Source organism: Centruroides vittatus, unplaced genomic scaffold, assembly GCF_030686945.1.
Source record: "Centruroides vittatus isolate TY-2023 unplaced genomic scaffold, ASM3068694v2 contig_1154, whole genome shotgun sequence".
Lineage (NCBI taxonomy): Eukaryota > Metazoa > Arthropoda > Arachnida > Scorpiones > Buthidae > Centruroides > Centruroides vittatus.
The window spans coordinates 3,623,462-3,863,921 of NW_027120741.1; the positions used below are offsets into that span (position 1 = coordinate 3,623,462).

The 240,460-nt window shown below is 32.6% G+C and overlaps 6 protein-coding genes and 1 non-coding gene across 10 annotated transcripts; 4 read left to right on the forward strand and 3 right to left on the reverse strand.

Annotated features, from left to right (window-relative positions):
- Nucleotides 1–11,104: 11,104 nt before the first annotated feature.
- Nucleotides 11,105–11,178, forward strand: TRNAI-AAU (transfer RNA isoleucine (anticodon AAU)). The gene has a single exon. It is a non-coding gene; the product is annotated as a tRNA-Ile (tRNA).
- Nucleotides 11,179–20,819: 9,641 nt separating this feature from the next.
- Nucleotides 20,820–38,853, reverse strand: LOC136979404 (transcription factor Adf-1-like). Its single transcript, XM_067275356.1, has 3 exons — nucleotides 38,641–38,853; nucleotides 29,781–29,940; nucleotides 20,820–21,768 (listed from the first exon to the last, which is right to left on the reverse strand). The coding sequence occupies exons 1-3, from the start codon at nucleotides 38,801–38,803 to the stop codon at nucleotides 21,351–21,353; spliced, it is 741 nt and encodes a 246-aa protein (XP_067131457.1). The 5' UTR covers nucleotides 38,804–38,853; the 3' UTR covers nucleotides 20,820–21,350.
- A 14,335-nt stretch (nucleotides 38,854–53,188) lies between these two features.
- Nucleotides 53,189–53,857, forward strand: LOC136978690 (uncharacterized). Its single transcript, XM_067274451.1, has one exon. It carries the CDS (start codon nucleotides 53,189–53,191, stop codon nucleotides 53,855–53,857), a length of 669 nt encoding a protein of 222 aa, XP_067130552.1.
- A 15,761-nt stretch (nucleotides 53,858–69,618) lies between these two features.
- Nucleotides 69,619–153,523, forward strand: LOC136979164 (sulfate transporter-like). 3 transcript variants are annotated; one of them, XM_067275093.1, is made up of 18 exons: nucleotides 69,619–69,734; nucleotides 80,706–81,127; nucleotides 88,362–88,509; nucleotides 95,577–95,687; nucleotides 99,189–99,355; nucleotides 121,768–121,932; nucleotides 130,190–130,345; nucleotides 130,456–130,538; nucleotides 135,387–135,534; nucleotides 139,804–139,917; nucleotides 141,954–142,031; nucleotides 142,991–143,086; nucleotides 143,534–143,640; nucleotides 145,088–145,157; nucleotides 145,257–145,366; nucleotides 152,692–152,809; nucleotides 152,907–152,961; nucleotides 153,035–153,523. In XM_067275093.1, the coding sequence occupies exons 1-18, from the start codon at nucleotides 69,713–69,715 to the stop codon at nucleotides 153,154–153,156; spliced, it is 2,292 nt and encodes a 763-aa protein (XP_067131194.1). In that variant the 5' UTR covers nucleotides 69,619–69,712; the 3' UTR covers nucleotides 153,157–153,523. The 3 variants fall into 3 exon arrangements, with proteins under 3 accessions (XP_067131194.1, XP_067131201.1, XP_067131208.1); XM_067275107.1 differs by lacking the exon at nucleotides 69,619–69,734 and having other exon boundaries at nucleotides 80,713–80,792; nucleotides 80,901–81,127; nucleotides 153,035–153,522; XM_067275100.1 differs by lacking the exon at nucleotides 142,991–143,086.
- LOC136979005 (uncharacterized) lies at nucleotides 103,554–104,731 on the reverse strand. Its single transcript, XM_067274887.1, has one exon. It carries the CDS (start codon nucleotides 104,677–104,679, stop codon nucleotides 103,903–103,905), a length of 777 nt encoding a protein of 258 aa, XP_067130988.1. The 5' UTR covers nucleotides 104,680–104,731; the 3' UTR covers nucleotides 103,554–103,902.
- A 24-nt stretch (nucleotides 153,524–153,547) lies between the features above and the next one.
- LOC136979130 (prestin-like) lies at nucleotides 153,548–225,197 on the forward strand. 2 transcript variants are annotated; one of them, XM_067275065.1, is made up of 18 exons: nucleotides 153,548–154,176; nucleotides 191,277–191,755; nucleotides 192,316–192,463; nucleotides 195,478–195,588; nucleotides 195,803–196,017; nucleotides 196,599–196,763; nucleotides 196,995–197,150; nucleotides 198,106–198,188; nucleotides 198,283–198,430; nucleotides 200,990–201,103; nucleotides 202,272–202,349; nucleotides 202,937–203,032; nucleotides 210,818–210,924; nucleotides 213,764–213,830; nucleotides 213,942–214,051; nucleotides 217,845–217,965; nucleotides 218,053–218,107; nucleotides 224,858–225,197. In XM_067275065.1, the coding sequence occupies exons 1-18, from the start codon at nucleotides 154,155–154,157 to the stop codon at nucleotides 224,977–224,979; spliced, it is 2,397 nt and encodes a 798-aa protein (XP_067131166.1). In that variant the 5' UTR covers nucleotides 153,548–154,154; the 3' UTR covers nucleotides 224,980–225,197. The 2 variants fall into 2 exon arrangements, with proteins under 2 accessions (XP_067131166.1, XP_067131161.1); XM_067275060.1 differs by lacking the exon at nucleotides 153,548–154,176 and adding an exon at nucleotides 160,646–160,688.
- A 5,483-nt stretch (nucleotides 225,198–230,680) lies between these two features.
- LOC136978709 (SCAN domain-containing protein 3-like) lies at nucleotides 230,681–232,447 on the reverse strand. Its single transcript, XM_067274485.1, has one exon. It carries the CDS (start codon nucleotides 232,445–232,447, stop codon nucleotides 230,681–230,683), a length of 1,767 nt encoding a protein of 588 aa, XP_067130586.1.
- Between the last annotated feature and the right edge of the window lie 8,013 nt (nucleotides 232,448–240,460).

The following is a 240,460-nucleotide window of genomic DNA, read 5'->3' on the forward strand; positions in this document are numbered from 1 at the left end:
GTTTTCGTCGGTTTCGGATTTCGCCTATTGTTTTCGGACGGATTATCGACCCAAACCGAGGTATCATTGTATTTTCTTTTATTTTTCTGAAATTTTTATTAAAAATGTGATCCAAAATATCCCTCTTTCGTTTTTTAAATCTAAGATAAACAATTACAATTTCTACAGAGACAATTAAAATTCGATGTCTCTAGATCATCACAATTTTCGGTCGGACACAGGAATTTGTAATGAACAATTAAGTTTTTCTAACCCTTATCAATCAAATTTGACTGGCTTCTCCGTTATTACATATTTCAAAGGTTAGTTACCCAGGGCCGGCCTTCTCGATAAAGGGGCCCGGGTGCAAGAAACTATTTGGGTCCAAATGTTTTTCTAAAATTCCAAAAATGCTTTTGAGATTATGCAATATCTTTTTCGTGCGGATAAATAAATACCACTTATCAAAGAAAATTAACATAAGTTGAGACGAAAGTATTCTCGTCTAACTTACTTTAATTTTTGTCTTAACTTAGTTTTATTTAAAGATTTAATTAACTTGTCATCCAAAAAATCGTAAGAATAATGCAGAAAATAATAAGTTATGAATTATAAATACATTCGAATTCCTTTTTATTGCTTACTTTTCAATAAAATAAAATTATATTGATTATTGAATTTTGAACATAGTTAATTGTTAACTAATAAACTTAATTTTTATTACTTAATAAGTTATGTGTATAGGCATAGTAGAAGCAGTTTCGCAGTTTATACTGAAAAAATTTAATCATTTGTATAAAGAGTGACAGAATATTGAAGTTTATAATAATCTAAGAATCAGATTATTATAAACTTCAATTTCATGTCATATCTCATATTTCAATTTTATATCGACTCTGGAAGTCAATAATAACTTTCGGGAAACTCCGGTTTATGGTATTATGTTTTTGTAATTTAAATAATTTAAATTTTCGTTTTATTTTAATTAATTTGTTTTTATTATTTTATTTAATATTTTTAATTTTTTTTCCTAAGTCTTCCCAGAAAGCATATCCCCTCGCGTAACATCGTGGCTCCAGAGAAGGCATTCTGGTACTGTACTAACTTCCTCCTGGACGTCACTCGGCGCGCAAAACTAATTTGTACTAATATGCGCCGAGAGAAAGAAATTTTTTCTCTAAATTTTAATAAGTTTTGTATTTTTTATTGGAATCTTTTTTTGGGGAAAAGGAATTTTAGTGCTTTAAAGTTGTTATCTGTGATTATCGCAGTAAGAAAAATAAACTAACTATATCTTTTACATTACATTATTTTTCATTAAACATTAAAAAAAAATAAAGCAAATTCATAAAATATATTTGAACTAAATTAGTTTATAGTTATTATATTCGCTTTAAGAGATTTTTTTCAGCGAATCGATATATCTATTTATCAAGTTGGATGCCAACAATTTGTATATATAGATATATATTTTCGTTTATACAGAAAAGTTATATATATATATATATAAACACTTAACTTTGAGAAATAATTTCCGGAATTTTTATCTTGGAAAAATAATTTACTTTAGTAATCTATTTAAATAACTATATACAAGCGTAGGCTACATACGAAATATTTATTCCTTATTCCCATATAAAACAGCTTCATTATTTTGAAATCCTGTAACTACTATATCATATACAGTATTCCATTTATCATTAATATTTTGACTTTTTTGCCTAAATAAAAACTGATAGACACAAACCTAAAGATTAATAAGCCAATAATTTACATTACAGTTATCATAAAACTAATGAACAAAATATAAGCTAATCTATAACAAAAAAGAAGTTTCTTTCTTCCTTTTATGTATTATGATTATTTGTCATAAATTATCGATAATATACAGGAAATTATGCTATAATAAATAAATTTAAATGTTAAAAAATATTTGATTCTAAAACATAAGTTAAATGAATTCGATAATTTATGACAAATAATCATAATACATAAAAGGAAGAAAGAAACTTCTTTCCTTCCTTTTTGCATTGATAAATGGATATATAAAACAACCGTCGGAACTAATACAAGGAAATCATAAAAAAAATTAATAGACAACCAGAAATTTTTTGATAAATACTTTCATATAGCCTAATTTTGTTAGATTCAGTAATATATTGTAATTTCTATTTATGAATTGATTGATACAATTAATATAAAATAATATTAATAATTTTAAATTCGAATTAAGGAAATACGCCCTATTAAACTCTTTTTGTGAATTTATATGATATTGGATTAGATTTATAATGCAAGACATTATTACAGACTGACCTACAACGTTCAATTTTAATTAATTATAGATCTTTCATACTTAATACGGTTGATCAATATCATTGAGACGAAAGAAAACGATGTTTCGGATTGAACTTTAAAAAAAATATATCACAAAAATTTGTATGAATTCTGTCCTTTCCCAGTTTTTTTTTGTTTGACACTTTTTCTCTCTGTGAACACATAAAAAGACCTTTTTCTATGCTCATAATGAGTTCAGTCAGGCTCACAATGAGAGCGGCTAGGTAATGAGGGACGGGACCAGACATATCCGGAACAGACTTCTCCCCGAAAACTTCTTGGGGCTGCTTTGCCTAGCTTTAATCTCGGATTCTCAAAACGGTAGGCCTTAATCGCCTTGGTCTTCGCCCACATACACGGAAGTTATTATCAACAAGTAAAAAGCTCTTACGATCAAATCACGAATTATCGCCAAACATTGTTTAGATCTGAAATATGCACTAAATCGAGTATGACGCTACAATGAAATATCTCAAACAAATAAAATTTATACACAGTAATGAGATCTACATGCAAATTTTAATGTGGAAGTCCGAAAGTCACTTGATTTAATAATAATACTATAATTTGCGATGAAAAATCGTAATTTAGTAATTCACATACTAAAGTTTTTCTGTATCGAGGTTCGACTGTGCCTTATTTCCATCCAGTTGACGACTAATTAAAAGATTTAATACGATTATTTTGACACACAAATTGCAGACTCTAACAATACATTATAAGCAATTACTTAAAATATTTGCCGTATTTTTTTTTTTATTTAAAAATCATATAAAAGTTCCAATTATATTTCCGTTTCCTAGATAAGTAAAATATTTGGGAGCGTCGAACTATTGAACTACAGAAATGTAAACGTTAACGAAGCACGCAGACAGAAGTATATGTAAAATAACCAATTACGGTATCAAAGGAATTTCTTTTCGTATATTTATTTAAAAACACTCAAAAATAGATTTAGCCAATAAAATAGGATTCAAAATAAATAAGTATATTCGAAATACAATTTTCAGAATTTAACACGAATATTTTCCAAGCTCTTTCCAAATTAAATCCAATGTAACATTTTACATAGCATTTTACATTGCATAAAGTTTGAACGATGTGTTCTAAAAAAGCTACAACTGCACTTTAACTTTAAAAAGTATTTGAAACTAAAGAAAAATTAAATCAAAAGCTAAACATTAAAATATAAAAAAGCAAAAGTTAGAACTAGAAAAGTTATTACGATACTAACCTTTTGTGAAATATTCAAATTGTCAAAATAAACCTTTGGCTCTTCAAAATGTCCACTATTAACATAATTCTAGCATAAAATAATCGAATAAATGGAAATTTACTCCATTCGTATTTTATATTTCATCTAAAACGCGAACTGAGGTTATTTTTGGAATTTAACATTTCTCTATGTAAACAAGATATTAATCAATCAATCCGCTGCTGGTTTTATGAAAGCGTAACGAAGTACATGACTTTATTTGTTTGATGGTAATTTTGATGAACTTCGTCATGACATTTAAAAATACTGTACGTAAAAAAAAATATTTGTTATATTCAATGTAACTTTTTGATTATCATGAATTTTTATTTTGGAAATTTAATTATTGTTAATGTATATATAAAAACGATAACATTTTAATCATCTGAATGTTAATTAATTTTAAAATAAACTATACTAATTATATTCATTTACATAGAACAATCTCACCAGAGCATTACATAAACTACCTTATAATTTCACCGTCACATTATATTACAACCAGGATAACATAAAAAACGTTCGAGTATTATATAAAAAATAAGTTCTAGATAGTTTAAACATTGCAAGAAAAAATCTTTTATTAGTAACCCGGTGAAAAATACTACCGACCTTCTAAATACAACTACAGATAGAAAAATAACCGGCTACTGCCAACATCCAAACACTGCTAAGGTTAAGAACCGGCTACTGCCAACATCCAAACACTGTTTCCACTAATCCACGTCGATCTATCAAATGATATACAATTGGAATGCTCGTTTTAGAGCATTCCAATTGTATATCATTTGATAGATCGACGTGGATTAGTGGAAACAGTGTTTGGATGTTGGCAGTAGCCGGTTCTTAACCTTAGTGGAAACAGTGTTTGGATGTTGGCAGTAGCCAGTCGTTCTTAACCTTTTTAGTGGTCAGCACCCCTTTGAATCTGAAAATAAGCTCTTGCACTCCCTTAAAAAATGTGCGTATATTTTTTATTTAAGAAAAAACATTTATTGCATAAACATATGCCATGTTTATTTACAATATATATTACTATATAACATAAAAAGCAATATTTAAATTTTAATGGCTAGGTTGTTGTTTATTCATAATAATTTTATTAAAACGAGGCTCATTTTTTGAAAGAGCCACACGTAAATAATCAGATGCATTTAAGCGATTTCTGGCTTTTGTTTTGATGTGCAAAGTGCTGAAAATCCCATTTCACAATGGTAGGTGGTGGCAAATGGTAAGTAAGTGTCTCTAGTGCTGCTTTTGCCAGTTGTGGATAAGCTTCTAACTGTTTACACCAGAACTATTCTAAGTCTAGTTTTTCAAATTCCATTTCCAAATTCGCATTAGCTATTTTTTTTTAAATTTTTGAAATTTCTCTCGCACCCCTGGAAATGCTCTCTCGGACCCCTGAGGGTGCACGCATTCCAGGTTAAGAACCACTGCTCTAAAAGTAGAATACAAACATTTGAAAACCTACAAACAATTTAAAGATGCTATCAAAACTTTGAATTATGTTTAATTTTGTATGTTGATTGTTTTATTTTTATTTTTGTTTTTTCCTTTTGTATTTTGTTTAGATACTTCGAAAAGACTTATGGCCACAGTGTCGTAAATAAATAAATGAATAAATAAATAATATAAAATGAATACAGTATATTGTTATTAGGAGTTTTCTAAATTTTTATATTTACAAAAACGTGTTTTGATAAATAATCATATAATATTGATCACTAACATTTAGCCATCAAACCGTTAATTTACGTATTTAGAAAGGAAATTTTGGGTTGGCCGCGTGCTCGCTTATGGTCCAAACATGCTGATGTCAACCCCTTTTTACTGGGTTTAAAATTTATTAAACCTGAACATCCGCCCTTTTCCTTATTTCAATCACCCTTATTAACCCTAAACCTTTTGCCTGATCTATACCAAATTTTTTATACTTATACTTTGGGACTTCAAGGAAAATATAGATTTTCGTTAAATATGAACGACCCTCTCTCTTTCCGATTTGTTCTCCACGACATTTCGTGATAAACATAACAACTGTAGGATAAAATAACCAAACTTATAGTTTTCGTTTTAACGTTTATCCTCCTTACTTTCTAACCGGGCATTGCCGCACATATCTGCTAGTTGACTAATAAAAGCAAATAATTATGAACTCTAATAAAAGCATAAACTTTTAAAATTCTTTATAAATTTAAAATACTCAAAACTAATTTTCTTATTTCTTAAAAATCGTGAAACATTGTTAATTAGTTTTATGTTTAAATCCAGATAAAGAGTTCGCTGTTCCGTTTAAAGTTGTATTCATAAAAGAATGTACTTTTATGAATTCCGTTGGTACTTCCGGAACTGTAACTGTCTCGTTGTAGAACTGTTTCTAGTACTTTCGAGTCCGAAGCGGTTCCGACCAAAACTACCCATCTGTAATTCTGGAACGTTCGAAATTAGAATCATTCGAAGTAAAAGGTACCACTGCATATTTGTCCTTTATTGAATACAATCGGGGGCGGATGTAGGTTTTTCGGGGCTTAGGGCTTATTGAAGTCCAATGGGACTCCATTTTTTGTTAGATTAAGAATCTTTAAATTGGGGTATAAAATACATTTTTAATAACATTAAAATCAGAGTTGAAATACAGGGTGTTTATAATTAAAGTTTCACTTTGAAACGGCCATAAAATGAAAACTACTGGACAGAATGTTATCAAAATTGGTAATAGTGTACAGGATGTCATGGGATTTTATTTCCCGCGAAAAAATAGTTCAAAAACTCACCACCAGCGGGAAATGGCGTTGTATGCAATATTGTTAAACGAAATAAGACATGAAGACATCGGTTGAAAATGTTTTTAATCGTTTCTAAAACGTGTTACAAAGCATGTTCAATGTGGTGTCCACGATTTTCTGAAAGCAAGTTAAATCGCATTACTGTGTTCTCAACAGTAGCTCTTAGCATATCAGGAGGAATGTTATGGACATGTTGGTGTATTGCATTTTTCAATTCCGCCAAATTGTTCGTTTTCATTTTCAACCGATGTCTTCATGTCTTATTTCGTTTAACAATATTGCATACAGCGCTATACCCCACTGGTGGCGAGTTTTTAAACTATTTTTTCGCGGGAAATAAAATTCCATGAAGTCCTGTACACTATTATCAAGATTGATAACACTCTGTACAGTAGTTTTCATTTTATGGCCATTTCAAAGTGGAACTTTAATTATAAACACCCTGTATATTTATTTACTAGCAGATAAGCCCGATGTTGCTCGGGCAAAAAGTAACGATAGCGAAGATTAAGATTATTACAGCCTTAATCCTTTCCCTCTCCCCCTAGGGGAAATTTTGAAAAATCCCTTCTTAGTGTACATTCTCGTGACGTACCCTATTAAAACGCAATCAAAACCGCAAAAAACCGCATCTAAAATAGTATAATAGAAGCCGAGTTATTCACGGTAAGCCCTTGAATTCTGTCCCTCTCCCCCGAGTGGGGGGGAATTTCGTGTGACATCTATATAATAGTAGATATATAAAAGCATGCGCGTATTCGAATGCAACATTGTGTCAAAATTTCAAAGCAATTGGTGAAAAACTTTCGGCGATTTAAGATTTTGAACAAACGAACATTTACATTTTTATTTATATAAATGAAATAGATGAAATGATGTTGAATGACAAACTTTATATCTTATATAAAAAACATAAGAAATAGAATATTAAAAATTTATGATGATAATTCAATTTTTGTGGGTCCTTGACACTTGGGGACCCAGGGCTTAAGCCCTATTAGTCCCTATGTAGATCCTCCCCTAGATACAACGAGCTAGAATAAATTACATAGAGTGACTGTAGAGACACTATGTATAAATATTTAAATTAATAACGTTGGTGCACATCTCTTTGTTTGTTTAAATTGGGCTCAATTTGAAAAAATTCTAGACCTATAAATTCCCACTGTCGTCCGTCCGTTTGTATGTTCTTCCTTAATCTCGAGAATATTGTTTGATACATGAAAATCAAGACCAAACAGAGAAAGCTTAGGGCCGGGATGTCCCGATTAACTATACAGAATTCAAAAAGTTCTCCCCCAAAAGGAGTTAGATAATGACTGTCAAGAGTCTGTTGATTTATATTTAAAATTCTTCAACGGTTAAAATTTAAATGTAATGTTCTATTTGTGTGGAACAGTTTCTGAAAACGGTTTTAAGAAACCTGATCATGACCTATAGGAGTAGATTGAAAATGTTAGTAATTAAACATTTTCTCTCAGCAAATGCATAGGTATGGTCGTAAATTTGTAATTTATTCTCTCCTGAGCATGTCCGAACTGAAGTAACTACATTTGAAGAGGACGAACCCGAGTTCTCAAGCAGTGACATCAGCCTCTTCATGTATGCACCCGTGTGGACATGTGATGTGGACAGATTAACAGTTACTAAGTTCTACTGGCAGGTCTTTCAAGTTTGAAAATTTACATAGGTACTGTACATGGTAATACAGTACAATCACAAATCTAACAACGTAACGTACGACAATCACAAATCTAACAATGTAATGTATGAAAATTGAAAAGAAAGAGAGATTATAAAGACAGAATAAAAGGAAAACGGAAATACCCGGGTTTTACTCTGGATGCTCCGTGATACTGGGCGGAACTACTGTTGTCTCTGATCATCTACTCCTATCGTCGATGCTTTTCTTGGCTGTTTCTTTTTACTTTTAATAGATCTCTCCGGTTTATTTCATCGATAATCCACTTTCCTCAATATCATCGGTGTCGAATCCTTCCGATAAAATTGACAGTCCAGCAGAAAATTTTTGGCCTCCTTTAACGGACCGGAGACTTCTTCTCCTCGACCTCCCACGTCGAGTTTCATTTCCTAATTTCCACTGTTCCGATTCAGAGCCCGTTCTCCTCAACCTTCCTCGTCGAGAGCCGAGATCCTTTCTCACCGTTTCTTTTTCTTTTTATTACTTTGTTTTTTACAACGTTGTTTTTCGTGTCAGAAGCATCACTCCTCACCAGATAGTAAATCAATTAAGAGGGAAGTTCTTTTTCTTAGTCAACAGGAAAGGGAGAGAAACAAAAGAAACCTTAAGCCTAACTTAAATTTATAGAATTATTAATTAAAAATACAGTAATATGGCCAACGGCAACAAATGGATATCCGAATTAATCCCAGTTGATGCTTATCTTCCGAAATTTTTAAATTATATTTTCAGGTTTTTGGGGCTTTAGTACTTGCTTATCTTTGACATTCTACTTAAAATTACGTCGAAACTAAATAAATACAGTAAGACTACGCTTAACGCTGCCTCGATTAACGCTGATTCAATATAACGCGGACTGCTCAAAGCGTAAAAAAGGCTCAAAATTTACACTGTTTCAAATTATCGTAGCATTTCATCGATTATTCCCAACACAAACCAATCAGCAAAACGTGGCATTTCGTCGTAGCGCTGTACTTTCCTTAAATCTATGTTTGTTTGGTGCAATTTTGGAAAAAATATAACATCATGGATGCCATAGGCAATATCGACTTCGCTTGGCAAGAGTTAACTGATAAATGCATGAACGAGAGTGTGGAAGAAGTTATGGCTGAAGGTATCCAAGAATTCTCAACGAGAAGAGCCCAATTGATACAGCAGGACTAGGAGATGTAGACGAGTAGGATATTGAGGAGTTACTGCAGGTTTCTGGTGAGAACCTTACTAACGACGACCTTAATGTTATAACTTATACAATATCCAAAACTGGGGTGAGGAATCGAGCGAATACAGAACAAAAGAACGCGATCGCGACAAATAAGAAAAGACGGACTTGTAATCTCACGACTAGCTTACACTAAATTATAAATTAAAAAGGAAAGGAAGAATAGCAAAACGTTTTAGTATGATAGAGGAGGTTATAAGGAATACTCGGGTTCTGTTTGGTATTGATTGGCTTTTCTGGTGGGGAACCACTCAAATCGTTTCTCGCTGATCTTTTTCGAATCTCTTCGAAGATTCTCCTTATACAAGGGACGTTGTCTCTCTCTCTTTACGTTAGCGGGTTGCTTTCTCTTTCTGTAGGCCAACTTCGTCACCCTTTGTCCTTCTAGACGACGAGCAGGAGCGTAACTTTCGCACGTCTACCTTCACCGAGAGTCCGATTCAAGAATGAACCTTCTTATCGTTCTAGTAGCCTCAGGAACTTCACTTCCCATTGTTAACGTGGGTCGTGGAAAGGGTTACCCCACCCACACGAAGGAATGTTAATAGAAAATTCAAGAAAGCAAAAGAAAAAATAAAGAAAGAAAACTTAAAACTAAACTTATATATACATTAATATGACGTATTGCCACACCACCTCCCAAAAAATTCTCGTAGTTTTTCGATCCGTCCGGATTCCATCCCTGGTTTAAGAACAATAGGTGGTTAACCTAACCGTTCGGCCATCGGGTCATTGAGCATATTGTGTGAAAATCAACTTTCCAACAAAATGAAAACAGGAAAAAATATTACAAAACTTTAATTAGTAAGCACTACTTTGAGTTCATAAAAGATTAATACATTGCGCATAGAGAAAAATAAAATAAGCCTCGAAACAAATTAGAAAATAGGCATTAAAATATTCAAGAAATGGAAATCTATTGAATGAAAGATCAGATATGAAACTGACTTAAATTTGATAAGTAAAAAAAAAGCAACACAATCCTTGAGCGATCTTTCGAGTGGAGGATCTTTAATTTAGCGAATGTAGCTTATGTTTAAACTATAAATATATGTTTTATGATATAAATACCAGTGTCACAAACCTTATCTTAATTTGCGGTTCATATTAATAGCAATTTATCACTATAAATAAGATACCATTTTCATTTGGTTTTTCTTATCTTAAAATATAATTTAATTTCATTTATAGTATGAATATAAAATATTAATAATTTTTTTGTTTCTTAAACACAATTTAGTGTAATTAATCAACAAATATTTTTATTTGAAAAAAAATTACGAAAAGTTTTAGAAATTTTTCAGATTTTAATACAACGCAATAATGAATAGTATTGTTGAATTTTATTGTTCGAATTCCATTGTTGAAATCCTACGATTCAGAAGTCGAAAAACAATCGAGGTAAGATTTCGGTGAGTTCGCTAGCGGGATGTTTGGTGTTTAGCGCAGTCACCTCAGGAGAAAGCGCCGAGTATACCCAGCCAAACATCGATGTTCAGATGTGTCCGTGACACACGCTTGCCGTCTGAATATCCCGCAGCAATGCTATCGTTTCGGGCACTTTCGCTGGCGATTATTTATTGTCATTGCGTTGTAGCGAGGTATTAAATGTCACCCAAGTGGAGAGTAATGGAAGAGGGATTTCGGTTACGATAGCATTGTTGAAATCAGCTCATTTCGGAAATTGAGTAGCATAAAACTTTCGTGGAAATACCAATTCAAAGTAGATTGTTCGGTTATCAGTTTTCGTGGTTGCATGTATCGTAACGGAATGTCGATCTTGCTTCCAGAATATTTTTGATGAATCGCCTGGCATTTTCTGCTCGTTAGCTCAGTCGGTTAGAAAGTCGTGCTAATAACGCGAAGGCCGTGGGTTCGACCCCCACACGAGCCAGTCGTTTTATTTTGCAGATTCCGAACGTCGTAAACAGAATTCACTACAGACTTTGTTTCTTATTTTATTTTTACATCTCAACGTAACGATAAATCCCTCATCAGTTGAACTGGAGGCTATTTATTTAAACACGCACCAACGCAGTGCAGTCTTCAGAACAGGTGTTTCGGTCAATGCGTACGACTTTCGCAGTAAACCAGAGTTTTGTTTCGTCGTAGCCGTTCGCACGTCAACGACTCCTTTATTCATAACGGAAGCGGACAACGACGCAGCTGGGAGAGTTTCGTTGAGAACTCGAAACGGAGGTTACGAATATTTTTCGACGGACAGCAACAGATCGACTAGCGCAAAGTGAAGAGATAATATTTCAGTTGTGGTGTTTTAATTAATTTCAATGAGATTTTAATAATACTTTTTTTTAAGATATGTTCTTTATTTTATGTATTTGTAGTGTAGTGGTTCTTAACCTTTTTATACTCAAGGCCCACCAAATATAATTTTTTTGTGACCCCCATTATTTTAATAATAATTTATATTTGTTAAATTATCTATAATAAATTGATTTTTTATTATTGCTGTTTTTTTAATATAATAAATGTAAATCATATCTTTATTATTTCATTATCTATTTAAATAACATTCAAGTCTCACAATTAAACATGAAAACTAATTTTTAACAAAAAATAAAAAACATGTCGGTAAATTGATCCAAAGTCGATGCTAAAACTAAACTAATACATCCACAACTTGTGGGTGAGCACTAAGAGATCATTTTTTAGCAAGCACATTATGGACTTGACCAGGCTCTCAGTGGAGGCAACAGGATGATGATGGACTGGGCTCAACATATTCAGGACAGACCATCCCAAAAAATTCCTGGGATTAATAGTTTCTTAGAATTACTTTGGAATAGAAACGCGGTGTAAGTAGCATATTTGTATTTATTTCTTCTATACTAACAAAGTTGTATGTAGGAAGAAATAAAAAAAATAAATAAAAAAAACTAAATAGGAAAACTTTATCTTTCTTATTTCACTTTTCAATACGATATTCAGTTATACATCAATTTTCTTTTTATTATATTCTGAAGGAAATTTTGCATAATTTGGCGGCCCACCGGCAAACTTCTTATGGACCTCAAGGGTGCCGCGGCCTCCCTGTTAAGAATCACTGTCTTACTCCATTCGATAAAAGTTTGTCGATTTTTTCTGATCTTAATATACTTTTCAGTGATCTAAAACAGATACAGAAAACCAAATGTAACAATAAGGACAATAATTACGAAGTTGATTTTGTTTTTGGGCATACAATATAAAACTTAAAATTATTTTACTGAAAATCGTTATTTTTTAAATATTTACTCGTTAGTTATATAATGATTCAATAATTAAAACTTATCACATAAGTGAAAATTAAATAAATTATATACAATAATTTGATACGTTTCTTTACACAGCAGCCAGTCCTTTCAGTAATGAGAACATTTTTTTAATGCCTATAGTGAGACACTTTGATACTTTTTAAAACTCTTTCCTTCCTCTGGGTAATACGGCTTTCTACTTGTGGTCAGGGCTTTTTTTCAGGTGAGCCCGACATATCTGGGATGAGCTGCCTATAAAAAATTTCAAGGATTTCTCATTAGGACTCTGAGGAACCCAGAACCAGTCCAACTAATGCTTTAACCACTTCTGCATCCAGCTCTCATCATCTTGATATTGTAAATAGTTCAATAAAATGTAACTTTGATAGTTGGATGACCAAGGCTGAAGTTTTACAACCTGTGCAATCCTGTGGGAAACCATCCTAGTAGCATAAGTGATTGGCTTAATATTGGGTTCATTAATTATAGATTGAACAATATTGATGCTGGATGGTGGAGCAGTTAAGGTGGCAGCCCGGGGTCGAAAACCCCAGGAATTTTTTGGGATGGTCTGTACTGAATATGTTGAGCCCAGTCCATCATCATCCTGCTGCCTCCACTGAGAGCCTGGTCAAGTTCATAATGTGCTTGCTAAAAAAAGATCTCTTAGTGCCCACAGGGCAGTAAGGATTTTTAAAAAATCAGTGAATGATCAGTTAAGGTGAAGTTATAGTTCAGGAATATTTTGAATGGCTGTTATTTTTCCTTAATTAAGGAAATATACTTCAAGCATGCATACAAGTTATTGTTTTATGGAAAGATGATGCAATCTAAAAATATATAACTGTGTCTGAACGTAAAGCATAATCTTATGAAGACAGGAAAACCTAGTAAATGACCATCAACCAATCACCCCACAGGCAATCATTTACTGGTACAAAATGCCATCCATTACTCTTGTTCATTCACTGGTATGATTCAGCTGACATATTAAGCTTTGACATATTGGGATGCAATTTGAAAAAATTGTAGACCTACAAATTCCCACTGTCGTCAGTCTGTCCTACCTTAATCTCAAGAATGGTGTTAGATAGATGAAATTCAAGATCGGATATGGAAAGTTTAGGAGTAAGAGGCCCTGATTAAGTATATCCAGTCTAGTTCAGAAGTTATGTGAATTCAATTTAAAAAATGTTCCCCTGAATGGAGTTATATAGATGACCAGCATGATTCTGTTATGAGGAAAAATATGATGTACTGTACAAGAGCAAGAAACTAAAATTTGAGATGAAGGACATATATTTAAAGTTGAATAAATTAGAAATATCATTAAATACTGCAGCACAGCATTGTGACGATGTCACAATAAATAATTCCTCGCTAAACTTAAATTCCATGAATAACTATGCTAATTATTTAATGCTGGTCAAATAACCCAAACTATGATGCTTTTTGGTCGAAGTTTGAATCCAACATTTGATGCTTATTTCAAAAATTTCTCTTAATTAAAATCTTATGATGTCGATTATCATTTTCTTTAAAATAAATCCAAAAAACAAGATTAAAATTCATACATAAAAAAATGGGAAGGCGGTACTTTACTTCTGTTGTTACAAATGAAATTTAATTCACTTAATATCAGGATATAATAGACACATTGTATTACATTTAAAAATGGAATATAAATTTTAACTGCTGGTCTATAAATATTCAAGACCAGCAGCGCCGCTAGCTGTTTGAGCGCCTGTGTGCAATACCGATTATGCCGCCCCTGTTTAAATACGACTACCTACGCTAAGCTTGCCAGCAATACCAATTTGCCGCCCCCTGGATGTGCCGCCCGCGTGCGGTGCACGCCTTGCACGCCCGCTTACGGCGGGCCTGTTCAAGACAATGAAACAAACATTGACTCTATAAAAATAGTTTATTTTAACATTCTTCTTATATTAAAAGTAAATACAAAATAAAAAAAAACAGCATTTTTCTCACAAATTGAAAAATTTGCATGTCATGCATCTTTAATATGAGAATATTTACAATATCTATTAAAGATAAATAAAACATCTCTCTTGTACTATATTGATTAAAAACTCGAATTAAAACTTATAAATAATTAACAAATTTCTAATATTTTAAACTAACATTTTAAAATGCTAGAATGATCAAAAAATGATATAATAAAAATGTGCAAATATTATAGTAGGAATTCTTATGATAAAAAATTTACTCATGTATTTTAAATTATGCTGTCTACAGGCATGTATGTACAATTAAATATACAGTAAAATAATTACTAATAAACTTTGATATAAAGTTGTCCATTAATGTCATTATACTATACTACAATATTATCTATAACATTGAATTATGATTTAGAATGATTTAATACAATAAAAATTCTTGCTAATAGATACTTTTTTAATTTAAACAACATCTTTAATATAAAAGTTGAAAGGAAACTATAGTCATTACAATAATGCAAATTATTAGTAGACGTGGATTCACATTTTTTTTATTCTGAAGTCATTAATCATTTCAGGTTTAATAACATTAGATAAAAACCATTATATTCAAATAAACAAAATCGTTTCTTTAAGAAAAATTATTGGTTCCTGAATTAAGCATTTTGAAATAATAGTTAATACCAGAATAAATCTGAAATATCTTCAATTTATTTCTAATTATTTGAATAAATTAGGAAACAAAACTCAAACAGATCTTTGTTATTTTATCTTTGAAATTATCATAAAAAAGAAAAGCTTAAGTATTTTCAACCTTAAATATTTCACCACATGAGAAGTCTACTAGATGATGAAACAAAAGTTTACTTTTGAAGAATAAATTTGGTTACTCCATGAAATACCTATGCTTGTTATTGTCTTGCTACATTTCTCAACAAACATTTAAATCTTGAACATTTATTTATTACAGACTTAAAGGAAAATATTTAGAACTAATAAACAGTATCAACAAGTCTACATCTTGAAAGAAAACTTTATGGTTGATTACTCTGTATAATTAAATAATGATTTTCATGTTTTGTATGGATGTAATAAATAAAATTATGTATGCATATTTATTTTTAAATAAATAAATATAAAATTTTTAAAAAGATATTAATTTGTAATGTCAGTTTTAAAAAAATTTCTATCAATTAAACAAATAATTACACAGAGTTTAAAATACATTTAGTTTTAATGTCATTTTGAAGAAAAAGCATTATGACTAATGACAACAGAAGTGCAAGAGTTTTATTGAGTGATCCAATTGATAATTTTAAAATTTAAATAATATATAAATATTTTACACTAAATAAATACTATAAAAATATAATTATTTCAATATTTTATATAAACTTGTGTCTCTTCAAATATTATAAAAATTCTATTTTTAAATATTAGTAGATAGTTCAAAACAGAAAACAACATTTAAATGATAATTAGATGATATACAATTAATGGGCTTTAGGATATTATTTAAAAATGATATAAATTACCAATATTTAAATATTAATTTAAATACACAGAAACATCCAACAAGAAAGATGAGATATTAAGCCAAAGAATTCAGATTTTTTTGGCATTAGATATGAAATTGAAAAAGAATTGTTCTCAGCAAATTCATATTTTCTTTGCTTGCTAATAAGGTAAACTTCATTTCTATAAATCAAAAATGATTTTCTCTGTAGTAATTATTATGACCTTTAGAGACAAGATCATCATATTAACAAATACTTATTGAATATTCATGCCAAATAGTTAAAATATATTAAACTGATTCGTTTTTTAAATTAAAAATTTTAACCACAAAACAAAATATTAATCAAGTTTCTAAGATTCTTAGAAAAGTCACTAATTTAAAAATAAATATTTACACTAATTACATAAGTTGATGTTGTAATATGAGTAAAAATATAATTTTTTAAATTAAAATTTATTTTAAAATGATTATATTATTATATTGAAAATTCTATTCAAATTATCTCTAAATAATCAAAGCAGAAAATAAACTAATATACTTCTTATATTCAATATGATATATTGAATATATAATGAAAATTAAAAAAGTTTTAAATATATTTTATCAAATGTTTTAAAATCTATTACAATTGCATTTTTAATGCAAGTAACATACTTTATGCATATTGCAATTAAAATATAATAATTATACATACAATATCTTTTTCTTGATATTCAAACCAAAGATCATTATGGAACCAAGGGTAGCTTATGAAAAAGAATAATAAATAAATTATCACTTGGATTTATATTTAATCTCTTTTTAGTGAAGTCTCCTAAATCGTTGATTGAATTGATTTATATTCATTTTGAACATTAAAATATTCAAGAATTAATATTTTGTACATTAATTTAAACATTCAAATTACAATTTATTAAAAGAATACTATTTAAAATGTAATAAAAGTAACTATTTTTACCTATTTTACATTGCTACTTTTAGCTTTTTATTTCAATAATGAAGAGTTTTTAGTAAAATATATTGTTAGGATTTAAAGATTGTAAATAATAATACAATATATAATTATTTAATAAATGTGTATAATAAGTATATAATAATAAACATGAGAATTCTGTGATGAAGATAAAAGGGAATAACTACTTGGATCAATTTAACAAGAAGAAAAAAAAAACCAGTTTTTTGCAATATGTAATAAAATATAAAATGTGAATTTAATTGAATTAATGCTTTTCTTATTCCACAAGAAGGCATCTTCAGGTGTTTTTTCCCACATTGAAAACAAAATAATTTAAATGCTGATATGTACCAATAAAAATTAATATATTCTGTTGTCTTACAGAGAACAGTATTTTCCTTTATTTGATTTTGATAATTTGAAGTTTTTAATTTTTATTGTGTATCTGAATTTCAAGCACTTTACAAGCAAGTTTGTAAATTGTAATAAAGGTTATTTAAGCTAAAAGTATTGAACTCTTCAAATAGAAAGTAGTAACTAAATTTGAACATCAAGTTCACAAATCAAGTAATAATACTGGATTCCTTATTGGACTATAACTTTGTCAAGATGGCAACCTAACCACTTATTTTTAATTCAAATTATGTTAGATCTGTATATTTAATTAACAAAGTTATAGCGTGATAATGAATCCAGTTTTATCATTTAATTAGTAAGATAATAATTTTGGCTTGATTTCTTATATGATTATAACAAAACAAAGCTTCTTATTTTTGTTTTTTTTTCCAAAGAATAAAAAATATAAAAGAAAACAAAAGTATAGATCATGACAATTAATATGTTGTGTCTTTATTTTAATAGCTAACTTTGCTTAGCTATTAATTTAAATTTAGAAATATTCTAAATAAATTAAGATTTATTTATTTACAATATTTCTAAGTGCATTTTTTGTGAGATATTCTAAATATAATTCTAAAATATTTTTTATTAACATGATCTGATCTTTTGTATAAATTTAATTCATAAAAAAAGCATTTTTATTGATTTATATTAATGGTATATCTTTTATATTTTTCAAATTATTTGTTATTTTAGAAATATGTTCTAAAAAATGTATTCATTTATTAAAATAACTGATGAATTATTCTGATAATTCTTAGTTATAAATGAATATAATTATTATGATAAAAAATTTTTTGACATGTATCAAGTACTGTATCAGGTTTACTTAAGTATGAAAATATGGATAAAATTTATTTTTGATACATACTAGCTAAAATTTTATAGTTATAAGCTGTTTTATGAATACAATAGATATAGCGTATGTGCAGAAAAACAGCTTATATTTGTATTATACACAAATATTTGCAATTTTCTGATTTTATTCTGTGTAACATACCTATAAAACAATTTTTAATTGTGACTATTTTTGATCATCTACACAATACTTTAAAATCTTTTCATCAATTATAAACCAATAATTATTATTTTAGTTATATAATCTAAGCTTGATAACCAGACAATGTGGCTGAATAATACATTCACATTGTTTAAAGTCATTTATCAACTTTTGCCTACTCTTTTCATAATGAAATGGAACAATTTGTAGATATTAATTAACTAAAACAAGTTTTGTTATTGAAGAATATTTTAATTACAACAAAAACTTATTTTTATTGATTTTCATTTCAGACGATAAAATAATTTTTCATAAACTGAAAATAGAATTCTTCTAAATTTCCTAAATTTAATGTAGCTATTTAAAATTCTAAATGTCTTTTGTCATGTATTTAAATATCAAATAGTTTGTCACTATTAAATCTTATCAATAAAAATTATTATCAGCATTTTCTGACTGACTAATTAAAAGATTAATTTTCAAATATATTTCTATTTCACATATAAAAAATATTTTGTTTTAAATATAATCATAATGCAATATAATCAAATATAGTTTAAAATAAAGAAGTCATATTCTTTAAATTACATTACTAAGTGATACATATATTATGTGTAGATAACTCTATTGTATAATTTAACTATTATAAAAATTTTGAATTAATAAATCACAATAAGATTATGGAGTAAAATTTCGATTTTGGGTAAATATATTAAATCAACTATTGATTTATTTTAAAATTTGTAAATAATTTACAGTTATATTTAAAAATTATAATCTTTATTCAAAAAATAAATTATGAAATATATAAAATTGTATTATACAGTAGACTCCATTTTTATGATCTAATTGATTGGCTTCTGTAAAAACCATCATTAAATGAGCTATGATAAATTGAACTCTGATTTCTTAGTCTCAGTGTCAAGTTTGGCTCCTGGAATCCAATATTAACTACATATCACATTGAGATAGCTAATAAAAAAATGGTAGATTTTAAATAAGACACTTCATAAATCACAACAAGAAATTTATATTACTTGTAAAATCAAATCATAGAGGTATACTGTAATCATAATGCAAAAAAAAAAAAAAAAAAAAATATATATATATATATATATATATACAGTAGAGGGTCGTTTATCCGAAAGCCAGTCAACCGAAACGTCAGTTAACTGAAAGCTTTCCAGTCAGACTGTGTCATGCCGAATCGAACGTTTTTGATACTAGATTAACTTCTAAAGTATAATTTTTATGTTTTTATATTTTTCAATATATTTACTTTGTTTGTACAAAATAAAGAAATAATTTTTAACAATACAATAGCCTTGATTATTATTATAAAAATTTTCGTTAGGCTTAAAATCGACGAAAATTCAACACAAAGCAACACGCAACGGAGAAAAATTCAACATGAAGCAATATGCAACAGAGAAAAATTTCAACATCGGATAGGTTAATACATTTTTTCATACATAATCGGTTATCCAAACAACCCTAGTCCCCAATTGATTTGGATAAACGACACTCTACTGTATATATATATCTACATATATTAGAAACAAATTATATATATATATATTGATATTTTACTAGTTTTGTTAGTTTTTGTAGACTATGAAAACGTATGATCATACTAAGCATTTTCTTAACATTTATATTCATCTACCATTCATGGTTATATACAGCACCTGCTGGGGGCGACTCCTATGCCTATGTACTCCTCCACTATGGCACTCAGCTGGCTATTGCTATACCTGGCAAGGTATATGTATATCAACATTCTGAAACACGATGTATTGATACTAAGCCAAACAATCACCATAATTAATTGGGTTAATATTATGCTATAGTTAATAATTAGAAACTATATAACAGACATGGGCAAATGCAGCTCCAAGAGCCGCATGTGGCTGTTTTTGAGTTACGTGTGGCTCTTGCTGAAAGTGTTAGTTTCTGCTTTTTATTATTATTCTTACAATTTTATTTCCACAATTTTGTGAAAATATGTAATTATATATATGTAATATTTAGTAATTTATTTCCAAGTTAGTGCAATAAATTAAATTGACATTTCAAATCTATTCTTTTAAAACAAGTTCTTGACCCGGATGGAGGACACCCTATTCTTCCCTGCCTTACCATACTATCTGCCACAGCAGTACAGAACTGCGGCTCCGATGCATTTGCAAAACCTACATTTCGGCTCCCACTGAACTCTTGCTTGCCCACCTCTGCTATATAATATGGTACAAGAGGTAATATTAATATTAGCCCAATTAATTATGGTGATAGTTTGGTTTAGTATCAATACATCGTGTTTCAGGATGTTGATGTATATATATATATAACATGCCAGGTATAGTGATAGCAGGCTGAATGCAATAGTAGAGGAGTACATAGGCTGTGGGTGTAGGATTCACCCCCAGTCAGTGCCGTATGTAGCTGTGAATGGTTATATCTAAATTTATATTCATATTTTTTGCATTTGTATTTATATAACTTTTAAGTTTTACAAAATTAAGAACTAAACTTTAAATAGCAGTCATTTATGCATAAATTATCTTTGACTGATTTAACTGACTAAATCAATCACTAAAATATGTTATATTATTTATACGAGCAGCAATCACCAATGAATGCCAAACTGATCCAAATGTAATGTACAACTTATATTATCTATAAGCAAAATTGATAAAATAATAAAATCAGAAAGGTGTATTGTTATTTGAGTGTAATGTGAAAATTTTAGAATTTTAGATTTTTTTAAGAATTGCTGTAATAGTTGAATTGACTAGGCATTTTACAACATATATATATTTGGTGGTAATTACTTCATTTTCAGATATATAATTTTCATTTTGATATAAATGGGCTTGTTTAATGCATCACAGAGTAGCTAAAAGCATACCCTTGGTCTCCAATGATAATGTATATATATTAATTACAATCAAATGTTATAAATTCATTTTTTTAAATGCTTATGAACCTTCTTCATCTTCTTCAAATTTTGCTAACAGTTCAAAAACTGCAGCTTTGAAACGTGCAGCTTTGGATGGTTTCCATCTATCAATACTTTTAACAATAGAGTAACCAAAAGCTTCATTTCCTGACATTAACTTATTCATAAAGTTAAGATTTTCCAGTTCATTGTCACTGGTTTTTCTTTTCTTACTATTATTATTGAATTCTTCAGTTGTATCATAAAAAGGTGATTTTTGAGAAGTAGATGTGATATCCATTAGTCTGTCACAGAGTGGTTCTTGAGAGGAACTATCAAATGTATCTTCTGATTTTATAATATCAATATCATCCAAGTATAGACTGTTAGTCTCCATAATTTGAAATGAATCATCTGAAATATCTTTTTGACTTGGTGGTGACTGACTATAACTCATCCTGAAAGAAACATTTAAATTTAATAAATGTTTTTCTCTGAAATTTGTTTAAAGGAATCAATAAAATTTTAGATAATACAGATAATTTATTGGATTTGTTTATATGAAATTTCAATTAAAACATAAAATTTTATATGTACAAAATATAATAATAATAACAACTATCACACAAATTTTATAAACAAGATCATTATGTCAAATATTCATAATTCTTTTATATAGATGCATTCCAATTTATTTTTATGTGACTGTAAGGTGTTTTATAATATTGTTTTATTTATTATTTAAAAATATAAAATAAGAAAATAAACTATAAATGTACCATAGGTTGTAAATATGAAATTTAGATATTTTGATTTTCTCTAAAAAGTATGGAATATTACAAGATCTCATTACATTAGAAAATGAAATATACATAAATGATCCAGGAAGGCTTAAAGAAATTAATGAGAAAGTAATCAAATTGATGAACAGAGTATACAGAGGTTTAAAGAAAAGATATATCAGAAGAATGACATGGATCTTGACTAAACAAGTATCAAAAGAAAAGAAAAAGGATATAAGCCCATCACCATTTGTTTTATGGTACCAAGTTGACATCCCAACCGAGAGTAAGGAAATTCTCTGAAAAGGTCCTAACTTTGTTCTGGAAGATGAACACATATGGCAAATTTCAATGGTGGAACTGAAAAGATGAATTTCAGAATTCAATGACTTAGAAAGGAATTTTTTCAGATGGAAGACTGTTCTTAAAGACCACACCTGCTGAACAAAAAATATTGAAATAAAACAGCTGAAGTGCGCAAAGCAATGGTTGAATGAGAATGATTTGGTCCTAACATGAGCTGACAAAAGTAAGCACCTAGTGATCATGAAAAGACAAAACTACAACAAATCTTTAGAAGAATACATTAAAAGAACAGAATGTGAGTGGGTCAATGAAAAAATTGTTACAAATGTAGACTGAAGGGTTAAAAAACTTGAAAGAGCACCATTAACCTCCATATTAATTTTCCTTAAAGGATCCCATAACCCGAAGCCAGGAATGATAAGATTATTTGCATTTGCAAAAATACATAATGAAGGCAATGGGGTCAGACCTGCAGTTGAGAAATGCAGAGGACCCACATACATTCTTGAAAAACGTTTACATAGATTCATTTCAGATGAACTAAGCAACAATATTCTCATTGTGCAAAACCTGACAAATGTAGTAAAAGAATTATAGGAATTAAGTTTGCTTGATGAAGAAGTTGGGTCAGTTATGGATTTTGAAAACTTATATCCATCCATAAAAATAGAATCGTGTTATGAAGCTTTAATGGAATTTATGCTCCATATAAAACTGAAAATTGCATTTGTGAACGATATGATGAAATTGCCAAATTGGTTTGCCATGAGTCCTTCAGTTTCAATAAACAAGTCTACAGACAAAAGAGAGTGGTACCTAAGGGGAAGTCCATTGTCAGGATTATTATGTGAACTAGTTCTACACAACTTGGAGAAACACATTATTAATGGGTTCAGAATGGATATTGTATTTTACAAAAGATATGCGCACAATGTGTGCATTATTTGGAAAAATGTCAAGAGAAATCACGAGTTCTTACAAGTAATCAACAACAATGACAATGATGGATTAAAACTTAAACTAGAACAAAAAAGTCACGAATGGATACATTTTTTGGATATAGACATCCAATTGAAAGGAGATTGTATAACAATGAGTATCTACATAAAACCAACATATAGTCAACTTTACATTCTCGCTAACTTGAACAAAGCATACAGATACAAACTGTTTGCTTTTTGTGCACTCATTAGAAAAGTGTATTCATATTGCTCTAATGTACTAGACAGGATGAAAGAGATTAATATAATCAAAGAACAGCTTCAAACTTGGGATATAAAAAGTGAACAATAAAAGGACTAATTAGAAGATATGAAAGAGGCAAAAAAATAAGAACCCAAACAAATCAGTTTAAAATCGCCAAGTTCACTTATAATAAAAACATCAAGAACATCATGAAACAAGTATTGAACAAAAAACACTCCAAAATAGTTTTCAAAAGAGCTCCTAATTTGTATAGTATTCTCAGAAATGATAAAGACAAGCCTAAGAAAGAAGAAAAAGCAGGCATATATAAAATTCCATTTGAAAATCAGCAATTAGGAATAAGAAAGACTATATTGGGCTCACAAGAAGGAATTTAGCTATTACACTTAAGGAGCACAAATATGACATTAATAAGGGGCACTGCAACACAGTTTTGTCAAGTATGGCACAAGCAGAGGACTCGGTAGTTAAATGGAGTGAAGCAACTATCCTAAGGGCCATGCATTCCCCATCATTAGCATTGCATGAAGAAAAAATTGAAACCTATAAAAGTAAATTAAAGGATGGTTGTATTAATGCCAAGGATGCGGATGGACTAACTTCTGCATGGAAATTCTACATAAAAGAAAAATCTTATAATATAATCGAGATGGGTTGATAATAATAATGATAATAATAATAATAAGCACAGAGCCCAAACGGTTAGGAATTGAAAGTTGAAATTTGGTATACAGTTAGGGTATGTCATGAGAATGCCCACTAAGAAGGGATTTTTCAAAATTCCCACCCGTGGAGGAGAGGAAGAGGATTTAAGGTTATCCTAAGAAATAACTTCTACCATACTATTTTAGATGTGATTTTTTATTTCTAACTGCACTTTAGTACATTTACACTTTAGTACTTTAGTACAACTGCACTTTAACTGCACATTTTTTATTAGGGTGCATGAGAATGCACCCTAATAAAAAATTCTTGGAAATCCCCCACAGGGAAGAGGTAAAAAGTTAAGGATTACCTTGAAGAACTCGGCTTCTATTGTACTATTTTAGATGCGGTTTTTTGCATTTTTGACTGCGTTTTAGTAAGGTATGCCATGAGAATGCACATTAAAAAGGATTTTTGAAAATTCAACTCTCCCAGGGAAAAGGAGGAGAGAGTTAGTTTTAGTCAGTATAAAGTGTAAATAATAAAAAAAGGAAAGTAAATAGTGGCACATATAGTATACATTTTGGAAATTAATAAATATTTTAATCATTTCCACTGTTCGGGTAACCCAAAAACAATAAATCCAAAATAAATGAATTTGAACAAATATTTGAATTTGTTCCAAATTCAAAATATAATGTTCCAAACAGTTTTCTTAGATTTTAGAATTTAAAATTAATCATTTTATTCAAGTAAGGTTATCATAGCTCTTGCACCCGGTGAAAATGGGTAAGATCGGCTATAATGTATTAATCTTAATCATCGCTACAGTTACTTTCTGCCTGAGCAATGCTAGGCTCATCTGCTAGTTAAAATATAAAAACTTTTAGTCTGCATCTACCTTTACATTTGCATTTTTATGTATTTTATTTTATTTACTTTATTATATTATTTATATCATTGTTGATTTAGTTTATTTAATACAGTGGACCCCTGATATAACACGCATGTCAGGCAGGAAACAACACCTGCGTTATAAGGTGAACCGCATTATACTGAGCAGCGCGGTGTAACGCGGTTCACCTCTTTACTTTAGCAATAATGTCAAGCTTTTCTTTCACACTGTAAGCTTTTCTTTTACTCATCGTGCATACAATAATTAAACACTATTCAAAATACATGCAGGAACTCAATACATACACAATTACTCAATACGCAGTAACAATAAAATGCGCTACTCACTAACGACGCACGGACCTGTATAAACGTGTTTGAGCTTATCGCATTGCGAACATTACCCACGCTATAACCGAGTGCATGGTGTAGTGAGCAGCGCTATAACGAGGGTCCACTGTATATTTTATTTTATTATTTATTTGTTAAGTTATCTAATATTTTCATTTTAAATTTAAATGTAAAATGTTTGGATGGTCCGTCGTTAGAATGTTAAATTTTTAAAATACATCTGAATTCAGTTACACCTGAAGATGGCCTATTCTATTAGGTTGAAGATGTTAGTGTTTGTTTAATAAACATTTCTCAGTGATCAAAGGTGTTTGATGTCTCATTAATTAAGTGTTTAAAAAGGCTGAGTTTGATATTTGGTTAATAATTAGCTTATCATTATATTTTTCTATACCAAAAACAATTATCTAGAAAAAGACGTTTATTGGCCACTTTTATTGACTATGAAAAAAAGTGTTTGATAGTGTAATCTTACCAGTTCTATTTATTAAACTAAGAGCATTAAAAATCTCTGATAAATTTATCAAAATAATACAAAGTTTATTTGTAGGACTAGAAGCAAGGATTGTTACTAATTTAGGAATCACAGAAGGTTTTAAGTTAGAAAGGGGCATTTCACAGTGTGATGCCCTTTGCTGTTTGTTTGCTATGTAAATGACAATGACATGGTGCAGACTTTTGATGATTTAAGATATGATGCCATTACCTTGTGCAGTTTTGATATCCAACTACTTCAGTTTGCAAATGATACAGTATTGTCATCAACAACACCAGTCTTTCAGATAAAGCTAGATCTACTATCACAATATTCATCTTCTTTGGGTATAAGGATTAGTTTCCATAAGTCCAGGATTATGATTTTCAGATGGGGGACAACTAAGAAAAACTGTTAAGTTTTTCATAAATGATAAAGAGATTAGCATTGTAAATGAAGTGGTTTATCTGGGTATGCATTTCTTAGTATTGGGTTCTTTTGTCAATTATGTTTCATTTGTGAAGGGTAAAGCTCTCTCTAAGGTAAAAGTAATGACTGATATCTTATGTAAGATGAGAAATAGTTACATGCCTCTTTTTAAAAGACTAGCTGCCTCACTATTCATGTTAAATTGGTCATATGGTTTATCTTTATGGGGACCTTTTGCTTTGACGAGATTGATTCAATCGAGTTCCCATTTTTTTTTTGTCATGCTTTTGGTCATGCGAAATCGATACCAACATATGCTAACAGATCTGAATTAGGTTTGGAATTTCCTCATAATTGTTTTATTTTTGTCAAATATTGTTTCAGACTTGTCCTCTTGTGTTTATGGCATATTCTATTTTAAAAGGACTCTGAATGAATAGATCTCTGAAAAATAGTTGATACACCCAATTGAATGGCCTACTGAACCAAATTGACTTTTCCTTAGCTTTAATTGATCCATCATCAGAGACTATAAATTACTATTGTAACACAATTATATTAGAATTAAATGATTTTTTGTCAGAGAGGAGAATGAAAAGATAACCAATGCTATGTTCCACCCCTGCTATACAGAAATATTGGACAGCTGTTGAGGTTTTTTTGCTTATTATCAACAATTGCCTTATGTAGTAAAGAAAATGATTGGCCAAATACATTTAAGTAAATTTCATTTAACTTAGGAAAGATTTAATGTTAATTTTAATTCTTCAGATAGATGTCCTTATTGTATGCAGAGAATGCTACTTTGAATCATTATACGGTCAAACCTGTCTATAGCAGAATCCCAAGGGACCAATTCCACTATATATAAGTTACCTACTATAGGTATCCCTTGATTAATGTGATTAATAAATTTCTCAATGTAACCACATATATCAAAATTGCATTAATCAAATACAGTGGTACCTCGTACTAGACCGAACAATCACCATCCGCTACAACAGATTTTCAGTTAATAACAAATATTTTTATTTTAACTTTAATTTTTTTTCATTCATCCATAAAAAAGTTCTCTAAGATAAAAATGAGAAACCAATTTAAAAATAAAATAACACCTTACAGCTGTCTACCTTTGTCCAACAAAATTATAGTGAATTCAGTTCATTTTTTTCATAAGTGAAAAAAACATTGCATGCGGAAAACAATCATCAGCATGTTTTACAACCATTTCAAATGGATGAAGCATTTCAACAATATGTATCTGTGACACACTACAATTTGTTGTAAATTCATGAGTTGGTTTTCATCAATCTTTAACAATTTCTTCCCACAATTTCTCTTTGATGGCTTTTGGGGACCCATATGTTTTATATCCTTTAGTTCGAAATTTTCCAAATGAAATTTTCAAAACCATGTTTGACATTCGAGATTTAGAAGCACCTTCTCCATACATGCACAGTACAAGTATTTTTGCCATTTGTTTAGCGTGATATCCTTATGAAACTTAAAAAGCATGTATAATATGCACAATGTGCATTTTAACTGAAGATATTTCAACTTGATTTTATTGAAAAAAAGTGATGTAAAAAAGTTTAAATAAGCTTCAAAACAAAGAATACAATCTTACGGGAAATAATGTGTTAAATTTCACAACTTATAATTACACCACATATTTATGTTAAGTAAAAACAGCTGTGAATCAAAATATGCAAAAACTTTCTATTCAAATCCAAATAAAATTATTGTAATACAGTAGTCATATTTTGCTATTCTGTATTGGGTATGTGTATTTTTTGACTTTTTTATGATTTACACATACTAGGCTTGTAAACTTCTTGTTAAATTTGTGTTAAATCGATAAACATGCAGATTTTTTTCGTTATAGGCCCGATTTTCCTTTCTGTTTCCACATTGGACAGGTTCAGCTATATACAAGTTAATTTACATTACTTTTCACAAAAAATTCAAGGGACCAAAGAAATTTTCCATTAATGACAGGTTTTCACTATATACAGATTCTGTTATAGACAGGTTTGACTAATGATTTGTCCTTTTTCATCCAACTGAAGATTGTACTGATGTTTGTATTTCTACTGGAGACAAGATACACACATTGTTTTCTAACACAGATTCTGTTGAAACAATTTGAAAAAAAATATATTTTTATTGTAAATGTCATTAACTGTATTAACTCCTCCTCCTAGAGGAGAAATCCTGTAAGGAGTATTTAAAATAAATAAATAAAATTTTAATCACTATCATTGATTCATTAAATAATTTATGAATTCATTCATTTACTTATTTAAACCATTAATTACAATTTTGATACTTTTGTGGAATGTATTTCAATATATCAGCATGATTATGCAAGTAAGTTATCACTATAACTGCTAGACTGATCATTTTGACCATATTCATTTCATTATTTTACTTGCTTTAGTTTTCATTATTGTGATTTCACAAATATATCTTTTCACTTTTCAGAAAATTATCTTAAAATTAAATATCAATTGATTTAAATTTTTCATTAATAATTTGAAACAGTAGTATGTATATTAGCTAAAACTGTGAAACTGGTCAACTTGAACATCATTATTATTACTGTGTGTAAGTTGAAATAACTGCAGTTTACATATACCTGTTTCCATTTCAAATGATTGAAAAAGAAAAAAATAAAAAACAGTATTATTTTATAACAACACAAAGTATTGGCTTGATATATATACACAATGATAAAAAAAATATTTGTTCTAGAAGAGTTCCAAAGTAAAGTTTCTAGAAAAGGGCCAGTACAAATCTTTTATAACATCCTTGATCGAGGTTATTAATGCATTTGTAATTACAAAAAACTAATTAGAAAAATATAAAAAATGGGACTATATATTACAACTTTCAAAACAATTATCTGAACAGTATGCAAGTTCAAGAAAACAGAACAGAATCCATAAAAATATTTTCAACCCAAGAACAATATAACAGCAAAAAGACTTATCTATTAAATGACAAAATAAAAAAATAAAATCCTAGATATATGAAACAGTTGTTTGATATATCTAGTATAACAAAATGCAGATAGTTTTGTTTGTGGAAAATGCACTGAGGAAACAGAAAGTTGTATACTTATCTAAGTGTAATACTGAATAAACAAAAGTTTGTAAAGAATTATTTATAATGTTTTATGCTATTTTATTATTATAATTTCATATAAAATTGTTACATGTAATTTAAAAAAGATTATTTTCAAATCACTACTATTTTTTACTGTTAAAATTTAATCCAACATATCAATACCATAGGTAATATATAATACATAGTCTACTATTTAGAGAAACATTTTAATTAATAAATCAATTATGTAAAAAATTAATAAATAAAAACTTACTGTTTAGATCGGCCACAATCTTTATAAAAATCCATTTGTTGATGCAGTTCCCAATTTTTACGAACATTTGTACTGCCATTTTTCAAAGACATTTCAATTGCTTTTCTTTCTCTCACATAGCGATCACGGATTCGTTTCCAAAGTTTCTGACATTCACTAACTAAAATACAATCAATTTGCATGAGTGTTACAGAAATATCATATGTATTACAGTTAAACAACATAATACAGTGAAACCTGATTAACTCAAATTGGTCAGGAAAAAAATTAGGACTTGATTAAAAAGTTTTGAGGAATTCATGCTAACCAGTTTGATTTAACATGGAATAATATATCACTTTTAGCCCTTAATACTATTTAATACTTAGTCTAAATCAACAAGACATATATATACATATGGGCTTATCATACCAGTGAGTGAGATTAATTAACAAATTCTTTAATGATTATTAACACCTTAATAATAAAAATTTACAGTAAACTGTGGCTTCTTTAACATGTACATAATATAAAACACTCAAAATATATTTCGAACCTAATAAACAGTCCCTCTTCAGTTGGTGTTCATATGTGTAAAATTATAAAAATAAATTATAAATACATTTAAAAGGCCGCTAAAGTCATCATGTTTACAATGGCCTTTTAAATGTATTTATAATTTATTTTTATAATTTTATACATATAAACACCAACTGAAGAGGGACTGTTTATGTCAATAATGTATTTTGATTGTTCTATGTTAAAGAAGCCACAGTTTATTATAAATTTTTATCAATAAGGTGTTAATAATCATTAAAGAATTTGTTAATTAATCTTTCACTGGTGTGATAAGCCTGTATGTATGTATGTATGTATATATATGTCGTATTATTTTGCAGTCGTAGTCGTGGGTGAGTGTAGGGTTACCAGACATCCCGCTTTTGGCGGGACAGTCCCAATTTTTAACAATTTGTCCTGCATCCCGTAGCATTTTAAAAAAGTTCCAAGTTTTGGAAAGATTAAGTTTTTGTCAATTATGTGTCATAAACTTATGTCTTATGTTTAAGATTCGTAAAGACCATTTTATATCACACTTATCAGTACCAAGGTGTACATGAGCATCGGAAATAAAGAATGCTACGCTGATAAAACCCTTTGTGTTCGTGGCAAAGACTGACAGAAAATGGTTTGGGGTGCGCAGCTGTCAGCAATGGAGCAGCGCGTGTTCACAGGCTGTCCAAACGAGCGAACATTTTGTTCATTGCATGTTACATGGCACAGAGCTCTCTTCTGTTGCCACCTTAGAAAGCTAGCGAATAGAGAGAGTAAGCACATTGGTTTGTATCATTCTATTGCTAGTGGTGGGGTTGGGGTTCATTTTAGTTACAACAGTATTATATAATAAAAAAAATTACAATAACAACGTGACACTCAAGGCAAATTCAGAGGAAAAGTAATACAAGTTAGCATTATTATTATTTAGAAAGAAATATAGAAGGATTGAAATAATTGTTAAAACATAGTCTGTCAAATGTACTTGTTACAGGTAGCAAAAATCTCAACAGAGAACAAATGGTTAGAAATATTTCATCATTCTGAAACAAACTATGTTCCATATAATAACGCATTAAAGATTGTGGAATACACACTGTCCTTACAATGCTGTAAGGCATTAGTTCCTGGTGGGAACACGTGACTGATACAAATGGATTGCACATTGAACAAATGTTGTGAATAAAAACCTTTTGCATGTTTCCATTTTGTGTTTCTTGTTCTTCATGTGCCATTTTTTCACCTAGTGGTAAAAATTCAAACTAAATATTTTTTTGCATTTTCCTTTTCCCCATGGTCCATATAACATATATACCAAGTTTCATCAAAATACGTCCATGAAAACTCTAGACAGGTCTGAGTAGGGCAACTTTAATTATAACCACCTTGTATGTGTCTTGTTGATTTAGACTAATTGTTAAATTGATTTAACATGTTATGCCAGATGATTTTGGAAAGAAACTGACTTTCAGTAATTGCAACTTCATTATCTAGGTTTGAGTTAACCAGATTCCACTGTATTTTAACAGTTATATGAATATCTTATTAATTCATATCAATTTTATATACTATATAAACTCATTTAAATAAAAAATTTTTATATACAATAAATTTAAAATTAAAAAAATATATTTAACTAAAGAGCAAATAGTATTTTATGAAATATTTCAGTTTAGTTTTAACCTTTTTGTGAGTTTTCTTGTTTATTATGACATTTTTATTGAAAATAGAAAATAAAATCAGCAAGAATAAATGATATGAATGTAAATAGTCTAAGTTAGATTATAAGCTTATATTTAGTAATGATTATTAGTTTGTAAAACAATTATATATGTTTTATTTATCATTTATATAAGTCTTCCAAAATTTATATTCATAACATTCAATCATCTTTTGTTTAATGAACATTCATTTATTAAATGCATATCAATACAAACTGCCAATGAATGTAATAATTCATACTGCATCAAAAGTGATGATATATTTAAATTTGTACTTATGTATGAATGCATATGCAATTATTTACATGCATAAATGTGCAAATGTAGCCTTTTAGCAGTATGTAATCTATTATCAATAAATTTATATATACTTAAAATTCAACTTTTTTCCAATACTCTCCAATATTTTTCAGAAATTTATTCTTATTGTTTTGTGTTACAGCAATCCTTACAAAATATTTAATTCCTTTTAAGATATATTTTCATTTGTATCAAAAGTTTCAATAAAACTATCATCTACTAAAAAGTAAAGTTTAGATTCATAAAAGCAAGAATTATAATCTATTCCACTCAAAAATACACATTTTTTTTTAATACAAAGAGGCATAAATTTTTAATAATACTTCCAAAAATATGATATGAACAACTACTATCTTCAGAAGTCTAAATATTGAAAGCAATAAGCATAAAAAAGTCATTTGAAACAGATTTTTAACCTAATAATAAGTTACTAAGAATATTATCAAAATTTCTGCATATTACCTGCAGTCATTATTGGATATAAAATACAATTTTCAAGTGCTCATGACTCAGGATATTTTAAATAAATCACTCCTCACAGTGATATTTGTTAAACTTTTGTGAGGATACCAACTTTCAAGTTGACAACTCTTGCTTTGTTTGAAGCTAACAAAGTAATATCAACTCTTCATGATCCATAGTGGCCATTTCCTCATTTCCAAAAAGAAAGACATTGAGTATGTGTCAATAGAGTATCATATACACTTAAATACAATTAACAAAGTATTAGATAAGGGGCAGGTCTCTTCTGAACACTCTTCCATGCTCCTAATTTTTTCCATGTTTTACATTAGTGGGGCTCCTGTTAATATAATACTGGATAGTGGAGCAGTCTGCTTAAATGAGCACTGTGTTGACAGCATTTTTAAAGCAGCTGTCTGCATAATTGAGCACCATTCTAAGGCAGATTTATGAAGGTCTATCTTTAAACTTACAATATGTCATCTCTTGGCACATGGTGGCAGGGCTCTCTATGCTATGGTATATGTTGCATAGAGATTTTGTGAAACTTTCCATTGACCAGTTTTCTAATAAATGAACAATCAAAAGATTTTTAACAGAATCATAACGAACACTCATATGAAAAGCAATTACATATTAAAAAGTATCATAAAACATATATCAACAAACAGCACAGATGATATGTATGTCTTTATTCTGAGGGAACAAGACAAGAAGTAATTAACTACTGCATGCAGGAATGCAGGTTGTTCACTGCACAAGAATGGATAATCAACAGGGTGGCATTTTGATTGATTATTTGTATAATAAAATTTATACAGCATGATATTTTAACTAAAATTAATGTCAACACTAAAGTGATGCAAAACTATTCATCTCATAAATAAACAGTTATTGAATATGTTGAACAAATTATAAAAATATTAAAAGATTATAGGACAGATCAAAATTTTGAAAGTGATATTAACTCTACAGAGAAGATGGCAGATATTTTGGATGTAAAACTAATTTCTCCAAATATTAAAAAAGAAAAAAGTAAAGAATCTTTAACTGGTGCAAAAGATAATTATAAAATACAGTGGTATATTATAATTCAAATGCACGAAAGTTCAAACACTATATACAACTTTGAGTTTGAACAATGCTTCTAAATTTCTATGTTCTAACTGTATGCTCAGTGAAAAAATGCACTCACTATGTAAACATCATCTGTTATGTGTCCAAGTCATCTCTCACTGGGCTGCAATTCAAAAAAATTGTAGACCTATAAATTCCCACTGTCATTTGTCTGTCTGTCTTTCCTTAATCTTGAGAATGGAGTTAAATGAAAGACGAGACTAAATATGGAAACCTTAGGAGCAGAAGACCCTGATTAACTATATACGAACTTCCAAAGCAAACTGGAAGTCACATTATTTCAATTCAAAAATTTTCCCCCAATAGGAGTTAGATGATCAGCACGACTCAATTGTTAAAGGAAAAGTATGATGTACATGAGCAAGACACTACTAATTTGAAGTGGAGAGCATATATTTTTAATTTATTTAAAATATATGCTCTTGCAGCCCAGCATCGTGACGATGTCACAATGAATAATTGCTCATTCTTGTTGGGAAAGTATCACTTGTGTTATGCTCATATGTTTTCAGTGCTTTTTTACTTTATTTTTGGTGTGTTTGGTCATTTATACAACTCCTATCTATTAACCATGAGCATCCAAAGAGTGTGATAGCAAAAAAGCTAAGAGGAAGATTGTGGTATCAACGACTGAGGTGAAAAGGGAAGTTATCGTGAAGCATAAAATCAGTATAAGTGACAGATTTGGCAGCTATGTTAAGATGCCAAAGTTGACAATGTGCACCATTCTTAAGAACAAGAAAGTAATAAAAGCAGTAAATATGACTAAAGATATGACAAACAGTGACCTCCAGGAGATTGTATGTTATTAAGATGGAAAAATTTCTCCTGATGAAAAGCAATTGGCTGGTGATATCATCTCTGAGAGGATTATTTGTGAGAAAGCCAAGCAGCTGCAGAGAGACCTTAAGAAACACCACTCCTCACTACGGTAAAGTAAATGCAATTTTTATTTTATTATACAATATTTACTTATTTTATTGATTGTTTTCACAAAACAGATTCACTGACCTGTTCCATTCATAGCATGAGGCCTTATAAGTTCCTATTTAAATAAGTTACAAAGGTTTGAAGTGGTTTGAATTGTAATTTGAACCACTTCAAACTTTTATATTTAAATGTATTTGGTTGTTAAAAGTTGTTCTGTTTGGTATTGATTAACATATATATGATGATGTTCATGGATAACATGAAAATGTGTTGTATTATTAAATTGTTTTATTGGTTTTGGGTGTATTTCGCATGTTTTTCATTCTTCATAGCTTTTAATATTTGACATAAATGATGAGCTTTGGAGGTGGCAAAGGTGAGAATTTTATTCATAGTTATATTTAGTTAGTTACATTACTTTTCCTTTTTTTTTCCTTTTTGATACAGTTATTTTAAGTTTTGTAGATTGAGTTATGTTAACTGCTATCTCCACACTTTGAACTAGAACTTCATTTGCATATTTTCATACTAATATTTGAATAAGGAAGGAAATTTCATCCCACTAAATTAGGTTTAAATATGACTAAAACTTTATTTTGTAACCAGATGAAATTTTGATATTTTTGATATTTGTAGAAATACAGGTTAAGGAATATTTTATTTTTCCAGCATGTTCAATATGCTAATTAACAATGTATAAAAAATCATCAAACTGATATAACAAGCTAGTCTTCATCTCTACATGTCAGTGTATAGCTGTTGAATTTTAAGTGCCTAATTGATTGATTTGGTTGTGATTAAGGGTTTTCTTCCCCCTAAACAGGTTAATTGTTTGAGATTTTAAATAATTGTAGTTTTGAAAATTGTACTAATAATCAATTTTATTGACATAAATACTTTACTCTAAATTTGTAATATTTGAGTTTTATATAATAATAATTATTGTTGTTGAATTTGTAATTTTTGCTTCATAGTCAGAAAGTCCAGTAATAGCATTTTGTAGTTTTATAGTTTTGATATTTTAATAACTCTGGTGCAAGATCATCTCTTTGATACTTTGGACTTTGCAAGTATAGCACATGAAGAGGTATTCCAGTATTTGCCTGTTAATTAGTTTGAAGTGAAAACTAGCTTGCTGTGTCAATTTATGAAAGACCATTGTCAAACAACAGTTGTTGCCACATTTGTTAATTAGCACATTGGACAAGCTTACAAATATAAAATGTTTCTTAGTAGATTATTCATAGAAACAAGTTATTTTTGAACTAGATATTTATTTTAATATTTTAGTCATTATTTAAACCTTAAATTAATGATATGCAATTCCATCTGTTTATTTAAATGTTAGTATGAAATTATGCAAATGAAGCTCTACGTAAGAAGTCAAAATAACAGTTCAGGTGTACGATAACTTGATCCAAAAACTCAAAATAACTGAAAAATAATCAGCTAATAATCAGAACATCAATCTTGAGTATAACTGTTTCAGAACATATTTTTGATTTTCAGTTAATAGAATGCTACAAGTATCCTTCTACCTTCTTTATCTACTTCTGTGACTGAACAGGAACTGTGAAACCTTTTTGTCCAATGTTGGGTACTTGTTTTTAGAGAGGCTTTTTTTTTATTTTCATTGCCTACAATTCAAAGTTTATTTTGGAGTCTTATTGGTTATACAGTGTGTTCTGTGAGAAAATGGCAATATGTTTACAGTGTTTTTTCTACAGGCCTAGGGGATTCAAAACTGTCTTATAAACACAGCTCTTACAATGTATTGTTCCAGTATTAGGATTTAAAGTTCAGACTAGTGATCCCCTTGAGATGCTACTCTGCAGCACTGCTAAACATTGCAGAAAAGCTTTAATCTTGCTGCCCTTCAGTTTCTGTGCCACACTAAAGTACAAAGAAATGCAAGCAAGCTTTACATCTTTGCAAAAATATAAGGTTATTAATGGTAGCAAGATTGAGGCTGTTCTGTAGCCCAATGCTGCAGAACAGCATTTTAAAGAGTAGCAAGTTCAGACTAACTACTATTAAGGCAAAATTAAAGCTTTTCTGCAATGTTTAGCAGTGCTGCAGAGTAGCATCTCAAGGGGATCACTAGTTTGAACTTTAAATCCTAATACTGGAACAATACACTGTAAGAGCTGTGTTTTTATAAGACAGTTTTGAATCCCATAGACCTTTTTTAGGAAAACACTGTAAACATATTGCCATTTCCTTGTGAAACACCCTGTATAGTAGCAGATTTCTGAAAAAATGACTTATGTAAGATATATGGTGTTGAAATAACTTATACATCTCGTACCTATTGTAATAGGAATAAGATGCATAATAACTTAATTCATATTTTAGTAATGAAATATGTAGTGTTTAAAAATTGTTAGATTAGATTTACTGCTGTATTAATTAATTTTTAATAAAAGTGATTCATAACTAAACTTCAGAATTAGATTTTAGTCTGTAAATTTTCTAAAATAAAAATTAATAAAGCTAAATAAATTTTTTTTTTAGTGTTCAAAGCATGGCAATAATTGTCAATCAAATATTAATTTATTTAAGCATTAAAGTGGATCTTTTTTTAGTTTTTCTGTTATAATAATTTGTGTAGATTGTATACAGCTGTTTTTTATAATTCAATAAATGATTTAATAATTCATTTTTAAGTATTTTCAAATTCTATTTACATAGTTATTTCAGATAAAGATGCTGAAAAAGAAGTCTTTTCTTCCATAAAAAAAGCAATTTTTTTTTGTTTAAATTCTTACAATTTTTCACAGAATTACAAAACAGAACTTCAACTGTAAATTAGTCTGGATAAAATGATACTAACATGGAATTTATTTTAATTTTATCATTATTTTGTGACTTGTATTTTCATAAAGTTCAGAATACAATTTGAAAAACTGAATAGGTAGATTTACTCAGTTTTGGCCAGTGTACCAGTTCTGGCCAGAAAACAAATTTAACTTAAAAATATAATCACCACATATTCAAATCTGTCCAATGAAACAAACTTTTATTGTTAACTGTTCACACAGTTAACAATAAAAGTTTGTTTCATTTGTGATTATATTTTTAAGTTAAATTTGTTTTCTGGCCGACTTGTATCTTCATAAAGTTCAGAATACAATTTGAAAAACTGAATAATTAACTTTTTACTGACAATTTGTTATTAAATAAACTCTGCATTTAATGTAATTAAACTTGACAACTCATTTAGAAGATATTTTTAGTATATGTTACACATAATGTGTATATATTTAATAGATTGTAAAATGGCTCCTTCAATATTCTTGTGTCATTCAAATGTACTGTACATTGTTCTCCTCACAAAATCAAATAGTGCACAATTTAAAGCGAAGTTAAAAATTCTTATCTTAAACAATTACTGTGTAAACAACTGTACTTTAAAGCGACCATCCATCTATGTTCAAGATCAAAATAAATAAACGTCATTGAAATTCGTACCAGATTGTTTCAATGTCAATAATTATAAAAGATCATATGTTATTTCATAGTATTATTAATTATTGTTTAGATTTTTACGAAATGTTTACTTTGAAATGTGGTGCGAAATTTTGACACATCAATTAATTTCCGAAAGTAATCTTCGTTTTTATTGGTTGTTCTAATCACTCAAAAGATTACATAACACGCTCGCTTATTGGTTAATGGGTTTTTAAATACTTTTTAACTTCTATACAGAAACAACTGCCAAAAAACCAATCAATAAAAAAACAAGTAGCATATTGTGCAACAAAAACGGAGTTGCATACCTGTAGCTAATCCAGATTTTATTCTTACTTCTTCCCATGCATTCTGTTTACAAGTCATATCTCTATAATCTAGTCTTTTTGTATCGTATAAACAAGGATGTTCTTTAATACCTGCGAGAAATTGTTCTACTGTTGTAAAATTATTTATATCTCCCGATGCCATTTTTTTACTATATTCATGTAAACAACTCAAAACACCGACGTCAAACGTACGGCTAAATTCGACAACAACGCCACGTCACGGAAAGAAAGGTCAGTTTTGACTTTGCACATACAAATCAAACGGATTTTTAAAAAATGCATTTTGGATGGTTTAAATGTTTGTCTTGAAGATAAATTTAAAAATTATAATTTTTATGATAAACATTTATAAATTTAATATAATTATTAAGATATACAGCTCCCAGTTGATGACGCGTAAGCGAGTCAAGCTCTCACTAGACGGATCCGGATTCGTGAAGCGCCGTAATGAACTCCCTTCCTGATCTTCAATCGATATCTTTGGAATGGTCTTTCAGTGACGCCGAACAGTCAAGGTGGCATCCTACCGCTCTGGGAGACCCGGGATCGAATCCAAACGAGTCGAAACATTCCTGGGGATTTTTCGGGGGTGGTCCGTCCCTTACCGCCCAGCGCCCCATTGTGGGTCTGGCCGGACCCATAATTGTGAAGCTTCGAAAGTGGGCCTAGAATTTGTGCAAAAAAAAAAAAAAAAAAAAATTGTATAGAAGAAAATAATAATGATTATGTTGTAAAAAGAAACCGTCAAACAAGAAAAAAAGGGAAACGAAAAATGAATATTTTATGTCCATAAAAGGACATGTCTGTAGAAATTTCCAAGAAAGTCTAACTGCTCAAGTTAAAACAATAGATGAATTTGATTACTGAAATCGAACATCTTCGATAGGAATCGAATTGTCAGTCGGTGTTGACTCATCCTACGATCTGGATTCCGATCTCGTTACAATTCGTAACGAGGAGGGGCACCAATTGGAGAGCGGGGGCAAATCGGCATCGATCTATTGGAATGTTCGATCTGGGACCCAAAAGAAACTTATAAAAACCGTCCGAAAAAAGAATGTGACGTTCTTGGTTTCCGGTTGTTGGTGCTCGCTATCAATATTTGCCACCGTGTGGACTAACATCGACTAACTAGTCGACGCCCGAAACTAACCATTGCTTCCGGAGACATCGTGTTTCTCCTAGATTCACCCTTCTCCCGAACTTTCGATTCGAAACTGTGCCGCACGTCCCGGAGCCTGCTACCTCCCAAAAAGATCCGAAAGAATAGTTCCAGTGGGATTCACCCTTCGAGAGAGGAAACCAATTAGAAGACCCGACTTCTACTGTCAACTGTTGTAGCTGCAAGCTTAATCTTATGGTTGTAATAAACCACGTAACTATTTGTAACTGTGGAGTTTGTCTCTGTGCAAAACGCTTCCACTCACGCTCGGACATTCAGGTGCGGTCGGCAAACCTCACATAATGAACTTGCTAAAAGAGGCCTTCTTAGTGCCCACAGGGTGGAAAGAGTTTTTAAAAAATGGTCTTTCGGTGCATATACGTAAGAGGATTAAAACAATTAAAAGAAAATAAATGACTTATTGTGTTCTTAAAATTTGTTCAAACTTCAAATGGTGTTTTAAAAAACATTTAGGCTTACGATAGCAAATATGGTTTATCGAATCATCCGCAATATAATTGACTTATTTGTGTTAATAAAAAAATACTGTACTTATTTAGATATTTTTTATTTTTGAGTCAGCGCCTCTTTGGGTTTTTCTTGATAATATAAGAAAGGAAATCAATATGTGAATAAGTTAAATAACATTATGCGATTAATGAATTTTTACGTTTCCAAGTGTGTTATAAGTTAAATACGGCTCATAAGACATGAAAAAGAGTAAAGAATCTAATACCAATAACATACCTCTGGGCAGCGGCGTCCGCAGGCGCATTTAATTTGCCCTCGGCAGTCATCATAGTAATGTGATTTTCAGGTTTATAGTTTTTGAATTTTGTCAACTCGAGGTGCGGTAGTCTATTCTTAGTGGAATAAAATTCCTCAAAGTAAGAAAACAAACTAAAAATAATCCCCAAACAAAATAAAACGAGTCGGAATAGATTCTTTACAAATCTTTGTAAGGAATCGATTCTGACCCGTTTTATTAATGTTATTTTATTTTCTGTTAGTAAAAATATCTATTTTATAGGAGTAGAAATCACTATGGGTTACAGGTTTTTTCTGAGTCAGGTAAAAATTTCCCGCTTTTCCCTCTTGACGGTCCTGAATATATATATAAATATATGAATCCTATATGGAAAAAGAACAGCAGATTACATGTACTGTACGTCCTCTTCTCGAGTGAACAAGGCAAGTGATTAAACAACCCATAAATTAAAATATATTTCTAATTGCTGCATTTTTTATAGAGCAGTGAATAAAAATTGTAGCCAAATATTTTTTATTACAGCGGTTTTTTGGGACAATTAGAAGAGCTGGACGTCGAAATAAACATTCTGCTTTTCCAACATTTTTGACATTTTTGCAACTACATAATGATGTATATTAGTTCAATACATATATGTCGCAGGGATATGATAAAAGTGGGGATTTGGTCAAATCCCTAAAGAAGATGATCAATTTACTGAAGATGTTAAAATGACAATTCTATAGAGTCATTTCCCTAAAAAAATAAGTGATTTGATCAAATCCCTGTACTATTTTAGTGAAAAGATAAAATAAACAAATCAGAACTTTCATAGCATTGCTTGCGCTAGTTACCCGCCCCGTCATCCCTTCAACAGGCTAGTTGCCGGGGACCTCTGGCGCATACAGTTGCACAAATCATTACATCACGATAGTCGCGCGCATTTATATTTTATTTTCTTGTAATTTGTACGATTATCAAAATAATGGCTTTGAATACAGGACAAAATCAGATTCAAACCGAATTTGTGTGTGAAGAACAGTTCAATGAAACTATCAGGACGTGTTTGAGCGAGCGGCATGATAAAAAAAAAAATATAAATGCGCGCGACTATTGTGCAAATCATTGTGCAACTGTGATAAAGCTAAGTTTGCGAGAAATTGCTGGAAAATTATCTTTATTTGGAGGTCAAGGGTTTAAGAAATGTTCGTGTGAAAAATCCAAGGTACAATGCAAAACAAATAGATGTGCCTGTAAAAAAATAACGTCGTCTGTAACTCCAGGTGCCACAAATCTACAACGTGTTTCAATAAAAATAAATAAACTTGCCGTTATCTCTATCTTTTTCATATAAGTACTTCTTACTTTGTTAATTCGTTTTTTGTCATTTCACGAAACCAATTTAGAGATTTGATCAAATCACTTCATTTAATTAGGGAAATGTCAATATCAAACCTTTATTTTAACATCTTCAGTAAATTGATCATCTCCCTTAAAGATTTGACCTAATCCCCACTTTTATCACATCCCTGCGACATATACAGTCAAACCTGTTTTTATGCGGGGGATAGGGACCGCATTAAAAAAACGCATAAAATATACTGTACATATATTGTCATTATATTCTCTATTATAACCACCAATATCTGGTATTTTCCAAATTTTCCGTTTGATGAGAAACCGAAAGTTCATTAAGAGAGGAAAAAACATTCGTAAAGAAATTGGATGGACATATTGAGAGTGGTATTTAGAAATGTGATAAGACAATTGATCATGATTATGCATCTGCAGATGCACTAGAATTCATAATAGATTTATGTTACTGGCTTTGTTGCAAAAAATTAATACAAACTTTACAGCTGTAAAATTTTTAAGGCATTGACCAAAGATAAAAGTTACAGAATTGACTAACCTGAAAACAAAAAGCAGACTCACATACCCAAATACTTTTTTTTTAATACTTAATCAAATTGAACAACAGTTATCAGTCAGCATGCTTAGTGATGACATTCTGAATGGCATTGCAGAAGCACTGTCACATAAAAAAATCACGTTTCCGTTTAAAGCATATAAAAATGAAATGTAAAATATTATGTACAGTACTTCTAATGCTACGTCCTACGTGGCAGCGTCCAGCGACCGCGGGCGGAAAAAATCTTTGTACGCGCTTCCAACTCGTGAGCGATTTCTGTCCAGAGTGAACGCGTGTTATTTACAAGATGGAGGCGAGAAGACTTCGTCGAATGCTACTATGGAAAATATGACAAGCATTAAAATGGTAAATTTGAAAGGTAAACGTTATCACTAACTAGATACACAACAAATATAAAAAATCTTTATAGAATAATAAGTTTAAAAAAATGTATTTTAAAACGTTACATTTATACAAAATCAGAAATTATTAAATTACGAAAAAGATTATTAATTAAAGTACAGTACATATAACATATATACACAATTTATTTGTCATTCTGTTTTTATCTACAAAATCACCCATTTTCTTATTTGGAAGCGCGAGCAGTGAAAACGGCGATCAAACTTGCTAGGTAGCTGCGTCCTGCATTCGCGTGTAGAAACGTTATCTGGTGGTCTCTGCACGATAAACGCGGTTACTCCGCACGCACATATTTGCTTGAATCAGTTTGTCCGCTCCGCTTGGAAGCGCATTCACGCCCGCGCACGCTGGACGTACCCTTAGGTTAAGGTAATTTGCCAGACACATAACATAAAATTGTAAGGCATTCCAAAAGAGGAATGAAAATATTCCAAATTTCTTTCTGAATAAAGCTGTTTATTGAAACTCAAACACACATATATATATATATATATATATTAGCAAATGAGCCCGGCGTTGCTTGGGCAAACGATTTGGATGATTTGGTAAATATTGTACGTTTGGAAATTAAGTTACTATCAAAAACAAAAAATTGCGTCTAAAATAGTACAGTATAAGCCGTTCTTCAGGTTAAACCTTAATCTTCTCCCATCTCTCCCTCGCGGGGGAATTTCCAAAAATTCCTTCTTAGTCTGCATTTTCATGACCTACCCTAACTGTGAACCAAATTTCATCTCTTTAGGTTCAGCGATTTACTCTGGGCAATGATAAATCAATCAGTCAGTCAGGACATGTAATTTTATATAATAATATAGATAATGCACTGTATATTATTGAGTTTATATTGTTTCAATGATCCGCTATTAAAAATTATCCTGTACTAAAATTTGTCGCAGAAAAATTTATATGCCAAACTCAAAACTGCTGTCAAGTGCATACAGACAGGGCCGGATTTACCAATCCAGGGGCCCTGGGCACAAATTCAGGGGCCCCTTTAAGAGTAGGCAAATTTGATGATTTAGAAAATTTACACAAAATACTGTACTTTCAATTAGATTTCAACTAGGAAGTTGTAAATTTCATTTAAAAATAAGGCTATTATAAACATACATATATTTTATTGTGTAAAACTAATTATTTTAATTTAACTGAAAAATACCTATGTGAAATTTTTTCCCGAAATTTTCCGATGTTTCTCTGTCTGTGGCCCTTATGATTAGGCCACGCTAGGCTGTCGCGGTAATAGAAAAAAAAATTATGTTTAAACATAATTTTTTTAAGTTTTGTGGGGGCCCCTATTTTGTGAGGGCCCTGGGCACAGGCCCCAAATGCCCTTATGTAAATCCGGCCCTGCATACAGAAATACCGTTCGTAAAGGACACTTCTAAATAACGGACACCTTTAATTAACGAGCATTTCAACATTTTCGACGCGACTAAAAGACATTTATCTTTGCAAATCACTACATACTAGGAAATAATGTTGAGAAACATTAAACATTTCAAAATAAGGACAAACTCATCACTCCCGGTCGATGTCCGTCATTAAGAGGTTATACTACGTCACGAAACTTTTATGAGGATAAAATTAAAAAGCTTTCGATGGTTTATGAGCTTAAATTACATTTAATAACTAAAGTAATATATATTTTAAACCTTTTTAGAGTATAAAATCATCGGTTTAAACTGATCGGATAGTATTCCTCCAAACTTTGAAACTCTCCTTGTAATTCCAGTCTTTTATTTTTCTGACAGAAACCATTTTTTATAGTATTTGCGAGACTGTTGGGCGAGAACTCGTTAAGTTTTGCGTCGATTTTTATTTTCGAAAGGTAAGAGTATAATAGCAAAGGTAGAGAGTGGGCAGAAGATGCCTAATGTTGCTGGGCAGTATGGCTTGAACAGGTCTACAGTAGGCCGCAGTTCAATCTTATCTAAGAAAGATACTGTAAAATCAAGAAGACTCAAGCAGCTAAAGGAGTAACAAAAATCACATCTGAGAAATAAAGAACATTGAAGAGCTCATAATGGAATCTGAAACGGATCTGACGACAGAAGAACACCAAGAAACTCGGCGAGATATGTTTTTTTTTTTTTTTTTTTTTTTTTTTTCTGAAAAAGAGGATTAATGCCGATATCTGCTTTTAAACATCTTTTGAAAAAGTAGGAGGATTTTTTTTTTTTTTTTAACTCTTTCCGCCCTGTGGGCACTAAGAAGGCCTCTTTTAGAAGGCCCATTATGGGTTCGGCCAGGCCCACAATGGGACGACCGGGTGGTGAGGGACGGGGCCCGACATATCAGAACGGACCACCCCCCGAAAAATTCCTGGGGATTTTTCGACCCGTCCGGATTCGATCCCGGGTCCCCCAGGGCGGCAGGCTGCTAACCTTGACCGCTCGGCCATCGGGCCGCCTTGTAGGAGGATGTTAGAACAACAGTCTTAGAATCGCATCCAAACCAGGTTGAGGCTTCAGAGTTTCTACAATTACAATGCTATTAATTACTTCTGAAAAATCCTGAAGAAGAGAGAAAAGCAATCGACATTAGACAGATTCTTTAACCCTCACAAATGGAAAAAAAACATGACTAATAAAAATGGAGACTGTATATATGTATTTTTATTATTACATATAAAATAAACGTAGTAAGAAAATATATATTTTTTATTTTTGGGGGGGTCTCCAGAACGAATTAATTAAATTCTCATTAAAACATATGGTAAATCGGTAATCGGTTAACGAACAATTCGGATAGCGAACAAAGTCTTGAAACGGATTATGTTCGTTAACCGATCACTCACTGTATATTTTTCCCTAATATTTTCAACTATTGTTCTTTCTAAAGCATTTGATGCTGTGGATATAGATATTCTACTAGTACGTAATTATATACAGTATTCTGTTATTCCTACAGAACGTACTTATACGTATATTGTGAAAACAAATGCAAATTTTTAAAAAGTGTTTATTACAAAAAACGGAGTGTTGCAAGGTTCCGTGTTGGGCCTCTGTTATTTAAAAACATGAATGACTTGCTTTACTGGCTTAATAATAATAAAGTAATTCTATATGCAAATGATGATGTAATTTCTACGTCAGCTAAAAATATTGGTATCGCCAGAGATAAAATTAACTGTTACTTAAAATTTTCTTTTATTAGCATTTATATAAGTTAAAAATTAATTATTGAACGAAACTCTTCATAAATCAGACAGTGTATTGTCTGTGATCGGAGTTTAAAGCAACCGCACGACCATTAAAATAGCAATCACTGGTCTGAGTTCCGTTAATGAATAAAGGACTAAAGATTCCAAATTATTTGACAATTATTTCCATTTTAGGATCTGCTCACTCCAGATGCCATACCAAGGTGTCGCATAATCTCGGTCGACAGGACTATACAGCTACTTGTGTAAGATTCGCCGACTTTAAAGGGGGGATACAATTAATCCCGCGTCAGGATGAGCTTAAGGGAATCCGTGTATGTGGGTGGTGGCGAAGGAGGCAAATGATGACAAGTGTTTACATGCGGAAAACCGTTTATTTGGTCGAATACATGCTTACATCGGTTACTGCCGTGACTCCTAATACATTTCCGCCATTTTTCTTTTAGACAAGGGGGCGCGCCATTTGTGTTGTGTTGGCAACGAGCTTGAATATTCTAACTTTGTGTAAAAGTGCTCAAAGGAAAAAGAATTAACTCTTAACTGAAATGGTATGAGTCATAAAAAAACTAAAAGTAAAAAAAAACTAAGTAGGGTCATTAACTTTGAAGTCCGAGACATGACAACTCCTATCTCCCACCCCTCGATTATTAACCAACAAAATTTCAGAAATTTTCGGTATTATGTGAGCTATTATGCCTCAAAGAGGGTAAACAAAATCGTCTTCCACACACTAACAAACATAATCGTATATACAGAAAAATTCCCGAAGATTTTTTTCACTCTTTGAGGGATCATTTTTTCTTGATCAAAATTCTTGAGGGATCATTTTTTGACCGACTCCCGTTCTTTTCTTCTGTTAATATGGCAGCTGGAAAAGTAAAAATTGTATGATATGTATGTTTTAAGTAGATTTAAAGAGCGTATTTAAAAATCACACGCGTTTCCAACATGTCTCAAAATCTTTTTCAAAATATCAGGCTGTAAAGTACTAAATAATAAATGACGAACGAAAAAGGCCGTTATCGTTTGCGAAGCTATCGCTAGAAACTCACGACCGTTAACCTAACGGGTACTTTACGCGGGTTCACCATTAGAAAGCCAGGCCTGGACTTCGCGTGTTCGGAAAAAAAGAATTATAAATTGAAAATCAATAAGGAACAACCAAGTTTTAATATAAGTTAGCAGTTATCACTATGTACAAGTTAGTAAAAACCAAAACAATTTATACAATAAAGAAACAATATTCTCAGACCCCACAAAACAAGATAACTTATCTATTAGTATCTACTAACTATTCCCCTTAGAATCCGACAAAGTCAATCAACTTACAACTATGTACTGTACAGTACCATACAATTAATTTTAAACAACTATGATCCTATCCGTCACCTCGATACTAGGAACCTTTCTCTATCCAAATCTTCTTCGAATCGAAGAGACTTCTTCCTTATTAATCGCTCTGGAATTCACCTCGCTTCGAAATTCGCATCGATCGCTCTCGCTCTATCGGAAGCTCACCTCAATCTCGTCTCGGGTCTTGCTTGTTTTATACTCTGAGGTGACGTTACAATTACATTCTGGAACCACCCCCTCATTTACGTACTTAAACATCTAACAATATCTTTGCATCTTTCCCCTAGTCAGCTTGTTTCGACAATTTCGCTAAATACTTTTACATTAAATTGTATCAGGCTTTTCACACGTTCGAGATGTCTTTTTTTATTAAGTTTATTAGCGAGTTCTCTACGCTAGGTGCGTGTGGGGTCCCCCCTTTTTTGTGGAACTTCCTTCGAACTTCCGAGTTTGGGAGCGCAAATGCGCGTTAGTTTTCCTACGGCGCTTCGTCTGGTCGGTGAGTTGGTTCTTCTTCGTTTTGTCCTCTCGTTACAGAGGGTGAGTAGGAAATCTTCGCCGTAACTAAACATAAGCCCCAAAAATAAAATATAATTAAAGAAAACAAAATATACAGCTCGGACTCAGTTCCTTACAAGGCAACTTCCAGTTGCTGCCAGCAAACTGCAAGTGTCTTTTTCGGTGCTCGTTACGCCAGCAAACAATATGGCAGCCACCATGAGGCTCTTAAGAACTCTATTTTGCGTTGACAATTTTGAATTTAATTTATTTGTTGATAAATGTACTCTGAATAAATTAAGATTTGATTAATCCAGTGTTTCTCAACCTCTAACGAATCGTCGCCCCCTTCAATAAAACCGTTACATAGTATCGCCCTCTTCACTTCGAAAAAAATTTTGTTGGGCGTTAGCCTCGGCCATCAAATTCCTATTGCATTGAATAGACTAGTAAAGAGTAAAATGTTTAATTATTGTACGATATAACGAATAAAATGCCTAATTATTCTTAATATAATGTTTTACTATCGCCCAAAAAAATTTTTCCCCAAATATAAATTGTTACTAATCGCCCCCAACATGGAAAATTGCCCACATGGGGGCGTTATCGCCCTCGTTGAGAAACACTGGGTTAATCCATTAACAGAATACTTTAATATGTTATTATATTTAAGTAAGACATCACATAATTTGTTTTAGATGTTAACAGATGGCACCACACATTTTATTTATTTTGCTTATTGCTTAATAATATGAAAGTTATTTCTTCAGCCGGGAAAGTTACGTAAGTCGTTGCTAGATTTTTTATTCATCCGACACTGCAGACATTCGCAAAGAAAAAGACTTACAGGGTCTAGCAAGCTCACATTTTAAACTTAAGCTTTTCTCGTTATCAGTGAGGTGCTCGTGAAACTTCCGGGTCGATTGGTCAAAGTTCACAGGGGTTTGTTTCCCCATAGAGGCCATTCAGTTTTACAGCTTAATTTTATGTTTATAAAAATAAAATTTCATGGAAACAAATGAATTTTATTCAAAATGTTACCCAAAATTACAAAAGCTCAAATTTATGCCAATTAAAACTTTCTATAAAGATTTTTCTAAACGGCATATCGAAAGCATCTGTCGGCGTCGCGTTGTCCGCTCGTCGAGCGCCGACAGAATTGTACGTCATCATCTTATGTCTTGATACAATAATACAATATATTAATAAAAACAATTGATATTCAAACAAAAACATCTGAGATGTAAAAAAATTACTCCAAGTAAAAATTTATGACAATTTAGACGACCATAATTTTTCATAGCAGTTTTTATTTGGTAAAGAAAAACTTGGCGCACGGAGACGAAATGTAGAAAACAGTATGTCTTTACTAAAAAAAAACTGCCAAGAAAAATTTTGATTATCTAAATTGTCATAAATTTTTATTTGGAGTAATTTTTTTACATCTCAGATGTTTTTTGTTTGGATTCAATTTTCTTTAAACATGGCATTGCTACAGCCACTCTATGTAATATATTCTAGCTCCTTGATGCAAATACATAAATAAATATAGTATTTTGCTTTTATTATCATAATATGCACAGAAGTGAAAAAAAGTATGACACAATCATATTAGGATTTTAGAATGAAATAATATAAACTGAAAATACTGTTATATGTATGTTTTTTCTTCCTCCAACTTTATATAGTTTACATAATATTAAATATCTTACATACTTTCAAATCAAGAAAGAAAACAAATCATTGTGAGAAAATTCAATAAATAACTCTTTCGAAAAACTATTTCAATAAAAATTACGAGTATTGAAAATATTAAAATTGTATCCGTAATACTGATATTATTGTGAGAGAATTCTTCGATAAAATTTCGTTATTTGAGGAAATCTCACGGACATTGGGAATAATTGACCCTCTCTGTCTGGTCAAAAAGGCGCCGTCTGTACGTATGACATGATATTAGAGGTATTCAAAATATTCAAATTATATTTTTATCAATGAGATATTCAAAGAACTCGAATATTTTCTAACTGAGATGGGCCAATACTCAAACACTAGAAAGTATTTAAGTAAACATTCCTGGGATTTTTCCACCTCTTGGATTCAATCTTGGCTCGCCAAAGCGGTAGCTGACGCCTTAACCGCCTCGGCCATCTGACCGGTAATATATATGCAGAAACTGTTGGGAGCGATGGCCTTGAATCACAGAGCAAAGAGTCCAAAAAATCATGGCTGAATATGATTCAAGTTGCAATAAGTTATTTTCAAATTGGTATTTACAAAATTCTCAACGTGGCAGGCAGAATGTCAGTTCGCACAGGTTCAACGACAGCCTACTCCGAATCGTGGCTAATCGCTTTAAAATTTTAAATAAGAGACCGCATTTGACTTGAGCCGGACATTTGTTCGTATGGGATGTATACCACGACAGCTTTAGGCCCGAATTACAATAAGACTTTTTAAAATTTTAATACAGTAGGCGGCGCCTGTATTTTGTTTATTAATTTATTTTTCTGAAATGAAATGTAAAGTTTATTAAAATACGGAACGGCCGAACAGGAAATTTTCAATTTCCTGGTGAGTCAATTTACCCACACTGATAATTAGGGATTATGCTTATTTCGAACTGTGGATTTACTTGAATAGTATGCTAGCACTTCTCCAATTACATTTCGTTCAATAACCATATTTCAGGTCCAACATATCGTAACGACGCAAAAGTAATATCTGCGATTAAAAAAGTCGCCTTTTTAAAATTCTTTCTTCTCTGTGGGCGCAGACAGTCAGGCGTAGAAAGGAGGCGTGCGGGGAGTGAGGAACTGGGACGACGTATCCGAAATAAGTCTCCCTGAAAAATTCCTGAGATCCTTGACCAGCCATCAAATTTTCACAAGAACTGTAAAGATGGTAAGTGCTGTATACTATGTTACAGTATTTACCGCAACCAAACTTGTTTAGTTTTAACTGATGTCAAGTTATTACAGTTCAGCAATTTTTCTGTCAAATAACTTATGGTAGTGCTGTACAATGGAATTTAAGGAATCAATGTTATCATTAAAAACATCGATGCAACATCGATGAAAACATATTGTGTAATGTAAAATACTTAAGTAAAACAGCTAACATCAGCTTATACAGATATTCGTTTGATATAGTCATTTTTATTAACTTCCAGCTCATTTTTATCATATATTTTGGGAATCCTCTTTTCTAAAATATCTGTTTAGTTGCTTTATAATAAAAATCATTGAACATGATAGACTTCGAAGGACTTACAAGATGAGGCTATCGGTTTCATAAATGGAGCTACAATCAATGAAAACGAGGGCAACCTTTCATTTTCTTAAATGGAAACGTCCAGTTTTTATTTCATATTATGATTCTACGTCAAAAATAAACAAACGTTTATCTAAAACATTTTTTTCTTTGAAAGACTGTCTTCTTGAAGTCTAAATTTCACCGTAAGACAACAACACCTTGATGCTGAGAACGTTTAAATTTAATCATAAACAAACGTTTTCGGCCCATTCCATGGGCCATCGTCAGGCTAACTACATGCGAATACTATTTCGAACAACCAATTTCAAATTGAAATAAACTACAAAAGAACTCACGCGCTATGCTAAACAACGTAAACTAAAACTAATATAAACAACATAGAAAATAATAAAATAAAATATGCCAATGTTACATGTATACATTGTAAAAAATCTATAGTTCACAAAAATCTATAGTTCCCTAGGCAATCCTTTTGCCCTATTTAATGTATTCCTGTGACTTTTTTAATTAGAAACTTTCAAGCTGACGGTAAAATCGCCGCATCCTTGTAATTTAAGCATTTTTTGGTTAAGCCGGACTTATAAATTTCACATTTTTCGGTTGTAGCTGCAAGCGCCGGCGAATGTATCGGTGTCAAGATCCTGGCCTCTTCCCATTTAACAACGGACCCCTCAGTCTGCGCCATTTTTGCTAACGTTGTAGTGCATTTACTTTTCGCCACGTCATATCTGTGTTCCTTAATCCTTTTACCTAGGCTTCTCGTCGTGACCCCGATGTATTCCTTATCAATCCTTAATTGGTCGTTGCTGTACGGTATCGAGTACACCCCTGGTTGCTCACTCGGATTAATTCCATCTTTGTCGTTTCTTAATAGCTTATATATCGATGGAGCTCTTTTGTACACAATAGTGCTGTTCCTGCGGCCCGCAATACCCTCCATGACCAAGGATAGACGTTTATTATACGTGAATTTCGTGATACCGTTTGTCAGATCCCGTTTTTTCTTGCTTACTTTAGGATTCTTGTAAGCGGCAATCAAACGTTCAACTGTGAAGTTAAACTCCAAGTTAGAATTCTTAAAAGAGTGTCGGATAAACGGCATCTTTCCAGTGTCGATATTTCGGATCAGGATTCCTGAAGAATGCATATCCTTGCGAGAAAAAGTAAGAATGCTTTGTTTGAATAAATCAATTAGGAACACAAAAAACTTGAAGTATAGGGCTATTAAGGACCTGGTAGACCTGGAGGAACAAATGTTTACTGAGGACCCGAACGCTTTGGCAAATAGCAATGTAAAGGTAGTCGAATTGACTGACCGGATAGAAACGCGTTTAAATAGGAAGTACAGGAAGAAGCTACGGTGGTTATGTTTAAAGCAACCGAATAAAAAATCAAATAAGGTGAAACCAACCCCGTACATATTATGAGACCAGGTCCACATTCCCCGAAATGTTGAATGCCTCCTTGATAAAGGACCGAATTATGCTCTTGACAGTAATGGAAACTGGCGAGGCATGATAGCTGAGATTGAAAGGGGACTCTTGGGTATGGATGAGATAGAAAAAGAATATTTTAGATGGAAAGCGGCATTCAGAAGTGAAAAATATGCAGGGAAGCGTAAAGAGTGGACCGATATTAAAAGAGCGAAGAAGTGGTTGACGGACAATGGTTTAGTAATCACCAGGGCGGATAAAAGCAAGCATTTGGTAGTAATGAAAAAGCAGCGATATGTTGAGGCCCTAGAAGATTACATAAGAAAAACTGAATGCGAAAGGGTAGAGCATGACATAGTAAGAAAAATAGACGGAAAGGTAAAAAGGTTGGAGAAATCTCTCTTGACATCAATCTTCCCTTTCCTGAAAGGAGCTCACGTCACGAACCCGGGTGTGCCCAGGTTGTTTGGTTTCGCAAAGACGCATAAAACCAACAAGGAAATTAGACCGGTGGTGGAGAAGTGTAAAAGGCCCCACGTATAAACTGGAAAAGCGTATGCAGTCGTATTTGTCGGAGTTGATTGGGGATCACCAGTTTGTTACAAAGAACCCGATGAATGTGGTAAAGGAGCTGCAGGAATTGACCTTAATGGATAACGAGGTTGGGTCGGTGATGGACTTTGTGAGCATGTATCCATCGATCAAACCATCCTCATGTTTTGATGCACTAATGGAAGTGTTATATGGCTTGCATCCAACGGCTGTAGAATACCGTAAGGACCTTGAGATGATGGCAAATCTGGTATGCGTTCAATCGTTTTTCGTTTTCGAGGGTAAAGTCTATAAACAGTTAAAAGGTGTCCCGATGGGCAGCCCAATGTCTGGATTGCTGTGCGAGTTAGTTGTAAGAAGAATGGAGCGCATCACACTTATCAACTTCAAGGAGGACGTAATCATGTATAAAAGGTATGTGGACGATGTGCTGGTTATATGGAGGAACCACGCAAGAATACAACAATTCTTAAATGCCATGAATTCCAACGATTATGGCCTAAAGCTGAAATTGGAGCAAGTTAGTAGCGACGAATTACATTTTTTGGACATTAGTATTGCATTTAAGAACTGGTCAATAGACACGAAAGTGTATATCAAACCTACACACGACCCGCTATATATACCGTCAACATCGAATGATCCTATTACTTATAAGACTCTCAGCGTTTAGAGCTTTAATTAGAAGAGCGTTTCAGTATTGCTCTAACATAATCGATACGATGCGAGAGCTGGATAGAATCAGGCAAGTGGCTAAGATGTTGGGATTTGGTCCAAGAACAGTTGAACGTTTGATTGCCGCTTACAAGAATCCTAAAGTAAGCAAGAAAAAACGGGATCTGACAAACGGTATCACGAAATTCACGTATAATAAACGTCTATCCTCGGTCATGGAGGGTATTGCGGGCCGCAGGAACAGCACTATTGTGTACAAAAGAGCTCCATCGATATATAAGCTATTAAGGAACGACAAAGATGGAATTAAACCGAGTGAGCAACCAGGGGTGTACTCGATACCGTACAGCAACGACCAATTAAGGATTGATAAGGAATACATCGGGGTCACGACGAGAAGCCTAGGTAAAAGGATTAAGGAACACAGATATGACGTGGCGAAAAGTAAATGCACTACAACGTTAGCAAAAATGGCGCAGACTGAGGGGTCCGTTGTTAAATGGGAAGAGGCCAGGATCTTGACACCGATACATTCGCCGGCGCTTGCAGCTACAACCGAAAAATGTGAAATTTATAAGTCCGGCTTAACCAAAAAATGCTTAAATTACAAGGATGCGGCGATTTTACCGTCAGCTTGAAAGTTTCTAATTAAAAAAGTCACAGGAATACATTAAATAGGGCAAAAGGATTGCCTAGGGAACTATAGATTTTTGTGAACTATAGATTTTTTACAATGTATACATGTAACATTGGCATATTTTATTTTATTATTTTCTATGTTGTTTATATTAGTTTTAGTTTACGTTGTTTAGCATAGCGCGTGAGTTCTTTTGTAGTTTATTTCAATTTGAAATTGGTTGTTCGAAATAGTATTCGCATGTAGTTAGCCTGACGATGGCCCATGGAATGGGCCGAAAACGTTTGTTTATGATTAAATTTAAACGTTCTCAGCATCAAGGTGTTGTCTTACGGTTTAATAGAGTCTGAGAGAAGTTAGGAGTCTAAATTTCAGTTCAATGAATTTTGTACAATGCATTTTTTCGAGTGGATTATTTAAAATGAACCACCCTGTATACTACATACAGTATAATATTGTCGCATATTATTTTTTGATGAACTGAATAAAGACGGAAAAATTATTAATACTTCGGAAACGCAAAATCTTTTTAAAACAAGTAATATAAAAAAATTTTTTTTATATTATTTGTTTTAAAAAATATTTTAGTATTAAAAATTATTTAAGTATAACTACTTAGGTCAACACAGAAAAATTTTATTTTAGTTACTTTTTATTAAATAATTACAATTAATATAAATATGTATATACATAAATATCTTATATAAGAGAATTTTTTTTTTTTTTATATTACTCGTTACTTTTACTTTTTCCTGTGTCTAACGTCCGTCTCCTGTCGTTGTTGGTCCGAAAAATTAATGAGTAGTTCAAAGTTCGCTTTTTTTTTCTCCTCGCGTCCTCTATCTGTCGGAATCGGCATATTGCTGACGGGCGCCACAGTTTAAATTTAATTAATTAATGAATTAATATTTGAAAAAACTGTATTAACATTAGGAATTTAAAAATTGTCAAATCGCTATAGATAAATAAATATCACTGGCCAAATTGTGTAAAAATAGCCGACCCAGCCACCGGATTCTAGATTTGGCGATTTCTCACCAAATCTGGCCATCCGGATGTTTTAGTAACCCAACCATAATCCTGTAGCTGCGTGCCTGTCAAGCTATTGTGTGTTCCTAACTCTAAAGTAGGGGTAGGCATGGAACAACTTTTTCAATTTCGTATTGTTCTTGTTCCTATTCACCACAGATAACTTTAGGGGAGATCCACTAATTAGTATACAGTTTAAGGTAAGAGGAGAATCGCGAAAAGTCCTCTTCCTCCTCATTGTACACAAAGAGGAGGAAGAGGATCAAAATTGGCTAAAAATTGTACATGTAATTAATGTACTCCTCCGTTATGTCGTTTTTCCTATACAGTTTCCGTTTATATTCTCCTTAATTTATAAAACAAGCCATGGACAGAGTAAAACAAACTTTCCGCACTTAATATAAAGAAAAGTTTTAATAAAATGCTAACATATTCTTTAAACAACAACACAAACTGAAAAGACAAAAGTAGTTGTAATGCAAGAAAACTGAACTTATAAATTAATTATAATTAACGAACAAAATTTATCAATATAAAAAAAACCAACCTTATTAGCAAATTGCAGTGATCGCAAAATAGCATAAATATATAATACAGTAATTTAAAAAAGTCAATAAACATTTAACTCCTACGAATTAAAAGTTTACGTTTTAAGTTTCTTAAAACTTAAACAATCGTTAAAAGGATTTTTTTAAATCCTTAAGTGTTAAAGTTTCTTTATCTTATAAGGAGTATACACAGCAAACGAGATATAAATGCTGGATTTCAAAAAAAAAAAAAAAAAACAAAACCACAAGTCGAACACTTCCCAAGCGTTTAGGACTGTGTGATATATTTTCGAATGATGCGTGCAGATCCAAGTAAGGTGGCCTTTTGCAGCTGACAGATGGTGATTTTGTCAATATTTATGGTTTGCAAATGCCGGCCAAGGTCTTTTGGCACAGCCCCCAGTGTGCCAATAATCACTGGGACCACCTGTACTGGTTTGTGCCAGAGTCGTTGCAGTTCAATTTTAAGGTCGTGATATCGGTTAAGTTTTTCCTGTTGTTTTTCATCAATTCGGCTGTCACCCGGTATGGCGACATCGATGATCCACACTTTTTCCTTCTCCACAATCGTGAGGTCTGGCGTATTATGTTCCAAAACTTTATCAGTCTGAATTCGGAAGTCCCAAAGTATTTTGGCACATTCATTTTCAACTACTTTTTCGGGTTTATGGTCCCACCAGTTTTTTCCTACAGGTATATGGTAGTTGTGGCACAGATTCCAATGGATCATTTGGGCCACATAATTGTGTCTCTGTTTATAGTCTGTCTGTGCAATTTTTTTACAGCAGCTGAGGATATGATCAATAGTTTCATCAGCTTCTTTACACAATCTGCAAGTTGGGTCATCAGCTGATTTTTCAATTTTGGTCTTAATTGCATTTGTTCTGATTGCTTGTTCCTGGGCTGCCAAAATCAGGCCTTCTGTCTCCTTCTTCAGTGCTCCATTAATAAGCCATAACCAGGTCTTTTCTTTATCAACTTTTCCTTCAATTTTGTCCAGGAACTGCCCATGTAACGCCTTGTTACGCCAGCTGTCAGCTCTAGCTTGTAATGCAGTTTTCTTGTACTGATTCTTTGTTTGCTGTGCTTTAAGGAGTTTTCTATTATTGACAGCAATCAGTGCAGGTTCGTTACTTTCCTTGACATATTCTGCCAGTGCATATTTTTCTTCTTCAACAGTTTGTTTTACTTGTAAAAGTCCTCTACCACCCAACTTTCTGGGCAAATACATCCGGTCTACATCACTGCGGGGATGTAATGAACAGTAAATGGTCATGAGTTTTCTCGTTTTTCTGTCCAGATTGTCCAATTCCGCTTGTGTCCAGTTTATGATACCCGCAGTGTATCTTATGACAGGTATAGCCCAGGTATTTATGGCCTTGATGGTATTACCTCCATTGAGCTTGCTTTTAAGAATTTTTCTGACCCTATGAGTGTACTCTCTGCCAACCACAGTTTTCACCTGCCCGTGTCTGATGCTGTCCAGCTGCAGTATGCCCAGGTATTTATAGGCTTCTGGCTGATGGCACTTTATGGATTGACCATTTGGCATATTTATACCCTCACTTTCAGTGATTTTGCCCCTCCTCAGTGCCACAGTTGCGCACTTGTCCAGTCCAAACTCCATCCTGATATCAGTGCTGAAGATTCGGACAATGTTAGTCAAAGAGCAGATTTCAGCTTCACTTTTTCCGTAGAGCTTCAGGTCATCCATATAAAGCAGATGTGAAATTCTGTGAGATTTTTTTGATATTTGATAACCAAGGTTTGTTTGTTTTAAGATTGCTGACAGAGGAATCATGGCAATGATGAAAAGCAGTGGTGACAAGGAGTCTCCCTGAAAAATCCCTCGTTTGATGTTGACCAATCCATAGCTTTCATTTCCAACAAACAGTTCAGTCTTCCAGTACCGCATCATGTTTTCAATGAAGTTAACAACCTTTTTGCAAACCCCAATAGTGTCTAGGCACTTGATTATCCAGCTATGTGGGAGTGAGTCAAAAGCTTTTTTGTAGTCAATCCACGTCATGTGTAGATTAGTTTTTCGGCCTTTGCAGTTTTCCAGAATCATTTTGTCAATTAAAAGCTGATCTTTTGTGCCCCTACTTTTTCGTTTGTTGCCTTTCTGTTCATCTGGCAAAATGTCATTCTCTTCAAGATAATCTTGAATCCTATCAGCTATGATGCCAGTCAGTAATTTAAACATAGTGGGTAGACATGTGATTGGCCTATAGTTTCCAGGAGCTGTTCCCTTTACTGGATCTTTTTGTATCAAGTATGTTCTACCAATTGTTAACCATTCTCTAATATTTTCGTTTTGCAACATCTCGTTGAATTGCTGAGCTATTTTTCCATGCAGACAGGTCAAGTATTTAAGCCAAAATCCGTGCAGTTGATCATTGCCAGGTGAAGTCCAGTTCTTAACTTTTTTTACTCGTTTGTTAATCATTTCAGTTGTTATTTCCATCTGTTGCATTTTATTCTTTAAGAATTTTACTTCAAACTCCTTTATCCATCCAGCATTTTTATTATAGTCCTTCTCATTTTCCCAGAGTTCTTTCCAAAACTCAATTGTTGCAGCTTTCTCAGGTTGTTCAGCTACTCTGTCTATTGTTTTACTCAGACTCTGATAAAACCGTCTTTGGTCTGACTGAAATAGTTGGTTTTGTCTGTACTGGATGATCCTGGCCTCGTATCTTTCGATTTTTCTCGCTGTTGCTATAATTTGTTGTTTTACGATTTCCAGAGCTTCCTCAATTTTTCTGGTATTCAGCCAATACTTTCTAACCAGGTATTGCTTGATTTTATCATTCTTTAGTTTCTTTTCTTTCATATTTTTCAAATTACTCGCTTCCGATCGTAGATTTTTGATTTTCAACTCCAGCCTGACCTTCCATTTTGGTTTTCCATTTGATTTTCTTGGTGGCTGCACTGGTTTTAGGAGCCCCAGCTCTTCTGTTACTATCACTGCAGTACTGTAAGCAATCTGGTTTGTCTGCTCAATGGATGTTATCTGGATAGTAGAAAGTGATGTATTCACGTCCTTCATGATGGGTGCCAGGTATTTTCTAGGTATTGTTTTTAAAGGTGGAAGGCGCTTTCTTACTGCGTTTAATGCAGCATGAGCCATGATTCTGTCCTTAAGCTCTTGTTGCCTTGTTGTTAAGGTTCCTGGTTGTTCATCCAATGCATCAGCTGCTTGTCCATCAAATTGTTGTAAAGGGTTCACATTTACTTCCGGTTCGGTTTGCTCAGCTGCTCCAAGTGTCACCGGAGCATCTGCCACTGTTAGTTGTGAGAACTGCTGCCCATCAGTCTCACTGAGCCCCTGAATCTCTTCAAGTTCAAGTTCACTGAACACTTTATTTCTGATGATGAATCTTCTTTGATCAGCTAATCGAAGTTCAGTTATTCGTGAATCGGGGTATTCTTGTTTCCACAGTTGGTGCATCCTCTTTTGGTAACCACGTTTTTGAGGATCTGATGCGTAGTAGCATTTCATAACCGCACGGTTCTCTGACATTGTATATTTCTGCCGCTTCTGTGATTGTTCATTTGAATTCTGATTCTGTAGCCCACTTGTCGACGGCTGCCCAGAATCAGCAACATCCGCCGCGGCCCTTTTTATCCTGGGCGACGACCGAGCCAGTATAGACTTGGTTTTCATTCGTTTCTCCATAGTGATAATGGGTTGGGTGCACTTAGTTCCACTCCTCAGCTGAGACCTCTCTGGCTTGGTTGAACCTACTGATAGTGAACTACCGCCAGCACAGCACTCAGTCTCCTTGGAGCAGTTAAGCCCCCCCACCACGGCAAGGTGGCACACACATTATTATTATTATTTTTAATTAGAAACTTCTCTAAGTTTTAAAACTAAAATACAAATAAAATGTTATATTTTATTTAAAAAGTCGCACCTAATCATTTCTGAAGTATACTGTAGTTTTACAAACAGTCTTATAACAACAAAATGTTATATAGTTCAGATAATGTTAAAAGGGGTATTTCCTAATGGCTTTTTCCTCGAAGACGTGTAGGGAAGATATGTCGCTTATTTGTCAAGTTCATCTCATTCTTCCACAAATGATTGAAAAGTGGTTTTGTCTTGTGGTTTAGATAAGTGCCAAATCATATTGAACGAACTGTACTTGTTATGTCCGTAAAATAAACGATTACTGTTAACGTATACAAATAACTTTATTAGAATAGAACGTAACGGCGCGGTAATACAACGTAACGTTTGTGCCTTCAGGTCTAAGTGTTACAACAGCTAACGCACGACTGCCCGAAGACAAAGAAACACGACAAAGACAAAGGTCAGAGGTGCGGGCAAAGACATAACAGCACTACAATCAAACATTTGCGTTTCTGTGAATTCCGTTCCTCCTTCTTATAAACGTACTAATTTCGGTTCCGTTCTGTCTCTTCCCAAGGTAATTTCACGTGCATCTTTACTCTAAAGACACATCTTTAAAAGTAGTTCGCATCCTTTCTCCAAAACTAGTCCAATTCGACATGAAAATCTGCCTAACTGACAACTAACAAACATCAATTTATTTTCGACGCCTTGATGCTGCAATTAAATCGAAGAAATGCATCGCACAGCGCTAACTTACAGTCTTGAGGAATCGATTCGTGAAATGATGTCATATGAGATCGAATTAGGATTGATTTTTAATTACTTAATTTTTAAGAATTTTTATTGTTATTAATCTATATATATAATCGAGACGAGTTGATAATAATAATAATAATAATAATAATAATAATAGCTCTCCCGTGGTCACCACCTGGTCGTGGTGGGAGAGCCCAGTAATTTTACTGATCCATAGGGCAATGCAGGCTGGAGCACAAGCTCCTGGTAGGGACACCCATGCCAGTAAGGTCTATGGGGAGAAATGAAGCTAAGAGTGACCACACACCCACATTCTGTGGAGATATGTATCATGGTAGTAACCAGATCTAAATGTGATACCGGCTCGGACGTCGCCCGGGTTAACAAGGTCCGCGTTCGTGGGTTAGGCAGAGGCTCACGTTCGAAAAATAGGCCACAGTCTCCCTTGGTTACCGGTGGCGAAAGCAGCACCGGCCCAAGCATGGCTACTGCAATGCCCTCAACAGATGTGAGGAACCAACCTAGCCTTGGTGTTTCTGTGGCAATGCATCCACAGACCACAAAGGCTGGAAAACCACGCCAACGGATGAAATGGACAACGGAAATGAACGAGTTTACCATCCGTACTTATTACACCATCACAAAACTCGAAACAAACATGACAGCATACAGACAACAACTACACCATAGATTCACACAACAGTATCCTCACCTCACTGTCACCGAACAAAGGGTTGTTGATCAAAAAAGAACAATTATACACAACAACCTTATTCCACAAACAACACTTGAACTTATCAAACAACAGGTTGCTGATCAAATACATCAAGAGACAGAAACATTTAACATTAATGAAGATCATGTAACCTGTCAGGATAATCCAGCAACAAGCATTGATAATAACACACATACAACAATTACCACTAATGATACTATAGACACTTCCTCATCCATCACTGATAACATAGACATGGATTTAGTTAATACGCTCTCACATATATTTCAGGAAACACTCACTAAATATACAGGCACAGATCCCACACAACGACCACGAATACCAAAAATCAACACGTCAAAGGAAGTAGGAAAAACACTAAATTATGTAAACACTCACTTACTACCACACTACATTCATTCAATTTCTACACTCGCAGACATTCATACATTAGTTTATGCTGGGGCAGTCGCAGTAGTGACACACCATGGACTGAAAGTACATTCACAGACAAATACACAGAAAACACAATGTTATCACAAGCCTGCCTGGCAGAGAAGAATAGAAACACAAATAAATGACATTAGACAGCAATTAGGCAGGCTGACACAATACACTAAAAACAACATAACACCCAAATTAAGGAAACAGCTCAAAAACATTTTCAAGAAAATAAAAACACACACAAAACATGAACATCACAACACACGCATCACAGAATACATTGATACACTAAAACAAAAACTTGCTGCCAAAGCACGTAGACTCAAACGATACAAAACATGTACACTACGAAAACAACAAAATAAATTATTTACAAACAATGAAAAACTCTTTTACAGACAAATTAATAACAAAGCAAACACTGATACACAGCACAGTGGCACACCAACAGAAGAAGAACTCACAACATATTGGTCTTCTCTTTGGTCCAGTGCTGTCACGCATAATGCTGATGCAGGCTGGATCGAGGAGGAGAACAGAAACTTGCACAACATACCAACTATGCCCTGTGCTGAAATAAACATACATGATTTCCAATACACTGTTAACAGAACACACAACTGGAAGACACCTGGTGTAGACAACATTCACAATTTCTGGTACAAAAAGTTTACATCACTGCACCAGGAACTAGCTAAACACCTAACACACATCATCATCAATCCACAAGACATGCCAAATTTTCTTACTCAGGGCATCACCTACATGAAACCTAAAAACAACAATACCACAGACCCCACACAATACAGACCAATTACATGTCTTCCAACACTGTACAAATTATTGACATCCTGTATCGCAAACAAAATATACAAACATATTGAAGAACACGACATTCTAACGGAACAACAAAAAGGTTGCCGTAGAAATCACAGGGGATGCAAAGAACAGTTACTCATAGATTCAGTCATTCTACGGCAAGCACACAAACAACACAGAAACATACACATGGCATATATAGACTACAGAAAAGCATTCGACAGTGTTCCACACAGTTGGCTGCTACATATTCTACACATGTACAAAATACATCCATCGCTCATTGCATTCTTTCAAAACACTATGCAGCACTGGAGAACAACACTACATCTCAGGGTTCATAACACTTCCATACAAACAAACCAAATTTTTATTAGGCGAGGAATTTTTCAAGGAGATTCCTTGAGTCCTCTCTGGTTCTGCTTAGCCCTGAACCCATTATCCAACATGTTAAACAACACACAATATGGTTACAATATCAGACACGAAAAAACAACACAGTTTACACTGTCACATCTCATGTACATGGATGACATAAAACTTTATGCATCCACACAAAAACAACTTCATCAACTCCTACAAATCACACATTCATACACCAAGGACATACAAATGGAATTTGGCCTAGATAAATGCAAAACACTTCACATAGAAAAAGGAATCCTGAAGAAAGAAGATTTTGCGCTTGGAAATGGAGACGTTATTGAATCCATGGAAGAGGGTGAGTTCTACAAGTATTTAGGATTCCAACAGGCCAAACTAACAGAACATACACAAATAAAGCAAAGATTAATTAAAGAATACCAAAGTAGATTAAATGCTATTCTCAGAACACAGTTAAATGCAAAACACACAGTCAAAGCAATAAACACATATGTCATTCCAGTACTTACATATTCTTTTGGAGTTATACATTGGACTCACACAGATCTCGAGCAACTCCAAAGGAAAACAAGAACTACACTTACTAAGCATAAACAACATCATCCTAAATCCGCCACAGAAAGACTAACCCTTCCACGTAAAGATGGCGGACGTGGCCTGATTGACATAGTTAACCTTCACTACAAACAAATACAGTCACTGCGAGAGTTTTTCTACAAGAAACAAGAAACATCACAATTACATAAAGCAGTAACTCTAGCAGATTCAAATAACACACCATTAAACTTACACTCACATCATATGGACACAACACAACATATAAAAGGCATAGACACCATTAAGCAATCGTGGGCTCGAAAGGCACTCCATGGCAGGCATCCTTACGACCTGGCCCAGGATTTTGTTGACAAAACTGCGTCAAACAGCTGGTTAGCTCGGGGATGCCTCTTTGGGGAGACGGAAGGATTCATGATCGCCATACAGGATCAGGTCATAAATACTAAAAACTACAGAAAACACATACTCAAAGATGCAACACTCACAAATGACACATGCAGAAAATGTCACATCATGCCAGAAACTATACAACACATCACCTCTGGTTGCAAGCTCTTGGCACAGACAGATTATTTACACAGACATAATCAAGTAGCAAATATAATACACCAAGAGCTTGCAAAGAAACACAAATTAGTAGACATCCACGAACCATACTACAAATACATTCCACAGACAGTATTGGAAAACAACACGCACAAAATGTACTACGACAGAGCCATAATCACAGATAAAACAATTTACCACAACAGACCAGACATCACACTCATTGACAAACACAATAAAATCACATACATTATAGACATATCCATTCCAAACACTCACAATATACAAAACGCATGCACTGAAAAAATTAGCAAGTACACAGAACTCGCCCAGGAAATAAGGCATCTGTGGAGGATGGATAGGGTGCTTATTGTACCTGTTGTTCTCTCCTCTACAGGTGTCATACCACACACACTACACAAAAGCCTGGGCATGTTACAATTGAATAGAAACACATACATCATACTACAGAAGGCCACTATATTAAATACATGTCATATTGTGAGAAAATTCCTGAATACAGACACACACACTGATACACTTCTTTAATTTCTGTTTTGGTTACTATGCCTTGACTTTGGTCCGGCATAGTACACAGCCACCGGTGTTAACCGAGTATATCTCACTTAACCCAACATAATAATAATCAGCGCAGAGCCCAAACGGTTAGGAGTTGAAAGTTGAAATTTGGTACACAGTTAGGGTACATCACGAGAACGCACACTAAGAAGGGATTTTTCGAAATTCCTCCCCACGGGGAGAGGGACAGAATTAACACTTCCATCAACAATGGAAGTGTCAAGTAACAATGGAAATGTCAACAATGGAATTGTTAAGAGAAAGCGACGTGCAAGACGCAGATGCAGTTTTTTTCGTTTTTGCGGGAAATCGAACGTATTTTTAGACCCATCTAAAAAATTCTCTAATTAGTCCGGAAACAGAGGGACCCAATTCTTGCATTCTGTGAAAACGGGTAAGGTTGACTATAACGTAATAACGATAGCGAAGATTAAGATTAAGATCTTCGCTATCGTTACTTTTCCCCGAGCAACGCCGGGCCTACCTGCTAGTTTACTTATAATTATTAACTTTTAATTCATCATTATTATTGTAATTTTATACATTTTTATTAAATAAATATTTATCTATATTTATTTTAAATTGTTAATATTTTATGTTGACTCATTATTGATAAAAACGTCATTACAATTTTATATTATATTATTTATAGCTATTTAGAAGTTATTTTTCTGTAATACATTACTAAACACGTATTATTACATATCTCGCATTGCATTTACTGTATCATATTTTATATCCGTTTTCACATGAATGTAGATATTTTTTAATTCGTATCGTTCTAAATTATACATTTATTATTTAGCTTGAAAATATTATTTGCTCACTGAATTTATTTATGCCTTTCTTGTCATGAAAATTCCTGAAGTGACTCGGATTCCGCAGAACATGTAAAGGCATCAATCTTTTGCAGGTTGGTGTATTTACAGCCTCGACCATCTTCCTTCTAAATCTATAATTAATATTCATAAAATGTATAATTCAGATTTTAATATTTTACATATTTTATGGGGAAAAATTTTCTTCTAACAAGTGAGTAATAAAATTACACGACAACAATTTCTTTAGTTAGTTTGGCAGTTAACTGAAGGAACATGTATTGTAAACTGTATTGTTTACGTCATACAAGATTAAACATTTATGGTAGTTTACATTAATATAAGATCGCATTAAAATGTAGATAAACTAGACAATTGTTTTAGGCCAGCAATTTCTTTAATCAAGCATTGAATAGAATAGAAATTACAAAAATTGATAAGAAAGCCCGGAAAATTCCACACGGCTAATCCGTTGGTCACGTGCGAACCACGACCAAATAACAGTGTTCAGTGGTTTTATCCACTCAGCCATTCATGGGCTATTAATTTTTGTTGTTTGAAAATATTTTCACGAGTGCCTTTAATAGAGGCGGAGCCATTCTATGTGGCTTACAGATTTGTTGTTTTTTTTTTTTTTTTTAAATTGGATCGGTCGATTTTGATAAAACTTTGCCGTTTTCCACAAACCACATAAAATGGAAGTCTATGACTTCGTTTTTGAGATACAGTGCAATCAAAACGACAATGTCAATAAATTTCGTTAGGCACAGTTAATCGCGTTGATTAACTGTGCCTAACGAAATTTATAGGGAATATACTGTACATGAAAGAATAGCATTGCGCACACCTAACGGAAAATAGGCGCGAAAAACAAACAAAGCAATCGATACCGAATGCTTTATTCTTGGATCATCTCTTCATGTCTGCAACTGGAAAGACCGCCTCTCCGTGGCGATAAGTGTAAGGTTCACCTGTCCGCGACCGTCAGGTCCAAGAATTTCTTATTTTCAGATTCGCTTCAATTCTATCGCGATATAACAAATTTGTGCGAGGTCCCTATCCTAGTAATAAAAGTGAATAAACATTTATCAATAACTAAATTTTAAATCATAATAAAATTTCTTATACAATAGTAAATGTTTCTGTAATTTTGAAATCATAAAATTATTATTTTCGATACTCGTGTATATTTATATAATAATTGTTTTTGAAAATTTTAAAATCCTTGAAATTTTTACTTGGTTTCAATTTTTAAAAAAATGTTAATGTAAACAATTACTTGGAAAAATATTTCTAAATTTTGATTTATTTTTATTAAATAAATATCACGATTTATACAAATTAACTTTTTAAATATCATTCACGATTATTTTTTTAAATTACTTTTTCGAAGAAAAGAAAAAAAAATTGCTTATTTGTGCATAATGTGATATGGTAATATGTAAAAATAATTGCTTGTATTCATGTGATGAAATGAAAAAAAATTTAGTTTTTGCAAAATAGTATTAACAACAATTAATATCATTATCTTAGCCTGTGGTCTTTGAATTTATGTATGAATTCCATTTCATAATAATAATTAAAATTATATGTTAATCAATATTAACAAAGGAATAATTAATGTATTAGAACGTTAATAAATGGATCTAAATGTTATTAGCTTAATTTATTAATGGCCGGATGGCCGAGCGGTCAAGGTAGCAGCCTACTGCTGTGGAGGACCCGGGATCGAAGCCGTGCGGGTCGAAAGATCCCCAGGAATTTTTCGGGTGGTTTTTATATAACAACGAACTCTAAGTAATTTGCCTCTGCTCTGCTAAGTGGCACTACAGAGAACAAAGAGGTGTAGGTTATTATGCCCAATACCAGGATCGCCTAGGATCGACCTTAGGTGAAAGGTTATGACCTTCGCTTTTCGCGCGAGTTGTCAAGATGACGCGAGAAAGCCTTTTTACGTATGGGGATAGTGGTTTGCTGGACGCAAAGATGAGTCACACAGAGACCGTATTTACAAATTCACGCGTTTATTTGAAAAACATGCTTACAGTGATGGCAATTTGCCGACCAGAGGAAAAACGAGTCTCGCCAACCGATGGAAGTACGTTTTGGAGGATAAGCTGGCTGAAGGACCGAAGAAAGTTCGTCTTCAATCCCAGTTGTTGCTGGAGGCAGGGAGAGCAACGATCCACACCGAGAAATAGACACCAGTCTTGGTACAGAAGCATATGTGGGGGAAGTTAAGTCCCTCACTCTTTTGCACTTATGCAAGGTTTCGGGTCTTGACCGTAGTCCTGGTTTGAGTCGCTATGACGGCCTAACTAGTTCCCGATCTCTCACTTCAACCTCCTCGTGTCCTTGGGACTTCGGGCTTTTATATCATTTTTACCCGAAATTCCGAGGTTTTGGTTGGTCCGAACGGGGGTCCCTTGCAATTCTATTAGTCCCGGTCGGGATTAGTCCCGGTCTATTAGCCAGGGACCCTGTTGCCTGGGACGCGGGGTCGCCGTTCTCCTCCGGAGTCGGGTCAAGCCCTTCCCTGGATGACGGCCCCGTAAATTTTATTCTAATGTGCATTTTTCTGTCCCGGAGAAGATGCAGCTATCCCAGCCGCCGCCGCCTCCACAGGAGTGTCAGCAGGTCCCGCTTTGAACTGTATGTAAGGTGACCATCCAAAGTTACCCAGGCGGACGATCCCTTCCTCTTTCTCACGATGTACTAATCTGTCAATTAGGTTTGGAATGCGACAATTAAATCGTCTCGCATCCCGTTCCCTGGTCACACGGGTCCTGTTTACGAAATAAGTCACCGATTTATTAGCTTTAACTCGACAGCCCTCTGTCGAGGGGGTGATGTCCTGGCTTCACAGAGACTATGTCTTAATTATAGGGTTGGTCTGATACCCAGCAGCTACCAGGTGTCCTGGACTCTTAAGTTGAACATGAGATAAATGCTCGGGCTCTGGCTCAGGTTCCGGTGTGACCCAAGAGGGAACCACTTGCCTTCCCTGCCTTCCTCGCTCTCAAGTCCAACCCTCTTAGATGGACATATGTTTTGATGCAGAGGTGCAGCCTGTACTGCACATAGAATTCTCTATCAATGTGAGACCAGCTCACAATAACGGTCAGCGGGGTCCACTGAGCTTATAGGTCGAAGAGACCTATTACTTTTCCCATCAATTACTTTAGTTTCTTTAAGTTTCCTTTACTAGCTGCTAGCGTTCGAACTACTTGTTCAGAAGGCTTAGATCAGTTGACTTGGTCAGCCTCTCGGCGGAAATCCTCAGTTAGAGGACAGTCAAGTACATTGTGCCTCGCGTCGCCGCGAGGGAGTGGTGTGTCCGGATATGTCGGGCCCCGTTCCCTCGCCATCCGGACGCCCGGATGAGCCTGCCGAACCCATAATGGGCTTGCTATAAGAAGCCTTCTTAGTGCCCACAAGATGGAATAAGTTTAAAAAAAAAGACCTAATTTATCAGGATTTATCAGATGGGCGAGACGATTAAGCCTATCTTTCAGGAGAACCCAGGACTAAATCTCCCTCAGGAATTTTTCATGGGAGGTCTGCCCTGCCCTTCATTACCCAATCGTCGTCATTAAAGACCTGGCTGAACCCACGATGTGTATTATTAAAAAGATCTACAGGGCAGAAAGAAACAAAATGAAAACACGATGGATCATTCCCGAAAAGTTCCTACGATTTTTCGACCCGTCCGGATCCGTTTCTGGATCTCCAGAGCGACAAGCTAACGCCTTAATCGGTCGGCCATTTGATCATTTCGAGTTTGTCATCGCGATTATAATTATACAGAAATCCAAATTTATTGAAAATTTCTATTTTAAGTTTCTATTATGAAATGACTGAATCAGTTTTAAAATTATACATTACATATTAAATTACAAAATACATATTAAATTATACATTATAAAAAATTAAGTAATAGTATGAAATAATTAGTGCGCGGAGTTAAAATATGAATATTTGCTGACAGTTCTTGCCAGTTTATTTATTAAAATAACAGGATTTGATGACACAATAAGTTTCAATCAAATAACGATTTACATCATCATATATTTTGCTTAACTTTAGTGATTTATCGTTAAACTACACATTTTAAATATTAAATTATCTTGAAAAGAAGTAAACTTCAGCTACATTTTTGCAATGGATACACCCGAAATAAAAGGTATTTAAATTCAAATTAATATTTTTATTTCGATTTATATGAAATAATTTATACGCATTGTTAATATTAAAAGTATATTAATGTTGCAATTATTATGCAAAACTTTTTCTGTTGGTCATACAAAATGTAGTTTTATAATCCGAAACGATGAGATCTTTGTATTGTTAAAAATTTAATATAAATATATATAAATTCAGTTGCCTTTATTCATTTTTAATTTCAAAAACAACAACACAATAACGATAGTATTGGCCTTCTATTGTAGGCTAGGCCATTATCTGCAAATTTCATTAGGAAAATACATAAACAAATATAAAATAAATCCCTTCAAAAACTATTGAATATAAAAACGTCAAAAAATAAAGAAATAAAAAATAGTGTGCAATGGAAGATCAATAGGATCGTTATTGTATTGCGGCATATTTTTCAATTTTCTGCCCTGTGTGCACTAATATGACATTTTTTTTAGTAAACCCATTATGGATTTGGCTAGCCCATAATGGAGCGATTAAATAACGGGGAGGGATGGGACCCGCTATCCGAACGGATTACGTTCGGAAAATTCCTGCGATTTTTCGATCCGTCCGGATTCGCCTCAGGTTAACTGTATTGGGGCTAAAAGTTGAATAAAGGAAACTGACTTATCTTAAATTTTTATAATGTAAATGAAATTGTCTTTTGAATATTTAAGTATAATTCTATATCATAAATAAATTTAAGCTGTAACAATTTTGTGTGTGCGTTTTTATAATACAATGTCGAAATATGATCAGAATAACATGACTTTCGGTTGCATCCGACGTTTATATATAGTTAATCGGGACCTTCTGCCCTAATGTTTCCATATATGGTCTCTTCTTTTATCTGTGTAACTCCGTTCTCGAGATTAAGGAAAGATAAACGGACGGACAGCAGTGGGAATTTATAGGTCTATAATTTTTTCAAATTGCAGTCCAATTAGACCGCGTGTTAAATGATATAAAAGAACAATAAAACATGTATTAAAAATCAGAAATTTGATTAGTAATTTGAAATTGAATTAACTTATTGAGTAAAGAACTTGAATCTATTTTTTATACTGACAGGAAAATCATATTTTATACTCGTAAGTGAAATGTGAAAAAATGTCACAACATATGTGAAATTTTATTTGATGTTTTTAACTGTATTTTTCATGTACTATGCATTATTGATTGGTAATGTTTTGTAGAGTTGATGTAAATTGTTCATTATTATTATTTCATTTAATCGTATATCGAATATATTACGCAGTTGTTAGCGTTTATATCTTAATAAAGAATCAAATAAAGTGATTCTTTCTTTTCCACTTTTGAGGACATTAAGAAGACTTTTTAATAAATCATCAAAAATTCGATTACGACACGCAAAAGGCTGGGAGCAGTTGCGATATATCCGGATCAGACGAGTCATGAAACATTTAGTTCAAATCATTATGACTCTGAGAGAAACGTGACTGAACTGCTTCAATCACTCCAACCTTCGATGTTTTATTCTTTCTGAAAAACTTTTTAATAAAACAGATATTACCGCTAAATGATTTAATATTTTTCAATATTAAGTAACAAAATTTTCTGAAAATATATTAAAAATTAATATATTATATCCTATAGAAAATTATTTCAAACTTAAAATTTGTTAAGAAACTATTTAAATGCTGCGTAAATTTGCCTTATGCAATAAGTTATCGCACTTTTCTAAAGTAATTATGATATAATAAATATAATAGGAATTCTATATCTAAAATATACAATTTAGGCCTATATAAAAAATATTCTGTAGATATTTTTTCATATAAAATATCGAAATTAGTTTACGTGAGAAATATTTTCATGAGTCAATGATATGATAAAGACTAGGATAACTAAAAAAGTAAATTTAGCAATAGTAAGTTAATCTATTGTTGTGAGGATCCGATTTCAAGAACGAATCGAGCCAAAAATTTTAATAAGTGTTTGAGCCAGATATGTCGGGGTCTGTCCTTCACCTTCCAACTGTCCGGACTGAAGAATCCACAATAATTTGAAGGATAAGACATTGCAACACGGGGGAATCTGCACGGAGGATGAGGAATCATGAAGACTTTCCGTGTGAAACCAGCCATATTAAGGTGTCAGACACGTGAAGAAAATCCCGGAGGCGAGTCTCTCTGAAAAGAATTTCAAACCCTCAAAAATTGTCAAATTTCAAAAAAAATAAAATAAAAATACAGTACTTGTTTACTTACTTTTTTTATAATGCTTAAATATCATTATAAAATTAATTATTTTTAATATAAATTTTATAATAAAAATCCGGCAAAAGTTAAGTGCCTCTAAAAAATCTTTTGTAAACTCTAAAATAAAATTATTTTCAGGTTAAAATTCAAGTAAAACTACTCTTTTATATCCGATTTCGAGTGATTTAACTAGCGTGCAAATAATTAACGAAAAGATGTTGTACTTCAACCAAAAACTTCATATTTATTAAATTCTTAACTCCCAAATGCATTTCGCTTACAAAACCTCATCAGTGGACAATTGGATATCGACAATTCCCGTTCACTTTATACCGGGTAACTTTTTCCCAGCATGCATCCACGTGCATACGGTCATTCTGATTTATCAAATTTACACATCCGATGATACAAAAATGTTCTATTATTCTTCTCTTTAAACAGTTTTTTCTTTATAGAGTGTTTTTACATTATTCCTGTCTATTTTACAATGATAATTATCACAATGTAGCTACCAAGGCGACTCTTGTTTTTTTTAGTCGTGTAAGGGTCGCAAAAACGCGTAGAAATGGTGAATAATTATAGTTTCAAAGTCGGATATTTCGAGGGTCAACTCGGGTCGGGAACACGTGTTGGTGATGAAGACCAGACCCGAAAGAAACTTGCCTAAAACTTATCTTAAAACAAACGCGACACGATAATGAACGACCGATCGAATGTCAACCGAAAGAGAGGGAGCGTTGTCCAGGTGCTCGCTTACGAGCTTCGGAATCGGGAAACAAAAGGGGGGTAAATGGCCACAGAGACGTCTGGCAGACGGCTTGGGGACAAAACGCCAGAGAGAAGGACCATAACGGTGGAAAATACGAGCACAAACTTCAAAAGCTCCGTCAACACCTCTCGGACCTCTCCCGAACCAGATCGGTCTCGGTTTTCGCACGGAAACAAGGGAATGACCAATCGGGAGGCGGGAGAGGGGAATTAGGGACAATCAAAAGGGTGAGATTCGGAAAAATTCATATAAAACTCCCGAGCCGCAAGGTCAAGGGGTTCTCTCCTCCTTCGGTCCTCCTTAGGAAAAGTGTGGCAGTTCTCTTCTCGACCCGTAGTGCGGGACAGACCTCTTCACCTTCGTTCAAGCCTTAACCGAAGACACCGGGTCTTCTAACCGCCGAAGAAAGTGAGCTAGAACGACGATCCTACGACCGAGTCACAGAGTGCCACTTAAATTCCTCGGATAGCCACTCCCAGGAAGCTCCGGAGCCACCTCAAGTCTCACGTCTCGCCGTCGGCCGACGATCTTTGTTATACTAGATTATGTAAGTTAACTTAGTTAGAATAAATGGTCTTGTGTAAGACACTTGTCATCTTTGTCTCCTACCGCCATTACGTAAGTTAACTTAGTTGTTAGAATAAATGGTCTTGTGTAAGACACTTGTCATCTTTGTCTCCTACCGCCACCACCCACATACGATTTCGACCCTAGGTTTTCCTGACGCGTGATTAACTGTTTTCCCCTGGAAGTCTACCTTACAGTCATATCGCAACCTCGTGTTCTTTCAAACTTATCTCCAGCTTCCTTCCCGTTTCTCTAACGTAAGACTTTGTTTGTGGACAAGTACTGTACATGACAATTTATAAACTATACCTGCAACATCAAGTTTGTTTTTTAACATATTTTTATCTTCATTGTTTATAACATTAACTACATTCGACAATTTATTTTTTTGCTTCGACACTATACATATAGAGTACTGCTTAAAGATAGATTTATATCGTTCATAAAGTTTGTTTACATAAAGAAATTTTACATATAAATTACTAATTATATGATTTCTTACATTATATCTATAAGGCCGCGATTCCACTAGCCGTAAAACAGCCGTAAAACCCCTCGCCGTAAAAGCTTTTAATCACGTGACCTATTTGCGTTTGCGCTCGGATTGCGGTGGAGGTCCGGCTAGCGAAGCTTTTTACGGCGACAGTACTATTACGGTGTATACGTGATATATCGATATAAAGACAATAATTATATTCTATGAGTTTTCTCTGTACTATAAGTACAAATGTAGTAAAAGTAATATCTTTATTTTCATATATTGACTTTTATTATTATATTATTAAGATAATATACAGCACTTATAAGCTTAGCTTTTTTATTATATACTCCTCTAAATTGAACGATTTTCCTTTGGCCGTTCATATCGCGTTTTAGGCATCCATTATTATAATCGGGATACCTCTTGTCGTAGATACACGAATACTTTCGGATGTTTTCGATAAATCTTTCCAGATCTTCTAGAGTAGCCACGAACATACACAAAAGCTCGTTTTCCGCCATTTTCGCACCGTGTCACGATGACCTAGATTTCACTGACTTCTGATTGGTGGATGGTACCGGTTTACGGTCGTATTCACTTGGAAAGTTGAACACTGCTCAACTCGCTTTTACGTTGGTTTTACGACCTGCTCAGGCGTAAAATATCATGGTCACGTGATTAAAAGCTTTTACGGCGAAGGGTTTTACGGCCCTTTTACGGCTAGTGGAGTCGCGGCCTAATTTATAAAGTAATCATACCACTTACATAATTTGTTCTTTGGATATAATCATTTAATAAACATTTTTTAAACAGATGTTTTGTTTCTTTGTCTATGTCTTCTTGTAGAGATGTTCTGTTCAATATTTTTCTCAGTTCGTTAATTATTTGCACGCTAGTTAAATCACTCGAAATCGGATATAAAAGAGTAGTTTTACTTGAATTTTAACCTGAAAATAATTTTTATTTTTAGATTTTACAAAAGATTTTTTAGATATATTATTGATCCCATCGATTTTACCTTTTTAAATAACCTTAAGTGCCTCTATTTGAAGTTTCTAGTTACGCCACTGGATAGGCTTGACTGAATGTCTTATTTTTCAGCCGGAATGCGCCGATTCACTGTTTTAGCAGATAGCATAAAAAGCACCAGTAGCCGGTACATGGTACCAACAGTTGCTCAGTAAAAACAGTACAATATATTCAATTACCATATATGCGTATTGGCTATTTTTTTAGATAAACAGCACTGGGTTTGAGTACAGCTCTCTTAGAGCCCGGATTTTAGAGTCAATAAGAATATAAAATGAGCTGCAAAATGGATAATTCGCAATGGAATAAAAATCCAACAACGAGTTGCTCAACTTTCCTGTTATGAAATTTTAAAAATAACTTTTATATTATTAATTACAATAAATAAAATGTCTGTAGATCTGTAAATCTGTTATAGATTTTGTTATATAAAACTTTTTATATTATTAATTATTATAAAATAGGAAAAAGCTTAATTTTAGAGTAGAAATAAGTTTTATGAAAATAAAAATTGTAAACGCTAATAACGAGCAAAATCTTTATTCTACTCTAAATATGACATCAAGATTAAACTCAAGTTTAACCACCAAATTTAATAGCATCTCTATGAAGGCTACCATGCCAAATTTCGTTTCTTAATCTTTACTCCATTCTGAGATATTGAACAAAATAGACGCCAACACATACACACACGCACATATACATATATTCATGTACCTTTACCCCGTTTTTTGGCTTTTTTTGTGTTCGGGAATCTCAAAACGTGGAGAATTGCAAAAAACTAAGAGGGCCAAATTTGACACGATTTCAATACTTCCTTTTTTATTTATATGTCACAGCCTGGAAAGTAAAAATGGAAAAATTTCTAAAAATAAATGTCATAAGTTTAAACGTTTTTAGAATCTGATGTCGTCATTTTAATACAATGATGAGTACAAGTTTTTAAGATTTCGTACTTTGAAATAAATTACTTTTCATTATTAGAAATTACTTTAAATTTATTTTGGGATTATGTAATCAAAGGTTAAACACTTTTATACAGCAGCAATCATTGGTTTTCCCAAACTTTTTACTAGTGACTGGTAGTGGCATTATTATAATTTTAAGGCTCTCGTTCGAAAATCATTTTGGAGCCACCACTCTAAAGTTTGGTTTAGCTGACACATGTATGATCTGCTAAGGGGATGCTCCTTAGAGGATTTTTATGAGAACTGGCCCTTACTTAGGTGTTATAAACATAAATAAAATCTGGAAAACCCACGTGGTCAGCCAGTTAGTAGGTATGAAATCTCAATCAACTACCAGGAAGTCAGTTTACAGGGACATAGAAGACGATACAGAATTGACATTTTCTTCAACTGAGTATTAAAACATTGAACCACTGCAAGATCTTTATAAAATAAGTACAGCGTTTTTCACAAAATATTAAAATGCTTTTAATTTATCAATTAGAAAATAACTTATACAGTAATAACTTCTGGTACATAATTTATTATTTGTAGTTGTTGATCTAGATATGCAATTTAATATATAAACGAGCAGTTATTTATTATGACATTGTCACAATGCCAGGCTGCAATTTCATATAAACAGCAACGGGTTGCTAAACTTTCCTGACAAGATTTAAAATTTTGGAGGCGCCATCTGTTATCATATATTATTTAAAGACTTTTTATATTTTAATTATTATAAAATGGCAAAAAGCTTAATTTTGAGGGTAGGGATGAGTTTTATATATATATATAAAAATAATTGTAAATGTTAATAACGAGTAAAATAGTCATTAAATCTGACCATACACACGACCCCTATTATCTCCCTACCCACTCGACCTTTAACCACCAAAATTTAATAGCATTATTCACTCTAATAAACAATTCCCCTGCAAAATTTCATAAATTTTCAACATAAAGCACAGGAGTTTTTAAGCTTCAAACAAGATAAACAAAATCGTACCCCCCTCACACACTAACATCCATACATACAGAAACCCCCGAAGTTTTTTGCTGCTTGTTTTAGTTATGGCAACGCAACACTTCGGCGATCTGCCTAGGGGGTGCCTTCCGAGAGGTCTTTTTAAGGAAAACTGGCCCTATTTAGGTTTTACAGACGTGGAAAAATTGTTTTTTTCCACGTCTGTAAAACCTAAATAGGAAAACGGAAAACTCCACGTAGCCAGCCCATCCGAGCGAGGCGCGAATCAGCGACTGAACTCCCAGTATTCAGGGTACGAAGACCGCTTGGCCACTGGTGGGCACGAAGTTTTTTGCACTTTTTGATGTTTCAGTATTCAGTGTTAAAGTGTATGCTCTCCACTTCAAATTAGTAGTGGCTTGACCCTGTACACCATACTTTTCCTTTAACAATAAAGTCGTGCCGGTCATCTATCTAACACTTTTCAGGGGAAAACTTTTGAATTAAAATAACATGACTTGCGATTTTCACCGGAAGTTCTTATATAGTTAATCGAGGGTTTCCTGTCCCTAAGGTTTCCATATTTGATCTCATCTTTCATCTATGTAACTCTGTTCTCGAGATTAATGAACGACAAACGGACGAAAATACAGACAACAATGGAAATTTAGTTCTAAAATTTTTTCAAATTGCAGTCCAATAAAGTACAGAGAAACGTCAGAAGTCTCGTTTAATTGAGGCCCATTAGTATTTTCAAGTATATGTATATGTGTAAATTAACCTTTTCAAGGGTAACTTCGTTCGCTTCTTGTCTGAAGAGGGTAGGACGAAAATTGTGCGCCATATTCGCTTCCTGAAAGACTATTGTTTAATACATTGTATTAGACCAGTATTTTTCAACCTTTTTCATTGAGTGGCACCCGATTGAAAAATAAAAAAATCGTGACACCCTTGACCAGCGGCAAATCTAGAATCTAAATAAGGGGGCTAATGGGCCAGATGAATCTTTTGCATAAACGAATATTATGCGCAATGCTGGGGTGAGGTCCAGGGAGAGGACTCTCCCCGGGAAGAAAAATTTTAAAAATTGACAGTTTGAAGTAGCATTTTAATGCAAAAAAAAAAAAATAATAATAATAAAAAATAAAAGCGTTTCTACGTGTTCAAAATGAAAATTCAAGTTCGTTGAATTTTGTCGAAATACCTACATGTAAAATAATGGTCTCGCTATTGTTTTTTAAATCTAGTCTTATTATCAGTCCTAAACTTTGCGACACCCCAATCGTGGCGACGTGGCACCCTAAGGTGCCGCGGTACCCCGGTTGAAAAACATTGTATTAGACTGTAGAAGTACGGTGGTACCTCGTTCTTCAACCTCGCTGAGTTTCTTCATTCAACAGTTCTTGGCGTTCTTCTGTCGTCAGATCAGTTTCAGGTTCTGAGTTCTTCAATGTTCTTTATTTCTCAGATGTGATTTTTGTTACTCCTTTAGCTGCTTGAGTCTTCTTGTATCTTTCTTAGATCAGATTGAACTGCGGCCTACTGTAGTCCTGTTCAAGCCATACTTCCCAGCAGCATCAGACATCTTCTGCCCACTCTCTACCTTTGCTTTTATACAGTGGCGTAGCGTGAGTGTCAGCCGCCCGGAGCAGAGGAAAATTTCGCCGCCTCCTTATTTAGGTATTATTATTATTTATTGTGAAATTTTGCCGCCCCCACTACGCTACGCCACTGCTTTTATACTCTTACCTTTCGAAAATAAAAACCGATGCAAAACTTAACGAATGCCAGCCCGACAGTCTCGCGAATAATTATTTCTGTCAGAAAAATAAAAGGCTGGAATTACAAAAGGAGAGTTTGAAAGTTCGGAGGAATACTATCCGACCAGTACATACCGGGTTGAGCGTCAATGTCAACGTCTCCCGCGCTCCGAAAAGTTTCAAATTGTTGCCCGAAGACAAAGGAAGACCATATTCCGGTATTCATTATTTTACGTCGCTTCTTCTTGTGTTTGTTCTGTGAAATGTTTATTATCCGAACATAAAAATCTTTCGCGAACGTGTTCGTTATCCGATTTGTTCGTTAAAGACCTCGGGGCTCCTTCGGGGCCCTAAGCGCCCGCTTATCGCTTAATCCTCCGCTGAGGTATATACCGCAAATGCTACCACTAAAAAGCAAAAAATGATGTCATAGAATTTCTGCACGCCTTTTATAACCTCAGGACTAAGATTTTATTCGGAAGTTACAACGTTTTCAATTTAGCAATTTAAAAAAAATCCCCGGGCAGATTTATTTTTGTTGCAAAACGTTACCTTTACAGATTCCTAGCTCTGCACGCTGTAGAAAATGTAGAAATACAGTTTTCTATATCGTAACAATATTAGTCGTCGCCAGAAAGCGCTATAAAGTAGAGATAAATCTGTTAATTTAAATTTCTCAAAAAATAGATTAAAAAATTTAAAAAGTCGCTACTTTTAGCTGATTTGTCTGCGGTCGCCGCTACGTCGCCACGGTTGGGAACGCTGTGAAAAAGTGCATGTGAATATAGAAAACTAAATATATTATTTTAACAATTATCTCCGAAAGTTGTATAGATTACACCCTATGGAATTTCGGGACTTTGAGTAAATATCTGAACTCAGGGGACCGAGACGAGTTCAACGATACCTCACTTTTGGACCGGAGACGAAAAATAAGAAAGTTATCATATTTACTGTTTCTTGGCTTTCACAATGCATCTACGCCATTTTAGTTTTCCACTAGGGGACGATGCATGTAGTTCAGTATACGTTTCCTTTTTCTTTCCTTCTGTTCAAGAACTACAGTGAATCAATAACTAGTGACGTTAAATACTCGGCAGCCTGCCGGGGGCTCCCCTCCGGGAGGAGTCCGTCGGGAACACGAATAGTCGAAGCCACCTAGTGGAAAACTGTTAAATGGCGTAGAATGCAGTATGAAAGGTAAGAAATCGTACATATCATAACTTTCTTATTTTTCTTTCTCCGGTCCAAAAGTAGGGTATCGTTGAACTCGTCTTTGTCCCCTGAGTTCAGATATATACTCAAAGTCCCAAAATTCCATAGGGTGTAATCTGTACAACAGCCATATCTCTGAATTTCTTCTCTAATTTTGCATTTCAAAACTAGATAAATTTATCCTTCTACGAACCATTGACATAGCTTTTTATTTTGAAACCTACTTAGTTAAAGTTTTTAATTGTGTCAAGAGTAACTTCTAAATGAAAAAATACTCTATTTGAAATTATAAAAGGAATTCTGTGGCTCGAACTCAAAGGAACATGCAGTTTACAGCATGTAGATAGCATGAAATCTATACCGTGACCTTAGAACTGAGGATCCAAAATGACGGCTCCATAGAGAACATTGGTGTCCTGACCTTATGTTTATATACCTTATGTTTATAGACCTTTGATGCTTAGCAGAATTCTGTCCTTCTACGGCAAAAAGAGAAAACTTGCGAAAACAGTCGCAGCTAATGAATAAATCAAAAAGAAAAATGAAAAGTACCTTAAATAAAGAAAATGTTAAGTTTAATTCAAGTACAACATTAAAAGAAGACCAAGAAGTAGAAATTTATCACATGCAAAGATTAGAAATAACGATTAAAATGTCTAATATATTACAAACAGGAACAAGTCTTGCAATTTACAACATATTGACAAAACTTTGAATTCAAAATTAAAAATGTATAACAGTAATATTAATAATAATAAGGTAGCTCAATAGCAAGCCTATAGAAGAATGTTGGCAGTTATTACGTAAAAACTTCGTAATTCTGGAATTTGTACTTACTGAAGTTGATTTCTACATTTTTACATTGTAAATGCTTAATTTGTATTCTTTTAAGACATTGATATTTGTATTGATATAGTGTAGATCTAATTTCAATGTATTTATAGATATATTCCAATTTTCTTAAATATTGTAATTATACAATAATTTTGTTTATTTGCAGATGATGGAATCATTGAAAAAAATAGTATACAAGCAACATTGGAAAAAACAACACATTCAATAAACTTAGACACTGAAAAAGAAGTCTGTAATCACATCATTCAAAGAAATTCAGTAAATCAAAATGTAAAATCTGATGGTTTTACAGTTACTTGGTCTAGATCTAATGATAAAGTTGATCATTCTCATAATTTAGAACTTCAAGAAGTACACACTGATAAAGAAATTAATTATGAAAATCACATGGATTTAGATACATGGAGGAAAGATAGAAAGAATTCTTATGATCACAAATCCAATCGAGATTCAGATAATGAATCAAAAGCAAATTATATTTCTATTCAACGTAAAATTATTCATCATGATGAGTTAGATAAGAAGGATATAAAATCTAAATCATTTTGCATAAACTGTAAAAATCTGGTAAGATTTTTTTTCTTACTAAAATGTTTCAAAAAGGATATAGGCTATATGCAAGATGTGTATATGGGCAGTCAAAAAAGTTTCCAGAATTGTGGTATATCACCGTAGCAATAGTATATATCAGACATAGGCAAATGCGGCTCCGAGAGCCGCTCTTTTTGAGTTACATGCAACTCTTGCTGAAAGTGTTAATTTCTGTTTTTTATTATTGTTTTTACAATTTTATTTTTATAATTCTGTGAAAATATATTTGTTAAAAAATTCAATATTTGTTTTATATTATATTTATATTATATAATAAAATTGCACGCCTTACCATACTATCCACCATGACAGTACAGAACTGCGGCTCCCATGAATTTTGTAAAACCTACATTTCGGCTCCCACTGAACTCTTGCTTGCCTACCCCTGGTATATATGGAAATGCTTACCTAATTACCTAAAAAGTAGGATCCTTTAACACACACACTTGCCATATCAATCCTGTTGTTAGAAGCACCATTGGAAGGCTTCTTTCAGAATTTTCAGGAGTTTGACCATCACATCCAATTTGATATTCAATGGATATTTGTCTATGACCCAGAGATTAAGATGTAGTCATCAAAGAAGAGATTCAACTAACTGTAGCAGGCTTAGAGCCTCCAAAATGAGTTCTTAGAATTAAAAGCTCATAGAACTTTTTTGTAATTAATGCTGAATCAGGAGTTCCAAGTATGAGGTTTGTCCCAAGTATCAAAACTGTTTAGTACAGCCCTGTATCAGAATGGCACACAGTGTCACTTCCCTGACCAAAGAAATCGTGTCTTGTCAAAATCCAAGGAAAAAATAATGTTCTTTGCATTCTTTGACATGGATGGTGGGCTGCACCATGAGTTTGTACCACCTAGACAGAGTATTAGTGGTCATTTTTATGTGCATGTTGCATAATGCAATTTGAAGGAAATGGCATGACAAGTGATGGGGAAGATGGTTTGTGCATCACAATAATGCACCAAGTCATTCGTTGCTTGTTGTACAGCAATTCATCACCAAGAAAAGACTTCCTGTCATTGCCCAATTACTGAACTCATTGGATTGTGTTCTGATTGATTTTTGACTCCTGTATGCTGAAAATTGGTCTCAAGGTGACACATTTTCAACCATGGAGGAAATCAAATCAATTGCAAGGGCCGAATTCCTGAATAATCCAAAATAAGCCTTCCAACAGTGCTTCCAACAATAACAGGATCAAGGATGGGCAAGTGTATGTGTGCGTGTGTTTGTCTGTGTATGCTGAAAGGTCCTACTTTCAGGGTAATTTCCATGTATTCTACTATTATATTGCTATACCATAATTCTGGGAACTTTTCAACTGCCGGTGTAAAATTAACAATTTATAACTTATATTTATATTACTATAAATATTGATTTTATAAAAGTTACAATAATACATTTATATTTTTTATACATTATAAAATGTAATATGTTAATATTTCAACCAGTTTATTTTAGAATGTTTTCAAATGATGAAATGTACATAACAATCAAAGTTAGCAAATTAAAATAAAACAAACAAGCAATTATTTAATGCAACATTGTCACAATGCCAAGCCATTTAATTTATTAATTTAAAATATATGCTTGAGTTTAGTAGTGTCTTGGTCCTGTGCATCATACTCTTCCTGTTAACAATAAAATCATTCTGGTCATCTATCTAACTCCATTCTGGAGAAAATTTTTCAATTGAAGTAATGTGACTCCCAGTCCAGATCATAAGTTCATATACAATTAATTGGGGCCTCCTGCCCTAAGCTTTTCTTATCTGGTCTTGACTTTCCTCTGTCTAACTCTGTTCTCAAGATTAAGGAAGGACAGAAAGACAACAGTGGGAATTTATAGGTCTGCAATTAAAAAATTGCAGTTCAATTGTCATTCATTATCTTTGGCAGTGGCAGTGGTGTGCCGTCATTGGCAGCGGAGGAAGTGCTGCTTCCACCTTCCAATGATCTTCCCTTGTATTTTCTAAAATATAAATTCTCATATTTTAATGTACTTTGAATTAATTAAAATTAATTTTTTGTTATAACTGCATTATGTATCTTATTACAAATTTCTATACTACATGTGAAAAAAATAATAAGATTGCTATTGTATATTCGAATATCAGTGGCAGAAGGAATGTCGAAACCGGGTCAGCTTCCAAGCAGCCAGATTATAGGCATTGGCACATGCGCTTTACAGAGCACCAACCTCACGGTTTAGCTGGTGGGAGCTACATGCATATAACACTTTCAATTTTATATCCTGGACCGGTTCTGGGCTGTTAGCCGCCTGCCTGCTAGATATTAGGTCGCCCTCGCCCGATTATGTGAATCATGAGTAGACTAAATTTGTAACTTAACCCAACCAATAGGAGTTTACTGGCATGTTTTTATGATAGTTCTGTATAGTTGACAGGAGTTTAAAAAAAATCCATTAAAATATTTGATATATTTATTCTGCGTTTATTCTGCTCTCCCATCTTATATTACTTACGGATTTCAATGTTAAACCGGTGATATTACGAATTTAGTATGTCCCATCTGTAAGCGGATGCAGAAAAACATGTACAATTCTTGTATAATGTTAAAAAATTAACTGTTACTTTTGCAGCATGATTTACAACCAAATTTAATGAATGAGACATGACGAGCATATAATGATTTGCATAGGTTAGGTTAGGTTAGCATATAAAATTTGAGACGACGAGCATATAATTTAAGTTTTTCACAATGAATAAATTGTGATATATATATTTACAATACATGATATTGTTGATATATATGATTACAATAGACACCCTAAGAAGGACAGACTTCTATGATTTGTGGCAGCAGCAGTGACATACAACAAATTGCTTGATAGAATATTCCATAAATTCACTAATTGGGGACCAAACATTTACAAGTGTAATTGCACCATTTATAGCTTATGGTGAAATGATAAAGATCCCATCGATTGTAACCCAGCCCCTGGTATTTATTAAATACCATTTCTCATAGAATATGAATATGAGAACTGCATTAGCAAGTTTATTAGTTTCATATCCTGTAATCTCACCACGTCTTAAAGAACATCAATATGATGTATGTATAGCAAAAGGCATGATAATGTTATCAATCATGGCAACATTTCTAGAAAACATTCCCATTTTGAAGACACAAAATTTCTACAAATGGTCAGAGACTGAGCCACTAGAAAAAACTATTAAAAATATAATGATATACAAGCATACTATTAAAAATTTATGCATCAACTACAGATATGCTAGTTGCCTGTGCACAGCTTGAAAATATGTTTTAGCAAATTAACTTTAGCTTAACTTTAACTAAACTTAGCAAATTTTAATAATAGAGATTATTTAGAAAAGAAAAAAATCATCAGAGTTCATATTTTTTTTTTCCTCTTAAGAAATAGTGTAGAAAACAGAACAAACACTCTTGGATTATTTTTCATTCTAAGATTTATTTTTTAATTTCAAGGACCAAATATTTTTGGCTTTAAGCAATTGTCAGTGTAAAAAATTCATTATATTTTCTGGTTCTGTTGATGTTGTGTCTGATTACCAAACAGGCTAACTAGGCTATAGCCTAAGGTGCACATTTTTTCATGTAATCTTTATTTTGTTTGTTAAAAAAAATATTCTGTTGAAAAAGAAGTTATTTCTGTAACAAATTATCAAAATTAATTTTACTAAAATTGTTCTTTGCTCTACATAAATTACAAGCAATATTCTGCTTCTTTTCAAAGTTAGCTACAACAATCCAATCTTCAAGTTTTTCCCGTCTCATCACATTTAATGCCAAATTCCTTCTTAAATTACTCATTCTACAGTCCAGGTCAAACCAAGAAAATTTATAAAACCCTTTAGGTTCTGTATTCAATCAGCAAAAATGTCTCTTATCAACTAGGCTAATAAATCAGCAGTCAACTCTGAATAGTCCTGGATTCTTGACATTAACTCGTTATATTTTTGATTTACTACCAGACTGTAATCACTCTTCCAAAATAACCTGGAATCTACTGATCTTGGTCTCACTACTTTCTTAACATGTTAAACGCCAGCTGCCGCGTTGGTGGTCGTACTAATTAGAGCTGTACAGAGTCATTCGACCACCCGACGTTGCTATAACAAATGTAGTTTCACTCAAGCTTAAATTATTCTGGCTTTGTAAGACATTGTTTTACATCCTAGTGGTGGCCTCTCGCACACATCTATAAAGTTGGTTCCAACCGCCGGCCGTCACATGGACACATGAAGTGGTTCGACAGCCAGCAGTCATAGTGAAACTACATTGTTTATAGCGATGTTGGGTGGTCGGATGGCTCTGTACAGCCCTAATTAGTACAACTGCCAGCGCTTCGGATGGTGGTTAGCATGTTAATTGATTTTTCTTCCAAATTTCTGTTTAAATTCAGCCTAATCAGAAAATGACTATGAAATACTTCATTCAAAACTGTAAAACCTGAAACCAGTGACATAAGACCTAATCTAATTAGAGCCAAATCAATTATTAAACTACCTAATGAAGTCACATAAAAATAACAGCCTTTAGAGGCAATAGGACCTCCACCATTCATAATCATATAGCCAAAATTCTCACAAAAATTTAAAATTGATTTGCCTTGCAGATTTACTATCAGATCCTGCAATATTCTCAATGACCAACACCATTCCAACTCACCCAAAATTTCCACGGCCCAATCCTGTGGTTCCATTCTCAAATGTGCATTAAAGTCACCCGTTAGAATGTCACCATTATAACTTTGAATAACCATAACAATCTCGTTCCAAATATATTCCCAAATAGATAACCAATCTATTACTAATGTAATTTTGATCACTGAATTAAACCTGTTCTGTATGAAAACTTTAAGCTAACAAAGTGCTTAACAAAAGCATCTAACCTCCTATACTAAGTCCTCTATTAGTCTTGCAAAAACCAGCTTCCTGAATGATCACAAAATTTTCATAATAACAGAATTCTGCAACAACAGATTTGCTATCTCACCAAGTTTCCAAGAGAAAAACAACCTTAAAAGAAGACAAAAATACCAAAATATTTATTCAGAATTCCCTCTCAGTTCCATGACATTATCGAAACATCAGAATGAGATCACTATCCACCTTGCATTTCCGTCCTCTTTGAGGAAGTATTACAAGTGAAAATCTTGTCATTCACTTTAACTGCATTATCATTGTTTATACAGTAAGTAAGACCTGCTTAACACTGCCTCGCTTAACGTTGATTCGATATAACACGGTCTGCCATAAAAAAAAAGCTCAAAATTTATGCTGATTTAAATTATCGCGGCATTTCATTGATTTGTATATAATACGATTATTTATGAACATGAACCAATCGGAAAAAGGTGGCAAAAAAGTGTACTTTCTTTAAATCTATGTATGTTTGGTGCAATTTTGGAAAAAAATATATAACATCATGGATGCCATAGGCAATATCAGCTTCACTTGACAAGTATTAACTGATAAATGCATGAACGGAGTGTAGAAGAAGTTATGGCTGGAGATATCCAAGAATTCTCAATGAAAAGAACCTATCACTGTATCATTAGGTTGACCAAATTGTCAACCTAATCAATACAGCAGGACTAGAAGATATAGATGAACAGGATATTGAGGAGGTGCTGCAGGTTTCTGGTGAGAGCCTTACCAACAATGATCTTCAAGAACTGGCAGAACAAGGAATTCGTGTAGAACTGGAAAATAGTGATTCTGAAAACAAAGTACCCAAAGAACTTGCTACAGATTTCCTTAGTAAAAGTTTGGTAACGATAATCGAAATTGTTGATCAAATTGTAGTGAATGATCTATATTTTGAAAGGAGTGCAAAAGCAAAACGAGGCATTTTGGATGTGATCTTCTGCTACTGACATTTGCTTCAGGAAAGAAAAAAGCGACAAATGAAACTACGCAACTTTACCGCAAAAAGCAAGAATTTTAGAAGAGCCAGGACCTTCGTCACAAAAAATGAACTTTACATTTCTGTGTGCATATGTTTGTGTGTTATTTAACATTTATTATTATTATGCAAATTAATATAAAAATAACTTAAAATTAAAGTAAAATTTGTTTATTTTTGGTCGCGTGTTCTCCTATCTCTATTTACTCTATGTTAAAATGACCTTGTTTAATGCTGTTTCGTTTAGCGCTTTGTCGTCTAGGAACACATTCCCCGCGTTAAGTGGGGTCTTACTGTATATTTAATCTGTGCTCCTTTCCCCCCCTTTTTATAGCAAAGCTTTTCCTCTTTCCTTCTTTATAAAATATTTGTAATGTTCCATACTTAAACTAATATCTGGGATTTGCCATAGCAAATTCACTCATTCTGCAGTTGAAGATAAATCTTCCTCCTTCATCAACTTTTTCGCCAATAACTTCAATCTAGATTTGAATCCTACAATTGCCTCATCCAAATCTCTCCACCAATGAGACTATCCTATTCACTTTTGCAATTATTTTCTCTAACATAACATTTTCATTTAAATTTAATTGAATTAATAATGAGATTCCATCTTTTACATTGAGATCTCAACTGTAATAAATCTGAAATTTTTGTCTTCTCTAATGTATCTGGGGTGAAAAATTTTTGTCCTACTCTTCATCTAGCCTACAGGCAAATGTGTCTTTCTCTTTGACATATTAAATCAAAATGATTATCTTACCTGTAAGAGAAAACAAAATTCATAATTAGTTGAATTGCACCAAAATCACCAACAAAATTCACTACCCTGTACTATTATTTAATAAAATTTGTAATGTTTATAAAGGCAGATGAAATAATGTAATATGTAGTTATCATTATCAAAAATTCTTAATTGTAAAGTTTTTGTTTGTGTCTCATTTTATATGTAATGATCTTTATCCATAAAGGTTTTTATTAGGCTTAGGATATATCTTAATAAATATCCAAAGCTTTGTTAAGTACCTGCAAATATATTTTTATCATTTTAAAATTTAGATTTTGATAGATTTTTTAAGGATTTAAATTAATGAGTTCCTCTTCATTTGTATATGGTTATAACTTTTTTTCATAAGAAGTTTAATTAATTTTTTATTAATTAAAAAAAATTTAAAATTAATTGTATTAGATATTCAATTATAAAAATGTAATATAATTTAAATAATTTTAATTAAAGGATTTCAAAATTAAATTATATATCACATTTGTAATTTTTTGTTTTCTATTTTAGATTATTAAATGTTGCAAATGCAGTCCTGTAACTTGTATTTATTCTGTATTTCCTCTGTTATACTGGCTGCCTCGTTACCCACTTAAGAAATATTTATTGAGTGACATTATGACAGGATTTATTTTAGCTGTTCTACAAATTCCTCAAGGTAAAGTGCATATAGCTATTAAATTTATTTAAGTAAAATATGTATGTATTAGCATTTTATCAATAACATCCTTAATAAGAATATCAATTGATGTAATTTAAATTGAAATAATCATAATTGAAACACAGTATATTCTTACTAATCTGGACTCAAATAACCAATTTTGTTCAATTATCTAATAAATTATTAAATAATTGAACAAAATTTAACAATTAGTAAATTTTATACAATTTTGCTGTATTTAATTATAACAAATTAATGAAAGTAAAATATGCAGTGTCATATATTAAAAGGTACAATTTTTTTCTAGTTAAAACTTGCAGAGCTCTCAACCATCTGCTTTTTGTGAAGACAATTGGCTTTTTCAAGAGTGGTTTCCACATGGCTGCTATGTTTGTCATTTGTCCCTTTTCATTGATACTTTCAATTCAATCTTTCAATCGTTAAAAGTCTTGTTTTATTTTATAATTTCTTTTAATAAGAAATTTTTTCAAATTTTTTGAGAAGAATTGGACATCTTTTTTAAAAAAATATACAATAATAACTTTCTTCAAGAATAGAAGACAACCTACCAGAGACATTAATTAAAGGAGCAGAGAAGAGAGTGTGCATAGTGCCCAAGCATTTTTAATTTAAGAACCCTATTTTGCCAATGAATATAGTTATTATTTATGTGTCAGTTGCATAAGTTTTAAATCAATTACATATCCATCCATGTAGTTCTTAGGATTTTACATAGCAAACAAGCAGGCCCATACAATGCAATGAGGACAGGATACTAAGTAAAAGAGATCCTGATTTACTTTATTATGTGAATATAAAATTATACTAATTCCTTTTTTTATTACAGTAATGCAGTCATACTGTGCAGTTGCTAGTATGCTGAATAAACTTGTAGAATGCCCCTGTAGAGCGAGGTCTGCAGGGCTAGACAAAGAAAAAACGATGAACAAGTCAGCTTAACAAGTATTTGGCATTTAATTAAGTTCAGTTTTTAATACAATACCGATAATTACATACAACGTGGACTATCACAAAATTGACAAGGGGCTCGTGATATACAAGTATATAATCAAATGCCACACACGTTTACACGCGTCTTCTCTTTCTTTCCTTGGATTTTGGGGAGGTTCACGACAAGTGGTAAAATGGGGCAACGAATAGCGCATAACAAAGAGAAAAAGAAAACTTAAAAACTAAGATTACTCACGACAATTTTACACCGCGTACAGATAATTGAAAAAAAATCTAATCTGTTTGGACGAGTCCTCCACTGGTTGTTTATCTCTTGACTAAGTTGTATTCCACTGTTACGTTGTCCTCGGTTGGATGCAAACGGATTTTCTGATCTCGTCTTCTTTCCGTTCTTGGACCTCTCGCACTCGGCGCCTCGATCTCGTGTCTACACGTGGCCTGCACACCGCAACCAAAAGCCAAAAAAAAGTGCCCTTACACGTGGGTCCTGACCTTTTATACAGTACCAGCCGGATAACCTTCTCACATGACCTCTACTGGCCAATCACGCTGCCAACATGAGGTGAGTTAGGGAAGGTGACACCACGAACAAAAACGAAGGGGTAAAGGGAAAAACCGAAACAAAAAAGAATATAGTTGCAAAGCACTACAAACTAATAGGGATTGTGGTGTTTCTTACTAACCAATGGCAACAAGGAAAAAAAAAAGAAAATTAAAGCTTTTCTCTCCTTTGCATACAAATTGAATCTCTGACTACTAAAATTTATAGTAGTAACCCAACTTGATGAAGAACAATTTATTTAATTTATTTTTTAATATTTTCATATTTTTAAATTATAAATAAATAAATAAAATATGTATATAAATAAATATATATTATTTATGGTTTGGATGGGACATTAACTTTTTATAATGATAATTTTGTTTAGTATGTATCAATTACATATATATATATATATAATTGATACATACTAAGCAAAATTATCATTATAAAAAGTTAAAGTAAAAAAGGCTGAAAAAAAAGAAATTAAAAATTTTATAAGATATTTAAAAAAAATACTTGACAATGATCAGTTAATGATTAATCATACAATTAGATCAGTGGTTTCCAAAGTGTGCTTCCTCACAGGGGTGCCATGAAATGTTATAAAATTTTTATAATGTTAGAATTTAATGTACAGTACTTGTTAGAATTTGACATAAGGTGCCTTGGGAAAATCTGCATTTAGCAAGAGTGCCGAGAATCAAAAAAGTTTGGGAACCACTGAATTAGATAATTATACAATCCTCATTAATTGTTTTCATTAATCAGCTAACTTGATAATTGTCCCATTCTTAATTATAAATATATATATATATATATATATACAGGGTGGGCCAGCGAAAACGAAACGGCAGAGTGTTCGTGTTCGTCCAAGCAAAGCGCTCGGACAGGTCGATTCTACTCTCGAGGGGACATCTTTTGCAATAAAGTTTTTGCGATTTTGAATACAACAGACGACAAAAAATTTTAAAAACTCATTTATTTTGTAATAACTAAACAAGCATTTATTTCGAAAAAAATGTTTGTTTAGTTAATATTCAGAATCGCAAAAACTTTATTGCAAAAGATGTCCCCTCGAGAGTAAAATCGACCTGTCCGAGCGCTTTGCTTGGACGAACACGAACACACTGCCGTTTCATTTTCGCTGGCCCACCCTGTATATATATATACAGCTGACCCTTGATAATCCAACAGGTATGGGACCAAAGGGGTGTTGGATTACCAAAAGTGATTATATATTTGGCATTGTTTTGCTAGCAGTAGCCCAAAATATTCCTACATTTTATGAGTAAAATGCTGCCTAGGTTAATATGGAAATGAAACACTCATTTCGGTTAACTAAAACATGTTTATTAAATGAAATATGGAAGCTAATAAATGTACATACAGTATGTATAGACATAAATAATACAGTATGTACAGAACTACTCATGGAAAACACAAGAAATACCGTATTTTACAGACTATAAGACACACTTTTTTCTTTGAAAAATTGCCTCCAAAATTCAGGTGCGTCTTATGGTCCGTAGCGTCTTATAGGTATTTTTTTTTAAAAATTGCTTAAAAATTAAGGTGCGTCTTATAATCCGTAAAATACGGTATGTGTCATCATGTAAGAATTGGGTGGGGAGATTCACGTTGCGACATCCTTCTGTGCAAGCAGACACGTAATGGGACGGGGACTGTGGTGACCTTGACGGGAGATGCGTTGGACTACTGAGCATGTCGGATTACAAAAGCATCAGATTATCAAGGGTCAGCTGTATATATACTCAGTACACTATTACTAATCTGTCCATTCCTTGCTCAGAGGGTACTGGGTTACTGAGAGTGTGTAGGCCTAAAGCCTTGATGTAACCTGTTACCCTTTGATACTGATTTTTTTTGGATGCAAGCAAGCAAATAATATAGTACAATGAAATGTGATACTGCACATAGAAATGAAACTAAGGAAAACAGAATATGTGACATGATTAGCATTTTCATGAAAACAGAAGTACATTGGCAATCACTCTTCAGGGTATGCCAGAAAATTGAGAGACTGGATTGACAGACAGATTAGCATGAATCTACTGTATATATAAATTTATTTAATCTGTATACATATATATGTATGTTTGTAAATTAATTAAGTTTTTAAAATATAAGCCTATTGTACTGTATGTATACAGTTAATTTATACCTTGCAAAACGTTTATTTATTAATTAATTCAAGGGGTAAGAATGACAGCCTGAAATCACACTTTTTACAAAAATAAATTATTACATTAGTTTAACTAAGTAGAGAAAGCCACTAGCAAAATATTTTAACATTCAGTCAGTAAGCAGCATTGATATTCTTGTCACACTATGTCTTATGATTAAACTGTTATCCATAATAGACAAAGTTAGAACTACCACAGTATATAATTGAACACACCTTACACACTTGTCCTGCACTTAATTTTAATTAATACAAATGTTTTTTGGCCTGATTGATACCCTTTTCTCGGGTATTTAAATAGAGTTTATAGTTTTAGAACATAGTATTAAATTATGTTTTTTAAAAATTAATGGGATTTTTGATTATTTAAAAACTTATGATAGAAATAAAATACATTTAAATATAAAACTAAAAATAAAATAGAATCTATTTTAAAACCTGATGAAAGCTTATCAGTCACACGAAAAACATTTATTTTAATTAAAATTAATTGCTGGAAAAGAGTGTTCATTGTGTTTATATATGTTATGTGAGATAGCCCAATGTTACTGGAAATGATCTGATTAAGATTTCTTATTGCATCTTGCATTAAGAAATCTTAGTAAGGTTTAAAAAGAAAGCAAATTTGAGATTGACAAAAAATTCTAATGAAGATATCTTTCCTAATGCATAGGGTCACTCTTCCTTACATATTTATTTGGTTAGTTAAATTAAAGATTTTAACACAATAAACGTCTTCTAGTATTAACACTGCAGTGAGTAACACAAAGTCACAGAAAAAAACCTTTTACAGTGTTGTATACGACAGAGAACCAACCAACTAACGTTTTTGGCCTGAAGTTCCTTTTGGACTGCCAGAAGAACGATGTATTTCCTATGTTTATTCACCAGATACGCCTCCCCAGAGGCTGTGAGTCACTGCTACTGAAGTTCAAGTCGAGGAATTCGAACGGAGCCAGGCGGAGGGGTGAAACGCAACACGTACTATGTTTATTTCTTGGGCGCATCGTTCTGGCAGTCTGGAGGGGGATGACATTTAGTTCTCAACCTAAAGGCCTTGGTGGAGGCCGAAAACATTAGTTGGTTCTCTGTTGTATACAACACTAAAAGGTTTTTGTCTGTGGCTTTGTATTAAAGATTTTATTTTAGTTTCAATAAAATTTATGGTTAGAGCCATATCATACATAAGTTTAACGAGTTAGTTAGTTATTGTTTATAACCAGTACAAATTTAACATATGATTGAGATACCACTTGCAGTATGTGTTAATACTGATATTAAATACAGTCCAACTTCATGAATATGTTAGATTATAACGATGTGAAGGCTGTAATATGACAAAAGAACAGTATGTTATGGCTTTCGTCCTTCTCATTCTTTATGTATGATTTTTAACAGGTTGGTATTTCTGTATAAAAGAACTGCTGACAAATCACTACTTGAATTGTTTAAAGATAAAAAGAACAGAATGGAGATATTAAACAATTGTAAAGATAAATATTTCTTTTCAATTAATGATTCAAAAAGAAATTAGCTCAATGTTTGGGAGGCTCCATTCTTCCAAAATAAGCTTTCAAAAAATGATGTCATTTGTCACTTATAATGTTTGTGCTATAAGTTTGCTAAAAATACTGTAATAGAGTGAAATTCCATTAACTCAGCATCTGATATTCTGGCAAACCGATAAGCCTGCATGTTGAGTTCATCGTTGGGGGGAGTTATCAGTGCACTGAGTTTGTCAGAGTTAGATATTTATGTAAAGTGTTCAAAATGTGAAGTTCTTGGAAAGGGGTATGGGCTCTCCTTTTAAAAATGAAAAATGTCAAAAGAATGTGATGCTGTACTAGTTAAAACCAGTTAGCTTGTGCATGAGTCTTCTAAAGACTTTTCCGAAGACATTAATACAAGAGTTGGATATGAGAAGCAAATATTTACCACACTTAAAATCAATAATTACAATGAAAACAACCACAGTACTTTACTGTTTATGTACTTTGATAATTAGAATTTGTCTGTATTTATACACAATAAAAATGTACAAAACACAAAGTAAGAATACAGTGTTCTTGTTTCAAGCTAGCCAAGGATAGGAATAGCCTGGAAAAATTGAACTGGCATGTTAAACAATCATAAAAGGCAGATTTGTACAATTTTATTGTGATGATATGTAAAATAGGGGATTAAAAAAAACTGAAAAAACTTCTACTATCTGATAAGGTGAGAAGACAAATCAGACACAAAGCTGACAGATATAGATTCCATTGTTTAACGATATTACAACTAAAATAGGTGAATTATACAGTGTCTTACAAGAAAATAATTTAAAGTTCAGAATTTTATATTCATGAGCCTTATTATTGAATCTTTGAACATATAATTTGATTTTTGTAAAAATGAGATAGTTTCTTTATGTTAATTTTGGGTATACTATAGATTACTCCCTATGGAATTTCGTGTGTTTGGGTATATATCTGAACTCAGGGGACCGAGACGAGTTCAACGATACTCTACTTTTGAACCGGAGATGAAAAATAAAAAAGTTATCATACTTTTTTCCGGCGATCACGAGATGATAGGGAGTCGCGTCGCTCTCCGCTAAGTTGGCCTCGCTATCGCGATCGGGAGTCCCGTCGCTTGCCGTTAAAATTGCCTTTAGTAGACGTTTCCCCCTTTTTTTTACTTTGTTCAAGAACTACCGTGAATCGATCACTAGTTTAGCACATGGCGGCGTGTGGTGGAGCCCATACGAGAGGTCAGTCGGGCCACCATGTTCGCTGCCATAAGTAACATTAACTAAAATGCGATGATCGGAAGTCACGTCGCTCTCTCCACTCTCGTATCGTGTGTTTAACGCTCCGGGAGATGACCGTAGTCCGACGTCATGGTTTGCAGACTTTACCGCAAGATGGCAATACTAGCAACTACGGTGCTGTCTGCATGAGAGCATTAAAAAAGTATGGTAACTTAAAAAGTGTGATAACTTTTTTATTTTTTGTCTCCGGTCCAAAAATAGGGTACCGTTGAACTCGTCTCGGTCCCCTGAGTTCAAATATATAATCAAAGTCCTGAAATTCCATAGGGAGTAATCTATAGTACACCCTTAATTTTTGTCAGACAATAAATACAAAATACAATATCTTAAAAAAATTTAATAATTTTATTTTCAAGAATCTAAAGAACATAATGTATTTTGAACGAATAAAATTTCATTTACTAGATTTATAGCTTTATTTTAAACTTTCAAATTGTTTTAAAAATATATCAGATGTAGTTTGGACTATATCATTCTCACTTCTTCAATTATTTATTTATTGTAATATATATAAATAAATTATTTTATTTTAGGTATGGCATATGCTTTGTTGGCAAGAGTTGAACCTGTGTATGGATTATATGTTTCATTTTTTCCAGTGATGGTATATTTTTTGATGGGAACCTCTCGGCATGTATCAATTGGTATGTTCTTGAGTTTGAAAAATAAATTATTGTTAAGTTTTTATTCTTAGAAGTTTTATTAAAAACAAAGCATTCACATTAACTAGAGAATTTTTTATTCATGAAGTCATTAAATTTATTTCTTGATTAAGACCAATTATTTTTATATACTAATTAAATTAATATGCAATTAATATTTTAAGAGCTAATAATATTTTAAATTTAAGATTAAAATTTTAGTCCACAAATACTTGAAAAGTGTTAGTGTACTAACTGTAACTAGTTAGTAGAACACAGTAGAACTCTATCTGAGCTAAGATTTCACATAATCTGAGGCAAACCTGTAAGTGAAAACCTTACTTTTCTTGAAATTCATAAAAGCTTAGCTGTAAATGCACAAGTACATAAATACTGCAATACTTTTAATCTCAACTGTACTGAATGACTAATGCTGAGATGGCATTTTTTTAACTTTTTCTGAACTATGGGCACTGAACAGGCCTTTTTCCATGTCCATCACGGGTCAGCCAAGTAGTGAAGAAGAGACCACTAGTGAAAAATGATGCTGAGGTGATTGTAGAACCTTGCATAAAAGAAGAGAGGAACTACTATAAAAGAAAACTCTAAAGACTTTTTTAAAGAAAGTTTAAAGTGATAACATATATTACAGAACAATTTGTTTCTGTTACCTTTATCATTTAACTTTGATGTGAAATGAACCATTTATATTCAAATGTAACTACAATTTTTAATATCAAATGAACAGCCAGATTCTTTTATTGGGCTATTAAGGCTAAATAATTACTATGTAATTTGGCAGGAGGTAGGTGGTTAGGCTGTCATTTCTTGTTAAATTCAATAATGATAAATGAATAAATTAATTTAATTTAATTTGTACAATATTCTGAAAAAAAATCAGCCCTGAGCAGGACTTGAACCTTCAACTCCTGCTTACTGTGCAGACATGTTGCCAGTTACACTACTTGCACCTCCATTTGATCTTCACTTCCAGACTGATTAATTTATTTATTTATAATTATTAAATTTAACAAGAGATGACAGTTAACTGTCTACTTCCTGCCAAATGACTTAGTAATTATTTAGCCTTAATAGCCTGATAGAGAAATCTGGCTGTTTATTTGATATTTGAAGTAATTATCTGGTTGGTTGTATTTATTATAAACACATTTCTATTCTCAAAACTATTAGCTGTATAATAAATAATGTAAAAAACGTTGTTCTTATGTATAATTAAATCCCAAAGGTATAAAAGGAGGTTTAAAAGTGATGTCATGTTTTCTTTTATATTCATAATTTTTAATCTGAAATTGCTGTAGCTGTTTTATTTCAGTTTTCAGTTATCTGAAGTAGCATTTGTCTACATTACTTCAGAGAATTGAGATCTTTTTGTATAAAGATAAAATCAAATTTTTTGAAAAATATCTCAACAATATTGCTGCAAGTTATAAAGTTTCTATAGAAAATCCTGTAAATAGAAATAATAAATTCATATTATTTCAATTATTAATATAAATCAAAATAATATGAATTTATTCTTTCTATTTATGAAGCTTCATGTTGTGTAAATAAAAAAAGGAAATAGTTTTGATATAATAATTAAGAAAATATTAATGCAAAAAATGTTAGTATGAAACCAGTTAATTACTTAAATATTACTATGATAATTAATTACTTTATAAACCAGTAAAAAAAAACAAACAAAAAAAAAACAGAATCATAAAAGTATTAATGTTAAAACTGATGATCAGAGCTGGGACTATGATTAACATAAATCTCTCAACACCATTCTTGCATTTTCAACAACCAAATTTATTAAGTACAGAAATGTTTTTAGCTTATTTCATAAGCCTGGTAAAATTTAAAAATAGAATGTTAACTCAAATTGTTATTAGTTATGCTTTTAAAAGCACATTTACACTCTTATTTTAAGTTATATGTTATGTATCAATTTATACACATGTAAACATATTAAATTACATATGAATGTGAAATTTAGATGTTTCATATTTTAAATGAATAACTAACATCAGTCAAGAAAACATTCTTTTATACAAGAATTTTATACAAAAATTTCTTGCCTGACAAAGGCAATAATACATCATTGAAAGTACCTGCATGTAAATTTTGTTTAAAAAGCTATTAATGCCAAAATGAAAGTCTATTTAATGTGTTGTTTTTGATGTTTTGGCATGAAGTGTAAGTAAAAACTTATTAACCATCCCTAGGTCCACAAATGCCTGAAGGCTAGTTTCTGTTTTGGAACAGAGATACAAAATACAAAATTAACAATAATATGAGAGTAATCCCAAAAGTAAGGTGTCCTTTTTTTCAAAAATACAAAGAAACATTTATTTTCAATAATGTTCATATCATTTTAAAGTTTGAACATTTATCTATTTTTCTACATAATTGCCATTTCAGTCAATGCATTTTTGTAGGTACTGTGACAGTTTTTGTATGCCTGTGTCATACCAGCTTGCCACCATGTCGCAGGACCCATCTTGCATACATCTTCCGATATTTCAACTTTTCCATTAAAATCCTATGAATGGTGCTTGGTGAAACCCCAGGAACCAAAATACAGAGATTATCCAGAGTGATCCGCCTATTTTTACGCATGGTTTGCTCAACTTTACGTGTGTCTCGTCAGAAATTGTTGGTCTCCCACTTCTTTCTTCATTGTGAATTTCAGTACGATCAGCTGCAAACTCCCTACACCACTTGAGGATGTTTTTGACATCTATGCATGATTTGCCATACAGTTCCATCAATTGGCAATGAATTTCAATCGGTCTAACATGATGTGGTGGCAAGCTGGTATGACATGGGCATACAAAAATTGCCACAGTGCCTACAAAAATGCAGTGACTGAAATGGCGATTATGTATAGAAAAATAGATAAATGTTCAAGCTTTAAAATGATATGAACATTACTGAAAATAAACGTTTTTTTGTATTTTTAAAAAAATAGGAGACCTTACTTTTGGGATTACCCTTGTATATACATTTAAAATATGCAATGTACTGTATGTACATATATACATAAATATTATGATTAACAGTCACAAGAACAAATTTTAGTAAATTTAAGCCAATTTTGTGCTCTGACACACACATCTTATTTAAGATCAATATAAAAACAAAATATCTACTTTTTAGATTTTCCATAAATATAGACTCTTAATCCAGTTAGTAACTGATTATGGTATATAGTTTAAACAGACTGATATAAGATTACTGCCATTTTATCTAACTTTGATTTTAATAAGATCATAATAATGCAAATTTGTCATATTGTCTCTGTTTTCATTAAGAATAATAACAGATAATGACTAAATAGTTAATTACTTTCTGTTCTTTATATTGAAGAAACCAATTTTTGTTTTATTCAGATATAGTTTTGTATCTGTTAAAAATAGAAAATTTAAGATATGTAAGTTTAAATAATGTGTGTAATGTATTTAATATGTATAGTATATTAAAATATGTATATTTTTTCAGGTACTTTTTCTGTTATCAGTATAATGATTAGTAATGCTCTTGCAAAATTTGATGAAAGCTATGGAAATGATTATTCAAATACTACAGCATCATTTGGAAGTAATGGAACACTTCCAAAGAACATAGATGTTGCTATTGCATTAGGACTTATGGTTGGAATATGGCAGGTTAATATTAATTTGTTTTTTAAATATGTATAATGTATAAAAGTAATACTTAGAGACATTTAACATTAAAAATATTATTCTAAAATATTTTATGAATTTCTATTAGATAAAAATACTGTACATTATATATAGAATTTAAGTTTTTCTTTTAATGTTACTAATAATATATACTATTATACCAAAAACTTAAAATATACTAAATACCAAAAAATTAAGTCTAAATGAAACCAAAAAAGAGTTAATGACAAATTGTAGAAATATTAATTACCGTATTTTACGGACTATAAGACGCATTTTTTCTTCAAAAAATTGCCTCCAAAATTCAGGTGCGTCTTATAGTCCGTAAAATACAGTATATCCAAAATTAAATGTTATTTTTTTTAATGTAAAATATTTCATATATTATGTTCAACATTCTTTAATATGTAAAATTTTAGATACTTAGACACATTATGTATCTAAGTATCTAACTTAACATTTCCATTTGTTGAATATACTGATAATTAAAGGGGTTCTTTCTATAACAATGCAGTTATATTTTGCATTCTTTACATGATGAAAATATATTTTAATCATTTTATACTTGTATAGCCTAGAGCTAAAGTTCAGAGCTATACCTATCAGATGGTTAAGCCCCTTCAGTTTATTCATTAATGCCTAATACAGTAGACCCCCCTATAACACGGTAGATAAGTTCTGTGTTATATGAATCCGTGTTGTAGAAGTCACTTAAATACATGAACCAATCACAGCCTATGATTGGTTCATGTATTTAAGTGACTTCTACAACACGGATTCATATAACACAGAACTTATCTACCGTGTTATAGGGGAGGTCTACTGTATACAATATATATGCTACAGTAAAAGTGATTAATGATTATGCATAATAGCCAGTTATTACATGTAATCATCAATCATCTTGGTGATCTTTGATAAATTTCTCACTTTTACTGGTGATTATGTATAATTCCCAAATGAATTTGGTAAGTTTGATAAATATCGCAATGCACTTCCAACCAGATATATAGCCTATCAAACTGTTATGGACCACAGAGCCAACCACATGTAGTGTTTTTACTGCTATTAATTTTGCTTCTCGTCACTCCGCGCGATTAAAAACGAATGAGACGAACAGTAACAAAACTACGTTTATTTTCTGCTCGCGTAACAGTTACATGACTCGACGATGTGGCTAACAAAAGGCAACTGGCTGACCAAAAGGTCCCACAGGGTGAGTCCGGTCCCGTTCCAGGAAGTAATAACTCTTACCACCTGGGGTTCGTTACGACTGTTAAGATGTGGAGAGTGACGTTCCCCACAGAGTATCCCCCAGTGAGGGACGAGCGATAGAACTGATGTCGAACGAATCGCTTAACGTTACATTATGGTGACTAGTCTTTTAGGAAAATGAACATGACGGCCTGATCTCGTGGTAACAGTTTGATCTTTTTTGGAGGTCGTTTCCAGTTTTTTGTTATTCGCTGTTGCAGATGAAGATGGTGTCTGTGATGGTCTTGATTGGACGGGTTTTATACTAGATTTCTGAAGTGGTTCGTCCTGTAAGATATACGCTGGTTTTACTCTGTCAATTGAGACGGTGGATTTGCGACCTTGGATGTCAATTACTAGTGTTTTGTCGTGTTTTTCTAGCACTTTGTATGGGCCTGAGTAAGGTTGACGAAGAGGAGGTCGGTTTGCGTCGAATCTTAAGAAAATATGTGTACACTCTTTTAGTTCTGGATGAATGAAAATTTTCTCTGTGGAATGAGCGGAAGTTGCTAACGGTTTCAGATTGGCCATGTGGGTTTTTAGTTGGCTGACAAAAGATTCGCAAGAAATTCGTGGGGTGTCGGGGCTAATGATGTCAGCTGGTAATTTTAACGGGGTACCATATAACAGTTCAGCTACTGTTGCGCCTATATCGGCTTTAAGTGCTGAACGAATTCCCAGGAGGACTACCGGAAGGGCGTCGGTCCATTTGGAGGATTCGTGTGCCATTAGCGATGCCTTCAGGTGTCTATGTAATCGTTCTATTAAACCGTTTGATCGGGGATGGTATGCTGCCGAATGGATGCGATTGGTGCCGAGAAGTCTGGTCAGTTCTCGGAAGAGGTTCGATTCGAACTGACGTCCTTGATCGGTGGTGATCGTAGTAGGGCATCCGAATCTTGCGATCCAACCTGAGAAAAAGGCTCGGCATACCGTCTCAGCAGATATGTCGGCAATTGGGATGACCTCTGGCCATCTGGTAAAACGGTCGATCACTGTAAGGCAGTAGTGTTTCCCGTCAGCTGGCGGAAGTGGTCCTATCAGATCCATGTGAAGATGGGAAAATCTTGCTTCCGGAAGTGTAAACTTTCCTATCGGTGTCCAGGCGTGGCGGTGAATTTTCGATTTCTGGCAGGGGATGCAATGTCGTGCCCACTGACGGATGTCCTTCCGCATGCCCGGCCAAACATAACGGCTCGAAATTAGCTTAGTGGTTGCTGTTGCTCCTGGATGAGAAAGTCCATGTAGATGGTCGAAAATGGTTCGTCGGAGATTATGCGGCACGAAGGGGCGAGGTGTTCCGGATGATGTGTCACAGTATAGGTCGATTTCGTTAGGTGGAAAGGATTTCGGCTCTAATTTGAGCGACATAGGATCCTTTAACAATTGATGAAGTTCCGAATCTGTAGCTTGCGTTGTGGCTAGCTCTCGGAAGTCTACAGGAGAAGCAGAGGTGATCGAATCTATCTCGATGCGGGAGAGCGCGTCTGCTATCGTGTTAGCTGTGCCCGGAATATGACGTATATCCGTAGAGAATTGGGATATAAAATCGAGATGCCGCATTTGTCGTGGTGAACATTTATCTGGTTTTTGTTTGAAGGCATATATGAGCGGTTTTTGATCCGTGTAGATCGTGAATTCACGGCCTTCTAGCATGTGGCGAAATCGTTTTATTGATGTGTATATTGCCAATAGTTCTCTGTCGTAAGCTGACCAGTTGCGTTGATTTGGTGCCAGTTTCGCTGAGATAAAGGCGATGGGTTCCCATTTCCTGTTGTATTGCATCAGTGCTCCTCCAACCGCTACGTCTGACGCATCTACCCATATGCATAGTTTAGCTCCGGGTAGTGGATGGTGGAGAAGTGTGGCTTTGGACAGTGCTTCCTTAGCTGATACGAAGGATTGTTCTGCCGCTTCTGACCATTGCAGAGATCGTGATTCTGCTTTCCGAGTGAGTGACGTACGTTTCCCGTTCTTTTTTCCTTCTAGTAGCTGCACTAGCGGGGCGAGGGTGTGCGCCGCTCGAGGGATGCATCTCCTGTAGAAATTTATTACGCCTAAGAATCGTCTAAGTTGAGTGAGAGACGAAGGTTTGGGAAATTCTCGGATGGCTCTGACTCTATCAGGGAGTGGTTCCAGACCCTTTCCCGAGACCTTGAATCCGAGAAATTCGATTAATGGTACGCCGAAGGTGCATTTCGACGGATTTATGGTTAACCCATATTCTTGGAGGCGTTGGAATAAGTCGCGAAGATGCGAGATGTGTTCTTCCTGGGAGCGTGACGCTATTAATATGTCATCGACGAAAGCATATGCAAAGGGGAGTCCTCTGGTTACTTCGTCGATGAACCGTTGAAATGTTGCGGATGCGTTGCACAATCCGAATTGCATCCTGGTACTCTCGAAGAGACCAAACGGTGTCGTTATAGCTGTTTTGTGCACGTGCGGTGGGTAGATGGGTATTTGATGATAGGCCTTGATTAAGTCTATGTGAGAGAAGATTTGTGTTCCGTGCAGTTCCGATGTGAAATCTGCGATGTTTGGAACGCTGTATCTGTCCTTTATGGTTTGTGCGTTTAGAGCACGATAATCTCCCACGGGTCGCCAATCTGAACTGTTTTTCTTGGTGACCATGTGGAGTGGTGATGCGTAATTGCTTTTTGATGTTCGCATATGGCCGAGAGCTATCATCTTATCGAATTCGGCCTTAGCGATTTTAAGCCTATCGGGTGCTAGGCGACGTGGTTTCGCAGTTACGGGCTGACCAACAGTTTCTATGTGATGTACAACGTTGTGTTTTACGGGTTGGTTAGGACGTGGAGGTCTGGTGATCTCAGGAAATTCTTCCAATATCTTATGATATATGGAGTCGTTGGTCGTTATCTTGATAGAGTGGATGGAGGTTTCTAATAATTTGCCTGGAGAGTTTACCTTTGTCTGAACGTCTGTGAGACATTTTCGTCTAAGATTCGGTACCAAATGGAAGTGATACAAGAAATCTGCGCCTATTATTGCTGTTGACACGTTGCCAATAAGGAATTTCCAACGAAAAATTTTCTTTAACCCAAAATCGAGAGTGAGTGTTCGTTGGTCGTAGACATGAATTGCAGTTGTGTTTGCTGCCATCAAGGTCATTTGAGATGCGCGCTTCTTTTGTGACGAGGAGGCTGGAAATATTGATACGTCGGAACCTGTGTCGACGAGAAAGTTTACGTTCGTTCTCTTGTCTAGGATGAACAGGCGACGAGATTGCTCCGGCAAAGTGCATGTCGCCTCTACGCTTCGCCGCTCTCGTTTGTTGGAAAACTACACGGCGGAGTACATTTTTGTGCCTTTGCGCCAAAACGGTTGTGGTACCAGCAGTAGTTGTTGATACTGCGGTGAGTGGAATTGTTGCGATGTCCTGAACTACTGCGGGAGCGTCGAGAAAAATGGTCGCTGCGATCCCGACGTGCCTGCGTTAGTTTATCGATTCGCTTGTTAAGTTTATCTATTTCGACTAGTATTTTGTTGGTTAAGGTATCGGGCTTCTCAGGTTGCGACACTGAAGCTATCGTTGCAGGGGTTACTTCCACCACGCGGTCCGCTACTTCCGCTGCTTTGTCTACGTCGAGTGGGGTAATGGCGGCTAGGATAGATTGGACGGAAGTCGGAAGATGTTGTATGAATAACTCTAGTATAACTGCGTCCGGGATTTGAAAATTTTCCGCCCGACGCTTTAGAACACGTAGTAGTTCGGAAGGTTTGCGGTCTCCTAGCTGTTCTCCGGCCAATAGTTTTCGTAACTCTTGTTGAGACGATTCGCCGGATCGTTTAATAAGTTCCACCTTTATGTGACCGTACGGGTCTGTACGGTCCGGAGAAATAATAATGTCTCTAACCGTTGATGCGACTTCCGGTGGTAAATGAGCCACTACGTAGTTGAACTTTGTGGCACTTTCCGTGATCGGCTTTGGAGATCCTAGAGCAAATGTGCTTTCGCACATGTGGAACCATAAGGCTGGGTCGGAAAAGTTGTACGGAGGGATTTTTACTGCTCCAATCTCGGCCATGATCTGACGATTGAAGTCGTGAACAAGGAAGAACGACGTACCTGATGAAGGTTCCAATGGGTGGATTCGGTAGTTTTCTTAGTTGAATTACGTTATTAGTCCGGGTTCGGGTCACCAATGTAGTGTTTTTACTGCTATTAATTTTGCTTCTCGTCACTCCGCGCGATTAAAAACGAATGAGACGAACAGTAACAAAACTACGTTTATTTTCTGCTCGCGTAACAGTTACATGACTCGACGATGTGGCTAACAAAAGGCAACTGGCTGACCAAAAGGTCCCACAGGGTGAGTCCGGTCCCGTTCCAGGAAGTAATAACTCTTACCACCTGGGGTTCGTTACGACTGTTAAGATGTGGAGAGTGACGTTCCCCACACACAACTTAGAATACATGGGAGCCACTGGGTGACTTTTAAACACCTGCATCAAAGAAAAAAACACTTCTATCTTGGAAGGGCTGGCTGGCCAACACTGCTTTAGCAACCATCACTTCCAATCTTGACATAGATGTACTCAGGGCCGGATTATCCCACTTTGGGGCTCTAGACATTTTCTTGTTACTGGGCCCCCTCCCTCTCCCACAAGAAATAGAGTGCACAAAAAAATATAAAATAATAAATAAAACAAAACTAAATAATGTGAAAAACTAAAACAAATCTTAAATTTTTATTAATAAAAAAAACAACAACAAATATAGTTTTTACACAACAAATACAACAAATTTTAGTTTTTCTAGAAAAGTTTAAAAAGTTTGTTTATAAATTTAAAAAAATTGAAATTTATTTTATTAATTGTATAACAAAAGTTGTTATACAATAACAATATTACCTTAAAATATTAATTGTTTAATTTAACCTTTTTGGTTAATATTTAAATAATATAATATTTTACCCATGAAAGGTAAATTGAATAATGAAAAAGATAATTTAAATAAAAGCCAAGATAGTTGCAAGTAAAAAAGTAAGTATATAAATATAAATAAAGTTTACTTTTCTGAATTTTTAAATATCGTATTTACAAACCTTTTCAAAATAGACAGTTTGACGGGCCCTTCAAAAATCTGGGCCTAGAGCCTAGACATTTGTCTCATTTGTGTGAGAATCGGGGGTTAAGTGTCGAGGCTTAATCCATTATCCAACGACGGGGAGGCGAGTCCTGCTCACGGGGTCAGAAGATGGCAATTTAGGAGGGCAAAAATCAAGTGGGAGGTCGCGGATAAGTCGATAAGGTGTCGGCGATATACGAGTAATCACGCCCTCTTAATTTATCAAATAAATTTCATAAAAACATTAAGTAAATGGTTACATCAAAAGAGAGATACAAGATAGCCTGTTGGAAAAGGGATGTCGGCGTTCGCGACATTCGAGAGATCTAATCCCTTGCTAATATCTGAGTTAGATATAGGTAACTTGCGGTCAATTGAGAGAGAGAAAGAGAGAGAGAGAGATTATGAGCAAATAAATCTAAGTTTATCTCGTTGCTTGTCTTCGTATAGATACGTAGAGTCGATGGAGTTGGTGTTGATCAGCTGTTGTCAGCTTGTTCGGACGCCGCCCGGACAATTGGGTGCGAGCCCTTTTTATACTAATTTTGAGGGACAAGAACTGTCAAATAGTTAAAGATTAATATGGACACCTGTCAGCTGTGCCGGGTCCATATCCAGCTGTCACGGATTGTTACCGACGTATTCCTTGGTCGAATCGTTGACGTTGGTGTCTTGAAGGTGAAATATTATGACATAAATTCCTGTGAATTTGACAGTTCTTTCCTATTAATTATCGTAAGGTTTGACAATAATTTCTCAATTTCGCCGACCGTCTCTAGGTTGTTTATATTAACATTGTATTAATCGACGGACAGTCTACAATCAACGGTCGAAACTCTCTCCTCGGGTTAAATGTCACAGATGAAAGTGATAAATTTGATCCCCGATAGCTTCAACAAGGCGAGAACAGATGTTAAAAAGACATTAATGAGCAGCGCTTTTCCTACTCCTTTAGCTGCACATGGCATGTGTCTGCAGACACCTGCACGATTTCCAAAACAACGTAATATTCATCGACTCGTTTGTCGTTGTAAGCTATCTCCCTTTTTTCTTTAGAATTACTGGTGTTGTGAGGAGAACGATACTGATTAAACCGTACAAAAAGAGGACCAGAATATCACATTTGTCTGTGTGATGATCTGGCCCTTGGATGTACTGTACATTTTGACTGGGCACACCACCAACAACCTTCTACAAAGAATGACTTAGATGTGTAGAGCAATTAGAGATTTACAAATTTTTGCTTTTGTATAAATTTCTGTTGTATATTGGTTCCATTTATTTTGTTTTATGTGCTTTTTCTTTCATCTTGTAACAGACCATTCATACTTATTTTTACACATGAACTGTAACTAATCAGCCTAATGTTGGGCAGAAAAGAGAAAAATACCAGTCACTGTTTTTTAAACTTGCTCCTCCAGCCCCAGTGATTTATTCTTGGCTACACAACTGAATTTGTTTGAAAAGATGAATAATAATTAATTACATTTAAACTGTTATCCTTTGAGCATTGATATATTTTATCTGGAATGTGTCGGAATGACATTCTGTAGTTTTTCCCAGAGCTGGAAAGGTAACTTATACAGGTAACTGTAAATGTATACATTAATGAGAAAAATTGTAACATCTGCTTTGAAAATTCAAATATAATCAACTTCTATGTATTTAAGTGCATGATGAGAGATATAAGTTTTGATTATCAAGCGTATTGCACCTAGGTTGACAGTCAGACCACTTATATTCAGATCAGGCCATCTACACTGACCGTAGACTGGATACTAAATTCTTTTTCTGGAATGAAATGTCACATCATCTTTCTCAAACATCTGGTGATATTATAATGGTTGGTATGATAAATCTTTTAAGAAATTATACTAATTTCTTTCACAGCTAGCTTATCATTTGTTCAAGTATGGAAAATTAGACATAAGAAGTCTGCTACGTAAATAAAGAGTTAAATCTCTTAATGTAACATTTAACATTTAGATATAGTCAAACTTGGTTAATTTGAAGTTTACATGAATGCAAAATATTTTGAATTATCCAAAATTCGAATTAAACAATTTCATTGATAATTATTGAGTAATACCAATGAAATGTATTACTCAATAAAATGTACTCAATATTACTCAATGAAATGTATTACTTTAATTGTCACATTTTCTTGTTAAGATTTTTTGTTTTTGCCATCCATTTGCTCTCAGTTTGCTGTGAGCAAATTTATGGCAAAAAATTTTTCATTACCGAAAAAATTTTACTACTTATGTGAGTTTGCCGACTTAGATGGGAAGAATTTTTTAATCCCGCATCAGAAAGGGACGAGGAGTTGTTCGCATACGGGTGGTGGTGTTGGAGACAGAGGTGACAAGTGTCTTACATAGGAACCGTTTATTATAACAAAGTGATGCTTACAAAATTCACAAGATGTTTTCCCTTTGGGCACTGGTTCTAGAAGTCCGAAGCTAGCTTGAGCTGGCGAGTCCCGCTGCTGAAGGATCTTTCTTGGGAACAGCAAAGATTATTGGTGTTTGCGATGTCAGCCTCGGGGCAGTATTCGAGAAGAAGTAGATGGGTTTTCCGTCGAATTACCAAGTTCCGACTTGACGGGCAGCGAGGGTGGATCACCGGCACACAGATTATAATCCGCTGGTACTAGGCCGAGGATCTGTGCCATCGACCTTGAAATCTAATATTTTTATAGTTTCTTCATCTCTGTCTATCTTTCTGATTGGCACAATGTCCCTTATCTCGTTTCCAGTTTAGTCTCTCTCCTGCGTCCAGGTAAAAACCGAGACTTCTGTCGACTGTGATAGGGAGACGTTGATAGAACTATAAACCCTGAGCTTGTAATTTACTCCGTTATTGTCTTTTCTCTGACGTTTTAGAATATCAACGATCTAACGCGATGTCCTTTGACTGTTAATCTTGCCCCTTTTCCCAATTTTCTAAGTTTCATCTCTTCTGGGCAGACATTCCACTATGATCTATCATGTCGTTTATCTTCGCGTCGCGTTTGTTATGACAACTACTGTTATTTTCCTCTCTCTCTTTCTCTCTCTCTTACATAACTTATACGATTCCAATTGTTGAGTTCCAATTGAACAGTAACTTCCCTCTTTTATAGTGTATAATTAATTTGATATTGAACCTAGTCTGGAACCTGACAGGCTCTCCGCCAATTTAAAATGTTGCTTTGAAGTTAGCGACATTTTACCTGGCATCTTCGAAAGCTGTCAGTTCAACATCCGGATTGTCTTTACAACTTCACATTGCTTTAATGTCAAGGTATCGAAGTCGGAAAGAGGCCGCATGAACTACGATTGACCAAGAATTAATCAGGGTGGTTCCGGTTGGTACCTGTGTCGCTGTAACGTTTTTCCTGGGCGAGTCCCCATTGGATGCTGGAAGAACATACCCACGGAGGTGAGACGTGGGATTCACTCTCATCAATCTGCACATTGACGGGAACAAGGCAATTTACAATACTATGCCCGAATAAGACTCTGTTTGATAATCGATTAAATGCCATTATATAGCGAGGAATAGGTACAGTACCTGCTAGTTCCTACTCCTCACTCTAACCGCCGCTTGGTACCGTTGTTCTTGGTCCTGAAAGTACTTTTGTGCCACCTCCAGCATCCCCCGACCTCGTCCCAGCTCTCGTCGGGATCGAGGATAGAGAGATCCTCGGACTGCAGGTCTCGGCGGTCAGGGCCTCATGGAATCTACAAAAATCCAGCCTATGCCAGGGAAAACTCTTCTCTTCTTGGATTCATTTGGCCCTCTCTACTGCGAAGATCACCGCTTTGTCAATTTCCTTCTGGAGATCTCTCCGCCTTCTGGGGTAGCTCTGGGTATTTCACGTCAGGGGATCCCATGCGTATCAGACGGGGATAGGATTTATTTGACGTTTCTCCTCGACCTGCAGAGGGTGGAGAGAGAGCATATGGTCGAAATCTATATCGTCTAATTCCCAGAGCTCGGAGGATTCCGCCATGGTCTTGTCTGTCTAGAAACAAAAGAAAATGGGTTTTAATGTCTGAAAGCGTATACTTTCGTCTATAAATTTTTGTCTTGTTCGGGAAGGATGCAATTTTTCGTCGCGTATCGTTTTACAAGTTTGATGGGGGTCTATTTCCGACGTGAGGAGCCTCTTTTAATACGAAAATTATGTTTTATCCTTCCACGTCTTGTTCTGACACTTCGGTGACATTCCGATTTTTCGCAGGTAAAATGGTTATTATAACTGTCAAGACCTGGTCCTCGAGCATTCGCTCTAACATTTTTAAATTTAGCGTCGTGCAATCTCTCGTTCTAATTATATATATTATGTCCCCGGTTACACTCCAGGGTATTGATTCCCACAACATAAGTTTGCCTCTTCCTTGAACCTCAATTCTCCTTCGGAAGCGGTCCGGATCTCTGCGGCTTCCTATGTTCTGGACGACAAAGTAGAGAAGTATCGTCGACGTGAAAACGTCGACGTATCGATGACTTGGATAATAAAATCCCGATGGTGAAGACGGGCAGTGAAGACGGTTACCCATGTTAGAGGTTGGGTTAGCTCCAACCCTACGAGGGCCATTTTAACGGCGTCATGATCAAGATGTACTAGATGAGATGTCTTTCTGTTAGGTATGGGACTACTTGTTCATATACACCTTCCTATCCACAGGTGTCATCCAGGGAAGGGCAAGAGCAATTCCTAAACGGACAATACTGTTCGTGAGTTCTTCTGTCTCTAAAGATCCGGTTCTCCGGGCATCCATTGTCCTTAATTAAAAGTACACGGTAAGGCCACTTTCCTGGATAGTCTTTCCAGCGTTAAATTTATATAATCTCTCAACTCTCCACGGCAGGTCGGACATCGTCGTATTTGCGCTTTACATCGTGAACAAACCATATGCCCTGCCAGACACTGGAACGTAGAAGGAGTCATATATTCATAACAGATCAGGCACTCGAACAAGGCCAATAGTGCTGGGTCAGAAAGGAAATCTCTAGTCAAAATTTGCTCTGCGTTAGTTGTCTCTGCAGGTGTCGTCGAGGCTCAGTCTTCTTCCATATTTTCGTCTCTATACAAAAAGAAAAGAAATTTGGTTGAGTCTCGATTCACTTGTGATAACCGCCAGCGAATGAAAAGTTATTAGTTTCGTTTTTCGCAAACAAAACGAGGATTAACAAATACTTCCTTGTTAATTTACAAACTATTCTTTAATTCGCTATATTATCAGGTTCTTTGTACATTGGATCCCAACATATAGGCGGTGAGGATACAAAATCCAGTATACATAAAACAACTCGATTATTATTATAAGTGCCTATATCTATACTTAATCTACTTACAAACTATAAGAAGGAAAGAAAGGGAGAATATAAGGATAGAATAAGAGGAAGGTAGAAATACCCGGGTTTTATTCTGGATGCTCCGTGATACTGGGCGGGGGGTTACTGTTGTCTCTGATCATCTACTATTGTCGAGGCTTGTCTTGGCGTTCTTTTCACTTTTAATAGATCTCTCCCGTTCACTTCGTCGATAATCCACTTTCCTCAATATTGTCGGTGTCGAATCCGTCCAATAAAATTGACAGTCCAGTAGGAAGTTCTTGGCCTCCTTTAACGGACCGGATGGCTTCTTCTCCTCGACCTCCCTCGTCGAGTTTCACTTTCCAACCTTTTCGTTCCGATTCAGAGCTCGTTCCCTCTCGACCTTTTCCGTTGAGAGCCCAGATCACTCTCTCACTTTTTCCTTTTTTTTATTACTTTGTTTTTTACAACGTTGTTTTTTTTGTCCGAGGCATCACTCCCTGCCAGATAGTAAAGCAATTAAGAAGGAAGTCTTTTTCTTGGTCAACGGGAAAGGGAGAGAAACAAAGAAAACCTTAAGCCTAACCTAAATTTATAGAATTATTTATTATTAAATACAATAATATGGCCAACAGCCACACACTAACAAAGGATTAATATAAGATGCTACTGCTTTAGGAGGTACAAATTCCTGTGAGGGGATAATTGAGTGGAGATAGTTTCAATGCCGACGGGAAGTGTCACAGATTCCTGCCGTTCTGTTTTTCGCTTATTTTTTTGCGTGCGTTTCTTTTTATTTTTCGTTTCCGCGTTGTTTCCAGTTCTATTCTCGTCATCGCTAATTGTCGGAACGAAGTGACGACTAATACTTGACTTCATGCATTCCTTGTCAACAAAATAACTCTAGAATGAGTTGTCCGATATTGATGAAATTTTCTAGGACGACTCATCATCACTGAAGGATGAACTGATTAAAATTTCAACTCTCAAAAATGATCCATTTTTTGTAGAACTGTAAGGCCGCCGACTTCCAGGGGAAAACAGTTAATCACGCGTCAGGAAAACCTAGGGTCGAAATCGTATGTGGGTGGTGGCGGTAGGAGACAAATATGACAAGTGTCTTACACAAAACCGTTTATTCTAACTACTAAGTTAACTTACATATAATTACAGTACAACACGATCTAGATCGTTAGCATAGCGTTGTTGCGGTGACGTTGGGAACGTTCCGGGCTTCCTTGGTCAATTCCGGAGAGACAGTCTCTGGGTGCTGATGGACGATGAGGTATGGTCCAGTTGTAGATGGGAGGGAATCTTGTTTCGTTTCCCGTGATCTCCGGATCGTCTTGACCTGGGTAGACTCGGCTGGAGATGTACTCGTCTGCAGGAGAACCGCCGCACTTCTTTTCCGAAAGACCGAAGGAGAATCGAACCCTCTGTCTGGAGGAGAATTCCTGTCTTCGCGACTCGGGAGTTTTATAATATTTTCCCCCTTGAATCTCACCCTCTTGATTGGTTCCCTTACCCGATTGGTCATTTCTTTTGTTTCTATGCGAAACCGGAGACCGATCTGGGTCGGGAGAGTTCCGAGAGGTGTTGACGGAGTCTTTGAAGTTCGTGCTCGTATATTCCGCCGTTATGGCCCTCCTCAAGCGGTTCGCCGGATGCTTCGGTGGCCATTTACCCCCCCTTTCTTTCCCGTTTCTGACACTCGTACACGAGCACCTGGACAAAGCTCCCTCTCTCTCGGTTGACATCCCTCGGTCGTTCATTATCGTGTCGCGTTTGTTTTAGGATAAGTTTTGGGAGAGTTTCTTTCATGTCTGGTTTACATCACCAACACTTGTTCCTGACACGATTTGACTCTCGGAATTTTATAATTATTCACCATTTTTACGCGTTTTTGCGATCCCTACAGAACTGGAGATAGGGGTCAAAACGAAGATCGCGTTTTTCTTCAGTATGGTTCATTTTTGAGAGTTGAAATTTTAATCAGTTTCATCCTTGAGTGATGATGAATCGTCCTAGAAAATTTCATCAAGATCGGACAACTCATTCTAGAGCTATTTTGTTGACAAGGAATGCATGAAGTCAAGTGTTAGTCGCTTCCTGCACGCACGTGTAGAAGCGTCATCTAGTGGTCGGAAAATATGACAAGCATTAAAACGGTAATTTTGAAAGGTAAATGTTATCGCTAACTAGATACACATATATAAAGAATCTTTATAGAATAATAAGTTAAAAAAAGTTTTCTTTTCAAAACATGGAGCAGCAGCAATCAATGTTGATGGCTTTACGATCCATTCTCTCCTTCGTCTTCCTATCGTTAGTACGAAATTTCGATCTGTAAATGGAGAAGCTGCACAGATATTCCAGATTGAGATGAACTCGCTCAAATTCATCATCATCGATGAAATGTCAATGAATGGTGCAAGAATGCTTTACATGATCGAGAGAAGATTGAGGGAGATGAACCTCGAGAAAGATGAACCGTTTGATGGATTCTTTATCTATTTGTTTGGTGATTTTCGTCAGCTTCCTCCTGTTAAAGATACTTCTCTCTACTCGAGTGTATTTTTACAATGTAATGTCCCAACATTACATTACATTCCCATTTGATTCTTTTCAGAAGTTCATTGGACTTAGTAATTCTCATAGACAAAATAGCACAGAACTTCCTTCACAGATGTCTTACAACATCTAGCTTCGGGTGATTTCTCCGATACAGATCTGAACATTCTGACGACAAGAAATCGAGCCTATTTATCCAGAGATGAACTTGATCAGTTCCAAACGGCAGTAGAGCTATATCCAACAAACGAGCAAGTTAAACAAAGCAACGAAGACTACTTGCAGTCAACTGGATGCCCTCTTGCTTATATAGCATCTGAAAACACTCCAGATATTGCCTTGCCTTCGTCCAAAGATGACTCAGCTCTTCGTCTCTCCAAGTATTTGAATCTCTCAGTTAATGCCAGAATCATGCTGAGAGTCAACTTATGGGTGCAAGGAGGTCTCGTCAATGGTTCACTAGGAACTATACGCTACATTATATATGCTCCTAATGCTCGCTCTCCAGCTATCGAATTCCACAAAAATAAACAGACCTTTCATCTATGGTAATCTGTTTCCAATAATCCCCATAAAACGCTCTTCGAACGATGGCAGTATATTGCGATCTCGTAGACAGTTTCCCGTTACCTTAGCATACTCGATGACTATACATAAATCACAGGGATTAACTCTTCCAAAAATCAAAATACAGTAGAGCGCCGATAAGTGGAACGTCGGTAAGTGAAATGACCGGAAAGTGGAACGATTTTCAGTCGGACTGTGTCGTGCTGAATCGAATGTTTTTGATACTAAATTTACTTCTAAAGTATAATTTTCATGTTTTTTATATTCTTTAATATGTTTATTTTGTTTGTACAAAATGCAGAAATAATTTTTAACGATACGATAGCCTCGATGATTATTATAAAAATTTTCGTTAGGCTTAAAATCGACGAAAATTCAACACGAAGCGATACGCAACGGAGAAAAATTTGAACATCGGACAGGTTAATGTATTTTTTCGTACAAAGTCGGAAACTGGAACAAATCATTAACTGGAAGGACCCCAGTCCCCAATTGGTTCCACTTATCGACGCTCTACTGTAAATATAGGGAAAAAAGAGACAGCTATCGGTCTTACTTATGTTACATTGAGTCGAGTGAAAAAAAATAACTGATTCAGTATTTTTAAAGAGTTACAATAAAGATCGCTACGGGTCAATCTGTAAGTCCAAGGCCCATGGTGATAGACAGAATTTCATGAGACGTTGGCATAGCAATTAATTAAATGAATTTATTCTGACCTTATATTTGTACCTTTAAATGATCCAATAGAAATCAAATATATTGTTGAGAACGAATGATTCTTTCTTTATTTTTTCCCTCATAATCTAGAAAATAAAGGTGCGAGCAGCTTCGTTCCGACTACACGCTGATACAGCGTTACTTAACTAGTTAAATTTAAGTCGTCTTTCGATGGTATGCGTATTTTTATGTCAAACTTGCTCGCGATTAATTTCGATAGTTTCCTCTAAACTAGGACGATCGTCATCCTTTATTTCCGCTAACCCCCAGAAGGTCACGGTGTCTCCCGAAGGGAAGCTAAGCGTCGCGTTTTTAACTGAGATTATTACGTCATATTTTTCGATAATATCTCTGCCTAGAATTCCATCGTTGGGTTCGGTAATTTCGAGGTTTACAAAAACAGCATCACAAAAGAAGATCAAACGTCCGATTTGGAACCTTAACTTAAACTTTCCGATCGTCTCGATCATGTGACCGGTAACACTAACTCTACCGCTCTCGTTTCGGCTCGCGGCAATTCTGCTATATTGGGAAGTAAGACTCCAGATCAAGGTAACAGCTGCACCTGTGTCTATCGTCAGCTGAACTTTTCTACCTTCTCTTTCTCAAATCATTGTGCTGGGAAGCAATTCTCTACTCCTTGATTTGTTAATTCCCGCTAATTGGGTTATATTCAGACTTACCGACGGTCGATTTGTTTCGCTATTTTGATCTCTAAATTTAACCGATGTGACTGTCTGAGTGTCACATTTGTTTGTTGTCCACGGATCTATTTTCTGGGGCAGGCAGCACTAAAAATCTAGGAGGGGGTAAAAGGGGCTACGTTATTCGGTGTGCGTTCCGTATCGAAGCTGCCTCCGAACCAACCTAAATCGTAACGCTGGGGATAAAAGGGCAACGGCGTTGTTTCTATACTCAAGTTGCCCAAATCACATAGTGAAAAAGGGTGTCTGTTTTGCCTGATTAGTTTGAAAGGAGTTCGGCGGATTTCCAACGGGGGTCAGCCATTCGAGAGCGTCTCAATTCGCTCCCCACCTTCCGGGGTATTGTGGAGGGACGTTTTCTTTGTACCAGTCGGGAGGCGATGGCCTATAACCTCCGAGTTCTGCCCAGTTAGGGTTCATCGCTTGAAATTTTGGTGACCTGTCCTTACTCCATTTCCAAGAGGGCATCAGGCCGGGTTCCGAAAAGGGGTCGTAGCAAGGATATCGCGCGCGAACTTGTCCTTGCGGACAGTGGCGCAGCGAACATAACTGGCGCCCGACACTTTATTGGCACCCCTCTCCCCCCTCCAGAAACACATATAGTTTGTCTTGGAGACCATTTGGGCGGCCCTTCTGCGAGTGGCGCTCGGTGCATGATACACCCCCTTGCACCCCTTCGCTACGCCACTGCTTGCGGATTTGCAGGCTGTGATCGCGGGGAAAATTGTTATAATGTGCGGGGCGGAAAGTTCAGAGGTTAACCTCTGGAAGGTCTGGAACTCCGTTATGCATTTCATGCTGAGGTCGCGCCATGCGAAATCTCGGGCCACGCCTGTGAGCTGGCACTTGGCAATGCTCATGCACTGCCAACGTGTCTATCCAGCCAAGCTCGCTATCTCCCCTAGCGTCAAAGAAATCGGAACCCGAAAACGTCTGGATCATCTCTCCGAACGAGGGAAGAGAGCCGCTACTGCCATTGCTTCTAGGTCGCACCGGGACACTTGCATCTGCCTCCATCGTCCGACCCACTTTCTAGAAAAACTGCTTGTCAGCTTACTCAGAATAAAATTTGTGGGAAATATCCCAAACTTCTAGCACCAGTGTGAGTTTGCCGACTTAGACAAGAGAATTTTTTAATCCCGCGTCAGGAAGAGACGAGGAGTTGTTCGCATATGGGTGGTGGTGTTGGAGACAGAGGTGACAAGTGTCTTACATAGGAACCGTTTATTGTAACAAAGTGATGCTTACAAAATTCACAAGATGTTTTCCCTTTGGACACTGGTTCTAGAAGTCCGAAGCTAGCTTGAGCTGGCGAGTCCCGCTGCTGAAGGATCCTTCTTGAGAACAGCGAAGATTATCGGTGTTGGCGATGTCAGCCTCGGGGCGGTATTCGAGAAGAAGTAGATGGGTTTTCCGTCGAATTACCAAGTTCCAACTTGACGGGCGGCGATAGTGGATCAGCCGGAGGCACTATTGGTCACTGGCACACAGATTATAATCCGCTGGTACTAGGCTGATGATCTGTGCCCGGACTTTGAAATCTAACGTTTTTATCTCTGTCTATCTTTCTGATTGACCCGGTGTCTTCCATTGCTTCCTGATTGGTCTCTCTCCTGTCTCCAGGTGAAAACTGAAACCAGTTGGGATCGTGAGAAATGTTCACTTCAGAGAGTCTATCCGATACCTTCCGTCGACTCTGATCGAGAGATGTTGATAGAACTATAAACCCTTCGCTCGTAATTTACTCCGTTATTGCCTTTTGTCTGACGTTTTAGAATTTCAACGATCTAACGCGATGTCCTTTGACCGTCAACCTTTCCCCTTTTCCCAATTTGCTAACTTATACTGCTTGTATACGAGCGTTCTGTCAAAGTTCCATCTCTTCCTGGTCGACATTCCACTATGATCTATCACTATGATCTATGTCGTTATCTTCGCGTCGCATTTGTTATGACAACTACTGTTTCCCCCCTCTCTCACACACACACATAACTTATACTTTTGTTCCGATTGAACAGTAACTTCCCTCTTCCTCTTATGGCGAAAAATTAATTTGATTTCGAACCCCATCTTGAACCTTAATTTTCTGACAGTGTCGTTTTGGTGTCGTTCAGGTGTTTCTAGCGGTTTTTGAGATGGCTACAAAATCATCATACAACAGAATAGATGTGAAAATTAGCTTGATATTCTTGTAATTCACACTTCTCACCCAACATCATTTCTTTTTAACATATCTTTCATTTTTTGTAACAAATAAGCAATAGTGATTAAAAACAGAATGGAAGTGTTTTGTTCCTACTAATGATGTTGCTCTCTTGCTTGTAAATGATTGGCTGCTCAAAATTTGCAATTGCGTTTTTTTTATTTTTTGCAGTCCAGACCAGTTTCACTATTTGCTCAGTGTAAACTAAACTACTCCAGCTTCAAATTTCCAAACTATAGTAATTTTCAAAATGTGAGGATATTCCACCTTTTAACTATCCGAAAATTACAAAAAAAAAAAAAAATCGAATTAAATGGGTAATTTTTACATTAAATTTATTAGGAAATTCAAGGGTAATTTGTAGAATTTGAATTATTCAAAAATTCAAATTAACCAGGTTCAAATTAAAGAAGTTTGACTGTTAATAAAATCTGCACCTGCATCAACTTTAAAGACGGGGAGATGATCGTGCATGTGTGGAGGTACTGTACCTGTTCGAGGAATTCGAACGGAGCCAGGCGGAGGGGTGAAACGCAACACGTACTATGTTTATATCTTGGGCAACATTGTTCTGGTGATCTGGAGGGGGATGACATTTAGTTCTCAACCTGAAGAAGGCCTTGGTGGAGGCCGAAAACGTTAGTTGGTTTTCTGTCGAATACAACACTGTTAAAAGGTTTTTGTTGTGACATTGTATTACTCACTACAGTGTTAAGATGTTTATTTTGTGTTATTAACATTTAAATTAAAAGTTAAAATTTTCTAATAATTATAATACTGAGAAAGCAGAAATAAGTTTTGGTGACTATATTTATTAATTAACAAAAAATAGAAAATTTTAAAAGAAAATATAAATAACCCAAATACTAATGGAAATAGTAATGAAATGTCAATATCTCAACTCAGTCAACATCTCAAGCTAAAAAACAAAAGTAGTTACTTAAAATTAAGAGTAATATGTCTGGAAGTTTGGTCTGCTAACATGTGGACTGAGAAGAAAAAAGAATTGCTTTTGGATTAGATTTAATTAGATTTAATTTCAAAAGAATGAATTTCCATCTTATCATCATATTACAGAAAAGATAGAAGTGTGAAATTAATATTTTTGCATAAAAAGATCAACGAGTATCCAAAATCTGCTTCATATAGCAATGCTGAAAAAATCTTGCATAATACAAGCATGTAAATTTCAAATACAAGCAAATAAATACAAGCTAATTTTCACATCTATTCTGTTGTATGATGATTTTGTAGCCATCTCAAAAACTGCTAGAAACACCTGAACGACACCAAAACGACACTGTCAGAAAATTAAAATTCAGAAATAGTAATTGGTCATATGAATAAATCCAAAGTAATACCTGCAAGATTTTTTGAACTGTATATTATATCACAAAACATGACAGGTTGTATTCTGACCACTTTGACCTATTGTAGCTTTAACACTTTCATTGTTTAATAAATGTAAAATACAGAGCATTCACAAAAGATAAAACCTTTGTCATTGCTTTTCCCTTTCTGTCATTGCACACCATCAGTAGTCTCGAAATTTACAAAAATTATGGAGACGACCTTTTTAGGCTACTGCCTCTGCAAACATGCAAAAATGGTAAAAAACGTCCTCTGGTGTTTCACCACTATCACAATAATACTTTTTAAATAAAATAGCAAAATAAATAATACTTTCATTGCTGATTGATGTGATTTTGCATCATGTGATTTTTGTTACAATATACTAAAGACATGTTCATTTGGACAATGAAAGACAATGGAAACTTGCATGTGTGCTATTTTTTGCTATTACTATCTGGAAATGTAAAAAACATTTTAAAGGTTATATTTTATTGCTTGGTTTCTTACTTTCCTGCGACATATAGTTTATCATCATTTATGTTCCCAGATAGGTGCCAATGACTTAATTCTACATCATCACATATAATTTTATAAAGATTACTCAAAGAGAATAAAAATTTTATTCTTAATTTGTGTATAGCAATAACATATTTTTATGAAAAACATAAATCAGCATATTTGGTACATTTAATGACAACAGCGATTGTGTTAAAGAATTAAATGGTATGCCCATAGTTCATGTATGGGTTTTATTTGAAATTCATGCTACATATAAAGTAGGACATATTGTAAGATAAGCAATTATTTATTGTGACATCGTCACAATGCTGGTCTGCAATTTTTAATTATATTTTTAATTTATTTCATTTAAAATATATGCTCTCCACTTCAAATTAGTACTGTAGTGTCTTGCCCCTGTACATCATACTTTTCCTTTAACAATAGAGTTGTGCTGATCATCTATTAACTGTATTCAGGGGGAAGTTTTGAATTGAAATAACACAACTTCTGGTTTGCATTGGAAGTTCTTATATACTTAATTGAGGTCTCCTACCCCTAAGATTTCCATATCTGGTCTCAACTTTCATCTATCTAACTCCATTCTGAGATTAAGGAAAGATGGACAGACATTCCGAACAGACAACAGTGGGAATTTATAGGTCTACAATTTTTTCAAATTGCAGTCCAAAAACTAAAGTAAAGCTACGCAAATGAATTTTTGACATAAATAGAAATAAATCAATTTTTATTGATGAGTGAGTCTACTTGGTATGAACTCTTTGCCAAAAATTAGAATATTTTATATACTGTAAAATGGATGTTCCTTAAACTTTTTCATTAGTATGTATTTTAATGAAAAGTATTAATTTAAATGTATCATAGGAAAGCTTATAAAAAATTTAAAAAACTATTAATCTTTATTTATCTGACTGTTGCCTGCCATGTATTATATATGAATATAGTTTAGTTACAGTTATTACTTGTACATACTTCTGGTATGCTCTCTTCCTTTCTCTTTTGTCTTGCTACTTTATTGCCTGGGAGCAATAAACCAAGTGGGAGTCAAGGAGTTATATATAATAGATGGACAGAAGAATGGAGAGATCTGTTTTCCTTTGGAGGTGCTTGCAGGTATGGAAGGAAGGTTTGAGAAGAGTTCACTAGATCAGAAGTTTACATGAGATTGGGACTGTAGAATCACTAACAGAAGGAAATCTCAGTGACAAGAAGGATTTCCTGACACTGAATCATTCCCGGTTTACATTTAGAAAGAGAACATTATTGCTTTCATCCATCATTATGTATATATAAGTAAGTACTTCTCAAACTTTGATTCTTCTAATTTCTTTCTTGTATTTCTGTCTTCTCCAGCTTTAGGATAGTTTTAAGATAGATTTTTTTAGATTGTGAGTTGATTTATAAAATGGTTGTCATGATTATTGAAATTTTCTAATGGGAATCACAAAACAGATGCAAATTGTTAAATATACACAAATTTTCTACTGGAAATCATGAAAAAAATGTGACATACTCGTTGGGTTAATTTATAAATCTGCATAAATGAATAAATTCTCACAATCTCTCAGTGATGAAAAGTAAAATATATCACCTTTGTTAAGTTTTAGTATTTTCTGTGGTTGGTGGTAATTACTGTGGTATTATAAAGGCATTTTGGTTTTTATCACTGCTTCAAGTCTTTGGGAAAATGAGCTTATGAGTTTCGCACACCGATCGGGACTTATTTGAGATCAAATGTTTTTAAGTTGTTGCTTTAGATCAGTAAGATTTAATGGTTTTTTGTTTTCTAATTTTTTCTTCACATAACCCTACAAAATTTTTGATAATCTGGAGAGTTGGTTGGCTACTCCAGAACTTCTATGATATTCTTCTAGAACCACTCAGTTGTTACATTTGCAATATATTAATGTGCATTGTATATATTCTCCTAATGTGAATACAAAACCCAATTGAAAGAATTTATTAAAATAACTTAATTGTTCTTGAAAGCAGACTTTTTGTATTTTTATATGTGCTTTATGATTAAAAGAAAATAGTGATGTAAAATGAACGAAATTTTAAATATGATCAAAATATTTACATGTTTCTTATACTTTTACAGTTTATCTTTGGAGTTTTAAAGTTGGGAATATTAACTTTTATACTGTCAGATCAGTTGATTTCAGGATTTACTTCAGGTGCTGCAATACATGTAGGAACATCACAAGTGAAAGATTTATTTGGGATCAATGTTGGCATCCATACTGGACAATTTCAATTAATACAGGTAAAGTAGTATAATTAAGTTTTTCTTATAATTGTATTCAAATAAAAATGAAAATTTATATGGGTATAAGACCAACAACTGCCGAATTATCGGGCTAGCAAATGGCTATAGTAATATTAACAATTTAAGTTAATTTGGTACTAGAGTTAGGCGTTAGGCGCCATCTCTTGCTAAATTTAATAATTAGAATTTTAATTAAATAATTTAAATAAATTTAGGCTTAACTGGAAGAAAAGAATCGGCCCGAAGCGGGATTCAAACCCGCAACTTCTGCTATCCGTGCAGACACGTTACCAGTTACGCTACCCGGACCTTCGCTCCGAAATAAGAAATTGTAACATATATTGTGCTAAACTGAAATTTTCGATTCAGTCAGTCAATTGTTATTTTGCATACTATATTTGAATCAGTAATTACTTTAGGCATTGAAAGTACCTTGTAAATGATTATAAAATTGAAAATTGTACAATCTTTTAATTAAAAGGCACTTTCAATACATAAAGCCATTCCTAATATTTTACTTTAAAGTGATAAATTTGTCAATTATTAATTAAATTATGCTGTTTTTATTGAAATTAATTTGCTCATGTAGTTGATTAAACAAAAAGATTTAAAGGTTTAATGGTAGTTATGCAATATAGAAACATTTAAACTAACATCTTTATAATTGATTATAAAACTGGAATACAACTATTATGAATAAAACTGTCTGTGTGTAGATATATTTATAATTTTGAGGTTATTGTTATATTAACTAATGATCAATTATTTAAAAAGTTTATATATTTAATATTTTAACATTATCACTTCTGTAAATAGTGTAATAAAAAAATTAAAAATATTGCTTTTTCTGACTCATTAATGTATTTATTAAAATTTGAATTAAAGTTATAGAAATCTCAAATTATTAAACTAAAAGATATTTTTGAATTTATTTCTCAATCTTCAATTAATTCTCAATCATTTTTTACTTAAGACGTTTATATTCTTCAGAAAAATGATTTGTTTTGTTAAAAATAAATCTTTGCACACAAAGCTAGAACTAATTTAAAATGGTAGGCACAAAAAACCTTACACACACTGTTTCTAGCAAACAAATTAATGAGCACAAACGTTTTCGGCCATTTTAAAAGGCCTTCTTCAGGTGCACTGAGGACGGTTGGAAAGTCGGATAGCAAATGTTTACGTGACGTCATTGTTTATGAGGGGTTTCCTCTTACAAGTGACGTCATAGCAGAGAAGGTTTAAACGAAATTGACCTTGGAAAATATTTTAAGATTAGCCAAGCTGCGTGAACTATTGTCGAAGATATGCGAATTGTGAAAGGCGGAAAAAAGGAAAAGAAAAGGAAATGGAAAGAAAAAGGAAAAAAGAAACCTGATAAATTTAGAAAACGCACGAGAGAACGAAACGGACAAGGAGAGGGTGGACCGGCCTATTTAATTAAGGGGGTTATTGAGGAGTGACCGCCAGGCAGGGGAGAGTGAATCTGCATCCCTGCTGTTAATGCAGTTTCCTTTGAGGGACTCAGTAAAGATTTCTATAGCTTCGATTGTTCTAAGTTTGCTAGAGTCAAGAATAGGAATGGTAATCCTAGCATCTTTCCATTCGGCCGTTATACTGGGTTCGTTTGCGAACTGGGCTAGGGTGGAATTAAATTTTTTGTTGCGCGCGTCGTACCTGTGCTCAGCTATCCTTTTGGTAAGCGATCTGTTGGTTGAGCCTATGTAGGTTAATTTATTGCTTGGCTTAACTCTATTGTCCACCAGCGGAACAGCGGAAAGTTTCTTAGACAGGCTCCAGAATAGAGTTGTTAGATTTACCTGTTCACCTCTAGCTAAACACCTACGCCTAGGACATGCAACGATGCGGTCTCCCGAGGTACCAAGGCTTTTTGGCTATGCTAAAGCCCATAAACCAGGCAAACAAATACGGCCGATCGTGGACAAGTCAAGATCCCCAACACTCCCCCTTGAAAGAGGTTTGCATGAGCTCCTCAGAGCTTATTTGAAAGAATATAGCTACACTGTTTCGAACGCGGGTGAACTCGTCTCTAAATTACAAGGCATTGCTTTAACCGGGCAAGAATTTATCACAGTGCTGGACTATGAAGCTATGTATCCGTCCATTAAATTGGAGCCGTGCTTCTGTGCCCTTAGAGACTTCCTCTTCCAAGCCGTTCCGCCCGGACCTAAGCACCACAAGCAGATTTTGGAACTGGCCCACCTAGTATGCTACAACTCCTTTTTCACCTTCAACCAGCGAATCTACCTTCAAAGAAGAGGGGTCCCAATGGGTAGCCCCCTGTCTGGAGACCTCTGTGAGTTAGTGGTTAGAAAATTAGATAGCGAAGTCCTACAAACCTTCAATGCAGACATTGTACTCTACACGCGGTATGTTGATGATATTCTTATTATTTGGAGATCCGAACCTGACGTTGATAAGCTGCTGCAGACTGTTAATAACAATCCGTTCGGGCTTAAGTTAAAACTTGATCAGCAGGAAGATAGGTTGGCCCATTTCCTTGACCTCAGTATTTTCCTAGACCGCGGTTGTATAACCACTAGTGTATTCCATAAGCCTAATCTTCAATCTTTCTTCATCCCCTCAACCTCGAACGACCCCTTTACTTATAAAATTTCCGCCCTGATCCATAGGGCCTATACCCATTGCTCTAACGCTAATGACGCACTTCGTGAAATTCAGCACATCAAACGCATCGCCGTAGCCCACGGTTACAACGGTAAATTTATAGATGTGCTGGCCCAGAGAATGCATGATCTCATTGTTAACAAAGCTGTTAGTTCCAGTCCTCGTAACCTGCGAAGTAAGCAATTTGTTGTTGATTTCAACCCTAGGTTGAGCCAAGCGTATAAAATCTTATCCAAAAAAGCCAAAGTTGGTCTTACGTACAAGCGCAGCCCTACGATTTATAAGCTTCTAGCAAATAACAAGGATAAATGCAGCGAAGCCAGGATTCCAGGGGTTTACTCTGTTCCGCTGGTGGACAATAGAGTTAAGCCAAGCAATAAATTAACCTACATAGGCTCAACCAACAGATCGCTTACCAAAAGGATAGCTGAGCATAGGTACGACGCGCGCAACAAAAAATTTAATTCCACCCTAGCCCAGTTCACAAACGAACCCAGTATAACGGCCGAATGGAAAGATGCTAGGATTACCATTCCTATTCTTGACTCTAGCAAACTTAGAACAATCGAAGCTATAGAAATCTTTACTGAGTCCCTCAAAGGAAACTGCATTAACAGCAGGGATGCAGATTCACTCTCCCCTGCCTGGCGGTCACTCCTCGATAACCCCCTTAATTAAATAGGCCGGTCCACCCTCTCCTTGTCCGTTTCGTTCTCTCGTGCGTTTTCTAAATTTATCAGGTTTCTTTTTTCCTTTTTCTTTCCATTTCCTTTTCTTTTCCTTTTTTCCGCCTTTCACAATTCGCATATCTTCGACAATAGTTCACGCAGCTTGGCTAATCTTAAAATATTTTCCAAGGTCAATTTCGTTTAAACCTTCTCTGCTATGACGTCACTTGTAAGAGGAAACCCCTCATAAACAATGACGTCACGTAAACATTTGCTATCCGACTTTCCAACCGTCCTTGAAGAAGGCCTTTTAAAATAGCCGAAAACGTTTGTGCTCATTAATTTGTTTGCTAGAAACAGTGTGTGTAAGGTTTTTTGTGCCTACCATTTTAAAAATAAATCAGTTTATAAAACAAAATTCTCTTACATTTGAGGCGCTAACGCCTACAGTCACCACCAGTGGGCCTGGAGAGGATGACGTCAGGTTTCGTCAGATCTCCGCGCCTTTTTCGACCTGCCACGAGACAGTTCAGGTGTGTTCGACAAGAGCTCAGCTACCTCCGACTAGACAAAGGATTGTAGTGGCAAACGACCAAAGCCTACATTGGTGAGCCGGACATTAAAACTCATCGAATTCACAATTTCGCTTGGAGAACAAATATTTTACCAGGTACGTGACAAAATGAGCGAACCCATGGTCGGCCACGTGGCCGTCAAGCCGCCGCCATTTTGGCCCGAGAACCCAGCACTCTGGTTCGCCCAGTTGGAGAGCCAATTCGTCCTCGCTAATATATCCCACGACGAAACGAAATACAGCCACGTAGTCGTGAGTTTATCGGAACGTATGGCTATTGAAGTTCAGGACATTTTGGCCACTCCTCTGAATACCGACAAGTACAAAGCAATTAAACGGGCACTGATCGACCGCATGTCCCAGTCCGAAGCCCAACGTCTCGAAAAGCTTCTACGTACCGAAGAGCTCGGCGACCGCACGCCATCGCAATTCCTTCGACGCTTAAGAACTCTCGCAGGTCACACGGTTACGGAGGACCTACTCAGAAGTATTTGGTTGTCCCGTCTTCCCACCGATATACAGAAGATACTAACCGTATCTGAGGGCACACTCGAATCTCTCGCTAAGATCGCCGACCGCCTTAGCGAATTGTACCCCTCGACATCGAATATCTCCGCCACGTCTACGGCCTCTGCCACAGTCGATCCCAGAATCGCCACGCTTGAAGTGCAAATCTCCAAACTCTCAAAACAAATCTCCGAGATGTCACGACAATATGGCCGCTCTCCACTTCGCCGCCATTCCTCAAGCCGTGGAAGACTCGGTTGACGCTCCCCACCTAACACCTTCCCGAACAATGTCTGCTGGTACCATGCAAAATTTGGCGCGAATGCCCGACGCTGCCGACCACCTTGTTCGATGGGAAACGAGAACGGGAGTCAGTAGAGACGACGACTGATTCCAAAAATTTAAGCCGTCGCTTATTCATCACGGATCGTACGTCCAAAGTCACATTCTTAATCGACACTGGCGCCGATGTCTCCGTTTATCCAGCTTCACGCCTTCCAAAGCGCTGCGCAGAAGACTATCAACTCTTCGCAGCGAACGGCACAGCAATCAAGACATACGGCTACGTAACAATCACGCCAGACTTCTCTCTTCGACGAAACTTTACATGGCAATTCATCGTAGCCGACGTCACACAACCATTGATCGGTGCCGATTTTTTATCCCATTATGGACTTCTCCCAGACCTTCGCAGCAAACGTCTCATCGACTCGACAACGAAACTGGTCAGCCAAGGACATATCCTCAGCGTCACTTCACCGTCAGTACGAACTATTGCCGGCAATTCTTCTTATCATCGACTACTGAGCGAGTTTCCCGAGATAGCACGTCCATCTCCAACCATCGCACCCGTCCGACACTCCACCGTCCATCATATTATCACGATGCCTGGACAACCAGTGCGCTGCAAACCCCGGCGACTTGCGCCGGACAAATACATTCTGGCTAAGCGCGAGTTCGAATTCATGCTCGCTCAAGGGATCTGCCGACCGTCCACCAGCAGCTGGTCATCGCCATTACACCTCGTCCCAAAGAAGAACGACCAGTGGCGACCCTGCGGTGACTACCGTCTACTCAACGCACGAACCGTACCCGACCGTTATCCTGTCCCTCACATAGAGGACTTTGCATCCACTCTTCACGGTTGTGGGTACTTCTCAACCGTTGACCTTGTCCGTGCTTTCCACCACATCCCTATAGCTCCAGAGGATATCCCTAAGACGGCCGTCACCACACCGTTTGGACTATACGAGTTCAACTTCGTGTCTTTTGGTTTGTGTAACGCCACGCAAACATTCCAGTGTTTCATGGACGAAGTTACTCGTGATCTCGAATTTTGTTACGTCTTCATCGATGACATACTTATAGCATCCCAGAATGAAACTGAACATCTGCAGCACCTACGCAAGTTATTTACCAAACTTCGTGACTACGGTGTTGTAATCAATGCATCAAAATGCATATTCGGAAAGCAAGAAGTACAATTCCTCGGGTATCTGGTCAACCCAAAAGGAATCCGCCCACTTCCTCAAAAAGTCGAGGCAATTATCGAGTTCTCTAGACCAACTACCATCCGCGATCTACGCCGATTCCTGGGACTAGTCAATTTCTATCGCCGCTTCATACGCAATGCAGCTCTCATCACTTCATAACTCAACAAACTGCTTCAGGGCAAACCGAGTCCGAAAGATCACCTCGAGTGGACCTCCAATGCCGACAGCGCTTTCCGCAATGTAAAGAACGCCGTTGCTAGTGCTGCACTCCTAGCCCACTCATCACGAAACACGCATCTCTCCCTAATGGTTGATGCATCATCCACCGCCGTAGGGGCATCCCTACAGCAGAGGATCGACGGACACTGGCAGCCGTTAGCATTTTTCAGCCAGAAACTATCGGAACCACAGAAAAAGTGGTCCGCATACGACCGGGAGCTGTACGCTGCCTACTCTGCCGTCAAGAAATTTAAACACATGCTCGAGGGAAGGCAGTTCACTCTATTCACCGATCACAAGCCGCTGACCTTCGCCCTGAAACAGAAACCTGAAAGGGCATCACCCCGACAGTTTCGCTATTTAGACTTCATATCACAATTCACCACGGACATCCGTCACGTCGAGGGTACAAACAACATCCCTGCAGATGCCTTGTCTCGAATAGAGCCTATCACACAGGCGATCGACTTCCGGACACTCGCCTCCACCCAAGAGTCCGACGACGAACTGGGACAGCTCCTCCATTCCAATACAGGTCTCTAGCTTAAACGAATCACCATTTCGAACACCACAGCACAACTCTACTGTGACACATCCACGCTCAACGCCCGTCCCTTTGTCACCAAAGACTTCCGACAGCAGGCGATCGCCTCATTGCACGGGTTGAGAGCCACATGCCGCCTCGTTAAAAAGTCCTTCGTGTGGCCCGACATCGAGCGTGACTGCAAAAAGTTCGTGCGTAGCTGTATTGCGTGCCAGAAGAACAAGATCACTCGGCACACCGTCTCACCGACTGGATCATTTGCCCCGCCAAATCAGCGATTCGACCACGTCCACATTGACATCGTTGGACCGCTCCCGCCATCCAATGGCTTCACATATTGCCTCACGGCAATCGACCATTTCTCCCGTTGGCCGGAAGCATTTTCCATGTCGGAGATCACAGCTGCCGCCGTAGCCAAAACACTTTTTGATGGCTGGATCGCTCGTTTCGGCGTTCCACAGTGGTTAACGACCGATCAGGGATGACAATTTGAGTCCCACCTGTTCAAAGCACTCACAGCGCTGACAGGTACGTCGAGAATCCGCACCACCGCCTTTCACCCAGCCGCCAACGGAATCATCGAGTGATTCCACAGGCAACTCAAAGCAGCGATCAGGTGCCACTCTTCTGACCGCTAGACAGACGACCTACCCATCATGCTCTTGGGAGTCCGGACCGTGTACAAGGACGACATCAACGCAACCGCAGCCGAGCTGGTCTACGGACAAACGCTGCGCTTGCCCGGAGAATTCTTTGTCAACAACAATGACAACACAGTTGACGCGTCCGTTTTCGTCTCCGATCTCCGGGGCAGGATGCGACGACTGCGTCCCGTCTCACCGCGCAAGCACGGCAACCACCAAACGTTTGTGTTCCACGACCTACAGACCTGCTCCCACGTCTTCGTACGCCACGATGCCATACGTAAACCTCTACAGCCCCCATACGATGGTCCGTTCCAAGTACTCCAGCGCTCCGACAAAACGTTCAGGATTAACATCAACGGCAAGGAGGTGACGTTACTATCGACCGCCTCAAACCAGCCTTTGTCGCCGACCCTACAACTTCCGTCCCAACCAGCACGGAAGAGGGACCCCCACCACCAACAGACCTCGAGACGACCCAACCACCCATCACAACTCGCTCCAGACGACGGGTACGCTTCAACCTGAAGTATCGTTAACACTCGCGGGGGAGTACTGAGGCGCTAACGCCTACAGTCGCCACCAGTGGGCCTGGAGAGGATGACGTCAGGTTTCGTCAGATCTCCGCGCCTTTTTCGACCTGCCACAAGACAGTTCAGGTGTGTTCGACAAGAGCTCAGCTACCTCCGACTAGACAAAGGATTGTAGTGGCAAACGACCAAAGCCTACACATTAATAAATAATTTGTTAATTCTATTATTTATATTTAAATTGTGATACTCTTAGCACCGTATCAAACAGTAATAGATAATTTATATTACTGTTTAAGTAGCATTGATTATTAATTCTAATTTTAAAAATACAATAAATAAATAATAAATTTGTGAATAAAAAAAAATCAATTTTTAAATGCAGTATCAAATAATTAAATTAATTTATAATTAATATTATTACAGACATATATTGATATCTTTAATGATTTGAAGCGTACAAATTTAGTAACCCTGTCAATATCAGCAATTTCCCTTTTTACCTTGGCAGTTGTAAAAGATCACATTAATGATAGATTTCAACATAAAATGATAATGCCTTTTCCAATTGATCTTGTTGTTGTAAGTATAAAATATATTATTAAACCATTTGAACAATTTTTGTTTGTTTATATAATATCTGTTTATAATTCAAAATATAAATATTTTCTTATAAAATTATTTCATTTTAGGTAATTGTAGGAACACTTGCTTCTTATTATGGGAACTTTAATACTAAATATCATGTAAAAGTTGTAGAAACTATTCCATCAGGGTAAGTGTAAAATATATTGCATGTATAATTGCTTATTAAAATATAACTTATAATAGATTTAAACAATTTATTCATTATTTCTGTATTCTATGTTATGCACAAAAAAACATATATAAAATACAGTTTTCACAAATTTATTCTCATTTCAAAAATAAATGGTTTTACTCAATTTAATGGTTTTAATATATCTATTCTTGTCATCAATAACAAATTGGCTATTATAGTCAGAATTTTAAAAAATATATAATGTAGAAAATATAAATATGAATATGCTAATGATAAGAAAGATATAATGAAAGTATTGCTATAGTGATCTATATTTTTTTAAATGATATACAGAACAACAACTGTCTCACCAATCAACATCTAGTTGTAGTGAGATGACTCAGTAATTGTGATGAACCACAGAGCTATGCTGGCTGGAGCATTTGTTCCTGGTAGGATTGCTCATGCCAATGAGCTCTATGGGGAGAAATGAAACCAAGAATGACAGAACCACATCTGTGGAGACTTAACCATAGTGATAACATGATCCAAGAATAATACCAGCTTCGATGATGTCTGGGTTAACAAGGTCCACGCTCGTGAGTTAGGCAGAGGCTCACATTTGAAAAATGTGTCACAGTCTCCTTTGGACACCAGTGGTAAAAGCAGCACTGGTGCAAGTATGGCTAGTGCAATGTCCACACCAGTTGTGGGAAACTGACCTAACCTTGATGTTTCTGAGGCAATCCAGCCATAGACCAGTAAGGCAGGTAATTCATAACAGGTGAAATGGACATCAGAAATGAATGACTTTATCATCTATACTTACTACACCATCACAAAACTCGGTTGTCCCTGTACTCACTTATTCTTTTGGAGTTATACACTGGACATGCACAGATCTTGAGCAACTCCAAAGAAAAACAAGAATAACACTAACAATTACTAACAAGGAGAGGGTCAAACATTCAAATGAAACTTGGTGAGCCTGTAGCCTAAACACAAACAGTTTCTTGTCCAAATAATAGGACCCACTTCTCAAGCATTTTTGAAAAATGGACTTCTGAAAATTGAGTGTTTAGCTTATAAGTCATTGGAAATTTTATGTCTCTTCAGAATGGCAATAGCTGAGTGGATAACATGCTAGGCACTGGAGCCAAGAGAACAATTAATTATTCACTTCGAAATAATATAAATTGTCACTATACAGATCTGAACAAAACCTCTGAACTACTTGTATGAGGAAAAAGTTATTGTCCAAAAGTGAATAGAAGTATAATTTTATGCTAGTAGGCTAAAGTGAATGGGAAAAGTGGATTGTTCAGAGTACAAAAACACCTGCCTGCTTCTTCAAGTTTAACTTTGCTTCAGATCTCCACAAATTTTTGATGAGTAGTTTATTTTAAGTCAGACGTGTTGGATTGTATCCATCACCATACAATATTGTCCCAATGTGGGGTTTATTATACTTGTAATAAGTATATCAAATAATGCTGATAAAGTTCTAATTTAAAAATTAGAAAGTTTAAATTTAAAAATGTTCTAAAACAAATTTGATGTATACAAATCAGAAGCATTCGAGTTTTGTTCTTGAAGAAGGTCATTAAAAATGACCAAAAGCGTTCGAATAGATAATAAAATGGCTGCATATTAAAAGGTTTTGTTTGAGGTTTAGTTGTTTTTATAAAGTGCAGTTAGAGAAGAGAATAATACTGATGATGTTTCATTCAAAAGTTTAAGAGTTTGGGAGAGTATCTTAATTCTTACTCATTCTTTAATTGCTGGAGATTACTCAACCTGTTATTTTATGTGATATGTCATATAACAATGATGAACTGTGGTACTGAATTAATCAATAAAATTTTAACAATGGATGAGTTGAAGGGGGCTGAGTTGGTTTTGAAGAGGTTAATGAGACATTTTCAGGCATACACAGGTGAAAAAGTGCTATGATATCACACATACTATGCATAAAATTTTGATTACACAGTAGAATCTCATTTTAACAGATTGCTCAAGCTGCCAAAAACCATCCATTGTTCTGAGAATCTGTTGTTCAAAACAATTCCAGTTTTTAACCCCCATTGACTTTGTCATACATACATATGACAAAGATCATGAAAACTGTATATACTGTATGCCCAAAAAGAAGCAAATTACATATGCTCATTAGCACTTCACTTGACTTCATGATTTGTTAATAAACTCATCTTTCTTGATTTGTTCTGATGCCTCTTTTCTGCCTATTTAATATGACAACCATTTGATATTAGCAATGTCATGTACTGCCTGTTCATTTATGCTGGAATTCTTCAGGAATGTTTTCATGACTTGGAAAGACTTGATGGCCTTGCTAAATTTTGGCTCTGCACTTGGACCAGCATCAGAATGTTTACCAGGCATCTTCCCCTCAATTATATTAGTCTGTTGACGCTTTTTGTACAATTTTTAAATTGTACTGTACATATCTCAGATGTAACAAGTGCATCATTGAACTTTACAAATTCCTAGAAACATCCAAATATTAACTAAATGTTAAAAAACATGAAATTTAAAATAGATGGTGATATTCCAAATTATGAATCTACTAAAACGTTCCATAAAAGGAAGTAAAATTACATTGATTTGTGGGATCTAGGGATGAAATCCATTTTTCTGAGAAATCCATTGCTTTGTGATCTATTAAAATGAGATTCTACTATATATATTCATGCATAGTATGAACATTGGTAGCTTGTGATAAGCACTGCAGAACTGCAGCACCAGAAGAAAAATAAAAACTAAAATCACAAATATAAAATAATATAAATAATAATATATAATATACTTTTATATAATAATATAAATATAAAATAATAATGTTTTGATTTTTCTTTTTCATCTTATGATGAAGGGATATTCTGAGACACTAGACTCTCTGTATCGGTACATCTAATTATTGATTTTTATATCTTGTTTACATTCATCCATCAATATGCATTTTGTGTTCTTCACCCATCAGTTTACTAAAATACATACTGTGGTTACATTATTGCACAAACATTATTAAAATTTTCTTAGAAGTTTTGACAAATTTTGGTGTAAAACTTTATGCTAACTATTTTTTCTGTTTTTTTTTTAATTACATTAAATATCATCTAAAATTCCAATTCATCTATTTTCTGTAAATTTTACACTATTAAATTATTTAATCTTTTTTTGTGAACATTATAAAATAGCATTTTACATACCTTAATAACTTGTATTAAAAGATGAATGTAAACAAGATGTAGAATTAAATAAATGGATGTACAGAAAGTATAGTGTTTCAGAACATCACTTCATCGAGTTGGTAAAAAAATATAAAATAAAGACACAGTTTCAACAAAAAGAAAAAGTCTTGAGTTTTATTAAATAAGTTAATTAAATAAGTTTATTAAATATTAAATATCTTAGTAATCATATAAATTATTATACACAATTAAAACTAATTTTTTAAAATTAAAACCAGTGCTGATCAAACCAGTATACAAAATAAAGACAATTCTATGAAAGCAGTTTGGTACATGCACTCTCCTGCAAGAGCACTGTTAAACAGTGCAGTGTCATTTTCCAAGACCATGATCAATCCTGCTTGTTTGGCCATTGCATCTCATGATACCATAAAATGCTTTTAACAGCATTACACTGTTTAGCAGTGTTGGCACAAGATGGCACATGGCGGGAATTAGTTACTAGGTTGGAGCAGAGGTGCAGAGTACTCCATGACCTATAAATAGTAATATGAAAAAGACAAAATTTTGAATCCTAAATTTAATTATATTATATATAATATATTGCATTCTTAAAATATATGCAATAACCATCTGCAATGCAGTTAAAATTAAGATTAGAAAAGTAACACTTTTAAACAGCAAGACTGAAATTGTTAGGTATAAATATTTCTCACTATTTAAAGTGCCTTCTAATGTAGAATATGCTTGTCTGCAAGTGGGCTTCTGCCATAGTCTTTCAAGCACAGTCTGTGTGAGAGGTTGCATTATAAAGCATTAGAACAAATGGTACAACATGAAAGTTCTGAAACATTTTTTGAAATGTATCTGGCACATACAGCCAGAGTTCTATGAGACTGGAAGGTGTTTTGCTGCACAACATTGCACCAGTGCACTGTAAGTTCCTTATGTGTCAGTTCTTGGTTTAGAGTGGTGTGACACTTTTGGATTATCTGCTGTATTGCCTGATATTGTGCCTACAGAGTTTTTTCCCTTTGTCTTGAAGTTGTCATTAAGTAAATAAAAATTGACAATAAAAATAAAATTGATTCCAAATGAAGACTCCAATAGTTTGGTATGTTTTTGATTTTTCTTGCCTTGAAAAGGTCCTTGCCAGCATGTTTTGTAGGCATCTCTGTGATTTGGGCTTGTGTGACAGCAGTTCTTAAGGTAGTTCCAAAACAAGACTTTTCCAACTGCTTCCAGAAGCTTTACAAACATTGTGTCTTATGGAGAGTACTTTGAAGGCCAATAAAAATAATTCCTATGTATTTTCTGTTATGTTGTTTTTATTATGGCATTTACACCACATATTTTCAATTCAAGTTACTCTTTCAGATTACTTACTTATCCTCAGAACCAATTAAAATAAAACATGTTCCTCCTCTGATTTTTCTGAAGTTAAGTTTTCAAAAGCACTCAAAGTTTAGAAGTCTTAAAAATTTTGCACCAGAAAAAATAATTTGTTTGAATTTTATATCAGGGGAACTTCCTTAAGCATTGCATTAATATTTTTTTCTAATATTAATAAAAATAATAATTATTATATTTATTATAATTAAATTTAAAATCTTATTGTTTATATAAAATATAAAAATATTTTCTATTATAGTCTTCCTGGACCTTCAGTTCCCAGATTAGAATTCATGCCCTATTTGATTATTGATGGCTTAATAATTGGCATTATTGTATATGCTATTACCTTTTCTTTGGGAAAAATATTTGCCAGAAAACATGAATATGAAATTGATCCTTCTCAGGTATTTCTTGAAAATTTTTTCATATTTAAATATACAAAACAATTATGTTATCTAGTTAGGAAATTCTATTAAAAATATGAACTTTTACTGTTTTGTTTTTTTTAGTCATTTAACAAGTTTTAAAAAATACGAAAATATATAAGCAATCCTAATTTCTTGTCTATAATCTTCTGTAGTGTACAATCCACAAGTGCAGTTTTTTGTTGTTAAAAAGTTTATTGTCATATACAGTACCTTGTCAAATTATTAGAAATTATGCAAAAAATTGATAATTTCTTAATTTTTGTTTTAATAAATGCAGTTGTTTATAGAACGTATTATGTATTTTAAAATAAAAAGTAATTTTTGCATATAAAAATTTCAATATAATAAAGTTTAAAAAATTAAAAATGAAAATTAGTATTTTGTAAGACTACCCTTAACAGCCACTAGTGCTTCTAAATGACAAGAATACTTTATATATAATTTTAAAATTTTTGTTTTCATCAATGGGCAATGGTGCTATACTTTAATAAGAACCTCTATCAGTTCTCTTTTTGTAGTAGAAAGTTGTTTTTCCTTACATTTTCAGTGTTGCCATATAAAAAAAAATTATTAGAAGTGTTTGTGGTATAATAGAGAATAAGAATAACATAAAAATATTCATTCCTTAAACAATGTTTCCCCAAAAATATTCAGACAGTTCTGGCTCTTAGCAGTGATGAACTAGACAAGTTAGCCATCCTTGCTGACAAGGTTGCTGAACTTATAGAATCAACCCAACTGGCTGGCGTCAACTTAGAAGCTGAAAATCCCATAATCAAAAATCTTGAACTGCAGATTTTAGAACTCACATGGAAGGTTGCAGAACTTAATGTATCGCATACTACTCACCCCCATTATCGTAGTAGAGAGAGAAACCAACATGACCCAAATTCAAGGTACCGCTTTAGTTCACGCTCTTGGGGAAGAAGCCTCAGTCGTCAGGGATATTGTTACTACCACGATAAGTTTGGATCAGCTGCTAGGAAATGTCGTTCGCTGTGTTCCTTTGACCAAACTGCTGATCAGGGAAACGAGCACAGTGAGCCGCAGTAACGGCCTGTGGGTCCAGCCTGGCTCCTAAATGTAGCTGTTTATTTGTGTATGACAACAAAACTGGCCTAAATTTCATAATTGATTCTGGAGCAGATTTATCAATCATTCCCAACCGCACTAAGAATCAGTCTACAAAGGTTGAATTGTATGCTGCTAACGACTCTAAAATCTTGATGTATGGAACAAAAGTGCTAGAACTTGATTTCAACTTAAGACGTTTTTCAGATGGGAATTCACCATAGCTGATGTGCAGAAGCCTATAATCAGTGCAGACTTTTTGGTTAACTTTGGACTCATTCTTGACATCAGAAACAGATTACTGGTTGACCCCCTGACTTCCCTTACTACACAAGGAAGATATTATACAAGACCACATACTTCAGTCAAAACTGTAATTAGCAATTCCCCAATGTAGGATATCCTCAAGGACTTTCCACATCTCACTCGTCCTTGGCCTTTTTCAGATAAGGTGAGGCACAACACAGTGCATTATATCGAGACACACGGTCCACCTGTATTTGCTAAACCTTGTAAATTGCACCCGGCTCAACTGCAAGTAACAAAGCAAGAATTCCAGCACATGATGGAACTAGGTATATGCAGACCATCAAAGTCCAACTGGGTTTCTCCCCTCCATATGGTGCCGAAGGGCCATAATGATTGGAGACCTACTTGAGACTATCATGCACTGAATAGGATAACTGTTCTCGATCACTATCCAATGCCACACATCCACGATTTTGATCAAAATTTACACGGAGCCCAAGTATTTTCTAAGATCGATTTGGTTAGGACCTTCCATCATATACCAGTTAACCCAGATGATGTGCCAAAGACAGCCATTACAATGCCATTTGGGCTATTTGAATTTGTTTTCCTCTCTTTTGGTCTCTGTAACGCAGCCCAATCATTCCAACGATTCATGCATGAAGTTCTGCAAGGCTTAAACTTTTGTTTTTCATACTTAGACTACATCCTCATCGCTAGCACCTCGTGGGAAGAACATTAGATGCACATGCGGCAAGTGTTTATTAATAGAAATAACAAACAAGCATGTATTATGTGTTGAACAAGAATGTGAATTGTGGACTTACAGAAAATTTTCATTTTGTGAAGAACTCTAAGTAAAAATTCTCATAAAATTGTAAAAAAGTGTAAAAACTGATTTTGTTATCCTTAATTCTAGAACAAAAGTTTTGTAAATTATAAAATATAAGTTCACATTTCTGATGAAATAATTTATTACTGACAAAATCTTCAACTTGCAGCAGACCTTTTATCGCAGACTACTACAGGAGTCAGGAGATTTTTATCTTTATTAATTGAAATTTTACTTACATAAATGTGATTATTAAGGCAGTTCTGACTGAAGTTAAACTAGAGAACAAGAGTTAAACAGAGGGAACAAAAACTCTAGGCTGTAATAGTAGTCTCCAACAAAAGATCTGACTGTTGTGAGTTGAGTTTTATCATTAAGGGACTATTTATCATAAATGTAAATTTGTATTTTTAGTTTACAACATTTTTGTTTTAGTATAAAATTTTAATAAATCTATTGGAGGAGATAACAACAAAAATATATATTTAACAAGTCAACAGTTAGAATGTTTTGAACAGTAATGATTGATATTTTTATCTTTGAGATGATTATAATATCAGTTAATTATAATATGCTTATCATATTATAATTAACTGATTTTAGTATAGGATTTTGGGAGACTTTTTGTTCAGTTAGTATCTTGTTTGAAAGTTTTTTCAAGAACTGACATACTAAAAATCAATGATCAAAGAATAGCTTTAATACAACCACATAATCAACAAAGGGAAAGAAAGAACAAAACAAAAAAGCTTTACAAGATGTTCAAATTTTTTATATTTTCATGTTGTACAATCTAACTGGACAAATATTGTGATGTCATCATACAACGTACCCTGGTGGACCAAAATCTAAGATTAAGGTGAGATTTCTAATCTTCTCGTCATTTTTAAATACTTGCTGTCTAATCCTGAAAGAAAAAATAGAAGAAAAAGACAGGAGACAAGGAGTTAGATCCAGAAGTCAATGTAGAATGAAACATATTACATTTCCTAAAACTTATTTGATATAAAGAAAATCTTAAGAAGAAAGGCAATTAAAAACACATTCTTTTCATAAAAGGAACAAATCTTAATAAGTTGTGGCCGTCGGCCATAATAATATACTTATATTTGTTAATTTTAGTTAGTCTTAGTCTTTCCTTTGTTTCTTTGTCTTCTCTTTTCCTAAACTTTCAAAGACAGTTATTGCCTTGGGGTGGAATGAGCGGTTCTAAGAATCTGAACACGGAACAATAGAAGGTGCGGCCGGGTGAATAGCGCCCGAATATAGATCACTTTTGGACGAGACACGGAGGAGATCAGACGTGTGAGGAGCTCGAAAAGAAGTTGATCGAGATAGAAGTTCGAGGCTGTCCAGACAGGGACCGAGTAAGAGAACGTAAGTCTCAAATAACGATATAGAGGAGAGAATCCGAAAGACGGAAGTCGATAACAGAACCGAGACCATCCCCAAAGTGCGTGTCGTCCTGAAAATAGAAAAATCCCGGGTGAAGAAACTTTTCAATTCTCATTTCTTCCCACTTTCCTATCTCCCTCATTTTTCCTTTAGTATTAAGTTAGATTTAAGTTAGAATTAAGTTAGGTTAGTTACGCGTTTTCTCCAAAATTTTATTGTCGCGCGATCGGGGAACAGTCATTTCATGCCTTGTTTGGTACCAGGAGTTTTGTGAAAGCCGCGCCGAATCTAAAGGTTTTATATAACCAGTTGGGATTCCTGATAAAACTTATTTGTACAAAGTGAAATAAAGGGACTTTGAACGTCTGTATAATTGTTGTAGAGTCTTTCTGTACTTTCGTTCGCAGACCGTATGGTACCACTTGTATGTACACCACAAAGTAATACACTATAATTTAATGATTAACTTTATTTTCATTTCTAACTTTATTGAAATTATATAAATTCATTATTTTAATTATAGCATGTTTTTTATTTCTTAACAATTTAATTTTTTAAAAATGAAAAGATGAATTTTGAATCATCATTATTTATATATATATATATATATATATATAATGATTTAAAATTTATATATGTATATATCAAATAACTTATATTCTGGTAAAATTTTAAATATTGACAAAGATTTTTTTTAGGAGTTTCTTGCCCTTGGTTCAGCCAATATCTTTTCTTCCTTTTTTCGTTGTTATCCTTGTTCAGCTTCATTATCAAGAAGTTTATTACAAGAGAAAACTGGAGGGAAAACTCAAGTTAGTCAATTATTGGTTATATTTATTGTTATTACGTTTATTATAATTTAAAATTGAAATGTTTACATATTTGCAAGACACAGTCTAGTCAAAAAAATACATAATTATATTAAAAATATAAAATACAGGGTTATTGCAAATGAATCATCAATGTTTTAAAGTCCTGTAACATCCAAAGTATTGAGCCAGGTCATCCATGCCAGACATGAAATGAAAGAAAAACACTTCCATGCACGAAAAGCTAGAACTACTTAAAATAAGTAATACAAAACCTTTCACACTTTTTTCTAGCAGAAAAACTCTCCAAATTTGAAAAACACATGGGAATTTCCTTGCAACACACCAGGTGCTAAGCAGTAGAAGGCATTTTCAATGACTTTCTCTCCCAGCAGTATCGGGCTCCACTTCATTAGCATACTGAGATGACTCAATACTTGAATGCAGAACATCCACATTGCTGGATTGGGCATTGCAATAATGAGTGTGGTACCCAGATCTCTGAACCTCACATTGTGTGCATTTTTTTTTTTTCCTGTTGGAGTATGTAAAGGACGCAGTTTATGTATCACCTATTACTCACATCTTTGGCAGATCTCCAGGACCACATTACTATTGCAATTATGACCATCTAGGAAAACATGCTGCAATGCATACGGCAAACTGGACTTCTGCTTGGACATATGATGTGTTACCAAAAGAACACATGTGTAACGTCTATAGTCCTATAACAAACTTTGACAGTTTCTAGTTCTTTTAATATATCACTTATTGTTAAATCTGAATTATTGTTGGAAATACAGTTGCTTGAAATTTGATGATTCATTTGTAATAACTCTATATATTGACAAAATAAATAAATAAACAAATTATAAAGTATTTTAGTGAACTAATCAAACTCGTAATAAAATTTTTCATGTTCAATAATTTATTTTAAAATTATTTTATTGATCATATGAAGATTACAATGCAGAATTTTCAAGTATTGCATCAAATTTTCTCAAATTTTATATGTAAATTTTTATATATTGTTTATTAAACCTAAAATTAAAATTTTCAAAAAGTACTGAGTAGTAAATAGTAGAATGTCATTTAAAACTGTTGATTTAATTCATTATCACAGTTAAGTTTAATACATTTCAGTCTGTTAGTAAAATTATGTACAATCTATATTCTAAGTTTAATGAATTCATTCTTCTAACACAGTGTTTTTCATCTTTTTTTATCTCATGGCACACTTGAACCTATAATTAAATTTCAGTGGCACAAATTTCCAAGGAAAATATCACATGATTTAAAGTTGTGTTTGTAAATATTCCTTGACATAATTCTTTTGTCTATATTTTTTGTAAATTAAATAAAACAGTATTGTTGTTCCTTAAAATAGCAGCAGGTTACAACAATAGTTATTTAAATTAATAATTTTCATTTACATAAGAAAAATAATTAACATTAAGTCATTAACAATTAACCAGTTAAGTCTTGATGTCATTTAAAAATGGCATGATAATTGCCTTTAGAAACCTGCCCAATGTCTTGTTATTTCTAAGTTAAAATAATTTAAACTAAATATGGACTATTAAAGATACATTTTTGATTTAAAGAAAATTTCATTTTAAATGAAATAACTCTGTGTTATGCACATAATTTTGCTTATGAATGCATATTTTTCATTACATTATGTATACATTTATTTATTATAACAATGAAAAACTCATATAATCAATTTAAAAAGGTTTTAATTTTGACATGTACAGTACACTTATTGTCTTTGGGCTTCTTTTGAAAATAATTTATTTAATGATCTTCAAAAATTTTCAAAGTACACCAGTTAAAAATCACTTTTCTAACAATAAAAGAGTTATTAAAAGAAAATATCTTACTAACTTGTATGTACAGTTTAAAATTTTTATTTTGTGTTGATAATTTACTATATAAAAATAAAATTAAAAAGCATGTTGGAGCTACGTTTTATTTCATAAGTAAGAGTATTTTATACATAAATTTATTTATACTGAAATATTTATTTTATTTTCCAGGTCACAAATTTAATATCAAGTTCATTGATTTTGATCGTATTATTTTTCTTAGCCCCACTTCTTTATTTTTTGCCTAGAGTAAGTATAGATTATGACAAAAATCATTGATATCTTTATACTGTTTGTGTTCAGAAGTAAAAAAAAAAAAAACATTATTTAGAGAATATGTGTTGTGATGCAATTTTTCTGAGAGTATTAATGCACATCTTCACTGACTTGTTTATTATATGTAAAATTGAAGTCTTATCTATATAAATATTTGAAGATATGTATTTTTCCATAAAATTATGAAAACACTGTGAAGCATATATTCTCTTGATTATCTTTAAGTTTAAAAAATCAAAATAAAAAGTTTTTTATTATAATATTGTAAATCAAACTTTTTATATTATACATTTTTTAAACTAAAAATTATACAGAATTATACAAGATAAGCATTTAAGTTTCTTATTGTATACAAGCCTGTAATTTGTTAGATGAAAATGACCCAAGCTTGATTAAAAAGATTATTGTTAATAAAACTTTTATTTTGTTTATAAACATTTGAAAGTTTTAAGGTGTTGATAACCATAATTATAATTTACATAATGGAACAAGGGTAACATTACCTAAAAGATAAACAAAATTATAAAGTTTGTTGTTGGAAAAGATCATATAATAAAACTCATTTTTTAAACACTAATTTTAATTTTTTAGATAAATTCATGTTAAATTTGAAAAGTTTTAGTGTATTAATTTGCTTTATTTGAATAATAAGTTTAAAAGTTTATTGTTAATATACATGAATGAATACTTTATTTAAAATTTCAAATAAAAATTAATGTAAAATCTGTAAAATAAAATTTAACGCTAAATAATTTTAGGCATTATAGTACTGAACAATTACTTTTAGAATAAAATTTTTTTATATTTAATCATTATTATTTTTTCATTATTTAAATACTCTGTTATTATATTTAATGTTATTTATTTTTTCTGATATTTAAGAAAAATCTTATTTTTATATCAATATAACTTATAATATATCTGATTTTTAGAGTATATTAGCATCAATAATTATTGTTGCTTTAAAAAAGATGTTTGTTCAAATGAAAGATTTTTATAAACTTTGGAAAATTTCTCAAATAGAAGCCGTAAGTAATATAAAATTTGTTACTTAAGTAGCTGTTTATCAAAACCTGAAAAATAATTATTAAATACGTAGTTATAAATTATTATCTTTAAATATTATTACATGTTATAAAAGTAGATAAAGTTTTATCATTCAGCTATTTAGATATTGTGTTTTCCCATTTTCAGATCTTAAAGATAAAGACATTTATGTTTGATACAAAATCTGTTTATTAAAATAAAAATTTTCTTTCATTTTTCTTTTAAAATTTTGAATTAAATAAAATTTTTAGAATAATTTATATGAATCTATTTTTGAAAAGATAAAAAATTAAATAGATTTTGGTCAAACTGTATGATTAGATGCTTTCATGATGAGATAATTTGTTATAAATTAGCAAATTGCATCAAATTATTCTTTTAATTTAATGTTTAGAACTCTAATAAGATTAATTTTTTATGTAAAACAGGCTGTATGGATGGTAACATTCTTATCAGTTGTTATACTAAGTATTGATGTGGGATTATTAGTTGGTGTGGTGTTTTCTCTTGTTGCTGTTATGATGAGAGTTATGATGTAAGTATAATTTAAAATTCTATCAAATATCAACAATCTTATTATAAATAAAATAATAACAAACTATATCAAATTTTTCTAATTAATAAAGTTATTGAAAAATAATCTTTATTACATAATCCAATCTAACTTGCTTTTTCTAGAGCAAAAAATTTTTAAAAGCTCTTAAAAAGTTTGAATAATTTGAGTATAACCTGAAAGCACTTGATTAATTAAAACTTTTCTACATAAAGTACAAATTGAATTGAAATTTGTTTGACGAAAACTTTATCAAATATGTTTACTAGAAAATTTTTCTTGAATAAATTCTTAATAAAAAATTATATTGTACAGTTTTCTGTTATTCTTATATTCTTTCTACATTCACATAATTCTATATTATTAATTGTTCTTTTATAAATCTATATAATAAATTAAAAATTAATATAACCACTAAAAGTCAAAGCATTAAGTGTTTTGAGGGCGAATTTAGTTTATTAAGTGCTTTCAAGGGAATCTTTCTCTCATAAAAAAGTTACACAAGAAAATTTTTATTTTAAAAAAGCTAGTTTCCAGTGGTTATAAAATTAGCTTTTTTTTTTTTTTTTTTTTTTTTTTTTTTTTTTTTTTTTTTTTTGGCAATTTTGGGATTCTGGTGGAGATTAAGTACCCTTGAAAATACTTAATGAATTATAACAATCTTGATTTCCAGAAGAAGAAGGAGGTTGATTTTTGATTATTATATATTATTTAATTATAATTTTATATATCATAATACATTTCTACTTAAAGCATTCTAAAAAATTAATATATTACAATTAAAATTTTAAGAATTAAAAAATCCTCATTATGATTTATTATAAATTAAATTACTGTAAATTTTGTAAAATTATGCAAATCAAGTCAGTACAAATTTTGAAATGTTATTATTTAACATGATATAAATTACATAGATTAATTGCATAAAAATTGAATTTTTCTTTTTCTTTTTTATTACACTAAGTTTTGGATATCTGAAAAAAGTTATATCATGGCACTCTTTGACATGATATGTGAACAAAATATTTGTATTTATGTTCGTATTATAAAAATGAAATGAAATAAAATAAAATAAAAAATTAAAAGACTTAAAAAATAATGCTTAAAATTATTTAATGTTCAAAATCAATAAAAACTCTCTTCAAAAAACATTTTAATAATGCATTAGTGTGTTTTTACTGATAAATATTTTATAAATATATTAATCAATAATTAATCTCGGTTGTATATTTCTTGTTTTAATTCATTTGATATTTGATCGTTTATTTTATTTAATATATTTAGTTTCTTTAATTTATGAGGATTTTTTAAAATATTACTTTATAAATATTTTTATGACACTAACATTAATTTTTAATTTATCAATTATTGCTTTAGATTCAAGTGAAAATAAAATGTAAAAATTATTTAACCATATTTTTTTTTATAGACCTAATTTAATCACACTTGGTAATTTACCTAATACTGAAATTTACATGGATACCAAAAGATACACTGAGGTATATTGTAAAATAATATAGAAATACTTCTTCTCTTACATGCTAATTACACACATATATTGATATGTACAATTTTTTTAAAATAATTTTTATATCTAGTGTGTTGAATTAGAAAATATCAGAATCTATTATTATGAAGGAGGATTGTGTTTTCTAAATCGGGAACTTTTTAGAAATTCAATAATAAAGAAAACAGTTGAAAAATCAAAGTGAGTCATTACAGTATTATTAAAATATAAGTTTAATGGTGTTTTTAGAAATGTTGCTATTATCAGTAATTATATAATTTTCTGCTGAATGGTACTATTTAAAACTCTTTTCACTACAACTAAACTCTTTGCTCTTTAAAATAAAATTTTAAATGTAATGTATTATTTATATATACAGGGTGGGCCAGCGAAAACGAAACGGCAGAGTGTTCGCGTTCGTCCAAGCAAATCGCTCGGACAGGTCGATTTTATTCTCGAGGGGACATCTTTTGCAATAAAGTTTTTGCGATTCTGAATACAACAGACAACAAAAAAGTTTAAAAACTCATTTATTATGTATTAACTAAACAAACATTTATTTCGAAAAAATTGTTTGTTTAGTTAATATTCAGATTCGCAAAAACTTTATTGCGAAAGATGTCCCTTCGAGAATAAAATCGACCTGTCCGAGCGATTTGCTTGGACGAACACGAACACTCTGCCGTTTCGTTTTCGCTGGCCCACCCTGTATATAAAAGAGCATATTAATAAGGTAATGTAATTAAAAGTAATGATTATTATGTATGAAAATTATATACAGATAGAAAATTTTAATTTTTTCTGTGTAACAAATATAATTTTCTAACTGATTTAAATGGTAATTTACCTAATACTGGCAACATGTGACTTAGTTTTGGTCTCATTCATACAAAATATAGTTTTGATTTCTCCATGAATATATTTTAAAACTTCAGTTTTTGGGTTCAATTTTCAAATTGCAGACCTATATTATACAGTACATTTCCATTTTTGTCAAGCTGTCTGTCTGTGTATCCATCCTTTGATAATCTCAAGAACAGAGTTAGATAGATGAAAATAGAGACTAGATATGGAGAGCTTATTTTTGTATTAAAATTTGATTAAAAATTGTAACCTGGCATTGCGACAATGTCACAATAATTATTAAGAGTTATATGTAATATATTTTTTTAAAATTTCCATTTTAAAGTATTTTATAGCTGAATCAATTAATTCTTATGTTAAAGTATTATTTAATATTTTTGAATTTATATGAATATTGAGAAATATTCATTTCAAGCAAATGGTATACTGTGCTCAGTGGCATAACAACAACAAAATTTCCTTATGCAGATCTATATTATACAAATGTAAATGCTCCCCAATACATGGTAGAAAATAGAAAGCTTCTTGATGCACACATATATGTATTTACAGTACTTTCAAGTTTAGAAACTATGTAATTATTATTGATTAAATAAATAAAATAAAACATTGGTACCTTTAATTGACACCTAAGGCTAAGCCACACTTGCTACATGTTTGCTATGCCTCTGACTGTGTTATAATATTAATTTTAACATTTCTGATAATTTAGGTCTGAATTAAAGTACATATACTGTAAAATTTATCTGAAAATACAGCATAAAATTAATCTGATTATTGTTATGTTTGATAGAATATTTTCTAGTAGATTAATTTTATTTCATTCACAGCATAATTTGCATTCCAATTAGTTATTATTCATTTACCAGTTTGAATAATTACATATTTTTTTTATTCATAATGTATAAATAAGATTTATTTGGTCTGTGTTAACTTACAGTGCTATTCACTTTAAGATTTTTACTTATGTTGTAAATATGTCTTCCATGTAGATTAAAATAAAGAATTATATCTTGGATTTCTGCAAATTTATTAATGTTTTCTAATTCTTAGATTTATCTTATCAATTTATGAAACAAATGCTTTATAAGAAATTATGAAATTTGATTTTTTTTACTAATCATTAAATTCTTTTTTCTGTATTGCCACCTAGTAACAAGTACTTTAAATTTAAATAGCAATAACTTCATTCCTTTATTAAAACAAATTATACATTTGAAATTTTATAATATACTTTTATTTTTCAATATAACATTTATTGGGCATATTACATAAATAAATAATAGAAAAACTAATAAAAATACTACCAAGTTGAATTAAACTGAATAAATAATGAGTTTTGTGAGACTAATAATAATATAGAGTAGTTCAAGTATAAGTCTTGTTTGAAGTTAAATCTTATAATGTTAATAATAAAATATTAAAATATAATTTCAAATTTACAATATAGATTTTGGAATTATTTAGCCATTTGACCTAGTTGATTCTGAAGAATTCTTTTAAATTTTTCTGTTTTATTTTATTAGTAATTTTTTTTATATCTTGAAGTGAACATTGCTGAAAATAAAAAGAGATAAGGTTGAAATAGTATAAAATCTGATAAAAGTAATAAGATTTTATTTCTTTTTATTAATGAATGTATAAAAGAAAGCAGTAGATAAAAATTTAAAAGTGATGTAATTTATTGGCCAGTATCTTTAGTGTAAATCTGTATAGAATCTAAAAATTTATTAATCTTTGAAGTAATTGCATGGTTTTTAGTACTTTAAGTGCATGTAAAAGTTTTTAAGTAGTGAAATTGTCTTAAGCCAGTGATGTTAGTAAATTGCAGATTCGAATTTCATTAGTGCTGTGCATGGGTGTCCAGAGAAAATTTTCCGGGTGGGGCAAAACTAAGAGACAGATAATTACATCAATAAATTGTTATTTAGTAATTTAATCTTTGGGGAGTTTTTCACAATTAGAATATAAAATACAGTATTGCATCAAAGGGTCTAGGAAGGTTAGGTATCTCAATCACCTTTACGATTATAATTTGTGGAATATTTTACTCGATCTTGGGGAAAGACAAGTGCACTGCTTCCTCTGTGGGCACCAATAGTGCTGTGTTGTTATTGGACTGCAATTTGAAAAAAATTGTAGCATTAAATTCTCTCTCTGACCTCCTTCAATCTCGAGAACGGTGCTAGATAAGATGAAAGTCGAGACCAAATGTGGGAAGATTAGGGACAGGAGATCCCGATTAACTATATACGAACTTCTGGTATAAACCGGAAATTGTGTTATTTTAATTCAAAAAATTTTTCCCAGAACGGGTTAGGTAGATGACCAGCATAATTCTACTGTTGTTAGAGAAAGTATGATGTACAAGGGCAAGGCCATACTAAAATGGAGAGAGCATTTATTTTAAATTAAATTAATTAAAAATAATATAAGTAAAAATTGCAGCCCGCCATTGTGACAATGTCAAAATAAAATAATTGCTTGTTTTGTTATAATTGTTTTTATTAAAATATATTTGATTGTATATTATCAAAAATTTTATCAATAACATTTAGAAAACAGCAAAAATAACTGAAAGTAGTAGTAAACAAACATTGTTGGCTAATTTGTAGTATTAATTAATACATTAAATCAATATTATAAAATGAATATTAGGCATTCAGTTATTGTTCATATAGCCTGCCACAAAAAATGAACTATGGTCTTCACTTCAATGATATATAAAAATTAACTCTTCTTTTAAGAAACATTTTTGAATTTTATCTTTATCTACTTATGCTTGATTACTTAAATTACTGTTTTGAGATAAGGCAAAATAATGAATAAAAGATATTTAATTTAACAAACCATTTAAATTAATATTAAATACATATGCATTTGCATAAATAATGTTTCTCAAAATAAAACAATAATAATTTTTCCTGTTGATACATTTAAAAAACAAGAAATTTTCCTAAGAAAGAATAGAGGAAATTTGCTTCAGGAAATAGTCTATAGAAAATTATTGTTTCGGGATCTAAATAGAAAAAAATTAAATATTTCTTATTAATAAAAAATAGGCTTATCCATCTTATATTTCTATTTGAGTAAAATTACTATGTTAGACTAGAAATACACAGATATAGAATAAAATGGAATTATGAATAGAAACAAATAAATGTAAAAATATTTGCTAAAATTTTTACGGAAACTAAATGAATGAAATGTGGTTCTAAAATGTTCTATTGTAATTGATATAGAAATATAGCACTGACGATACAGTGGTATCATTGTGGCCAGACTGGAATATGGAATGATTGATTCTGCTCAAGATTTTTACTTTTTATGATTTAATGTAAATGTAAAGGAAAAATACAACGTTTAAAACTAATTAATTGCTTTCAATGAGAACATGAAATGAAGGCATTTCTATCACAATCTTCTAATGAATACTTTGTTTCGGGAAATGTAAAACTTATTAGAAAAACTTGTAATGTTTCCTTTTGTCACATATCTTGGCTTTTGGCATGCACATGTAAACGTGTTTAAAAACAGGAGCCGAAAATTGGGCTCCTATTTTTAAACATGTAAATACGTAAATGCCCAGTCTGGCCACAATGCTACTACTGCACCATCACTGCTTTATTTCTATATGAATTACTTTAGAACATTTTAGACCAATATTTCTTGCAAACGGCTGACCTGACCTGACTGGTTTCTGCCCAACGTAGAGCCCTTATATTAATTACGAAAGTCTACCGCACTTCATTCAACTTTAATCTGTAAGTCATCTCTCGAAAACCATAACTAGACAAAATTATTGAACTTAACTCCAAGATCAAAAACCTAAATGGGGGCACAACATCCTGACTATCTCCGAAACATACTATGCATCTGATCTTGAAAAAAACGCTCCTTATTTCCAAACTATTTACCCCGGTTCTTTCAAACAAATCACCAGCCTTAGTGACATTGACCCCCATCTTAAAGTATTCACAGACGGCTCTAGAATGAAGTAGAACTGTTTCTCCAAAATGATAATACCAATAGTGTTACAAAGCAATTCATCCCTAATATCAAACAATTTTACTCTCTTAAATGGTTTACCTCAGATTACTATATAACCCAATTCTTGACCAATTATGGAAATTTTAAAAGTTACCTTCAGAGGTTCAAGGGATATCCCAACAAGGACTGCCCAATAAGCAGTATGGAAGATGGAGCCCTACATTACGCCTTTGACTGTGTCATTATCGAAATCGAAAGGCAACAAATTCCAGCACTGATCACGCAACGCAATGGTCATTGGCCCTGTAGCCCAAGTGATCTACTGGGTACTAAGGAAATCTACATTTCTAGGCAATTAACTAAAACATATCATAGGCATTCTACGGAGACTGTAAATAACAGGTGACTGATCGGTATTTGCTATTGCTCCAACCCCTGCATCACCACTGCAGCCTAAACGGTATATCTTTTAATATCAGCTTTACTGTATGCAGAACTTCTACTGCAACTGATGTTTTTAGCACTACTGTGTAAACTATGTACCGTATTTTCTGACGTATAAAATGACTGTTTAACCCAGGAAAATCTTCTCAAAAGTTGGGGTCGTCTTATACACCCAGTCGTCTTATACGTCGGAAAATACGGTACTTTTGTATTTTTTAGTTTGTATAAAATACTTATGATCTTATTATTATTTTCTATGTCAGTAGGTATTTACATTGAATCATCTTGATATCCTGCAATTGTTTTGTTTTATATGTGTTATTTTGCTTTGTTGCTTGATGTTAATTACAAATTACCATTTTCGTACTGTTTAAATTATAGCAAACTATGTATCCTTATTTAGTATTGTATGTTTTCAAGCTCGACAGTGCCTAGCGGAATCGGGCTTGTACTGTATACGTTTTCAATAAAACCTGAACCTGATCTAACAGATAAAAGAAAAAATGTGGTTCTTCTTTTTTCCCTCTATTGAATGATACAGGAACATATTTTATTAAAATGTAGGCTAAGACTGACTGAGAAAACTCTCCCCTTGTTAGTTGCATTAATCGTTCCATTTTCTGGAATTAAAGCTTACTGAAGTCAACAAAAGGCTAGCATATAACAAAAATGCAATGACTTAAGATCGTGTTCGATTTCAATGTAAGTTATTAATTTTTGATAACATTGCTTTAAATTTTGCAAAATATTTTAGTTGTCTTAAAACAAGAGTACATAAAATATTTTCACATCTTAGAAAACTTGTTTCTATAATATGGTTGGTTGGATATAATTTTTGTGGCTCGAAGGCTTTGTCTAAAAAAAAAGGTCATGCTGCGCTAATCAAAAGGTAGAACAGATAAATAAAATCAATATAAGTAACAAATGTGAAACATAGTCGAATATGTATAGGCCTGTTATAAAAATATATAAATAATAAACTCAAACAAAACAGTACAATATCAAAAAAATATGAATACAGTAAATACGGATAAACTCTTACATCCCATATAAAAAAATCATCGTAGAACGATAAACAAGTCTGATAATACAGTATGTATTAAAAAAATTTAAATACTAGAAACAGTTCTACTTCATTATATTTTTAAATAAAACGTTTTTATTTGCAACAAGCCTTTTTTGTTTTGTTTTTTTAACGAATTAAGAGATCTCTAATCTGATATCAAAAAAAGTTAAAATTAATTTTTACAGAGTACTTATAACTAATTATATTATACTTGTGTCCACTTTGGACGTTCTTGTGAAATATACTTTAATTGGAAATAGTGTTTTTCTCTTCCCTCAGTATAACAAGTCCTAGTTCACAAGAATGTCCAAAATGGACATCAGCATAATATAAGTAATTAAGGACAAGAAGCACGTATCAGCATTATAACTAGTTATGTTAATTTTAAAAAAATAACTTTTTACTTGTATACTTTTCAATTAATTACAGATTTTCTATAAATATTAATTATTTATAAAAAAAAATTTTTAAATATATATTAAAGAGCAATAAGTCCTGTAAACAATATATAAAGGCGTCTTCTGGGCATTAATATCACATTCCAGATAATAAAAAAATATTAATAAATGTATGTTATTTATGAATTTTTTCGTTCTTATCTAACAGTGAAAGTATTTGTAAAATTTACGAATACTTTCCTAACAAATTACCCATCCGAGGATGATTCAAGTGGCTTAACGAGGATAGAAACGTGATATTGACCGTGCATCTTCTAATGTTGACGATTGCTCATCGTTCAAACAAAATACTTGTACCTATTGCATCATATGTCTTCGTGATTATGCTTTATCTTATCTATAAATCGTATAGGCCTATTGTTGATAAAGATCGTCACGAAATATTTTGATACAATTCCACCTATGCAAATTTAAATTTTAATACATGGCATTAACGTAACATTCAAGTATTAAAGGCTTGCTATTGTTTGTTATTTCGGTGAGGAGCTATATTTGCATTATATTTTAGAATTTTATTTTTAAATTAAGAAAGCAGTTCAGATTCTTAAAATCAGACCCTCTTCTAAATGAACTGAATATAAGCTAGGTAAATCTTATTGTAAACCTACGTATAAAGCTTTGTATTAGCCTGTATGGTTAATCATTATCAAAATCTTTTCGTGTATATGTAGGATTTATGGTCTTTTAATTTTATTTATAAACAGAGAAAAAGTCGATGATGACAAATTACCTTCTGAAAATCATCATCATTTAAATTACGTCATTCTGGACTGTTCTTCGATCTCACTAATGGACATCAACGCAGCAAAAACGTTTCAGGAGGTAAGAATTGAATTATTCAGACTTTCTACGTTCGTAAGATATTCAATTTATCAGATTCAATGAACAATGACATAATTACATAATTTTTACAATTTAGATTAGAGATGAATTACAGGCCAAGGGAATCATGTTCATATTAACTAAATGCCCAGGTAAGTTGAATTATAATTTAAATAAATGTATGTATAAAATTTTTAATTGAATGAATATATATTTAAATTTCAGCATTTGTTCATAATATATTAACGAAAACTGAGTTTTTCAAAAGTGTCAAATATCCATGTATTTTTCCCAGCATACACGATGCCGTGGTATATTGTCAACATAATTATGTCATTCGTTTATGATATCGAGATTTAGTCTAGCTTAACAAAAAATATATTATTATTAGATTAGAAAGAATCTAGGTTACCTAGCATTATTACTATTTTATGTAGATTTAACAAGTAAGAGTAAGAGTACGGACTATAATTCGGATATTTAAATAATAATCTAATACGCGTTATACATATACTGTCTTACATCAAAAATATATTCGTTAAACTACTGTCGTGTAATACAGTAAATTGTTTATATAGGTGTATGGAATTTTTAATTTAGCTTAATCGAAATATTGATATTTTTTGTCTAATATTCGAGAATAAAAGTTTTTAAGTTAGTAAAATAATAAATATTTTTATTTGATTTTATCAGGAATATTATCATTAATTTAAATTTAAAAAATATATATATTTATGTATGAATACTTTCGAATATAGAAAAATCAAAGTCGAGGTTATCGATACTGTGACACTCTGAGCAAGATAAAGTATTTGTAACAAACGCGTGAGTTTTGACATAGATAAATGATATTGTAATATTATCTCTGATGCTATATCACATATAAACTTCAAGAAGTAATCTGTCCCATTAATCCAATCACATTCCTTACATTAGACCTGTTTTACATTACGATAGCCTGCTATTTCCAGTAATAAAACATCTCAGCTGATAAATATTAGGCTATATTTTAGCGATTTAAAAGTAAACATTTTTAAATCCATAAATTAAAAATCAGAGATTTTATAAGTTATTTAAAAAACCTAGACCTAAATATGTGCAGAATATATAGAACAGTTCTAATAGGATAATAAATTGGGTCGCAATATATTTGCTTTATTCAAAAACGTGCCAAAAGACGTCACCATAGATTATAAATATTAGTAAATGGTTATCGCACCTTATCTCTATTTGGTGTGATTTATACTTATATATATGTATATAATATGCGGGAATTCAGAGATAAACCCTTACAACTTTTAATAATTTGGTATTCGAAAGCCGGCCCTGAAAAGCTGGAATAGATATGATTGTGGATCATGTAAAAGGTCTGTTGATATATATTTTTTTATATAATTCACAATTTTATTTAAGTTAAACAAGTTTACTTTCTCTCGTTACATTATCATTAGCTATATTTATATATATTTAATTATTCCAGAATTCGTATTTTATGGATACATAGACCAAAAACAATTAGGACTTCGTGTTTTTAATTTTTAATAATTTTTTTTTAAACTGTTGATAGTTATTACTATTCTATCAATTTGTAAAATATTTTGATATTTTTTACGATATAAAGATTTTAAAATTGTTCAAATTATGATATTCAGTACAGATAATTATCGTTGGATATGGTAACTTTATCTGTAAAAAAAATTCTAATCTATTTTTTATAGATTAGAATTTTTCTACAAAAAATAGCTCAAAGTCTTTAATAAAAAAGATCTTATTCTTTCTTGTATTCATAAGAATCTTTTTACCGTAACAAAGAGTAAGTCTTTAGTAAGAATCGTCAAACCAATGACTAGTTATTTAAATTTTTTATAATAGATAATTTATAAATTTATCAATACATAATGTGCATAATAATTACGACCTTTCTTTAGTTTTTCCTTTATATTTGACTAGAGTGTGTAACGTATTATTTTCATTATTCTACCGAACTTCTTACCGTTTTCTTTCTTTTTAAATATAGTTACTAAACCAGACAATATCTTTATATTATTTCATTCTTTTATTTGCCAGAATATAAACAGAATCTTGCAGAATAGGAACCAAATAGTTACACACTTTCGTCAAATATAAAGGAGAAAAAGCTAAATATCAATGTTACAATTTAATTAATTTTAATGAAATTTATCGATTCCCTCACGGGATCGTTTAATTATAAATTTTGTTTTTACCCATTTAATAATATGTAGCCTAATTAGATTGGCAGTTAAATGGTTAAATATTTTCTTTTCATAATATAATATTTTAGGAATTAAAAATACACAAAATAAAAATAGAATTTCTTTTACAATTCTGAATAGTTACATAACCTATGTTTATATTATATAATAGTCAATATTTAATCCAATTATTTCAATGTTAGTGAAGAGTTGTATTTGACTTATAGTGTATTGTGATCATCGTCATAATATGTTATAAATTAATACATAACATTCAAGTTAGAATATGATAATTGTCTTCATTTAATGATGAAGGTCAACATAATACTCTATAAAAACAGTAATATAAAATTTAAAAGTGATTCTTGCACGATAATAGTTAACGTCACGGTTAAAGCATCCAAGTACAGTAGTCATTTAATGTATTTTGAAGTAAAATACAAATTGAAAATTAGAAATAATATGAAGGAAAATACAAACTAAACTAATTTATAGTCTTCTTAACATAGTATCTTAGCATAAGAACAAGTAAAGTCGAATTTTTTCATTGGCTCTTCTCGCCTATGTAAAATTCTGCGTGTTTAATTGTTTTTCAATGACACGAGAAAAATATACTAATAAGCCTCTAAATTAGTTTTGTTTGTCTTCAAACACAAAGCTAATTTAGAGGCTTAGTACATTTTTATGTACATTTTAAATTTTTCGTCTTGGAATTTCATTGTTATAAATTAGCAAATGATGACTCGATTCGGCTATTTTATGGAAATATAAACATTTTTGCATATATTGTGTATAACATTTTCGAAATTGAGATATCCGAGCAATATTTGATTACAGCAACATATACTTTATCAATTTCAACGCAATACATAAAATACTGTAGGCTTTATGTTCCGAAGGATTAAAATGAAGATGTAATTGTTACGAATTTATCTGATACGGTGCATTAATTAAGATATATCAAAATTAATCATGTAAAATTTAATTCGAGTATGTAAAATAAGATAGTATTAAAATCTTGCAACATAAATTCTTATATGTAAAAGTCATTAATTCAATACAAATTTTACGAAAGACACTTAAAAATATTTGGTGAAGTTAATAGATAAATATAATCCTACAACAAACATATACAAATATATTAATATCTGTACTGTTTATCTTTCACTTTCTACATTAATACGATATGACATTTGATGTTTATTTCGTAAGTTAAAGCTGTTATTTTATTAATATAGAATATATTGAATGACATCATTTAAAGAAAAGTGTTTATTGAGCACTCGATCAATTGCGTAACGATAAAATTATTAGATTATATTTAATGAAGATAATGCTGGCTTTCTAATTTTATATAAAAACGATAAGAAAAATGACGATTATTTTATCTGTTTCATTTTGCAATAAAGAACAGTAGTTTAAAGATCAAAATTCCAAAATATGGATCAGTCCTATCATCATTATCTTCTGCCTCTAATAAACAATATAAAATATTGATAATCACCGTTTAACTTAATTATTATTATTGTTATTGTTATTTTTACAAGTCTGCATTTTCAAAATGTATTTTAAACTCGCTACAATTAATTTTGTAAGATTCAAAAACACGAATTTTTATGTCATCAGATGACCGTGTGAGAATGATGTCTATCCAACATGGAGATCTGGATCCTCGCAATTTATCATGGATAAATTTGGGTCAGCGTGTCGTTATTAATTCCCTAAACGTCCTGATCGACTTAACTGTAGATTATAACTGTTCGTAGTATGTGAAATTATAGGCATTAAGATGTCGATTCCTCGCTATGATAAATTAATCGATCATGCCAAATTTTGTAAAACATATTTTTTTATTTTGTATTGTGAGTATCAAATCTTTATGCTTGGGTTCATTCAGGTTTACAAAGGGGCGATATAACTGATAAAAAGCCTGACATATCCATACCCAGGGCCACTCATCAAATTTCTGAAGATTGGAACTTGGATCCCAAAACTCAGATATACGCGCTCAGGTAGGGATTATATTGACAATAAGGTGACCAACCGTCCTTTTTTTGTAAGTTCTGTCCTCCCTCGAAAAGTGTCCGCCTAAATGTCCTCCTTTTGTAAGTTCTGTCCTCCTTCGACACCCGACTGTGAAAAAATAAGTCGCGAAATAAACCTTGACAACGCGCTTTAACATTAAATCATGGAAAGTTCGACCGAATCGACAACCCATGACTAAAAAAAAAGGGGTCAACGGATTCACGCTAGTCAAGATAAACCTATGTGGTGATATCGCTTATTCGATATAGCGTTCAAGCTTGCTCGAGTGCGGGCATATTACAATTCAATAATCCGATACTGTTTTATAAAACAGTTAAGAAGGGTGACGCCCACGGTATGACTTGGGGTGACACCACGATATCCGTCCCGGGTGTCACCCATGCTAGCTACGCCACTGCGCATGCAGTAGAAATTATTATAGTGTATTATTATTGCAATGAATAAAATGTTTCTTTTATTTACAATATTTTTTCCTTCGATTTATGTGTCCTCCTTTTCATTATAAAAAAGTTGGTCACCTTATTGACAATAATGCAATAAATGAATCAATTTACCAGTATACCGATGCATTTTAACTGATTTTCGGTAATCAGGTAAAAAGGCATCGGTAAATATACTGGAAATTTGATATTTTTTACCAACAGCAATATATAACTTTTTGAAGTCAAATATTTATTTGTATACACTTTAACGTATATTTATATTTTCATATATTAAAGACAAAAGCTGACTCACTAATGAATAGGTGATTAACATAAACAATTACTAGTGCACTAATTTTTGCATTTGTAATCAAAATTTTAAATTTTTTGGTAAACCGGTAACATTTCGAAACTTTAGTTTAACCGGTTTAAAAATTTGCAACCCCTGGCCTCAACCGTTTCAACCATAAACGTAACGTTTCTTTTCATTCGTACATTATGAATTTCGTATTCAAACTTTTTTAGGACCATTTCGGTTAGCATATCTTTCACATACTTTTACTACAGCAGTTATTTTATTGTATTGTTTTTAGCTTTTATTTGATATCACCATTTTCTCGGTATTCCCATGTTCAAATAAGCAGTAAAAAGTTTACTTTAAATAAGCAATTATTTAACATTAAACATTCTTCCTCAATAATTTCGGAACTTACAGCAGAATATGCGTTTTGTAATCACTTCGTGACTTATCTGTAACGATGATAATAACTAACCAATAACCCTAATAACAATAACTAATTACTGGTGGTAAGACTACAATTAGTGGAAATTTTAGTATTGTTGATTCTGATATTAAGTTAAAAAGACAGACAATTAAAACTTATAATTTGACGATTTCTTAATTATATTTATATTATTAGTTTAGTTATATATTTGATGAATTACTATTAAATAAAAAATGCAATAATTTAAACTATGTACTGTAGTGAATAACAAAACGTTTAACTCTGGGCACTATAAGGCTAGATTTGCCATTTTGTTATAAACAAGAAAGCCAGATGCCAGGCGAGAACCGGTTTTCCTAAATGCTAACTGGAATCGAATTAGAATAATATAGAACACGTAAACAGTGAACGATATTTGAAAAAATATGAAGCATAATTTTTTCTACAGTTGAAAGCAAACCGTCTGTCACTTTATCGAAAAATATGAACTGGAAACATTAAAATTTTATTGTTCCAGGAATCAGATTAATACTTTGAACTTTGTTATTTTCAATTTTAGAATCATTTCGCTTCAATTTATACCAAATTCTGCGAAATTCATGTTAAGATATTAAATATATGCATATTTAAAATATATACTGTTTATTAACTTCTTTTAATAATAATTAAAAATTTGTTACATCAATTAATGCAGGTTTATGTAATTCTCGTTTGTAACAGATTGAATTAACATTTCCGTAAGATTTAATTAATGATTTGTAGTGATGATATACCATTACATTTTCTTGGGGCCATTATTCCATTATTTCCTGTTTATTCAAATTAACTGAATAGTTTGTAAACCCTAGCATATTAAATATGTATGATATGCCACAGTTTTGCTTATTGTGGAAGGACCTGACTTTCAACAGAATAAACGAGCCATAAATAATGGGTGGCGATTTTCCGAAACCGTTCCACCTCTCATAATTATGATGCTCTGACTAGGATTCCGAACGCCAATAGTGGTAGATTATCAGTTTCCTATAACCATTGTGGGAGATTAGGTGTGAACAGCACCGGATCTAATAGTTGCGAGGCCCGATTGAATTTTTTTTTGCGGGGCCCCTCAAACTTTAAATAACAACATTAATTAACAGTTAATTTACATATTGAAATATGTTGTTTTATTTTTCATAACAATAAACCTAGATATTTATTTTTGTAACATGTACTATTTTTAAATATATAAATTTTGATGTGATGCGGGGCCCGATTGGCACCAATCGCTCCAATCGCCTCAAATCCGGCTCTGGGTGTGAATCCATCTACCGATCAGTTTTATCGGCCCGCGGACGCACATCAAATATCTCACATTCTTTAGATCAAATTTTAAAAATTATAAAATTCTCTACAAAAGCGGTTCTTAAATTTTATGACAAAAGAAAGCGAGATAAATGTGATGTTCCTCCAAAATGTATTGGTTTAGATTTTTAGCTAGTATTTTCCGCCATGTGGGCACTAAGCAGACTTTTTAGCAAGTCCATTAATGGGTTCGGCTAGGCCTACGGTGGTGTAGCCAGGTGGTGAGGGACCCAACATTTCGACGACCATTTCCTGTCCCGAAAAATTCGTCTATACTCGATCCCGGGTTCCCCAGAGTGGTAGACTACCATTATAGCCGCTCGGTCATCCGGCCGTCTAGCTAGTATTTTATTTAATACAAGAGAAACAAAATGTTATTTAACACGAACAAGTGTAACATTTTTAATTTTTATAAGCATATTTCTTTTTGTGACTATTTTTTTTGTGAATTTTGCTGTGATGTTGAAAACATATTTTTAAAATGTACTCGCGGATCACCGGGTGTCTGCGAACCAGTTTAAAAATCACTGCTCTGAAATTTAAATGAGATATTTAGTTATGATTAATTCGTATTATCGATATAAGATAACTCACAATTACTCAATATTGGAATAATATAGATTTCGAGAACTCCAAAGAATTTAACACCAAGTTTTACGATATTAAGTTTTTGTAGTAATTACAGCAAAATTATGTAATAAAATTAATAAAGAATATTTGTAAAAATAAATGAATTTTAATGTACGATCAGATTATTTTTAAGTATTATTTGCTTACTGAAATAAATCGTTACGATTTTAAACGACAAGACAGCTATGATTTATTAAATGTATCTATAAATCATGAAAAATGACTTATTTATACTTTTAATAAAACATATAATAGTCTTACTATGTACTACACGAAACCTAATACTTCTGTATAGTACTGTATGTAAATAGTATTGTTTAATAAAATAGTGTCGTTAATGTAGTAATGTATCAGCACAGACTATCCTGATACTACCAAGCGGCAGAAATATGAAACTAAATTATAAAGCATACTAATAGAACCCACGTCTGTTCTGCTACCGTATCGCATTTTATATTAGTAACCATGGAAATTGAAATGGTAGAACTATCTGAACAAGGTTAGTTTTTCTAACAACTCTATAAATTATTTCTCTCTCAATTTTGAGGTAGTAATAAATTTGATAATTTATAAATCTATTTATTTAACATTTAAATTTTTTTTATTAAAAAGGATTAAAATAATATGAACAGTTAAGAAATTTATTATAACCGGTATATTTTCCCTTTTGAAAATGTCTCGCATAATTTTAATCTATAATATACATCCTTCTATTATATATACTGGACATTTCGTTTGATATCAAATATACCGATATTTGTATAAATTACAAGTAGTGGAATCAAATTGAAAATTCAAGTATATCATGTTAATATATTTCTCTAATTTTCAATTATGTAATTATTTATTGCTTATTGAAATATTTGAAAACGTATACAAAATAAGATGTTAAAACTTCAATTTACTTGATGAAGTAGAAAAATTACTTTCTTGCTTATTTATAATGATAAAACAATTTTATACAAATGTGTGGAAAACAGTAAGCTATGGAAATTTATAATAATCTATTTATTATGAAGTTGAAGTAAATAGAGAGATATATTATTCAAAAACGAAATTGGAAACTTGAGATTCATGTATTTATTTTATACTTATTTAGAATATACAAAATTCTAAAAATTATTTGTTGCGTGTAAAACGTTTTTACATTAATAAAAACACTTTTTTTCCTGAATAGTAATGGTACGTTATTTACTTGATGATGTCAAAATTAAAAAATATTCAATTCTTTTATTTTTTAAGCTCAACATTTTTATCTTCCATAAGATTTTTAACGAAATTAAACTGTACGTTATTAAGTGAAACAATATGAATTTCTACGCTTTTATTTTTCATAATGACAATATATCACTGATTTATTAACATTTTACCGATCGTTTGGATTCCTTGGATGAATGGCAAACGATGAAATCATTATTAAAACTATTATATTTTTATTCTTCGATTACACTGTTGAATTATATTTTATTACTTTCCAAAGTTTTTGGCCAAACAATCCCTGTTTTGTTTGTTAAGTTATGGCAACGCAACGCAACACTTGGGCGATCTGCCTAGGGGGTATGCCTTCCGGGAGGATTTTTAAGGAAAACTGGCCCCTATTTAGGCGTGGATAAAACCCTGAAAACTCCATATGGTCAGCTTCTCTGAGCGAGGCGCAAACCCACGACCGAACTTCCAGTGTTCAGGGTACAAAGACCGCTTGACCACTCGTGGGCCAATCCTGTTTTAATTAATTCAAAGTATCGGGTCATCTTACAGAAATTTTTACTTAATTAAAATTTTATCAGGAGAAAACATTGAAGAAATGTTTTTAAAGAAAATTTCTTTTAATACATATATGGACCCGTCTATTAATTATCTGTATGGTTTTTGAGCCAGTTTTGAGGCCCCTGGAGCAGAAGAAAATATTGGGTCCCTTAAAAAAAGAGAGAGGGAGGAAATAAAAATACACGTTAACCATATTTTAAATAAATAAAAAATATTATGTGCTGGCACTATTAATGTTTTATTTCCAATAAAATTTCAATATATATCATATTCAAATTTTACCGCCTATTGTAAACTTGTACGTAATTAAAATTGCAAACTTGAAACCAAACTTGATGTCATTAGAAAAAAAGTGTAAAGTTGGGATTTGGTGAGGCCCTTCAGAAGTCGGGGCCAAGGCGCGTGTCCGGTGCGCCCGCCGGTAAATCCGCCTCTGTTCCTGCCTGTTGTGTCTAATGATGTAGGTTTACTTTTGACAGACTTTTCGTTTAATTACGCATAGTTCGTAGGCATCTCCTGATATTGAAGAAATTACAAAAAAAGTTCGAAAATATTTTGTTAATTTGATCATTTATTCAAATGACTAGTAATTAGGGTTATAAGAAGAAATTCGTGTGCCAGTAATATCACTAAACAATTCCACGTAGACATTGTTTCGACTTCTTCTTTCCCCCTAAACTGTATATGTAATTAATAGACGGACAGCCCTTGCTTAACTATAATTTTAATCGGTAATAATTATAATGGAAACAACAGACAATGGCTAGGAACTATTTCTATTACTAAATGTACTATTATCGCTAATAAAATTTTAAACTAGGCATTATTAAAAATCATGTTAAATATAAGTTTTTCTTATTCTTTCAAATGATTTATCTCTATCGTTAATACTGGTGACATACGTTCTGTCTGATGTTCTTTTGAAGACTAAGAACATCGATTATTAACGTTTTTCTTAACGATGGTTTAGAAACGTTCTTTTTTGAATTGATTTTTATGCAATGATTCTGATCATTTTCATAGATAGTTGTGTTTCCTCCCCTTTTGCGGGAGTATTTTAAGAGTATTAAAGAGAGTATTTTTATCAAGTCCATTCGGCCAGGCTACAATGGAGCGATTCAGTGGCGAGGGTCGGAGCCCGACATATTCGGGACGGATCACCCACCGACGGAATCCCATTAATTACATTTTGCAATTTTGTCTTCCTCTCTTACTCGTTAGTTTCTTGCAGTTAGATTCTGTTTTGGTTTTATTTTTTTTAATTGTTTTTCTATTGACTGTTTTAAAACCAAATTATGTTTCAGAAGCAATAATATTAATAACTTGTCATAAATAATTCGCAACCAATAGAAAGGCAGTGGAAAGAATCAATTAATCAAATTAGTCAAAAAAACAATTGATATCCAAAGAAAAACATACGAGATATAAAAAAAAATATTGCGCCAAGTAAAAATTATGGCACCGAAATGAGAGTCAGTTTTTTGGAGAGTTTCTCTTTGTTAAAGATAAGCTTGGCTTTCTAAGCGATATTATAAATCTTTTTTTATTGTCTTTGCACTTCGCGTTTTTTCTTTAACAACGTTTTTCAAGAACAAATTTCAAATACATTCTTTGTTTTAAAATTTAGTGGTTTTTAAGCATCTTGTCGGCTTCTAGTCTGAGGACTTATCACACCTTTTCGAAAATTTTCACTTAGACACCGAGAGATTTTTTTTTGCTATTCTATTTTATTAAATATGCATTTCGGACAGTTGTGGTACTCTTCTATTTAAAATCGATGCTTTTAGGGTTACAAATTGTTTTACAAATTCTCTGACGACTCTACATTAAACATTTTCTTATTGGGCTACAATTTTTTCAAATTGTAGACCTATAAATTTCTACTGTCTGTCTTTCCTTAATCTGAACGGTATCAGATAGATGTAAGATGAGACCAGATATGGAAAGCTTAGAGGCAGGAGGCCCGATTAACTATAACTATATAAAAACTTTCGATGAAAACCGGAAGTCATGTTATTTCAATTTAAAAACTTTCTCCTGCAAAGTGTTAGATAGATGACCGGCACGACTCTGGTTCTAACGGAAAAGTATGATATACAGGGGCAAGACACTATTAATTCGAAGTGGAAAGCATATATTTTGAAATAAATGATTAAAAATTGCAGCCCAGTATTGTGAAGTGTCACAATAAATAATTGTTCGTTTTTATTACATTCTTATTTTTATTGGCTTTATCTGAGACTATTTCTAAAAATATATTAGATCTTTCCTTATTTTAATTTTCTAAAAGGGGAGTTTTTAATTTTAAAAACTCGTTTTCTTTTTTCCCTTTAACAGTTTATTTTTATTTTATTTATTATTTTTTATATAAGAGTAGAATTTTTCATTTTCCTCTTAAAATGCTCTAGAGATTCTCTAATCAGTAAATATCAGATAGATGAAAGATAGCCACTGGGCACCTTATGAGACCCAGTGGCTACGCGGTCTCATAAGGTGCCCAGTGGCTACGCGGATTTTGATCCCTAAACACTGGTTAGTCGGCTCGGGTAACGAGCTGGCTCTTGAAGTTTTCCGGATATTTTTCATGCCAATAACGTCCGAATTCCTAGTTTCCCTTAAAAGACCCCGGAAGATACATTCCCTCGATTGGCAGATAGTGTGCGTGCCAGTATCTAAAATCAATCAATCGATATACTCACATATTGAGAAAATTGTTTGTTTATCGAGTGGTTCATATGCTATTTATTTTCAATTTTTTTCCTTTTTTGTGTAGCATATGAGCTACTCAGAAAATAATAAAATAAATGGTTAAGATATTTTTTGTAAATGCAAAGCAGGTCAAGTATTGCACGATGTTTCGTAATTTTTGATTGGGTAATAGCAAAAACTTATCGAGTCCGGCTTATGTTATATAGAAGATACAGCTCTCTACACGACGTAAATATATTCATTTAAATTAATAAAAACTACTTTCTGAAAATATAGAGCAAGTCACGTGCGATTCGCGTAAAATTTTAGTGTGAAATGGCCTTTGTAGATGAATATCATTTTAATATCTAAATTTACCGAAGTATCCTTTTTTCGTAAGAAATTCTTTAGATTCTAATTTAAAAATATTTTTCTTACTTCACATTTTACCAATAGTAGAGTAAACATTGGTAATTTCGTGATACTTTTTAAATTCATCTTCATCAAATAAATAATTTAAGATGAAATTTTGCTCGCAGATAGCGTGGAATATATTAAATTTGAAAATTTTGTTCGTTTAGTAAACTGTCATTTTATAACTGCTAGCAAAAAGATCCCTATTGTTAGAAAAAAAACATTGGAAATTTGTAGAAGGAGACTACTTTTATCTTAAATATGCAAGCAAAATATTCATGATAAATGAATTATTCTTTGATATTTCAACAAACTAAAAACGGGAGATGTATTGAAACACGCGGTTACTATTTTTTATTGCATTGTGCGTTTAAATTTTCTTAACTATTTGGACAACATTCTTAGCTTTCGCTGTGAAATTCTAGACATATCAAACACAAATACTATTCAATAATTAATTATCGTCGATTAGAGAAGTAAAATAATAATGTATGTAACTTCTAGATAATATTATTTGAATATATCTTGAATATTTGTCATACTATTTAGGTCCAAAAAGAAGTAGAACAAAATAATCAATATAATCACGAAATTTCTACTCGAGATGCCTTCAAAATATCGTCAATGTGAAAAAGATAAAGTTTCTAAAGACGCGAGGATAAAAATTGTTCAATATACGAGCAATTATTTATTGTGACATCGTCACGATGCAATTTTAATCATATTTTTAATTTATTTAATTTAAAATATGTGCTGTCAGCACCAAATTAGTAGTTTCTTGCTCCTGTACATCATACTTTTTCATTAACAATAGAGTCGTGTCGATCGTCTTCTGGTTTCACCTGATGAACATATATACCGGTAGTTAATCGGGGTCTCCTGCCCTAAGGTTTGCGTATCTGGGGCCGTATTCTGGTCACTTATCTCTCGTCTCTTCTTTCACCGACGAATGACGTCAAAGCGAGAGACGAAATTCGTCTCTCAGACAGTGACGATTCTGGCCGTTCGTAACGATCTCGTCTTCGTCGATGACGTCACGATTCTATTCGGTTGATTATACATGTTCGGGTTATCTGCGCGCGCAACACGGTATAGAATTTTAACCAATGAAGTTGTAAAGACACAGACAAACAAACAGACCACAATTGGTCTTAGGTCTACAATTTTCAAAATTGTAGCCCAATATACAAGCTAAAGTATCCTCTCACGAAATTACTTTTAATATCACGAATAACCACCTGTACGCAACATAAAAAATATACGTCTTGAAAACTGAGATATAAATATATTCATAATGACATAAAGCCATGCTCTTCTCTTTAGAATATGGTTCCTGTAATAGTATAGATAACGTTCGTGTTCATTTACGAAATATATGACCGATAATTAATTTTATCAAGAATTTACCAATACCTTAAAATACGAGATCGGAGTCGAAAGAATTTTACCGTCTCTGACTTCATAATACTGTTCTCGATGCGTTCGATTTCGATCTCGGGTCCCTTACAAGGATGGGACTTAACGCTTGGTCATCTGACCATCACATTAATATTATTATGTGTACAAAATATTATATAACATATCAATGAACTTATTTGTAAGATTTTTATCAATTTTTTCCTTTCATTTCAAATGTAGGTTTGCTTTTATTTCATATTTTCTAATTCTTAATTCCGACTATTTCCACAGATTTCCTATTGGGTTTACTTTATCGACATACATTTTATTGAATTACATTTTTTTTACTTACTTGTGAGCTTGTTTATTTATTTTATCTGATGGATATAAAAAGCAAAATTTACATAAAATTAGTACCACTAATTTTCAGAGTTTTCCTAAATATCTCTTAATATTTTTCTTTTTTTTCTCGTTACTTTTTTGCCCAACCTTTTCTTACAAAATTACATGATAAATTTTAATTTTTTGACTTCTTAATTCCGAATTTTTTCGAATCATTTTTTCTTTTACAAAAAGGTTCCGTATATTTATCTGTAGTTTAATTAAATACTCAGGTCAACAGGATTACAGCTAGCTCAGTCAAATGAAAAATTTCTGAACTGAGTGGTGCATGTCAGACAACAGCTAAAAGGCGCTAAATTCAGGTCAATTAATAATAAAATAGGTCGTGATCGTAATCATTCCGTATCTGTACTGACGATTAAACTCACCCATAATAGGCAGAATGGAAACCGAATATTTTGTCCACAATGCGCTGATGGATTAAGCCAAAAATCAAATTTAAATTAATTCTTACGAAGGAACAGAAGATCCAAGTGAGATTAGAACGCCCAATGAATAAGAAAATAAAATAGCTTTGCTAATTTAGGTCGTCAAACTTCCGGGAAAAAAAAATTGCTATAAGGTTTGGAGAAAAACGCCCGTCATCACAAAATCACAGTTAATATATATTGGGAAATAATATTGCACAACCACAATATGCAAAATTAATTATTTTTCGATTCCGAATGTTGATACATCCTGTTTACCAGTAAATAAAGCATAACTCACAAGAAAATAAGACATTACACTGACTAATGTTGTTACAAAGCAGTAAAAATTTGAACTCAACACATTAAACCATTTAAACTACTGACGTAATGACAACCATAAATAATAATACCGATTATATTTGATCTCAACAAGGAGTAGAGCCACGGGGGCTACGAGGATTTAAGTCCTCACCATTAACACAAAAGGTTAAATTTATTTATTCGAACTTCAAAGCATTGTTTTTAAAAACATTTACAATTGTAATCGGACCGTCCGCAATACAACCGTCCAGCAAGTTTTAATAAAAGGTACTTATAATTATTCAAATATTTTAAACTTTTCAGTTAGTTTCTCTGGATTCTTCTGGATCCACCATCAATCTCAACTTAACCTACCACAACAGAGTTTATCACTCCGCCGATTTAGTGTTACCTGTTTTTTCAACCGCATGTGGATGGTGTTTTGCAGTTTATAAAACTCATTTATCGATGAAATAATTGATGAAAAAGATGATTTTAACTAACTTAAAGCAAATTTAGTGCTTAAGATTTGACCATTTTAACTTTCGAAAAACGTTGGCAACGTGGACATCGCTGTTGGCCATCGCTAAGGTCGCCAACTTGCTAATATTCTAAAAATTATTAAACATCTTGACAACTGATAGTGAAACTCTATTATTAAAAATTGATTTAACCACTTACATAATTCATATCATTCTATTATTTGATAAGTGATGAAATTATGGATTATAAATTAATTGAATTTGAGAATATTGAGAAAGTTTACGTCAGAATTTCATGAAAAATTGTCTACTAAGTTTATGGAGACGGGTCGATCGATTCATTCATTAATCACTCAAGGAAAAAGGCATATCTAAGATAAATTTTCTGTCTCTGTGAAATGAATATTGGTTAATGATCAAATAGGCCAAAAATACATTAATTTGCCGAAAAAGTTTTATATACAGTAGAACCTCTATTATCCGGACTAATTGGGGATGAAGGTAGTCCGGATAAGGAAAAATCCGGATAATCGAAAAAAATGATAATTTAAAACCAACAACTGTAGTGCCTTTGACCGGTGTGCTTCTCTCCTCTTTCTCTGTGAAACGCAAACGTTTTCGAACCTCGTTGGTTCTTCCTCAGGCGTAACGGAATTCTGTTCTACAAAATTTTAGAAAAAATTTGCATTCTGGAACGCTGTCGCGTGTAGCCGATGTCGTCATATTAGACTTGCGCGATGTGAGTATAGCGCTACGTCAGGGATCTGTTGAGAAAGGCTTCCCAAGCCGATGATAAGATGATCTCCTTTTTAAAATTGATGCAGTGCGTGTTACTGCGGGTGTTGAGTAAGATGTATATAGCTTCAAGCCATTTGAGGTGATCTTGTCGAAACGTGGGGTGAATGATTGCGGCACGGGTGAAAAGAGGCTCTATTTCTGGATCGGATGAATAGACTGCTAGGGCGGTGTTTTGTCTATGGTGTAATATGTCCGCTTTGTGCTCCTTGATCCTCGTCTGTATGTTGCGTTTGGTGGATCCGATGTAGATGGCTTCGCTGTTATCTCTGTGGTCGGCGATGGGTATAGAGTATATTCCCGGAAGTCTGTTTTTATCTGGAGCGTCTTTTCCGTTCCTAAGCCACTCGAAAATCGTTGGGCATCTCCTGAAAGCTAAGCGGATATCCTTTTTCTTCGCTATTTGGTAGTATATGGTCTTCAGTGCCGGATTGTAGGTGATCGGTATATATTTAGGTGGGGAACCATTGGAAGGAGGGGTGTGGGTGGAAAGAAGCCGTAGTGCCTCAAAGTTGTTTTTGCGTGCAATGTTGTGATATCCGTGTTGTTTAGCTATATTCTTGATGTGCCGCATTTCCGAGTTGAAGGCAGCTTGTGAGGAGGAATGCGTGAGTGCCCTTTTGAGTAGCGCCTTAAAGGCTGCCATCTTGTACTGCGGAGGATCACAGGAGAATGCGGGTATATATAGAGGTTCGGTAGATGGTTTGTGATAGACTTGCGTATTGATGGAAGATCCTTCTACAGTGATGTAAATGTCCAAGAAGTGTGCTTGGGTATGGTGGGCTTGATCCAGTTCTAGTGTTAATCCATATGGGTTGTCGTTGAAGGTGTCCACTAAGGCTCGGATATTTGGGATGTCCTTCCATAATATAAGGATATCATCAATATACCTTTGGTAAAGGAGGATATGTGAGCGTTGAGAAGAAATGACTTCTGATTCCAGTTTTCTGACCACAAGCTCACAGAGGTCTCCTGCGACTGGGCTTCCCATAGGTACACCCCGTTGTTGTTGGTACGTAATGCCGTTGAATTTAAAGAACGAGTTAAAGCAGATCAGGTGTGCCATTTCTAGGATGTCAGGTTGTAACGTGCTGTCTTGAGTGATGTTCATAAGTGTATCCCTTATTGCGCAAAATACCGGTGGGAGTTTGATAGAAGGATATAAAGATTTAAAGTCTAGTACGGTTATAAATTTTGGAGGTGTTGGTAACCGTTTGAGTGTATTGGCAAGATCTGCCGGGTTGGTAACGGTGTGCGGATACCCTTGCAGGTGAAGAATAAGTAACTTGTGGTGGCTTTTTCTAATAGGAACGTGGGTGCTCTGGCCTTGTCCACCACCGGTCTGAGTTCTTTTCCGGGTTTATGAGTTTTCGCGAAGGCAAACATTCTGGAGGTATCCGGTGCAGGTGTAACGATGTTGTGGAAGCCCATCCGTTTCGCTAGTTTCGAGGTGGCGAAGCGTTTCATCCTGGCATATAAAAATAATAATTGACAGCGCATATAGTATGAATAATTTTTATTTGTCTAGATTTACATATAGCTTCAATATTAAATTATTTTTTATTAAGAAATTCAATTAACGATTTTTGTTTAAAGCTAGCTGTTCTTTTTGAAGCTGCTAAATCGCGAATACTTTTAAGACATATAAGTTGTTCTGAGTTACACTTTTCTTAGCTCTCATACCACTTCATGGCACTTCTTAGCTCTCAAACCACTTCATGGCGACATCTAAGCACTGAAAAGCTTCAGAATATGTAGGACCAATATCTCTTCTTCGTCTTCTCGATCTTGTTCATCTAAGGCAGATATTTCTTTAATTATTTCCTCATCATTCAAAATTTGGAATCCAGGATCGTTCGCATCGCAATTTAACCACTCGGTTGCATCTTCTTCGTCACATTCGGCACATATTGAAATTTGTGCTATTGCTTCCGCAATGTCTCCTATACTACTTTCTACTGTGTTACTAGAATTTACTAATGGTCTTTTCAAAATTTTGTTCCATGCATTCGATCGCGTACGTACAACAGTGTCGCAATTCGTCAAGTGCAAATCAACAAATTCGTACAATTATTGTTTATTTTGAGCAATCCGGATAATCGAAAATTCGGATAATAGAGGTCCGGATAATCGAGGTTCCACTGTATTTTATAAATCGTAATGAAATAATAACAATAATTAATTATTTAAATATGAGAAAATGAAAGCGTCTATTAAAGTATGCAATTCTATTATAATTAGCATAGTTTACAAATATAATTCATTTGTCTGGATGGCCGAGCGGTCAAGGTGGCAACCTTGACCTCTCTGGGGGACCGAATCCGGACGGGTCGAAAAATCCCCAGGAATTTTTGGAAGGTGGTCTGACCGGATATGTCTGCCCCGTCCCTCGCTACCCGGCCATTCCACGTTCCATTCTCCATTGTGGGCTGGCCGAACCCATAATGGGCTCCCTAAAAGAGATCCTCAGTGCCCACAGGTCAGAATAAGTAATATACATGAATATTATATTACATATATATAATTTATTTTGATATTGTTTTATCCTTTAATTCATTAAAATTCAGGGAAGAAAAGACAAAAAAGAACGGAAAAAAGTTTAATATTGTGTAATTAATAAAGTATTGAATTTTTTAATTTTCCCCTTTTCGCTGCAAGAGATATTTAAAAATTGATGATAATTTTCGCGTGAGTATCATAAAGAGATTCTCTAGACCTATTGCTTTCTTTCCGAAAATGCATCCTGTATTTAGAGATCTACATAATCAGCCGTTTTACTATAAAGGTCGGATGGCCGAGTGGTCAAGGTGGGTGTCTACCGCTCTGGAGGACCCGGGATCGAATCCAGACGGATCGAAAAGTCCCCAGAAATTTTTCGGGGGTGGCCCGTTCAGATATGCTGGGCCCCGTCCCTCACCACCTGTCGCCCCATTGTGGGCCTGGCCATAATGGGCTTGCTAAAATAGAGGCCTTCTTAGTGCCCAGAGGGTGGGAAAAAAAGCCATTTTACTTAAATTTCTAAAAAAAAATTTAAACTCTGTTATTATTAATAATTTTCATTTGATAATAAAAATAAATTCTAAAATATAATTTTTTAACGATGCTACGATGCATTATTTTTTTACTTCGATGCTAACTATAAAATTTAATGAATGGATCGACCACGAGAATTTGAGAAATCCTACGCAATTTGCCTTCGTTATTTTTTTAAACAAGAAACTATAGAACTATCCTGTAAGACGAAATGGGAATTCGTTACGAAAGGTCATTATTGCAGAGTCGGTAGATATACTGGTCTTTCAGCTACCAATAGTTCTAATGCTATGAAAGCAGAGTTTCTAGTCTTACGAGAGAAAATTTTTGTATCTGTCCCTTGAAATTATCGTATTTCACTTAAGGTACAGTCATCTCGATCAAGGTCTATATAAGAAGGTCAGGACACTAGAGCCGCCATTTTGGGCCTTTTTGAGTCGCATGTTTAAAACAAACTTGTACCAGCATTGTTTTATACGACATTAATTAAACTAATTTATGCAATTTTAATTTAATTAATGTCGTATAAAACTGACTGCTCGTAAAAGTTTGTTTTAAACTTGCGACTCAAAAAGGCCCAAAATGGCGGCTCCAGTGTCCTGACCTTATATAGACCTTGATCTCGATCCGTTTCACTTACGCCCTCTATCTATAGAAATATTAACTAGGTTCCCCTATGTTAGAATCTCTTAAAATATTTTCTAAACAAACTTCTTACAACAAAAATAAAATTAAGCCCTATTTACAATGGAGAAGTTTTTACGACCCCCTTAATATATTGTGCAAAACAAACCTCTGAATGGCATAGTCTAAAATTTACGTTTTTTCATACAATTTTAACATATCGAACGTTAACAAATAATTATTAATAAATATGTAAAACATTCCTTTCTTTATATACCGTACTTACTTCATATGTATACAGCTTAATTTTTCTAAATTTTTGCGACTCTAAAATTTTTAGTCTACCCTCAAGACCTTTTAGTTTAAGAAACGCTGTCCTGTGTCGAAAAAGACTCGATTCTACATATCTCACTAGATCTTTTTTTTTTTTTAACTCTTTCCGCCCTGTGGGCACTAAGAGGGCCTCTTTTAGTAGGCCCATTATGGGTTCGGCCAGGCCCACAATGGGGCGACCGGGTGGTGAGGGACGGGGCCCGACATATCCGAACGGACCACCCCCCGAAAAATTCCTGGGGATTATTCGACCCGTTCGGATGCGATCCCGGGTTCCCCAGAGCGGTAGGCTGCCACCTTTACCACTCGGCCATCCGGCCGTCAAATATCTCACTAGATCAGGGGTGTCAAACTCAAACAACTTAAGTGAATTTTTTATCTGGAGTATGACAGTGGACCAGATGTTTTTAGCTTTTGTAACCAAAAATTTTCTAAAAAGTAGCCCAAAAGTAGCCGACTCAAAAAACTCTTTTTTAATAAGCCGAGATTTGACAATAAATTTTAAAAAAAACACCATCTGTACTTTTCCAGCAATAACTTTGATCACGGAACAAACATTTTCGGCCAATTTACAGGCCTGAAGCAGGTCTGTAAACTGATCCGAAAATAAGGATTGCAAAACTCAAAGTACTGTACAAGGATAAATTGTAATTTACTAATATTTCGAAAACACTCATTTTATATGAAAAATAGTGCGAATTATGTAACAAATGAACGAAGACGGACTTTAGTTTGAAATTCAAAAGATGAAATTGTGAAAACATAATGTAAACAAAAAATTAAACATAAAAATAAATAACTCTAAGTAATATGAATAAATAAAAATAATAATAAAACTAATAATTATCGAGTTCAACAATTTTGTTTATTAGGTATTATTTGTTTAAGTACAAAATATCACATTTTCTTTGGTATCAAGACGATAAAATATAAGCAAATAGCATTATTGAATTCATGTCGCGGGCCGCAATTAATTGTCCCGCGGGTCGTATCTTTGACATGCCTGCACTAGGATGGAAACTACTCTGTAATAAGAAGTATAATGGCATTTCAACAACGTTCATTTTTATAAATTTTCTTTGTACATCAAAATTTGAGATTTTATCAGTCGGTCTGAAAGTATAGCAGCTAGGCCTATCAGCCTCGAAAAGTAAGAAAAAGGTGCGCCGTATAATGGAGAATACACGGTGGTGCCTAAGCAAAACATCTGAAAATTTAGTAGCCCTCTAGCGAAGAAAAAGCCACAAAATATCAATGGGAAGGCGATACCTACAGTAGAGAAATGCTGGTTGCGAATTAAATTTTTTCAACAGTTAACTGTTATTTTCGGAGTTAGACGTATTTCTGAAATTATCGTACAAAACCCTGTTATCGTATAGGCATTATAATAGAAAAATTATTAGGCTACAATTTGAAAAAATTGTAGACCTATAAATTCCGACTGTCGTCCCGTCTATTAGATAGATGAAAGTTGAGACCAGATTTGGAAAGCTTAGGGGCAGGAGACCCAGATTAATTATATAGAACTTCCGGTTTGAAACGGAAGGCACGTTACTTCGATTCAAAATTTTTCCCTAAACGGAGTTAGAAAGATGATTGACCCGCAAACACAACACGGACGATCTGCCACGGAAACATCTCCCGGGAAGACTTTCTATGGGAACTAGCCCTATTTAGATGTTATTGACGTGAAGAAAACCCGAAAAACACTACGTGGCTAGTTCGTTGATCAGGCTCGAACCCACGATCCAGTATTCGGTGGTTTTATCCACTCGGCCACTGGTTTGACAAGTGTCAACTTATTTTAAAAGGACTATACATTTAATAGCCTTTATACGTTTCATATTTCTGAATATCTCCTGTTATTCAATGAAATTCGAGTGTGTAATTATTTAATGTCCGTTGGTAAAACAAAAGACAAGTATCTACAATTACATTAAAACATATTTGAAATTTGATAATTTTGTTTATCTATTTTTGAAATAACTATTTAATTAATTTAAATTCATTATAAAAATATTTCATTGATATCGAAGCAAAACATTTAAGTGAACCGATAAATTATTTCTTAAAAAATTAAATAAAAGATAATTTTATAGAAGAAATTTGATATTACTAGGCACAGTTTGTTTTCCCCAGAACACGAACATTTTTAATTTCCTCGTCTCGTATTATGTAAAATGACAGTCTAATCAAAAGCGACTGATCAAATTTTGAGAACAAAAACTCAATTTTATAAGCCACATAGAAGAGACTTCGATAACTCTCCACCTCAACGAGGATTATCCGGAAAGTAACTTCCGTTTTCATATAGCGATTAAGATAGGTGGTAATGGTAGTAATTTAGAGTAATTAGGTCGGCATATAGCATTAAGAGTGAAATTCGTGTCATTCTCACTGTTAGTACTCAACAACAACCATTCAAAATATTTCCTGCGATTGAGAATCTCGTTAACTGTGATGTATGTTCTGTTATAAGATTTCTCTTAGCTAAAAACCATGTAAGATTAATATTCAACTTTAATTTTGCGTAATTTATGGGGAGCACATAATGAGTGAGATGGTGTGAAACAATAGTGCCATAGCCTATGATCAAAAATGGCCGTACCAATGTCCACAACGAAGAAAAAAGTTGTCGGCTAGATGAATTGATTGAGAAGATTTGCGGAAAGGTTCGAGAGAATTGTCGATTAACCATTTCAGAGATTTATAGTGTGTTTCCACTGATTTCTCGCACAGTTCTTCGTGAAGCGATCATTGAACATTAGGTTACCGGAAGTTTTGTGCTTGGTGAGTGCCTAAACTGCTTTCGAAAGAACATAAGAAACAACGGATAGGGTCGATGTTGACTTAACTTGAGCATTATGCCAGAGAAGGTGATGCTTTTCTGTATCAGAGCGTTACGAGTGATAATATCTGTGTCTCGTACGTAAACGCAGAGAAAAAAATCACTCAATGGCCATACTCACTCGCCAAAAAAACCAAACATTGTCGGAAAATTGTCTGCCAGGAAAGTCGTGGCATTTGGGACAGAGGGAAGTCGTGGCATGACTTTTAGGACAGAGGAGGAGTACTGTTAGTGGAATTCATAAACCAGGCAGCACAACCAATTTAGAAGTTTATTCATTTTAAAGTTAAGGAAGGCCATTCCGAACAAAGCTCGTGGCATGATGAGCTTTGGGGTGGTTTTCTTGCAAGACAATGCCCATCCGCATATTGTCTTGCGAGCCCTACTTCAACAATTCAAATAGGAATTGTTTGATCATCGTCTTTACAGTCTTGATTTAGGCCTAGCGATTGCAGACTTTTCATGCGTGTGAAGAAATGGCTTTCATCGTAATGCTTTGAGAATGACAGAGTTGCAATCCAGCGTAGGACACAGCTTCAATCACAGGCGGCAGAATTCTATGAAGATGGAATCCAAAAGCTTGTTAATCGCTACAAATATCTCAGTTTAGCTAGAGATTATGTTGAAAAATAAAATTTGTAGTTTTCAGTTCTATATAATAAAATTTTCTAACTGTATTGATGTTTCAATAACCAAATGGAAGTTCCTTTCCGGATTGATTTCGTATATATTTATGGTTCTGATTTAAATTTTTATTTACATATTGTAGTTAGATGCAGGGTCGAATCCATGGGCAGGCATCATGTACACCTGCCTTGCGACCTCCACAAAATAAATTAATAAAAATAAAAAGAGAGAAACGAATGAAAAGTAAGGAATGATTCAGGAAACGAAATACACCAGACTACATTTATAAATTTAATGTAAAGAACACTAAAGTAGAATTTGTACGGGCATTATAAGGGTATCTACAACTGCGTCTGCTCCGAGACTCTCGTATAAATAAATACGTCCCTGGTTGGAAGACTGTGTTCCAAGTCAAACACAACTTGGAAACATTCGTTTTAATTTATTACTCGTTTTAAAATAAAAATAAGCGATAAGCGGTAAGAAGACACCTTTGATATTGTGCACAGAACTTTACTACTGAGACTTTTTTAAAATAGAGGCGTAGCATTGTGCCGCGAAAATTTTTAAAGGTTATTAAATAAATTATCTTCGAAATGTTGTCATTTTCCATTAATTTCAATGATGAATCCAAAAAATATAATACGAAAAGGGCATCTATTATTTCGTTCTCAAGATACGATAGGGTCAAAGTGGCAATGTCCGAGCTCCCTGACGCGATTGAGGGCGCCTTACGGAATTTATAGTGGCAGGAAATCAACATTGCGCGCGTCTAACGGAAAATGGGACCAAAAACGAAAGAAACACAAGAAGAAAGCAATCGATTTGCAAGTGCAAATTCCGTGGCTTTGCAAATATAAGAATCGCCTTTTTCCGGCTCCGTCTCAATTCTATTGTGATACAGCAAAGTCGCGTGATACCCTAGTATTGTAGATCTAAATAAATCTACCCTTTACTTACGTCGCTGTTTTTATAGCTTCAAAATTAAATTTTGCCTAGGATCGCCTCTGAGCGTTAGTGCCTACATCCGTCGCTTTCTAAAACGCTCTGCTCCACATAGTTTAAGTAATAATGATTCTATTCAGCGAAACGCGTTCTTATCACAGAAAATCAAAACAAAAAAATTCAAATTTTTCGGCTAAACTGCAGTTCGGATCACTGGGTTTAAAGAATTACTTGACGTGCACAATACGACTCACGATGACGTTTTATTTGAAAATATGGAAATTGCACGATCGCCTAACTATTCGATATAAAAACTTTTGTTTACGAATACTCGGAGCGGTTAAAAATTTAAGATAATGAAAATAGATTAGAAATGACGTCTGTGGACAAATCTGTTGTATCTAAATGTCTTCGTGTTCGACCGCATCGCTGCATGAATCTGAGCAAGAGGAAGTCCCACGAGATACTAAAGGTTTCTTTAAATTGTACCGTTGTTCCAAAGAAAATTGACCCCTTGCTATGATCGTCTTTACGTTCGCTCTAATAAAATTTCATTCGATTCCAATGGCTCCTTGAAGTGTAACTTTTTTCTTCAATGAATATAATGAATCGTTATTGTGTATCCTCGACCATCAGTCATTAATGTCATGAATAATATTTTCATAACTTACCATAAATAAATATTTTTTGTTAATTTTTACTATATGCGATTCAATAATTGAAATTCATTTTTGAATTGACAATTGTTGAAGATTAATGGTGGCAATTAAAAAGTTCATCGTGTAATACAAAGAAAAATAAAAAATACGAATTGTAATCAGAACATGAATTACCCTCACTCAAAAATTTCTCTAATTTATTTTCTGTCAAGACAAAATTTAGGACTTCAACACCCGATAATTAGTCTAAAATTAGAGGTTCTCTTATCGAAAATGAAACACGACGATAGATTAAAGAGATCCTTTAAAAAAAATATGTGATATGACATAAATGATTGTAATATTATAAATAAATAACTGCACTATATAACTAGCAGTTAACACTCTAATCTCAGATAATAATAGTAGTCATACAAGTAATTAGACAAAAGTAATATAATTATATATCATGATATGATGTAGACAAACATTAATTTTGATAAGGGCAGGTTATGATCCATATAAAAAACACTAAACTACGTTAAACTATCTGTTTAAAAAATAATTCATTGACTCATTCATTCATTAAGCATTCATAAAAATTTGAATTTGTCACAAAATATCAATCGAAGATTGCTTTAAAATAGTAATTTTAGTTGGAATCATCACGGGCTCGGTGGGTCATATACAGGCCAAATCTATATTTCTCTTAAAAGTAAACCATACATTTTATATTTATGTAATTTTAATAACTAAAATTAATAATAATAATAATAATAATAATACCGTATTTGCCGGCATATAAGACCCACTTTTTTCCAAAAATAGTCTTAAAATGGGGTGCGTCTTGTACGCTTGTGAATACAATATACTAGTATAAAATATTAAAAAACCCATGTTATACGTAAAATATTGAAAAAAAACTTTGTATAATATATAGACAAGTTTATGTGCTTATTTTTTATTTATTATTGTTAATATTTAGTGAATATTAAATAATATTATTTATTATAATATACTAATTATTATTGTTTATTGTTTAGTATGATACACTTTTATATAAATTTGGTTAATGTTACCTATGGTTCCAAGATGGCGGCTCGATTTTGATTCCAGCAAATAGAAGAAGGGAAACAGTGGGGACGCATGTTCTAACTTAACCTAACCTATTCTAATAAATTACCATAATTATTACCAACAAAATTATTAGAATAGGTTAGGGTAGGTTTTTTTTAACTCTTTCCGCCCTGTGGGCACTAAGAAGGCCTCTTATAGACGGCCCATTATGGGTTCGGCCAGGCCCACAATGGGGCGACCGGGTGGTGAGGGACGGGGCCCGACATATCCGAACGGACCACCCCCGAAAAATTCCTGGGGATTATTCGACCCGTTCGGATTCGATCCCGGGTCCCCCAGAGCGGTAGGCTGCCACCTTGACCGCTCGGCCATCCGGCCGTCGGTTAGGGTAGGTTAGAACATGAGTCCCACTGTTTCCTTGCTGGAATCAGACGAGCCGCCATCTTGGAACCATAGGTAACATTAACCATAAATTTGTTTAAAGTAGTAGACTATGTATTGAATTGATAAAAAACAAACATATTACGTTTATTAATTATCAGTTGAAAAAACAATACGCTCATAAATAAAAATATTTCACAATGAACGTTGCCTAAACAATTTAGAAATACAGATAATCTGAAAATTGAGCAAACAAATTAATAAAAATATTCAAATTCATCATAGAAAACAGATATTATCTGCAAATGGGAAGTAGCAATAAAATACATTAACACAAAACCAAAGCCTGTAGAAAATAAAAAATGCATCAATTAATAATTTTTTTTACATTCAATTCAGTTTTAAATATCTAAATTATCTATACTTTATTTGTATATAATGATTTCCCCACATTAATTCTTTTATCGGCATTGATAAAATTTATATAAACAGTTTTAGCATTGCAAAATTTCTGATAGATTATTAAGAAATTACTACTCGAAATATTTTCCTAGAATGTTCATTGACATCTACGTAGGCCTATATACCAAATAAACATTAAGAAGCCGTTTTTAATGATATAATCATGCTTATATAGTCAGTTGGTTTAATATCATCAGAATAATTTAATTATACATTTCATCATTAAAATTATTTTTAAGTTTATACTGTATCTACATAATTCAATTATATGAATTGAAATAGTAACATAACGCAACGAACGGTGATAGAAAATTTATAGTTATTAGTTATTCATTTTTGTTTCATATACCTATTTATAATACGTCTGCTTCGCGCAATGAAAACATGTATGGCCTATTATAAAACTTTTTTTTATAAATTAGATAAACATCTGTTATCTCTTAATATAAGTGCCTGCCTGCAATTGTGTTGATTTTCAGTAGCTGTCTGCGGAGAGAATGGACACGTTCAGGAATATGTTTCGAATTAAGTATCTTAATATTACTTTCTAGTAATTTAAGCTTTACTTTAAGAAACGTATATTGTTTTAACAAGTTTTCATTATACAATACAATGAAGTTTGTTATCGACAACAGAAGGCTTGCATATACTATCTTCGATATAAATATCTATATTTTGTCAAGCATAAATTTATAACCTGTAAATTATTTGATAATATTTTAGGTTGGTGGCAATAAATTAAATATCGAAAACTATTTTCTTATTTGAAACATTTTTAATATATGATAAACAATTTAATTTATAACTTAGTAAATATTAATTTGTTTCTATATTTAATTAGTATTTATATAAGTTACTAATATTTATTAGTGTATGAAGTAAATATTAAAATAAATTAGTAATAGAAAAGACTGTAATTAAAATATCCAATGAAACTTTTTTAATCGTCGAAAATATTAGTATATGCAAATTTTAATTGGTAAAATTAAAAAGTATTAATATAATATAAAATAATTATAATTATAGTATAATAATACCTAAATATATTCATTACTTAAACTATTTTAACCTGAATTTATTTTTGATTCATTTAACGGTATTCGGCGTATAAACCTAATATCCTACATTGAAAAGTGATAGTTTTCGATACAGGTATTAGATACCAGGTTTCTAAAAACTGCCTTGTTTCCGATTGAATTACATCTCTATGCTAAGCTTACAATCGAATCTGGGGAAAAGTACAGTAGAATAAAAAAAATGCTTCGTGTTTTCTGTTTATGTTCTTTTACGATAACGTATACATGTATTTAATTACAAATGTCTTTTAAATAAATCTGAATGTAAAAAATTGAAATTTCTAAAAGTATGGAATATTTAAGTTTTTTTTATCTTAATACAGTATAAAATTTTGCATCTTTTTTTAAAAAAGTAATCAAAGAATATCAACGAAAAGCTGGATTCTTTTATTGGACTACTTAAGGCTAAGTAATAAGCTGGCATACGTTATACCACAGTATATTATACTATGGCTTGGCTTAGTTTCAGGGGCGAATCCTGACCAAAATTTTTGGGCATGCTGAAAGTTATAATAAGAATAATAGGCACTAAACAATAGGCAAAAACGTTATTTGGTGTGAATAAAAAAAGTATGGACTATTGTAAAGCCCATTATATCTACACATGAAATATATTATAATGAAAAAAGTATTAAAAAATTTATGATAATAATTCAATTTTTGTGGGCCCTTGACACTGGGGCCCAGAGCTTAATCCCTATTAGTCCCTATATAGATCCGCCCCTGTACACAATACATGTATGCTGACTGGGTACCGCAAGCTTTCGCTACAATCTGGCCGTGTTAAATGCTTCGAATGACGTCATGAGCGCGCACTTGCTTGCTGCGGAAAACCTCCACACGAGCTAGCGATCGAGTTCCCGCAAGCATCGCACTGACTTAACGGTTAGCCGCTAGTAATGCCAAACTCGGCTGTCTGCCAATGTAAAAGCAGACAGCTTAGTTTGGCATCGTACGTTTTCAATGGAAAAACGATTACTTTTAGAAAATAAAACAACATATTTTTTAAATTAAAAATAGTTTGAATGAATTGTGATTATATATAATATATATATTATATATATGAAAATTTACGAATTTACTTGAAAACAAAGATAAATTAATTTACTGATACTCCTAGTGATTCGTTACATTATATATTGAGTTATAACTGTCAAATAATATTTAAGTTTCAATTTAATAAAGATCTTTTTAACGTCTCCGCACACAAATCGCAATAACTGAGGACAATTTATAAGTAACGTTAAGTTTATAGATTTCACTTTTACGTCAAGGCAGTTGTAATAAGTTATTTCTTCGAAACTTTCTTTAAAGTTTGTTCATCGATAATACACTATTATTTCAATATTTTATTTGTATTTATAACAGATCTCAATACGAATATAAACCATTTTAAAATGTTATTCGTTTGATTCTTATACGAATTTCAGATTGTGTTTATGGCCAAAAAGTTCTGTATATTAAAAATTTTCCTTTTCTGAATTTAGCAGATTTATTCTTAGAATAAATCTGCTAAATTCCGATGCTGAATCCGTTACTGAAATAAACTACGGGGGAAAAAAAGAAAGAAAGAATTTATTAATGTTTATTTAAAATCTAAACAAATAGAACTTTAAATGTTACACAAACAAAACATTTAACACAGTAAAGATCAACATTATATAAACAAATGGAAAATTACACATTTCCATTTAAAAATATACAATATTTAATGTATTTTTAAAGCAGTATGTCTGTTTACTGGAATAAGTAACGATGAACTTTACTATCATACTCTAGTGCCTAGATTTATTGCAAAAAATATGATAAAAAAATTTGTAAGTCAACTGTAAACCGATGTAGTGAAACGTGTTTTGCCACGATGGATACATATATGATATCATTTTGCTTATCAAGATTAAGTTAATTTAATTTTAAAACTTTTCTTCTTGACGGTTTACATTTAATTTGTGACAATCAGGTAAATCACTATAGAATTTTGCATAGCTTTTTAAAATACGGCTTAATAAATTTAGTAAGTAAAAGTAGATTCTTTGTATGTTCGACATTATTAAGATTGGCAGGACAGGACACTTGAGTAGGGCCTATATCATTTTTCACCATAAAAGGAAGAATAATTGATGATAAATAAAAAGCATGGTCTTTTTACGATTCTCATCTATTCCAGGAGAAACAATATAAAACATATTAAAAAGTACTACCCAATTTTTAAGTTTCATTAAACTCATCAAAGGTGGTTTTTGTCTGAACAGTTGAAAGAATTTCAAAATATTGTAAACAATTAGAATTTTCTTCTACTGTTCTTATTGGATAACCCATCATTGCTAACTTTACTTTTCGTCGTTTTAAAGGAAAATCTTGATAAGAAATACAATTATTGAACTAAAAATATTTTAGAAAATTAATTAGTATAACAGGTAGTAGTGCAAAAATATTTTAAGTTAAACGTATCCTCAGTATGTTGTAATGATGCAAAAATATTTTCCAACTGTTGATTATAATTTATTTTATGTGTAGCTTCAGAAATCGTTGTTTCATTACATGATAACTTTTTTGTGCAAATAATTCCTTAGTTTTTCCAGAACAGGAACCATTAGATATGTCTGATTTAATCCAGTTCCATCCATCCAATCCATGATTCCAGTTTTCAAGATTTTTTAAATACTATAAGCTACACTTGCTGCATCAGTTTGATCATTTACTCCACTCATGTTTGATGGATCCAAATAGCAACTCAACATTATCACTGTTAAATATTCTTGTTACAACGTAATCAAAACCACCTTTCAATAGGTAGAGGATTCATGCTACAGTTGAAAGAGTAGTCTTTTTACAACATTATATGTTTCCATTGATAAAAGTTCCACTGATTAATACATGACTTTTTTTATATATATTTTTTTAATTATTTTTATAAATATGACAAGTCATCTTCAAGCGAAAGCAAACGTTCATCCTACATGTCAAAAAATGGCATTATACCGGAATTTCTGGAATGTATGTAGAGTTTAGAATTATAAATGTTATGCAATGTCCACCATTTGTAAATTATCTTTATGAATTTGATTGTTACTCCGGAATTTCTAAATTATATATATTTTCTTCTCTATCATATTTTTGTAAAACCTCCATAACAGCAGTAACATCGAGAGACATCAGTTGGCTTGCTGTTAGCACATTCATCTTTACAAAATTATTTACGAAAACATGCTTTCATGTAAGATTTCGAGCAGGCTTTATTATACCATTTGATTAAAATTTCAACAGGTGTTTTAAATATTTTGGTGAAATTTTGCCATCTTCATTTTTCAGTTTTCGACTGAGAGATAAATTTGAATACAAATTTTTAATAATGTGACTTAGATCAGAACTCAACAGGTAGCACGTAGCACTTAAGTGCCCTCCAGTTACCAAGTGGATAAGACCACCTAAAACTGGTTTAAATTCGTAATAGATTCGCGCTGCTTATTGATTTTATTCGGAAACATTTTTTCTTTATGATCCTTTTTATTTTTTTGATGATCGTGATTGATGATAAAAAAATTTTAAATGACAAAAATTCGAATTATTTACATTTAAAAAAAATTCTGTAACATACCGGTTACAAAGTTCAATTGTTTCTGTGTTTAATAAAACAAACCGCGTCATTCTATACATCCCGATATAGATTTCAATGCAACCCCAGAAGTTTACATTAAGTTGTGATTTTTGACAGTAAGGTGTCAAACTGAGACCTGCTAACACGGTATCGCCTCCTTTGAAGACGTGTTAGTCAGTGCCGTCTTTAGGGGAGGGCCTACGGGACCCGGGCTCAGGGCCCTGAGGTGGTAGGGGCCCCTGAATCCGAAAGTAATAAAGTTACAAAGAAAACAAATAGGTTACTTGAAATGAAAAAACCATTAATAATACGATTGAAATTACTCCTCCAACACGTAGTGTGAAGTGTTGAGTACAGGGTGAAAAATCTCACTGGCTAGAAAAAAAAAGGTCAACAGATTTTCTGGGATATGTTAAAAGGGTGATAGCACGATATCCGTAACCGGTCTCGCCCGTGCTAGCTACACCAGCGACCCCTAGGTCTGTAATCTAGTATTGATTCTGTTTCTTCATGGGGGCCCCCAACATTCTTCTGGCCCAGGGCCCCTTACGTTCTAAAGACGGCACTGGTGTTAGTTATAACTTTTTAAACAGTGGGGGACCGAATGTGAATTCGTCTTATTTCACGTCGTTTGCTGCTTAATGTTTTCGGTTGTCGTCCGTATTCCGTTTTCCCGAAGACTTTTAAATATTCTAAAATACAGTTAATAATAAAAACTTAAGTACGAATTTGATTTATTTGACGTCAATGTGACATTTTTGGTCGTAACGTATGGCCAAAAATGTTACATTGACGTCAAATAAATCAAATTCGTACTTACTTAAGTTTTCTTTATTATTGCCAATGTACAGTACTGTACACTGTTGAATGGCAAAAAAAAAAGTGGACTGCCTCATGCTCATGATTTGGCTGATCAAAATGATTCCATTAGTTGAATTTCCAGACTCTAATGCAAAGAACTCTTTTAAATAGTTCAAACTCAAATGGTGCATGGTCCTTGTGGTTTTCTAAATTTTCATTTATCTTGTAAGAGACAATAAATGTACAAAACCCAAAACAATTTATAAAAGACACTCAGATAGGAGATGGTTATCCTTATATTGAAAAAGAAAACCTAATGATAGAGATTTTACAATGGGAATTGGATTTTATGAAATTGTTAATAGATGGATAGTTCCTTATTGCGGTCTGTTAATTAAAACATTTAATGTTCACATAAATATAGAATTTTGTAACTCTGTCAAGTCTATCAAACATGTGTGCAAATATGTTAACAAGGGATCAGATGCAGCTATGTTTGCTTTACAACTACAGAATATACATGATGAATTCACTATCAACAATTACATAAGCCATTACATAAGCAGCAATGAAGACTTTTGGAGAATTTTCAGCTTTCTTATTCATGAAAGATATCCTGCAGTACTGCAATTAGCAGTTCATTTAGAAAATAGACAGAGTTTATTTAACTTATGAAACAGCTGCCCAACAAATGCTTGATCTTAAAAATACCACTCTTGCAGCTTTCAACTGTATCAAGATGATGTATTTGCTCAACCTTATTATATTATCAGTTACCATCTTATTACACATGGAGCAACAAAAAATGGAATAGAAGAAAGAGAGAAAGAGACGTTGAAGGTATAAAATTTGACAATGCTTTGGGCAGAGTTTATACTGTTCATCTTAAAAAAAAAACATTCATGTTGAGTAAAGATTATTGCTGCATGAAGTTAAAAAGCCTAAATCTTTTCAAGATCTTAAAACAGTTAATGGTAATGGTTGTGCAACATTTAGAGAATGTAAGTTCGCCAAACAGGATTGCTAGAAAATGATAGTCAATGGGATGTCACTTTAATGGAAGCAGCCATATGTCAATTCCCAAAGCAGCTAAGAGATTTATTCTTCTAAAATCCTGTAATGTAGGAAATCTTTTGGAATTATGGAACAAATATATAAAGACAATTTGGCATTTGACTATAGGGAAGGGTGGGGATGAAAGAAACAAAATTCATATTTTTATTTTTCACTGAAAAAGTTTACTTCTAATCAGTTTTATTTTTAGTGCAAAAGACTCATTAGACCTTTACTTTATTCTGACCATATTGTGAATTCATCCTATTATATTGGTAGTTGAACATGTTCATATTTTTAAAGACCTCTCCAGGTGTCCCTTTCATTCCCATGTCTGGGTTGAAAGGGACACCCTTGGGAATGAAAGGGACTACCTGCGTTTTAATGTAAAACTTGGAATTAGTTAACTCAATGTTTTCAAATTTCATTGTAACTGAAAAGTGATAGGCTAGAGACCAAAATTTTTAAAAATTACAGTTTTAATAATATGAATCATGTGACATCACATTTATTTTAAACAGTTAAAGATTTTTCAAACAAAGAATATCAAATCTTTTCAAGCAAAGAACAATAACTAAAGAATATCACAATCAGTAGGCTATCACATAATTAAACAGTCTTTCTTTGGTCAATAGAATGTTTTTTGCAATCTCTCCCAGCCTATATGAGGTGAAATGTAAACTGTTTGATTGCTCTTGCTGTTCCTCCTGCTTGGGATGGATGGGGGTAGCTTTAAAACTATATCTTCCATTGTGACATCACTGATATCATCCTCCTCAGGAAATATAAACTTGAAACATCCCAATATTTTTTTTCACAAACTTGACTTTCAAGTCTTCATCACTCAGTTTCTTCAAAACTTTTCCCACGAAGTAAACAACAAAAGTTTTTTTTTGCAAATCTGACTAAAACTAAATCGTTGGCTGAACATGTTTGACACTGTTTTCAATATCAGATCCCTCAGTCGATGTTGCATCAGACATTGAGGAAGAGCTGCTTTGAAATCCTTCATCTTCACTTTTGGTTTCTTCTGGAATAGGTTGCAACAGCTGCTTTTTAGATTTTGTCCTCCTTTCTTTGGACTCGTTCTTTTGCTTCTTCACCTCTTTTTCCTTGAATGCTTGCTGAATTTTATCTTTTTCAGGAGTATCGGTAAGGCAATGCAGGGGGCAATGCATTTCCCATTGCATTTACGAAACAAAGAATAGTAACTAACTGTCCCTTTTCACCAGACGTCTTGCTTTTCCCTTTTTCTAGAAATGACGTTTGGGGGTTTGTGAACAGTAGTGAAGCCTGTTTCATCACAATTACCGTATTTTACGGACTATAAGACGCTATGGACTATAAGACGCATCTTAATTTTTAAACAATTTTTTGAAAAAATACCTAGAAGACGCTACAGACTATAAGACGCACCTGAATTTTGGAGGGAATTTTTCGAAGAAAAAAGTGCGTCTTATAGTCCATAAAATACGGTATATATTCTCTCTGTAGTGAATTCATATCTCTTCATAACATCATCTAGATTCTTGAAAAGTTCCTGACATTTGTTTTATTGAAGCTTGTACTTCAGGCCAAACTTGTCGCTTCGGGTATTCTTATAGACAAATTCTTATTCCTGGTCATAAAGCCTTGCAAGCAATCTAAACTGGCTTGGTTATTAGTAAACCAGGTTTTAGGAATTGTATTTGATTGTACAAGTTTTGCATATTGAAAAGCCAATTTCCTCATTTGCAGTGTCGTTAAACTGTGATTCATTGATGATGCTTGCATTAAATATGATGTTAATTCTGCCTCCTGCTCTGTAGTAAAAACGTTCCTGTTACCTGCATGCGATGAATACACTACATTGTCTTTTTTATATTTTGAAACGAGTCTAGTCAAATGCGATTTTGCAATTCCATGGGCACAGGCTGTAGCCCTGATTGATGCTTCTTTTTCGACAACTTCAATTATTGCTCCTTGAATCACTTCTGGTGTCACATGTTCTTTCTGTTTCTTTTTCTTATACTTTCTAGGCATTTTTTTCTATTAAAAACATTTTGCATTAGAACATGCCAAAAAAAATGTCAATATGGGGTTGAAAGGGACATGCCCCATTCATTCCCTATTTTACTGTCCCTTTCAACCCCCAGGCCTCAAACAACCAAAACTACAACTTAACTTTCTGACAGTGAAATATAATTTAAAACCAATTAAATAAACATATTCTAGATGTTTCAAAGTAATTATCCCGATTTAAGTACATTATCCAATGACTATATTTGAGATTTCACCCCTAAATGTAAGAAATGAAGAAAATTTACTTTTGCATGCATTTTCTGCTCATCCAGGCATTCCAAACCCTGAACTCTATGTATTGGACCCTACAAATGTGTGAAAATTACGGACTACTAGTGTCATCTATCTGTGAAATAGTTATGCTTCGTAAGTAATTTAGCAGCAAGTTATGGAGGCTGTCCCTTTCATCCCTTGTTCCTTTCATCCCCACCCTCCCCTAAGGAGGGTGGGGATGAAAGGAACGAGGGATAACAACCCAAATATTGATGTATTTTATACAAATGAAATATACAACAGAACCTTAATTGACATAGAAGATAAAATTGTATCAATGGATGGACCACTACCATCATTTGGTCTTCCACAAACCAATAGAACAGGAGTCAACAATTTACTTACAGATCTTATAAGAGAAACATCATATGATATCAACTCTTTAACTGAATATGTAAATGAAAATAAGGAAAGTTGTTGCCTTATCAAAGAATTACTTACTTAACTATAATGAATAGCATCTCTCAGAAGAACAGACGCATATACTCCTCGTGATACCGGAAAAACATCTGTCATAAATTTATTACCGGCCAAAGTTTGCAAGCAAAATAAAATGCTCTAGCTGTGGCTTTTTCTGGTATAGCTGCTATACTGCTGCCTAGAGGATGCACAGCTCATTCTGCATTCAAACATCCTTTGGATTTAGCTACTAATGATGAAGCTATTTATAATATTACCAAAAATTTGGGTATGGGAGATGTATTTAAAAAATATGAACTTATAGTCTGGGATGAATGTACAATGAAAGGGCATTGGAAGCCTTGAATAAAACTATACTAGATGTCAGAAATAACAAAACACTAATGGGGAGTGTAACTGTTGTCTTATTTGGAGATTTTTGCCAGACCCTGTTATACCTAAAGGAACCAAAACTGATGAAATTCGAGCATGTCTGAAATCTTCCTGTTTGTGGCACAATGTTATAATCTTTAAGCTTACCACTAACATGTGAGCAACAATTTATGGTGACCATAGTTCAGATATATTTTCTCAGAATTTGCTACAACTTGGAGAAGGAAAATTTCCTGTGGATTGTTGACAATGAATTCATTATATCTAAAATTAGCACAGTAGTCCAAAGTGTTAATGAATTAATAAATAAGGTATTTATTAACTTTAGTTCTCACTAAAAAGACTTTACCTGGCTATGTGAAAGAGCCATATTGGTGTCAGAAATATGACAGTTAATTCTATCAATCTACAACTACTCCATGATATTCCAGGTGATAATTATATTTATTTACTTCAATTTGCTGCTTTTAGAAATATTAAAATTTGATGGTTTTAAACTAATTTTAAAATGTAGATCTATGAATAAATGTTTTAAATATGTAACTTGAGAAAGTTTTTAAATATAAATTAGATATTAGCCTATATAAAAGCTGGTTACAAATTACTAAAAAATCTATACATTTAATAATACTTTTTAATCCAAAATAATTTGTTCATGCAATTTTTCAGTGTCATTTAGAATAACTCTATAAAAAATGAAGTGTTATAAAAATGCTAATTCATAAAATTGACAATAGCCTACAATGATACTGCATTATTCTGTTACTTTAGATTTTAATCCTGAAGTTTTATAACAATTTGTTTGGAGGTCAAAATGTCAAATATATTTTGGATAATTCAGAAATGATTATTGTCGAAATTAAGTGGAACTTCTACATTTTTCAGAATTTTGTATATTGAATTTCTGAAATTTTTAAATTTAATTATAATCTAACTTTAACTGGAAGAATTTATTAAATGAGCATTTTATACTATAAGACTGAAAAGACTAGTAAGTAATGTTAGTAATTATTGTTAATTGTCTACTTGGACTTTACTTATTAATAGGACTTTATACTATAATAATTTCTGTACACATATTATACGTGTTTCGGGTGTATGCTAGCCCGAAACACATATAATGTGCGCAAAAATTATTACTACAGGTGATATAATAAAGAAATTTTGTTCTTTCCTGAATTAACTCTCATTACTGTGCCAATCTTTAAACACCAGTATAAAGTCCTATTAATAAGTAAAATCCAAGTAGACAATTAACAATAATATTAGAATTTAAGGACTGTAAGGCTTTTACAATTAAATGTTAGTAATCTTTGCACTTTTAGTAATATCATTAATCTGTCAAGCCAAAGTTTTGAATTAATCTTTGATGTTTTAATATTTTTTCTATTTTTATGCAGTTCTGTTTATCCATTTTAAGCAATGACATATGTAAATTAGTAACTAATCAGTTTATTTATTATTTCTAATTTCCAATTTTAATTTGCTTCAGAAAGATGATGCTTATTATTAAATTAATAGTTTTAATTTAAAATTTATTAATTATTATCTAAAAATTTAATATTGAAATATTTTATGACAAATAATTTATAATTAATAATTTAATTATTATTTAATCACCAAACAGCCTTATGCAATGGCAGAACAATAATTGAATTCCTGTTTTGCTGTATTATTTATTTTTGTTGCATGAATCACAAAATATAATTATTTGTATAGTATTTGCACAAAATTATTTGTAATAGTATTTATTACTTTTTATAATAAATCTTTAGAAGCTAATATTTCTGAATATTTTTTCTTTTATAGAAATTAAAGGAAATAGCCAAGATGAAGAAGAGAAATTATCATCTAATAGATCAAGAAATTCTTTTTCTGCAAATGATGAAAATAAAACAAATTTCACAGCAGATGAACAACAAGATGTTTGCAAAACCACTAGATATGGTAGTTTCAGTTTCAGTAGTTCACCTCAGTATAATAGTAATATGGAAATTTCAAATGATTCAGAGCATAAAATATATATGGCTTGTGAAGACATGAATAAAAATGAAAATAATTTTCAAAGTGGAAAAGTATATTTTGACAATCTTGCACTTAGTATTGAAGAAAACAATCCAGACATAAAATTGTACTCCGCAGAAGCTAAAAACCAAAAGTGTAGTAAACGGCATAGTACAGAATCTGTGCAAAGTTATATTTCTATTAAACGAAATATTTTTGATGAAGAGGAAATAAGTAAGAAATATGGTAAACCACATAAACTTAGAGAATCTATAGTAAAACAGGTACAGTAATAATTATCTACTTAAAATAAATAAAAATATTTAAATATTTGATAAAACACATCTTTACAGTATATGGAAATTCATGAGAAATCAGTTTTTTTTTACATCAATATTAAAAATTTGTATTTAGTAAGACATATTTTATAATGTTCAAATTCTAATTTCTACTGAAGTATTGCAGGTTACAGAAATACATAAATTTTTTTTCAACACTATTTTTGGGATTTGTTAATGAAATTAACTTTAGTAAAATTAAATTAATAGAGTTTGCATAGATCTTTCAAGATTACAATACTTTGCTTGTTTGGACTTATTTCTTCCACGTTTAATAATAACCAAATGAATACAATAGTCAGACTAAAGATCTAAATTTTATTTATTCTAAGTTTCATTTTTATCATAATTATTTCATCATTTTATAATCATTTTTAATTTTATTAATATTTATTTCAAAAATATATCTTTTGTTATATGTTCTGTTAAAAATTTTTAAGTAGGATTTCAATAACTTATACTTTTAATCTAAAATTTTGTTTTAATTATTTTTTCTATTTTTTTAGATTGCCAAATGTTGCAGATGCAGTCCCATTTCATGTATATATTCATTATTTCCTATTTTAGTTTGGCTACCTAAATATCCATTTAAACAATATATTCTCAGTGATATAATTGCAGGATTTACTCTTGCTGTCTTACAGATTCCTCAAGGTAAAATAAGTTGTTAATTATGTAACCTTACATAACTGATTAACAAACAAAGCACCAAAAAATTGTTAAAAATCTATAATTATTAATGCATATCTACTGTTTTTGACTACTTTTAATAGCCTTCATCAGATTGTTCTATAAAATAGTACAGTTTTAAATGATAATGGAATATGAGTTAGAACATCCCAATAAAAGGTACTAAAAATAGCCAAAAACATTAGTTTTTTTTATTAAATGTTTGATAATTGCTGATTTAAAAGTTTTTGTTAATATTTATAACATAATGCATTTAAGTTATACTGTATCATTAAAGAAATGCTATATATTGTTATTTAAATTCTGTATTAAACATATCCATAATGTAGAAAATCCAGCAACAAGTTACATAATTTTTCCATGCAAACTTTAAAAGTGTATGTGGTGCCATCTGTTATTAGATTTTATTCTAAGAACTTTTTATATTATTAATTATTATAAAATGGCAAAAGTTTAATTTTGAAGAACAAGAAGAGTTTTATAAAACAAAATTGTAAATGATAATAATGAGTAAAATGTCCATTAAGTTCAACACCATTTGAGATATGACACATGATCCCCTGTATCTCCCTAGATTTTCTCTATTCCTCTATGCCCTTGATTTTTAACCACCAAAATTTAATTGCATCAATGTCCCTAATACACAAACTACAAAATTTCAGAAATTTTCATCAAAAGGTACAAGAGTTAAGCTTCAAATTGGGAGAACAGAATTTTGCCTCTCACATACATACCCATCACAATAAAACAGTGTTTATATTGTATATGTTATGGACAAAGTGATTAATATGGGCATTATGAATAATGACCAACAAAATCGGGCATTGTAATAAATTTCAATAACTTATCAAATTGACCGGTCATTATGAATACTGCTACCACCTAGTCGGGCAAAGTGATGATAATACGTTGAGGAGTGATCATTTGACATACACTAGCCAATCAGAACTTACATCTTAGTCACGCATGCATACTGCATTTAGTACGGAATTTTAAATTTATGTGACCAGTAGTTAATCTTTCTTCTTTGACAAAAGTAATGATCATGGAGGAATCATTAAGTGATATGAATAATCACTTCAACAACCGATTAAATGAGTTAATAGTAGAAAAAGGTGAGAACAATAAAATTTTTACAAAATCAGCGTATTTGTCAATGATACAAAAAGTGAAAGTTACTTCTAAGTTACCGGAAGAATATCAGGTAATAGTACTTTGAAATAATTCACAAAAAATAAATATTTCTAAATGAAATGAGTGGAGTTTTTTTAATCAAATTTAAAATTCGGTACTAAACATGATACGCACACACAACTCAGAGTGCCGATTGACTAGCATATGTTTATTGTCAGATAGTAAGAAATCTGCCTCCAAGTTATAATTTCATGTTTATTGGCCAATACAGAATCTTTCTTGCAAAGATCATAAACAATGCTGATTTCTTCAAAATTTTACCTCACAGCTTCACATGAAACTGCTGCACAAGTTGTGATGTATGGGCAGATGAGTTATTGTGGTGGAGTTGCCACTCACCACTATGATGCAAAATTGGCCTTTTGCAATGAACTGTGTCTCTTAAACAGAGGACTGATCTGGTGGAGCATATTCATGGTGCACAATTCCCTTATGATTTTAAAAACAGTCATCATCATCTTGACATTGCTACAGTTTTGTCACGCTTTTTTTGAATCTGGGCAGGTTTAGTCTTCCACTGTAAAGAATGAGCCTTTGTTTCAGGTTCATACCCATAAACCCATGTTTTGTCACTAGAAATTATTATTTTCAAAAACTTATCATCAAAATCCGATGCAAATTCATTGATCAATTTTTTCAACATCAGAAATGCAATAAACAGGTCAGCATATGTTTGAGGTCCCTGACAGAATTTGAATTTCATGCTAAAATGTTAATGAGTATCTGAGAATTGTCATTTGAAGACAAGGATGGACCAATCAAAAAGCAACAAGGGATATCATTGGTCAATCAGAATCCAAGATCAGGGAGAAAAACCCTTTAAAAACTCATGTCTCGAGGACACAAGATTGTTTCTCCAAGATCCAAGTTCTGTTCTTGGAAATATAAACTGTAAAACATTCTCATCCCAGATCCATCCTTTCTTGCCAATCTGTAGTCTCTCAGGATATACTCTAGCCATATTAAAAATTCAAGTTTCCTGTGTTGTGCTTCCTGAGCAGCTGACTGTGGATGAACATCTCAGATGACTTCAAGTTCCTATCTGATCTGAAATTCCACTGGACAAAATGAACCTCAGGACCATCGAATCAGCAGCCATCAATCATCGAAAGACTTATCATCAACCTTGACAGCAACATTCAGACCCTCTCTGGACTTTTTTTAGGCCAATATTAAGAATTGAATCTTTTATAGGAGACAAATAGAAAGAAGTTTTCTAAGCATATCTTTACTCTAATAAATGGGTTCTTCTGTAAATGGAATTCCTGACTCAGTGGCCAAACTTCACTCTCACAATATCCATATGTCCATGCTTCCAATCCACTTGTCATGCTGATATAAATTTTGTCTATTTTGGTGCTAAATCAGCAACTTCACATATGTAAGAATAAAGCAATGTAATGAATAAACTGTACAAGCAATGGACATGTGACTCATGAAACACACAGGTTCCAAGATTACTTTCTGCACTTGTGATCAAAAATATCTGGATTGGTTTCATATCGCATATAAATTAAATCAGAAATATACAGATCATTTCATATATCTTGGCCAGGTGACATGGTACTTGGTTGGGCTCTGGAAGTTATAAGAAGTTCAAGAACTTTTTTATTAGGTCACAGTGATCTTGTCAAAGATTCATCAACAATCCATTCCCTTCATTAAGTAAACAGACTGCTAGTGTATTTTTATATAGACTGGCTAAGATTCATGAAATTGCTGTAATTAGTTTTTAATAAGTGGCTATAAAAATTTTAAGGATAACTCAAATTTATTATTTTCAGGAATGGCATATGGTTTGCTAGCATCAGTGGATGCTATAAATGGGCTTTATGTTTCATTCTTTCCAGTATTAATATATTGTTTAATGGGTACCTCAAGGCATATATCTATTGGTAAGTTAGTAAGTGATTATCATAAATTTATTTTTCAATATATTAATTAAAAAAGCAAAATAAAAATCATATTTTGCTAAGTTTAAATTTATCTAAAATATGTATTTGTGCATTTATTAAAATATATTTTTATTTCTTTAACTAAAATTTTTATTATTATTATCTCAAATTTTTCATGGCATATAATAAATCAATTTTTACTTTTATTATTCAGGAACTTTTGCAATTATTAGTATAATGCTTAGTAATACAGTGGCAAAATTTGAAACAGTTGATAGCAGACAAACTGCAAACTTAATTAGAAATATAAGCAACAATTCCATATCTGCAGAAGCTGCTGACAATTCCTATACTCAGCACAGCAATGAATGGCCTCCTACAAAGTTAGAAGTTGTTGTAGCAGCATCTGTTGTTGTGGGACTCTGGCAGGTATTTTCACAAATACAGGTATACCTCAAGTTATGTCGCTCTCGAGTTACGTCGTTCCCGATTATACGTCGTTTGTCAAAAAAGTATATGGAAAAATAAAAATCAAGTTTAAGTCAGTTAATTCGACTTTAAATCCGTCCGCCATAAACATTGAAGTCGTAATATCACTAGAAAAGCGTTGAAAGCACATAAAATCATATTAAAATATGTACATTTACAGTAAATGTTAATATAATCATCATAAATCCTAGGGAACGAACCATGAAAACATCTGTGTTTCTGTGTTGTCGTCTTATTTAGCGGTCTTTAAGTGCTCATTATTGGCGTTTCCTCCATTATTGGCGTTTAGTTACGACGTAAGTCGTAGTTTCGACTTACGTCGTAACTACACAAGTAAATTCGACTTACGTCGCCTCTCCTGGAACCAATTACCGACGTAAGACGAGGTATACCTGTACATATAAATTAAATATCAATATGCATTTCTAAAACTTATACAGTTCAATCATTTTTAATTATTTTAAAAAATAAATTTAAAAAATATTAGTTTAAATTTAACTTTTTAATACTTATATTTTTAGATTGCAATGGGAGCTTTTAGATTGGGAATTCTAAATGTCATTTTATCTGATCAACTTATTTCTGGATTTACTACGGGTGCTGCTATACATGTATCAATGTCCCAACTGAAAGATTTATTTGGAATCAAAATTGCTAGATACAATGGACCATTACAACTAATCAAGGTAAATATTGTGGTTAACTTATATATACATATAAATTTATATACAAGATTATCCAAAACTCATCATCCAGTTGTCTTATTGGAAGTGACAAAATTATAAATAACAACATACAATTGTTTCAAACCATGTCAACTGTTCTTAAAATATATCTCAGTTAATGTGTAACTAATAATAACTAATAAATTTTAATTATGCTTTATATTAATATGAAAATGTTTTTTTATTCTGCAGACACTCATCAATATAATTAAAAATCTGAAATATACAAATTTAACAACGCTCCTGATATCAGCAATTTCTCTTTTCTCATTAGCAGTTGTAAAGGACCATGTTAATGATAGATTTAGAAGTAAATTGATCATGCCTATTCCTATTGATCTTGTAGTTGTAAGTATCTGATAATTATTTAGAATAATGATAGAAATGTTAATAAAATATAGGTCAAATTTGGGAAGCAATTTTTCTAATCAAGAGAGTAAAAATGTCTATAACTTAAGTCTATTCCAGAAATATCACCCTTCTGGGGCTAAAGCATATTACTTTCTCTTAACAGAACAAGAAATGCTGAAGCATCTGTTAATGGAATTCTTTTATAATTAGATTTTTTAACACAAATGACATATTCTTCAAAATAATCCATTATATTACATTAAAAAACAAAGCTGAAAGAGATTAAAAAAGAATGCTTTTAAAAAATGTTTTTTTTTAATTTTTTTTTCAAAGTATCACCTTTTACATATGAATATTCATAATATTCATACTGGTACATTGAATATAAAAATTTACCATATTGTTACAGTGATAATTTCAAATATTTATTGTAATACTTTGTACATAAATACATTCTTTATAATCATATTTTGCACTTACTGAGATACATAATGGAATTCAATAGTTATCATTTCCTTCAGCTAATGCAAACACAGTTTAGAAAAGTTAAACCCTGTTTCTAAAACTAGATTTTTTTTACGTTTTTATGCCCAGTAGAACATTGTCTCTAAGTTTGAAGAAATATTTATCTATACAGAAAAAATTTTTCTTGAATACAAAATGTATATTTTTTATAAATACTAAGCAATTAAACAACTTGTATTTTTTATGAATACTTTTCTAAAACTATGTGGACTTACAGATAAATTTATATATTTACGCTTAAAATATATTTTAAATATAAAGTCATACTGTATGAGACAAATATGTTCAGAAAAAAATATTTCAAAAGTTAGTTTTAAATTTTAATAACATAGAATAATTTAAATAAATAAATAAATATATCATCATTTTTGAATTATCTTAATAATGTATTAATTTTATAATTTTTCATTTGTTTTATACTTTATAGATAATTGTAGCGACTGTGGCATCTTATTATGGAAATTTTAATAATAATTATAATGTTGAAGTGATGAATAAAATTCCAACAGGGTAAACCATTACAAATTATATACATTTGATTATTTAAAATGAAAAATTTATCTATGATTTTAATATATTTAAATTATTTCCTTTTTCTCTGCAGACTTCCTGCTCCTGAAATCCCAAGAGTAGATTTATTTCCAAATTTAATTGCAGATAGTTTTTCTATTGCTATTGTTGTATTTGCCATCACTTTATCAATGGCCAAATTGTTTGCAAAAAAACATCATTATGAAATTAATCCTAACCAGGTAAACATAATTTGAAATAATTCTGTTCATTTATTGAAAATCATAAATAATCTATGTAACCATAAATATATTGTATTGGCCTGAATATAAGTTGACTCCCAATTTTGGAATTCTTACATTTAAAAAAAAATTAGGGCCCGAATATGTCAGCCTTTTATTGTTAATTTTATTTGCATATAAATAATTAACAATTTAAATTTAAAAATTTTGGAAAGTAATTGAAACAATAGTACATCACTTTCATCTTCATCAGAACTTTCAATTTCATCATTCCTGTTTCCCATTTCATTGCAGTAAAGATCTTCAACCTCATTTCTTTTCAAAATTACTTTAGTTAGAAATAAACTTTTTTGAATTTGTATTTATATATGTATATATCTGTGAATCAATCATCATAATGAATTTTCTATTGCATTCTTAGTAATTTTTACAAATTGCATTTATATAATATCTAGTTGATTGGAAAATTGTACTCAAAGGGTTTAAGCTTTATAGAAGAAAATACTTGCAGTGATATTTATAAGTGAAAAATTGTGACTTATTGCTTCTTTTTTGTCAATATCAATAAAAATGAAATTAATAAAAGTTGAACAAAATTGAGACAATGTCCTATGTACCATACCAGATGATAGTCTGCCCAGCATATACATCATGTCAGGAGAAGTAGGCTTCCTTGAATATTTCACATGTATTAAGGAGAATGCACACATGCGGCGCGGCAAGGAAAAGCGGTGTCGCAAACGCGTCTTCGCCGCGCGGCAGCACGACCACACAAGCGGCAATCCGTTTACATTTCGGCGCATGCGTTCAGTATTCAAGATGGCGAACGATATCCACACTCCGCTATCCACGTGTTTACAAATTATGTTTTGTACGGCTCGTTTTATTTAGCTAGAAGATTTCGTCGAAGATTCGAACGAATATTTTGGATTAGAGATATCGTATTGGCAAGAATCTTGCCGAGATATTTTGTTGGATCGATAAAGAACTGATGTACAAAATAGGCTTATTCTTCGATTAAGATCTCTCGATAAAGAATACTATTTCGAGTAAGATTCGGTTGTTTTGTTCTTTGAATTAAATAATATATGATTACTGTATCTGTGTAGAATTTGTGTTAAATTTATTATTCTTTCCTCTTTATTCTGATGTTAGTTATCTCGGTTAACCACGTCGAACTTTCCGCCATTAAAACACCACGTGATTGTATTTTCTCACGTGACTGCCAGACGAAATGTTATTGGCTGATAGAAACGCGTCTTGGCGGCGGTCGCCGCGAAAGATAGAATTCGACCAACTTTCGCGGCATGAGAAAAGCGGCACGAAATAGACCTCTGCGGCGAGAAAAAGTGACGTCATTCTGCCGCTTTTCCTTGCCGCGCTGCATGTGTGCATCCGGCTTTAGAGAAAGTATACTTGCAGTTTTATGACTGTTGAAAATGAAACTGCATTGTGTGTCATTTTTGAGTAATTTTATATTCAAATTATTTTTTTGACATTCTTTTTATAGCTGTCTAAAACATTTTTTGTAAAGTCTAAAATGTATGATCATATTAAATACTGTACATAAATTTAAAATTTCAATAGAAATTTACACTTTACAACAGGATAAATTTCACGGTAAATTTTCAGTATCCTTTCTCCAATTTTTGATACTCTATTAGTAAAGATTCATGGGAGTAAAAAAAACTTACCAAAATAAAATTTCTGTAGAAGTTACCAAAACTGATTGATTATGTTGAATACAGTAAAAACAGTTGGCTTAATTTAGTTGCTTGTCTTTCTTTGAATAATAAACTAATCAATTATTTACAATTGTATCAAATGCTTAATTCTCACTTATACTTTGTAAGCTGCGGCATAGCAGGTCACAACTTGATCAACATTTTAGCATCAGTTTAACTCTGTACATGTAACACAGATAGTTATTGAAATCAAGGAAAACATATTCTAACATAGGGCCTTGCCTTTTTAGGAGCAAATTTCCTCCTTTACTTGATTAACGGTATCACAGGCAACTGTAACATGTTTAATGTGTACACTAACAAATAAAGTTTTGCATAATTTTATGAAAAAAAGAATACTTTTATAAGAAAACAACTTTATTAATGAATTATTCTCAAAATTCTATAATTTAGTTATTAGTACCACCTTTCATCATTCTCAAAGCATTATGAAATAATTATAAATTTAATTATTATTATTATATTCATGTTAGGAAGTTGTGAAGGTGACCTTTTACCCCTGTAATCGTCATGCACTCTCTTCTGCTATGTGGGGGTGAGTTGAGTTATAGGAATTCTGTCAAGGGGAAGTGTTACTGTTACTCTGGTTGTTACTTTAGTTCAGTTGTAACGTGTGTTGTGTCCTAATGTGCATTCGTTCTTTTAGTCTGCTCTTTCTTTGTCTCACCTCGACACCACCCTTCATTATATCCATATTCTGACAATTCATAAAATAAATATTATAAATATATTCATTTTTGAATTATAAATATGCATTATAATTTATATATTATTATATATTTAAACTTATACATTATAATTTTATTTGTTTTAGGAATTAATAGCATTAGGTTCAGCTAATCTTTTCTCTTCATTTTTTCTCTGTTATCCATGTGCAACATCATTATCAAGAAGTTTGGTACAAGAAAGAGCTGGAGGAAAGACTCAAGTAATCAAAATATTTTTATGATATTCTTACTTTATAAATTTAAATTAGATCATTCCATATCTGTTTTGTATTAGTTTAAAAAATAAGATATCAAACAAATGCCACACAAAATGAAACATTCTCTATTGGACTAACATCAACATCAATTATAAATGCCCAGAAGGAAGCAAAAGGAGCAAATTGTCTGGGGGCCCCAAGCAGTATTGTGGAGTCAGAGTTGCTTGAGTTGGACATTTTAGAGTGGAGTCAGAGTCTGTAAAATTCTTTCAACTCCAGTGACTCTGACCCTGAATTTTACTGTTGGTAAAATGTAAAGTACAAAAAATACTTTTTAATTAGTATCTAAAGAAATTTTCTAAAAAACAGATACTTCAATAAATTTAGATATCAAAATATATTCACCTATAAAGGCCATGTCTGTAATACTTTGGAATGAAAAGGCTGTAATGACCCTATGTATATATCAATTAAAAATGGCTGTAATGTTTACACAGTAAAAATTATGTAGAACACACTAAAATGTCTTTACTTTTCATCATGTCCAATCACTAGGAACAAGTCTTCCATTACAGAGACAAAAATGAAGACATTTTAGTTTCTTCTACATGTTTTTTTACTGTGTAAATATTGTCAGCCATTTTTAATTTTACTGTATTTTTAATTATTGGCTTGTCATTGATGAACTTTTTAAATTATTTTGCATAACTTTGCAGAGGTGTAGCCTCCAGTAAAAGGTCATCTCTGCAATGGAAGACTGTTGTTCTTGGTGATTGGACATGATGAAAAGTGAAGACATTTTCATTTCTGCTACATGTTTTTTATTTTATGTACAATATATATTTAATTAAAACATTTAAATGATTGATGTTCAGCTACAAACTATATTATAGTTAGTGTTTTCTTATTGAAAATTTTCCACTAAATTATTTAAATTAACAAATATAGTGATTATATTGTTACAAGTTTATTCATTTTTATATACATCTAACTAAAAATGCTCTCGTTGAATTTTTTAAAGTAAATATTTAAACTATTGCATTTTAATAATTACAGTCTAGATTTTTAATTTTATATTGTATTCTATATAAATGTGTTTTTCTTTAATATTTTCTTTATTTAACTAAAATAATTTCATTTTTATATAATAACAAATTTCTTTTTATTTTAGCTTGCAAATTTCATATCCTGTTTATTGCTTTTAATTGTATTATTATTTTTGGCTCCTTATTTTTCTGCATTGCCTAAAGTGAGTATCACTTATGTTTTAATATTTTATGTATTTATTTAATTAAAATTAACATTATTCTAGACACAGATAATTTTTTATTAATTTAACATTATTTTTCTCAAGTAATATTTGTGTTGTACATGTTACAAAATTACTTTTATATGTCTAGATTAAATAGATCAGTAAAAATAGATATTTTAATTTTTATTCTAAAACAAAATATTAAAAAGTTCTAGAACATTTTGACATTTATTTGACTTGAAATATGAATCCATTATTTTACTATAATAGAAATTATTAACAGATTAATAAATATAGATATAATTTCTTTAAAGTTGCAATGTCTTTGATCTAATGTGGGTCATATTCAACACATTAAAAATATAAATAAAATGCAAAGCTAAAAATTTGAACATGTACACTTAAAATTATAAAATGTTACAATATTTTAAAAATAGAACAAATAAACAGATTTAGATAGGACAACATGCTATATTTTACAGTAACATACATATATATAATGAGTATTCATAATATAAAAAATAATATACTTTTAGAAATAATAATGCTATAATTTAATACTTCAATTATTTTAACTTTTTCAGTGTATTCTGTCAGCTGTCATACTTGTTGCATTAAAGGGAATGTTTCTACAAATGAAAGATTTTTGGACCACGTGGAAAGTATCCCGTCTAGACGCAGTAAGAAATAAAATTATTAGTTTGATATAAATTAAAAAAATAAAATATTAATTTTAATTAATAAATTTTAATTGTTATAATTTTTTTAATCAAATTCATAGTTATGATTTACATATGAGTTGTATTCCTACAGAATATAAACAAAAAAAAATAGGACCAACTATTCCATAGAAATATTTTAAAATTTTGTTAACATGTTTCCTAAAAGCTTAAGTACTCACCAATGTAATAATTTTTCAACTTATTTTATGTAAATACAAAAACTACTCTTAATTTTATTTTATTCACCATAAATAAGATGAAGTTAAATTAAATTTGTTAAAAATATTTAATATAGTAAAATTACTTTTTATAATTTAGTAAAAAAAATAATAATTACTCAGAACAACATTCATTATAATTTGATTTTTTTTAGTTAGCGTGCAATTTTAAAAGATTTTTTAATTCTGCATATGATAAGATTTAAACTGTAAAAATTAAAAATAATATATTATAATTAACATAGTTTAATTATTATTATTATATGTAAATCATGACTAGTATTTATATTATGAATTTTGAAACAAATTATTGTTAAACAAAATAATTTTGATTTAATATAACTGTTATTTAGTAAGTTATTTCCTGATTTGGCATAATAAAAATTCCAAATGTTAAATAAAATTTATGAGATTAATGATGAATTTTAATTTTACCTTTTTCATTATTTATAAAAACTGTAGACAATTTCTCAGTTGGAATATTTTCTTTTGCTTGTTCTATAATTTAGTAGAAAGTGAGTGTTTTTAATTTATTTATAAATGTTAGATATCTGTTAATTGCAATAAAACTGTAGATATCTGAAATATACAACAAAGTTACAACAATGTGTAAAGATCATAAAAACTTTAATTTTACACTATTAGAAATAATATTTTTACTATTGTAAAATACACAGATGCTAATATTACCCATATTTAATGATATAATTAATATAACATACAATGTTTTCTCTAAGCTGCGTGGCTACGCATTGCTCAAATCATTGCCACGCACAAGAATTTATGTGCTACGCAGGCGAGCATGTGCACTGATTTGAACTGTTGTTTACTAATTTCTCACACTGTCTGCAACATGATTATTGATACGTATATTTCGATTAAATACATTAAATCATTGACAAAAGGTAATATTTTGTATGGAAGTATGTTTTAAAATGAATTTTAATCTTTACTTTATAATTAATTATTTTAGTTTTTAAAGGAAAAAAATAACATTGTTTATGTATCTGCTCAGAATCTGCTAAACAAAAATTTATTTGCTCAGAGAAGTGCATGTTCTGCTAAGCTACAAGAAAATTAGAGAGAATATTAATAATGTATTGTATTATTATAATAAATTGTCAATATTTGTTTGAAAAATTGTGCATACTTCTGTTAAGATTAGAAAATTAATTCAAGAGACTGATATCAAATATTCTTTTCAATTTATAGCAAAAATTCCATATACATAAAGTTGCATTCTTATATAATTATAAATACCGAAAGAGTTTATAAACACTAAAACCTACCTAAATGGAAAAAATTCTTCAGAATGATTTTCTCTGTTAAATCTTACTGTAAGCCCAAAACCTACCGAATGCAGAAATGGAAGAGGTTTTTGGTATGAAAACCTGGATAAAGCAGAAATTGAGATTCTACTTGTATATAAATGGGTAAAATGGTCTCCATGTTTAACTGTCAGCCAGAACATGATAGATTTTATCCCAAGAACAATTTCAAACCTTGTCAGAGATATAAAGATCTTTTGACAAGGGGCATATAGACATAAGGTCTTCATTGGAATTAACTGGGGATAAAATTGAATACTTTTAAGAATTTAATTAGTTTAACTAGTACCAAGTATTCAAAAGCAAGTTGATTAACATGTTGATAATTACAGAGATTGAAGTAAACAATTCATTAGAGTATTAAAATTCCTAGAAAAGCTATATCACAGAATTGCTTGGTCTGTTTATTACTGTGATCCAATTAAAAATTTTTTTTTTTTCCATAAAAAAGTTTTTAAAACTCAAACTGGCTTGTTTGCTGTTGTGTGAACTCATATTTGGATACCTAGTACAGATTCTTGGGAATGAGAACTTTTTGCAATAGGATAGTTCCTAATTCTTGCATTTGTATACTCTCCACCTTTAGTTAAAACACTTTGAATTAATTTGGATTAAGTCTAGCAACAAAATTTCTTTATAAATATAAAAATAATTTTACTATAAAAAATGAATGTAACTATGTGACATTAATTTGATACAGTTTAAAGATCAATATCTTCTCTACCTCACAAGCTTAATGGCTTTAACAAACTTTACAAACTGTAAAGCTAATTTTATATCGGTTCATTATTTGAACAAAGAAAACGATTCAGCAAATAATAATAGTTTCCTGACAATTTATTTTAGCATTTTTCTTCCTTTTTTCAGTGAAATTTACAGACATCATAGATTCATTCTTGCACATTATGGTAGTCATGTAAAACTTCAAATGTTTTTAACTTCTGATAAGTACATGTTTCAGAAAAATATTTTACGTAGATAAAAGGTTTTTTTTTTTGTTTTGGATATAGATAGATAATGTGCAATAAAAAATGGGGTTTTCGATTTAGAAAAATAAATTAGACTATTTTCACCAATTCTAGCACCATCTATGATGAAACTGATAGCCTATCTTGTCAGGCCTTCTTGAAGTCTAACATTTCTGGTTTAATGAATTTTTTTGTAGAATGTATATTATTTGAGTTATTCCAATGGATTGATTAAAATGGACCACCCTGTATATAGAGTTGCCACCTATCTGGGTTTGACCCAGAGACTTCGGGTTTCACTGAGTTATCTCCGGGCTCTGGGTTGTGCAAGAAGGTTCTCAAAGTCAGTTATTCCAGTGGATTAACTGACTTCGAGAACCTTCTACCCACCCCTAACTTTTGCAGGTGTGGGAAATGAAACAATAGAGAGCAGGAGGCCCTCAGGGCAAGTTCCCATTAGTTGAGACACTTTTGGCCGAGACACCTAAGAAGAAAGATGTGCGATCGGTGAGAAACACGTGGAGCAACGGGTACCCCTTTCCTAAAAACTTATTCCTTCCTAAGATCTTATTTTCTAATCTTTTTCTATCTTAATATTAAGTAGGTTAAGAATATAGCCCATTCAAATATTTTTCAGTAATTAATCTTAAGGACTTAAGGACGAAAATTTTAAATACCTAGGTTTTTTAATGCTGCAAAACACGTAAATGTAGAATTAGACGCCGATAAATTATATGATGACATCTGTCTTCTTAAAAAGATCATTCCTTCCACCAAATCGCTCGATTTTCCAACTGATAAAAAATGGATAAAAATATTTTCCTCTAATGTTTTCACTGAACTACCCAAACTTGTTGGTAAGATTCTATCGATACCTATAAGTAATGCATACGTAGAACGAATTTTTTCGATTATGGGAAATAACTGGACAGCAACCGTAATAGGATGAGGGTTGAGCTGGTAAAGGCAGAATTATGCATAAAGCTTAATTTTGACATGAGCTGTCAAGAATATTATGAATTCATAAGAAAGCCAGAAAATGCAGATCTTGTAAAAGTTGTGATGTCAAACAGGAAATATACATGGAAAAACCTACATAAATAAATAAATAATTACACATATACCATTTTGTATCTTGCATATTTTTATATTTATTTGCCTGTATTTATTTTATACGTAAATTGTTATATTTGTTTTTTTATTAGTTCTTAGTTTTATTAGTTTTGTGATTATTACAATTGTATTAAATTTGTAGAAACTTGAGTTTTGAATTTGTTAATTTATATAAGTAAAAAAATTGTATATGTATACATATGGGGTTTTTTATTTGTTTCTTAAATCATCGTCTCCGGGTGAGACTAAGTTATGAGGTGGCAACCCTACCTGTATATCATAACATGTTAGTTTTCCCATACTAGACAGTATGGATTCACCCAGTGCCGGGTAAGAACAAAATATGTTTTATTAAGAAAAATTTATATCAGTGGCTTTTGTTTTTTCCTTTCTAAGCCTATGATGTCAACTTCAATTGATTTTCAGAAAATACTTGAACAAATCTCCCCAATCTTAGAAGAAACAAGCAGATTATTAATGAAAAGGGAAGAAAGAAATTCTAACCTCAGCTTCGTGTAAGAGATTAGAGGAAAATAAATAAAATTAAAGCACAACAAGAAAATCAGAAAACTGCAAAAAAAAGTGGAAGTCAAATAGGAAAATACTGAATTTTAACTCTGAAAAAGAAAAAAGTTTAGTGAATTTAATCAAGGATCAAATTTTACGCTCATATTGAACTTGGTGATCAAGAGAATGTAATTTTACACACGTGACTTGTGCATGTAGATTTTCTGTTTCTAAGAAACGTGGTATTTTGGTTGGCTTCATTGTGTTTTATTTTTGTTTTTGAGAAATAATAACAATAAAATTTAATTTGACATAAACATATAGTATGATTTTAAGAAGAATATTTTATTTAAATTTCTTGCTGTTCATTAGAATATTTAGCACACAGCATTTTTAAAATAAAATAAATGTCTACTATAACTTGACAGTATTACTATTATGATTCACCTATCATTATCTTCTGATTTAAAAAAAAAGTCTTAGGTGCATGGTACTGGGAAAACTTCTCTACATAAAACCTATATCTTCTCTTTCATTGTTTTAAGCCAATATTACGTAGAGAATTTTTTTACGAGTAAATGAATAAAGCATAATCCTTGGTTAAAATTATGACAGTTATTTCAAAATATGTACTGAGAAGATATATAATTATGAAATAAGAATAAAATATAAAATAATGAAAAGATTTTATTAGTTTAAATATTAAATACTGATCACAAAGAAGAAACAAGTATGAGATTTATTTTTTAAAATTATTATTCTTTTTCACAAATCAATGTAATAAAAACACTAAAAGTTCCAAAACAGTTTGAATTTTGTGCTTTGAATGTTATATTGGAACATTTTCTGATTTTTGAATATTTGTTATATCTGAAGACAATTGAAACATGATGGCACTCGTTTTTTGATTGTCCATATCTGTTATCAGACAGTGCATTAATTGGGTCAAAAATCTTAGCTCTCTCTTCTAAAAATCTCTGTTAAAGGTGCATTAAATAATTTTCAGTTATCACAGTGACTAGTACATCACCTTTATGAATAAAATAGATCTTTTTCATCAATAAAAAACTTAAAAAGTTGCTTTATTGGAGCTTACTAGACTATTAATTTATGAAACTGGAGTTATATTTATTATTTATAAAAAATTCTAGTTCAGCTATTTCAATTTGTGTTATTAGATACAAAGATACATTTTTTAAATAATTAAAAATATATTTTTCTTAATTGTAGATATTGCTGATATAATTTCATTGAAAGTAAAAATTTTCAGTTTAAATTCAATATTTGAAATAATTTATGCATAATAAATTTAAATTTGATTTTGTGATTAATATCTTATAGATATTTTTATAGCTGAATAATTTTTTTAATTTAAAAAAGTAAAGTTTAGATTTAGTATAGATTGTTAAAAAAAAAGTGTTAAGATTCCCATAATAATATACCAAGTAGGAAAAAAATTCACAAGATTGGAAGAGTAGATAAATTTGTTCTCTAAGGGAATATTGATATAAATGCTATTGTATTTCTGTAAATGGATCGTTTTATTGTTACTGTTTAAATTGCTGAATATTATATTAAAACATCAAGAACAACAACAAAATGTAAACTAATGTTGAACTTAAGCAAACAATTTAAAAACTAGATTAACGATCAACCAATGCCGAATTATCGGGCTAGCAAATGGCTATAGTAATATAATAATTTAAGATAATTTGGTACTAGAGTTAGGCGCTTAATGCCTAACTCTAGTACCAAATTATCTTAAATTATTAATATTACTATAGCCATTTGCTAGCCCGATAATTCAGCATTGGTTGATCGTTATCTATAACGGGCTAGTAGTTGTTTATTTACTAGATTAACATTCAAAATATAGAAAAGAATCCATTCATGAGACATTCAATTTTTTTCCATAAGTCTTAGATTGAAGATCTCTATTCCCACAGTTAATAAACAATTCCCAGAAATAAAAAAAAACACCTATAACAAAAAATAAAATTAAATAATTTTTGTTTCTTAAAATATTTTAAAGAATGATTATCTTTTCTTAATATCTTCACTAATGTTGATAAGCTGATAATAAAAAGAATGACTAAATGCAAAAATGGAAAAGGCAACTGGCAAATTTTTCATAACTTTAACCATTACATAATTGGCAATTCAAATTCATTTTAATGCTTTTGCTATCTCTAACTTTTAGTATATAATTTAAATAAATAAAAAAGGAATTTAATATTAAATTTATCAAAAACCTATTATCTATTATGCTTTAATATGATTGTAGTTGACTGTACAAATTTTAGCTTAATGTTTATATTCCAAGAAAATTCATACAAAAATTACTGTTATTTTTTTTGCAAAAATTACATTTTTAAGATACTGCCTACTCAAACACTAAATCAATACATTCCTGATTATAATTTTTGTTCTATGCTCCAAACTTTGATCCCAGAAAATGATTTACAAACATTCCATCTTCATCTGTAACAAAAATTATATTTAATTCATTAATACTCTATGAATAAACTTAATCTGCATAGTCACAGAATACAGTAGGGACAATACATAATGATTTGTTAACAATAATACAGTCGACTCCACATAAGTCGACACCTGGATAACTCGTCACTCGTCGGTTACGTAGTCAGTTTCTGTGGTCCCGGCCGACTTACATAGGCAATAAATGTTATTAATGTTAAAAAACTCTGTTTACTCGACATCGTTTAACTTGTCACCACTGGATAAATCAACATACTTTTCCTGTTTCACACTCTTTAGACGTCTGATAAGTCCACTCTCCTCCTGAAAAAATGAGTTCACACCGTACAATAAGCTGTGTGGTGTGAACTCGTTTTTCAGAGGGGGATTCAACTTATCAGAATTCTAAAAAGTGTGAAACGGAAAAAGTATGTTGATTTATCCAGTGGTGATGAGTTAAACAAGGTCGAGTAAACTGAGTTTTTTAAGGTTAATAACATTATTGCCTATGTACGTCGGCCAGGACCACAGAAACTGACTACGTAACGAGTGATGAGTTATCCGGGTGTCGACTTATGCGAGTCAACTGTATAACTTGTTTTTATTTTATCACATGAAACTACAAAATTTCTAATTTAAAATTATATCAAAATACAGTATATTGTTCCTTAGAAGAAAAAATTAATTCTATTTCATGATTCCTTCAAAATTTTTTACTCTGCTATATAATAATTCCTAATACATAAAGTTGTAGCTGGATTAATTTATTAGAAAATAGATATGTTGTATTCTGTTGTTAAGTTGATACTAATATATATAAATAAAAAAGTTATTCAGCTTTATCTTATTTGTTTTGATTATTATTTATACAGGTTGACTAATTGATGAACCAAATAAGCTTAAAACATTATTTCAAAATTTATTATATATTAAACAATATTAACAAAATTTTTTCTGATCACACTATTTTAAGATTTATATATTGTATATTAACTAGGATCAGTCTTGAAAAAATGAAAATGGCATTAATTTTTACATTAAGAAATTTAAACAAATTACACTTTATGAAAGAATATGAATATGAATAATTCAATATTTTTGAATCTTTATATTTCAAAATTTGTTTTGCAGATTGTCTGGATGGTAGCACTTTTATCTGTGATTCTGACTTCTATTGATTTTGGACTCCTAATTGGTGTTTGTTTTTCAATTTTTGTTGTTTTAATAAGAATTGTTATGTAAGAATATTTATTATGAATAATAATTTTTGAAATATTACAATCATAATTTCTAAATAAAAATAAAAAACAAACATAAAAATACAAGATATATCATGATATTAAATAGCTGATAATCTGAAACAAAAGTTTTCATTTAGTACATGTTATAAGATACATATATTAATTTTTACAATTAATTTTAGCTGGATTCATCTAATTATAAAGAAAAATAATAATTAATATTAGAAATATATCTCAGCATAAGATATTCTATCTTTTCAGCATAGTTTTCTTTTTCTATTTATAAGAATTGCATTTTTCATTAAAATAAAAATCGAAGTCTTCAATATATGAAATAATTACAGAAATTAGATGTTTTTTTATCAGTCCAAACGTATTAAATCTGCCGATAAAAATGAATTTATTATATTAAATAAATCAAACCTCCTAATCAAATGTTACCTTAGGATCCAAAATGGCGGCCGGGGAAATTTTTCCCTACCTCGGCGACTGCGACGGGAAAAAAAATTTTCCCCGCAATTCAAGATGGCCGCGTTACCGGCCGCCATCTTGAATTTCTCTGCAGAATCCGCGGAGTTTAACCAAAATAAAAAAAAAATAAAAAAAACAGAAAAAGTAGCTTTTTTACTCACTTTTCGTAGGTGGTTGCCTACTTCTTCCTTTCTTTGTTTCCTTTCCGATCCATTCTTTTTTTGGTTTCGCGTGCCTCCAGATTTTCGTTTTCGCTAGGTGCAGTTCTTTTCATCCCTGTTCTTTTCGATTCGGCTGCTCTTTTATTGGTCGATTGGCGTTTTCCTTCGTTTGATTTAGTATTACTTTGCTGCTTTTTGCTTTCTTTCCCTTCTTCTCGTTTCTTGTTTTCCTTCTTTTTCGTAATCGCCGCAGGCGCTGAAGGAACGGTTTCGGGCTCGAGCCACATCGGCACTTTTCCGCTGCCTGGATATATGTTGCGTAAGTGTTTAGCAAAAATTTGGAATCTCTCGCCTGGTTTTCTGGAGGGCCAATTCATGAATTTCTTATACATAAACAGGTACATGTACGAGTCAGAAAGATCGCTTGTGTAGTGTTTTCGCAGGTGTTTCTTGTTCTTTAAATAGCCCCAGAGGCGTTCGATATTCTGGGTATGATATCCTGTTTCGGGATCGACGAAATTTTTCGAATGGTTGACTGTTCTATGTTCGACCTCTACCCCTTCGATGTCGTCAATATGCATATATCCTTTCCATTCGTCTGTTATTATCGTACTGCCGGAATTCACGTATTTATTCACGATCCAATTCAAAGTGTTTTCTGATCTGTCGTTCACCTGACATATGAAGCAATTCTTATCTTCCCGGCAGATTCCGCCAACCACCCATTTCGTGCTCTTTAATATACGCCCTTTCTCGTACTTTCTTTTACATATGACGGTCTCATCGATTTCCACCGTTTTATTCGGCCCTCCAATTTTAAACGATGACAAATTGCTCATAGCTGTAAGCATTACCAACCGTATGTGATTGGACCAATCGACTCCCGTTTTTCTGGATATGCCCGCCGCAATTGCAGCGGTCGTCGCAGTAGATTCCAGACAAAGATAGTGCCATATAAACGATAGAATGCAACCCCAGGAAATGCGGCCAAATTTACTTTTAAATGTTCCTTCGAACGCAGAAGTCTTCTTCCAGCACTTCGTACATCGCAGGAAACAGCTTTCTCTACTAATCCGATAGTATAATTTGCATACGGAATCACAATGACTGCAAACGGACTCGGTCGGCTGTATGCCTAATTTCACAGCAAATTTAAATGCGCTATCGATAAGGGGAGGCACACCTAACTCCAAACAGTCGTCTTCCATCAACTTGTAAAAATCACGGGAAGTGCATTTCGACCAAAATTCGTTCGGCGCAACTCAAATCGACTAAACCACTCATTACCAAACAATTGGCAGAAAACTAAACAAGGGGAGGTTGGGTGGGGGAAAAACACAGCCTTTCCTTAATTTCTAATTACTGGTTTGTCAAACGTTTAGCATTAAATTATAATAAAAGAAATACGAATACTTACTAATACTGTAGGAAATAATAACAAACCGATAGCAATTTATGTGAAAATGAAAAATCGTTACGAAAAAAAAAAACACAACTAGTAATCCAATTCGCGATTAAACGCAACACAGAAGTAAACGTTTCCAACTGGAAACTAGACGATTTGCATAAAATTGCCTTGAAATGAACAAAAATTACGTCACAGATCGTACATTTGCATATTCGTTCGTAACACTCATACGAATTGCCCGCCGATTTTACTCTCGCACGACGTCACGATAAGGCTCCCTCTACCGTCGCAAATTTACACAATACCGTCTCCGTTTCGAGGTTACAGGACACTCGGCAACGTCGAACGCAGGGTAGAAACCGAACGGGAAAAAAATCCCCACGTCGTCGACGTCTGGACTCTAGGGAAAAATTTTTCCCCGTCGCAGTCGCCGAGGTAGGGAAAAATTTCCCGGCCGCCATTTTGGATCCTAAGGTAACATTAACCATCAAATGTTTTGTCTCCTTCCAGTTGTTAGTATCAAAAATGATTATGATATATCTAAAGAGAAATATAAAATTAATCAAGTTTGGTTATGTTCATTAATTTACAAATTACTGTTTAATATCTATAATCTGTATTATATCTTGTATTTTACAGCAATGATATAAAAATTTAATATCCCAAAGAAATTTCAAAAGTAAAATATTTGTTTAACAATAAATTATTTAGTTTTAAATAAATATATATATATATATGTACAAGTATACATATTAAAAAGAAGTTAATTTAAAATGAAATAATTGAACTTTTTTAGACCAGATCTAGTAGTACTTGGCAACTTACCTAAAACAGAGATATATTTAGATATAGAAAGATATGAAGTAAGTATTTTCATTAAATTTACATAGCTTGCATAAAATATTTGCATATAATAAATGATTATATAATAAAGTATTTAAAATAATTTCTTATATGTTTTTATTTTTTTTTAGTGTAAAGAAATAGAAAATATAAGAATCTACCATTATGGCGGAGTCCTATGTTTCTTAAATCGAGAGTTTTTTAAGGCTTCATTAATGAGAAATCTTTTTGAAAAGTCAAAGTAAGCTATTTATCAAATTGAATTAAATTACATAGTTATTTTTTTATAACCAATTTCATAAGTATTGTATTTTTGGCATATAACCTATGATGATGTATAACCTGCAAAATGTAAAGTGAAACCTATCCTACTGTATACCCCACACTTATGGGAGCAGTCATTGCTTCATAGATACAAGTTTATAATTGTAATTTTATTTGTAATTGGCATATAGCCCATTCCATCACATAACCCATACACCCACTTTCAAATTGTCTTTTAAAACACAGGCAACCTTAAGTTATATGCATGAAAATATGGTAAATACAATAATCTCACAGTCAGTTAATGCATTCCACAAAAACAGCATGCTAACTGAAACCATATTAATCAAATAATATATTTAATACAAATTAATGGAAGTTAGGTAATTATCATCATAAATTAATAAATTTAAAAATTTGACTTTTAAAAAATCATAGCACTCCTTACATAATAAAAAATATCTGGAATTAGAGCTTTGAGCTTAATTTTTACTTAATCCAATGAATTATAAATGCCAATTTACTTGTAAAAATATTGAAGGTTTTCATTATAAAATATTAAATTATCAAAAGATGACAATATTACAAAATGCCAACATTCAGCCAAGCTATTGGGAATCAATCTATTGTATAGCTGAGTAATCTCCCATACATCCAATTTAGAAAAATTTGGCAGATGGCAACCTTGTTATCGTTTATTGTTATTCAAGCTGTTGTTCAGTATTTGTTTCTAGCTTGAAAGTATGAATGTGCCTTCAAAAATAACACCACATTAATTGAATTTTTACTCATATTATTTGAACTTTTTATCAATTTAAAAAAAGCCTCAATTGAATATGTATTAAATTTAGTTATCAGTTAGAAAGAAAAAATTTAAAGTACTTTATTTTGAAAAGTTTTAGAAGAAATTTTATTATATGAGACAGCATAGATTTGAACCTTGGTACATAAAAAATTGTTCTTTGGTTCATGTTTTTCACCATTGTAATGTGAGATTATATAAAGTACAAACAAGTCGACATGGAGAACTTTAGTGATTTCTTCAATGGGACAAATTGATAACAAATGTGCTTGATAGAGCAGATGCTTAGAAGGGGGAATCCATTTATCTCAGTAGGAACTAGACAAAGACAACTATCCAAATTAACAAGATAACCCTTTAATTTTCCTTGGAACATACAATACATCCAGGGAAACACACAGGAACATACAGAGCCCGACAATCCAATCTACCGAATAGCTTTAACACACAATTCTCCCCACATTAATATGCTACAGAATTCCCATAATGCGCCAACATAAAACGTACCGACAATGAGTTTAAAGTGTACCTCTTCTTTTACTTCTTATCAGACAGGAAACAGTTCAAAAACGAAATCTTCCCGCTGACCTGGTTGCACAGTCTTTACTTTCTGGCTTCCTGACTATTTTTTTCATGCACTTTCACACACTACACTCTTCCCTACCTGATTCTTCCTTCTCTCACCACTTCCGTTCTAACTTCTCCTTGAGACACACCCTCCAATAAATTTCCCACCCTAAGTTGCACACCCAGATTTACACAACTCCTCCCCACCACGTGGCAAAGGGGAGCAGGAAAAGACATAAGGCACAGTAACACGTAGTTAGTTTTCTGTCAAATAATTGTCTGAATATCGTTTTGGCTGTATGCCTTAGTATATTTTAGTTTGTTCATAGTTTTCCCCTGTTCTTTGTTCTTTTCCCTTCTAGAATTTTTCTAACAACCTTAATTCTTCCTTCTTAGACGTATTTTGTGCACAAACCAGTTTGAGAAGTAGAGGTTAGTTTAGGAAATAGTAGTAATGGAGGTGACTTTTGAGCTGGTGCTCAAAGAAGAATATGGAACATTCCTCTTTGAGCTTCAGCTCAAATGGGATGGAAAGAGATGTGGCCAACCTTGAGAGTTGAGACATGGATCTGATCACTTTCAGCTTTTTTTTTTATTCCTAAAATGTTTTTATATCATCTTTAACATAAATAATTTTATTACTCTTAATTAATTCTAATGTTACTCACATGTTAATCACATGTCTCCTTCCATTCCTTTCATCTGACATAGACTCTGTTCAGACTGACACTCGTGTTTACTCTTTTGCTGTGCAGACTTTAATACAATCTCATAAAACAAATAGTTGCGCTCAAATTAAAACACCTACTGTACATTAATAATAAAACTAAACTTAAGGTTAACTTTAAAATTAATCTATAAACTTAATGGGTTACTTAAAGAAAAACAAGAAAAATGAGAAAGATTATGGCAATATGGTTCTAGGCCTTGAACTTAAGATCTTGGTTATGAAGAATCCAATATCACTTTAAAGCATCAAGCTTATCTTCAACAAAGAAAAAACAATGTGACTGCCATCCAAATTGTCATAATTTTTTATTTGGTGGAGTTTTTTTGCATTTCAGATGTTTTTGTTTGGATTTAAGTATTACTTTATATACAGAACTTGAAGCATTTAAACGAAAAAAAGAATGAACTAAACAGTGCCTTGTAAAATTATGTGCAAATAATAATAATCAGTGGAAGATTGTAATGAATGAGGAGAGCACATTCCTATTTTTGTAAAATAAAATAAAATACTGCACTCTTAGAACCTATAACCGGTGTGATATTAAAAAAAAAACAAAGGATGCAGATCACCACAAACATTTTCGAACTGTTGGCAGTTCTTCCTCAGGTGTGAGAGTGAATTACTGATGGGACCCATCAGTAATTCCAGTCTATAATAGCTTAGGCCAAGTTGATGATTGAAATAGAGCATTGGACACATTCAGTGAACTCAACAGCTACATAAAAGTTGAACAATTGTAGAACAATGTTTATAATTGTCTTGCAAAATTATGTAGTATGAATAACTTGTTGATGGTATATTTAAATGATAATCAAAGTGATCTTTATCTGTATTCAGACAGATAAAGATCACTTTGATAATCATTTAGATATCACAGACTTAAGTTGGCACCTTTTTATTTTGAAAAATAGAAATTTAAAAAAAACTTACTATATTTGGAACAATATAGTACAAAGAATATCACAAAATGTATGTTATCAATGAAAAGTTTAATATTTTCATCTGACAAAACTACAGTAGAGCATCGTTTATCCAAATCAGTTGGGGACTGGGGTTGTTCGGATAACTGATTATGTATGAAAAAATATATTAACCTATCCCATGTTGAAATTTTTCTCCATTGCGTGTCGCTTTGTGTTGAATTTTCGTCGATTTTAAGCCTAACAAAAATTTTTATAATAATAATCAAGGCTATTGTATCGTTAAAAATTTTTTCTTTATTTTGTACAAACAAAATAAATATATTGAAAAATATAAAAACAAAAAAATTATACTTTAGAAGTTAATTTAGTATCAAAAACGTTTGATTCAGCATGACACAGTCTGACTGGAAAGCTTTCAGTTGACCGGCTTTCGGATAAACAACGCTCTACTGTATTTATATTTATTGAAAAACATTAGTTCAAACTAAGTAGCTTAAAAGATTGTTTAAATGTTTGAAGAATGTAAATTACATATAAATATATTTTATATTTTTCTTGATAAAATTTATTTCATATAAATTCAAAACATTGTATTACATCTAAAACTTTAAATAGAACTGAAAAAATTACACATAATGGACATATGCGTACAAGAGATTTTATAATTATTTCATTGTATATTATATTTTTATTTAAATTATGTTTTTTATATAACATTTTTTGTATATGTTGCATTTTTTATATCTAGAAAAAATATGACAACAGTCTCAAACAATAAGACATCTGATGATCAAGCAATAACATATGTCATTCTTGATTGTTCATCAATTTCGTTTTTGGATTTGAGTGCAATAAATACTCTTATAGAGGTATTTAATATTTAAAAACTTTTAATTTATTAAATTTAATAAAATGTGTTATTTTACTTACTATAGCTTTCATATTTTAAATTTCAGATTAAAAATGAATTAACTGAATCTAGAATCAATCTTATTTTCTCAAGTTGTCCAGGTAAGAAACACAAATCCTGTATATCTGTATATATATTAAAAGCAAAATGTCCCATCCCCACCAAAACTGAAACTAACACTTTACAAAGAAGCAGTGTAAGTAGGTCACACCAGGTCACAATTAGTGTTACCACCAGTTCGATTTTCACCCGGACAGTCCAAGGTGAACTATTAATTTTGTCTGGAAATTTCATAAAAATTGTGAAATTACGATGAAACAAAGTTCTTGCAAATATTGTTATAAATTTACACCATTGAACAACGAAAGACTTCACACTCACTGAAACTCATCTGCCATTTCTCCATGTTACTCTGTTTATGCTGATGTGCAATGCACAACCTGCCTCTCAATCTTTTTTTTTTTTTTTTTTTTTTTGCTTGTATGTTACTCCTACGCAAATCCCTAGTCCCTAACCGTAACTGATTTAGAACCAATATGCATGTTATTCTTCGCATTGTAAAATGACATTGCGCATGCATGAGGAACTTCTGTTTGAACAAATCAACTCTCCAAGTTGGAGACTGCTATTGTTGTTGTAATTTACTGCACTGTATTTTCATTTACATTTTATGTATTGTCAATTGTTCTGTAACTCCAGGATGGAGCGTTTTCACTGTTTGTTAAGCACTTGCCTACCCACTGTATTCTTTGATTTTGGATTAATAAACGGGACTTGGTGCTGGCTGCTCATAGATCTACTTTCCTGCTATCCTGTCATTCTTATCCCATCTTCCCTCTTCCCCCCTTCAACTCTTCTTCTTTTTTCATTTCCAAGGCTAAGCCAATGGTATGGCCTCCTAAACTTTCTCGACTGACTGTTCAAACAAACCTGACCTGCTGTCTGGGTCAGCGATTTTGTAAAGGTGGCAACACTAGTTTTGACATTATGCCATTTAGGGAAAAACACTTGCACATGCATACAAATCCAGTTATTACTTATGAGTCTGTTATAGAAAATAATTATTTTCATTATAATCATTTTTTTATTACTATTCAGACATAGCTTTGTCTACCAATTTCATTGTGTCATAGAATGAAATGTTTTTAACTAAAACCTATTATAATTCAATGTTAAGATTTTTCTACTATCTGAAAAATTTAAGACTGACTAACAAAATTTACCCATTAAAAATACAGACAAACCAGTACTAGATGTTATTAATAATTCATAAAAAGCTGATTATTAATTATTTAAAATAAATTTGAAAAATAATAAATAAATTTAAATAGAAAATATTTTCTATTTAATCATGTAAATATTTAATATTTACATGATTATAAGCAACACTACCGTAATACGTATAATCCATTTCAAAATGTTTTTCAAGTTAACAAATGATGATTAACTTTTTAATAATGTTTGTACTGTAACACTGGTTGCATTAAATGACATCAAAAGCAGATTGTTAATGTTATCACTTTGATAATTACTAAATTATTATTCTTGAAGCAACAAATAAAAATATATTAGATTGAAAACCCAATAGCCAGAAAAACTTAATAGCAATATTAAATAAATTTTATATGGGATTAATACCTGAATTAATCCATGCACTTTTAACAGTGAGATAAGTTTTAAAAATGCTAATGTTTTTGACCATTTTAATGGGCCATCTTCATGCCTTGACAATCAAAAGTGGAATGTCAGAGTCTCAGTAAAGAAGGAAGATGGGAAAGACTCATGACCTTCCTTGTTTATTCTATCAGAGTTCCAGATTCTATTCCATTGTCCTTCCTTACCCAAGCAGGCCAAATTCATAAGTATTCTTTAAATGTCACTTTTAAAAGTGCTTAATAATTAATTAAACTATCTGCTGTGGTTACTTAGCTGATCCTTTTTACATTAATAATATGTAGTATCTTAAATGATTTTTTAAATGTTCTCCTTCAAGTTCTAAATATAAAAAAAAACTTTTTGATGCTATATGGTATTGATTTTCATAATTTTAAAAAATTACTTTTTGATTAGTGAGTTTGAAATACAGAATAAACTGAATAAACATGACTGATATAGTGACATTAACAATATTGAAACACAGATACGATATACTCAGCAAAACAGCAGTAAAAATTGTTATTTCTTTTTATTCTGTTATGGTTAAACACATTTTAAAAATTTCTGTATATACTGTAATATAGTAGCCACTCGTTATATCGCGTTTTTTTGGTCCCCTAAATTTTAAAAGCATTTGAGTCAATTAATTTTAAATTACCAATTACCACTGAATTTCTATTTGCAACGAAATACGAGAAAGAGCTAAATATGCAGAACAGGTGGATAGATCGATTGTCATTTGTTTCCTTTTGATATAAAAGTTGTTTATTTATTAGTTTTAAGTACAGTCTCCTCATTTACAAGTTTCTGTGAATTTGAAATTTCATACATTTATGTGAATTAACGGTATTGCGTCAATTCACATAAAGGTGTGAAATTTCGAATTCACCGCATAACGTGTAAGGAAAAGATCTCTCTGATTCTGAACGAAAACTTCTAAAATTTTTATACAGTAGTAACTTCATTTTGCTTTTTAGAGAATTTTTACTCTGTAATTTTATAAGTTTTGGTGTTCTATTATATATTCAATATTCATTTTTTTTAAATTTTCAATTACAGCATTTATAATTTTTATTGAAAAATATAAACTACACGAATTTCTAATAAGCGATTTATATAGTACTGTATAATAAAATCGCAATTGATGTTTTTATATCGACAGTATTTGTCTTTCAATGTCATTGTTAAAGAAACAATGCTAAATGGGCGTTCATGGTTTCGATGTTTACGTAAACGTCAATTACCGGTAATTCGATATAACCTACGAATAAAATTCAGGATTGAAAAACTAAGCTTATTTTATATCAGAAACACTTGCTGATGAAAGAACAGAGATTCCATAGCATGTATAATCTGTTTAGTAAAAGCCCAGAATTTTTATTACTCGGTTATATCGCGTTTTTTTTTTTCTGTTTCCCGATAATCAGTGGCTTTTGTATTTTCAGTAAACCATGAATACTTGAAAAGTCTTTGGCTTCTGTAAATAATCAGTCATGAAAGATGATGTTCTTTTATTAAGATTATTCTGCATGTTATCAACTTCCTTCTATTTCGCTTCCTCTTGCTTTTGAACACTTAACACTAATAAGCATCACACGTGCTGCTTGTACTTCATTCATGTTCTTGCTGTTAATAGCCTTCTCCAGTTTTTTTGTTTGCTGCTTCTAACAAAACTTAGACTGTCGCATGTATTTCATTTTCTTCTACATTTTTCTGGTTTAAACTCAGTTGCCGTTCCATAATCTTCATGTTACGAACAGCTTTCTTTTGTTGTTCTTCAAAACATTTCTGTGCTCTTTTTTCCGTTTCTCTTATTCTTTTAACTTCTTTTCATTTTCCAATCGTTCTTGATAATTTCCATGCACCGAGGAAGCTAATTTCAGTCGTCCTTTGCAATAGGTACAAGGTGTGGGCTTTGGTCATACATGTTTAGTCCCTCCTTAACAATCAAAAGTGAATTAAGCATTCTTTCCAACACTGATGCTCTATCAGGAGAAAGTGCCCGGCATAAAATTGATCCTCTCATTCATGGGAACGGGATTTTCGATGCTGATTTCACTAATTTGGCTATTCTCGGATATTTATCATTATCAGAAACTGTTTATTTTTTAATGCTTCGAGATGTGTAAATATTGATTTCCAAATAAAATAATAAATCTGAAATAAATATACTCCAAATAATATAAGTAAAATAATATTTTATTAATGATTTCATAAATAACAAAAAACTTTTTCCTGCAGATGAATAAAAACCAACATCGTTGCAAAGTTGTTAACCTTTGGGAAGCGTGTGAAAATCTTTCTCACAAGCAATTACGTGTTGTACTTTTTACAACACTTCGAATATTTTAATTTATTTGGTAAATTTTATATGTAAATATGAATTTACATTTTCGTTTACTTTTTTAGTCTCTCAATTAATGCACAATTATAATCGGCATAAGAGAAGATTAAAAAATGGATATTTCACAAGCAAAGTAATCACACATTTTATGAAAATAACACTTACTATATGGAATAATTATACTTGTAGTCAATTTAAACATACATTTATGGGAAGATGTAGATGTGATTTAACGTTAACAATATGCTATGAAATCATTAAAGTAATTTTATTAAACTCAAGTTTATGAAATTATTTAAAGATAAATCAAGTAAAAAAATATTTTTGTAAACGACAACTCCATAACCCGATTGTTAATTAAAACCAAATAATCTGCCAAATTATTGGGCTATAACCAGGATAACTAAATGGTCAGAAACGAAATCTTTTTTAGTGGTAGGAGGTTACGCTACTATCTCGTGTTAATTTTAATAATTATATATTTTGAATTTAAAAGCGGCAGCAGTGTTGTCAGCTTGAGAGATTAATCCCTCTGCGTAATGTGCTTTCCCCTGCAAAAGGACTTTAGTGATTTTCTTAGAAAACAGCCAAAACTGCAGGGATGCTTAGAATACTTATTTTTAAACTCTGTAGAAGGAAATGCAATTCGGATAAGGTAGATTTTGGCGAATAATGAAAATATGGCATGAGTACATAACTTTACTCAACACTGGCTTCTGAATTTGTAATGAGAGGGGTTTTTTAAGTGCATAAAAGATTTTTTTAAATACGTTAAATAAATTTTTGTTTTCTATAACCTAACGACACTGAGCGGGCAGTTGCAATTTTGAGTCTGCTCGGGGCCGCGTATTTTCTTCTAAAAAATTCTATTCTGATAGTCGATAATTCGGCAATTCGTTTGGCTTTAAAATTATTTTTGGTTTGCCCCACATCTTAATTAAGCACGTGAAAATGACCAAAAAAGTGAGAAAAGTGAGAAAATGACCTGAAAAGTGAGAAAATGTGAGGATACTTCAGAAAAGTGAGTACAAGTGCTAAAAGTGAAGAACCGAAACTTTTGATGCTATATGGTATTGATTTTCATAATTTTAAAAAATTACTTTTTGATTATTTTGTTACTTCTGAATACAGATATTATTTTAACTATATTGAAACATACATATATATATATTTTATTACCATTATTTATAACAAATATCTTGATTATTATCTTTGCCTGTTTACATATGTTTGTTATATTGTTTTTGCATACAATTATAATCAATTAAAAATGATTATTGAGTCAAGAATATATGAGCCATTTCTGTCTCTATTCCTATTTCTTATCTAAAAAAAACATGGGCCATAAGACTGAAAACATACTTTACTATTTATCAGCATATCCTAATATTATAATTGATTAATATCCAATTCCAGATTGTAAAGATCGTAAACTCTTTGGAACTGACTGTACCTAATTTTTGTTGTATACTAATATACATACTCTGTCAGATAATTTTGACAGAGTACGTGAATAAATATAATAGAAAGAATAGTTGATAGTTTTTTATATTAAATGATTATAGCATGCAGATTGAACATGCTACTTTATACAAAGCAAGTGCTTGTTAACCATATTAACTTTTTGATGATACGAAAGCATTATTTTAACTATTTTACTTCTAATTTTATAAGATTTAAAATTTAGATTAATTTCTGTTTTAATTGATGAGTATACAAACATCCTGAAACTTGATATACTAATAACATATTGGGTTTCATCTACTAATATATTAGTAGATGTTGCCTAATGCCTGCTCTAGTGACAAATTATTTAGAAATTAAAAATAATTGCAGAGAAGTAGCCCGATTTAATCCGGCAGTCATTTGGTATATTAATTGATGAGATTGGGTTATTTGAGAACTGGCAAATTTTAAAATATTTTATTAATCTGTATGAGAATTTTGTAAAATAAAGAAATAGCATCTATTTAGTATGTATCAAGAAAGTATTAAACTAATATGTGATCTTTTAATGTTTTAAATATATATACGAATTATTATTATATAAATAAAGGTGTGACAATTTAATTCTCAGAATGCATCTTTAAAAATATACATGCAGAACTGTACACTAGTGGCTACTGTCACCTTCATAGTACTTTCCTTGTGCATCTATATGCTGACTTAAACAGCATTCCCATTTCTGAAAGCAGGTCGAACTCATTTTCTGGAATACTGTTAAGCAGCTTTGTCACATTCTACTGGATATCAATTATATTAGAAAAACTTCGTCCTTTCAGTGCAGCTTATAATCTTATAATCACTGCAGTACTTCTAAATAGCATTGTTGATTGACTGTTTGTTCCTGTTCGATAAATTCTTGGCGGACTATTCCCTTGTGACCGAAGAAACACACCAGCATGGTTTAAACTTGACATGCATACCTTTTTAGGGTGTGGTGAACTCTGGAATTTCCAGTGCATGCTCTGATGTTTTGTTTCCAGGTCATACTGAAATGTTTCATTAGTGCATTTGCCAATTTTTACACAAAATTTAATATTAATACATTGCTCTAAATTTTGGTCACTCATTTTTATGCCAAAGAGTACATGTAGATAATTAGCTATTGGGAAAGGTAATAGTTAACAAATAGCTCTATCAGCTCGAAATTTAAGCATGTATTAGTTCAAATATAAATATGCATGTCATTTCAATATAATTATGTTACAGGCTACACTACATGGCCATTCAGGGAATTAAATTGTCACACCTTGTACATACAAAAAATCATATATATAATCTTTATTAATTGAATAAATAGCAATTATAATATGATTAACATAACATTAAAAAATTAATTTTTTTCCAGCATTTATGTACCAAATGTTAGAAAAAGCAAATTTCTTTGAAGTCAACAACATTCCACATTTTTTCCCATCTGTTCATGATGCAGTATTATATTGCCAAAATAATTTTAGCATTCGTTTATAATTAACTGTACAGAAAAATTATTCAAATGATCTCTTTAGCATATTTTTCATGTATATTACATTAATTTAAAGTTTACAACTGGGATCTCATTTGCAGCTTATATTTTATTTCATGTATTGCTTTTTATACAATATAATGTATTTTAAAGTGTAAAAACATTCTCAAACTTTGCTATAAATTGGGTTATATTTGAAATAAATGATATAGACTGAAAATTTTATTTTATTTTTCTTTTGTACACTTTCATCAAATGACATCAATATTGTAAAAATGGAAATAAAGAAACAAAACTAACATCAATTATAGCTATTCAGTTTTTGTCATCAAATAATGGATGATTTTTTCTTAATGTAAATTAAAATGACTTTCTTCTAGAAATAATGGATAAAAAATAAACTCTCTCTCTCTCAAAAAATCATAAAGCATACTAAAAACATCTGTTGTTTTAGTTTTTTGTTCAAGGTATAACTCCAAATGAATATCACTACTGAGACAGTAGTTGTTTTAAATGCATGTTTGCATTCAGCTATTAGTATTGATTCCTTAAATTTTAACCTCTATTTTCTGAGTACAGTAGCAGTAGCACAAAGGGGATGAAGACCCAGGACTACTCATAGGTATTGCCTGGGTGTGAAAGGGGGATAGGAAAGATGAGAAGAGTTGAGGAAGGCGGGAGGTGAAGAAAAAGTAAGATAGGATAGATGGTGAAGTAGGAAGACTCATCAGCGCCTGTATCGCATTTATTAACCAAACAAAAGATAATATACAAAATATATACAATGAATACATAAGTTACAAGTTGAAAAAAAAAGATGACAAGGAAAAAACTAAGTAAGGCGTAATGGGTGCATTAATACAGTAATAAACATACAAACATTAATACAGTAATAAACATACAAAAGGTCCAATAACAGTAGGACGAACTAGTTAAAGGTAGGGTCCAGTGCGCCGGTAGCGCGGATGAATTTTTCTAGGGCTGCAAAAATATCCGGATCTTCCACGAGAGCTTGTGGTGGACAGGGCCAATTGAAGCCCTTTTTTAGCGTTACTCTTTCCAGATTAATCCGGTGATTGTCATGTTTGGTGCAGTCAAAGATCAAGTGAGTGGCATTCTGTAAGGAGATGTCATCACAGTCACAATAGGGATGTTCCCTAAGTCCAAATCGATGTAGGTATTGCCGGAAATTTCCATGATCTGTCAGGAGCTGTGTGTTATGGAAGTTGGCGCAGAAGTTCTTGTTTTGAAGTCTGGACGAGATGTTTGGAAAGTATTGGTAGGTCGCTCTTCCGGAGTCTCCGTCTTCCCACTCGCGTTGCCACAACTGGATGGCGGTACTGTGAATCGTGGTTTTAATAGCGATGTCTGAGGCTTCCCAGTAGGTGGGGGTGGCAGAGGAAGCAGCAGCTTGCTTTGCGAGGGAGTCCGCCAAAGAGTTCCCTTCCACCCCTGTATGGCCCCTGATCCATGAGAAGGCCACGCTGTTTTGTGAGCAGAGAATTTCTTCCCGAATAAGAAGAGAGAGAGAGCCAAGATTGTTGACTATTCTCCTGATAGCGACTTGGCTATCAGAACAGATCCTAATATGTCGATTCCTGATCTTAGAGTTGTTAACATATTTAAGAGCTTGCAGAATGGCGAACTGTTCAGCTTGAGTAATTGTGCAGATACTGGCAAGACGATAGCTTGCCTGGTAAGAGAAATTGCTATTGTTGCATTCCTTAACCGCAAATGCTGATCCCACCTTGCTGTGGCTTTTAGATCCGTCGGTGAATATCTGTATATAATAGTTGGGATTGTCATGAAAGTCTAAGATAGAAATATCACCCGCGATACTGGGATGGGGTTCTGAGACCTCGGGCTTACCATTTAGGTTAGATGTAAGGTGGGAAAGAAGGGGCTCGTTCAAGTTGGGAAAAAGCCCAATCTCCATAAATTTGTAAAGTTCACTGTCTTGTCCGTCGATTGTCCCTCCGTTGAGCAGGTGCCACCGCCACATCTCCTCCTTCGCCCTAATGTGGAGGGGAAGGACTCCAGAAAGAACTTGGAGAGCAGCCGTCGGGGCAGTCCTATAAGCTCTGCACAACCTGAGAAGGGAGAGTCTTTGAGCTTTGTTTAATTTCTTTTTGGTGCGAACATTGTCGACCGCCTCTGCCCAGAAGGGGGCGCCATAGAGAATGATGGTTTCAATACATGCTTTGTAGATTATTTTGATGAACTTCTCGTTCATCCCCCAACTCCTATGGCTTATACATTGGAGTGCGTTAGAAATTTTGATGGCACGATTAGTAACATTGGTGATATGTGATGCCCACCTCATATTTTGATCAAAAGTTAACCCAAGATATTTGAGACTTGTAGTATTTTTAATCCTTTGATGATTCATGAATATCCTCAAGGGCTTTTTAAGTTGTCTCCCCTTAGATAAGACCATGGCTTCACATTTGTTGAAATTCACTTGAAGATTGTTATTTACACACCATTCGTGAATTTTGTCTAAAATTTCGTTAGCGTCTTGTTGTAGTATTTCGTTGTTGTAGTTTGACAACATCACAAGGGTATCATCCGCATACCCTTGGATGATACCAGAACTGGGGTGGGTGTTATCCTCGTTGAGTTGAAGCAGTCCGTCGTAGGCAATGTTCCAAAGACCTGGTCCCGAACGGGATCCCTGAGGGCAACCCCTGGACAAGAGACGGATGATTCTTTCACCATAGTTGTATATACCTGCGGTCCTGTTTTCCAAATAGTTGAGCAGTATTTTGTAAAGGTTCTGAGGGCATTTAAAGGATTTAAGTTGGCCCATTAGGGCAGGCCACCACAGAGTATTAAATGCATTTTTAAAATCTATTGAAATGAGTAGAGTGTGCTCTCCTTTTTTCCATGAGTTATTAATATATTTGGTAACCCTATTGATGGCATGGTAAGTAGATTTGCCCTTTACAAAGCCATATTGTTGTTTATTTAGGAGGTTATTAGTATTGAGAAAATGATTAATCCTTTTGATAATGAGGCCGTCCAAAACCTTCCCTGGAACGGAAAGGAGGCTGATGGGTCTAAGTTGGTCAGCCTTCTTAATGTTTTCGTTGTCCCTTTTAGGGATAAATTTGATGTCTGCATGCTTCCAACTATTTGGGAAGACCCCTTGCTGTAGGCACTTATTATAGATGTATACTAGGGCTGTAGGGACGGCATTGAATGCATGTTTGAGCATTAGAGGCGTAATACCATCAAGTCCAGGGGACTTTTTGTTTTTTAAAGATTTGACTGCCCTGTACACCTCGTTATATGAAAAGGGAACATCGTCATCTGTTTCAGGGAGGACATTCATGTTGTTTCTGATGTCTTTTTGTCTGGGAGTGTCATTAGAGGCATCATCCAATGGAAAATGGACGTCCATAAGGTGTTCCATAGTTTCTTTATAAGTTGTAGTATGATCCCCATTGTCTTTGCAAAGGTTAATTGGGATACTAGTGTTCTTTCTTGGCTTACATACTATGTAATAAGGATCCGACCAAACAGAAAGATTGCCCATTTTAGTACAGAAGGCCCTCCAGGCCTGTGTCCGAGCCTTATTAATTTGCGTTTTGTAGTTGTTCAGAGATTGCCTATATTTATTCCTGGTGTCTTCTCTGTTAATGGGGTCCCGGGACCTTTGGAGGCACTTAAGGTTAGCCCTCACCTGCTGCCTTAACACCTCCAGGTCCTTGTTCCACCAAGGTGCCCCCTTCTTTTTGCTAGCAGTACTAGTGGTTGTCTTGTGGTAAGCTTGGAGAATGGAGTTAGAATAGGTGTCCACTAATTTATTGATGTCCACTTTATAAGGGTTAGCCTTCAACCAGATGTCCCTGAACACATCTTGGAACTGATGCCAATCTGTGTGGTATTTGGCCTCAGTGTTAGTGTTGCTAGTCCGGATATTCTGGAGATTCCACCGGATATACCGGTGATCACTGGCAGTAATGGTGTCAGAAGTTTCACAGAAGGTAATTAAATGGTGGGAAAAAGAATTGGTGAGACAAACGTCTACCCAACTTTTGCCTCTATCAGTGAAATAAGTTGGAAGGTTACTGGTGTTCCTAGAAGTAAGAGAGTTTTTGGCCATAAATTCTTCTACAAGGTGTCCTCTGGGGTCACCAAACGGACTGTGCCAAATTGTAGATTTGGCGTTTAAATCACCCCCAATAAGCCATGGGTGATGACCAATAGAGTTGTTTATATTGTCAAGATCATTGATAAGGTTCTCGAGCTGATCATTAGGAGAGCAGTAGGCAGAGGAGAGGTACAAGACGCCATTATCGAAAGTTAGCAGGATGGTAGTAACCCTCTCAGTACTGCAAGTAGGGCAAAACTGAGTGTTAAGATTCTTGTTACGTACCAAAATACCGGTAGTAATACGGGTTGTATAGTCTTTTGGAGGATACTTCCTCCATTTCCCGAACCGGACAATACTGTTGTTCACCAGGTACGGTTCTTGGATTAACAGTATATCGGAATTCCAATCTTCCGCAGTTTTCAGCAATAAAGAAGAAGCAGCTTTGCATCTCTGCAGATTTATCTGAGTTATGTTGACGTTATTCGTAAGGCGACTATTAGCAGTGTTGGAGGAGACGATACCAGTGTGAGTGGAAGGAGTTATATTGTTATATGCCATAGTCTGTTTGTTTGATACTTTGTTGCTTTAATCTCTGAGTGATCTGACATTGTGCATTAAAGGCATTATGATCTTCAGTAATGTGTTTATTAGTAGGTTGATTCTCGTTGTGTTCTTTACAATTAATGCATGATGGTGTTTTGTGTTTCCTCGTGCAATCTGTATATTTATGCTCTCTTCCACATTGGCTGCAGGTAAGCCTGTTATTGCAGTCACGGGCCATGTGATTATAACCGCAACAGTTGTAACATCTAATTAGCGGTACAAAGTCATCTACACGTACACTGGCCCAACCCAGAGAGACGTACTTACTGTTTAATATTACTTGACGGATCTTAGGAGTTACCGAGAGAACAACGTGACCACAATTTTCTTTCACTCTTCCCCTATGTATAATTGTCCGAACTTTACAGTCTTGTAGTAATTCTTCTCTTCTTATTTGACCCCAAATATCATTTTGCTCAAATAGTGCCTCAGGTATTTCTTCTGCTGAGATAGAATCAGGGACATTAAGAAAAATTAAGCGCGGTTTCCTGCCCTCTGCCTGTTTGCATTCGATTTTATCAGCTACCTCGGGTAAGGCTCGAATTGCGTTAGTCAATAGTTGACAATCCTTAGTATTCTTCACTCAAACGCATATTCCGTCTCCTTTAATTTTAAAGACAGACTTTACCTGTACTCCAATACGATGGGGTTCAACCCTTTGTTTGATTGTTTTAGCTACTTCATCCATATTTATCCTGGACCCATTCTCTGTTTGCCTAGGGCAGTGTTTCTCAACCTTTTTGGACCAAATGCCCCCTTTGTAAGACCCGCTTCTTAATTCGCCCCCCTATAAATTTTAACTGATAAAAATTGTACGATAATCCCTAATATAAGGTAGATTACATTAGGCGTTAGTAAGATATATCCAAAGAAATTTGAAAGGAACAATAGTAGAATAACATTTATTAGTTATAAATTTAATTTAATTTACAAAAAAAGTAAGATACATAAAGTAATGTGTTTTAATTTTAACATAACAAAGAAATAATAAACTAAATGAAATTTTAATGAGAACCTTGAGGTTGGTGATCTTGACAAAGTTTAATAATATTGGGTTCTAATTTTGACAGATATAATCTTAAGTCACCTTGTTGGCAAATGTTGAGGCGATTTCTTTGCTTAGTCAGCATTTGAGAAACCGCACTAAAACCCTTTTCCACTAGGTATGACGTTGGAAATGCCATGATTAATAGTCTTATTTCTATCCATAGTCTCTGAAATGTGTTAGTACTGCTAATTTTTATCCAAAATTCTTCTAAAGTACTATGTTCAAATGAATGTTTCGCTTCTACATTTGCCTGCAAATCTATTAATATTTCTTGAATGTGCGAAGGAGCATTAGTAGGATCAGCACTAAATGGATTAATAACCCAATCAGGAATATGAATATTTTCAACATCTTTAAACCGAAGTTTCATATCTACAATTAGGCTTTCCAAATGCTTATAATAAACTGCAATATTTTCGTCCTGTACAATTATATTACTTAAACAGGGAAATAAAGAAAAATCTTTTCTACCCATGTTATTTTTATAGAGACTTAATTTATTTATAAAACCAATAATTAAACTTTTCACTTTAATTATGGTCACATTGTTTCCTTGCAGTTTCAAAAGTAATTCATTTATTTTTGCATATATATCTGCCAAATAAGCTATGTCACTCTTTAAAACAGATATCTCCATTGGAAAATTATAATTTGTTGATTCTAAATAACTAATGACTGTATCAAATAAGTTGAACATTCTTCTGAGGCAACTTCCTTTAGATAGCCACCTGACCTCCGTGTGCAATAATAGGCGCTCATATTCTTCATCATTTTCATGGCAAAGTTGCCGAAATAATCTATCATTAAGTGGGTGTGCTTTTATTTTGTTAATTATTGATTTTACTAAATTCATTGTTTCATGTAATCTCCCGCCAATGGATTTGGCAACCAAGTGTTGCCTATGAATTATACAATGAATTGTAAAGATATTTGGATTTTCTTCCTTCAACATGGTTAGAAAACCACGATGACGTCCTACCATCGAAGGGGCACCATCCGTTGCACAGGCCAATATATTTTTCAAAGGAATTTGTTTTTCATCAAAATACGTTTTAAAACATTCATATATTGATGTGCCTTTCGTATCAGTGACTAAATGTCTGCAGAATAACATTTCTTCGATGATTTTTGAATCCTTTATGTACCTAACATAAGCCATTAATATTGCATCACTATCCCGTACACTACTCTCATCCAACTGTATAGTGAACTCTCGTGTTTGGAGATCCGCAGTTAGTTGATTTTCGACATCATTGGCCATTTCACTAATCCTTCTTGATATGGTATCATTACTTAATGGAATCATTGACAAAATATTGGCTGGATCTGCTGAAGTCATGGTAAGAACTTCCTTTATAACCGGTAATAATAATTTCTCTCCAATATTATGAGGTTTCGCATTTTGAGCTATTATACGTGAAATCTTATATGACACCTCCAATCCCTTATTTATATTTGTGGTTGCTGTTTTGAATACATCCGTTATTTTATTTCTTTTGGTAATCATCGTTTTTAAATTTTCGAAATATTCAATGTCTTTGTCCTGCTTGTCGGGATGTTTTCTTTTTAAATGTTCAATCATCCGGGATGGTTTCATTGCTTCATTAGAAAATACCTGATTGCACAGCAAACACATTGGAAGTTGGCTATTTTGTGGCGAAGAAATAAAACCAAACTTTACATATTCAACAGAATATTGCCGGCATTTCTTTTTCTGGGGCATTTTTAGAGGTTGATCTATAATTCAAATTTTAAAAAAATCAGTTTTAAATATATAAAAAATAAGTAAAATTGAAAATATTTATTTACTCAATGGGTAGAGGAGAACTGCCATATGCGTACCACTTAATTTCAAATGCGATTTATATATTATTTAGTAATAATTTATAGGAATATTATAATTTGAAACCAATCTATAACTACCGAAGTTGCTAATTGACCACAATTTTTTAATTATTATTGATAAATATTTGTGATATAATCATTTTTCCAAGACAATGCATACAGTATGCTTTCGGATACCGGTATCCTAAAGCGTATCTATATGAAAATAGTACTTCTTGAATAAGTTTATATGTAAGTAAACCATTTTATTCACAAAAATATATCTTATAAAGAAAGCTCAGAAAACTCACCTGATTTCTTCAATCTCTTATAATTCACAACAAAACAATTATTGTAACGGAATTTTTGTTCCTACTTTATCGATTTAATTAGAACTTACAATATAAAGCCTTTGTTTAGAAATAAATGACCTAATACGCATTAGGTGACCAGTATGCATATGGCAACTCTCTCCTATAAGTAGTAATTAACTTACCTATGATATACGGAACAAAATGAAATACGTTTATTTTAAAAATAATGCAAATATCATATATGGCGAGAGCACAACAGATCACATTAAAATTCAAATTTAATAATACTCATTACTGACTGCTCGACCAAATGATTGAAATCGTTGCACACGCAAAGCGAATCTAAGACATGCGCACTAGGGATTGCAATACCGGACTGTACGATGCGACTTTGTATTCACAGTCCAATTAATTTTGCCCGTTAGGGAGACATATAAAACATTGAATATACATTGTAGCAATTAAATACCAAAGGATAACAATATTGTTTTACAAAATGTTTTATTCGCTTCTTTCGCAACGCAATATAAAAATGCAGCGGCCCATCACTGCAAGCGGGTATTCAAAATGATTTCGCCCACGCAAAATGACTATCGCCCCCCAAAAGCGTATAGTCAAATAATCGCCCACTGTAAGTTTTCGATCGCCCCCCAGGGGGCGATATCGCCCAGGTTGAGAATCACTGGTCTAGGGTATACTAGCACCGCATGGTTGCCCCCCAAGCCTTCTTTGTCAATTTTGTTGTTCAAAGTTTTCTGAATAACAGATGTCGTCTTGCTTTGTTTTAAGTTGGTCGTAAGGACCTCTGAATAAGATAATTGGTTAGGAGCAGTAGTAGTGGGTTGAGAAGTACGATTGTTTCTGGCTTCCTTAACAATGCCAAGCAATTGGTTAACACATCCAAAAAGTTTAGTTACTTTCTCCCGTACTGCCATCCTTTGCGGCTTAGTAATGTAATTGCCATTATTTTCTGGCAAGAGACCTAAGATCCCACCTAGGAGCTCACCCGCCTCGTGAATGATACAGTCTTCAGGAGTCGTAAATGATTCTTCAAAATTATCATCCATAATAATACTCTGCTCGGAGGCCGTGCACTGAGAAGCCATAGCCGAGTAGCACACAACACTAAAAGCTTGAGGGGGGGCTAAGGCGAAAAATGAGTGAAGTGCAAACCCTACTAACAACCTGTGCAACTTAGTGGAGGGAGAGGAGGAGCAGAACTGGCCACCTCCTCAAGAGCCCAATATACAGAAAACCCTCCGGTTGACACGAAGATAAAATTGGAGAATGAAGACTAACACAACTATATAATGACGAAAACAAGGCATAAAAAGATCAATAATTAATTAATAAATACAATTAAAATAATCTAGAGTACTTAAGTCTACTAATCCGTTAAATACAGTTGAAAATAATTCAACTACCAAAGACAGCTAGAGAATTGACTAATTAAAATAAAAGTTAACTATTTAATCTTATTTAACCTAAAACAACAAAATTTTAACCCCAAATAAAGCTTAAGTACTGAAAACCCATTTCAAAAAAAAAAAAAAAAAACAGTTAGAAAAGACCGTTACTACAGTGGGAAAGGCCGTTACAAAGCTCGTTATATTTAAAAATATACATGAACTAAGTATAATTTAAACTAGTGTAACATGTAGGAAACTTAACAGAACTTTACCAAAATCACCCCCGTCCTAGAAAAGGACCCCCTATTTGTGCTCCCAATTCCTGCCCCCCTAACCTTAGGTCCCCACCCTCTTTAACCTACCAAAGTTACAAAATTAAAACCCCTCTAACTCCTCCCCTAATTAACCTATCAAAACAATTAAGGTGTCCTACGAACCAGCAAACAAAGTCCTTTCTAACGGTGTACCGCACTTGAACCGATATCCAAAATATCCGCTGAAATTACGATCCAAAACAGGAGCTCAGATTGCCACGGCCTCCTATACCGAACATCTATCACATCATTTTCTGAGTACAGTAGAATGGTCTGCTAAAACCAGTTGTTTGAATTGCTCTAATTGGAGATCAAACACATCTTTGCTTACCATCTACACAAAATGTCATATTCTACAGTACCACTTTTTATTGTTCACGTCAAAAAGTGTAAAAAAGCAACAGTTATTAAAAATACGGTTATTTCTTGGGAGCTGCGAAGGTAATTTACAGTTCAGTTGAACAAATTCCGGTAAAATATTTGTTTGCTTTATCTCATGAAAATTAACATTGTGACAATGGCATTTTGCCAGGGCAACAGCAAAATTTGCTTTAACATAAGAATTCACTTTATCGGTGTTTGTTTTAAGGCAAGTCAACTGTATAGATATCAAATAACTTTTAAGCTATCTGTCATCCAATCTAAATTAACTGCTCCTTAAATTATATTTCTAATTTATAATTGAAGTTGAAGGACACACACATTCTTTTTATATATTAATTATAAATATATGTGCGTGTGTGTGGTTTTTTTTAAGTTCTGTTTAGATTTTCTAAATTAAAATTGACAATTCATAAAACATTAAAAAAAGAATGCAAAATGAAAATTTTATTTTCTGTGTAAAATATATACATAAAATCCTATATAAAATTTATAAAAATAGATTTTCATAATTTTCAAAACAATTATATCTTAGAATAAATAATTTATTTGTTATTAAAAAGTTACCTGTGATAAATATAATTTGACAATTCTTAAAAAAATTAAATGTACAATATAATTTGATTTTTTTATTAAAAGCACACAAGCTAAATTTATTCAAACTTATTAAGAAACAATGAGAATAAAAGGATAAAATGCCAACTGGTTAGTTTGATGATTTTCAATCAAAAAATTAAATTCCTCAATCTTAAATGCTTATAATTTAATGGGTCTTACCATCTTCTGAAATAAAAATGGTAAGACTTCTTAACTTATTTAAGATTGTTTAATTATAAAATGGAGTCGGAAGACAAATCTGAAGTTTGTCAATATAACAATTTCTATTTTCAAACAACACCTGTTTCTATGTAAGACATCATTTTCACAATATATGTACTTACATTTTTAAATTAGCTTGACAGTCAACAGATAAAAAGTTTAGAATAGAATGAAGAATAATTTGAAATGTTTTTAATATAAAAAAATATTTATATAAACTTTTAAAATGTTGACATATTAAGATGAATATTAATTAAACATTATATAATTTGACACAATCATATATCAATAAAGACTGTCATTTTTATTTTTTAATGCAGATATAAATGAATAGAAATCATATTTAAATTCTTAATGAAAAACTATAATGCATAAACAATATATAATGTTATTATAGCTGTTACTTTTATTAAACAATATTATATTTATATTTAAACTTTAAAACCTGAGAAAATATAAAGTAACACATTTGTTAAATACTGTACTTTTTACAATATTACCATGTAATAAATTCTAATATATTAAATGCTTTACTATCCATTTAATGTTTTAAAAATAATTTTTATTTTCATAGTAAATAGTTTTATTTTATTTGAAAATTCACATATTTAAATCTACTATATAAATCAATTCATGAATTATACATACAAAAGTCAAATGTCCAAAAGGTAAACAAAAGAGTGGCAAATTATAAAGGAAACTTTTTTCTCAAATTTTTTCCAAAATCTTAAAACCAAATGCTTATTTATGAACGAGTTAATTAATTATTATTATTAAATACATTTTCTTGCCTTAATTGCATACACAAGTATACTTGAAATCATAAATGATTCAAATTCATTAAGACTTAAGATTAAATAAAAACTTCAAGAACAGAATTTTCGGAAAATTTTTGATCTAAAACTACTAATTACAATTGTTGATAATAGCAGTGTTTTCAGAAATATACATTTGTATATTTCCGAACAATAAACAATTTATAATTTTACCAATTTTTAAGTAAAAGAAATATAATTGCACTGTTCTAGATAACTGAAGCCAGGTTTTTATTAAAAGTATTTTATTTTGGATAAAGCTCCTCAATGGTCAAAAGATGATTGGGTTTTCTTCTATGTTTTGTTTTAATTCCTGTGTTGAGTTCTTAATTATAATGAAGTTTTCAATATTAAGAAAATATTTGATTGATTGATATGATTGATTGAAAATATTAAACTTTACTGTATATGATTTTTTTAAAGTAAAGCCTTTTTCCTCTATAATACAAATTTAAAAACATTTCCAAATGTTCTAAAAGGATATTAAAGATTTTAAATTTACAGAATTTTATCAACATAGGTCAACAATAAATATATCAATTATAAAACTTTCATATATTATTAGACTTAGATAAAATCAATCTGAATTTCAATGCTATCGGCAATAGATCAGCGATTCCCAACCAGGGGTATGCAAAAAACAATTCATAATGGCGGATGTACTATAAGAACATTCAGATTCTGCATTGAGGCTTTTGGCAATATCATGCCACTCTATGCTTAGTTTTATTTGTGTTCTTCTTCCAATGCTTTTCAATTTAAAAAAACTTTTTTTTACAAGTAATTGTACAGTACTGTATAATTGACTAAAGTGCTGCTGTTTGAAGAACACACAAAATAATACTTAGGAAAATGGGCTACCAAGGGGGGTACCTCTTAGTAGCCCATTTTCCTAAGTATTCCTAAGTATTTGCTACCAAGAGGTAACCCCCTTGGTAGCAAATCAAAAAAAGGTGGGTACTGCTGCAATAGATGATGATAATCAGATCATAGAGAAATTTGAAAACTCATTAATTGGAGCATATGGAAAACAAGTCTATATTCCAATTAATATACAAAAGCAAAAGAAAAAAAAAAAAGACTGAAACATATTAAAAAAAATTTTAAGATTTTGTCACAAATGGTGCTACTTTCACTTGCATCTACACATTCTTTTATGAACACAAATGATGGCTAGTTTTGTATGAGCCTTTGTTTTTAGTCCTATTGAAGCACTGCATTAGAAAATGCATCCATAAACCTACTGCATATGCTTTCTTGGTAATATTTTAATACTAAAGTATTAACAGTATAGCTGTACAATACTTGGAAAGGTCAACAATCTTTCTGACAAATCAGAAAAATTACCTTAAAATCTTTTCCCTAGATCAATTCTTTATTCAATTTATAGTGCCAAATTAAAATATGCACAGAAGCAACTCATATTGCACAGTCAACTTTCCTGCTAGCAAGTCAAACTGGCTACTGTTAGATTTACAGCTATATGTCAGCAAAGAAATGTTACAAAATTTTTTACATTGCATGTAAATATTAACACAAAGGAAAATATAATGTTAAATTCATTTATAGAATAAAACAACAAATTCTATGCAAATAGTGCATCTTATATTCAAATAGTTTCAATTATATAACAATTCATTTAAAAATTCATAAATACAATATTTGATTTTTTTTACTACTACTACTACAAATACATCAAGCATTTATTGTGACGACGTCACAATGCCGGGCTGCAATTTTTAATCATATTTTTAATGTATTTAATTTAAAATATGTGCTTTCCACCTCAAATTGGTAGTAGATTTCCCCTGTACATCATACTTTTTCTTTAGCAACAGAGTCATGCCAGTTATCTATCTAACACCTCTCAGGAGAAAATTTTTGAATTGAAATAACATGACTTCTGATTTGCATTGGAAGTTCTTATATAATTAATCAGATATGGCCGTTGGCCATATGAATGTATATTTTGTATTTTTTTAATGTATAAATTTAAGTTAGATTTAAGATTTTCTTTGTTTCTCTCCCTTTCCTGTTGACAAAGACTTCCTTCTTAATCATTTTACGATCTAATTATTTTACGACCTGATAGGGAGTGATGCCTCCAATGAAAAACAACTTTGTTAAAAAAAACAAAGTAATTAAAAAATCAGAGAGAGGAGAAAAGGAAGAAAGAAAAAAAAAGAACGGTCTTGGCTCTCGACGAGAGAGGTCGTGGAGCACAGGTAGTAAGCATTCGACACAGTCAACAGATCAATACTCTGGAAAACCCTCGAACTGTATGGACTTAACAACCAGGAAATAGATTATATTAAAAAGCTCTACATTTCACCAAAAACCAAGATCTACATTGGCAATGACGAGACTCAATCCATCAACTGTGAAGCTGGTGTGAGACAAGGATGCCCTTGCTCAATGATCCTGTTTGCCCTTTACATTGAAGCTCTACTAGACATGATTAACAAAGATAAACTAATAACTTCCGTTTACATCCCTGGCATGAAAAAACAAGTTAAATATATCGCCCATGCAGACGATATAAACTTTTTAATTATGGACAAAGTCTCTCTCAACAGGATCTTAAGTAAAATTCAATTATTTAGCAATACTACTGGTCTCAAAATAAATGAAACTAAAAGCAAACTGATTAACATCTACAGCACTATTACTTCTGACAACCCAAATATTAGAAATTTTGAATCAGCAAAAACACTTGGCACCTGGATTGGAAAAAACAGCAAAACCAATACGCTCAGAGACATGAATAACAAAATCAAGCAAGCAGTCAGAGAATGGGAAAACACCTGGTTATACCTCCCAGAACGAGCAATTATAGCAAATAAGGTGTTGATTGCAAGGATTATTTACCAACTCTACACTACTGATCTCAACAAAACAGACATTAAAAGTATAGACAAACTGATTTATAGGTACATATGGCAAAGTAACTTCGAGCCTTTGAAGAGAAACATCATGAGTAATAATACGAACAATGGCGGATGGAACATTAAGAATATTAAGGAACTAGAATACTCCTTACAAGTAGCAAATATCATAAATCCTATAAAAGAAAATAATCATCTTTTGGCTGACCTGGCTAAGTACATCCTTGGTCCTTCCACCAAACTAATCACACAACATAAGGATAACTTACCACTTTTAATAAACAACAGCAAAAGGTTTAAAAACTGGAGAAAAATAGTAACTGAGCTTTCTAACAATAATATGATTGATAACAAAATTAAACCGACACATATCTACAATATTACTCATCCACAAGTCACTAATCCCAACCTTAATAACATTAATATAAACTGGACTGAGAGTTGGAACATCTACACTCTTCCAGCAGAGTGGAAAGAGACTGCCTGGAGAATGATCAACAAAGTTATTATGTCAAAGGACTATTTACACAATTTCAACTGTTTAAGAGACAACAAATGTCCTCGCTGCGGCAAGATTGAAGACAACTCATATATTCTATGAATGCATAACCGCTAAAAAAACCTGGTACTGGATCCAAAATATCTTCAATATATCACTCAGCTGGGACACTATCCTTTATCACACAATTATCCCCGCTAAAAATCAAAACAAATACCTCCTCAATAACATGCTTGCTCTCACCAAGCGGCTGATTTGGAAGGCAAGATGTGCACTATTTTACGATAATAAAAGATGGAACTCAACGCTTATTATAAGCAAGATTAGGGAGGAAACCATACATAAAATTAAAGAAGACCACAACAGGATGAACAAAAAAGACTTCAATAAGGCTTACAAAGGAACTAATTCGGTAATCTGGAAAAATATAAATAATAAAATAATGTTTAACGATCAATGGTAAATGTATATGCCCA

Bases quoted from the DNA above. Each gene is read 5' to 3' on its own strand.
- LOC136979130 (XM_067275060.1), top strand. From the start codon at position 160,655: ATGGAAATTGAAATGGTAGAACTATCTGAACAAG. The intron at 202,350-202,936 runs GTGAGTATCACT...TAACTTTTTCAG, and splicing joins ATTTTTCTGCATTGCCTAAA to TGTATTCTGTCAGCTGTCAT. The intron at 203,033-210,817 runs GTAAGAAATAAA...TTTGTTTTGCAG, and splicing joins AAGTATCCCGTCTAGACGCA to ATTGTCTGGATGGTAGCACT.
- LOC136979404 (XM_067275356.1), bottom strand. From the start codon at position 38,803: ATGGCATCGGGAGATATAAATAATTTTACAACAGTAGAACAATTTCTC. The intron at 29,941-38,640 runs GTATGCAACTCC...ATTGTATTTTAG, and splicing joins AAAATCTGGATTAGCTACAG to TTAGTGAATGTCAGAAACTT. The intron at 21,769-29,780 runs GTAAGTTTTTAT...TGTTTCTTTCAG, and splicing joins GATTGTGGCCGATCTAAACA to GATGAGTTATAGTCAGTCAC.
- LOC136978690 (XM_067274451.1), top strand. From the start codon at position 53,189: ATGCAGTCGTATTTGTCGGAGTTGATTGGGGATCACCAGTTTGTTACA.
- LOC136978709 (XM_067274485.1), bottom strand. From the start codon at position 232,447: ATGCCCCAGAAAAAGAAATGCCGGCAATATTCTGTTGAATATGTAAAG.
- LOC136979164 (XM_067275093.1), top strand. From the start codon at position 69,713: ATGGATACACCCGAAATAAAAG. The intron at 130,346-130,455 runs GTAAGTATAAAA...ATTTCATTTTAG, and splicing joins TTCCAATTGATCTTGTTGTT to GTAATTGTAGGAACACTTGC. The intron at 143,087-143,533 runs GTAAGTAATATA...TATGTAAAACAG, and splicing joins AAATTTCTCAAATAGAAGCC to GCTGTATGGATGGTAACATT.
- LOC136979005 (XM_067274887.1), bottom strand. From the start codon at position 104,679: ATGGCCGAGATTGGAGCAGTAAAAATCCCTCCGTACAACTTTTCCGAC.